General features: G+C 46.4%; 4 protein-coding genes across 7 annotated transcripts in view; 3 read left to right on the plus strand and 1 right to left on the minus strand.

Moving 5' to 3' along the window:
- The first annotated feature begins 396 nt into the window (after positions 1–396).
- Positions 397–144970, plus strand: sash1a (SAM and SH3 domain containing 1a). 4 transcript variants are annotated; one of them, XM_084700115.1, is made up of 20 exons: positions 397–2024; positions 107392–107520; positions 117069–117119; positions 117492–117541; positions 122969–123009; positions 123441–123527; positions 123696–123808; positions 124833–124934; positions 130321–130456; positions 130554–130978; positions 133573–133647; positions 134065–134208; positions 135110–135242; positions 135573–135742; positions 136060–136269; positions 137780–137930; positions 138074–138202; positions 140788–141794; positions 143446–143577; positions 143687–144970. In XM_084700115.1, exons 1-20 carry the CDS (start codon positions 1515–1517, stop codon positions 143945–143947), a joined length of 4056 nt encoding a protein of 1351 aa, XP_084556241.1. In that variant the 5' UTR covers positions 397–1514; the 3' UTR covers positions 143948–144970. The 4 variants fall into 4 exon arrangements, with proteins under 4 accessions (XP_084556241.1, XP_084556242.1, XP_084556244.1 ...); XM_084700118.1 differs by lacking the exon at positions 397–2024 and adding an exon at positions 82690–82990; XM_084700117.1 differs by lacking the exon at positions 397–2024 and adding an exon at positions 98443–99099.
- A 7735-nt stretch (positions 144971–152705) lies between these two features.
- On the plus strand, positions 152706–194772 carry LOC146287151 (uronyl 2-sulfotransferase-like). The gene is made up of 8 exons (XM_084700856.1): positions 152706–153107; positions 179389–179432; positions 182774–182929; positions 186262–186341; positions 186502–186655; positions 191796–191893; positions 192046–192203; positions 192418–194772. The coding sequence occupies exons 1-8, from the start codon at positions 152879–152881 to the stop codon at positions 192708–192710; spliced, it is 1212 nt and encodes a 403-aa protein (XP_084556982.1). The 5' UTR covers positions 152706–152878; the 3' UTR covers positions 192711–194772.
- Positions 194773–195482: 710 nt separating this feature from the next.
- slc22a16 (solute carrier family 22 member 16) lies at positions 195483–202496 on the minus strand. The gene is made up of 8 exons (XM_084700755.1): positions 202354–202496; positions 201267–201740; positions 200592–200709; positions 199350–199935; positions 198621–198748; positions 197188–197297; positions 196972–197071; positions 195483–196840 (listed from the first exon to the last, which is right to left on the minus strand). Exons 1-8 carry the CDS (start codon positions 202395–202397, stop codon positions 196637–196639), a joined length of 1764 nt encoding a protein of 587 aa, XP_084556881.1. The 5' UTR covers positions 202398–202496; the 3' UTR covers positions 195483–196636.
- Positions 202497–208622: 6126 nt separating this feature from the next.
- The window catches only part of LOC146287153 (AT-rich interactive domain-containing protein 1B-like), a 46853-nt gene continuing 26362 nt past the window's right edge, over positions 208623–229113 (plus strand). Inside the window, 4 exon segments of the mRNA XM_084700584.1 lie at positions 208623–209933; positions 213012–213203; positions 216320–216583; positions 221004–221114. Of these exon segments, the coding sequence (XP_084556710.1) occupies positions 208665–209933; positions 213012–213203; positions 216320–216583; positions 221004–221114 (1836 nt within the window). The 5' untranslated portion in view covers positions 208623–208664.

The raw sequence follows: 229113 nt of genomic DNA on the forward strand, positions 1-229113 counted from the left end.
AGACAGACAGACAGACATACAGACATAGATAGATAGATAGATAGATAGATAGATAGATAGATAGATAGACAGACACACACTCACACACAAAGAACACAGGGAAACATTCAATCTTTATCTTTCTTAAGCTGGCTGCTCCAATTAGTTTAGCGCTAAAAGCGCGCAAAACCTTGGTAGCTTGTGATGAGAAATGTTCGTAGCTTGAATATTAAAGCAATGGAATGCCATTGTTAAATAACCAGTGTGCAGTTTTCAATGTTGGGCACAGTCATTGGCTGTGGAAGCAATATTTCAGTACCCTAGCTGTAACATAGGGGGCACTAGTGCGTGGCAAAACAAAATATCCAGGGAAACGTTGAATGAGTGAGATAGAGAGCGTGTGTGCTGTGTGTAAGCGAGAGTGAGAGAGCCACAGAGAGAAGACCGGAGAAACGAAATCACACAGTCTGGAAGAGAAACGTAAATCAAACCAGCAAACGATACTGTACATTTAAATTGTCCGACTGGTCTCAATGTTTTGCCTACAGGGCATCTTTCTTTGCTACTCTCGCGGTTAACTTTGGACTGTCCGTGGGAAGCCCGTGGACGTGCGCTTCGCGGTTCGGTGACAGGTTGTAAAGAAGGAATTCCATCACTATTTTTAAAACCACGGACGAATTTGGGGGCGTGGATGGTTCAAGCACCGGCTGTTCTGCTGGTGGAATATTGAATGTGTTGGCTGTGGAGGTGTCGTTATCTGCACCGTCTTACCGGCTTGGAGTGGCCAGATCGCACAGCCAAATCGGTTGGGCACTATATGGCTTTTTAACAGCTGCGCTCGTTAATGTAGGATTACTTTCAGATTCACATTCATTGTTCACTCTGGATTCCACTCGTTCTGTTCTGATTGCCATTTCTCCAGAGGGCCAAAGGCGGAGTTGAAAGCAATACCGGAGTAAGGAAAACTATCTCCAAAAGCGCAACGTTAAATCGGGTATTACGCGGTTATTATAACCCACAAAAGGCTGCTCTTCAGTTTGAGTGGTGGCTGGAATAGGTATTATTTTTGTCAAATTCATTTTCACTTTGTTTAATATTACTATTTAAACTGAAGAACCCTGCAAAGTCAAAATGGGCGAGTAACAGCGATGTACAAACGATGTCGGTCAGTTGAGCTGTCTAAATTGAAGTCCTCTCCTTGATCTGCAAATATAGACAGGTGTCAAACTCACGTGGATGTAGTGTTGGACTGTAATAGGCTACTTTACCTTTTCACCACGTATTTTTGAACTTGTGACTTACAGAACAAAAGTAAGATCATGAAATTTAAGACCTTTTGAAATACATGCCGTCTTGGTTATGGATAATCGGCATTACGTTTGTTCACGATTCCAGAGGTTTAAACCCTTTTGCGGACTGCTTACCTATCGTCATTACAATGCGATTTAAAATTCATATGTGGAAGTAACTGCCTCTGAAGGGATCTTATAGGCTACCTGCTTTTTTGAGTATCTTTATCAATTGTTACACTCAAAATGACAAGCAGTGGTCCTGTTATTGTCTATGAGTGGCTAAAGACTCTTCAGCTCTCCCAATATGTCGAGCCATTTGTTGACAACGGCTACGATGATCTGGAAGTTTGCAAACAAATCGGGGACCCAGACCTGGATGCCATCGGCGTCTACATACCCCACCACAGGCAAAGAATTCATGACGCTGTGCAAAGGCTGAAAGAAGAGGATAAGGAGACTGCCTGCGGGCTGTACTTCACCCTGGAGCCGATGTCTTCTGCATCTGAGGTGTACACCACCCACATGGTGGACCAGTACGAATCCAAGCTCCGGGGGTCAAAGTCCTGGACTGAACCGAACAGTGACCGGGTCGGCCGCAACGGGGGTTATCTGGGTGCACAGCGGAACCTGACGCTCGGTACTAGTAATCGGAGAGAGCTGGTGATTTATCCCAAACTGAAGCTGAAGATTATGATCAGAGATAAACTCATCAGAGATGGCATCAACCTGGCCAGGCCTCCATTCTCAAACAAGGTATGACTATTCATCAGCCCATCATTCTCACTGGAAGAAAAACACATCATTCTCAGTCTGGGTGCCACAAGGGCCATGTAACTAAAAGGACCCCCACCCACTTGTTCAATTGCATCGGTCATGATGGATGTGTCTCCTAATGCCATACCCTACTGTAGATCTGCTTTGAGTTAGTTATTGTACCCTGGGGACATGTGATTGGGTGCCACAATGACTCACATTGATCGATGAGCAACACTATCATTCTCTCTATAATTTCTGATTTAAATGTACACAGACCGATTAATCTATTGTGACATCATCAACTTGTTCAGGATCTGGGCCATGGCTTTCTGACCTCAGAGTGGACAACGCAACGGATAAAGGGCTGTGACCGGATTGGCCGGGTCTGGTTGCTTTGATGATTGGACATCTGTTTTGATTGGCTGGGTGTTGGGTGAAGAGTGCCCAGCTGCTTGGCTGTTGCAGTCTAGCAGCTCCCTGTGAGGACCCAGACTGAGAGAAGCTGTTGTTGTTAGAGGAGGCACAGTGACCCTCTTGTGAGGGTTTACTGAATGGACAGGGTTGTTTATGTGTGAGGCAGCACTCGGTCACCGGTCATCACAGCAAGATAAAATGTGTTTGTGCGTGCGGCTGTGTGTGAGAGAGGTACTGTATGTATATGCATGTGAGAGACACTGAGTGTGTGCGTGTATGTGTTTAGCGCATCTAAATGCTCTATCGTTTTCCTCCCCCTATAGGGAACATTCTTAAAAAGATCAATGTGTTTCAAAATAGCATTTCCTGGGATTGTCCTATAGATCGGATTATCCTCTTGTCCTTTGTGGTCATCCACTGGGTTTGATTCCTCACTTAGATAATTCCTTTAAGTCAGCGTCCTGCCTTGCCTTCTCCTGAACCACAGATCAATATGGGAAAAAGACTCTTCTGTTTTTATTACTTTTGTCAGCCTTTCTTTTCCCTCTTTGTATTTACACCACTTTGAATGTTTCCCATAAATGGCAGTCCCACAGAGATTAGGGATTTGTATGGATTATCTTCTTGTCCAGAACTCAAACAAAGTGTTGGCTCCAGAGGGTTAAACCAGCCCTCCCTTTGAAGCCTGTATTTATATTGAGCCAAAGCTTCGACATTGAGGCTTGAGAGGAGAATGAGCAGTTCAAGGTCCTTGAGAGCGAAAGAGAGACAAAGTGAGAGAGAGACCGGGTGAGATAGTGTGTGTACGTGACCACGCCTGTTTGTTTATGTGTGTGTGTGTGTGTATGAAACCCTGCAGTCTTGAATTGGATCCAGACCAGTGCTTTTCTCCTCAGGAGGAGCAAGTCAAGTGTGAGCCCATAGTCATGGAAGGAGTGTGATCAGCTGGCCTCTGATTGGTCAGTGAAGGGTTCTCCTCTCTCTGCCCTTGAGACGTCCACTCCACTGGACACAGAGATGGGGACACACTCCAGGGACATAAATGTCTGTCTTGGCATATACATTAGACACCAATTGAAAGGGAGGGATGTTTTCATGAGTCAGTGTCTCGCTGATAGGATGTTCAGACTGAACACAGTCTGTGTGGTCAGCTGGTGTTTGAGCAGAGAGAACCAGAGCAGCAAGACTCAATGGGCCTCTCAAGTGTTTGTTCATTGCCACATCCTCCTGGGATAGACCATAATCCAACGCTTCACTCCAAGGACTCTGCTGGGAGCAATAAATACCCATGATCCTTATTTAGGCCATATAGATTGCTTGTCGGGGAGAGCCAGACATACAGACAGACAGACAGACAGACAGACAGACAGAGAGAGAGAGAGAGAGAGAGAGAGAGAGAGAGAGAGAGAGAGAGAGAGAGAGAGAGAGAGAGAGAGAGAGAGAGAGAGAGAGAGAGAGAGAGAGAGAGAGAGAGAGAGAGAGAGAGAGAGAGAGAGAGAGAGAGAGAGAGAGAGAGAGAGAGAGAGAGAGAGAGAGAGAGAGAGAGAGAGAGAGAGAGAGAGAGAGAGAGAGAGAGAGAGAGAGAGAGAGAGAGAGAGAGAGAGAGAGAGAGAGAGAAACCTTTCAACAGTAATTGTGTAATTATGCTATAGATATGTCTTTGGGGAACAATACTAATGGTAAAGATGGTGTTTACTGTTTCATTGTAGTATACTTACAGTGATGCAAGAGAAGCTCATATTGTAGCTGCGGAGACAGCACATTATCTGAAATTAGATCAAATAAGACTTCGAGATAAAGCCATGGAGGTATGCAGCATGATGGCATAGCTCAGCTCTGCTTCAGGACAGCAGTGTAAACAGACTTTTAGATGAGCGTATGACGGTGTTGTGGTGACACCTCTGACATTCCACAGCCATGAAGACAGGTGGGGTTGGGGGTAATGGGGGGGTGGAGTGACCTTCTATGCCCTATCCCTTCTTTGCTTAATCTATTACTGTGGACCTAATCTAACCAAGGATCAATACAATGGCCAGATTGACTTAGAGTAACCTACCGTAATCTTCTAAAGTTTACAGACATTGCCCTAGAACAATTTACTATAATCCTCATGAGTTAAAACCCTAAATTTCAGTCTCATAAACCCTCCACAGCCAGACTTAGTTTCTCAGACGGGAGTATTGAGTCCTCAGTCCCAATCCTTAACAGTGGTTCTATCTCCTTTGTGAGGGTTGTGTGTCAGGAGGAAGTGGAAGCCAAACACAGGGAGATCATCCATTGTTAGTCTACAAGCTGATGGAGCCACATGTCCTTTCACTAGGGCAATGTTTTGGATTCTCAATTTCCGTCTATTGAATAGGACTGACGAGGGCAAGTGTCCAACATTTTGCCGGCGATAGAAACCTGTGTGTCTTATGGAGTGTGTTGATTGTAAATAGATACACATTGTTTTGCACTGCGCCAACAGGGCCAGCCGTGTGAAGAGAGAGGAAAGATGAGATGGCTTTGGTTCAGGGAAGGCTACAGGGAAAGGCTTCAGGGATACTCATGCATGTTACATAGCAGCTTAGCACTGATGCTATGCACTCTGGTGTCTTTGTCAAGGGGAGCGTGGGGTGGGTGGTAGTGGCGGGGGGGGGGATAGTTGAATCTATTCCTCTGCCGTGGAGATGTTCAGCACCTTACATGCTCAGCTCTCACCTCCCTTCCTGCTGTCATTCTCTAAGCTGGATGAATATCAAACAGCTATCGCTTGTTTTTCAGGAAATTAACTTTCTGTTAGAGAGGTGGTTCTTCGTTGGCAAGTGTCATGAGGCAACCCATTGAAAATCCACAGAGGTTCCCTCGAAGTAAATCGAAGGCCTGTGTAAAATCTGCCATCTTCTCCTCCTCTACCCATCCTTTCCTCTCATCCCCGACTTCGTTTTCATTTAATGAAGAGCTTTTTCATTACCCTCTGGTGAAAGCTTTTCATTTAACCTGTGTTTTTCTGTCAGCTATTACTGGTCTTGTCTATCAGACAGTTGGGGCTGGCAGTTTGCCAGTGGTGGGGGAGCCCACCCTGGGTCACTGCTGAAAGCTGTTGTTTTGTAAGTTCCAATGAAGGGCTCCACATGAGCGCCTCATCAACAAACAGCTTGTAAAGAGGAAGTTGTAAAAGAATTAAGGATGGCCAAAGTGGGCTGGAGAGGGCAGTGAAAGCAAGGGGAAATCATGTCATTGTTCATGTCAAGGGTGAATGTGGAAGGGTTGGGTTGAATGTGACCCACATTTACCTCACACACAGTCAGAATCAGACTTCTTCAAGTGTACTTTTCTGGAAGCGCATCTGGGTGTGCTTTGAATCCGGGTTAGCGTGACCGTTGTGGGCTTTGACCCCCACAAGTTCTGGACCCGTTTGAAGAAAACACAGGCTGGGCAGCGGTGATTCTGATCACTGTTGACAAGGAGAAACGGAGTGCGCGGCCCTCCGGCTTGCTGTGGGTGTCGGGGAACGCTATCATAACGTCTGATTTACATTTCATATCCTCGCCCTGCCTCAGGAGTGTGAGCTCAGATTTTGGAGTGAGAGATCTCTTTCCCAGCTGTCCAAAGATCCAGCCAAATACTGTTTTTCAATCAGTATGTCTTGTGAATTTGTTCGCTGTCTGGAAAATGAAGAATTTCTACGATCGCCGTAGATGTTGGTGTCATTACCTGGTCAGGGTAATGGCGTAATGGTGTATCCTTTTACGAAAAGCCTTTTTACTCAGAGTCTGGACTAAAGAGTGAGTGTCTGTCTGTCTGTCTGTCTTCAAGAAATGCACACACAGCACAGACAGACAGACACAGATTCGAAGAGACAGACAGACATGACCACCCTTCTCCAGGGAGCATGTGTGAATGTGGGAAACCAGCAGAACAGTGTGTGTTCAGCTGGCCCTCTCATTTCAGAGGGAAGTGGAGAGGTCTTGTCCTCACTGTGCTGTTTCACTCCTGATCCTCATTCTGCACACTTCTCTAGTTTTTCAGACTCAGATTGAAAGAACCTTGGGAGGAAGGAAGTAGACCTCAATTATAGTCTGGAACCCACAGTGTAATTACCTATGAAAATGTCAATAATAACCTAGCCATGTGGTGGAGATATTGTAACGGAAGTGTGCAAGCCATCTCACAGACATGTTGGGTATGTTTCCAAAATGTTTTGCAAGGCAACCAAGTCTTAGCCTATTCCTGGTAGATGCTATTCCTTGATCCTTTAACATGAGAAGGTCTAGATATATTAAGGACCGCAGTATGGAACATCTACAGCACGTATCGCTGATATCTCGGCAGTCGACCCCTTTAAATAAAGCTTCTTCAGCATGTTGTCATCATGGCCTCTCGGTTGTTCCCGGCGTGCATCGGTAGCAGGTCGTGATGACACTCCTCCCTCATGGCTGCCCTGTCACAGCTATTCTGGTCCCACTGTGGGAAGACTGGCAGCTTCCAGACAGCCTAGCTACATAGTCCGGCTGCATCTCCAATATGCACATCTCTTTAGCTGTTGAGTGTTTTCGGCAGAGGAGTTTCTGGAACTTGGATTAGACAATGTGCGACTCACTATGGTATTTTGAAAGCCCCGTTGTGTTTCTTTGACATAGTTCAAAAGGTCATCAAGCCTGTTTCCATTTTATAATCTTTAGTTTCACAGGATTCTCTATTGTGCTTTTGGGGAAAAGCTTACCAAAAAACCCCTCAACAGGGATTAACCAATCAAAGTGACAGGCAAGGCTTTCGCTTTCGTGCCGAGGTATATCGCTGTGGTGAATAGAGCCACCGCCTCTGCACTGGAGGATTCAGAGATGCACTTCGTGGTTCAGAGGATTTGGATTCTGAAATGTGTTTCATTGTTGGGTGAAATGGAGGCTGGTTCTTTGAGTGGAGCGGGGAGGGAAAGAGAGGGGGAGTAAGATACTAGAAGGATTTCAGAGCTGTAACAAAAACACAATTCATGCATTTCTCCAGCACCTTAATTCCAGCATCGTCACGCTCAACTGATGGGAAGCTGTTTTCTCTGTCTAGAGTTCACAGATGCAGATGTAGTCAGTTAGCATCACTGAACACAGTGTACATTTGTCAGTACTATACTAAGTGAATATCATAAAGGGTTGTGGATACTTTGCCAATGGATTCTTCTGTCTGTTGCAATGGGAGGCAAAGGAGGATGTTCTCCTCAGGATGAGGAGTGACCTCAGAGCAGGCTGGAGCACCTGGCTGAGTCACAACCCAGATTGTAACAGTACAACACACTCATCGTCACACACAGTCAGGTTGATCTTTCATAGAGTCAGGAGGAAGTTTACCCCATAGCGCAAAATGAAACAGACAGAACCTGTGTGTGTTCCAAAACAGAACACAGAACCTTTTGTGGATGTAAGGTCTCCCCCAACGATTGGTCCAGTGTTATACTACATGTCCTTATATGGCAAACCACATGAGACCTATTGTCCAATAGGACTGTTTAAAAACTCTTTCTCTCATATCCACTTCCACATGTGGGGTCATGCACTAGGGTCCCTGGCACCGGTTTCCATGGAGACAGATAGTGGGTATTTTGGGATTAGAGTGTGTGTTTGTCCTGTGGTCTGGGATTGGAAGGTCTAAGTGGCAAAGTGCAGGTCGAGATTAGAGCGATTAGTCTGTGGAAATGTGGAAAATTGGTTTTCTCCAGCTACCAGACAGTTTATGAAGCCTATACTGAATACTTTTACAAAATAATGTATAGGTTATATTTAGTTCAATACATGTGGCTGTGTCTAGTGTGTGAGTGTAGTGTGTGTGTGTGTGTGTGTGTTTGTGCCCTTCCTCGATTGGTCACAACTCCATCCTTATAAAACGTGACAAAGCACATTGATGTCTTCCTTTAACCAGCCCTGGCCCTCCCTCCCCTCACTCCCTCTGTCACATGGAGGAAATCATCCCCTTCCTATGTAGATTGTAGGAATGAGCAATGGTGGGGCTGTGCCTCCAGAGCCCAGAGACCCGGAGGCAGGCCGAGACCCATAAATCAGAGGTGTATGAGCACCCCGAGGCCGCCTCACTCCCTGCCTCTCTGACTCACCTTTTAGCTGCAGAAATGTCAGGGCTGTGTCTGTGCTGATCACCACTTAGACCACAAACATCAGTCTTAATGTACTGGCCAGTCCCTAGCCTGGTGTTATCCATAACCTGGATGAGAAAGCAGAGGAAAAGAGGCACAGAGAGAGACAGAAATAAAGAGACAGAGAGAGAGAAAAGGAAAGAGAAAAATGGAGGAAAAATGTATTCATTTATAATGTACTGTATAATAAATAAAACAATGAATTGGAAAATGTATTCATTGAGCTTGCGCTTTTATCCAAAGTGGAGTACAGAGGGGGAATTGAACCTGCAACCTCTCTCTGCAGTCAAATGTTCTGCCACTGAACTATACCTGTCTCTCAGAGACAGAGAGGCTAATAATAAGAGGTAATAATCCTGTCTTATCTGCTGCTAGGTAAGGAACACCAAACCACCACCAATTCCCCCCTATGCCCCCCCATTCCTTCTCGCTTCCCCCCCATTCACTCGCTCTTTCCCTCTCCCTCCCTCCCTCTCTCTCTCCATCCCTCCTAGTCTAATTGGTCCATTTCCAAGGCATCAGGGTGAGGGCTGTGCTGATAGCTTTGATCAGGGAGACCACACTGGTGTTGATGTGTACTCACCTGAGTACCTTTTGTAGTGGCTGAGTTAAAGCCATGCTTCCCCTTCTCCCGGCCCCTCGGCTACACATACCTCCATCTCAACCCTAATTACCTTACTGGTAGTACATTCCTACCTCACACAAACTCTCTCTCTCTCACACACATTCTCACACTGCACACACATCACACACACTTAATACTAGACTTGATGTTTTATAGATGAACCACAGGTATTTACATTGTCTGATACAGCTTTGTGTTTTGTGGTTTGCCACCTCTGACAGTGTTTATGAAACGTTTATGTGTTATTTGTGTCCATACACAACCCTTTCATCAGGACAGAGTGGCATATGTACATTTGCATGCGATTATGTGCGTGCAAGCACTCGTGTGTGTGAGTGTGCATAGTTATGTGTGCTTATGTTTATGTAAGTGTGTGTGTAGTCTATGTCTACACAATGTAGCATAGAGAGCTGGTAAATATGGCAAGTTTATGACAGGTATTGTCTGAATGTATTCAGCCAAGGTTTTCCCCTTCAAGGCCCATGGCTGGTAATAGGCAATTAGTGTTTTATTACCAAAGATAGATCATATATTATAGTTAATTGATGTAATATGCATCTCTCTGATTTTTTCCCTAATTTCCATTTTTATCAAAATCTTCTATTTAAATGACTTGTGCCTTTGGGGAAGGAGAATGAGCAGATGTGTGGAGTTTTGGCAGCCAGCTCATCTGGTTTGTGTGCATGTGAAAAGCCACGTAGTTTCAACTTGTTGAGGGAGCAAGAAATCGCCCATAGCTACTGATCTCAGATCAGTTTTGCTTCCCTCTGTGGATGGCTCTGACCAGGATGAAAGGAGACTAAGCCGATCTGGCATCAGCTCTTGAGGGCTAACTTTCATCCACCCAGGCGCTTTCATCAGCAGATGTGTCTGGATAGGCTGGGGTTTGGAGTTCAGTGTACTAATTGGTCCCTTTCTCCCACTGCAGACGGTTAGGCTAATTGTTAAATGGATGCAGTGTGAATTGTTTCATACTGATGTGCCTTGGAATGTAGCTTTCAGTTGTGTAATACGGTAGGCCTACAATGTTTGGGGATTGTTCTCACACCAGTTGTTAATACCACTTATGTTGTGCACTCAGGAATTAGTCTAGCGGTTTTGCTAAACGCTGAATGGTCACGTTCTTATAGCCATCTGAGGTCACTCTGTGTTAATAAGGGAGTCTGAGACGTGGACTGTGGAGTTTTGGTCTCGGTCTCATCTGCCAGGATGGAACCGCAAAACCGCCATTTTGTGTCAGCAGATCTCAGTTCCCGAACAATGCCAAACCGACCCTTGTTTATTTTAATGGCTCCTGGGATTAGCTTTAAGGGGGGAAGAATTCTCTCTGCTTAATGTGGAAATGTATATGGCCGTTTCTCTTCTGATTCAAATGCATTTTTGCCATGCTGGGTCAGCCTCAGATGGTTTGGCAGATCACTCCAGTGATTCACTGGCTCAGCCTCAATTTTGGTCTTGGGGCTCCAGTTACGTACTGTATTACAGAACCAGACTTGGCGTAAACGACGGCATAAACCAACTCATCATCAGTGGGCTTGATTCAATTAAAACATGGCTGACTTGATATTCACTGCAGTCCCAGGTTTATGTAACCAAAGTGACAGCTTTTTAAATGTTTTCCCGACTTTTAAAGAGGATTGTGTTAAGACGGTATTTGTTTGAAAGCCGGTTTTTCGAGGAACAATTTAGAAATAGTTTGGATTTTTCTCCAGTTATTTCCTTGAATTTGCTTTGCTGAAGATTATTAAAGCTTAAACACAACTCCAACATGTCATGTCAGACCCTTGACTCAAAGGTCCTTTAAACATAGTTTTGTCTTCCAGAGTAGCAAAGACTCCTACTTGGTGTGCGCTTTTGGTGTTCTCTAGTTAATCTCCTAAATCATCTCCTCGGTGTCCTTCAAATCTGATTTCATCTATCTCTGACACCCAACAGCAAACAATGAGTAGGTCATCTGGAACTTTCCCTGCTCCATCACACAACTGACATGCAGGCAGTTAAACAGGCAGGCAGACATACAGCTAGGTAGACAGACAGGCGGGCAGGTTGGCTGACTGGCTGTCTGGCTTGCTGGCAGCTGGACCGACAGAAGAACAAAGCATGAATCTTGTCTGCTACTTCCATACTACTCTGATGTAAAATTCATGTTATCTTCAGTTAACCTCAAGAAACCCCCTTTGCGTGCCTCAACTGTGAACCATGCTCTCAATTACGTTCCTTTAACCTATGCGACATAGCTCAAGACAATATATAATTGATTGTGGGTCCATTATCTTAAGGTTGTGGAGCGTGAAGCTGGCTGCATGGTAGACTACCTGCCATGGTAAATAGACATGGAGTGAAGTGCTTACTCATTAAACATGAAAGATCACTGCAGCATATTTACTATCCTCTGAAGTGTCCATCTCTTTGTGAATATAAAGCACATATACTGTTTATACCTCAACACACACATACCCACACATGCAAGTGCCTGTAAGCATCAATACTCTGCAAGTTTTAGTTTGTTTGCTCTCGGTATATATATGTAGTGAATATGGTATTGTCTGTTTCCTCACAGCACTAAGTTGTGGATATTAGTGTTTTGTTGGAGCCAGCTAACCACGCCAGATCAGGAAGGGTCCTCCCTAGAGGAACCAGGGTCCAGAAGAGAACACCCTGTCATTGTAGAACAATGGAAGAGAATTGTCCTCTCAACCCCCCCGCTGTTCCACTCTCTGCTGTCCTTCTCCATTTATGGAACGATTGCATGCAAGAGGGGCCACATGGGCAACGAGCACACAAGGGCACACACAAACACACCCACACACACACACATTCGTCCCTCTTCACCTTCTCCAGTCCTATGCCAAAGCTAAAATCACAGCTACTCTTGTCAAGGGACTAATGCATGAAACACCAGCTGGCAAAGTGAGGTACGGCTCCCTGTAGGGCCCAAACAGTGTAAAGACCCTGGCTTTTACACCTCTCCTCTAGGGTCCTCGGAAGAGAACGACAGAGTCAGCTGTAGCTGGATTTGTTTGGGAAGTACAGTACAATGTAGCAGGGAGCGTGTTAAGGGCTGTGATTATGCATAAAGAGCAGCTTCATTGTCATGCAGTAATCCCGCAGCTTGGTTTAGGTCTATTATTATGGAAAGCAGGCATACTTGCCGTCTGCCTGGATGAGACGGTACTTCTGGCTTTGTGTGTGTAGGCACAGCAGGAGGGGGGATGAGCACATGCCTGTAAACACAATGACTGCTTCCTTCCTGCTTGGTGTTTTTGCTAGGGCTCTGATGAACACACAGGCACAGGAACACAGCCAGACACACACACATACTACATACAGTAGCAATCATGAGCATGCAAAAAAAAAAAATATATATAAAAGCCTTCCTAAATCCCACCAAACATGGTTCTCCGTGTAAAACTGAAACACAAATTGTGGTTTATTCAAATGTGTATTCAAATAGGAATTAACCATGGCTCTCATCAACCTCCTTACAGTGGATACACCACAACATTCCGCACTCTCACTGTTTCTGGCTCGAGTGTTCTTCTTGTTGATAAGTGTGCTGAGCCAGACTAGATCAGAGTATTGACACCAAACCTTGTCCACTTGGGTGCTTTCAATAGTGCTCACCAGAAATCATAGTAGTAGTAGTAGTAGTAGTAGTAGTAGTAGTAGTCATATTTGAATTGCAATTGAGGTGAGTATGATGTATATCACAGTTGGCTCCTGTTTAAGTTGTCCATTTATTTTATTGCACTGGGTGAGGTAAATCAAAGCCACCCCAAGTATTTTCTCATTTAATTGTTTTAAATTCTGCAGCCCATAGTATAATCTCAGAAGGTAAACCTGAAGACAGGATGAGAGTCATTTCATAATGATTCTTTTCTTACCACAGTGTCCTGCTAGATGTTTCTTTAGACCCGTGTTAGCTACAGTGTCAAGTTCCCTTCCTGTCCTCTCCAGTGCCTGCTCTAAGCTATCCACAGCTGGTTGAGGCCGCTCGTCCAATGCTACATGATGAGCATCGAAGCTAATGCTACATGAAAGCATACGTGTTGCTTGTTTCCAGCTAACGTCTTGACGGGTCCCTGGAGCCTGTGGGCTGGGCCTGCTTCATGTAATCTGCTCAGTATACTCCCGGAGGACTGGCTGTCACTCATGGTCTCAGGCACCAAGAGATGCTCATCTACCTTCAACACAGTCAATCTCATTGGTTAATTGATAGATTAAGCTCATTTGCATAATGAAGCACATTTTGTGTGGAAAAAGATGCTCCAGGGGCAGGCTTTCGTATCACGACAAACAATCTATTTCAAACTCGGTAATTCATAAATTATCTTTTTGGGTGTGGGGGATGGGACAAAAAATGTGCACTATACTATATACTACATAGAAACATTAATCTTCACTTCCCTCTCAGCAAAGTCATTTTGTGTCCATAGACCCAAAAGCAAATTCTCCCAGTTACGTAAGCACATAAACATTACCAATACCTTTACTGTCTGCCTGTCCCTTTAAGGACAGCGGTGCAGTCAGGGACACGCTCAGTGGGTCGACCTCCCATGCTTTATTCAGTCCAGCTGCTGATTGGGGGCCAGAGTGAGCTGCCAGACCATAATTCCCATGAAGTCAGCACTTTGGCCTCGCCACGGAAAACTAAGAGCCTAGGGGGAGCACAGAAGGTGGGAGGTGAAGATGGGGGGTGAAGAGGGTCAAAAGTGTGACAAAGTGAAGCCTCTTTATATACCTCCTGGCAGATGTGCCATTCGGAAAACAGCGACGCCTTTAAGAAAGGTAGCAGGAAGGGGTTTAATTGGGCAGCTGTCACGTGTCACCTTGACAGGAAGTGGGGTGTGAAGACAAACCCTGATGACACGTTTAGAGGTCCAGAGTGAGCTCCTCAGACTGCACCACACACCAAAGGCTCAAGCCAGGCCAGTGAGCAGGGAATAGCAGCACGTCACTGTGACATGTGCTTTACCGTGTTCATTATGATTTACCTCATAAAGATGAGGTAAATGTTCCACTCAGACGAGGTACAAACTGTGAGCTGTGGACTCAGATCCATACAATAGGAAACTGCAGCACTCGTGGTTTGTATGGCAGGAGAGAGAGAGAGAGATGAGAAAGAGAGAGAGAGAGATGAGAAAGAGAGAGAGAGAGAGAGAGAGAGAGAGAGAGAGAGAGAGAGAGAGAGAGAGAGAGAGAGAGATGGGGGGGATCTGACATATAAAAAGGAACAGGGTTTGGTGGCTATAAAGCCTTTTCTGATTTGGCATCCTTAGAGCAGCCTTGTGTGCCTGCCTCATGACATTTACTCTGTTATTGAGTTAGCCTCCCAACTGAACAGGAGCATCAAACCCATGGTATTTATGTTGACAGTCTCTCAGCCATCACCCCTCCCCACTCAACACCCCCTCCCGTCCCCACAGACACTCCGGCCCAAAGGATTAGGGGGTGTCAGGCTTGTCCCGGCAGTGAGTTGTGGGCTCATCATAGGTTACCACAGCAACGTCTAATATTGCCAGATAGTCTGTCTCTGGTAGCATGTTGTCTTGTGGTCGTAGAGTGACAGCCATCACTAACACATTGGCTTTTCAAATAGTTGTGACACACGCAAAGCCCTTATCCTTAATGCTGTCACTTTTTGACAGGGAATGACACCTTAGGCATTTGTGGTCTTGGTCCTAGTTCACCTAGTCCCGTTTTATTGGGTGGAAGTTTCCATCTTATAGCATTCCATTGGGTACACGCTAGAAGCCCCTGTCTCCCCTCTATAGGAGCGTACTAAGTCCTTAGTGGTTCAACCCCTGGTTAAACTACCCCTAATGAAGCAGTAGTGTGTGTGTGTGTGTGTGTGTGTGTGTGTGTGTCTGTGTGTATAGACATGGGGGATGTAGGGTTACAGCCAGGCAAAGATCCAGGGAAGGAAAATGCAAACTCATCCCATTCCAGGCATAGCCTGGATCTGTGGGCTGCTAATGTAGCCTTAAAAGAGGGCCCCATGTCCCCCTCCACTAAGGTCAGGGGTCAGGGGGGATAAGTCATTGGAGAGTAGCAGAGGTGGAGGAGGTCATGACAGAGAGGAAGTGAAGCGTGTGCAGGCAGAGACACATTAGAGCACGGCCTTCCTGGAGCACGCCAAACCTCCGCCACACGCACAGGAAGGGATTATTCATAATACTTGGTGTTTTCCTGTGGGAGGGGACTACCTGGGAAGTGGAGTCGGATGAGGAGGAGATGTGTGTTATGTCTAACCTGAAATGTTTGAAGACGAGGGAAGAGTTTTTGTCTGTGTTTGTTTGTGCGTGTGAGGGAGTTACGATGTCCCTGGGAAGTTTCTAAAATGCATCCCTCCGTTGAGGGGGAGACATGACAACACACACAGTGTGTGCACGGAGAAGGGACTGGGAACACTCAAGTTATAACACTGCCACGGGGAATTGTACCACACACAGAAAAAAAAGCTTTCTGTAAACTGCTCTCAGTATTAAGCACCACCTGTGGATAAAACACTGATTATAGCACACACCTAGGGGTCTATAAAGACATATAATCTCTCTGAAAGTACAGGCCCTGTTTTTCTGATATTTAACTTTTATAACTGTTTGTCTGTTTTCTCTTTTCTCCCCCCCCCCCCCCCCCCCCCGGTGCTGACTGTGATGGATGTGTTCTTCTTCTCATAAGGTAAGAGACATGACAACCATGAAAGGTTCCGTCTGTCCACCCCCCCCCCCCCCCGCACCCTCTCTCTTCTCTTCCCCTTTCTGCTTCCTTTCCTTGCCACCCAGCTCCCCTCCCTTCCGCTCCCTCCCCCCTCTTCCACCCCTTACCCCCACCCACCCACCCACCCACAGACACACACCCCACCTCCTCATCAGCCACTACAATAGACCCTGATGATGATGATGATGATGGCCTAGATTTTGGGACAGTGGGATACCAGATTTGATTCTAAACCCCCTGCCCCCCTCCCCTTCCCCCACGTCCTCCCCCCCCCCTCAACTTCCCCCACGTCTTCCCCCCTCCCCTTCCCCCACATCCTCCTCCCCCCTCACCTTCGCCCACGTCCTCCCCCCCTCACCTTCCCCCACAATCCCTTCCCTCCACCCTTCCGACAACATAGTCCTAGCCTTGGGACGAGTTGGGCTGGGAGCTGCCTACTGCAATATGGGTCACAGAGGAAGACAACTGTGCTGTGTTCTGCATACACACACCCGTTTCTGGTTTTACAGATGCTGTCGTTCCCCGAAGGCCTGATTGGTTGACACCACTGTGTTATCTCCTTCCTTCTAAACCCCTTGATTCTGCTGAACAGGCCATCCAGGCCCATGCACAGAATCATCTTTGTTTACTTTGCCAGCGAGGCATATTTGCATCAATTATCCACGGCTCTGTCTTTTGTCTCAGAGTTTATTCAGCTATTCATTGGCATAAAGGCCAGTCTCTTGGTTGGAATTATAGTAGAACAAAACCAGGGCTGCCCACAGCCTTCATCATCTCTGTTTTCGGCTACAGTATGGCAATGCCTCTCCTCCATCCTGCCTGTGTCTCCAGCTCGGTCTCTTCCTTACTGCCTTCCACTGCATATTCATCTGTCTCTCTCACATGCTGCCTTTCTCCAGTTCTCTCTCTATCACATATGTCTCTCTTTCTCCTTCTCTCTTTCTCCCACTCTGTGTCTCTTACTATCTATCTCTTTCTCACTTTCTCTGTCTTACTATCTCTCGCTCTCACTCTCTCTCTGGGAACATGCTGACTGACACTCTTTGTTACTAGATGGATGACACTGAGGGATGAGTCTGGCTCATACAGACAGATTAGTGTTCATTGAAATCCTATAGGACTTTAATTTACATAGTGCTGTTTAAATCCACCCATGACCCCGTCCTTGGCCCTGTTCACGACCCTGACACCACAGACACACACACACAGAGACACAAACACACACTCATCCCAGATAGTGTTTTGTAAACACTACCACCTAAAGCCAGGGTGTGCTTTGAGGTGTTATGACTGAATTGTCTAGGGATTAGTGAGACTGCAGCTGCCTAATAGTGTGTGTGTGTGTGTGTTTGCAAGAGGATGTTTAGGATTTGCCTAACCTGACCCTAGAGAAGTGTTGAATACTGTGTTTGTGTATTGTGAAACGTTAGTATGTGATGCATTTCTGACAGCTTACAAAGAATTGTGGATTCGTATAGAAAAATACCCAAAAGTTAGCAGCATTGCTGTAAACAGTGAAGCTTTGTATAAGAATTCGTAGCCAGAATATTTTTGCCATCATGACATTAGCTACCCATCATTAACTTGACAATGTGGTGAGTCACCATTCACATTCTCTGTCTGACAAGAGATGTCAGATAAAGCTCTTAAAGTTGTGGCACAATATCTTATCCTGCTGACTGTCCTGGTGTCCTGTTTGTAAGGCGGTATGAAGCATGTGTGAAGGAGGACACCACTACGGCTACACTGTTCTGTCTGAGAGGAAAAACACTTCCATCTCCCTCGTAGAATCAGCCATTTCTGGCAGGCTATTTTTTAGCACCCCGTGCTTCCTTCCAGCTCATCATCCTTGATTAGCTGTAGTATAAAGTCTTTGTGATGGTTGATTATGAGGGAGACAGAGAGAGAGAGAGAGAGAGAGATAGAGAGAGAGAGAGAGAGAGAGAGAGAGAGAGAGAGAGAGAGAGAGAGAGATGGGGATAGAGAGAGGGATAGGTGGAGAGCAAGAGGGGGAGAGAGAGCTGAAGTGGTTTTTACCATGGTTACCATTATGGTTGAAGAGGCAGCAGATGTGACTCTAGTGTGTTTAGTGTTCTAACACGTGTCTTTGTTGGCTGTCTAAATATTGGACCCTCAGGGCTTCTTCTACATAACACACCCATTAGTTTCATATTTTAGAATAGGAGCTGTGCTTCCATTTGCATTAACGATGTCAGCAGTTTTAAGCTCAACATATCTGAAGCCTTCCTTGAGGTCTTGGTTCTCCTTGAGGACAAAACAACTCTCCAGTACAGAAACCAAAACAATGTTCTCCTCTTTAGCAAGTTTATCAAAGGATATAGGAGTGAAAATCCAGAATGAGAGAGAATTTAAAAAAGAAAGATAAATATTTATAGAGCTAAAGAGTGATAGAGAGAGATAGACAGAGAAAGAGAGAAAATATTTGCCAAGCTAAGATTAATCAACTCAAGATTACTCCTACTCCACACAGATATACTCCCATCTGCCAACCCCCACTTCGACAGGTCTTATCTTTGCCTTTTTCTCACAGACTATTCTGCTTCCCGATGTGACATGACACCTCTAATCTCATTGGCCTGGAGGGAATCCATATGGCATTGCAGCTCCAGGTCACTGTAAACATGGTCCTGATGACAGCAGAGCACTACCCCCTTTAGAGCAGGACTCCTAGCAGCTGAAGCAGTCTCAGACAGCTTATCCCAGCAGCCCTGGATGGAGCAGGGAGGACATTGAGGGACTAGCCACTTGCTAGTACGCTTTACAAACACTGTGGCAAACGCATGGAGCTCATGGTTTAACAAATGCACTTCACTTTAGTAACTACTGTCTATTGTTTATTGACCTAATATACAGCTTTTTCTGCAGTCACCTAAATGCATTGGAGACTATTGTGCTGTAAATGTTCCTTGACTAGGGCCGAGCATGGCAACCTCAGAGATGAAACAATGTGTTTGAGCAGTGTAGTATGTCCTCTGTGTCTCCCTGGGGCTGCCAGAACTAGAGGGAGACAAATGCACACACTGTCATAGCAGGGCTCTAGGGAGTGTGTGCGTGTGTGTGTGTGTGTGTGTGTGCCTGTGCTTTCTCTGGATCCCAAATCCAATAGAGTGCCTGTCTGTCCTCTGGTTTAATGGAGTAGAGGTGGCCTGGTTTATGTATTTATTGCTGCCTGCTTCTATCAGGACTGCTGACAACGTCACTGTCTGATGCCCAGGGGCCCCTGCTTCCTGTTGTGTATACAATACTGTGTGTTATACACAATACTGTGTGCTCTCACAGTCTGGTCTCCATGAATAAGGTAAGTCTAACTTGCTTTTGACTAAATAGATCACCATGACTCTGCTGCACTCGTCCTAATCCCAGTCTGACACTCTCTGTATAGTCTCCAGCCATAGAGGTCCACTTACTACAAAGATGAGTCTTGCTGCCTCGGAAGAGGATTTTAATTATTGGTAACAGAAGAGGTTGCTGATTGCAAATGAGCCTTTCGTCTTGGGCAAAGTAAACAACTCCCAGAAACTCAGCTTGTGTTTTACCAACTGCCGGCTCCTTCTGTCCTAAGAAAACCTGATCAAGAACACAAATGGTCCATGCTCCTAGGTTGCTGTCATATCTGAATGAGCTAGCAAGAATCGAGTTGCTAATGACCAGAGAACGGCTAAATTTCAGCCTTACTGGCTTCTTAGATCACAGCTCTAAGCTTTCAGATGTGAGCTCCCATGTACCTGTCTGGGTAGGGGGAGAACCATATTTGTGTAATGGTTTAGTCAACAAACAAAAACATAATCTAAATACTGTATCTTTTTCATGGGAGTTTTTATTTGACAAGCATATCATGTTAATGTCCATATGCTACATTAATAAGCTATTTCTCTGCCAGCAGGTCTGCACGGTAAGAGAGGTGTAGTTTTAAATACTCTTTATTTAGTTGACCATTTATACATACAGGGATGAACACAGAGTGTGCCTCCCATAAAGAGCAGCGGTAGCACTTAAATCTATAATAACATGTACTATATAACACATGCTCTGTATTATGACACCGAGCATGTGCCTGGTATCCAGACTGGTGATGTTGTGTTGCTTCCTCAGGTAGATTTCTAACTCAGAAACATTATGTATGATCCCTACCACAGGCGAATAACCATTTTATGTAAATATTCAGGGGCCGGAGACACTGAAAGCGAGGACATTGACTTGTTGTCATTAGCTATGATGAGATTGATACTGACGCTACAGCCATTTACGTTGAACGATCTCCTACCGCAGGAGAATGGCATCATCATCATTATCCAGTTCAAACAGGCCGTAGACACTGATCTCAGAACTCGACATTAGCCCTCATCTCCTCTCCCAGAATAGCCACTCACATCCCACCAGTGGCAGCATCATCAGCCACACGCTCCTATAGACACAACCACCTAATAGGCATGTGATTTATTGCAAGAGCAGTTTATATCAGCTGGGGCTGGAGATCAGACCAAGCCATAATTACAGGAGATGTACAGAGTGATGGATAGGCTTTAGTGAGTCAGAGCAAAAATGGGAAGGTCTAATCCCTAGTGTTGGTGAATCCGATTTTTCCATTACACGCCATCTCCTATAGAGAAGAGTCAATTACTGTCCCGGTCCCACTAGACAGATGTCGGAGCAACAGGACAGGGAGCGACAGACAGTTACTGGAGCCACAGTGGACCTTCAAGGTCGGGTCTGGAGACTAGCTACGTCAGGGGGTTGACACGAGAACAAACACAGCAAACATACGCTTTCTCTCGCTGTACCTCTCTCCCCCCCTTTTCTGCTTATCCATGTCTGTGTTGGTCTCTCTCCGGGGGTCTCACACTCACTGACGCACACACTGTCTCTCTTCTGAAAAGGGGAAAATTGGACGATCAACATTGTTGATCTCCTGGCAATGTCTTTGTGTCTCTAGGTGCTCCTCTGTCTCTGTGTGCACCTCTGTTTGTTTATCTGCCAGCGAACGGCTGTAAAACGGGATCTGATACCCTCATGGGTCTGTGGCTCAGAGTTTTTAAAATCCGATTATTCATTTTATGGTCGGAATCGTGGGTGGGATGAGGGCGTCGGATGAGTCATCGTCCCTCTGTGTTACTCTTCTCGTGTCATGAGCGGAGGGCAGTTGCGGGGATGCGCAGCACAGAAGGCCAGGTGTCCCATCCCGTTTCCAAGACAACAGCAGATGGCATTCCTCTCTGAGAGGGTGTGACGTCAGGGCACCAGGGTGGACAGCAGCAGTCGCCAAGAAGACACAGTGGGCTGAGTGGGGGGCACGTGAGGACCACCTTGAGATTTACCATGGTCAGCCAAGGACACCAGAGACCAGCACCCAACACACCGTAATCCCCCTGCAGAGCTGTGTCTCAGTGGGCCTTGGGCTTGAGCCTGGGGCCATGACATCTCCTCCCGGTCCTTCCGTAGCCAATGATTGAGTATCGATTGCCATCAATCAGTTCAAGGAGAGGGGGTGACTGTGAGAGACATATTGGCTGGACTGCTGAGAGTAGCCCGATGTTAAGGCCATAACTCTATGTTGGAGAGCACATAAGGAAGGCCTCCACCAGCTCCTGGTCATTAATCCCTGTCGGTATAATGAATGGGCTTTTAGATTGAATCCCTGCTGATTGGGGTGGAGGGGAGTCTATGTTGTAAGGCGTAAGTGATTTACTTAAAGGGAACGGCAAGAAGGAAGACCCTCTTCGTATACAACGCAGTTAGGCGGGTTGAAACAGCAGCCATTGCCAAGTCTTATTGGCATACAAAGAGCAGGGTTCACTGGCTAACCATGGACCCACTCGAGTGAATGACCTTGGCTACTAGAGTGTGGTGACTCAGTGTCCTCTGTTGGGCCTGCCTGAGGGATTAGCAGGGTCGGGGGAAATTGTGAGGGCAGGAGTTAAGGCACTGCTCGACTGGGAAGCTTATTAAGATAGATGACACGCAAGCTGGTCCTGGAAACTCTTCTACACAGGGGATCCTCACAGGGAGGTAGAGGGTGGGTGGAGGTAGAGGGTGGGTGGAGGCAGAGGGTGGGTGGAGGTAGAGGGTGGGTGGAGGCAGAGGGTGGGTGGAGGCAGAGGGTGGGTGGAGGCAGAGGGTGGGTGTAGGTAGAGGGTGGGTGGAGGTAGAGGGTGGGTGGAGGTAGAGGGTGGGTGGAGGCAGAGGGTGGGTGTAGGTAGAGGGTGGGTGGAGGTAGAGGGTGGGTGGAGGTAGAGGGTGGGTGGAGGCAGAGGGTGGGTGGAGGTAGAGGGTGGGTGGAGGCAGAGGGTGGGTGGAGGCAGAGGGTGGGTGTAGGTAGAGGGTGAGTGGAGGTAGAGGGTGGGTGGAGGCAGAGGGTGGGTGGAGGTAGAGGGTGGGTGGAGGTAGAGGGTGGGTGGAGGCAGAGGGTGGGTGGAGGTAGAGGGTGGGTGGAGGCAGAGGGTGAGTGGAGGTAGAGGGTGGGTGGAGGCAGAGGGTGGGTGGAGGCAGAGGGTGGGTGGAGGTAGAGGGTGGGTGGAGGCAGAAGGTGGGTGGAGGTAGAGGGTGGGTGGTGAGATTTTGTAGGCAGACTCGGCATCACAGACAGATCGTCTCGTCTAAATTGGGAGCTGGAAATGTGGGTTCACACCACTCCCTGGTTGACTCAGTGAGCCCATTTACCCGGGTACTTACTGTGACTGTGGGGTGATTACAGGTAATGAACTCTAACAGGCATTAGGTGGATACTAATAAGCCAACTGGGAAGGAAGAAATGGGAGCTCATTACATTGCTAATAGTACTAAGAGACAAACTAATATTTTTTCTTAGCTTGTCACTCACTTCATCTGCAACAACTGGGGACATTAAAATGATGACTAGTAAAGACATTAAGAGAGCATGGTTCGGCCCTTAGTAACTCTTCTCATGCAAATAGCAGCAGTTGTGTTCAACTCCTTATGTGCTGTGAGCTATTGGTGAATCTGTGGTGTGGTAACCTAACTCATCTTTAGTTTAGTTTGGTAAATTACCATTAGATTGTTGTCCTCTACTGTAGATAAGTGTTTTTGTTACCAGTGTGGCTCATGCATGCATACCCTGCATGCTCTGTAGGATTAGCAGTCAGCCTTGTAGCGTGTGGGGCATTCTGCTTGCCTGGACACATTCCTTTGCCTTTCCACTCATCTATTAATACAACTGTGTGTGAGAGATAAGTGCAGCATGGAGGAATGGCCTACATTACCCATAATTACCTGTTCCTATAATGTCCCTCAGGAACATTGTGATTTACTCCTCTACCAAGCAGCATGACTCAGTAAAAATGCTCAGAGACATTTTATTGGACACATTTAGTTTGAAAGATTGCAGATTCTTGCTATGTTGCCTTTAAGGAGTCTTTCTCTTTCACCCGTTTGCTGGTGTGAAAAGCTAAGGATGTCTAAAAAGTAAACTATTTATTTAAAAATGATTGTCCTTAACAGTATACATTTGTCATAACAGTAAGTACGGCACAGTCTGCTAAAGCTTCACTGGTTTCCTTTTAAATGTCAGTCAGAGAGCTGTTCCAGGTACAAAAACGTGAAGGAGTACCCAGCTACTTAGCCTACAGCACCTTTACAGTTTCAATAACGTCTCCGCATTTGTTAATTTGAGAGAGAATACCCAACCATTTGTATGATAATGTGTCGGACGAGGGGTGAACATGAAAACCAATACCCTCTAATCCCGTCATTAGAGCCTGTCCCATTAACGGAAGGTGTTACAGAGCAACACCCTTATGTTCTCCTCATTCTGAGTAGGCATGCCCAGAAGTGGGCGGTCAACACAAATCTGAAATTGGTGCTTCTCTGTACCCACGTCTCTGGCGTTAGTGGGGATTACCCGGGCGTTCCGTCGCTAATCGCAGGGCTAACGTAGCGGAAAGCGTGAGAAAAACGGAGCGTGGTCCAGGATAGAGAACGTGCTCAGTTGCCAGGGAGAGCACAGACATAATCACAGCATTATGTGCCGTGTCCGTACTCTCGGGTCATATGATCTAGTACCATTAGACTTAGACACAACAAGGCCCCCAGTCATTTAAACCCCCAGGAACATCAACAGTGGACGGTTTGTCTAGACTCTTAGGAGGATCTAGGTGTACATGACGGGTTAGAAATACAATTCTTTATCTGCAGTATGCCTGGGTATTGAGGTCCAGACAATCTATACTTTAAAGTACAAAATAATAGTTTTCCCATTCTAAGTTTTTAATATTTCATAAACTGTATGGCAGATTCTGTGAATAATGCAACCATTGTGTCCTTGCTAAGCTTCATAAACATGTCCAGGATGACAGGGTGTAACACAGTAACACAGTAACTCAGCTTAAAGGTGCCCCTCTTACTCTTTCTCCTCCCCCTCGTCCCCCTCCCCATCTCCTATACAGAGAGGGCTATTGTATCCAGCCCATGGTTACTCGAACACAGAGATCCCTCAAAGCACACACACCTAAGTAGCTTTCAGCTGTGTCTCTAAATAGGACCAAGTTCATGGAAGGCATGCATGTACTGGTCCTTCTCAAACACAGGTAGACAACCTGAGGTGGTGTGGTCTGGTCTTCTTGTGTGCCCGTCAAAGGGCTCCTGTCAGAGGCTGTGAGGATCAAACATGTCCATTAAACACAGCTAATCAACCACCCTCATGGCTAACCACTAATTACTGCCTAGGTTTTACTGGGGGGGGGGGGGGGTAACAGTAGCTGTTTACTAATTAAAATGGATGTGTCTGTGTATACAGATTCAGCTATTGTACAGGCTGTGCTTGGTGAATTTGAGGTGAGATGAAGGGGGAGCGAGAAGAGTGGAATAGAGAGTCTTAATTTCCCTGTTTACCACAGTGGCATGCAGGAAGCTGAACCCAGAGCAACACCAGAGGAATCAGTAAATAGTGGGTAATTATTTCCAAATCAATGTTGTGACAGGAAGGCTCTGGAGAGCCAAATCCCAGCCTGTTGGATAGGAGCAGAGTGATCCCTCTGGAATCTACAGAGCTCTGCTGCGGCGGCCATGATTGATCCCCACATGCTACCTTTCACCACACAGCCTCCCTGCAAGGCTAACATGGAGATGATTATTGATCAGGCTGCTATGGGGGTGCATAGGGTCTTTGTGCGTGTGCGTGTGCGTGTGTGTGAGGGGGGGGATTATTCAGTCTGTATGTGTTTGAGCAGTCAACAGCTTTATTATTACCTGTAGCTCCAACAGATGGATATGGATCAGTTAAGCTGTTTACCCCATGATAACAAGAAAAGCATGCCATTGAGAGATGATTTTAGCACACACACAAACACACACGCACACACACTACGCTGGAGCAGAGACGCTGTCCAGACTTGACAGACGAGGCCACAGCTATCCATTAATGAGCCACTTAACTTCCCCCTTTGAACCTGCCAGTGTCGGCAGCTCCCACACATACTGTAACACACACACACACACACGTGCGTACACACACACGTGCGTACACACACACGCTCACACACACGCAGCGCCCTTCTGGGGCCAATTGATTAGACCCAGATTCATCTAGCTCAGCAGAAACATCCACATATGACTACGCCAGGGTTAGATGTCAACACAGCCTCAGGACCTAGTCCTGACCTCTGACCTCATCACTGTGACCCCTCAGTCCTAGCAGAAACATGCTGGGGCTGCTGTTGGGTGGTTTTGTAACTCTAGAGGAATCCTGATGGAGCTTTTTACACTATGGAGGTTGTCTGGGTCTAGGGCTTGGGCCGGGGCTGGGGCTCGGGGGTGAATGTCGAGTAGATCTGGATGTGGGGGAGGATGGGATTTGTAGACAGATGTTGAGCTACAATACATTGGGGAGCTGTGTTGAAGTTGAAGCATCTGTGTGCCAGAGTCATGGTTATCACATGTAAATACTATGCTTTATGACTCCCTGTAGGTGAAAACAGCTACATTGGAGGATATCATGCTTCACTAACATCTTTAAGCCAATGCTCCACTTGTTATATGTCTCAAGAAAAAGGTTAGCATATCAAGTTACCATGCTGCTACAAACATTTCAAACCTTTAACTGGGATTTAACTTTTGCATGAAACAGAGGGACTATAAAAGATCTGCTGAACCGCTAGATTTAATAACCAAGAGAGGGATGAGATGGAGAAAGAGATAAGAAAAAAGAAGAAACATTTTACTATCTTTGCTCTTTACACGGTTCAGCAGTCTTCAGGGGGTAATATCACACAAAGGTTGGCTGCACAGAGGGATATGAGTCTCCCAAGCACAGGGTTTTGTTGCTTCTCTCGTGGGGAGCCTCCAACTTCTTTTCCAACTCTTCTTTCTGTCTGTGTCCTCTGGGCTTTTTATCTCGCCACGTTTCTCTCGCACACTTTTTAGCTGCTGCATCTCTCTTGATGTTGTTGTTTTGATTTAGCTTTCTTTCAACATCCCAGATGCTTCTCTGGTACGTGTCTACCCACTGTCTGTGATCTCACACTGCAGCCTTCCCTAGAACCAGTAGTCAACTGACTGAACAGCATGAAAACATACACGTATGTATACAAACACATTGATACACAAAACAAAGTTACCCTCACCAACTGTCACACTTGTCTGGGATTTTGATGTTATTGAGACGCCGAGGCCAAGGTCGCCATGGCTGCCAGCCCCTTGCAGATACACAGCACACATCACACTGAAACTGGAACGGCTGAAACCTGTGAAAGGGAAGCAGCTAAACATGTATCCATCGTTAGAAGTTAGTGAAACAGTTCTAGAAAGACACCAGACCACCCTGCCCTGAACCTGAGCAGAAGCTCTAGACCTCTCTGCCTCATACACTTTGACATCGTCTCGGCAACCATGACTGTCCTTACATTTGAGTTTACATCTCCGCTCCAGAGGAGGCTGTGATTGGTGCCGTGACAAGTACAACAGCTGCCACCAAGTTGGGCGTAAAAAACAAATTGAGCCTTGGGTTCATGTCTCAACAGAAAGCACACGCGTGTCAAGATCTAAGCGTGACTTCCGTTTAGAGGATATTAAATGTGATCAGCTGGGAGAGATAACCCTGCATGACTGTGGCTTCTTTAAATCAGTCTTTTAAATGGTCCCAACCCTCCCGCCAGGCAATAGTATTCATGTTTAATGAGGAAAGCAATAGGCAAAGCATATAGGACTAGACAGAGTATCATCTTTGATGCAGAGATTGCATCTGACATGCTAACCAGCTAGCTATTCATTAACATTAAAAGGATTGGGCATAGCACTGAGCTAATCCTAATCTGGAACCGCCTAGTAAATAAAGATTTGCTAGAGGTGGCGCCTGAGGGTCCGCCTGGTTTAACACACAGAGAACATGGGGGAAGCAGAAGACAAGGAGATGAAGATGTGTTGCAGAAGTAGAAAGCAATGAGGAGCAGAAATGAAAGAAACACAACCACTGAAGGAGAATGAAAGACATATTATACACTCATTTCTCCACCATCCTTCCTTCCTTCCTTCCTTCCCATCCATCTCTCTCTCTCTCTCTCTCTCTCTCTCTCTCTCTCTCTCTCTCTCTCTCTCTCTCTCTCTCTCTCTCTCTGTCTCTCTCTCTCTCTCTCTCTCTCTCTCTCTCTCTCTCTCTCTCTCTCTCTCTCTCTCTCTCTCTCTCTCTCTCTCTCCCTGTGCTGCAGAGGAACAGCTAGCTATGTCCAGATTGTGTATTCCTGCTGTGGTGTGTCTGCCTGGTTAGCATGCAGAGAACAGACCGTCGAGGATGGCAAAGCGTAGATGCTGCTGTGGAGTCTGGAGAAGGAGGGAGAGAGAGAGGGTGGAGTCTGCACACTAGGAGAGGGAAAGAGAGGGAGACCAAGAGTGAGGGAGGGAGCATCTTTAGGAAGAAGGAAACGCTGGTCTCTGTGAGTTTCTGGGTAATAGACCCAAGTTTCTTCCCCTCTCTCCCTCTTTCTCCTTTCTTTCTCTTTCTTCCTCTCTCTTGTGAATATGTTATGCAGATTGAAACACTGCCACAGTTCACTGAGCACCCTGTTAGAGACACAAGTTTACAGTATATTCAGATGTGAGACACATCGAAAAGGAATTCTGTCTGCTTACCCTCATTTTATACAGTGTCTTGATAGAAAAACAAAAATGACATTAAAGACCGACATCCTACATTGTATTTACTGATACATTGTATTTAATACAATGTATTATATATGTTCCAAGATTGGCAGGCAGGCAATGTTGGCATCTCGTTAGTGGTTAGCATGTTCGCATGATGCCCATCATTATGCCAGGCCCTGTGGCTTCTCTCCTGGCCTCTTGCTGTCTCAGAAGGATCCACTTCGCCACATGAACCTCCTGCTCTGATTGGTTGATTTGCAATGTGAGCATATTTCTGTTCCTTTTCCTTCTAGCACTTCTGTCTTTTGCTGGCATTCCAGGGAGGTGATATAGAGTTCATTTTGGGATTACCTCTGAGTAGGGAGTAGCCGGGGGGCAGAAGATAGAGCTGGGCTGCTCACCAAGACAGAATTATCAACAACATGAATCTTTGTGAAGACAGCCTCAGAATCTACAGTGGCCCACTTACCCTGCTAATCAGCTGACGAGGGGGAAATCTACTTCACTGGAAGTTGTTACAGTGTGTGTGTGAGAGAGAGAGAGAGAGAGAGAGAGAGAGAGAGAGAGAGAGAGAGAGAGAGAGAGAGAGAGAGAGAAAGAGAGAGAGAGAGCAAGAGATAGATGGATTTTTCAAACACACTGTAATATGTGTGTGTGTGTGTTTGTGCCTTTTTTCAACTCTACTTCACACATTTTCACAAACAAAAAAGTGACCTTTCAAACTGTGAAATTGGCATCAATATAAACACACATTTACAGGTTTCAAAAGAGGCCTGTTCTATTGCCACACCACAATCCATATCAGTGCGTCATCATATCGATAAGTATCACTCGACTGGCCTACTAAAGCAAAGGTGACAAATTAATAATAATATTTCCTGGCTCCGTGCGATGGAGAGTAGACATATCACTCTATCTCCTAGCGATGGCCTGAACCCAAGCCAGGATCACAGTAAGGTTATTAGTGGCAGATTTGGAGTTTAGGATTGGATTGGAGCTATGCTGCCAAGGTTGGAATGAGACAAAAAGAGATGAATACAGAGAGAAAGACTAGTTTGGAGAGAGACATAGAGAAAGAGATCTAGGTATGGAGTGGGAGGGGAGGCCAGAGAGAGGGAGAATGAAAGAGGGGAGAAAGAGAGGGAGGATATAGAGATGGAGAGGGAGAGGCTTAGTGGGTTGGCTTGCAGAACGGTCACCTCCCACTACCTGTTGGCAGTGGGTCCTCTGTCTCTTTCCAAATATAGTGTAACTGTTAGTCTGAATGTTTGTTTATGCATCTGTGTATGGGAGTGGGAGCCTGTTTGTGTGTGTGTGTGTGTGTGTGTGTTGTCCGTCACTTTATCACTGTCAACTTTTCCATGCTCTCTGACCTTCCCAGTTGACCTTGTTCTGTCTGGTCGCCACCTGTCTGTGAGTGGGCTTGGTGGGATACACACACACACACACACACACACACAAGCATGCGCACACATGCATGCACGTGCCAAAATACAAACACACACACACACACACAATTACACACACCCCTGTCCACTTTACATGTCCCATCCAGATGAATGGCATGATTAATAGTCATTATTATGCTAGTCAGCAGCTGTGGATTTGGCCTCCGGCCATGGCCTCTGAGCTGAGATTCAATGATTCAAAGAAGCTGATATTAATCGCTTAGCAACATTGTGCACGAGTTCTGAAAGAAAGAGAGAGAGAGAGAGACAGAGAGAGAGACAGATAGAGCGTTGAAGAGACGGAAGAGAAAATACCTTCATAAATATTTATCTTGAGAAGAGACCATGTTTTTTTATTTAGGCTCAACTGCAAAACATAAACATGATTTGAGAACAACTTGTTGTAACCGAAAGGTTACAAAATACAGTCAAAGAGAAAGGGAAGTCTCTTTCTGAAATGTTCGGAAACTACAGATATTCATCATCTGTCAGTTTTCCAAACTACACCGCGCCAAAACAAAATATATTTATATCTGTCCATCCAGACATATTATGGAGCCACCTCCCATGTTCCTGTCAACTGTTCATGGTTTGTTCAGATTCATTGGGTCAGAATAGGCCAGGCGACAGACGGCCACACCTCGACTTATCCTTCCTAATAGTCTGTAAATGAGACTCAGCCAAGCTTGTATAAAGGGGGTGTTAGTGATGCCAGAGTCGCTAGTGGGGGGTCATTAACACCCCCCTATTAGAGAGAGGGGTAATCAGGTGGAGAGGATGGAGGGGGGCGGGTGGAGGGATGAAGGGGTATCTGCCTGCTGCTTCTCCCTATAGGAACATCTGCCTTCTAGGCTGCAACAGATGCAGAGACACAGTGATAGGTGGAGGGATGAGGGGGAGGTGGATGCTGTGGATAAGAGCGTCTGCTAAATGACTACATGTAAGAAGAGGAGCCCTATTAATGAGTGTTCCAGAACCATCATGTATTGTTAGAAATGGTTCAAAAGGCTGCACCCTTTTGCTGTAGGGTAAAACTACAGTGACTCTATACAGTAACAACTCCAATGTTTCCCTCTCTGTTGTTCCAAACCTTTATATAAACCAAGGGTGTGACTGAGGTGAACAGGAAATTGGAACAAGAGAGAGGTTTATTTTCAGACAAAACATTTAACACAACCCTAATTTGCCGGGTTGCCACTGACGCGTTGAAATTCTGATGAAGACCGCAGCAGGAATGCAGGAAGTCACAGCTCCAGTGATTACAGGAGCCCAGCGCAGGCAGCACGGGTGTGCAGCCAACCAGTGTTCCCTCTCTGCTTCCTGAAACGTGTCTCTGTACACCAGGATGTGGAACAATGCTGGGTTATTAGAAAGGGAAAAAGGACTATACCCTGAATATGTGTGTTTGTGTACACGCGTGTCTTGAAGGATGGACAGGCCAGTGCTCAGGAGACGTGCAGGGGCCACAGGTTCAAACTTGAGACGTTTGGCTTTGGTGTCAAGGCGTGTTAGTCTGTAACACTGGCTCTCTGAACACAGTAGGATCTCTCTTCTGCTCTGGGTTCCCAAGAGACCATATGAAACACGCTTAGACAGTTCGCTCAACTGTAGCCTTCTAAGCAAAAACCATCAGAAACAACTCTTCCACCCTGCTGAGAGCAAAGGGCAGCTTCACAAACAAAATGCAGGCCGAACTGTTTTGTTTGCAGGTAAATACTATATAGTATTTCTAGCCCCTTGACATGTCCTTGGCATGTTTCACTATTGTCACTTACCGAACACCACATAAGTTTAGAAATAATCAAGCATTTTGTGATAGTATGTGGAAACGGCCATGTTTTCTTGACATTTTATAGAGGGATACAGGCTTAAACCTTTCATAGTAACACATTCAAAACCGTCTCCTTTTGTCACCAGCCTGAGCTGAAACTCTCCTATGGATGTGGGAGGTGTTAAATGGTTCTGGCTGGGGAAAGCTAGGGCTGTAAGTACTGCTGATCAGATATCAGCCTGGACCGCTGTCTGTGGATGGACTGAGCAGCATCTCTTATCTGAACCAGAGGAGACTTAGGAAAACACAGCTTCTGCTGTGTCACAGTGCCCCCCCCCCTCCCCCATCTCCCTCCGTCTTTCTCGGTCTCTGTCTTCTCTATCTTTCTGTTGTGTGTGTGTACAGTATATATATACATGGCAAGCACCAGACAGGTGTTAGAGACAGTTAGATGACAAGATAGATGGTAACCTAGGTGTGATTAAAGGACATACAGCGACTGCTAAATGCAGTGTACTAGTATGTTGAGAGCATGCCCCATTGTAATGGTTCTCTTTACTCAGCTAAGATGTAGCTGAACTGTTCCCTTAGTGTATTACTTTGTGTGCCCAGACAAACTCGTTAATCTTCTGTCAAGCCTTTTTCATTTTCTTGTTTGTATTTTTTGGGGGGGTCTCTAATGAGTTGCTGCATAGAAGTGTTCACAAGCGGGCTCTGGCAACAGCCACTCGATGGGGTGTCCCTATCACCTCCCCAGGGGCTTGGCACACTGACGGCCTGCAATTGGGTTTGTTGTGACAAGCAAGGTTATTTGTGTCAACTGAATTAAGAAAGCTCAGAGTTTCCGACCACATTAAGAGGAAAACCAAAAATGCTGTGGGGGACGTAAGAAAAGATTGTGTTTGCATGGCTGAACTCATATTCCATGCTTCTACTCAGTTCCTTGGAGTTACACGCTTGGGGTGTGAAAACCCTTGAGCTCTTGACCTCTGTGACATTTACCACAGATGTGGCCCTGTGTTCTACCAAACACAAATGAGGGACGAAAGGTGTGAGTGTGGAGAATGTGGGCGGCTTGTGTTCTAGACTAGACGTTCTGAACACTTGTCAATGGTTCTCTTCATCCTCTGCTATTGATGACTGGCTAGCGCTCCTCTGGGGCATGGCAGCCTGGCATTTGACCTTTGTCATATCGGTGCAAACTTTGATCCAACACCACACATCACTCATTACAAACCTGCTACAATCCATGACCTTTCCACAGAGCAGGAAGGAACAGGGGACCAAATGCCAAAACCCACCGGAGGCTAGGCTAAGTTTATGCGCGGGTGGATCGGGTCAAAGGTTATATTTAACCTATTTAGCAATCTAGCTGCTGATTGGATGATATAGAATATCCTCAAGGGAAATAATGGGGAGTGTTTTATGGTTTGTACACCACAGTGGCAGCGACATACAGATAAAAATGGAATCACCGGCAAATGTCTTGCTGTAAGTATCAGCCATTATGAAATGCTTTATTGCCTATAGCCCCGGGGATCTTACATCTACTTACTCTGCAAAGATTCAACATGGATAGATCATATTCAACAAGCCAGGACATTGTATGTGCTCCTTTTCAGATATGACAGTCTGTTAGTGAGTAGACAGTTATTAATGTGTTTACTGGTTTTGGTTGGTGTGGTTTTATGGTCTGGTCTCTTGTTTATGGTGTGTTATATGGCCTGATGACTGTCTTGTCCTGACACAGAGGGCTGGGATCAGATGCACAGGCTCAGAGTTAGGACTGTCCATTCATCCCGAGCTGGTTTCCACATATCGAGGATTAGTCAAAAACAACTGTTTCCGTGAAACCGAACGGCAAGTTGGAATGTGTATGTAAAGAGTCAGGACCCGTTGTGTCCCACTTTTAAAACTATAAACCTCGGCACATTAATGTTAGAAATGTGTCTTCTCCACTAGCAAGGTTATAACATTTGTATTTATTGCGCAAACTTCGGATGCAAGAGTTTGATTGAATGGTAGCCTGGTGGGCAGAAACCTCGCTGTAAGCAAATTGCATGCCTGCCTGTGACAATACAACTGATCCACCAACCTCACCCTCACACAATACAACTGATCCACCAACCTCACCCTCACACAATACAACATGAGGCTTCAGAGTAACTGGATTTGCCCTCAGCACTTTTCACTGTGAGCCAGATTAGAGCACACACAATTGAAACAGGTCATTGGGCTAGGCCGGGATGCCCGGGCTGACCAGTCAGGTAAGTGTATTGTGGCAGAGTGTCTCGTTGGATTAGACTCTCTAATATATGTCCTGCTTGCCTTAAAGAGACCCTGAGGGAAGTTACACAGATAACAAACATTTTTCTATTAAGTCTATTAAGTAGGCTAGTCAATGACAAACATGATCTTTGGTGTCTGTGTGTGTGTGTGTGTCTGGTAGAAGGGAGGGAGGGATAAGTCTGGGTCACTGGCACACACAGTTGCATACTTGTCACTCAAACACACACACACACACACAGACACACACACACAGCTGCCACTGTGTGTGCGTTATGGTGAGAGTCACTAATAACTAGTGAAGTCCCACTCCTGCCCCGTCCTCTGGTGGGAGTGCCCACCTTGATAAACCCGGGGCTTATCACCGCCTCTGAAACAGAAAGCTCTCATCGCTCCAACAAGGGCTTTTAGAGAAGGAGATGGAGCTGGAGCCCGAATCAACTCCTCGGACAAATAATCTGTTGCTGCAGGGGTGAGGCAGGGGGGTGAGGCGGGGGGTGAGGCGGGGGTGGGGGGTGTCAGAGCCGCTCCGTCAGGCGGAGGCTGCAGCGAGAGAGTGAAGGATGAGGAGACACGTGGATGGAGCTGGCCGCCCGCTCTCTAATTCCCCCATTTGGATGCAAAGCTGTGATTTATCTGGTTCCTGCTGCCGCTTAACAATGGAGCCGTGAGATTCACAGCACTCTTGTCTGACAGCGATGATGCTGAAAGAGCTTTTATACAGGCACAGGGACACACACACACAGGCGTATACACACACATGCACGTGTACACACACACACACACACACACACAAGCACACACACAGACACACACAAACTTGAGATAGTCATACATGTGTTATGCCTTGTTAAGGAACATTCACAAGCATAGAAGGGTTAATACATGCACTCCAGCAGTCACTGTACCGGGCTGAACTGCTTGCACACACACACACACACACAGTCACAGCCCTGGGGTTGTTCACACATGCATACAGTCAGACTCACAACAGATCAGACTAGCATACAGGGAGGACAGAAGGTCAAAGAGTAGCCAGCCTCCTGTGGTCTGTCTGTCCTCCGAGACGGCAGGATTTCTGACGGACAATATAACATAGACCCTGAGACAAACCAGACGTGGGAGAGTCAACAAAAGAGAGAGAGGTGAGCAGAGAGAAACACAGAGAGAGAGAGAGAGAGAGAGAGAGAGAGAGAGAGAGAAAAGAGAGAGACACAAAAGAGAGAGGGAAAAATAGAGATCTAGAAAGCAAATACAGTCCACAGCAGTTTACTATTACTGTACTGTAACAGTGTTTGCAAGTAACCACATTCTGTTTTATGACTAATTGACAGTTTATTGTGTTATCATTAGGTTTCTCTGTTGAAACCTAAGAAATATGTACTATTAACCCATGGCGTTAAAACAGGATGGTTACTGATATCCCATCACCACAGTGCACTCTACTGGTGATAGCCATTCTCACACAACTTCATTCGGTTACACACCATGTTACAATCCACTGGATGTGCTCTAACAGCAGCTGTAGAATATAAAATGGAGTCAGTGTATTAACTCTCATAGACAAGCTCTTCCAGTCAGTAGCTTGTATGTGGGATAAAGGGTGGGTTTTCTACTAGTTTGATGGTTGGGATCCACCCAACACTCTGTTGACCCCCAACACTCTCTAACCTGCCCATATCCCCCTTAGTACATCCATCTAGTCTGGGAGACCCATTACAAACCCCCTTCCCTATCCCGCCCTGCATCATCCTAACCCAGACCTCTTTCGGACCGATGAACCCAGCCATTCAATATAGCCTATTCCAGCCCAGCCAGTCACCCACATCCAGACAGGCCTAGTCAGCCTGCCCTAAGCCCTGCCAGCCAGCCATGGTGGGATGGTAGTGGTGATTATTATAGGGCTGGGGGATGGAGGGTTACAGACCATATGATCGTTAGCTGAGGCTGCACTTCTCCAACGCCCCAGAGAACTAGCATTGCTCTCCCTCCCTGCCTCTCGTTAACCTTCCCCACACCTCCTTCCCCCCATCCTCTGACCTATGCCCACATGGTGTCTGGTCCCCTCTCCATTTCTACTCATCTCTGCTCAGCTTTGGTAGCTGCCTCAGAGGGGAGGCACAGGGGAAATCCAGGCATCAGCAGTTCAACTGTATCACTGGTATTTTGGTTGCTTTGATATCATTTTCCCCTTTATCTGTTATTTTCATTTTATCTGAGTGGAGAATCAAAGGAATTTTGAAATAAAGATTAATTTCTATATATTATTTGTTATATTCAGTACATCACAGAGACATGCAGCTCTGCAAATCCTTGGCCTGTTGTATAAATACATTCAAACGCTACTTAGGGAGAACTTGTGACTTGGCTGTATAGCCATTTCTACCACATATATGAAGAGTTGAGGAAATTCTAGAGACCATTGGGTATGCACCTAATAGATTCTCAATTAAGGCTATTATACTGACCAGAAACATAAGTGCTGGACCTATGTTTCGCAAGCTAAAATGAAAGATCCCAGAATGTTCCAAAATGGAAATAAATCTTATGTGAAATCCTTACAAAGTCTTTACATTTACATATATTCATTTAGCAGATGCTTTTATCCAAAGCAACTTCCAAGTCCTTTATAAAAATTGTAATTCAATAAATATCTTAATATTATTAGAACTGGTTTTGTGTTCATTTTTTTGTATGAATATGAGTTCCTTTGGCCGGAAATGAAGTTGAGAGGGGTTTGAAGTATTGTGTGGAATTATGATGCTGGATAGTAAATTGGTCTGGAGGTTTGCTGACAGGCAGATTGATGCAGTACTTGCTGCTTTGTGAGATTATAGATGATATTATGTGTGGTTTAGAGAGTTGCCAACTCCCTGTAAAATATGGAAGACAGCATATCTGTGTGGTTGGCTATGTTGGCTCCTGAGACCAAGGGAATGCTACTGTTGAACAGAGGAAGAGAGGAAGTTAAAGAAAGGCGGCACGTTATTGTGAATGTCCTGTCTTTAGAAAGAGAGGAGCATATAATAAGAAATAAAAAATGAGACTGTCTCCGACATCTCAACAAATACAAGAAAAACTTTATTTGATAGACTTCACAACAGACATTCACAACAGACGGCAGCAAACCTTGTGTGTGGGCGGCATGCCAGCATCCTGCTACATCCTTAGGGCCTAACTGTTCAGCCTAGCTGGCTAGCAATGGCTGTGTGGCTAGCACTAGAGTAGCTGGCTAGCATGGCTTTGACTGGCTAGCAGCCTAGCACTGGAGGCGAAAATAGACTAGATTAGAATTGGTGTGGCGAGGTAGCCGCTAGCATAGCTGTCTGTCATTCACATCCAGTACTCAGTAGCTGCCCAGTAAGCCTGAGTAACTACTCCTCCTCCCCACACAAACACTCTCTGTGGGCCCTCAACTATTAACTAGACCCCCCTTCCTCCATTGCAGCTTATGCTTGGTACATTTGGCTAACCCCTGGATCTAAAACCAGAGGGTGGTCTCAGATTATCCACGCATTACTCTAAATGTATTTACTCGTGAGGTAAAAAAAAAAAAAAAAGTGAAATGCATCAGGAGATTATAATTCTGCAGACCTGCCTTGTGGTCGGTCGGGGGGGGGGGGGGGGGGTTCAGGGGCAGATTGGAGGTTCACCATTGAGCCGTTGCGTTAGATGATTGTTGAGGTGGTTGGACACACACAGACGTGTTCCCGCTGTGAACAATGTAGGGCAGATTAATGAAAGCTTTTTCAGTTGCTGAAAGTCCACTTGCGTGCATCTCAACAGTGAGTCACTTCCCAGCTGTGGGATGTACAGCTGTGCTTGCCCTGGGACTTGTAGATGACATGTTCCTGTTTTGAAAATAAGATAGTTAAGATACACATATCAGGCTTCCAACATGCAGCCAGATAGAGTCTCATGCTTCAAAAGAAATTGCTGTAGCCTATGTTGAGTTGAAAGATGTCAACAGCCGTGAGATGAGTAGTCTCTTGATGAGGACCCATTTTCAATGTCAGTCGTAATGGACAACCAGGCTATTTGTGTTTTATGCCAGAGGGAAGTACTCACATTGTTTGGACAATAAAGTTTTTTGGTCTTCTCTCCTAGCCTTCGCTACTGCTGCCGGAGGGTATACTTGTGTGAGCAGCATGGAGACAGTACATTAGGCTGGAGTCAAGGACGAGATGGATGGACTGTGGTTTAGGGGCCGGCGCTGTGATCGCGCTTGGTGCTCACGACAACCAGTCATGCGGGCTGGTGCTCTGACACGGCGGAGACGCCGGCAGGCTGGGAGGAGGATGGAGGGATGGAGTGGCTAGAGAAGTAGATGGAGAGATGAGGCTCTGGATTAATGAGGGGGCTTCCCTGACTGATGGCACGACATTGGGAGAAGGCTGTTTCAATTTTAGCCTCCCACTCTACATGCTATCCGTGCTATTCATCATGCAGCAGCAGGCAAACTCCAAGCTCCTCTATCAGTGTTGCTCTCTCCTCTTTTCACGTGAATCCTTCACCAGAGAGGCTCAGAGAAACTCTTCCAGTAACTTATGGACTTTCCTTCCCTTCTCACTCCTTCCTTCTCACTTAAATCACCTTTTGACCTTTCTTGCGGTTGCACTTTCATAAATAAACCATGTTTGTCTTGAGCTGGTCTCTGTTTTGGTCGTAAGTAATTGGCTGTGAGTGCCAGAGTGGCCTTTTCAGACTGCCTCACAGACGTGTTAGTCGACGAGAGAACCCCTCTCTCTAGCAGGCTGGCCCCCTGACACTAAGCTTTAAATCCAGCTCTATTCTCCTCAAACCACTCCTCAACCGCTTCTCACCCTCTCCTCAACCCTCTTCGCCCCAACTCTGCCTCTCAGCCTCCCACCTCAGGCCTCTCAAACCGCGCCAAAGGACCTATTAAAATCTCTTAGCTTTGTGTCTTTGTCACTGAGACCCCAATCTCCCTGCTGCTGTCTGAAAAAGAAGGGCAGGAGAGGGGAATGACGAGAGAGGAGAGGAGGAGAGGAGGAGAGGGAGAGCAGAGGAGGAGGGGAGAGGGAGATGGACAGAGAGGAAAAGGAGTGATGAGGGAAGGAGCAGAATGAGAAAAAAGATGAGAGGAAAAGAATGAGGAAAAGAGTAAAGAGGGGGAGGAACACAAGAGTCCCATTAACTATTTATGGGCCCTGCTCCTCAGGCTAATGGGAATTACATGTGTTTTAATTATTGATGCTCTAACCGGCTGTCTTAACTCTTCTCCCCCAGGGAGCTAGCTGTATGGAGCATGTCCTTCTCTATTGTTGCCATGTACTGTTGCAACTGACGAGTAATGCAATCCTCCAATCTTAATATTTAGATGAAGGTGACTTGTCTTTAAGTGATGTTTTGGGGGACTTCTGTAACTAGTTTATTTTGTATGTGGGTGATGGAGTCTTCCAATCACAATTAGGGTTTTAGAGAGTAATCGATAAAGCTTTCTTTGGATGATTATGTTGTTAGTGAATCTGTAAATGAAGCGTCTGCTAAATGAAAACATTTTTTTGAGATATAATTCATGGTTGTCAAGTAATTGCTTTGACACACGTGTACTGTTTGTTTTGAATGAGACTTTAGAACGGCACGTGTGTTTGGGCTTTGGTTGAAAGGATGGTAGCCAGGCCATCACTCTGGCAAAGTGCAGTGACGGACCCTTTCAGCACAGTGAAAGATGCAGCGGAGTGATGAATAAAGTGATGCATCTACAGGGTACTGACGCTCAGCTATCTCACACAAACATACGTGGCACAGATGCCCTATCTTTCTTAATTGTCCTCTGGAATAGGTTACCAGTGAGAGGTTCCCAGTTTGATTCTGCATAAATCTACAGGCTGTTACTTGATCATCATTCATCTTTGTTTATGAGTCTGCTCCCCCCACACTCATTATACCACACTTGCTCTTGCCAACTAGCCTGTGGACAGTTCCATTGTGAGTGGGCATGGATGGCAGATGGTACTGTATAAAGCCTGGGGTGTCTTCAGTTGGAATAAGGTGTTCAAGGAGACTGTTCCTGTTCACTCCAGCACATCTACTGTTCCTGTTCACTCCAGCACATCTACTGTTCCCGGGTGTTTGGCAGGAGGAGATACTGCAGCTCTTTGTCCTCTAATGGGCCCTAGGAGACTCCCTTTCGGAAGACGGACACAAACGCAATGTGATAGGCAATGTTATCGCTACCTGCCTCATGGTATCCATCATTAGCTTGCGTTGTTTGCAGTCTAGCGCCATCAATCTCCGCACCACACAACCTCAAAGTTGTAGCACGACAAACCTGATGTTGTGCTAAGTTATGCTACTGCCAACTGAACCTAAGTTGTCCTGGCATATTTACATGAAGACCCAGGCATGGATGCATATAGTGATGCACTGCAGCCTAGCCATTGATGAGTAGACACTCTTTTGTTGCCCCTGAGTGAAGACTTCCAGAGGGATTGCAGTCACTCAGAGCTGAATTACAATCTGGCCCGGCCAAGACGGACCAGGCCCCTGATTAATGGGCCCTATTAAAGCCTGTCTACGGTGGGAGTGGGATGGGGTGGGGGAGGAGGAATAGGGAGGGGATGGGGAGGGGTAGCCTGATGGATGGGGGAAGGCATGGTCTTTACCGGGGGTGTCATACACCACCAAGGAGAGAGGCAGTGATGGGTAATGTAGGAGGTGGTGTACCAGACACTGGCTGGAGAGCTAGGAAGGGGGGTAGGGGCTTGTGGAAGGGTTGAGGTGATGGGGGAAGAGGCTGAGGGGTTGAGGAAGGAGGGCACAGAAGGAGAGTGTGAAAGGTGAATGTGTCAAGAAAGAGAGGAGAGGAGAGTGAGCTTGACTTAGAACAAATGTGGGAGGAGAGGAAGAGAAGAACGAAACAAAATAGAGCAGAGGCCTATGAGGAAGATAAATGGTAAAGGAGAGAGAGGAGAACAACCGAGGGGGAAAATGGGGATGAGAGGCCGGGTGGATGGAGAGTTTGAGACAGTGTGAAAAGGAGAGAGAGAAAGACGCTGAAAGACAATAATAGGTGATGAGAAGGCTTGAGGAAAGAAGGTCCAGTCTCTCCTCACTAAGCCTGAGGTGTTATCAGTCTAAATGGGTATTACATCCTCATTAGAGCTTGTCCTATATGGTTAATTATTGATCAACTCTACAGAGATAAGTCACACAGGGAGGGGGTGAGCAGGATTGTGGGATGGTGGAGGGTGGGGACCCATGCTGGGCTGCTACGCTTTACAAATCACTCCTGAGGCTGAGACACACACACACATATACTTGTGAAAGCCTCTGATTAGTAACACGTAACTGTTAATCAATGTTTCACACGTTGTCGCAACATGGAGTACATGAGCCCCATGCAGTGAAACGCCGTGCTCGGCAGCATATCCTGTCAGTCCAGTTTATCTATACGCTGCTCACTGGAGACCACCATCATTTATCAGGACGCTAATTGTTGTGAACTGCAACAGCAAGTTCGTAATAGAGGGAGCCTTTGTTTTAATCAAGAGCACCAATTATTTATCTAGCCTTGTCGGTAGGTCCCCGACAGCCATAATATGGAGGCTGCTAAGTGGGAGTGAAATGTTCAGCTGAGTGGAGAGGTGGAAAAAAGGAATGCGGCCCCGTCTTATTTAAATGTTTTTTCATTTTCTCCATTGTGCCGCAAGTCCTCTTTAATTGCTGACAATGGTCATCGTTTTCCGATTCCAGTGATTTATAATATTATCCCCTCCTGTTCTTAGTGAGCTACCTCTGGAAGTACACACATCCTGAAATTGTGCGGGAACAGGTTTTCCGGCTGAACGTGGAGCAGCAAGAGTTAGGGAAACATCGCTTGGACCGTGCCTGTCACTGAGATGTCTGCTGTAGGTCAACACAGGACAGTCCCATGGGTTCTAGAATGGAAAGTGTTCTCCTCGTTCTATTGATATTCTCAGAACACACACGGTCTGAGTCTTAGTGAAAAGAAGGAGGGAACATGATGTAACATGCTGCAAGACGCCTTCTTGATATTGATTTTGATGCTGCAGTATTTGAAGACAGCCCATTATCTTCTGTGTACTTTACTAGATGATTGGATATCTTCTTTTTCGGAAAAGAAGATTGCTTGAAAAATATGTTTGTGTGACAGTGTCTGTAATGTGCTTGCTGTCATAGGTTAAGCTGAGCCTACCCCATATTAACTCTCCATCCCTCAAGGACATCTAGATGATCTGACAGACAGAATAGACTGCTACCAGAGGAAGTCTTGTCTGTCTTTGTTTCCCGTTACTTTTTTGTTTCCTCCTCTCTTAATTGAGTCTCTGCACCAGCTCTCCTAACAGCTCATTCACGTCATGCTACTCCTGCAGTACAAAGCTCAATCATCTTCAGATAAGCCATGCCATACAGAACATTCCAACAAAGGCCGAGTCATGAGTGATTGGTCTAGTACCTGGGAGCTATAGACATGGGGATACTTCATCCTCACGTTGAAACGTCTTTCCTGTTTAACTCTCGAGCCACGGTTATCTTGATGTCTCAGGTGTGGACAATATTTCTCCCTGGAACTTCATGCAACCCTTGGTGTAGGAGAGAAAGATGGCCTACCCAGAAATCCCTGCAGGCTCAGAGTGGAGATGTAAAGTGTTATTGTCCAGTGCAGAGATGGGAACGGAAGACAAAGGAGACCAGTGTGTTGTGATATAATTGAGTGTGCAGTCATTGATTTTCATGTCTCTCCCTCTCTTGCAGGTAAGTGGAAGTGTTTTGCTGGGGTGGTGAGCGAGGTGAAGGGGGGGCTGGTAAGTGTGGAATCATTTGTACATCGGGTCATTTTTCAACACTAGCCAGAAGTCCCACTTCTTCTCTACAAGAGAAGCTCAATGAAGAGGCCATTAGAGGGACCGGACTGTGTTTGCCTCAAGCCTTTACTACCTTTTTTAGGACACACGTGCACATGAGCACACACGCACTCACACTCACATATACACCCCCACATGCACATACATATAATCACACGTTATGTGTACGTTTGTGTGTTTGTCTGTCCGTAAGGTGAATATATGCAGGAAAAAGCACAGTATTGAATGAGCATCATTCACTGCTTCTGAAATCAATAATGTATGCCGTTATTGGTTAATGTGTGTCAGTCCTCCCATCCTGGTCAGTTTCCCAATTATTTAGCTCTAATGAAGGAGTGAAACAGCCGGCCTCTGGGCTGAAGGTCAGGCCTGTGAGGAAGAAAGGGAGATACAGTAGGAAGGGAGTACGAGAGGCAGGGAACAGGAGCTTACGCTTGAGACACCCTTTAACCCTGTCAAAGCACTGAAGCATCCAACATCTTTACAGAAGCCCAACAGAAACGGTCGGAGTCACCATTGCGGGACATCACCGGGCTTGCATGCTCTGACAAAATAACTGCCTCTCAATATTCACTAAAGCCCGCTCCCTCCCGTCAGTGTGTTGAAGAGCTGTAATTACCTATTCACTTCCTTTAAAGCTCTCCGCCGGGATTAACCTTTGCCCACTAAAACAACACTTAAAACCCCAAACTGGGGTTTGAACAATGCTAAGTGGCTCTGCAGTCAGTCTGCGATAGTCAGTGACTGACACAGAAACAAAAAGATTGACTAAACATGGAACCCCCTGCATCAGAGGCACGGACAAGACAGACACCACTGAAGCCTGACTCACGCCCAGTGTGCACCTGTAGTCTGTGCACACAGCCAGGCTGGGGGGCTACAACACACCCCAACACAGGAAGGTAGTCAGCCAGCCAGCCAGCCAGCCAGTTAACAGATGTTAACCTTACAACAGTTAACCAGTCAGGCATGCAGCTATCCAGACAGATAGGTAGTCATGAAGGTAACTAAGCATCAAGCGAGCCAACCTGACGGGTACACGGTCAGAAATCTAACCAGGCAGGTAGGCAGGCAGGCAGGCAGCTATCCAGCCAGCCAACCAGCACACTAGCCAGTAGGCTCTCTGCTGTGATGCGGCCAGCTGTGGCAGCCCTCTGGCCGCCGGTGCACGTCAGAGGCCTGGGTCAGAGATGGAGAGACTCACAGGAACATCTGACTGTTCCAGGCCTCTGAATGTTACCATAGTGATGTGACCTAATAGCCTACTCCCTGTCCTCTGGCACAAGAGGTCTGGTAAACCACATATGGAAACACACAGTGATGTATTGACATGAATTCTTAGTCATATACAGTGGTTGTGTAACCTTGTCAGATGTTATTGACGGTAATGACCTAATGGCCCTTGAGGCTCACCACTATTGTACATGAAAAGACCTTTGACAACAGTCATGTCTAAAAAAGAGCAGAGTTATGTAATGGTTGATTTCATATCAAATTCAAGTGGAGCGCACTTTGTGTTTGTGTGGGGTCCATGATGAATACCTCACCATAGAAAACATGTATTTAATATGCCTGATTCTCCTATTATTTTATGAAGCTAGAAATATAAGTGGGTGTGGCCAGTGAGCAAATGAGCAAAATACACTTATGTGTTTGTGCCTCGTTTGACTTAATAATTGCTAGTTGTAATAATTGCTTTCCAACGTTACATCATAAGCTACAACTTAAGGTCCAGTGAGCCTGTGGCCTCAGGCAGATGTCATCTGCTCAGTATGGTGAGCTGATGCTAGGACTAAGGTAAAACTCACCCTGCTACTTGGAAAAGGTCACTCTCTACTCTGTGTGTGTGTGTGTGTGTGTGCACACTTGCAACTCTCTCTGCGTGTATGTTTGTGTGTTTATACCACATGTCTGTGCCAATGTGAAGGGTTGCGTGTGTGTGTGTGTGTGTGTGTGTGTGTGTGTGTGTGTGTGGTTGCGTGTGAATGTGTGTGTATGTGTTCTCATACCTGTTGTCAGCACATGCCAGTTAAATCTTTCAAACCTGTCATACATATTTGATTAAGCTCAGCATGGTGTGAATGTATAGAATAGATTATAAAGAAGCCCCTGGTGAGAATGCACTGTATCGAATACATCATACAGAGCTGTGAGCAGAGGGTGGGGCATACCTCCAGAGGACTGCAGTAGCATTGTGGTTTCCACTGTGCTGACCGTATAGCCTAACCGGCTACTGTGTGCTGTTAACTGTATGTGTACGTGTCGTGAGAAATCAGTGTGTTAAGCTCCCAGTCGGAGACCCAGTCATGTGCATGCATGGAGCTGACAGACCAGAGCAGTTAGATCATGTGTCTCTGGCCAGGTCTCATGTTGGGCAGCACTACACAAACTCACACAAGCACTCGCACTAGACACACTCACACTACATGCACTCTGCACGCACCCATTCACAATTGTTTTTCCCTCAGAAGTTATTCCAATAGGGGGAAGGTGTAGCTGTACATTGCGTGGTAAAGATCAGGGGTCAAGTCGTATTAGTGCTGATCCTGATGTGCTGCAGCAACCTGCTGCCCTGAGGCTCTCAGTCTGTTAGCTGTATGCTGCGCTCTGTCTGCTGAAGCACCATGGACAGGGAAGAGAGCACGTGTTGATCACATTGTTTGAAATATTTGAGCAAGTTGTTATACACGCTGAATAATTGCTGTACAAGACATCTTCGCGCTCAGAAAGAGAAATCCATGCACCCAAATGTGGTTAAGCAGAAGCGGAACATCCAAGGAATGTTCCTCTTTGTCTTAACCTCAAGCCTTGCTTAAATATGCTGACCTTTATTGTTTTATCTTTGCATTACATGTATGCGGAGCAGGTGTCAAAAACTGTTGCAAACGAAGCATGAAACTTTCCACAAGCTTTATTTTAGTAGAATGACTAACTGACATTCAAAGGTGACAGACTTCTATGGCGTGAAACTAGTGCCAGGAGAGGAAGCTCTATAAAAAAAGATGTGTGTACTTGCAAAAAAGATTGTGTCTCTGTAGAAGGAGGCGGAAACACCGCTCCCAAAACAATCTAAGCCAATCAAATAAAGCCATTTCTGTGTCCAGTATCATTGGACATTTCGTCTGTCTATCACACAAAGAATGTCAGCAAATAAAAAGAAAACTACAATATGCTGATAATTTCAATAGCAAGTCATTTGGTAAGTAGTAAAAAATATCCATGGGCATGTATTTTTAATGCAACATTTAAACATTATTCGGTTAATAAACTCTTAATAGTATTAATTAATGGATAAGGATCGTAGTAAGTTGAATCATTTTTTAATGTAAATATGTATACAAATATTTAAATAGACATTCTCTACACCCTAATCAGCTCTCACCCTTCAAGAGAATGTCTGATCGGTTTTGCAATAGTAAAGGACATTTCAAACATGCTCTATGACAATCACTCATCATAAATTGATCCATAACTAAGAGGTGAGAAAACCTTTACTTGTAAGTTCAACCAAACATCATAACACCGCCTCCTTCTACAGAGATGTCTGTAAAGTGAATAATATAATAGTTTTTTGGCAAGTACAGAAATCTTTTTTTCAGAGCTTCACCTCCTGGCACTATTCACGCCACAGACTTCCGCCTCCATATAGGGAGAACAAAAGTATTGTCTCCATCCTGTAAGTTTGTCCAGAACATGTAGGCCTATAAAAGGACCACTTTTTACTGTGATGTTTTACACAACTCTGAACCGAGTCAGATTTGTTTCCTTGCTGGCAAGAATAAACTGTCAAACTCTCTTGACTCCATCGACTCTGCACTTCTTGATGAAGATATTTTCCTAACACACGTACAGTTGTTTATCCCGTGTTGTCAATTATAGTGTTAGCGCTTGCAGTCTCTCTGTCTATTCAGGAGAGGTATGTACATCATCCATTATCCATCAGCGTTTTGACAGGAATTAAACATCCACGTTGGGGTGATGAATGAAGCAATGAATACCTTCATACATTTTGTATGGTATTTTGAATACGCTGCAATAACCTGCAGCGTATTGAGGAGTGTATTCTTATTAATGACTCATGTGGATCGATAATTACCATAAGCAGAAGCTCAGGGAGAGTGCTGGAGGGGTTTTTGTCAGACGGAGAGCAAATCAGTTCAAGGATAATTTCACTAGAGTTTAGAATTGACCTTTTTGTAATGATTTAACATCTTCCTCCGTAGGGTTTGTGTCCTGTCCCAAAATACGACGACTCACAGAGAAACAATGAATGCAACAATGAAATCATAAAAAAATAAAAAAATATTTTGAAACATACAAAGTGAAAGGAGAGGAGAGAGGAGGAGTGGGGAGATGAGAACAGAGAAGCCTAAACAGAGTAAAGCAGAGTACAGTGCAGTATAGTAGAGTCCTCATCAAGTACTCATCAATGATGCAAACTTTTCTTTCAAAACCTTTTTCGAAAAAACATTTTCAACCCCTTAAAACTTTTTTTGAAAAAGGTCTTTCAACCTTTCAAAACCTTTTTTTTATCTTACCTTTCAAAACTTTGTATTCTCCACACATGAAGTGAAAGGAGAGGAGAAAGGAAACAGAGAAGCCTAGAGTACAGTAGAGTATAGTATAGAACTCCTCATCAAGTAGTCATCAATTACGTATTTTTCAAAACCTTTTTTAGAAAACAATTTTTAAACCTTTCAAAAGTTAAAAAAATCATATGTGAATTGAAAATAGAGGAAAATATGGATTTTCATATTTTACTATTTCATATTTGTTGTGTGTATTCAAAAGTATCTTGTTGGAACTGAGCTGGGAATCTTTCACGCTTCCAACAGTTTGGATTGAAACAAAATTCTTCAAATATGACCTGTTGTGTAGTTCAGTCATCTCCAATTTATACACCTTGTTGGGTTTGTTGTTTAGAGCCTGTTCATGCTTAGAAATGTGGGACAACAAACTGCATGTTTTTCCCCACAGGGGATACATGGTACAGGCCATGTAGAGTTCAGCTCAGAGCAAGACTCCTTCTATAATAAAAATATCTGAGCTCTAAAACCAGAGATACAAATAGCTATATTATAATGTGTATACTAACATGAACTGAAGACTACAGTGTTGTGTTCTGTCTCTCTATGTCTCTCTCTAGCCCCGCACACTCACAGTAGCCAATGGAAGATCATATCCAAGTATCTAAGAGTTTGTACGTGATTTGCTTTCACAAATGTCATATTAGTTTACTTTCAACCTCGCCCTCACACACACACAAACACACACACACACAAACAAACAAACACACAACAAGAACACTGCTGTTGCCTGCTGGATGACTTTGACTCAATGAGAGGACCAATATGAACCCAAACACGTTACTAAGAGGCCATGTGTCCTCAATTAGACCTTGTATTGACAGTCAACTCAAAACAAACAGACTGAGCTGTAACATGGTGTGTATGTTGTACATGTAGACACACCCTGGTAATTCCTACCACGGATAAATCTCCTTTTTTTCTGGATGTAGAACATTTAAATTCATCCAGACACTCATAAGCAGACATGTACATAACTAACTGTGTTGGAAGCATTGGACTCAACTGCCAAAATAGAGAAAAGGCCCTTGAGTGCATTTCCTAGAGACCTCCAGTTTATTTGTGCTTTCAAAGGAAAACACTCCATCTCAACAAAGAGGTCTTCTGCCTCCGTTCTATTTTCATAATGTTTTGCGTGGGAGCGAAGCCACAGGGGAATATTGAATTAGCTGAGCGCGTTATTGAAAGTCAATTTAAAGGAACAGTTAATCTGGATTTTTAGGGGGGAGTGTTTGATGGGGGGCTACATGTACAACAACAAATCCCTCCTCATGCAGGGTGTGTGTGTACGCGTCTGTGTGTGTGTGTGCGTGTGTGTGCGTCACGTAGAGGAGTGTGTGTGAAAGCCATGTACCGTGGTCCAAGGTTTGTACGTGACGGTTCTCTAAGTCTTTTAAGTCGACCCCTTCACAACAGCGCCGGTCCTGCCAGAACTGTTTCCTGGCAGGCAGAGCCACTCATCCCCACACTAAGTCTCTCTCTAGCAGATGTCAGGCCACATCCTAATATACTTATCATCCCATTGCAATAATGACGGATTTAGAAACTCACTGGAGGTTAATTATATCTGGAGACAAAGTGCCTTCCTTCCAGCTTTTGGAGCAGTGCTAGAACATTCTTATGAGCAAGGTGGTATTAGGGTCTGTAAGAGTAAACCACATAGGAAACGACAAGACGGAAAGAAAAGAAGAGAGAGGGAGAAAGGCAGGAAGGAAGTCAAAATAACACCGGAGGGGATTTGTGGAGAGATAATGAGTGGTGATGAGCCTGTGGCATGTTGAGTTCTCTTCGCTCCATGGCTGGTTGGTTGGGGTAGGTTCAGCTCAGCCTTTCACAGACTACAGGGCTCACTTCATACATGATGGAACGCCAAACACAGGAAGTGAGATGGAGGGCTCTCCTCTTCGCTGACACCGTTTACATGAGGGACTCAGACTTCAAAGGCTCCCATGATATACTATGAATGGGAGCTGGAGAAGGAGAGAGTTATGGTGTATAAGAGACAGAGAGGGAGATTGAGCCAGAGAGAGGAAGACAGTGAGAGAGATGAAGGGGAGAGCGAGGGGATGGCCGTCCAGTTGCCAAGAGACCTTTGAGCTGCTTATTCTTCTATGTGATGAATCGTGGGTTATCTGCTCCTTTCACTGTGGACAGGGTTCCCATAGCTCCTCCTTTAGCCCCTCCCCTATCTGAAGTCAAAGGGAATATTCATGAGATCTCATTGCATTATTAATGAGGGTCACATCTCTGTTGGGTGGTGCTTCCAGGTCTGGTGCTTGCTTGATAAGAATCCCTTCCCACTCCCACACAGATGTGCATGAACCACTGGCCCATGCTACAGTACCCAGTCTATTGGATGTTGTCACAGTTGGGTTTACACTAGACCTCAACTTGGCCTAGCCAGTAGCGAGGCTTCAAACTGGGCCTCCCATGATGGACAGGGCCCAGCTCTGTGGCTGTCCATGGTGGTGCCATGGATCCCTTTCCCTCGGCCGTGGTCTGGCACCTTGTTCCACGCCGGCGGTGTCGCGACTGTGGCCGGTTTGGCACCATGTGATACGCCACGCTGCATATCCCGTAATGAGGCTCTGGCAGGGTTTTCATCCTGAACGCCAATAGACCCTCATGCCACCCGGCTCCTTAACTGCCACCTCACTCGTTAATACCCCATAAATACCCCAGCCACCCTCCAGCTACCCCAGAAGGTACACTGTTAACGTTATCAGGCCTGGGTACAGTGCTATATATAGCCCAAGCTGTAATTATGTCTAGAGCACTTATCTGAGCTGAGCTAACAAAGATGTTTGAATGGACTTAACAGAAGTGCCATACCTCCTCTACGAGTTACCTTCGTACATATTCAACATCTGTCAAAACTGTCAGAGCATTTTTAATCAAAGAGCTCTGATTTACAGCGTTGAGATGTAAATATTAGCCTGTCACTCCTGAGGTAATCTGCAAACCTATTTTAGATGAAGACAAGAGAGGGAGGGTTGAAGGGCGGATTGTAATGCATTTGAAATCTGGTTGATGCAGACTCTTTCTCATGGTAATGAGGGGAGATGGATAGTGGATGACAGTCATTGGCCCTTCTTCCTCTTCAGGATCCAATAGCTTTTGTTATCAGTGTCTGACAGCTGTAGGGCTGCACTGAGAAGACATACAGTAAGCAGCAAACTTTTTTATCAACTGATTTTTTCAGTCGTTTGAAAGTAGAAAAGGGTCGTTTCCCACATAGCAATTGTTTGAAAAGCAGAGGTGACATGCGATCCGTTATTAGTGTGCATTGTGCTGTGAGGATTTCCATATTTTATTTATTATTTGATTAATTGTTAAGGGTTAGTGTTGTTTTAAATGTCTTTCAATTTGTGTTCAGATATGTTCAGACTTGCTTCTGGTCAGTATCACCCAGCTGATCTTAAGGGATTTGGTGATTTTCTCACTGTCTGTGCACATTTGTCCAAATGGAAGTTCTGCTGCCACTCGTCTTCTGGTAGTGTTAACCTGCAGCATGCCTGTCCCTGTCTGCTAATGCAGATATCACCTCTGTAAAGCTGCTTCAGAGCTGTGTCTGAGTATCGGTGAGTGCGTGCGTGTGTGTGTGTGTGTGTGAGAGTGTTTTGTGTGTGTGTGTGTGTATACTGGGTGCACTGTGTGTTCCTGTCTGTCCCTGATTACATTGCAGGCCCCCTCCTCTTCACATCCCCACTTCCAAAGCTTAAACACTCCACCAGTCTTTATCTTCTTCCTCCCCCCCCAGGGGTCATTCTTCCCCCCTAGAGAGAGGGAGTCCGAGGAGAAGGGGGTATTCCTGTCCTGCTACGGAGGGAGTGCAGCCAATCATCCCTGGAATAAACTGGTATTCCTGGCAATCAGTGCGTGTCTGGGGTTGATCGATAGGAGAGACAGAGGCAGCAGGCTGCTTTCCTGCTCGGTCTGATATCTGCTGCCATTAAACCCCTCTCTGATTGTCCCCATGGACACAGTGCTTCACTGTGATGTTTCACTGTGGTTTACTCCACTCACAAACCACTGCTAGACTACTGATGGAATGTGATTTTTGGATTTTAGTTCTTGTTTTTGTTTTTATGTGAATTTTCATTTTATGTAATTTTTCTATACTACCCATTTGGCCTGAGAAATCAATAGTATCGTTGATCCTCGGTCCTTAATGATTACGTGTTAAGATAAATCAGTTATAATACTGAACACACTCTCAATGTCTGTCTACGTAGTTGTTGTCATGTTGTAAATGGTCAGTGAATAAGTATGAGCGCCCTAACAGTGACGGTAGCTGCAAGCCTGAGCTGTGATGGTGAATAATTGACCATCCCGCCATGCTAATATGTAGAGGAAGGAAAACATATTCAAACACAACAAAGGGACAGCCATGATGGCCATTATAAGAGCTTGTTCCTGAAAAAAAAGAAGGGAAAAAAATGTACATAACGCAGCCGTATTTGTCAAGTGCTTTCAGACAGCATTTTTAACCTTTTACATTACCCTAGCATCATCCAGACGGAGCTGCTGAAAGACGTTTTGTGCAAGTGGTCCAACACCAAGCTTTGTTCTGTTCTACATCCTGGACCAGATATAGAAACGTTCAGGGTTTCTCTTGCCTCATGGCTGGAGAAGAAGAAGAGAGAGATAGCGACCGGTTGCCATGCATGATGGGATATGACCTTTGAAATGGCTTAGGAACACTGTTCATAGCCCCTTTGTCCAAGTCAAAGATAAAATTAAACGGCCACAAAGGGTCAACTGTTCTTACATGCCCAGGCACCAGAAAGGCATGGTTCAAGACCAGTCACAAAGAGATCTTCAGATATTTGCATTCCAAATATATTTGTCATGCTTCCTTTTTTTTCCATCCATCTTGTCTTTTGACTCTGGCGCGTGGTGTTGTGTGAGACGTCTCTCTGGCCTGGGGGCCTCAACGCTAATACACAGAGAGACAATTTGTGACAGCAGAAACTCTCAGAGGATTTCACTCCAATTTCATTCCACTTTCTGTTGTGGGCCCTGAGGAGCCAGGCCAGGTCTGGGAGTATGGATGAGGCTCTATCCTAACCATGCTAGGAATTGGCTTGATGAGCTCATTCTACCATAACGTTTCTAATGAAAGAAAGAGCATTTTCGTGGTGGCTGTTGGCATTCTCACACTTAACACTTGGACAGCAAGAAGCACCTAATTATTAAAAGCAAAATTAACATCATATTCCATTGTGTAATTCAATGTTTACATTCGATAACAGCAAAAAGATGTAACACAGTGTGGAAGGCTTATTCCCTCGCAAGCCTCTGAGCCGAGCTGTGCCGAGCCTCCTTCAGAGAGCGGGAGGAATCGATAGGCAAACGGCATCATTGATCCTGCGTGCTTTGATGTCATGTTTCTCCAATCCAGACGGCGATCTCCTCAGATCCCCGTTGTCACTGCATGGCTGACGAGCTTCCTCCTCCTGCAGTTCTGAGCGGCCGGCTCCAAGGAACCCCGGGAGCGTGAGCGGGGGGACAGTGTGTTCACGCTTGATCTCAGTGGGAAGGACCTGTTTCTCCTGTCTAAACCCCTTTGTTTACAATGTGCTGTTCATTACAAGGAGGCAGGGATATGTTAGGGCTGTGATGAGGCTGTGTGACAGCTATTAGACCCAGTGAATGAAGACACTAGGTGAGGGATGTGGCTCATTAATTTGGTAGGAGTGATGAGGCTCATTGATATGACACCAGAGTGATGAGGCTCATTGATGTGACGAGTGAACGATGAGGCTCATTGATATGACACGGGAGTGATGGGGCTCATTGCAAAGCTACCGATGAAGAAATAACCACCTCATTGATAAGCAGTGCCAGTGTCCTTCCCTGCGGTCCTGTTAACGTCTCCCAGATGTGCAGCAGAGACTCCCAGGAGCCTTTCAGCTGTGAGGTCATCATCGTGGGCCCGCCAGATGCGGGTATCCTCCTGCCTCCTGGAGCCTGCGACGGCTACGCCACCCGGTCATTATGTGGTTCTCTCGGCCCTTCTTAGTCTCCGAGGTTTGTGACAGGAAAGACATTCGATTTACTGAGGTGTAGAAAACGGTCTACTGTTTTCCAACCCAAAGTTTCCTGATAGTATGTGTTGGCCCAGGGACAATGAAGAAGCCACAGCGAGCCATTATTCTAATCTGCGGCCCAGTTTCTTGGAAGCTAGTTGTTTTTCGTTTTTTTCTTCAGAAACTCCATACCCTCCCTTTCATTATGTGCTGACAGTGGCAGTTATCCCAGCTCCCAAGACTTCCAGAGTGTCTCAGGAAAGACACAATACAGGGACCAAATCTATTCACCTCATAACAATGCAGACTAATTGAAAAGATACATTGGGATTCTTTCCTTCGAGGATTCATATTAAAATGAATTGTTTTCTAAATTATGTTTTGCTCGCTGTGAAGTCGGTGAAGGTTAGTCCTCAATTCAACACTGGAGTGGGGAATTTAGACAAAGTATTCACACTGCTGGACAGCACAGGTCATCTGACGGATAAGCCCTTAATGTATAAGACATGTTCAAACTGTGTTTTGGGGAAATAATCAATTCCCTTGAAAAGCTATTCCTGTCTAAAGGTTTATTGTGTGGCCCTTGTATTGACAGGCTCCTGCATTATATTTATATTGTACATATAGAGTGTAGGTCATACATGAGGCCTACATTGTCACAACTGTTTGTTGAGGTAACGCCAAACAGCCAGTAGTGTGGCGACAGAGGAACACATATATGTGTGTATATATATATATATATATATATATATATATATATATATATATATATATATATATATATATATATATAGTTTCCTGAATGGCTATTAAGGTTAAAACTATGGCTCCCCTGAAGTAGGACTTTCAATTTGAGCACTATCCCCAAAGTTGGGCCGTTAAATTGCATCCCAGCCAACAGCAGGGCTATGAGGACCTAGGCCACAGGGAGCCGTAGTCAGGTGGAAGGAACTTAGAAGTTTACTGTGCTGGTTTCTGCTGCCGTGGCATTCTCTGCAGGCTGTCTGCTGATGGGAGAAGCGAACACACTCCTCTGCTCATTATAGAGGGCCTTTGTGGAGGCCTGGCAGGCTTTGCCTCAGTAACGCACTGAGCCCCCTGGAGAAGCAGAGAGGATAGGTGCTGCACAGCAACTAGAATGGTATGTGTGCATAGTGTGTGTGTGTGTGCACGGTGTGAGTGTGTGCGTCGTGAGGGAGACACAGTGTATTAGGGAGGTTATAGGTGTAGGATATAATGAGTGTGCCTGTCTCCAGGTTAAGCTGCTAGATGTAGCGTCTGGCTGGCTGGTCACATTGAGACTCTGCAATAATGATCTGAGAAGCTCACCACTCGCTGAGCTCCTGGCCCGAATCATACGCACACACCACAATCCCTGAAAACATTCCCCCCTCCCCGGGTGCATTCTCCAACTGCCCCCAGTGGTGTCTCAGTGACACCAGGCCTGTCAGGCTCTCCGAGCTGGCTGGAGCTTGTTTCACATGGAGAAGTATTCAGCTCCTGTCTGCTCAGTAAAGCCCCCTCTCCCTGGGATATTGATCCCTCCGGAGATCAGCGGAGGGCAGAGAGCAGGAGAAAGGATGGAGAAGAGCGAGGAGGAGGGGAGAGAAATGGAGGAAAAGAGGCGGGGGGGAAGACAGTGAGAGAGCTGGAGAGATGAATACAGATGAGGCTGGAAGGCCTGCTCCCAGACAGGTTCTCTAGTTGCATACTGAACATCTCCAGCCTGGTCCACAGCCCTCCAGTCCAGCTACTTGTCCAGAGTGAGCCGCCTGTCCTGCTCTGCGGTGGAGGGAACATGCGTGGACTGAGCTTGGAAACAGCCACACCACCCTCAGGGTGCCAAACTCTACATGTGGTTCGGAGGTTTTGCCTCATGGGTCCCGTGTCCGAGCTGAGGTTGAGTTTCTCTCTTGTTGAGTTTCTCTCTGTTGTCTAAATTGCTAGACTGACAGACAGTTGTTGCTATAGCTGACACTATTTTCAGACATGCCGATTACGTTCTTTGTTGTAAACCTAAAACTGTCAGAAAATAATTTACAGTACATACACCACACAATACAAACAGACAGAGATTTCAAAAAGAGGTTCTGTTGAATAATGAATATAATGAGACCCCAGTAGATAATCATGACACCATAATGAACATGGAAAGCTTCTTCTTTGGTACATAGATATAGAGAAGCCGTCTAATTAAAAACTTGAGTCGGTACAGTGGGGATGTGGAATGTTGGACCTAATTAGCCAAAGTAACCATCATCCTGAGGCAGCTGCTTGGTTACATCACGGCAGTATGTTTTACAGTATGATTCATCTCTTATCTAAACAAGAAAACAACACAAAGACAGGAGGCTTATTTTGGTGTACCCAGCAGTCTCTGTACTCCAACTCTGTGTGTGTGTGCTCCAGAGAGAGTCATGGGTCCCTGTCGTCTTAGCTGTAGCCACCCGACAGTTCCCAGTGTGATCTGGCTTGTTTGCTTGGGGAGAACTGGTCGATGGCTCAGATTGCTCAGTGAGGCTGTAATTATGAAGAAATCTCAAATGGCACTGTCAGGAGATCAATAGCACACCTCAGCCTTCCTCATATAACAGCCATGTTCACGCCACTCGTGCTTTCACTGCCAGCCAGTGATTTCTTACAGAAAGTAGACATGTATTTGACCTGAATTGTTAATTGAAACCCTCTTTGGAAATAACTTGTTGAAATAATTGTTCTTATTAATATTTTTTTGCCATTGATTGGACTCATGCTGTCCACTGAAGGTTCACAGTTATGAAAGTGGGAGATAGAAAGTGAGAGAGAAAAACAGACAGAGGGAGAGTGAGAGTGTGTATGTGAGTAGAGAGGAAAGAGAGAGGGAGACTGAGAGTAGAGAGGAAAGAGAGAGGGAGACTGAGAGTAGACAGGAAAGAGACAGTGAGATGAAGGAGAGGGTTATTTAGGTTGTGGTGCTTTGGGAGGCTCGTAGCTTCAAAGTAGAAGTTTGGTTGTTGCCATTGCTATGCTACATGCTGTGACCAGACTATGTTTCTGTGCTGTGTGTTGTTGCTAGAGTGTATTGCTATGCAACATACATGCTGTCCTATGCACCTCAGGAGAGGTTATTGAGGTGGGCGTGCTTCTTGGAACACTCCTGTGAGGGACAACAAACACATGCCGTGATGGTGGTCTTGTTAATTGACCTCAAATGGTTTCTTGAAGCACCATTACTATGGCCCTAGAAGACTCTCTCTCTCTCTCTCTATCTCTCTTTCTCTCTCTTTCTCTTTCTCTCTCTCTCACTCTCTCTTTCTCTCTCTCTCTCTCTCTCTCTCTCTCTCTCTCTCTCTCTCTCTCTCTCTCTCTCTCTCTCTCTCACTCTCACTCTCTCTCTCTCTCTCTCTCTCTCTCTCTCTCTCTCTCACTCTCTTTCTTTCTCTCTCACTCTCTCTCTCACTCTCTCTCTTTCTCTCTCTCTCTCTCTCTCCCTCCCCCCATTTCTGTTTCTCCGTTCACAACAGAATCAGCTTAATTGAAGATGATGAAACTCTTTGTTAAGCCTCAGCAGGGGGTCTTGGTTTTTGTAGCCAGGAGGGGCGACAATCCAGGTCGAGGTATCAGAGCTTGTCTCTCCCAAGGTCTCTCTGGCCTCTGTGTGTCTCCTCAGTATGTTACACTAACATCATAAACCTTGCTTCTCTGAACCCAGTCGTTTTAGATAGAGTTCTCCTCAAGGGCAATTTATATCCAGTCTAACAGCAAACCATTGTTGTTTCTTCAGGAAACTCACCCTTCATACAGCTCAGAATCAGACTTCTCTTTTCACTGTTCTGTTGAAGCTGTTTGAGAATGTGAAAACTTTCATTCAGATTGTAATGAGTTCAGCAGTCATCCGTGGCATGTGCGAGGCCCTAGTCTGGCAGATTTGTTCAATATTAATTATATTCATGCTTATTGTGATCGCTCTCAATTTCAACATAGCCCCGACACCTGGACTACTAGACAGGGGGGATGCACCTTTGTTACGAGATTCAAACCACTGGGCACAAGATGGGTTCAGAGAAACATTTCAATCTTAGTTCTCATTCATGTGCAAATGCTTATGGGGTTAGGGTTAGGGTTAGGGTTAACTACACTTCATAGATCTCAATAGGCCTCAAGTCTTGGTAGACTGTTAATTCCCCTGCTCATACACATCCCTATACCAAAGCACCCGCCTCTTGTGAGGCTCATGTTTATGACCTTTACACGCCTGCTGGATAGTCTATGAATCTTCCATAGATGATCAGTGAACTGTCAACAAACATACATCAACAAATTACTATCAAGTTACCTTCCTGGATTATAATTTGGAGTATCTAGGACTCTCCAAATACAGCAGACTATTTAAATGCAGGGTTACTTCTACACGGTGTTCACTCATTAGATGCAAATCTATCTGGAGCTGTCAAAGGAGTAATGAAAACATCCTCTGGTTTGTTAGCATGGAGAGATGAATCAAACCAGGTCTAATCCCCGCTCCATCTGCATGTGTACGTAGCACTCTGCACAGCCGCCACCACAGCAGATGGTGCTGTCACCTGTGATCCAGATCCACTGATAGATGCCCAATGGGGTTCCTCCAGTCCAACACAGCTACCTTAAGCACTGCGCTGGATTGCCCGTGGGAGATGAGAAAAAAGGGTTTAGTCAGTAATTCAATTGCACGGCTCTAAAGTGCAGAGTGGACTGGAAATACCAAAGTGCAACTTTTACTTGTCAGTTTGACCTTCGAAAATGTGAGTCAAACAACAATTGTCCTTAAATGACTCCGAAACCTCAACTTGATGTATTTGGGGTCTGGATCTAAGATGTCTGTTTTTGTGATCCAAGACTATTCATTTGAGAGAACTAAACAGCTAATCCCTGCTGTCCTGAAGCAGCCTCCTCATGCGAGATGTTCCAGGTGCTGTCTGTCCACACGACCGCCCTCTGAGGACACACAGAGGGCTGTGCTCACACTGAATCAGGCCCAACCACCAAACAGGATCACTGCTCGTCTTTTCCCTTCTCTGTGGGCATGTCATTGTTAAGCCAAGCAATCATTTCCGGTAATCTGCGGTTTTAGCTTTAGTTTGCCACCAACCGTACATTTTAGAGTACAAGAAAAAAATATATATTTTTTTTAATTTGATCTGGACAGTAACTGTACTCCTGGCATTGAAGTTTCTCTTGTGTAACTCCACTCCAAACTATTATAAACATTGTTAGCTTCGTCGGAACATGCACAGTACCTAAACATAACTACTTGTAGAAGCTTGTTTTAAATGAGTATGTGTGTATGGGGGGCTTAGCTAATTATAGGGTAGGCTAATCGTTTTCTCTCATTAATCTGACAAGCACAGAGGTTTGCCTGACATGTGCCTTAGCCTCACTGCTCCGCTGAAATGCCAGACATTTTATAGACTGTTGGCAGCTGAGGAAAATATTAAAACAGTTTCTATCCAGCTACAATTTGCTTTAGATGTTATTTCCCACTGTAGGGAAAACTATCAGTTTGCTAGGAATATATTATGTACTGTTGGCCAAATTAAAATTCACTGGTGGGGAAATATAATTCTCTATCCAGACTGTTTCTAGTTTGTTACTGTGTACTGGGCACTTGCTATTGATCAGAGTATCTGTATGTGAGTGTGTTTGTGTTTTTGGTGGTGGTGGTGGGGGGGGGGGGGGAGACAGACATGCGTGACTGCTTGCATGTTAGTGCTTGCATGTCCCCGGTAGGTCATGTTTCCTTGGGGGCAATACTGTGTGGGGGGGGGGGGGGGCAGCTGACCCATAATGTTCTTGGACTGATTGACGCAAACCCACACATCCACAAGAAAACAAACACACACACACCTCCCCATTACCTCCCCCTGCATTGCTCCAGAGTGACCAGACCCCATCAGCCTCATCAAAACAGCAGGATTCCAGGCAGGGCTACACTTCAGGATAAACACTGAGCTGTGTTTGTATTGTACACGTGTTGGAACTGGGTGGGATGGAGCTTGGTGTTTCCATAGTGCCTGGCTGGGATGAAATGTAGGGTAGAGACTTGCCTCACTTCTGAACACTGTGTTCTCATTTGAACGTATTCCCAAACCGTGACATAGACCAGCACTGGCAGGATAGGAAGATGTTCTCTCTCTATCTCTCTTTCTTCCTTCCTTTGTTGGATGTTGTGTTACATGATAATTATATCTCCAGGCTTCATATAGACTAGGACCCTTGCCAAACAGCCCTAATATCAAAGACAAGCATTGCCACAATTTGTATCTTTGTGGTTGCAAACCATCACCGTAATTACTTCATAGGCAAGTCAATTTTCCACGGAAAATGCCTCGAAGAACATAATGAAGGGAACGGCGCTCCTGGGAATGGGGCTCGATACTGAACAGAGAGGAACGCATGATTAATCCTGGGAATACCTCTGGAATTTGCACCCTTGGTCCCGATCCAGTTCTGGGATCAAAGACATTCCCATAAAGAGCATGTTTGTCCCTGCAGTGTTGATGTTACCTTTGATATGATTAATCTCTTACGGACATGATACTCTGCTTCTCTCATACACACATCCCCACGTGTGTGTTGGTGTGTGTCTGTACAAATAATGTGTGTTGGTGTGTTGCTGTGTTGGGGTGTGTGCACAGAAGACGGTACTGTGTGTTTATGTATTGTTCATGGGAGTCAGATGGCTGAGCGGTTAGGGAATCGGGCTATTAATCAGAAGGTTGCCGGTAGGATTCCCGGTTGTGTGAATTGATGTTGTGTCCTTGGGCAAGGCACTTCACCCAACTTGTCTCGGGGAATGTTCCTGTACTTAGTGTAAGTCGCTCTGGAATAGAGCATCTCCTAAATAAAAGAATACTAAAGGTAAAAGGTTTACAACCAACATCAGTTGGTTCGTCTCAACATTGTCTTTGTTAAAAGGCTTTGTTCTTGACTAACCTAATGACTCTCAGAATTTTGGTTTCATTATCCCATAGATTGTGCTGTACTGCTGTAATTACTAAACCATAATTGGACCTGGTAGAACAGTTAATAGGGTGTGGCCAGGGAACACATACCCCATCCTTTGATTGTCAGAATGCACTGTCTGCTATTGGTTATTGTAGTAGGGTGTGTAGTGGAGTCATTTTTGTTTTAAGATTGAATATAGTACTGTAAGTTTGGAAAGGTTTGACAGATTCAATCATCTTAATGATGAACTGAGGATCAAGTATGAACCACCAGCAATTGGTTCACACTTCAGAAGTTATGCAAATAAAAGAGTTACAAATTCCAGTAAAGCCCCAGTTAAAGTGACATGTGGAGATTCTGGTATATCTGCAACACCACAAACACGGCATGAATATACTGTAAATGATCATTAGTATCACAACATATTAAGTAGTTCTACTTAATACTTGAAGTCCTATTTTACATGTTTTTAACCCTTAGACTTTGTGAAAATGTGATTTGCCATTCTGTCTAATCATTCATTCTCTTTGTACGTTTCTGTCGTTCTAAAAATCTCTTTGGAGAGAAGCAAAGTCATGACTAGCCCAAAGTGCTGCTGTCTCAAAACTCAAAAGTTGGCCTTATGTATCCTCCCAAAAAAAGATGAAATATTAATCATGATATGCAAGCATTTGCATCTTGCAATAAATATTTGACTCACATGTTGGATTCTTGAATTTGTATCTGCATTTTTGGATGTGCAAAATTAACCCCTACACGAACGTATACCCAGTACCACCTACTGAATGATGAGACGGAGTTAGAAGTTCAAAGCCAGTGGGCGCGATGCAGCCAGACAGCATCTCTCTGTCATCAGCCTGCCGTGTGGTGAGAGCCCTCACACAGACCTCAGACTGGGGGGATGCAGCTCTACATATCCTCCCCTTAATAAGAGACATTTCATTCAATGTTGAATGCCAGATATAAGACATTGATTTTTGTTGTTCTGTGTGTGCGTGTGTGTTTACGTTGTGTGTCTGTGTGTGTGCGTGCACGTGACAGCAACACCATCATTCACCTGTGAATGTCTTTCTGTGTAATTATCCTTTAAATTGAGAGGATGTGTATCGATTGATGTATGAAAGAGGTGTACAAAACAGCTGGGTCTGCATCTTAATCGTGCGCTCACACACAAACACACATACAGACACAGACATACACTTGCACACATACGCATACAAAAACACATCCTTTCACACAACGGAAGCTTCCAGTGGGTGTTGGCCATAGCTGTATGACCTCTTCCTCTTCGTTTCCAATGCAAACTGAATGTCTGTGTTTCACCCCCAAGCATAATGAATCCACACACATAGATCAATACATCCACAGGGAGTGGAAAATGGATGATATTAGACCCATCCTCCCTCCATTCAGCCTGTGTTGCTACCCTGAGGTGACATGTTTTGTCTGCTCCACCAGACTAAACCACAACATCTCTACCTGACTCATCCCTCTACTTTAGCCCCCCAGCCCGTCATCTGGGGAGGTAAACTAGGCTGAAGGCTACCGCTGCCTATTTGTCCTCAAAATAGAGAGAACTCTCTCCCAGCTTTGGCTGTTGCTCGGCAGGCTTTACCTCATAGGCTACCTCCAGCATTCACCCTCTTACAGACTGGTGAATTCCCTCCGCAATGTAATTAAACTCTTTTTTTCTTCATGTTACCACATCAGCATGTTGAATGTGCTGTTGTTGTTACTACCTATGAGTTGATCTGATCTCATCCATTTCTCCGCTTATTAACCCGACGGCCCTTCGGCGATGGGTATGGAATGCTGCATGTTGTTTCTCACGCGAGTCCGGGGTGGAAAGTTAGAGGGTTAACCGTCGGTTACACGAAGCAGGTCACCCGGTGACGAGTGAAGTGTTTCTAGGGTGATTCAGCCAATGATCAAGGCCCTCGGGCTTCTTCTGTCTGTCTGTTATTGACTAACGTCCTTGTGTTTATGAGCCAAGACATTGCAGTCTCTGTTAATGTTTCATTTGTCTTTGATTTGTCAGAGTTGTCAGTTGGTATTATACTGCCTCGCGTGACAGGCATCCTGCAGGCATTGACGTTGCAACACACCTGGATAAAGACCGGCTAACCTCTCAAAACACAATCTTTCAGTTTGGTGTCACTGAATGAATGTCAGTGAAATAATTTGTTGATGTTCACATTGTTGAATTAAACAGAATCAATACAGAGGAGTGGGAGGGAGAGGTGTTTTTGAGGAACGTGTTCCTCTCTCTGTCTCTCTCTCTGTGTCTCTATTTCTCTCTCTCTCTCGTTGTTCTTGTTCTATGAAGTGGCAGTTGAATCAAAGTCAGTTTTTGTGCTGAAGATAGTTTTGTGACCTTCTCCAAAGCGATACAGAGTAAAACTCTGAGATCAAAGCCATGGTGATAGCAGCTGATGCTTGGGAAGGATGGGCAGAGTCAAAGCAAGCATGAGTGTGTGAGCTTTAGCTTTGGTCTGCATTTAAAAGGGTCTATGTGTGTGTGCTTGTGCATGTGAGCGTTTTGGTGAGTTTGTGTGCTTCTGCTTTGGTCTACTGTCAAAAGAGTGTGTATTTGTGTGTGTGTGTATTTGTGTGTGTGTGTACATGTGAGCGTTTGTACAGCCAGCGAGCGTCAGCCTAATGAAACCTGGCTGCGGCTGCAGCTCGGTGGAGATAGCGTCTGACAGCATCAGAGTCTCCGGGCTGGCTCCTCCATCTTTGATGTGTCCCTGCCACAGACTGAACATGATGTGTCCTGTCTCTGCTCCGCCTATCCCGACCCACTCCTCTCCACCACCCAGCCCCACGAGGGCAGCTCTGGCTGCTCACAACAGCCAGAATTATGCACTCCCACCTCGAAACCAGGCACACACGCAGCTAGTCGGTCTGATTCGTTTGTCAACAGCCGAAACAAGTGGGAGTTAGGAGTTGGGGGAGCTGTTCTGTGACTGGTTACTGTCACATCAGCAGCGTTGTCAGGTCCGCTCATAAGCATAGGAATGAAGATGTAACCTTGAGACACTGGGTTTGCTGGGTGCTGTGTGTTGCGGGTGTGTAAACAGATTGCAGGCACGAAGGGCAGACCTTGAAGGACAGAGAAGGGAGGATGCCATTAAAAACTCTTCACAGGATGGCACAGTCAGTAAACTTGGTCTATGAATTGATTAAGAGGAACTCACACACAAAGACACATGCAAATCACAAGTACACACTCCCCCCTCCAATACTCACGCACACACACAGGTAAAACACACACACATACACACTGCATACACACACATCCATCAGAATGGAATGAGTGTAAGATAGTGATGAATGAAGGGATGGTTCCATGGAGCACAGGATGTGTATGAATACACAGACACTTCCGCTCCGGCCAGCCCTGTTTCCTCCACTGTCACACCAGTTAACAACATGTTTCCCCCTCAACCCCCCACCAAGGTTGTGACCTTAAACTTTGGTCAGAGACCAGTTTAAGTGAAACATTTTATGCAAAATTCATTCTGAAGCAATGACTTGTAATGTAAATTACTTTGCGTCATTCGCCTACTGAAAATGGCAGTTCAGTACATACTGTGTGTTCAGCACTAAAGCTGTGTTTGGGATTATCAGTGAATAGGGATTAGTTGATTTGTAGAGATAATGGCAGTTGGAAAAGACCCATGTTTGCTTAGCTTAAGCACAGGTGTGTGTGTGTGTGTGTGTCTGTGTCCTCACCAGCGAATCCTTAACAAAACGACAAAAGGTCAAACCAGCATCCAGACAATGCAGAGAAAATCTCAGGTATTTTTTTTGTAATATTTGTCTTTGGAAACGATGGAGGAAAACAGCTCCCATCTGAGCGGCGAGGTGTGAAGGTCACTCCAACTGCGGCCCTCCCTCTGTGCTAGGCATCACGTGCGTCATCTCCCATGCCAGCCCTGCCCACTGCCCCTCTCCATCACCCCACAGGGGCTGGGCCGTGCCAGGCAGGGCCCAGCGTGCCTGACCACGGTGCTTGGGTTGGCACTGCCCTCTGCTCTCTCACGTCGATGCCACCTCCGCCAGCGATGCCATATGTTTGCCCCTGTCTGTCACACGTGGAGGGCAGAGGTGAGAGAAGCCCTGTGGTGCTGCACTGCTGGCAGCGTGACCTGACCCTCCAGGGAGCAGGGCATTCTGGGACACATTCCCCCAGCGTGGTGTGGTATTTATCTGGACAGTGGAGGAAATATCCTTTTGCTGTGTCTGTTCATGGCTTAACCACCGTCCTTCCCTATCGCACCCTACGGACTGAGCTCCTTTATCAGTGGCGGGAAGCCGATTTGCTTCTCTGTGATCCTGCATATTTTACCTACCTTCGTGTTAATCCTGTAGGTTTGCTGTAAATAGCTGTTCCTCCTCAGGGAACATGGGTTTACGACAGGTGACAGTGCTGATAGTGGCAGTTTTAATTAAACCAGCCTTTCTCCTGCCAGTTTCTTTTTCTAAGCTTTACTGGCTGTTGACCCTCCATGCTGCAGAATGAGATAGTCGAAGGGAAAACAGACAGGTCTTTATTCCACTAAAGGAGAGATAGACTCATCGTTTTGGTAAGAGTCAGGGCTGTTGTTTTTGGTTTTCTCTATACAGTAACAATTAACTCACATCAATCTAGCTTCAGTTCCACTTTGGGTCAAGCTGAATCTGTGTTAGTTTTGCTGATTGTGTCTTGCACTGAGTTTAAGCATGTACATAGTGGATCATTTCAGCTTTGACTTCCAGCCTGTGGTGACTGTTGTGAAACAGACTTTCACTATGAAGGGTAAGAGATTGAGAGAGTGGACAGCGTTAGGGTACGTCCCTCTGAGCTGATCTCACTTCCTCTTTTGTACTCTTGGAGGAAACGACTCCGGACATCTCTACGGGAACCCCTGGAGAGGGAAACCAGCAGGCTGGGAACTCATAGCAGAGCAGCACTAATGCTGAACATCCTGCTAATGGGTCATTGTGGACCTCTCAGACCACCTACCCAGCTGCACACAAAGGATCGCACTGTCATTCATCCATACATAACCTACAGCAGCTTTAAACAGACAAGAAAGTGATAAATGCGTTCGCTCATGGAGGTCTGATGACCGAACACCGAAATAACACTCCCATGACGTCAACTGGGTTTGGCTGATCTCAAAGTACTTTCTATTCCTGTGGAGTTTTGTTCTCATGTACTGTGTGTAGTAAGTGTTTGTGTTAGATAGTAGTATTGACCACAGCCTTTCCTGTGTTCTCAGTTTGACTGTGCCATCACGGTTGTTCCCTGAAGATTGCTCGAGAAAGCTTTCTGCCCACATCCTAAGGCACTGACTCATCACTTACACACATCTGCATGACCATGACTCATCACTTTCAACACGTGTCCCTCTCAGATCTAGTACCATGTATGTGTGAATTATGAATCGATTAGAAGGTCTGGAATTTGTATTTCAAAGAGAATGTTACTCGTCCTCTAGGTTTTCTTTTCTCTCTGAACTAGGAGCAAGCAACTACAAAGCCAATCACAGCTGTGAAAGCTGTTGAAGTAATTCCTCTCCAATCGAGGGTTTGTACAGTTTGAAGACTGGGTTGCACCGGAGGCAGTGCTTAGAGCTTTGGAACGGGACCAACTCTTTTACTACACAGCAGTTCCCCTTTTCAAACAAGACAGATATGGCTATTTCACCATTTTCATACAAGGAAAAGAAAATCTAAGACCATTTCCATGTGACAATCTCCTGGATGGCCTATTTTTCCCCACATAGAGGTTATTCCCATCTGTAAAATAGTACAAAGTTATGAGGTATGAAATTAGCCTGCTTCAAACTAGATGTTTACACCTTTCTAACAAGCCTTGTTAGTTTCCCAGGTCCATCTATTTACAGATGTGTTATATTGCCTCACAGATACAGCCCAGCATCACTGTGACCTGTGTAGAATTAAGGCAGAGAATGACACATCTGCCTACACAGAAACCCTACTTCAGACAAGGGCCTGTGGCCAAGTAGCAGTCCATGCATTTAAATAGGAATATTATCATAATGATTGACGTGTGTGTTATGAGTGTGTTACCCAGGGTGCACTGCCTGTCTTGTTTGTAGTGGAGGGCGGAGCCCCACTATAAACAATGATGGAGCTTGACAGTTCTAAGAGTGCACGCCGGAGAGACAAGTTGGAACTGTTGACTCAAGAGCTTGATCTTTATGTTAATGCTGGAGAATTTACGATGGTTCTGTTGCTGCTAGCTCGGGGCCCCATACACAGTGAAGGATTTACAGGATCTACCTAGGATGAATGAATAACAGTGGCAATTATGTTTTTGTCATCCTTTTAAGTTATCTTTTAACTGTGTGTGTGCGTGTGTGTGTGCGTGCGTGTGTATGTGTGTTTTATGTGTATTTCAATCAGTGCTGTGGTCCCTGACTGCACAGCTAGACCCTCTGTTTCCTCATGGTCCTAGAGTAATTAACTCAAACCATAATGATACACTGGCAGCCTTGCTCAGCAACACTGGCAACCCTGTCTCAGTGGACAGCAAAGTAATCATCTCCACTGTTATTGGAAAGGGAAGGCAGTGTTTCTCCTGGTGATCGTGTGTCACAGTGGTTAGCAACACTGCTAGCAACACTGCAACAGTATCTGCAGCTACACTGATGGCTGCACCACTAGCAACAGAGGTACAGAGCTAGCTACACTGCTGTTCACAGACACACACTCTCTGGCATTTAAAGTATGACAATCAAAGAATAATCTGAAAATGTATGTAAATTACATAACTTGAACTTGCTGGCCCAGGTCAAATCAAAATCTAATTGTATTTGTATAGCCCTTTTTACAAGCAATGTCACAGAGGGCTTCACACACGTCCATTGAACTGCCCTCAGACAACCTAAACCCCAGACACAGAAACAGTAACACATTTATTCCAGACCTACAAATTGATCATTTACACACACACACGAAACACACACAAACCATTTCTTTATCGACACACCTTACTTCAGGTTAATTACTGCAATTACCTTAAATCAATTAGCAATCACAAGCACCATTAAACTAGTTATACTTTTGCTGTGCGCTACAACAATGAGTTAAAACGGTGTTAATTGTTCATGATAATGGTCATGATTGGTTAATCGCCTTAATGGATATTTTGCTTAGTTGATAAGTGATTTCAAGGGCAGTCAACTCTGTGCATTTGTATTGAACCTCTAACTGATTATATTTTCTCTCACCCTTCCTCTCTCCCCCTCCATATCGCCATTCTCTCTTTCTCTCCCTTCCTCCATTTGCCTAATCCGTGGGTGTGGCTTCCTTCGGCTGTCCTGTGTCCAGGTAAGAAAGAGACTCCAGGAGTCCAGTCTATCTCTATGTCCTTCAACCTGCACACACCTTCAAGGCTGTCGTTCTCAGGAACTTACCAGGGTATCTTTGTGATGTTGAGGGATTACAGCTATTGTACTTCCAAACAGTGAATGTAGTTAGAACCAAAGTGAACTGAAAATATCATGATTTAGACAGGATGGCCTTTTGTGGGTAACTGATTTCAATACTTGTCGACTCATGGTCGCTTTGCTTTTCTAAAAAGCGCAGCGTCATTGTCATTGTTCTGCTTTTCTAAAAGTGAGAATTATTCTATTACATTGAGAGTAGGGCAGCGGATGTTAGGATGTGTATATAAATTGCCTCCTCTCACAAATTAAACGATAACAGGCTGTCTATAGCTCTAGTTAAATACACACCTCTTGTTATAAAGATGTGGAGAGAAATCAATGAAGGAGGAGGTACAGAAGGAGAAAGGAAGAAGGGATGGAAAATGGAGAGAAGGAGGGGACTAAAGGGTGTGGGGGACCTCTGAAAGACACAAAGACTCGGGGAGATGAGGTATTAAAAAACAAGGTCGTCTGGACCTGAGTAGCTATTGAGCAGTGACTGTGTTTGTGTGTGTGTGTGTGTGTGTGTGTGTGTGTGTGTGTGTGTGTGTGTGTGTGTGTGTGTGCGTGCGTGTGTGTGTGTGTGTGTGTAGACAGGGGGTGAGAGGAGTGTGAGACCAGATAACAGAGCAGAATGGCATTGGGTAATTGAGATATCAATCAAGGGGGTTATTTCGAAGGTAATTGTGGGGATTCTTTGGTGAGTCTGTGTTGAATAGGTTAGAGAAGACAGGATGGCCCTCAGATACAACCATTCACAGCCCGACAATAGCCAGGGTATCCAGCCTGGAGCAATGACTCTCCTCCAAGGCCTTTATGTGAAAGTTTTGTCCTGCTTGCCTTACACCTATGGAGTTAAATTTGGTCTGTTATCAACTGTGTGTCGTCTGTCTGCCTTTTAGCATGAATAACATTGAAGACTTCTGTCTGTGTAAAGTAGATTAAGATGTAAGTTTAATATGTAGTTTAATCATTTTTATGCCAGCTGTATTCATCCTGATGGACATGGCTCCCGTCTGTGGAGGGATGTATTGTTTTGGTTTAGATACAGCGAGGAGCTCATGAATATTCTGAATCCACATGAGATGATTGACGACAAAATGTGGATTTGTTCCCCAATGACATGCAGCTTGTGTGGGCCCACACATGCACATATGCATACACAAACATAACCACACAAATACAGACACATATATACACACACACACCAACGCATACACCAACACTACACACAGACACAAACACATATACACACCCGCAAACATACTGTACACTAACACACATGTATGCATGCCTAAATCATTTATTTATGAGCAAAGCCATTTTACTTTTAACATGCCATTTTCTGCTCAACTGGTCCCTCTTATGTTTGCTGCTGTGCCTGTCTGAGTTGAGGAACAGTGCTTCAATTAATGTAGTGATGATGACAGGCAAATACTGTTCTGGGATCAGCATTGGATCAGTGGCCTTGCCTCATCTTGTCAGAGAGCTGCCAGCCCAACTGACCTGAGATCAGTGGATTAAACATATTTCCATACTGTATCTCTTACTGGTGAGTGCAGGACCAGATACCAGCCTAGTGAGGAAGAAAAGGGTGGTGACAGGGTTTGACAGAAGCCTGAGAGACCAGGAGCTGTACTGTAGGTACCATCACAGGTGCTCCTTCCTCCCCCCCTCTTCTCATCCCTCTCTCCCTCTCTTCTGCTTCTCCTGCCTTCCCTCTCTCCTCCCTCCAGCCCTGGCTTCTTTAGCTGTCCGAAGAAGTTAGTGGTAACAAAGACCAGAACTAACGTTGTTCCCTTATCTCTTAGACCCAGACGTAGAATCACCACGGTGACCGCATTAGCAGGCTGCAACTCACCACCCACTCAGCTGGGACTGACTTGACGGACATTTGGACCGGACAATAATTGGCAAATCTTGTACCAATAATTTGCATTATCCAATCCAATCATCATCTTGGGGAGTGTGATGAATCATTGTCCAGCCAGGCATGATGCAGACATGCTGGGGTCATTAAAGAACCAGTGAGGGGTGGTGAGGAGATGACGGACGTTGTTCAGGCATGTCATCCACAGCTCAGAACCCTATTCAGATTAGGGGAACAAATAGGCAGACGATCTCATCTGTACTGTATGATGTCTGTAGCAGAAGAACAGTAGCCTGGCCAAAACTGGGATTGGGGTGATGTGTGGATGTGTGTGTGGGAATGTGAGGATACCAACAGTGATTGACAAATTATGACTTTATTTGTGTGTGTGTGCATCCATGCGTGTGTCCGCGCGTGTGTGTGTGTGTGGTAGCCAGCATCAGTAGTAGTGAGTGATGATTGTGTCAGTAAGCAGCTGGTCCTGCTGCCTCCATGGGCAGCTCTCTCTCTGTGGTCGCTGCATGCCAGCACTGCTGTAGACTGACAGACGTGTCATTAGCTGCTTCAATCTACCTACACAGTTACACTGCTCTACCTGCAGCATTACGGTCTGAGGTTAAACGTGAGTATAGGTGTGTGTGTGTGTGTTTGTGTTTGTGTGTGAAGGAGGGTGTCTCGGTGTGTTTTTGCGACAGAGACTGGAGCTTGAACATAAAAGGGACTCTTGGAGATGGTCTCCTGCTGGCATGAAACATGTCTGCTGCTTTGATGAGGCTGTCTGTGGGAACACCAAGCTCCTGCTGCAGTCTGAACCGTTCAGCAGGATGCTGTGTTTTCAGGCAAAATCCCACTCTGTATTCCTCCCTGACTGGGCCCTGTATTCACATTAGTCTATCATAATCTGTAATCTGTGCACAGAGAGAGAGAGAAAGAGAAAGAGTCAAGAAGAGAAAGAAAATGGCGAGAGAATATAGTGTTAGAGAGAGAAAAGGGGAGAGAGATAGAGAGTGATCATTATCCAGCTCTTCTCTCTAGTTCTGGTCCAGATCAATACAGAACACCAGCATGACCGCTGTGGCACTGCCGCTCCACAGGGCATCATTACTACTCACACACACACTCACTGACACAAACACGGACACACTCACTACACGCGGATACAGAAACACCAAACACCCACTCCGGCACACATACAGGCACACACAAACACAAAGGGAGAGAGAGAGAGGCACACATTCGTAATCACACCAACAAAGACTCTCACTGTTGTATATCACTTTTCAAAACAGCTAGTGTATTGTTTTTTTGTAGTAATTGTGCCTTTGGGATGTTTTGAAGCTGGCTAACCCTGTTAAAACAAGAGAGATATCCAATAGTCACAAAAGGTTAAAGGCTTACAAATGTGCACAATTTCCTGTTCGTTCTGTTCAATTTGTATTGCAGGGTCTTCTCTAATATTGCAGACAGAATTTAGCTGTTCATCGACTGTCAGTCTTTTTTCCTGCTCATTAATGAATTCAAAATTAGGTCATAATATTTACAGAGTTAATGAGTTTCTATTCTTGAATAATTAAGCAGCGGGTTATTCGGTCTCATTTGGAATCCAGAGAGAGCACATTGTATCTCTGTGACAGCCTGTGTTGAGCCATTGACCAGGACACACCTGCACTGTCTCTGTGCCAGCCTGTGTGTGTGTGTGTGTGTGTGTGTGTGTGTGTGTGTGTGTGTGTGTGTGTGTGGGTGTGTGTGTGTGTGTGTGTGTGTGTGTTTGTGTGTGTGTGTGTGTGTGAATCTTTCCCTAGCATTGGGACTGACTCATACAATCATTGAACCCTTTTGTGCCATGATCTGCATGAGCCACTGAGTTTAAAAACCAACTGTGGTTGTCACTGAAACAAAGATGGCCGCCCTGAGACTTGGGCATGTTCCCCCTCTGTTCCTTCAGTGTTACTGCTCTGCTGATGCACTGTGGCTGTGCCGTGGCCTTAGACAGCAGTCCTCTGGACCGGACCCAGGATCAAGGCAGGTCATCTGCTTCTCATAGATGTTTGTATCTGACCTCTTACGTATCTGGCATCACAAGAGAGAGGTGAGAGAGAAACAGATGGAGGGTGAGAGTGAGAGTGATGTCTTCAAGGAACAGAAAGAGTGCGAGAGAATGAAAGAGAGAGAATGGACAAAAGAAAGAGAGAGAGAGAGAGAGAGAGAGAGAGAGAGAGAGAGAGAGAGAGAGAGAGAGAGAGAGAGAGAGAGAGAGAGAGAGAAAAGAGACCGAGAAATCCGGACCAGGTGTGGGTGCGCCTGCCAGTGCACCACCACTATATCATCTGTCGGTCATGTAAAGCGTTTATTTCCAAAATACCAGACACTCACATATTCTACTGCAGGACTACGCTTCAATGAGTTCTCCCCCACCAGAAATTCACATTTGGAAAGAGCCATGTCCTCACACACTTGTCACTATGGCAACCAGCCTTCTGCAAAGCGTCTCTTTCAGTGAGCAGAGAAAAAGAGAAGGAGGGAGCAGGGCAGAAAGAGAGAGAGTTGGAGGGAGGGGTCAGTGAGAAAGACAGAAGAGAGACGAGGGAGGGGCAGATATGGAAAAGAGAGACAAAGAGACAGAGATGGGTCAGGGGCAGGGAGAAAGAGCGACAGAGAGAGAGCGAGAGAGAGAGAGAGAGAGAGAGAGACAGAGAGAGAGAGAGAGAGAGAGAGAGAGAGAGAGAGAGAGAGAGAGAGAGAGAGAGAGAGAGAGAGAGAGAGAGAGAGAGAGAGAGAAAGACAAAGACAAAGAGAAAGAGAAAGAGAGGAGGACAGAGAAAGATTGATAAATGTTTATGTGTGATGTTTCTCAGCAGGAGTGGAGATGACAGATCCCTGTCCTCGCCTGTCTATCCCCCAAACTCTGGCCCTGTTTTAAACTGTGACAAACACACGCACAAACACACACACACACAAATACAAACACACATACATCTAATATCAGCAGGGAACCACTATAGCCCAGACATGCTTTCAGGTGTCAGTAATATTGAGTGATCTCTGGTCAGCAGGGAGGGACAGTAGGAAACCGAGTTGTAGAGGAGCAGCTTACTATGTGACAGTCAGGAGGAACGTTTACAGGTCTCAGCCCAGTGGGAAGAGATGCCACACAAAGTGCTGTCCTGTTAGTGCTCCAAACATTTAACACACAGAGATTTGTCTATGTAGGCCGTTCTACAGCAGAACCCAGGCTCCATGGAGAACCAATACAGCACCCTCTCTTTCTATCTCTCTTCCTCATTCTGTTCCCTCATCCTCTCCCTCCTCTGTCCTTCTGTCTCTCCTTTCCCTCCCTCTCCCTCTCTCCCTCCCTCCCTCCCTCCCACCCTCCCTCCCTCCCTCTCTCTCTCTCTCTCTCTCTCTCTCTCTCTCTCTCTGTATATATATATATATATATATATATATATATATCTCTTCCTCCCACTCTCCACACACACAACATTGTTGTGCCCACTCATACAGCCGTAAACTGCACTTCAGTGTGAGTATTGCCCATGTGAAGAGCCAGTCCTGCACATGAAATATGCATTTTATGTATCTTTCTTTCATCTGCAGCGCCGAGCAGCTTAGCTTTCCACCACCCCGGGAAGTTTCACATACTCGCCGTCACCCATTTTTTATCTTCCCCTTTTAATTAAGGGGGAGAATGAGGACTGCAGAAAGAGAGCTAATCTTTATTAATTGGAATTTCTGGGCCACTGGGTTGCTTGGGGCCTCGTTACAAAACATCCACATCAGAACGCCGCCAGCCAATCCGTTTCACATCACTCAGCCAGGAAGGAACCTAGCGATGAACAACGCTCCTGGCCTTTGAAACACCAGCCTGACCCGACACAGTCTTTACCCTTGGCTGTCGTACTCCCAGCCCTGCCCGCCACCATCTCATTCACAGTCAATGGGACCGGTGCAGTGCTTGTCCAGGTAGAGGGAGGATCTGTGGTTTAGCGGTGAGCTGGGTCAGATGTTAGACGGGCCCCTGGGGTTCCATCTTGCTGTCACATGTCAGTCACAAGTGTGTCCAGTGTGAGGCGATACCCCGACTCTCACCTCGCCCTTTGCAACTGTTCCCCTGCCACTCTTTTACACTCTCTCTCCTCGCGGTCTCTTTCTGTATCTCTCTCTCGCTCTCCCTTCTGTCATTCTCTCCCTCACTTATATATCTCCCTCACTCCCTCTCTTTCTCCCTCTCTCTCTTTCTCCCCTCTTTCTCGCTTTCTCTCTCGCTCACTCACTCACTCTTTAATTGAAGTCAGCCAAGGAGAACTGCTGCAGCAGTTCGGAGTGGGGCTCAGCTCTGAGCATGTGTGTATGCGTGTGTTAGTAAGTGTGTGTGTGGGGGGTGTGTGTGTGTGCCTGTGTGTGTTTTAAGATGTTTTAATGTGTGTGGGTGGGTGTTTGAAGAGGTTGAAAGATGTCTGGTAGGGTAAGAGGTGTGCGTGTGTCTGTGCCTCTGCCTTCTATAGCATTGTCAGATCTTCAAGTATGCAGTGTTTTTTGCTGTGTATGCGTCACCACACAAGTCTTTCCCTTGTGTGTGTGTGTGTGTGTGTGTGTGTGTGTGTGTGTGTGTGTGTGTGTGTATCTGTGTGTGTGTTTGTTGGTGTGTGTGTCTGAGTGAGACAAAGATGTTTCAATTGCGCTGGCCCTTGCTAAGGCCACGTTATCACTCACTCTGGTCTCTCTTTTTCGGAGTGTTATAAATCACAGATATCTGTCTGTGGACCTGGCTATCTAAAGGCTGTGTTGTGTGGGTGTAACCTCTGACAGGTTTGTGTAGGTGTGAGGATGTGTATGTGTGTGTGTGTTGGAGGACCCTCGCTGGTTGGAATTGGACAGGATTGGAACCTGTCTCGGTAATGGGGTCTGTGACCCAACGGGCCTATCACATCTGCAGCAGTGTGTGTGTGTGTGTGTGTGTGCCAAACATATTTTCCCAAACAGCTTTAAGGCCAGGTCCAGGCTATTGTTACTGTGTTTAGCTATCAGCAAGACTATAAACATTGATTATTCTAAATGGATGTTGCTTTAGCCTCATATATACACATAAATTGTACCCTTTTGGATGGATGCACTGTTGTACAATGTGAGAAACAGAAGTCCCACTGTCTATCCATCGGTCGACAAGGCATCGGACTGTCAGATGTGTGTTTAGTTGTTCTGAGCCCTAAGTACATGACGGATGGTGAGAGTATATGTTTGGAACCATCTCTTCCTTCTCTCCAGCTGTCTCCACTGCTCTGTAATCATGCTGGATAGGAGCTGCTCTCACAATGAGTATAATGACACACAGGCCTCAAAATCACTGCCCTCTCCTCTGCTGCATTCCCATGCATTAGAACGGGATTGTGTGTGTGTGTCTGTGTCTGTGTGTGTTAATTCATCTACCATGCATATATCAATCATATCAATAACCATAACAGCCTTTAACATTGTGCGTCATAATGACTTTGTAAGCCTTCACCCCATGGTTAAAACAAGCACGGAATATGCACTGGGTCCGATAGTTAAAACCACATTATGGATTTCCAGGAGCTCACTGGTTGTTGGCCTGCCTCTGTCTGCCTCTGTCTGCCTCCGTCTGCCTCAGTCTGTCACAGTCTGTTGACAGAAGACAAGATGGCAGTCACACTAACAGGCCGCAGCACCACTCTTCTCTGGCATTTGGCTGGGGGTGGGGGGTATTGGGGTGGGGGGTATTGGTGTAGGGGTGGGGGGTCTTGGGGTTGGGGGTATTGGGCGGGGCATTACAGAGGAGGCTGTACCGGTGTAGACATCTTGGGTTTGGAAACGTTGTTTTGTCTGTGTCAGCATTGGCTAGTATCTTAACTGATTTCCAACTGCTCAGCAGTTGGTTTGTCCGTGCGTGTGTGTGCGTGTGTGTGAGTGCGTGTGTGTGTGTGTGCAGAGAGGAAGTGTTGATCAGGTAGTTGTAAGTACACTGTGCACAGTGGCTCAGCTTGGGATAATCTCATTGGTGATGCCAAGGGTAGATGTCGTAGGAGGTGTGAATTGAATTTCTGAACCCAGCTTTGTTAGTGCCATATGAATGGTCACAGTCACACTAAGTCAAATAATCTCAAAGGTAAGGAGAGAGAGGAAGAGAAGAGAGATAGAAGATATCCACCCCTGGCTTCTTCAAGATGCTGAAACCCCCACCTCCACATCCATCACAGGCCTCCAGGAACATTGAACCTGGAGCTGGAAAAGACCTGATCTGTCTTTTAATTACACACGGCTGGGTGGGTTCCAATCCCTGGGGACCCCTGGTAATTCACACACGTCAGGAGAGCACAAGCCCTCGACTGGCAGCTCAATATCACCCTACCTAGACTGGGTGAGTATGGAGGGTGGAGTTGGTCGATGGAGAAGATGAGAAGGGGAAAGAGGGGAAGAAAGGGAGACTTGCCCCAGCGCTCCTCCCATTCTAACCAAACCAGGAAGTCTGAGGAGAACAGCCAAATCGGCACATAGATACTGAACCCCTGTTCCCACCCCCTGTTCCCACCCCGTGTTCCCACCCTGAAACATTGATCTGAATGACCTTGGAGAGGTTCCTACATCTAAATCTGAATTCTACACAAGATTCTTGGATCACTGGAAGTCGTACATCCCACCAGTAGATAAGAAAGTTCTTCTGTGATGAGTCGTGTTGGGCTCCAGTCCTCCAGGGGGAAAGCCCCTGCCTGGTGTTAGGCTGTTTATGTTTGTCCGTGTCCAGTGGGATCTGATAAGGAATCTCATGACTCAGTTATGTTCATGCCTCTGTGGGTCAGCTGATTCAAACACCCAAAGAGAGAGAGAGAGAGAGAGAGAGAGAGAGAGGAACCTTGAGGTGCTTGTGACTCAGAGAGAGAGAGAGATTGATATATGTTTCTGTGAGAGAGAGAGAGAGAGAGAGAGAGAGAGAGAGAGAGAGGAACCTTGAGGTGCTTGTGACTCAGAGAGAGAGAGAGAGAGAGAGAGAGAGAGAGAGAGAGAGAGAGAGAGAGAGAGAGAGAGAGAGAGGAACCTTGAGGTGCTTGTGACTCAGAGAGAGAGAGAGAGATTGATACATGTTTCTGTGAGAGAGAGAGAGAGAGAGAGAGAGAGAGAGAGAGAGAGAGAGAGAGAGAGAGAGAGAGAGAGAGAGAGAGAGAGATACATCGTTAACTACTAAAAATCTATAAGATGATCAACAAGCTGCTGATGGAAAGATAAAAAGCTACACAGTAGGTCCATGTTATGATCAGTGTGGTTGGTTTTGGCTTTGGCATGGGGGGGGGGCTGAGCAGCATGCGGTTGGGTCAATGTGGGGTTTGTCAGTGGTGACGCCAGGCAGCCTATCTCTAATAGGATTTGGACATTGCCCAGTCATGCACACACGCACGCACACACACACACACACACACGCATGCGCACACACACACTGTACAAAAAAGCATTTAAACAGTTCCAGTCCACGGACTTATTCTCCCCAGTACCTCCATCTTCCCCCACAGCTATTTATACCACAGGCACATTTTTATCAGTATTGCTCTCTCGCTCGCTCGCTCACTCTCACTCTCTCTCTCGCTGTCTGTCTGTCTCTCTGTCTCTCTGTCTGTCTCTCTCTGTCTCTCTCTCTCGATATTTCTCGCTATTTCTCTCTTTCTCTTCCTCTCCCTGTCTTTCTGCCGCCTTACCACCTTCCCTCTCTCCTACTTGAAGTATAGTTTTCTGATGTAACCTCGAGGCAACATCAAGGTGAAGTAACTGTGTGACTTAGTCCCCTGGTAACTCCGGTAACCCTGGTAACCCCGGCGGGACAGCTCTGATCCACAGGAACAGGCCCGGCCGGATGAGCCCAGAGAGATGGAGGTGAGAGGGACACAGGCAGTAATCACAGGCAATCATCAGCTCTGGGAGTCTTCCCTGGCCTGGACTACCCCTGGAGACCCTGCTGAAAGAGAAGGAGTATGAGACATGTGAGGAGAAGATGCAGGAGTAAAAGAGAGGGAGACAGAGAGACACAGAGAGAGAGAGAGAGAGAGAGAGAGAGAGAGAGAGAGAGAGAGAGAGAGAGACAGAGAGAGAGAGAGAGAGAGAGAGAGAGAGAGAGAGAGAGAGAGAGAGAGAGAGAGAGAGAGAATAAAACATGGCTAGTCCCCACTTCCCTCAGGCTACTGGAGCAGTTCTGTTGTGAACTTGTCTGGTTCTCTATCATCTTATTACCTACATTACCCTCCCATCCTTCCTCCATCCCTCCATCCATCCTTTCCTTTATTTCCATCCCTCCATCCATCCACCCCTTTCGCCTTCGGCGCACAAACTAGCTCATCCACATACATAAATATGAATGCTGGGTCTAATGCTGGTATGATTTCAGATGGTTCAGAGGTTAAGTTAGTGTCTTAGCAAGTGACAGGTTTTTCCCTGGGGCAGAGGTAGCTGTGACCAAGCTGTCTTCAGACCGGGAACTCCTCGCTGCCCTAAAATTTGTATGTCACTCATACTCCTGATCTGTAATCTCGTATCTATGTTACCAGGCAAACAATGGGCCTGCTTTGTGTTTTTGCGTATAATATGTGTGTAGAGTGTGTTTGTGTTTTGTGTTTGAGTATGAGAGAAGCCAGGATGTTTTATTGTAGACAGACAGACAGACAAACTGACAGACTGACAGACTGACAGACTGACAGACTGACAGACTGACAGACTGACAGACAGACAGACAGACAGACAGACAGACAGACAGACAGACAGGGAGACAGTTATAGACATGGAGAGAGATAGCGAGAGAGAGACAGGGAGATGGAGAGGGAAGAAGGAAACCTCTTATATTTCCTTACATCCTCGTCCCCATATGATTGGAAGAGACGGTCCGGGGGATTTATTTAGCATTTTGAGGCGGATCTGAGGAGAAAGGGATTGGCTCTTTAGAAATGCAACCCTGCAGTCTCTTAAAGCTGAAATCCCACCCTTATAAAATCATGTGAAACAGCTTCTTCTCTCTCAGAGAATTCTGATGTCGTGGAAGCTCTCTGGAGCCAGACAGGACACTCTCCATTCCAAGCTAACCACCTAGGGCTCATCTCCACTGGTGAATGTGGTTCCTAGATTGTTGAGACAAAGAAGTGTTCCCCTTCTCCAGTAGCCCAGCTTCCAGAAGGACTCTCCTTGATCATGTGGTTTGAAAGGATGGGACTGCTGCAGAACGGGGATGTAAAGCCTTCTGGTTTGAGGATCCATAGAGCTACTTTAAATCCCGGTTGCTCTGTGGTTAAGGCTTGGATGTCTGATGTTTGCTTCCACATTTGTTCTTCGCAGCACATTCAATTATGTGTGTGTGTGTGTGTGTGTGTGTGTGTGAGCAAGACCAGCTCTCTGCTGCCATCTATTGGCCAGATTCAACTCAAACGTAACCTTGTCTTTGAAATTTTGCATGTCTGTGTATGTCTGTGCTTCTTTTTCTTTCTTTATCTCTCTCTCTTTCTCTCTTTCTCTCTTTCTCTCTCTTTCTCCATGTGTGTGCTTTGTTTGTGCATTTGTTTTTTGATAAATGGGTGTGTGTAATGTATGTGTGTGTGTGTGTGTGAGAGAGAGAGAAAGAGAGAGTCTCTGTAAATGTGTTGGCTAATTACTTGAATCTAGTGAAGGAGGTCAGTGATAGTCAATGAGCGTGTTCCAGTTCTCCCCCACCCCCCTCTGTGAGTTGCCACTTGTCACATATTTGCATATAAATTGCTTTAAATATGACGTTCCTGGTAAATTCCTTATCGGCAACTTGTTTAAAATTCATGAGCGCTTTTGATTTTTTTTGGGGAAAAGTATAGATGCCTACAAATGCTTTGACACTGAAGAAAGTGGCAGGTGTGTTTGTCAGGATCCTTTTCTGTCATAGAGAGAGAGCGTCTGCGATCCAAACATTTCAGAAATTGTGTTCCTTTTTTACTGCATTTCAAAGAATCTCCTTCTCCCTTTCTCTCCCCCTCTCTCTCCCTCTCTCTCTCCCTCTCTCTCTCTCTCTCTCTCCCTCTCTCTCTCTCTCTCTCTCTCTCTCTCTTCCCCCCCCTCTCTCTCTCTGTCTATGTTCATTTCCCAGTTGGAGCTAACAGATGGTGTTGGGACCCCATGTCCCCTGCCTGTGTGCATGTGCGTGTGCGTTAGTGCATGTGTGCATGTTTCTATGCCAGTTTGTCCTAATGCTTATGATCAGTATTCAGGAGCAGGTCTGTAGATAGTCCAAAATCTCCCCAAAGAGCCCTAGGGACTCCTCTCCTCCACCAAGCACTGCCTGTCTGCGTCTTCACCTGTCTCACCAAGCACTGCCTGTCTCTCTGCTTCCTCACCTGTCTCACCAATAACTGCCTGTCTCTCTGCCTCATCACCTGTCTCACCAAGCACTGCTTGTCTCTCTGCCTCCTCACCTATCTCACCAAGCACTGCCTGTCTCTCTGCCTCCTCACCTGTCTCACCAAGCACTGCTTGTCTCTCTGCCTCCTCACCTATCTCACCAAGCACTGCCTGTCTCTCTGCCTCCTCACCTGTCTCACCAAGCAATGCCTGTCTCTCTGCCTCCTCACCTGTCTCACCAAGCACTGCCTGTCTCTCTGCCTCCTCATCTGTCTCACCAAGCACTGCTTGTCTCTCTGCCTCCTCACCTATCTCACCAAGCACTGCCTGTCTCTCTGCCTCCTCACCTGTCTCACCAAGCACTGCCTGTCTCTCTACCTCCTCACCTGTCTCACCAAGCACTGCCTGTCTCTCTACCTCCTCACCTGTCTCACCAAGCACTGCCTGTCTCTCTGCCTCCTCACCTGTCTCACCAACACCCTGTCTACCTAAGGAGGAGCTCACACTTTTAAACAAGTGTCCACATCTTTTGACCATGTGTACAAAGACGCTTGTGCACCCTCAAACACATGTTCCTTTGTCCTAGTGTTGTCTTTCAGGGGGATTGAAAGTTATGTGGTCAGAACTGTATGCAGTATACAGAAGAGCTCTATTTTGAGTCAGCTATGGTATTCTGGAACATCAATGGTGTTGGACAGGGGAGGAAATTGTATGTTTAGGAAAATGTTTTAAACCGTTTAAACCTAACAACCTGAGATCCAGCATCAATGGGTAGAAAGGGACACAAAGAGGAAAAGGGACAAAGAGGGGAAGAAAGAGGGGAAATAGAGAAAGAGAAAAAGAGGGAGAGAGTGAAAAAGTGAGATAGACAGAGACCCATACTTCATCCAAGCAGTCATAAACGCTTCCTTCCATCTACTCCGTCAGAGAGGAAGGGTCAGGTCCATGAACTCAGCCTGACCTGTTCCCCCAGACTGACCCAGCTCAGAACCATCGCTGCTGCAACCTCCATCCTCTCCATCTGCATCTGCACGCTTTCAAGTTCTGCCCATGCCAGCATTTTATCCCAGCGATAATCTTTTTTCTTTATGAGCTGACCGACCTAATGAAGTGTTTTATGTGTCTGTCTGTGTGTGGGTGTGTTTGACCCAGGAGTTTCTCTGTATTTTATATCCCCTTCCTGAATGACAAACGTGAGTGATGGTTAGCTCAGGCAAGGCTTTCATTAGTTATGATAAAGCTGGGTGTAAATCTGTAGCCAGACATTGTCATGCTGTGATTAGCATTGATTCATATGACAGAGGCTACAGAAAAAGCCAAGCATGACCGGCCAAGCTGGGTCACCCCCCCACTAATAATCCACACTGGATCCACAGCTACGCACTGGAAACAATTTTCCAGCAACATTCCAAGAATGTTAGTTGCATGGTATGTGTGTGTTTATATACGTGTGTGTGTGTGTGTGTGTGTGTGTGTGTGTGTGTGTCTGTGTGTGTGAGTACCCTTCCTGTGGATGTGTAAGCTTATGAATGTGTTTGTGTATAAACATCCTTTCAGCATGTGCAGTTTCTATAAACGTTGCGACAGCAGGTATAAACAGGATGCAATACGGTGTGTTTGTGTGTGTGTGTGTGTGTACAGTATGTGTGTGTGTGGGCCTCACAGTTTCACTGACCCAGCTGTGAAACCCAAACACAACAATCATGTCAGCACACCCCGTTGACCTGGGCATCAGTTGAATTCAGAGAGTTGCTGGTTTTATTTGACACTGAGTATCAATTGAGTTTGAGGGATTCAGCTTGGTAATTCCTTTTACTGGAGGCACACTGTGCATATACTCCTGGACTGTCACTGGAGGACATAGATAGTGGGTTTTTGTTTGAGGGTTCTTCTGGCTTCAGTAGCTCCAGTCTCTGTGAATGACCCCTCCCCACCACCCTCATTCCTGTGGTGTATTCTGGGTACTGGGTCCTGTCAGCAAGTCTGGCTGCCTAACCCTCCTCCCCCGGGGGGCTCCCCTGGTACCCCTCCAGCCCCCTGCCTGTCCTCCCTTGCCCCTGTCTCATTCACCCCCACCGTCTCTCTCACTACCTCTCCCGCCTTCTCCCTCTCACTCACTTTTTCTCTGTTACTCTCTCCCACGGCCCCGTAGGGTCCACTACTCAGCATTCCTAAACTGGATGCTTTTCCCCCCCCGCTCCCTTTCTCTTTTTTTTCATCCCCCTCTCCCATTTAACACTGAGAAACCCTACAATCCTCACTGAGTGACTCATTCAAATAATAGTCTCTTCTCTCTGTATCAGGTTACTCTCTCCCTCTTTTTTCACCCTCTCTTTTCTCCCTGTATCTTGGCCATTTATAAATGAGGGCCTTTGAAAGAGACGAAGGGAGAAAGAAAGAGAGAGAGAGACATGGAAAGAGTGAGACTTTGAGAAGGAGAGAGAGGTAACGAAGGACGTTGAGAGTGAGCGAAGCCAAAACTTGAGTAGCCCTGTAATTTTCTGCTTGGGTTCTATAACCATGACAGACAAATGAGTCAATCTGAGTTTGGTTTGTGGCCCCCTATGTTGACCCCCCCACCCCTCAGCCTCCAGTCCAGGCTTACTCCACAGCCAGCTGGGCCCCAGGGAACAGGGGTGGGGGCAGCCCTGGAACTTGGAAAAGGTGGGGTTCCTCTCTCTCTCTCTCTCTCTCTCTCTCTCTCTCTCTCTCTCTCATAGTTTCTATGAGACTTGGGAAGCAGTGGGATGTCACACACTGGGACCTCACAGCTGTGAGAGACAAAGAGAGTAAGAGAGAGAGAGAGAGAGAGAGAGAGAGAGAGAGAGAGAGAGAGAGAGAGAGACAGGAAGAGGAAAAGAGGAAACGGAGGGAGGAGGAGAGAGGAAACAGAGTCAGAAACAGACTGGAGGAGGGAGAGGCAGACTTGGAGACGGAGGACAGACTTGAGAGAAAGAAACAAGAGAAGAGAAAGGAGAGCCGGAGAGAGTGAAAGCCCTCCCTCAGTGTGCGCCAGCGCCAGGGTTAGCGTGGCTAGCGTTGTGCTAGCCTTCCTTAACACAGCCGGAGTCTGACTCCTCAGAGGACAGCACTTCTGTTCGCTTCTACTCTGTTCTGCACTCTGTTCCACTCTGCTCTATTGTACTCTGCTCGCTTCCTCTCTACTCTGCTCTGCTCTACTCTGTTCTATTCTAATCTACTTGACTCTGTTCTACCCTTCTTTATTGTACTCATTGTTAATACTCCATAGTGCTGTACTCTACTGCTGTGATCGTGCCAGTGCACATTGTTCTCTGCTCTCCTGGTAGTACCCATTGTGACAGAGCTGGCCAGCTGCAGGAGAAGCTCTGTGTTCTCTAGGCCAGGACAGCGCTGGTGAGTCATTCTACCTCTATTCTTCTGGGTTCTTCTCTCTTTTGAGATGATTTTGGGTTTGGACCAAGTCATAGAACTAGCCATAACAGTAAAACCTTTAAGTTTTCAAGCAGTGGAAGCCAAGTCTTGTCACTGTGAAACAGACAGCAAGAAGGGACGTTTCACAATGAGTCTATCTGATGTGGAGAGACAGTGACAGTGGTATTGTGTTGTGTTGTTCAGTCTGGTAGTGCGGGTATGTTAGCTGAGACTCTGAAGCGTGACCAACGTCCATCTGAGTGGCTGACAGGTTGACAGACTCACTGGCTGACTGACTGACTGAATGACTGAATGACAGGCTGACTGAGTGAATGAATGACTGACTGACTGTCTAACTGACTGGTTGACTTTTCTGCTGCTCAGTCAGCTGGTTAGTGTGTGCCGCACACTGTAAATGTATTTGTGTATGAATGCACATATTTGAGTGGTGTACAGTGTAAACATAATTACACTGTGCTCCTGGAGACAAAACTGAAAAGGGAGCATATAGAGAGAGAGAGAGAGAGAGAGAGAGAGAGAGAGAGAGAGAGAGAGAGAGAGAGAGAGAGAGAGAGAGAGAGAGAGAGAGAGAGAGAGAGAGAGAGAGAGAGAGAGAGAGAGAGAGAGAGAGAGAGAGAGAGAGAGAGAGAGAGAGAGAGAGAGAGAGAGAGAGAGAGAGAGAGAATATGAGAGACAGAGAGAATATGAGAGACAGAGAGAATATGAGAGACAGAGAGAATATGAGAGACAGAGAGAATATGAGAGACAGAGAGAATATGAGAGACAGAGAGAATATGAGAGACAGAGAGAATATGAGAGACAGAGAGAAAATGAGAGACAGAAAGAATATGAGAGACAGAGAGAATATGAGAGCAATATAGAAGGGAGAGAGAATGAGAAAACAAGAGAGCGAGAGGAGAAAGGAATCCGACTTCATTACTATTTATCGGTGTCCTCTCTGGTCTGTATTGATTTCCTCTTCTATAGAGGAAGATCAACAGCCTACCACCACTCGGTCAGGAACCAAATAAATAAGGTGCTCATATCAACACTGAATCTGCAGATCACACCTGTTCATTGATTTCTCCTTTTCACTTCTATACACACACTCACTCACTCACACACACACACACACACACATACACACACACACACACACACGTAGTCAGTCATTGTCGTTCGTAAAGACTCAATTGTTCAGTGTTAGTGTGCGTGTGTGTAGTGTGCATGTGTGGCTATGGACTTGAACAATGAACTGTGCTGTGTGAACTCTATCTTTGTCCTTTTCTCTCTCCCTTTCTCCCCGCCTCGGCCTCTGCCGACATCTGGCCCTACTGCTGGCTGACAAGGAACAAGGGAATGGAGGGAGGGAGGGAGGGAGGGAGGGAGGGAGGGAGGGAGGGAGGGAGGGAGGGAGGGAGGGAGGGAGGGAGGGAGGGAGGGAGGGAGGGAGGGAGGGAGGGAGGGAGGGAGGGAGGGAGGGAGGGAGGGAGGGAGGGAGGGAGGGGGAAAGAGAAGAGAGAGAGAGGCCAGCAGAGTCCCTGGTCAAAGTCCCTGGCTGCTCCAACTGTAACAGCATAAGGCTGGCTCTCCTAAAGTCTGGCACCCCTCACCATGCCTCTCTGAGGGAGAAAAGGAGAGGGGAGGGGGATGGGTGGAGAAGGAGGAAGGAGAGTGGGTTTACATTTAGTCATTTTAGCAGACGCTCTTATCCAGAGCGACTTACAGTAAGTACAGGGACATTCCCCCCGAGTCAAGTAGGGTGAAGTGCCTTGCCCAAGGACACAACATCATTTTGCACGGCTGGGAATCAAACCGGCAATCTTCTGAGTAATAGCCCGATTCCCTAACCGCTCAGCCATCTGACTCCTGAGTTAAGACAAGGGAACACCCTGCTTCAGTACCTTCATCCACACCAGGACTGTTTGACAACTAGTTCAGCACGATGTGGAAGTGTGTTAAACATGTCTGTTAGTAGTGGGTCACTCCTTTCTCTCTTTCCCCACTCCCTCTCTTTTCTCCTTGCTTTAGTTTCACTGAGAGCAGGGAGTGCAGCTGGTTTCTTGGCTTAGTTCAGATGTTTGTGCAATGGAACTGTTTCTGTGTTTAAGAAGCCACGCAGGTGGTGTGTGTGTGTGTGTGTGTGTGTGTTTTACAGATGTTGTTTGCATGGCTTGTCGCTGGTGTGGCTTCCTCCACCACGTGCCCACACCAGGGATCAAACGAAAGGTCCTCTCACTGCTGTGTTATTGAGATATGCTACAATGGTTGTTGAGCCTGGACTGTCCTGTGGTCAGTCAGAGAAACTAGGTCAGCCCAGCACAACTCTGACCCTGTGTGCTCCTGCCCCCCGGCCAGCGCAGCGGAGTGTGTGTGTGCTGGTATAATGTGAGTGTGTGTTGAAGTGTTTTGGTGTGTGTTTGTGGATGTGTTGGTTAGTTAGTATGGAGGGAACAAGGCTCCCTTCTGTTGTTGCCAAGGCAATAAAAGCCTTTCAGTAATGATCTCAGCCCACAACATCCCATAATAACCAGCACTGTGACTGACATGACTGGTTTGGGGCCAAGAGCTGAAGCAGAGAAAGGGCAACTAAACGTAACTTCTCACATTGTACACAACTCGACAAACTGATCTCTCCAGAAGAGATAATTGATTTGTATTTCTCAAGGGTAGACAGCAGGGATTGGCAGAGCAGAAATGAAGAAAAGACAGAATATCGTCTGTTATTATATGTTAAACAAGTACGCTGATTTATGTATCTGTATGTTTGCCTCATTCATGAGTAATGGCCTCGAGGTCTCTTTTGAGGACATATATGAGATCATGGATGTAAAACACATGTGATGCAGTCAGTTCTCTCACTCAGGGATGTGTTTGAAAGACAGGGTGAGAGAGAGAATGAGAGAGGAAGAAGAAAGAAGCCGTCAAGCTTGCTGTATCTCTGACTTCCACTGGCGTTTGAGGAGACTGATAGATCAGCATATGTAGAATTGTAACCATATGGCTGCACATTACTAGTTTATTATTCATAGAAAGTCTTTATTCTCCCTAGGAGAGCTACCTCCAGGAGAAAATGGGATTCGTTGCACATGTTCGAATCACACAAGGCTTTTCTCTCTCTTTTTATCCCACGCTCTCTCCATCTCTCCATCCCTCCATTTATCCCCTCACAGGGCAGACGGGTCATGTTTTTCTCTCTGATGTAGGGTCTTATTTGCCCCTGCTCTTATCAGCACGCTCACACTCACATACAGATATGCACACGCGCACACACACAGACACGCACACACGCACACACACCCCTCCTCTATGGAGAGACTCAGGGAAATCCATCACTGTCAGAGTACACACTGCAAGACCGATTACCTGTTGGAGACACACACAGTCTTTTAAACACACACGCATAAATACAAACGCACCACACCGTGTTTCTCTCTCTTTAACACACACATATATATTCACATGACATCCTTTGCTTTAAGTTCTGTCAGCTTGCAAAATCCCTTAGTCATCGTTTGGGAGGGAGGCTGACGAGCACTTCTGTCATCATAACCCCAGTCCCCCATCCCCAGTTCCCCACAACCTCCAGCCTGCTATGGCCTCTGTAAACGTCCCTCCCTAGGGATGTGGCCCCCAGCCTGCTCCAGCTCTCTCCCACACACTCTCCAAGCTGGGTGTTGACTCTCTAAGGCTCCACAGACGCTTCTGTCTGAGGGACTTACCCACTATGTCTGGGGAAAACATGACTGTGTCTATACTGTGTGTGTGTGTGTGTCTATACTGTGTGTCTATACTGTGTGTGTGTGTATGTGTGTGTGTTGTTTAAAAAAATTACTCATATTTGAATATGAAAGTCGGAGGTACGATGAAGCTAGAAACTCTCTCCAGTCATGTGTAGCTCCAGTGTCCACACCCTTGTTCGTAACACCAGAATATAACATAACAGCCCATAAATCCACTCAGACAATTTACTAGTTCTTGTTGTTCCTCCCATCCCAGAGAGCACAGGGTGCAGTGATAGTGAATCTCAGACAGGGTGAGTAGTAAGATGTCTCCCAGCAGTTTAGGGTGGAAAGCTTGAACCCGGGTGATGACGATGATGATGACTGTGTTTTACAGTAATTAAGGGCGAGTGTTTAACAAACCCCACCCTGTCTGCTTACTCCCTTCTCCTCTGTTGCCCTCTCGACGCTGTCCCTCACTTCCTGTACCTGTTGTGCCCGGGGGTGAGGTGCAGGGGTAGTTATTTTAACATGAAATATGTCTGTGTACAGAAGCCCTGCCTGCTTCATCAAATCACTCTGTTTGGATTAAACATTTTCCATACTTAGTTTTGATTGGGTACCAAAACTGGGGTGATGGGTGTGTGTGTGTGAGTACATGTGGTGCACACAGCTGGATTTAGGTAGTCACTGCGGTGCTTTAAATTAAAAGCTCATAAAATTTATTTGAAAGCATGTGAGAGGTCAGGTGCAAATCAGATGTAATCTTCTGTAAATTCATTGGTAAATTTCCAATGTCGAAGGTTACACACCATATTGGGATGAAAGGATTACAGCTCTTACCTGCACAGCAAAGAAAAACAATGCATGCTGTTAAACCGCCTAGGGACAGTTAAGCTGTGTGTGTGTGTGTTTGTGTGTCTTGCCAAAGGCATCTTACACCCTTTAGCCCTTTCTCCCCTACTGTTCCAGTCTATGGTGCCAGACAACAGTTGATTCCCAAGGGCACCTTAGTTTATCTGTGTGTGTGTGTGTGTGTGTGTGTGTTTGAGTGATGCTCTGTGTTAATCAGAGCTCAGTCCAGATGCCTCTCTGCCTCGTGGCACACACTATCAAACACATACACACACTCCACTCACTTTCCACTCACAGCTTACAGCTGTCCACCAGCACCGTATCAGTACTTTTTACACCACGTTTATTTCCTGCACTTTTGAGGTTATTCTGCAGATTATGTTCTGCTTTAACGTGATGTGATCTCAAAATGCCGATAGAGTCCAATCCAACATTACACACACACACACAACATGCTTTTCCTGTTTGTGTTGCCCGTGGAAACAGGCCTCCCTGTGTGTGTGAATGATGATGTCATGCAGTGATAAACAGCGCTAGGTCCCGGGGGACCCTGTCATCGCTAGCCAAATCTCAGCATCAGGATTTTCTCACACTCCACAGGAGAGTCCTGTCACCATCACGTCAAAACCAAAATACTGCTGACAAAATACTTAACCCCACAGAACCACAACACTGAACCCACCAGGACAGGAACATTATTCAAAGCAGAATATCCATCTTCTTGAACTGAACATATACATCGAGATCTAAGCTGATGCTTGTGTGGGTTTATTTCTCGTCCAGCCCAGATTATCTTTGACTCAAACACCAGTTTTTTCTTCTAATGAATGGTTGCCTCTCTAAAGTCCAGCTGCGCTAGCAAGCCAGCCAGGCAGCCAGACCATCAGCCAGCCAGCCAGCCAGGCAGATCATCATCAAGCCTGCCAGCCTGCCTGGATGGAAGTGGAGAAATGTCATGTGCTGGCCTGGGTTGGAACAACTGCAGTGGTTCAGACACAGAATTATTTATCTTTTCACCTCTGAAAACTTCTCACTGTGGCCTGGGCTGGTTAATGGCCATCATAAAAGTATGAGTGTGTAAACAAATGAAAGTGAACATGTGAACGTGTGTGTGTGGTTGTGCATGTACACGTGTGTATGTGTGTGTACCCATGCATTTCTGTCTCCATTGGTGATATGGTTTGACCTAAGGCCATGTTTACCCTTTCCTGAATATCTGACACAGCCTGAATCTTCAAGCTTCCTGTCCTCATCCAACACCGCTGACGTGGAACCATCCTCTGCTATGATGTTCCCTGACTCTAGGGGGCGCTGTTGCTCCAGAACTCTGCCCTCTGGTCTTGTCCTGTCTGCTGGACCCATAAAGGCTTCTCTTGTCTTCCACACAACATGAATCTTCCCTTCTTACTCCTTCTCTTCTCCCTCAACCACCATTCATTTTCCTGCTTTCTTTTTTGCATCTGTTCAGTTCTTCTTGTTGTTCTCCTCTTTGGTTCCTTCTCTCACTCTTCTTTCCCCTCTCCCTCTATCCTTCTCTCCCTCCCTCTCTAATTCTGTTTTCTTCATCTCCACCTCTGCAACTCCCCATCCCTCTCTTTGCTATGGCCTCAGAGTACAGTAGTAGCACATGATGCCATCACATGCTCTCCCTCATGCCTCTCAGTCTGTCCCATGAAGCCCCCAGGGCTGGGGCTGGGCTGGGGCTGGGGCTGGGGCTGGGGCTGGGGCTGGGGCTGGGGCTGGGGCTGGGGCTGGGGCTGGGTTTGGTCTGGGTCTGGGGCTGGGGCTGGGGCTGGGTCTGGGCTGGGTCTGGGGCTGGGGCTGGGGCTGGGTCTGGGCTGGGTCTGGGCTGGGTCTGGGGCTGGGTCTGGGCTGGGTCTGGGCTGGGTTCGGTTTGGGCCGGGGCTGGAACACAGTTTGGTCAAAACGAGACACTGTGTCTGGGCTTGCAGTGAGACAGTGGTCAGGTTTGTGATGATTGTGGCTCACGTTAACAGTGACGAGTAGGAATAACATGGACTGTTTACTGTAAACCCTGGAGCTGGTTTGGTTGAGCAGTTCCTAGTGAGAAGCCGTGTGGTGTGCTGGGATGGTGAAGACCAGTGCTGTCTGTGTAGGCTGTGTTTCACCATGAGCCACAGAAATCACAGCCCATTTATATCCAGATTAGGGACAGAGCTGTTGGCAGAGACACACACAGATGTATATGCCATCATAAGTGTTTGTGTTTGTGTGCGTTGCCTTGGTTAAACTGAGCCACCAGGAACCCCCCCTCCTAAACTCCTTCCGTCCTCACCGGTAAACCACATCCAACAGACTCTGGACTCTATGCCACTGAGGGGCGGGAACACACACACACACACAAACCTCTTGTTCAGCCACAACTCATCCACATATTACTCTGATTTCTTCTATTTTTGTCTGCATCCTGTAATGTTGTAAACACACCAAACTCTGGAATCTTCTACTCTGACCTCCAAATGCTCCAAATGCACAGGAAGCCCCTCCATAATGCTCTCCAGCCGAAATGGCTAAGCCCCGAGTAGATGACCTACACTTTATGGCTCATACCAACTCAGTGGGAGGGGGGTGATGGAGATGGAGTAGGTAGATGGAGGGTTTTCTGTGGATGCTGGCTTGTGTCCAAATCAACGATGGGGTAGAAGGTAAGAGAAATGAGGAGAAGATGGGGAGGAATAGGAAGGGGGGTTGATTAAATTAGAGGGAAGAGGATGAGGGTGGAGGAAGATAGTTTATTTGACGAGGACAAGTGCCAGCTTCTAGCCTCCTAGCTGCCTGGCCGCAGGACATGCGTCTGTCTCGGCTGTCAGCCTGGTGCCTAGCTCCAGAGTCCAGCCTCAGGTGGGAAAACTCAACCCAGATTGTGTGTGTGTGTGTGTGTGTGTGTGTGTGTGTGTGTGTGTATGTGTGCTTCTCCTCCTACAAAACTCCAGGGTTTCCTCCCACTCTCTATCTCCATCCCTTCTTCATTACCATCTCCCCCTCCTGCCGTTTATTCTTTCAGCCGTGCCTCACTCCCTCCTTCCCTCTATATCTCCATCCTTCCGTCCATCTCTCCCTCTGCCTGTGTTTGGCAGCAAGTCATATTGATTTAACACATAGTTCTTTGTTGACTCACTGGAGGAGAGGAGTATGGTGACTTCTTATCCACAGCTGCCTTTGGCTACTTATCTGGAGTCAGTGGATTCATCACCTGCTTAGAACTAGAACCATTAAGGTTTTAAAACTGTTTGAAAAACGGTAGACCAGCCCTTGTGGAGGCCCCAGACTTCCAGGAGGGTTATGGGGGCAGAGGAGCAGCTGTAGGGGGAAAGAGGAGGCTCATTACTGGGGGCTAGGTTGGCCATGGCCCTCAGGGCCTCTCGTACTCCTCTCTTTCTCCTTCTCATGCTCTCTCTCTCTCTCTTTCACTTTCCAGCTCTCTTGCTAAAGAGCACTGACCACTTGGCTCATTAGGAGATTAGCCTGGTCGAAGGGTATGTGTGTGTTTGTGTGCGTGTGTGTGTGTGTGTGTGTATGACTTAATTGGGTCTCTGATCCAACTAGCTATAGAGCCCACACAGGGCTTCCTGCCAGCCCATAATGAGTTCTCCTCACACGGGGGCAACTGTCGCCACACGAGATGCTCCTTATCAGGGCATCACCGTGACAACCTTTGCCCTCCCCTCCTTACACAAAGGCTTTGAGTTTGCCAATTACACTGTAGGAAAGAATAGACATGACTTGGGGAGTTTAACTAGCAGTAGCACAGTCTACCAGTTTATAAACTATCAAATGTATAATACAAGGTACTCACAAGTGATAATACTTGTATTGCTTTTGTTCAATTTAAGGATGACATCCTAAAATGACTAGTAGGTAGTATGAGGAAAACAGTTTTCTATTGTTTCTGTGTACTTGAAAGTATCTTTAACCAAACACTTTGACACATGTCCTTGAAATAGTCCCAGGGCTTTTCCAAATGTAACAGAACTGCCCACTGTGCTTTTTCCATGAAGTTCTGTTTGAGTGATTAGAGGTTGTGTAGCATGTCGTGTTTAGAGTTGTGTGTTTGTGGAGACGCACTGGAGCCACCAGCCCCCTGGCCTCTGCTGGTGCCAGTGGAGCTGCCAGGGTCACTGGGTTGGAATGACGGGAAATTCCTAGGAAAGCAGTGTAGCTGGTGAGATGAGCTGAGTTTGCAGTGTATGTAGTAGGTATGTATAAATATATACATATATGTGTGTGGCTATATATATACAGCGCATGTGTGCGTGTGTGTGAACAAGTCTGTGTGTATATGTGTGGTATGGGTGAGGAGACACAGAGAGAACTGGCAGAAGAACTCAGGTCCACTTAGTCCCACTGGTCCATGTTTACCTTGTAACAGTGTTCTCAGTGTAGTCGGTGGTGTGTTTCTGAAATATATGAGCATTGCGTGGATGTTGACAGTAATAACAGTGGTTCCGACCACAGCGCTGGCTGGATCCGGTTGTGGAGGACGTTATTATAAAATACATGACCAAACATTAGCCCAGTCTGCTGTCTACATGTTGCCCACAGTAGGATTGAAGCTGTAAACATTCATGACATTGGTATTGCCTGTGTGAAACCTTTTTCATATACAGTAAAGGTCCTGTGATGGATTCGTTAAGTTATGTGTTCTGTGTGTTCTGCTGTTTCCATGAAATAAAACCTCCGAAAGAAGAAGAGAGAGCGGAAGTGAGAGAGGTAAATGCAAAGGTGTATCAAGAAAAGAGAGGTACATGCAGTAGAGAGAAACAGATATGTCTGTCCACCATCATGTGTATCTGTTCGTCCACATCTGTTTCCAGAACCATCCCCATAGATGGCATCAGGGGAACATCCTACCCGTCTGTGCCAGTGGCAGAGCTGGCACCCCCCTCTCTCCACACTCCAGATGTGCAGTTTCCACAAGAATTGTTCTGGGTGACTGACTCTCTCCTTTCAACACGGGAACACAAGTTTGTCAGTCAGACTTTCCACTGGGATGACTTAGTGAACGCACCGCATCTCAATGCCTGAGAGAGTTACCTCTGCCCCAGTTGACTTCTGTCACTGCAAAATTACCTAATCAAGTATTCTCCAAACCCTTGCTTCAGCTATCCAGATTCCCTACAGTGGCCTGTGAATTGCTACGAAGGACAGATTCCATACAGAGACAGACTTGTGATTGGTTACTGAGAAGAAAGCTCACAGAGACAAACCTGTAGTTGGTTTCTGAGGAGACATAGACAAACCTATTCCAGCTTCCCCATGGTCCCACTGGCTACTGCCTGAACTAGCTGCTAAGTGTCGGGTAAACTCGCCCATTCAAACTCATTGGATGTACAATGTCTACATGTGTACAGAATGTGTTTGAGTGTGTGCTTGTCGGCAAGCATTTGTGTGGTGTGTGTGCACACTGCTTGATTATGGCTGTGTGTAAAAGTGTATGTTATGAGACAGCAGTTAAACCCGGCTCCAGAGACAGTAAACCTCACCTGGGATGGAACCACAGGCAATAATTATACACACTGCCGTGCTGCACATGGTCATAAAACTAACAGACCCGCTGCAGGTCATCTGTTTCTACCCAGCCTAGTCTGGCCCGACTTATGAAGTCTTGAGATGGTGTGGTTGGAAACAGGCTGTACTGTTGGGTAGGTGCAGCAAGATGCTGGTGTGTGCCTGGAATACAAGGCCACTAACTAGTTCAGTGGGGCAACAGCAGAGGGTGCTGTTTATCTCTGCTCAATCGCAGAGAGGGAGAGAAATAAGTAGAAGCATCGAAAAAAGGGCCCCATGTGATAGAAAAGGTTCTATAAAGCAAGAAAAATGATTTGAATAAAAGCCAGTTGGAACAGAAGATAAGTGACTAGACACAACCGACCCTCAGGTGATTAGGATGTATTGTGCGAGTCCATCCATATGGTGGATGCTTGGTACATTCACAGGGTATTTTAGCAAGGTAGGTAAGTGGCACTCCAGTCGACCCTGGAGAGACCCTGGCACCACCACGGGCACCTGTTCTGGCTGCCACTTCTGGGGCACTGTCGTACAGTACCATCTGCCCTGCCATCATAGCAATACTGCCATAATAGTGTGTGTGTGTGTGTGTGTGTGTGTGTGTGTGTGTGTGTGTGTGTGTGTGTGTGTGTGTGTGTGTGTGCGTGCGTGTGTGTGTGCGTGTGTGCGTGTGTGTGTGTGTAGATATTCGTTGATGGGTGTGGGCAAGCATGAGTATGGTCTGTGTGTGTGACAGTGGAACTGGACTCTTCTGTAACAGCAGAGGGATCACATGACTTCTCTAATAGAGTATGACATGCTGGGCTTTATCTGTCTCCCTGGTCCAGCCTGGCACTACCCTGCGTCATGCCAATGCAGCTGTCAGCCCTGTCAGCTGACCCACACACTGTGGGAGTCTCTCTGCTAGCTGCACCTGTGGTCCTACTGACACACACATACACACATACTGTATATGTCACTTAAATAGCACTTGAACTTTTGAGGACCAAGACAATGACCCCAACGAGTTCAACATTTTGTTGTTTGACTATTGAGGGGACTGGTCCCCACAAGAATCGCTAAATAAGTCCACTCACACACACACACACACACACACACATGTCCTTAGGCATTCACACAGTGCACACTGTACCTTTGAGAACTGACATTTGTCCAAAACAACATCTGTCCTTTTGGTCCAGCCTGATAAAAACTCAGTAACATAATCACATACCACATGGCCTTTGGGACTGTGTTGCGTGAAGAATTTGGTCGGCTGAGGCTTAGCAGTGTAGTGTGGGTAGAGAGGGACCAGGGGGTTTAAATAACCACTCGGATGGTTCCAAATCCCGCTTGGAAACAAGTGTGTGTGAACATGCATGCAAGCTCATAAATGTACACACACACACACACTCTCCCTCATACACACGTAGACACACAGACACGCAGACACACAGACAACCAACATGCACACAAACACGCAATGAAACGTGATAATCAAACCCAGAAAAAATTAAATGTCTCCTTTTCTTCAACAGTAGTCTATAGTCTTGCTACAGGAACCCACAACCACCACTACCCCCACCCTACGCCTACCTCCCCACGCCCCACCCCCCTGCATCCCCCTGCCGCCTTGCACCTCAACCCAAACAAGCTGCTGCATCCTTGGTCTGTGGAGAGATTGTAGCTCTGTTATCTGCTGACATTCCTCTGGCCCAGCCAGGATCCCTGTGCCCATGTCAGATAGTGGGAGCTATTGTGTTACCTTGCCTACCAGTAAGTATGAACACCGACCAGGTAGTATTATTGTGTTGACATACCACGCTCTGTGTGTTTTGTTTGACGTGTCAGATAGCTGTCTGTGTGTGTTGTGCCTCGCACAGCTATCACACAAGCCCTCTCCAGTTCAGCATGGTCCCTTTCTATTCCTCTCTTTCTGTGCTTTCTGTTTTCTGTCCACCCGGGTCTCCCTTCTCACTCTCTCCTCCGAGCAGTCTCTATCTCTCTCTATCGCTCTCTCTCTCTTTGTGTTTGAAGTTAGCTTTTGCTCATGATATTACAGGCAAGCACCCTCCAAAGAATAATACCTTAAAAACACAAACAGAACACAGGCCGTTCATTATTATTACTCCCTGAAACCTTTGTTTTTGCTCCGCAGAACAGTGTTTATCTCAATTAATGAGCTGGTTTGCAGGGGTCTAACTGGAGGATGGTAATTAGCTGTTCGGCTAATTGGGCCTGTTTGATTACTCCCACGCAAGAGTCACTGGTGTGTGAAGTAGCACAGGGCAGGGATGTTGCCCAAACACACAAACACACTATACAACACACACACAAATATTCAAAGCATACTGTTTCAGAGGAGACATCTCAGCTTTGTTTTACCTTTGACCCTTTTGAGTTGTATTAAAAACAAGTGAACTCAACATGCAGAGCTGTTCATAGTGATCAAACTTGTATCTCAGTTCCCTTTCATGCAAGTTAGTCAAAGAATATTGAATAAACGACCTAGAGATGTAGTTATTGTATATATAAAGTTTACAGGACAATATGATGTATTTACAACATACTGTAACAGTTAGGTAATACTTCATGTACAGTAACTATCTGTGTTTATGTGCTACTGTATCTAATTGTATCTAACATATTATGTTTGTGGGGTTGTCTGTTTCTGCACCGGGCTATTTATCACCACTGCCTGGAAAGGTCACGATCCCTGGGGGATATTTTCAGATCAGGGTCACTGACCTACACAGGTTACTTTTTCTGTCTGGGGTGGTCTGGCACACCTCTCATCAGTTTTCTGTCATGTCTCCCTCCCTCTACCTCATCCTCTCTATCTCTCCATTGTCTTAACCCTTGAATCCCAGTCTTCTGGCATGTCCTGCTATCCTCTCTTCTCCTCCCCTCCTCCTCTCCTCCTCTGGTTCTCCTTTCTCCTGTCCGTCTCCTATCCTCCCCTCCCCACTCCATACTACTTTGTCTCCTTCACTAATACACCAGTTGGGTGCCAGACTATCTCAGAGTTAGCAGATAAGGTACAAGGTAAAGAAAGAGATGACAAGGTGTTGACATCACACAGACTGTAGATCCATCATGTCCATACACATCTAACCCAGTTCATACATATAGACGCTATGTTGACTGTTTGAAGGCTGTGTTGTCTGTGGTACTGACAGTACTGTATGTAAGCAGGTTAATGAAGGAGCCTTGGGGGGTGTCTCTGTAGATGTGGGTTTTATCTGATCTCTATCTGTGTCTCTACCTCAGGGGCACACAGTGCTTAACACATATGTCTGCTCCTCTTCCTCGTACTCTCTCGCTTTCTCTCTCTCTCTCTCTCTCTCTCTCTCTCTCTCTCTCTCTCTCTCTCTCTCCGGACCCCCTCCCCTGCCTCCGCCGCCGCCCCCTGCAGGTGGGACAGATTACGAGCTAGGCCTGTCTTTTATGGCTGAGTGTGTGTGAGTGAGTGTGTGAGTGTGTGAGTATGTCCAGCCAAACTGGCACTAGAACTAGGAGTACTCAGTGAGAACGGGGACTGGCTGGTCTGATCAGCAGAATATCAATGCAGCCTGGGATAGGACCTCTGTATCCTCTCAGACACAACGCTGCCTTCAATGTCTGACCCAGGTGCAGGGACAGAGAGGAAGAGAAGGATGAACGGAGATATGGAGAGAGAGAGAGAGAGGGGGGGGGGTTGGAAGGAGGGAGGGAGAACAAGGGAGTGTAGACATGGTATGGCTCGAATTCTCCTATTCTGTGGGTTATGGTTCTACAGGTTTCAAGGGCCTACTCAGCTTTACATGCAGAGTGATTGATCATTCTGATGTCATAGTGTGCACCATCTGACCCCTGGATGATAGAAAGCCATGACATCAATTTACCTTTCTCCTCATCCATCCCTTTTCAGAACGAGATTTCAAAATGTAGAGGTGAATTTAATAGGTTTCAGCTGTGTGTTGGTCTAAGCATGTTCATATGTTCCAGACATCTCATTGCCTCCATTCCTGGACATTAGGTTGACATGTCACATGGTGTGATGTTCTTCCTGGTCACCTTGGAGCTGTGGAGGCCATGTGTATGAAGCCATGGTGGTGAATGAGGCAGGAAAGGTTGGATGTCTGAGGCAGGAAAGGTTGGATGTCTGAGGCAGGAAAGGTTGGATGGGTGCTGCCTCTGTCTGGCGACACAACACCTTGATGTGGAGCATGCTTGTGGGGTGGCAATGGGATTACATAGCAGGGGTCCACAGACACACAAACACACACAAGCAGGATGTCACATGGTGGCCGTCTTGACTATACTCCTCACCATGCAAAGAGTGGTGCAATACATCAACATCAACCTGCAAGTACAGTCCTGCCTTCACGGCTTCTGATTGGCCTGCGGTCATGCGTGGGGACCTGGGGCTTTGATTGGTGTCTCACATTGGGGTCTCTCTCACATATATATTTATTTTTTATGTGTACCTGTTTCTCTCATCTTCCAATGTTTTCTCTCCACACAATCTTACTTGCTCCCTACCATATCCTTCTCTCCCTCTCTCTCTCTCTCTCTCTCTCTCTCTCTCTCTGTGTGTCTCTCTCTCTCTGCTCTGGCAGCTGTCACGAGATGGTGCAGCTGTTGCTGTTCAGTAGACACGCTGCTCTCTCAGAGAATGTGCATTTGGCAGCAGAGAGACACTGAGACACACTCAAGACGTTTGCATTACAATAGAGTTACCCAGTGGAACAAAACAAGCAGCTAATTATTCACAGTTTACAATTTCATGGATGCATGCAAGACATTAGTTACATGTTTAATCTTTGTAGTTTGTGTACTCTTCTGTTGTCCTTTTGGGAATATATTGTAATGCCATTGGCTTTCAAATAATGTTTATAAAGTAAAGTAATAACACATGCATTGTTATGGTTGACCATAGTCCCTGCTGTATTACTGGATTGCCTGTTTCGTTATTGTACACTTTGACCGTTCATGCAGATTTAGTAGCATGAATAGGGCAAGATTTACGTCACTGCGTGTAGAAATATTTTTCCCATGCGCTTTTGTTTTTGATACAATTGTGTAGAGAATGTCGCTTTGTTCTCTAAAAGCTGCAGACTATTGGTGGAAAGGATAAGCCCTCGTGGGCTAAACGCTGGCTGTATGTGCCTATGATGTCTTCTAAAACGGTCAACAGATTACAAATAACAATTCTTAAAGGACGTTTAAAAAAGTAAACTTTCCCGTTGAAGTTTGAACCCGCTCCGCTTTTACATGAGGCGTTTTAACTGGGAGGAGTGATAGAGCAGTGAAGTAAGGGGGAGCTCACTGTTGGAGGAGGGAGCGTTGATAATTATCCACAAGGACAGCGCTTCGGGCGTTCTTTTCTTTTGTTGTCAATGAAAACACATATATCTGTATTTGAGAGTTGTGCGACTTTTTAAAAAACCCGTTAGATTGCTATTACATTAAATATTTGAACGAACTGTTCGTGCGCCTTAAATAATTCTCACCCGCTGTATGCTTTGGTTCAAGCCAGCGCACGGTGCAGCGAAGTGAGTAGACTACTCAACCAACAAAGTTTTTAGACGGAATGATTGCTGTGAAACCTGTTGCTATTTTTTTTAATGGTTTCTTCGTACGGCGAGAATTATGTGCAGCGCATTACGGAGACATGCCTCTTGTATATTTAGCAAGTTTTCTTTCATAAGAATGGGTGGATGTATATTACTTGTGTCACCTTCAATGTTTTTTGTGCCAAGGAATGCTGAAGGATTTCAAGGCTAAGACAAGGGCAACTTTCTTTGGCAAAGGTGCATGTCACGGTCCACGGTTGCCACCGGATATCTTGGCTGAGTATTGTGAATGGTTTCGGATTAAAACTTTGCACCAAAGGCAACTTTGTACTTCGTAAACATTATGGAGAGCGACCAAGGAGCCGCCGCCTCCGCCGTCGAACCCGAGGCGGCAAGCGGAGGATCAGATAGTTTTTCCCAGCTCTGGACTGACGTGATGGGGATGCTGGTGAGTGTGTGGGTCGTTGTGGAGGGGGAGGGGAGACAGGAAAGTAACACTTACACGTGAAAAGCTTTTCAACTGTTTTCCTCAAAGGGGCCTCAGTGCTGATTCAGTTGTGTATTGAGATGCATGAATGCATGTAAATCACGTATCAAAACAAGAGGCAAGCGAATCCACACAGCCTAGACTACGGCGTTTATCAAATTTCATAATCTTGCCTAACGTATGGTTGGGATGAGAGTAATGTTCTTTAAAGCTGCTCGCCAAACCTTCTTTATGCTTTAAATCAGTTGGTGGAACCAGGACACAGGTGAGAATGGTATATTGCGCTCTGACAATTCCACTTTTTCTAACTCGTTATTTAACCATTCGAATTGTAGTACAGAGCATGGGAACCTTAGCAGTCCTCTTATTGTAGTCTATAGAGTTGGCTATGAAATTGAGAAATTATAGGCAATTTTAACAGTTTATAACACCGTAATATACACTGAAGATAGCATTCGTCAACACAGCTAATTTATTCTGAAACTCATTATGTTCCCTGAGGGCTCAAGAGTCAGTCAGCTTGCCAGACACTTGTTGCTGTGTTTTTGCACTAACGGAATGCCAATGTTATGTTGGAAATCAATGTTGCAATTTTGTATTTCTGAAATCAGCTTTTCTTTTCTTTCTTTCTTTTCTTTCTTTCTTTCTTTCTTTCTTTCTTTCTTTCTTTCTTTCTTTCTTTCTTTCTTTCTTTCTATCTTTCTCTCTCTCTCTCTCTTCTCTCTCTCTCTCTCTCTCTCTCTCTCTCTCTCTCTCTCTCTCTTTTCTCTATCTCTATCTCTCACCTTTGTGTGGTTTCTGTGTGTGTGTGTGTATTTGTGAGGCATATGAGTGTGTGGGAAGGAGAATCACTTCTGGCCTTTGACTCTGGGTGGGAGACCTTGGCTGTGTTCCAAGCGATTTAACTAGATTTATTACTTTAAAGACAAATGGCTTGCAGTGCTCTCATCTTTGACGCATTTCCCTTACAGCTGTAGCCCTCACACACACACACACCAACTTATGATTCTATTGGTTACTGTAACAAACCTCTTTCACTGTGTCCATCACAAAGCTCTCCATTAACCTTCCCCCATCACAGAGACCTGAGACAGGGAGAGGGAGATGTTTTTAGCTGCAGTGATCCTCTAATAGTCTGTCAGCATAAAGACCTAGCAGTTATTTCCTGTCACAGACTGGACCATTAGGCTTCTCTTCAGGTTTCTGAGTTACGTTGCAGGTTTCTGAGCTCAATTTCTTATTCAAGGCCCCAAACCTCTTTATTTGGAGATAAATGTTATTGTGGCCCTATTTCTTGTAGGCATAATGTGTGCTTGGTTGCTAACACCCTGTTTAATCATTTATTTTGAATGTATATTTTGTTGCCTGGAAATGTCTTGGAAAAGTCAACTGCACCTGCAAGCTGTGTTGTTTCAACCAGGGCTTTTCTGTTGATGACATTACCCAGCCAACAATATGTTGAACCCATATTTATGAAACCTGTGTAGTGAATGGGCCCGGCACAGTGTATTCTAGTATCTTTTGGCAAGTAAAATGGCTGTGCTAAATATAGTCTTCTCGCTACGTAATGCTCTTCAATGGTCTTTGTTTCAAAAGGGCCCCTGTATGAGAATGGCCTTTTGAGCTAACCTTTGCTTGGGGAGATTGAAACATCTAGCATAAGTGTTATAGATCAGTTTTGCCATTTGGACAAGTTCTAGTGAATCTAGATAGGCATGCAGGCTAGGACAGATAAGTTTAATCTTTTATAGATCTAGGATAGCCTTGTAGCTCTTTTACCTGACCTCTTCACCAACATCTGCATGTACGTATAAAAGGTCATACACACATAACCTTCATATCTTAACATAAATCACAGGCTGATAACCAGGGCAGAGATATGCGTATCTTCCCAATAAGCCTGAAAATACCCTCTTATCATGTTCGGGAACCAGATTAAATTTGATCATGGATTCTCAGTCTTTTGAGTGTTTGCATGGCACACAGTAGCAAGAACTGAAGTACTGACCATAGATCAAAGCCTGGGTTGTTTTAAGCCCCCCCCCCCACACACACACACTTACCCCTCTCTGAGGTTAACTCTTCACTGAAGGGGGGGGGGGGGGGGGCTGTTTAATGAGAATACCTCTGGTATTCTCATTAAGCCTGCCAGCCAGGCATTTATTTGTGGTTGCATGTGGGGTAAACAGCCTGTAGCTAATTAAGAGTCTGGGGCTGTCTGAAGGAAACCTATAGGGCTGTAGCTTAGCGGCTGCATCACTTTACTGCTGCTGTTTAAAATGAGCTTAGTTTGGAGAGAAAGATGTTCCAGGAGACCTCAAATCAGCACTATTCTTTATACAAACTCAAGGCTTTTGCGGATTAGTTAACCACCTCAGTGCTCTAGGAGGTACCAGTAGGTAATCTTGGTTGACGTCTTGGAGGTTTACATACAGAGAGGGGGAGGTACGTGTAGATACGAGGGAACCATTCCCACCAGAGTCTACAGAACACACTCAGAACCCTACTCTGGAGCTCAACCAGAGTAGCTCTAACTGACAAGGTTTCATCTCACCTCATCCAAACAGCCCTGAGGAATGAGAAATACAGATCTGCTCATTTTCAAGGATGCCTTAGTCTGCTCAGGCATCTAATTTTCGTCCCTGACCCGATAATTTGATCACAGACGTGGAAAGCTAACAGTCATCCTCTGTGTTCCCCCAGTGCCTCTCTGAAAGAGGCCTCTCATCCCAAGTGTCCTGGATGTTTGTCTCAAAGCAAAGTTTCAGGAAGACATTTTGTTAGGACTACAGAAAAGGCCATGTGCTAACTTTGCCTCTGCCAAATCTAGTGGTAGGACAGGCTCCTTCTTGGTCAGCCCGGTCTGGGTTTTGAGTTTTGTCTCGTCCCAGACGCTGGGGTCGTCGGGGTCAGGCAGAGCTCCAGCAGGTTTCCTCTGGCGGGGCGGCGGTGCCCTGTTCTCTCTCGGCGGCGGATATCCTCAGGAAGCCCCCCTGGAAAGGCCGGGCCACGGGCCCTGGTATGGCCATCACCTCCTTCCCCTGCTTCAATCTTCCAAAGACCCCTGGGTCTCTGGAAGCTTCATCATACTTACTTCATACTTAGTTATTTTACTCCCTCCCTCGCTTTTTTAAAATCTGTTCCTCACCCTCAGTCTTTTTCCTCAAAGACAGTTTTATTTTCCTTGTTTTTTTTAATAATATTTTTATCAAATATATCGATCTTATATCGATCTTTAATGCTTCTTCTTCCCCTCCTTCATCCTCTCTCCAGCTGTCCATCTCTCCACCAGTAGCTCTGGGAGGCCAGCTTTGGTTACTCTGCTAGGGGCTGGTTGCTGACTCTGGCTGGGGCATGGGTGGGGACAAGGGCAGGACACCTATTGTCCTCTGCTGCTAAACCTTGGCTTCAGAAACAACCCCAGGGAATAGAAGAACAAAGAGAGAGGTGGACTGAGGGATTGCTTACACTCCAATGCTATTGTGCAGATAGCTTGTGTGGGGGCTGGTGGGTGTGGCTTCTGGCTAGTCTTTGACATGTCCAGTGTGACTCGGGAATAAAAAGAGCTTTTAATTCATCTCTACTGTATTTAACTTGCAGTTATAAGGACAAGACGATACAATACAACTGAGTGGGTCAGAAAAAAGGCAGTCATTTCTATCCAGTGTAACTGATTATACCAGTTTAGCATCGCATCAAATACCCAAATCCATTGTCACCGTCCCTCCCTCTAAGTCACAAGGCTAACTCTGTGACAATAACCTCTGCCATACAACCCATTACATTACATCCCACGTAACCATGTACCTCAAGTAAGACAAACATGAATGTTTAGCCAGAGTTTAGACCAGAACAAACACGTTAGCCTGAGCTAATGGTTTTTAGAAGTCTGGAATGCCATCTCTGACTGCAGTGACAAACAAGCACTGGCTTTAAGAGTGTAGCGCAACCAAGCATGCGGTGGAAATCAATTGAGTTTAGCCTGAGCTAAATGATTAGTTCTGTGACTTGTGTAGTGACTTGGTGGCACGCAAGAGGAGAGGTCAGCTTGAGAGAGTCCTACACGCTGGTTATGGAATGTTTTAATAACTTTGACAGAAGTGGCTTGGTGTGCTATTTATGTTTGTCTTGGGGTTAGAGTGATTTCAGCTTTGGAGTGCAAATTTTTGTTTCATTTTTTTTCTTCTTAGAATGACAAAAGGAACTGCTTTCTTTCTCGTGGCCTGGCTGTCCTTATGTCCTCTGAAGGGAAATATCAGCCCCCAATCCAGACAGTTGAAGTGTTGAATTGCTCAAATATATTCTTTTAGATTTTATTCCAACAAGAGCCACTCTTATCAGAACAGTTTTCAGCACAATATCGAGTAAATGTTTCTACATCTGTTCACTATGTGAAAGAATCATGACCAAAAAACGTTGTTTGATTTTTGGTTCTTTTTTTCTGTTACAAGCCACAGTATTTCTGAGTGAGGGAAGTGGTTGGTAGAACATTCAAGAATGAACCGTCGCTCTGAACGCTCTGCATGCTTGGCGGACTGTCTGTTGCATTGCCGCACAGCTCAAACTACAGTCACCGAGTTAGAAATATATATATGTTTTTTATTATATGCGGCAATGACCATGGCACATTCCAAAAAATGGACCAGAGATAGGAATGTATTTGCGGTGTATTCCAACTTCATTCATTATCAAAGTCTGACCTTATTCGTTTCTAACATGTCTTATAACATCATTTTTCTCTCACAGTGCACACCTGGTCTTTGGTCTGTACAGCTATGTCTGTCAGTGTGCAGTGTGTCTGTAAGAGTGTCAGTACACAAAGCTGCCCTGTGTGGCTCTGAGCCCTGGAGGTGTGAGGGTCTCCCTGCTGCTGCCACAGGGTCCAGGCTGGTCAGAATGACAGGAATGCTCCGGCTAATTGATTAACGAGGTTGGGGTCAGCAGGTCCCAAGGCTGTATCCACCCTCATCTCCTCGGCCGTGCTGTCTCACAGCCTATGTTCCCTTTACGTTGCGCACAGTTTTGGAATCTGGCCATGGTTTCTTTAGATGATATCACCAATTGTTAGTCACAGTTTCTTAAGACAAAAGTCGGAAGAAAAAATGTGGTGGGAGTTTCTTGTTAAAGACTACCTAGTTTTTATCTGGGACATGTTCAACAGTAACTTTTTAATGTTGAGCAATTATAGCAAAAAACGGTTATGATGCAATAAACCGTAAGACATGAGCTCATCTGTCCACCCTTGGAATAGCAAGATGCAGCAGGAGTATTTACAGGAACCTGACATCCAGTCAGAATTTCTGTTTCACTTGCTGTTAGTTCTGTAGAAGATTGACTGGACCAGTCCCAAAATGTTGTTACAATGTTTTGAGTATGACACAATTCAACTGAACAGGATGTCGAGAAAAACGTTGTTTTGGACGAGAAACTTTGTTAAGGAGCGAGGACAAAGCAGTCCTGTTGAAAGCAGACACATTCTGAAATCAGTTGGTTTCTCTCCTGTATCGGTGTGGGTGTTGTCTTTAGTTGTCACTAACCATGCTGTTGAATGTGAGGCGCGTCGTCAGTGTTGTGTATACACAGGGGGTGAGACCATCGCATGCGCAGAAACCAGTCTTTTTTCATAAGTACACCCACACACAACTAAATCTGTTCATGTCCGTTTAATGCATTCTCCTCTAGTCTCATAGTTCTTTTGGTTGATGTAGTATGATGCAGACTTACTCAAACATCAGGGTTGTATTAGTCATGTTGAGCTTTTCGAATGGGCCTTGGGGTGGGGTGGGGTGGGGTGGGGTGGGGTGGGGGGGGTGCTCCAGGTAGTGTCCCAGCTGAGGCCAGCTCTGTAGGAGCTGGGTTAGCTCATGGCAAATGAAGGAGTCCCAGGCATGCACACAAATGATACACACAAACTCAATGATTAAAAATGATGAATTAAAGCCTAGAACTGGTCATTCCATTTGGGGTCATTCTAATCAGGGATTCTTCTCGTCCAATCAGTCATGATACTGTATCAGACCTCTGTCTCTTTCACTCACTTTCTCTGTCTCTCTGTCTCCAAATCCATCATGCAGACAGCCAGTCACGCCATGTTCACGCTTAATAAACACTCCTGTTGCTCGTTAACTAGCGTGCCCTCTCTCTCTCTCTCTCTCTCTCTCTCTCTCTCTCTCTCTCTCTCTCTCTCTCTCTCTCTCTCCCATCTCTCTCTCCCTCCGTCTCTCTTTCTCTCCCGCAGTGGAATGTTAGGAGAATGTCAGTAAAGCATGTGCCCGCCCAGCCAGGGCTCCCACAGGGAATCTCCACCATCTCAAACCATATGTCCTGGACAGAGCTCCTGCAGCAGGGCTGGGTGGACAAATATGAAACAGATCAGAACAAACTGGACTTTGACTCTGTGAATCAGAGTGTGGACGGGGAGGCGGGTTATTGAGTTAGGTGGCGGCCAAAGGGAGGAGGCCATGTGTTGGTTTGAGGTGTTGGTTAAAGTGGAATGTTTCTCGACGTTTCCAGTAATGTGTAAGATAGATGGATCCGACCCACTGAGAAGCTGAATGTAGAATATGTTGTCTTGGCTCAGACTGGTTTGTTTTGTGTGTGTGTGTGTGCTTGCCCCCGCCCGGGTGTGTGTTCATCCTGAACAGGGGCCATCTCTGAAGAAGCCCCTCTCTCTACCCAGTGTGCGTGTGGCTCACCCGCTCTACAGTGGCCCATTCATGAGAGACTGGCACTGAGATACTGGGAGCTGTTCTGAGCCCACAGAGAGACACCAGAGACTGAGAGAAACTGTTCAGATCCTGTGTGGTGATTCAATGCCAGCTGTCTGACTGGCACCCAACACAACAACACTGTTGAAGGTTCACACACGGCCACCCATCCTTCCTACCTGCCCAGCAGGGGCTCGGGGCAGGAAAGGTCCAGTAGCCTCTGTCTGGATGGAGGAACTGTGAATCGAAGCAGGAACGCGGATCTCTGTTAAGCATACTTCATTCGTTGCTGTGTGCTCCAGACTGCAGTTCTGAAACTTCATCCAGTCATATCCCTCCTTGTCGTTTATGCAGGGTGTTTGAGGTGACTTTTGTTGAGTAAGGTCTTTTCTTATTTGGAGTTTGCTTCCTCCTTCTATCTCAAACACACACAAAGGCAGGAAGAGGGGACCGAGGGCGAGCACAAGGGCAGGAAGACTGTGTTTGGGTTACAGGGGTTGCAGAATGTCAGAAAGGCCACTACTGATTAGAAAGAAAAAAAACGAGGGAAATGTCAAAGTTTGCCATAGTAGTTAGTTACCCTAATTTTAGATTCTTTACTAAAAGTCAAACTGATATGTTTTTGCTGCAGAAGTAGTGTGTGTGTGTGTGTCTCAGGATGTGGAGTATGTGTAGATGCCATGGGCCATTGAAGAAACATTGGCAGCACACAAACACACACACACACACACACAAACATGCATAGCACACCCAACCATCAAACACACCTCAATACCTAGACCCACATCCTCTACAGTAGCGTCAGCATAAGCTATGATCAGCCCTATGTCTTCCCACTCTCCTCCTTTCTCCATGTATCCACCAGAGAGAGCGGTAAGATAGACTAACAAACAGCCCCAACCTTTTCACCTCTAACCTCACACATCCCCTGGTGGACTTCCCCTACCAGCTATTCGCAGCTATTAGCCTGCTAACAAAGTTAGCCCAACTTGGCACAGGGGGAGGAAGAGGTGGGTGAGTGATTAGATTTGTGCCGTTGTGCTACCCCTTGCCACCTCCGGCCAGAGCAGCACACCCGCCCGCTAAGCTGGCGCCTTTCCCGAGCGGCTAATAACAGGCGTCTGCGGCAGCGTCTTCATTAAGCTGTACCCGGAGCCGGGGGCAGATCGGGAGAGAGCTTGTTAAGGCTTTTATTTGATCAGACTCCTTTTCCTGGCCTGGAGGAGTTAGGAGGCGGGAGGTGAGAGGTCTTTAGGAAAGACACTCAGGGACAGAGGATGGTGAATGGTGTTTGACTCACTGTTGTGGTATGATACTGTGTACAATGGAATTGTCAAGGCTACTCCCTGAATGAGAACCCGCCTTGTGGTCTGCATGAAATGATTCGACGTCAGTTTCTTTTCTGCTATTGTTGGATATATCTGCATTCACTCATGGGCTCGTCATTCTTACGTCCCACTCTATCTGCCTTTGTCTCCTTGCGAGCCTACCTGTGGCAGAAGTTAACCAGTCCTCCTCTCTGTTCCTCCCTCCTCCCCACCTCCAGGACGGTTCTCTGGGGAACATAGATGACCTTGCTCAGGAGTACTCAGAGTACTACAACACCTGCTTCAACGACGTTAGCGACCGCATGGAGGAGCTACGCAAACGCCGCGTCTCCCAGGACCTGGACATGGTGAGCGCACACACACCTTGTGTTTATTTTAAGTACCTTTATACTTCCAAACCACCAAGTAGGACAGTAGACCCTTATTTGACTTCACAGAACATGTGAGCACAGTTACAAAACTGGCAACCCAACTCCCAACATGTGAATACTGTTACTGGTCTGGCAACCTCTCTCAAGGGCATCCTGTCTGAAGTTGAGTTCAGCCAATCTCCACATTTCTTGAGGCAAACACTTTTTTTTTTAATCCTTTTTCGAACAAATAATACACCCTCCCCATTAGACCAGTTTATAGCTTTACATAGTGGGATTTCCGAGAGAGAGAGAGAGAGAGAGAGAGAGAGAGAGAGAGAGAGAGAGAGAGAGAGAGAGAGAGAGAATAATCTAGAGTGTTTGTGGTTGTGACTATTTTCTAAAGCAGCTTGGTATGAAAGGGGCTGTGCTGGGTGGGGGTGGGGATTGGGGTGGGGGTCCTCGTGGGGTTCTGGAGGGGTTCTGGGTTCCTTTCAGAGAGATCTAGGGTAGTGGGGCACCCCCTGTGTTGCCAAGCTACTGATGAAGATATGAAAGAATGCAGCTGGTACTGGCAGCAAGTGGCTCTCCCTTCTTGCAGCGCTCCACACACTGGGGGTTAACTCACACATACACACACACACACATACAGACATGCTTCACCTCTCTCTCTCTCGCACACACACACACACACTCACACACACACACACATAGTTTAGCATTGTTCATAGTTAATTATATTCAATTTGAATCGGCATCCATTTAGCCCTTAGCGCAGACGAACAATCTCATTTCAGAAAGATTCTTTAATTCCAGTCACAAGGGGAATCTTCATGAAGAACTCAGCACAACTAATGTATGTGTGTCAGATTCAGAGCAGGAAAGCAGCCTGCATGTCTGTTCCAGGCCTGCTGCCATCCTTGGGTTCTCATGTCATCCCCACTTGTGTCAGGAGTCAATTAGATACTATTAAGTGATAAAATGCATGAAGATGGAAGATAAAAGTAAAGGTGATGTTAGAGTGGAGTGTGTAGGTATGTGTGTTTGGACTGAAGTGGGTCATCTGTGTGTGTGTGTGTGTGTGTGTGGGTGTGTGTGTGTGTGTGTGTGTGTACAGTATGTGAGGGTTGGAGGGGTTCCATCCTGGGCAGATAAAGTGGAGGAAGGGGAAGCAATCAGGACTGGATTTACTGGCTGGGGAAGTCTGCCTGCAGGGGGCTGGCTAGGGGGCTGGCTAGGGGGCTGGCTAGGGGGCTGGCTAGGGGGCTGGGGGCCTTTGGCCAGGAGCCTAGAGCCAGTAGAGGCTAGGGACCCAGGGATGTGTCTAACGTCTGGGGCTGGACTGGAGTTTAGACCCAGTCTGGAGTTGTGACCAGCGCCCTTGCCGGGACTAAGGTTAGGACAGGGGGGTTTCAAAGATGCATGATGAGCACATGGGACATCTATCAAGGGAAAAGGAAAGAAGAGTAGCTTATAAGAGCAGCTGCCTCTCTCCCTTGAGAAGAGAGATAACTAGAACGAGACGTCGGTGGAAAAAGTTTGACTGCACAGAGTGATATTCAGGAAAAAAGGAAGAGGAGGATGGGACGGAGATCAGATTATATATTTGCTCAGAACTCTCACACAAACACGCACAGACACACAGACACACACACATAACTATGTTATGATAGAGAGAGAGAGAGAGAGAGAGAGAGAGAGAGAGAGAGAGAGAGAGAGAGAGAGAGAGAGAGAGAGAGAGAGAGAGAGAGAGAGAGAGAGAAATTGGAGAAAGTAGTGAGGGGAGGAAGGAAAGAATGGCAACAGAGGAGGGGGGGAGATAAAATAATGATTGTCTCACAAGAAATGTGTCCAATGAGAATGGCTGCCTGCCAGTCCCTTTCAGAAGCTCTCCAGGGACCAATAACAGTTAGATAAGGTGGTCCTGCTCAAAGGCCAGACTGATGGGGTGGCATTTAAAATCCCCCACGATACCCCCTTGAGGGACATGGCCTTTCAGGGCCCGGTCGTCATAGCTAAAGGCTATCAGGGTCTTCTGGGACATGGAAGCCTCTCCTCCACCACCACTCCTCTCTCAGCCCCTTCTTCTTCATCCCGTTTTTGAATTTCAACCCTTTTGTCTTTTTCTCCTTATTTCTCATATGTTCTCTTCTTCCCTGAGACGCCTCATCACTGTGGCCTGTCTGGTCACTCTGTCCACCTCTAAGGCATGGGGTTCTAGGGGGTCAGAGATCAAGGTAGCTGTGACTCTGCCTGGTCCTCGCAGCCCAGTTAGAGGACATGACATACACGTGACAGCAGACACAGGAAGACTGGGACGACACTGTGAGAGGCCGTAGGTTAGAGTGCCTGCCTGGTCCTGTTGGTCTGTGGAACTGCTGAGGGCCTGGATCGAGACCACAAAGCTGCTGCTGCTGTTGGAAAGTCCCCTCTCAGGAAGCCCATTGGTCCAGCTTCAAAGGATCAACACACTTGGTGTCCTGTTTCACTTTCTCTTCTCCGCAGCCCATGATCCTCCAATTACACCCATATCGAGGTCACTAAGTCCAAGCACATATTTAATACACGATCCAGTTTTGCTTTCTTTTCCTCTCCACCGTTCTCCTTCATGGCTTGTGACTCGGAACACTTCCGTTTTTTACTGCTCTCAGACATTCCGTTTCCCAAAACAGAAAAATACAAAAAACTTCCAGGGTGGTTTGTGTGATTGGAGCAGTATTTACTTTTCCCCGGGGGAGTGCCCCGTTGACTAAAACCGTGTCAGTTTCTGTTGTATTTAGAAGTGTTGACAAGTTGGGCCCTCAAACGGAGCCCCAACCCCACCCCGGCCTTACAACCAACTGTTGACTGAAGCTCTTAGCGATTGCTATCTGGGTCCCCATTTCCTGTCGACCTGTGCTGGCTCCTCCCCCCCCTCCCCCCTCCACTGTGTTGGCTCTGTGGGGGGCAGACCTGTGGAGTGGGACACAAAGGGGTTAAACAAACTTCCCCACGGAGAATGAGACGTATGGATTAGCCCTTATCACGCAGCCTGGCGTTCCTATACAGCCAGGCTGACTAGGCTGCTTCCACTGTCAGCAGGACGAGTCTGGCCCAGCACAGTTAAGCCCCACTAGATCCACTCTGGACTCCATTCACATCGAGGTTCCCGTTAAAACATGTTATTGACAGTAGATTTGTTAAAGGTCACACATGTATTGTAGCAATAGTCAATATGCGAGAGGTTGTTATGGTTGAGGCTACAGATGTGTTGGAGATACGGCATGTGCTGAAACTACTTAGTTCAAGGGTTTTGAACGTCTTGAGCTCATCTTGAGTGTCTCTCAAGTGTCTACCTCGCTCTCCGACTCATCTCTGTCGGAGGTGGAGTCTCGTTGCTCTTAGTAACGTCAGCCTCTAATCATGTATTTAAATAGTTGCAGTAGCTTGTTGTTCTGTTTGTCTGCCTGTCTGCCTGCCAGTCTGGCTGACAGTTTGCATGACTGTTTTTCAGCCTGTATGCCAGTCAGTCTGCCTTTCTGCATTGCCAGTCTGTCTGTCCGTTAGTCTGACTATCTGTCTTTGTTAACGAACCTCAAAGATGCCAGGAGGAGGACAGGTAATAGAGACAGAGCACGCGGATCGCTCCAGGCTAGGCATGAATGGACTGGCTAGGTCCAGTCCTCCACTGAGGTAAACACAATTGGAGTTTTCCCATTGGATGGTAGCTCGCCATGTTCAGAAACGATGTACACATTTATCTCCCGTTGGAATGTCTGTCCTAAAGCAGCCTCGTGTTTATCATGTCAAATATTTTACATATCCCAAGGGCCTTAACAATAGCACACCATCCACAAAAGAAGTGTGTACCTGACTATTGTGATTGCACCACATTCAGCAACCACTTAGACTCCATAGACTCCCCTATTGTCTGTAAGCTTCCATGTTTAATCCCTGGTAAATAAACCAACCAGGAGCAGACAGGAAGGCCTCTCTAGACTCCTCTGGTATGGTTGAGTTCATCCCCAGCCCCTGATGTTACCAGGTTAGCATAATTGTTGCAGCTGGAGGGGCCTTGCTTGGCGTGGTTGGCGGGGCTCCAGGACTCGAGCCTGGGCTTGTTTGTGGAGGGGAGGAGAGGCAGGAGCTGGAGTTGTTTACCCAGGTGAGTGGCACCGTTGTTCATCTCAAAAGTGGGTCATTTCAACAAGGTCACACTAGCCCGCTAACTAGCGACAACAAGGAGGGAGGGATGTGTGTTTCTCGAGGCTTGATTTTTGTCTTTGTTGAGACTGACAATGCCAAGTGAAGACACAGGACTATCAGGGGAAGCTTATGTTTGGTGTGTGTGTTTGTATTGTGAGATATAAGGTCTAATCCTGGGAGTGGTTGAAACTATATTTAGCTGAAGTTCTGTGTACTGCAGAGTTTATTGTTTTTATTATTTGACTTTGTTCTGGATGAGGACTCTGACACTGGTATTTCTAATAAGACAGGAATTTGTGAAGGAATACCAAGACAAACATATGACAGTGCATGTGGGTTTATTGGTTTAAGAATTCCTTGCACTGTACACACACACACACATAGTGTATGGAGGGGTTAGTCATAATCTGGAGAGTGTTTTCTTGTAAATGTTACCCATAGGTCTGCAGCAGCAGCGTAGGGCTGGCTCTCTAGACTGAGGTGGAGTCAACTGCAGACCAGAATCTCCTGTTTCTGAGTGTGTGTGTGTGTGTGTGTGTGTGTGTGTGTGTGTGTGTGTGTGTGTGTGTGTGTGTGGTATCTTCAGGATCAGCTTGTTCAGCAGGCCTGAGCAGAACACTCTTGTTTCTCCTTTAACTGTCACTTTGGGTTGGTCCCAGTCACGCACGCACGCACACACACACACACCACCAGGCCACCTGGTTACTCAAACCAAAGCATGCCACACATGCTCAAAAGAAGTCAAACACCGAGGCTGTGGTTCCAACACATGGTGTGTGTTTTTTTATGTGTGTGTGTGCGTGTGCGGGCATGTGTGTGTGCTCCTGCGGGCACGCTTTTCAGTTTCTGCCCGAGCCTGGTGGTTTTTCTGTCTCTGGTTTTTCTGTCGGACTCTGCCATCCCTTCCTCCTTGGTGTATATCAGGCTAGGGCCTGCACCACCACCACCACTGCCCTGCTGGGCACTGGCCTACAGTGATCATGTCAGGGAGTGGGCTATGGCAATGGGAGTGTCCTGTCCTGGTGCGTTGGTAGTGTTGGTGTTCTGGGAGTGTGTTGGTGTATTTGAGCTGTCTGAGGACTATTCGGACTGGAAGGCTTTTCTCTTTAGTGCGGTTTGTTGTGTTTGTGTGTGTTGTGTGTGAAAGTGTAGTCAGAATGTTCAGAATTTTCTCTGTCTGCAGAGGAGACACTGTGACTGTCATTAGCCTCACTCCTCTGATTGGCTGTTCTCTGCAGGGGGGGATGACAGACAGACTTGTCACACATGTCAAGAAGCAGTGTCAGTTTGGTTTCTCAGCAGTGCAGTTGAAGCAGATCCATAACGCCAAGATGAAGTGTCTGTACTATTAACAAAGTGTAAACTAACTTACAAATAATGACCCTTTCCTCGTGAACTAACCAATCACGCCAAAAGACACGCACGCACTGGCATACCTTTGAGGAGAAGTGGGGCAGCATCTCAGACAGGTTTCAACAGTTCATGTAAAGGAGAACACGCCCCCTCTGGGAATGTGTGTAAGCGAGACCTCAGCATCACACACAGCATACACACACACACACCATTTGCCTGTGGAGTTTCCTGCTTGCACTTGCAGACAGCTCTTCAAACATGCCTCCAACACAGCAGTCCACAAGGCAGACAGAGGTCACCTTTACCTTTGCCCTTATCTGGACTAGCTTTTCCTTGAGACCCTCTTATTTTCCCTTCTTCTTTCTCTCCTTCACTACCTCATTTGCAGGGATGGAGAGAGAGAGACAGAGAGAGAGAGAGAGAGAGAGAGAGAGAGAGACTGAAATAGAGGAGGAGGTGGAACAGAGGTCTGCTTTGTGTTCTTGTCTAGTTTGGACTCTGGAAGTGTGTTTGCTAGGTAGTGGGGTTCTAGATGCTATATAGTCAGTGGGCATGGTGCCTGTAGTGGAAAGACTGGCATATCAGCCTTTTACCCTGGAGCGGGCATCAAAGAGGATCTGATAACAAAGGACATGAAACACCACCCTCAGGAATAGAGCTGGAGTGTGTGTGTGTGTGCCCCAGTTTGTTGCACTTGCATCATGTGTACAGTGTGTGTGTTTGGGTGTGTGCTTAACCAACTCTTGCTGCCAAAGCTTTGCTTGCTGATGGAATAGACCTCCAGCCCTTTATCTCCCATATGAAGGCTACTGTACCCACTTCTGCATTCCGAGCCAGTGAGAGCTGTGCCTGTCACTGTCCGCGCAGCACACCGCCCTGTCCTGGCCTCCATGTGAACAGTTTGACATCCTTGGGCCTCTACCTGATCCCTGGCTTACAGAAGTCCCTTACCCCCCCCGGCCTCTTCTGCTGACTCTCCTGATTTACACTCGGAAGAACTGACATCTGGACTGTCCACTTCTAAAAGTCTTCTAACAGACAGGCAAGCAGACAGGCAAGCAGACAGGCAAGCAAGCAGGCAGGCAGGCAGGCAGAGACAGGCAGGCAGGCAGGCAGAGACAGGCAGGCAGGCAGGCAGAGACAGGCAGGCAGGCACAGACAGGCAGGCAGGCAGGCAGGCAGAGACAGGCAGGCAGGCAGGCAGAGACAGGCAGGCAGAGACAGGCAGGCAGGCAGGCAGAGACAGACAGGCAGAGACAGACAGGCAGGCAGAGACAGCCAGGCAGAGACAGGCAGGCAGAGACAGGCAGGCAGGCAGAGACAGGCAGGCAGAGACAGGCAGGCAGGCAGATACAGGCAGGAAGTCAGGCCTAGGTTGCTATTGTCTAGTAAAGGCTAGGTAGATGCACTGGTACACAGTCAGATTATCTCCTGTGGGGAACCACAGTTGATGTTGACTCATCTGAAAGCGTTGGACTTGGTCAGGACCATGGCTTCACCTAAGTAATCCAAGGCTATAAATCTCTGTAAATGGGTTCTGACAGCTATGATGAAGTCTCTCCAGCTATTCCCATTGCCAGTTGTTCTCATCTGTTTCCTTGTTTCCTGATAACATTTGGGAAATGGTCATGCTGATGTCTAGTCATTCAGTTACTGGATTACATTGGTCGGAAAAACGATCCAACACCAGCTCTTCCTTTGATTGTCTGCCTTCATGCTAACTGGGATTTCCTTCTGTTAAGTCAAAGGTCGTCCAGGGGGTTTTGGACGACCTTTGATTTCCCAATCAGAGTCAGTGTTACTCACCCATACCCCAGTCCAGTACTGCAGATGCATGAGTAGATCATGACCTCAGTGATTAGGAGAGACGTAGAAAGCTTCTGGCATGCAGAGGCATTACATGAAGTCCCAGCTGGACTAATCATGTGTGGGTAGAGCTGGGAGGCCAGGACTGACTGACTGTCTGTCAACCCTCATCAGCCTCCCACAGAGAGCAAGGCACAGGACCTGAGTCATTTTAATTTCCAAACTAACAACCTTGGATAATATCGTCTTATTTTTATCCAGTGAACTTTTAAAAATGATTTTTGTGGTATCATCTTACATTTTTAAAGTAGCAAATGGTAAAATAGATACACAGGGGGAAATGTGATTGTACAGATTAGGAAGACCATTTCAGAACCAATGTCAACCGCTGAAAGTATTATCAGGAAGCTGGTGTTTCTATATGAATTGGTTTGGTGTAATGGCAGCACACATCTTCTCTGAACTCTACACTCATGTGAATGACGAACAGTTCCCATGTAGTGAATCTTCCCTAGAACACTTAAACAGGTGCTGAGGTACTTGGAAAAACAGTTAGCTTGCTAGCATTAGCTTCTTAGCTCCACTACAGTAACACATTCCACTGTAAAGGGGATGGGGAGGTTACCGCTGTTGTTGTTCTGGGAGTTTCAATATAAAAGGGATTAATATGAGACGGGGACTGAAGCCACACAGCCTTCATGTTTTCATTTAAACATTTTAACACTCAGAAAAAATGGCTTGCTACAGGTTACAGAACAATTAACATTTAATCCAGTGCAAACATCTTTGAATACACTTTTTATACAGCAGGCTACTGTACTATATGTATAGTCTTGTGTTTTGGTGATACTAGTTATTAAAGGTTAATGTGTGGATAGTTATGTTAAAATGCAAATTTACTGCCAAAGGCTAATAGTCAGTTGGTTCTGGATTGCAAAAGAAACAGATGTCTTCCATAATGGACTGCCGTCCATCTCTTCAGCAGGCATAACTTGGCAGCGAGAGTTGGTCCAATTGGTTTATCCGGCTATCTGTCTCTATTACTTATAAGACTTTAATAATAAGACTTTATTTATATAGCACATTTCATACAGGAATTGCACTGTCTCTGTATTTCTCTTTCTCGCTCTCTCTCCTTCTCTCCCTCCCTCTCCCCCTCCTTCTCAATCGAAAGTGTGTGTGTCAGTAATATCTGGATTGGCCATAATAACAGCAGCTGTTTTAGACATATGCTTCTGCTAATCTACCTCACTGACAGGGTAAACAGACCTGAATTATGGGGTTCAGGGCTGGAGAACTGCAACAAGAACTTGTCTAGGGCCAGGGAGGTCACACACACACACACACAAACACACACAGGTAATGTCAGGGAAACACACTTCCGTCCCCACTGTTTGCCTCCATAGTCAATTAATTGATATCATGGCTGCGATCTACACTCAAACCCATATTTCTAGTCAGACTTGAATTCATACTTCTCATCGTTTTTAGACAGAGTAGATTCCTTTATGTTGGTCGTGATTGATGAGAGAGTGATTGGAGGTGTGGTGATGCTGTGATGATAGGGTCCTGCAGGTGAACAACAGAGGGGCTGTTCCCTCGCTTTGATGGACCTGTCGTACGAGGGCGGAGCCAGCAAGCTAAGAAAGACACCCTCTATGCTGACTGGCTGCTTATTGCTTTGTTTGTTGAGTTGTTCAAACTACATATAGTGTTGAAGTAGGTAATACCACACACACACACACACACACACACACATAAAGACTTACACGCGCACACACACACTCTGTGCCCTATAGGTGACTGAACCAACAGGTTTAGCAGGTTTGTGAATAGCTCAGGTGAGTGGTGAGGTTTTCAGCTGTTCAGGTGGGGTGTGTTTTAGGCGTGTGCCTGTTCACACGTGTGTGATTGTTTTTTTTGTTGACGTGCAGGTCGGGACAAGTGAACACTCCTGCAGGGTCACCCCTACTTTCCTCCTCTTGTTCTTGATGCTACGACATCTTTATCTTTTCATCGTGGCACTGTGTTGGGAACAGAACTTCAGTGTTTTACAATGCTGTGATTTGTCATCGGTTTATTTCAGAAGCCCAGAGTCTGGTTAACCAGCGAGTGTCTGTTCTCCATTCATCTAACCTCTCCCTCCTTTTCCTCCTCTCCTCCTCTCCCTTTCTCTCTCCTCTTATTCCTCTCTCTAACAGGACAAAGTAGACTCCAGCTCCACCTCCCTACAGCTCCGCTCAGAGATCCAGGTAAGCCCAGAACACTCCACGCCATCTCTAAACCTGAGAGGTAGAATGTGGTGACATCAGCATTACTGTATTTTACGGAAAATAAGCCGCGGCTTGTACTCCAATTGTACAGTTTTCTTGTGTTTGTGTAGCTTATATTTTGAAACAGCTTCCGGTTTTAGAACCGGACTATGAGCAAGAATCGTCAGAGATCTCTACAGACCGTGCAGCTAATTTAATTCTCAACACTTGAACGGGGGCTTATTACTTGAAAGAGTAAAGATTTGTAATGAAATTAAAAGTAAAAGTGCAGCTTATATTCTTGTGCGGCTTGTGCTCAGGACATCAGACTCTTATGTGCATGCCTGATCGCAGTACCTTTTCTGTCCACAGGAGTCTCTGGGCTTAAGCAGTGAGATGTCCACTCCAGAGACAGAGAGAAAGTAAGAACCTCTCCATCCATGTCTATCTCTCTCTCTCTCTCACTCTCTCTCTGCTTATGAGGACACACACACACGCAAGCATCTGGACGCACACACAGACATGGCCACAGACACACACACAACACACACGCACACTTACATCTCGTAATCACTTGAGCATGATGTACAGTCACATGCATCATCTCTCCTTCATCACGGACATGCTTACATAGACAGTCATCAGTATTAAAGGACACTCACATGCGCGCACACACACACACACACACACAGCCTGGCTCAAGCCTGAACGTGGATATCTGTCCCGTCCCTCTCCGTGCCCCTCCCTCTGCAGGTGCCCCTCCAGGCTTCCTTCCTGCCATTGTGTGCACTGAGGGGAGGGAAGGGGAGAGAGGGGTGAGGAGAGAAGAGGAGGGGAAAGGAGGAGAGGGGGGACGGGGGAGAGGAAAGGAAGGGAAGGGAGGAGCTGAAGAGCCAGAGAGAATGAGAGAGAGAGGAGAGAGAGAGAGAGAGAGAGAGAGAGAGAGAGAGAGAGAGAGCGGAAGATAGGGAAGGAAGGAGGGAGGGAGGAGTAGACCTGGTGTCTTTGAGTCCCGGTCCATCCAGCAGGACATGGGTGGGGCTGTCCTGCTGGATGTGTGTGTGTGTGTGTGTGTGTAAGAACCACAAATGTCCACCTCTCAGACCACAATGGCCCAGTCAGTGACACACTCTTCTCTGGGGACATGACCATTAGTCACAAGACTGCCCCAGAGTGACATCACTGCAGAGACCCAATGACACACCAGCGTCCTGGCCCTCGGCTTTGGGAGGGGAGGGGGGTGGGGGACGGGTGCAAACGCTCTACAGGAGGGCAACAAATGCTCCACAGTACTGGAGACACCACACCGTGTCACCAGCCCCCTCCGGGACTCAGGAGGGAACACGTCTGAATGCCTGAGCCCCATGTTTGTGTGAGGAAACACATACCACAGGCGTGATCCGTGCTCCCCGGCTCCTCGCAGCGGAGGAACACGAGCCCGGGGTGATAGGAACCAGATGAAGGAGCTGGGAGGAGGAGGAGGCCCCAGAAGCCTCTCAGAATGAGAGGGGGGCCCCCTTTGTATCCAGGGATCTCTCACTCGCTCTGTTATCCCTTCTCTCTCTCTCTCTCTCTCTCTCTCTCTCTCTCTCTCTCTCTCTCTCTCTCTCTCTCTACTCCCCCATGCAGCCCCCCTATATTGGGGAGGGAGGGAGCAGGTTCATTCCGGAGGGTCTTTATTGACAGGGAGGCCTGGCTTCACCCTTCTTTCACCCTGACACTTCCTGTCTCCCTCTTCTTCTCTCCCTGCCACCGTGCTCACGTTTCGCCAAATCCCATGGAGCCCCACACCCCATTGCAAGCGGTGTCCCATTTCTGCCCTCTCCCTCTCTGTCACCCACACGGCCCTTCCCTCACCCCTCCTCCTCCAGCTCTCCTTCTGACCCCCTTTTTCACGGCCTCTGCTCTATCCTTTCATTTCCCCCCGCCTCTATACTTTCATTGCTTCCCTTCTTTTTCCTTTTTATTTTTTACCAACATGCTACATCCCTCATTCTCTCTGCTCCCTAACTCAGCGGCTGTTAGGTGCAGCCATCTATCATGGGTAGACAGACTGGCCCTCTCTCTCTCTCTCTCTCTCTCTCTCTCTCTCTCTCTCTCTCTCTCTCTCTCTCTCTCTCTCTCTCTCTCTCTCTCTCTCTCTCTCTCTCTCTCTCTCTCTCTCTCTCTCTCTCTCTCTCTCTCTCTGTCTCTCTCTCTGTCTCTCTCTCTCTCTCTCTCCCTCCCCCCCCCCCCCCCCTTTATCGGCCTACCCATCACCACCTCACACTGGAGGACAATGGCCTCACAAGACATTACCCAGAACCCCCTGGGCCATGCCACCCATGCCCGTCCGGAGCTCTCCATACAGGAAGCAGGCACCGTTCCCATAATGCATGGCATGCGAGGCGTTGCAGGGAGGCGATGACAGAACACTGCTCGGAGTGCAGGACAGAATGGGAAGGGGCAAGCATGGAACTTCCTGTGGTTACGGTTGATTGGTTAGTGGACACGATACTGTTGGCGTGGAGAGAAAAGACTAGTTTTTATTGGCCAGAAAGGACAACAGAGGTGACATACTTTTGTTGAAGAATAACTAGGATAAGCCTTGGTTGGCCAACTGTCAACGTTTTATAAACCTTCTCTTTGAAGGGGTTTCCGAGGTAGATACCTGCGTTTGTTGGCTTGTTTTCAAAGTTCTGCTGATGTTGACGTCATGACAAAGGTGTCTGCAGATGGACGGTTGTTATAGCAACACGGTCATGTTGGAGGAACACAAGCGTAGCAGCAAGATAACTGTACTCACCAGAGGAAAGGTGTCCTGTCCCTCATGGAACAAGGCGGCGACCTTGTGTGTATGATGGTGTGTGTGTGTGCGCATAGATGTGTGAACATAGGCTGGAACATGTCCTGTCCAGTCTTTTGACTACCCTCTAGTGTGCTATCCACCCCCTCCAGTCATGGAGGATATCCCCGTGACCTCTGACCTCTACTGTGACCCCTGTCAGGGTCGTTTCCTTGCTCTTCCTGTCTGAGCTCTACTGGGCCACCCAACACATTGTCCAGCAGGAACGCTGAGTCCTGCCCGCTGCAGGTGGCTGGCTCGTAAACACACACGCACACACATGAAAGACTCAACACAACACACATAAACGTACATCTAAAAAGACACCCACCCACACACGTGGACATGTATACATATATAAGTTTCATCATCAGCATTCCCTCCACGACAAAGTGAGAACAGCTGGTCCAATTTCTACACCCACTCTGTTAATATACAAACCCCCAATCAGAGCACTGGATACCTCCTCACTGATTTGCTCTGCTGCTTACTGATTCACTGCTAGGTTTCTATTTCTCTGTGTGCCCCACAACAGTACCACACACTACTACTAGCCTCCACACTCTTAAGCTGAGGTGTGTGTGTGTGCACAGCATTAGTACCCAGGTCACTGCCTTCCTGGTCTCATGATTCATAAGTGGTCCAATGTAGTTCTATGAACTTATGACTGTTGAGGATTGAAGTAGAGAAGCATGCAGAGATTTAAACCAATTAAAGCAGCCACACAAAGACATGCACTGACAGCCTGGGGGACGGCGGCATTCACTACTCCTTGACTAAAGAGTGTGTCTGTGTGTGTCTGTGTGTGTGTGTGAGAGAGAGAGAGAGAGAGAGAGAGAGAGAGAGAGGTTAATTTATAGAGCGTGCAGCAGACCTCTTGCAGAAAGCTCCTCTACTACTCACCCCTTCTTATTAGCATTTGCCCTGGCTCGTCCACTGCATAGCAGCGGAGACAGGACAGGAGAGAGGGATGCAGAGAAAAGGAGAGTGAGTACATGAAAGAGAGAGAGACAGAGAGCAAGGAAGAAAGAGAAGGGATAGAGAGGAATGGACGGAGAGAGAATCGGAGGGAGATAGGATAATAGAAGGAGAGATGGAGAGAGACAGACATAAGAGGAAGATAGGAAGGTGGAGGGGCCAAGCATACATGCCTCCATTCAATTAGCATCTCATTAGGTTGCCATGGCAGCCAGGCTTAAAGCGGCGGTAAACTTTCCCATAGCACCAAGAGGGCCGTCATGCCATTACACACACACATACACACACACATACACACACACAGAGTGAAGGAGGCTGAGACAGATTTGGCATGGTTCTGCTGCTCCACCTCTACACACCTCAGCCAGCTTGTCTGACAGGAATGTGAAGCATGGACACTATGGACCTTGCTATGTGTGTGTGTGGTGTGTATGTGTGTGTGTCTGGGATGCCTTTAGCAGGCAGGGCAGGTCTATAGAGTGTGATGTCAGCTCTAGATTAATTCCTTCATTAACATAACATATGAATGTAACACAGCCGTAGAAAACCACTCCCAAAGTTGACAGTGAAAACCAGACGTGACCGTAACACTGCTCTGTCTGAACAACAGGAGGTCATCCCTGTTTACTCCTCACTGGATCACCAGCCCAGGAGACGGGGATAAGATTGAGGAGGGAGAGGAGGGAGAGGAGAGGAGGGAGAGGAGACGAGGGAGAGGAGAGGAGAGGAGAGGAGAGGAGAGGAGAGGAGAGGAGAGGAGAGGAGAGGAGAGGAGAGGAGGGAGAGGAGAGGAGAGGAGAGGAGAGGAGAGGAGAGGAGAGGAGGGAGAGGAGAGGAGACGAGGGAGAGGAGAGGAGAGGAGAGGAGAGGAGAGGAGAGGAGAGGAGAGGAGAGGAGAGGAGAGGAGGGAGAGGAGGGAGAGGAGGGAGAGGAGGGAGAGGAGGGAGAGGAGAGGAGAGGAGGGAGAGGAGACGAGGGAGAGGAGACGAGGGAGAGGAGAGGAGAGGAGAGGAGAGGAGAGGAGAGGAGAGGAGAGGAGAGGAGAGGAGAGGAGAGGAGAGGAGAGGAGAGGAGAGGAGGGAGAGGAGAGGAGGGAGGGAGAGGAGAGCAGGGAGAGGAGAGGAGGGAGAGGAGAGGAGAGGAGAGAGAGGAGAGAGGGAATGGGAGGTTGGCTTGCTGAATGACAGTGTCTCTGTGTTCAGACTGGAACATGTATTTGCGACTGGAATAGGCAAAATGTTTTGCAAACTTCATCAGCTTCTCAATCCAGTTATTTTCCATGTCCTCTCCTCAGCAATCTCTCCCTCTCTCTATCTCTCTCTCTCTCTCTCTCTCTCTCCTCGTGACTGTCTATCTTCAGAAGGGAAGTGGAAACACAAACAGGCTGAGTCTGCCCTGTGGTTTCTACTCTCTGGCTTTCTCTCCCATCGTCTGCTCCTCTCCTTTACCCGTTCCTTTCCCCTCCTTTTCCCTGCCAACCCTCATCCTATCCTCAAATCTCCGTCAGCCTCTGCTCTCTTAGAAATCTCTCTTCTACCCACTCTTCTTTCATTTTCTCACCCCTATCTACCACTCCTCTCATGTCCATCCCTCTCTCATTTCCTCTCCTCACCTCACCTCCTCTCTCAACTCCTCTCCACACCTCCTCTCACCTCTCCTTGTATCCTCTCACCTCTCCTCTCCTCGTGTCCTCGTTCCTCACTTCCTCTTTTCCCCCTGATCCTCGGGAGCCTGTCTTCCCCTTCTGACGTGTTTCACCACTGCCCCCTAGTGGTCAACACATACAACTGCCAATACAGTCGTTCCCTTCTCAAACACATTATTTAATGTTGTTTGTAAATGCCTGTCCTCACCTACCCTTCAGTGTGTGGAAATGGAGGTTTGACGATGATTGAGATAAGAATGTGTTAGATGGTGGGGATGTTGGTGGGAGTAGGGTATGTTTGATATGAACTTGTGTATTGTTTGTGGTGTGTTTGCAATGTGTTTGTGGTGTGTTTGCGATGTGTTTGTGAGATGTTGATGTTCTCCTGTGTTCTTCTTCCAGGATGTCTCTGCACAAGTCCAGCTCAGAGGACGGCTCTGGAGGTTAGTGTCATCTACACACAGCACACACACACACACACACATACACTGGCATACAGTCACGCATAAACATCACACACACAAAACAGTCACATTCATACCAATAAGACTCCACGGTACAAAGATTCAACAGACACACATTCCACATCCATGGCATTGCATGTGAACTGTTGGTGACCCAGGGACAAAGATAGACAGTTTAGTAGGAAACTAAGGCTGAAGATCAGCATTCCTTCCCACTGGCAAGTCTCTGTCTAATGTGTATTAGAAATTCACAAGTGTGTGATCAGGCTTACACACACAGACACACAGACACACACTGATTGGTCTTAAAGGCTGCCCATAGGATCCCACTGTGTTTCATTCTTTATCCTATGCCTTAACTCCACAGTCAGGGTTCTATGTAAACACCCACTCTCTCTCCTGACTCGCAGGTAAATGGGATAACAAGAAGAAGAACAAATCCTTCTGGCAGAACTTCCGGAAGTCTCAGAAGGGAGTCGTGAGGCAGATGTCGAAAGGTTCAGTACTGATTCCGTCACCCTTCTGTTTGTGTCTTCACCATCTCTATCGACCTCCCATATCCCCACAGAGGGAACTTTGAAATACTGAGACATGGAATCCTGCTCCTCCGCTTTGCTCTACTTGCCCCCCTCCTCACTCCGACCTTTACCCTTTGACCCTGGCAGGAGAGGACATTGGCTACGTGGCCAGTGAGATCACCATGAGTGATGAAGAGCGTATCCAGCTGATGATGATGGTGAAGGAGAAGATGATCACGGTGGAGGAGGCCCTGGCCAGGGTAGGAACCAGTCCTCTGTCCTGGGCCCAGCCTGCCTCCAGCACGCCCCACCCTCCTGCTCCACCTCTCATGGATGGAGCTCTTACTAAAACGACTCACACCTACTAACATGTACCTGGCACATACATGATAATCATGTACTATCCCCATTACACACGCGCACACACACACACGTTCAGCCCAAGCCTCTTGGCTCAGGCTCTTGTGGCAAACTGGGTTTTATTGGGGTTCATAGTTGGTGTGTGTGCGGTTGTGGATGTGTTCATGCTGCAGGACATACTGTAGATAGAAATGGTAGCTCAGTAGCTCCCCCTGCTGGTGTGGTGAGAGTGGTGCACTGGGGGTTTGTTGCCCGAGATGGTGACTGGTTTTTCATTCGTTTCGGTTTTTCATTATCGTAGGTTCCTCCTCCTTCCCTCTTTCTTTATATCCCTTTTCGTGCTCTGTTATCCTATTATTTCTTTCCTACCGTTCCTCCACTCCCTCTCCTCCACCTTCTGTCCTCCTGTGGGAGAGCATGTCTGACTGGTTTGCAGTTCTCTAGCACCAGGTTGCTCTCCACAAGGCAGACATTGATTCTCCTGCCCCCTGTTTCCAATTCTCTGGCCTACTATTGGGTATCAACCCTCTTTCTCTGTGATTGACACTCAAACAATCCAATCAGACTCCGCAATCAATGGGCAGCCTCTGTGGACAGTTTTGTTTGTGGACTGGTACTCGTGATGTGTTGGTGATGGCCATGTTTGTAGGCCTGTGTTTATGTCTGTTTTCGGAGTTCAATGTAAAACATGTTGTGTGTTTTACTCTGTGTGTTTGCAAATGTGCTCGATTACCCTGCGTGCACGTGTAATGAGAGTGGGCATTGAAGAGTGTTGTGTGAGTGTGTATGTCAATCTATGTGTGGACTGTGTGTGTGTGTGTGTGTGTGTGTGTGTGCGTGTTTGTGCGTGTGGAGGCAGCAACCTGGTCCCCAGTGTACCAGGAGGACGACCTCTGTCATAACTCTTGTTCTCCGTGCGTGTAGCTGAAGGAGTATGAGAGCCAGAGCAGACAGTCCAGCAGTGCTGATACTGCAGAGTGGACTGACGGATCCAGTCTCAATCTAAACCAGTCCTCAAACTGCAACGTAAGTACTTCACACATACCCACTCACACACACACACACACACACACACACACAAATACTTCTTAACCCTTGACCCCTCATCCCTTCTCCTTTGAGCTCTGACCTATGAGCCTCCACCCCTGACCCCCTTGTCCCCTCACCTCTGACCCCTCACCCCTGACTGTCTCAGTGACCTCAACGACTCCAACAGGAAGCTTCGCAGGAGAGCGGCCATCTTTGTTGTGTCTCTGTTGTAACCTTGAATGTGATGTGTTTTTTGTTTGTTCCAACTTGTCTTATCTTTGACTGGGTATGTGTGCAAGGGCAGGCCAGTGAATCACTCTGCCTGCTTTTTCCTTTGTGGTGCATTCAGCTCATATTGTTTTTGACCATGACGTGTCCTCATACAGACACCATGTTCTTGTCCAGCTCATATGGCAGTGATGATACTTACCTAATTAAACATCCTTAAGTAACATCAGCATCACTTTATCTTTTCCCTATTCCTGTCCAACTCCATCTCCATCTCTCTGTCTCTCTCTCTGTCTCTCTCTCTCTCTCTGTGTCTCTCTCCCCCCTTCTTCCCTTCCCCTCTCCATCCATCCTTCCTCCCCTCTCTCTCTCTTTCTCTTCCTCCTCTGTCTCCTTCTCCTTTTCTCCCTCCCTCTCTGTCGCTGTTCTTCTCAGCCAAACTAAGGCATGCCCTCCCCCAGCATGCCTGCATTCCTCTCCCTCTCTATCCCCAGAGCTGGGTCATAGCAATCAGCATGGGTGGGACCAGGGAAGATGAGACAGAGGCTCATGCCCAGGCTGAGGCACTCTTTCCTGGCTAAAAGAGGCGACCATCTGGGGTTGTCCCTGGTGGTCCACGTAGAGAAGGATCACGCTGCAGTGGTCACCCATTACTGCCACGCTTACTTCAACTGTCAGTCTAATCGGAGACACATTCTGTGGTGAGACAGGCCTCAGATCAACCCAGTTGACCGAAGTGACGATGCTGTGACTTGGCTCACACCAGACCATGGTCCTCTAACTGTTACATCACTCCAGGGTGTGCATGTGTGGGTTAGTGTGTGCTGGTGTGTGTTATTGTGTGTGTGTGTGTGTGTGTGTGCCTCTCAGGGAGCATACAGCATATGGAGGGTTAGGATGTTGGGAGGATGTTAAAAGTTGTTTTGGACCCGGCCCAGTGGTCCGTAGGGGGAGAGAGTCCTGTTCTGCTGTGTTGAGCCCAGAAGTGATGTATGCATCCATGGTTCCTGTGATGTGTGTGCGGGGGCTTAGGAATACACTGTGTGTGTGTGTGTGTGTTTGTGTGTGTGTGTGTTGATGCAGGTCAAGGGTTTTGGAACAGAACCAGGTCCAGATGGGCCTCCTGCTTCGTAATCTCTCAAAACTATGTGCATACACACACACATACACACACTCTCTTTGTTTATGCAGCAATGCCATTTAAATCCTAATATTTCAACATATCTACTTTATCTATCCACCCTTCCCCTGGTCCAGCCTTCATACTCCCCCTTCAGGATGTTAACATTCTGCACTTCCGATTCATTATATTAATTTTATATTTCCTCCCACAGTGGCATGATCTGTGGCAGCACACACTCACAAACACACATTCATGCACACACATATACACATAGGCCATTTGTGCACGCTAACAGAGCTTCCTCTCTGGACTGGGTTTCCGGGTGGTGGTAGTGATGGGTCTGGTATCACTGTGTGGTCTCTCCAGCCCCGGGTCTGGACCACAGTCTGGCTCTGAACGTTTGATGTGGATGAGTGGGCCGCCCCATGGCCTTGGCACACTGATGTGCTTGTTAACCCTCTGCGTGCCCCCACAGCCACCACAACTCGGCTTCCTGTCTGGGAGAGAGATAAATGGACTGAGAGAGAGAGAGAGAGAGAGAGAGAGAGAGAGAGAGAGAGAGAGAGAGAGAGAGAGAGAGAGAGAGAGAGAGGATAAAGGGATGACTGAAGGTGTATTGTTCAGAGGAACAGTTGGCTTGTCTTCGGGGGGCTGCTAGCACACGTCCACCAGAGGAAGAGAGGGAGGACAAAGATCCCTCACTCCCTCCCTCGTCCCTTGGACCTCTTCAGGAAATGTCTGAGGGCCCTGGGGGGAGGGGGAGGGGGGAGGGGGAGGGGGAGGGGGGATGTAAAGTTCCCCTCTTAGAAATGGAATTAGGTCCCCCCCTTTCCAGTGGTTAATGGTTGTGTGTGTATGTGTGTGTGTGTGTGTGTCCATATGTATGCACACGCCTCTCTGTGCTTCCTCTGTCTCACAATCCATCCTCTTTTTGGCTCGCTCACTTTTCCCCACCCTTCCGTCTCCCTCTCTGCCTCTCTCTCTCGTTCTCTCTCTCAGATCAGAGCCTACATTCCAGGGCTGGTCGTTACAGTGGTGGGGGCCAGAGTAGGGTCCGGGGGGGGGGCTGAAACGCTGGGATTGTTCTCCAGGCACAACATGCCTTTTCTCTGCTGCCCCACACACCACTGGCGTCCTGCTCCAACACATACACTCTCCGATCTCTCCCTTCTATAGAGCTGTGCTTACCTACTGGCTGCAAGAGAGTGCGTGCATCTTTGAGTGTGTGTGTGCCGCGTTACCAACTTTGTGAGGGACTGTTTGTGTGTGTCTGTGTGTGTGTGTGAGACTCGGAATACTTCTCGGTGGATATGCTGTTACCAGACTAGGCATCCAGTCTAACGAGGTGAGTAACATCACACGCAGCTGGTTAGCATGCTGAATTAGGTTCCACTGGGTTGCTGGGTGTCTGCAGAATGGAGGGACCTGTGTTTGTGTAGAGAGAGTTCTGTGTTTCTATGGAGATCTAGGTGTGTGGGATGTGGTCTGTAGATACTTCTCAGTTCAGGTTTGCTGTGATTTATCTGAGCAGTTCTGACTTGGTTTTCAGGAGAACTATACCATGTCATTATGCTCTGCACTGTACAGTATATCCAGCAAGACTAGAAACTGGAGCCGGAATGCTGTTTTCTTTGTATGTGCAGGCACGTGTGTGTGTGCGTTGGCCAGGGGTCATCTCCATGGCTGTGACCTATGTGACATGGTCCCTGGTTGGCTGCAGTTAGCAGCTATTCACAGTTGTTTGATTGGCAGTCACATGTCCCTAGAGGCTCAGGACCAGGGTTCCTGTCACCTCCTATCTCCTGACTCCTCTTTCCTGTCTCCTCTTTCCTGTTTCCTTTCTCCTGTTTCCTTTCTCCTGACTCCTCTCTCCTGTCTCTTCTCTCCTCTATTCTCTCCCGACTCCTTTCTTCTCTCCTGACCCATCTCTTCTCTCCTCTCTCCTGTCTCCTCTCTCCTGACTCCTCTCTTCTCTCATGACTCTTCTCTCATGACTCTTCTCTCCTGACTCTTCTCTCATGACTCTTCTCTCTTGACTCCTCTCTCATGACTCCTCTCTCCTGACTCCTCTCTTCTCTCATGAATCCTCTCTCCTGACTCCTCTCTTCTCTCCTGACTCCTCTCTCCTGACTCCTCTCTTCTCTCCTGACTCCTCTCTCCTGACTCCTCTCTTCTCTCATGACTCCTCTCTCCTGACTCTTCTCTCATGACTCCTCTCTCCTGACTCCTCTCTCATGACTCCTCTCTCCTGACTCTTCTCTCCTGACTCCTCTCTTCTCTCCTGACTCCTCTCTCCTGACTCCTCTCTTCTCTCATGACTCCTCTCTCCTGACTCCTCTCTCATGACTCCTCTCACCTGACTCTTCTCTCCTGACTCTTCTCTCCTGACTCCTCTCTTCTCTCCTGACTCTTCTCTCCTGACTCCTCTCTTCTCTCCTGACTCTTCTCTCCTGAGTCTTCTGTCTCTGCTGTCTCCCACTCAGAGCTGTTGTTAGTGTTAAGTGTCTCGAAGCCTCAATGCTCGGAGCCCTTGGGAGCCAGTGGGGACTGGAAGAGGGCTGTTCCAGCCAGATGTGTTTACTTGAAATGAGAGAGGCTGTGTGTACTGTGTGTGTGTGTGTGTGTGTATGAGAAAGTGGAGGGTTGTTCTTCTCTACAAGCTGAGAGGTCAGAAGTCAAATGAATGCCCTCCGGCCCTGGCCAGGTCCCGTTAACAGATGAACGGCGTGCAGAGCTCACACCCTAGAGACTGGTGAGGTGAGGGGGGCGGACGGAGAGTGATTTATGGGTAATCTGCAGCTCCCATGGCGCCACACACACAAGGGATTGGAGATAGGCTCTAGTCATACAGGTTCCCTCCTGGAGAACAGACAGAGTGTAGACCTAGCATCTGTGGTCTACTGTGGTCTACTGCTAATCTCAGAACATCACCCTTACTGTGCACACACACACACATTCTCTCTCGCAGACATACATCCACCACGGGGCTGCAGCACAGGGTTGTGTCAGGTGGAGAGTTAGGCAGAGCTGAAAGCTCCACCCTGCAGGACTGTACAGGCCAGGGATATTCACTTGATGACTGACTGGATGTATGTGTGCGTGGGTTGTGTGGGTGTGTATCTGTGCATGTGGACACTGTGTGTGTCCGAGAGTGTGTGTCTGTGTGTGTGAGTGTGATGCAGTCAGCCTTGGCCGTGGGGGCAGCTGCCTGTGACCAGCCCCAGCGTTGCCGTGGAGACCAGTGGAAAGAGAAACAAGTGTGGGTGGTGGACCCAGAGAGACTGTGGTGCTGCCAGGACCTCCTCTGGGCCAAACCCAGCACACAGCACATGAGCCCCCATACGCTGCCAGGGAGGGGAAGACGAGCTTCATGTTGGAGTGTGTGTGAGAGAGAGAGAGAGAGGGAGAGAGGGAGAGAGAGAGCGAGAGAGAGCGAGAGAGAGAGAGACAGGGGGAGAGACAGGGGGAGAGACGCTGATGATTCTGTCGGTGACTTATTTCTCTCTCTATTACTCTCTCCATTTCTCCCTTATTCTTGGTTTTTCTCCGTCTCTACTTCCACACTCTCTCTTTCGCGCACAATGGGCCTCTGTGTGCCCAAGCAGCATCCATCCTATGGGCCGGGTGGCTCCATTATCCAGTAAACATTCTGTCAACTCTTCAGCAGGCAGCATGTTCGAACTGCGAACCCATTTCTGGGTATTTGTTAGGTCATACTGTGTGGTTTATTGTATAAGCTACACCTCCCACACTGCGTCCTCAACCAATCCAAACCCTTCATGTTCTCATATCACTAACTGTGACCATCCATCTGAAACACCCACCATCATCCATTAACCCATGTCACTATGTCTATTCCAACTTAACCTTGTTCATATGTGTGTGTAGAATAACTGCGTCAACTGAGTCAACATATCTGTTGAGCTTTGTGAGTGATACTGTGAGTGACATTACTGTCTTCAGTCTTTCCTCCTGTCTTCTCTGCGATACACCTCTGGTCTCAATCTCTCTCTCTTTCTCTCTCTACCTCAGTCTCGTGAGCAGTCAGATGACGAGCAGTCGGAGGACTCGGTGAAGTTCAAGCGCCTCCACAAGTTGGTCAACTCCACACGCCGCGTCCGCAAGAAGCTCATCAAGGTGGACGAGGGAAAGAGGCACGGCTCTGAAGGTAGGGAGTGCGCTTGAATCCAACCTGTCAGGAGTGATTACATCACCCTCGACTTGAAGGGGAGAATGATCCAAATGGCCCTCGTCTCTACTCGTAGATTCCTTGAGTCTGGAGGCGTCGCCCACCTGTGAGGACAACACAGCCCTGTACACCGGGGTCCTGAAGAAGCCCTCGGGGCCCCAGGACGCCTCGCTGTCCTCCCTGGCCCAGGACCAGCTCTCCCTTGACGGGGACACCGACAGCCTGACCACCTCCCCCTCCTCCAGCAGCCTGGACACCTGGTCCGGGCACAAGCTGGTCAAGACTTTCAGCAAGTCCTCCAGCACCCACGGCCTGATCCGCCCCCCCCGGAGGGCCCCCGTGGCCTGTGGGGGTCTGGGGGGCGGCGGGGCCGTGGGGGCGGGGGGCAGCGGGTCCTCCTTCTCTGAGCTGGAGGGGTGCGCGCCAGAGGACGAGGGGAAGGTGTCCCGCTCCATGACAGAGGGAGAGATGCGCAAGGCCCTCAGCTCCCTCTCCCATGGGGTAAGTAGCAACGAGAGCCTCTACGCCTTCTACGGCCTCACTAAGCCCCGCCCTAAACCACACCCCCAGTCCCGCCTCCTGGTGTCCCTGGACGACGCCCAGGGAAGCCCCAAATCCTCCCGGCAACAGCACCACCAGCAGGGCAGCTGGACCCACAAGAAGCCAGACCCCAACTACGCCTACTCCACCAAGCACCTCCTCTACCAGCGTTCCCGTGGCAACGCCAAGACCCCGCCCCAGTCCTCCTCGCCCTCCCCGTCCCCCGCCCGCTGCGACCTCGCCAAGGCCAAAGGGGGCGGGTTTGGGGGCGGTGGGGTAGGCTGTGGGAGCTGGGCCTTCCCGTCTCGCCGTCTCCGTGGCCGCACGGCGGTCAGCGAGCTGAACATCACCTACGTGGTGGAGCGCAGCCTCTACGGCCATCTGAACTGGGCCCAGCTGGTCCGGCCCGTCACGCTCAGCCGCGCAGAGCGCCGCTGCCTATTGGAGGAGGACAGGGAGGCGGACAGGAAGTGGGCGGCTAGCGTGGACCGCTGTACCAAGCGCGTGCTGTTGCGCATCCAGCAGAAGTCTGTGAGTTGGTATGGCGGGGTGGAGAAAGCTCCCTCATCTGGTCAGGAGGACCTGGTTCACCTCAAGGCTGCAGAATAGCTCTATGAAGCAGATGCTTGATCAAATCCTTGTGCTCATGTTTGTACGTTTTCAATCCACTGTCGAGGAGTGTGACTGTGCCCTTGTCACAGGGCAAGTGTGTGGGCAAGTGTGAGAAAAGAAGAATGTTGCATAACTGGCCTTTAGACAACGTTAGCCCGGTTGGGCTCAGGGACTGAACAAGTCCACTGGGACAGAACTGAAGGAGGGGAAGAACCAGGGTTCTGACGGGTCACGGCACTCAGCCTCTGAAACGAGGGAGGGCTTTAAAGGGTGGAGATAGAGAGAGAGAGGAAGAAGAGAATACAGAAAGAGGAGAGAACAGCAGAGCAGTCAGTGGAGATATTTACTAATAGTAATAAGCATGATGCAGTCCTTTACAAAACAAGAATTCACTCATGAAATAGTTCAGTATGAATTAGTTACAAAAGGTACAGTAGAAATAACTATTCTGCAGCCCTGAGGAAGCCTGAGTCAACACTGCCTTGTACCCCTCACATCAGTACACAACCTCATCCATAAACATTTTTGTCCATCTGTTTTTTGATGGTTACTTTGGTCCGTGTGCCTCCATACTCAAGTCATATTTACAGATGTCACGGATGTTGCTTTTTTTTCGAAGTTCTTTCCTTTTTTCTTCTCTTTTTTTTTTGCACCTGTTCTGTGGAAGACCTGTGCATTGCCATTCCATTGAACATCACTGTAGAACTCATCTCCAGCCTACCTTTTGGATGCCTCTTCAGTCGTTCTCCAAACGGCAGCTTTCCTTGGAAGCTCCGTGTGACACGGTTGTTTGGGGCTTGCAGCCAGAGTTCTATTAGTCTAATAGTACCCTGTTACTGTAAATAAGTACTGTTCCCAGCGTGACCCAATCACAGGAAGAATCTGAGGCCACAGTTCCTGGAACCTTCTAGATCATTAGAGATGCCCTATTAAGATTAGATTAAATTAGGGGCTGCTCTTTAGCGCTGTGTGTATGCATAGATGTGTGTGTGTATGCGCGTGTTCACTTCCGTGTGTGTGTGGTGGCTGGAGGTCAAAGGCGGGTCATTGATAAGATGATCCACCTCTCGTCTACTCGGGACCCTTATCTTCCATCTCGTGACTTGGCTCACCTTATCTCAGTTCTCTCCCCTTGGAAATCATGTTTGCTGGAGAAATCAGATAAGGAATCCCAGCTGCCATGACCCTGTCAAAGACACACTGCGCACTGAAGAAGCCCCCCTCCCGGATGGCTCTACAACCTCTAAACATATTAATGTTCCTTAAGATTTAGCTCTCTGCCACGCTCTGTAAAACAGGCTCTGTTGATGCACCCACAAAATGTGTGCGTTTCCATCCTAAATAACCAACTAATAGCCGACCACCAGAGTGTTATACTTGGGCTGGGCGTAGTGTGTGCGTGTGTGTGCGTGTGTTTACTACCCTCATAAAGATACTTATGTTGGGCTCCAGCTTGACCACATCAAACCTAATGATCTCACATGATTTCTTTTACATGATAATAAAGTCCCCATGGCTTTAGAGATTTAAATGAACATAACCCAACCATGCCACTACAATAACTGCATCTCTCCAGGGACAAGTTAACCACCCAAGCCTTTCTTTAACGATGACTTCACACTAACTTGCTATAAGAGGCTTCCATCTACATTTTTCATGTGACATCATATTTATTTCCTGTAGACCCTTATGAGATCATACCATTACATAGTTATTTCACTGGCAGACTGACACCAATCACCCAGCAGCTCCATACATAATCCATACATGTAGTCTGACTGCTGCCAGGGATTGTGGTGCTAAGCATGAATCATCTGTTATCTGACTCCTACTGAGCAAGAATGTGCAAAAGATGGCACTTGAAATCAGACTGATTTTCTCTGTTCTCTCTCTCCTTTCCTCTTTCGTTCTTGACCTGTCTGTCTTTCTCTCTCCGCTCTCAGAGGACGTGCAGTTTCGGAGGGTTCGACCTGTCGAACCGCTCCCTCCACGTTGTTAGCACCGGGTCAGAGGCTAATGTAAGGACGCTATCAGTACCGGATGGTTTGTTGTGGGTCAGTGCTGTGGGGACTAACTGACTTCCCAATGAACTCAATCAATCTCTTTGTCCCCCCCCCCCCCATCTCTTGCTCTCAATCCCTCTCCTTGCCTCTCACTCTCTCTCACTCTGTCCCTCTACACCCTGCCTCTCTCCCATTTCACTAACGCTCTCACTCACTCTCTCACTCGTATCACCTCCCTCTCTCTCTCTCTCTCTCTCTCTCTCTCTCTCTCTCTCTCTCTCTCTCTCTCTCCTCTCTCTCTCTCTCTCTCTCTCTCCCTCTCCCTCTCCTCTCTCTCTCTCTCTCTCTCTCTCTCTCTCTCTCTCTCTCTCTCTCTCTCTCTCTCTCTCTCTCTCTCTCGCTCTCGCTCTCGCTCTCGCTCTCCCCCCTCAGACTAAGGACCAGGAGGCAATCTATCGTGAGGTGGTCAAGTCTCCCAACACCTCTCGTATTTCTCTGGGGAAGAAGGTCAAGTCTGTCAAGGAGACCATGAGGAAACGCATGTCCAAGAAGTACAGCAGCCCCCTGTCTGAGCAGGTACACACACACACACACACACAAAAGATGTTGGTTTCTGTTCTCAGTCTGGCCCTGTATGTGTGAGTGTGTTTGTGTTGGTTACGGAATAAACATCCAACTGCACAGAGAAAAAGAGCGAGCAAGACACACACACACACCTCAGACACAGCTGTCCCCCCTCTCAATGTCGGTCCCTCCAGGGCTGACGGGGTGTGTGTGTGTGTGTGTCCGTGTTGAAGTCACTGAGATCATGCAGTGAAGCGTATTATTGTGTGTGTATTACAGTAACTTGGCTCAAAAACATCAGCATTCACAAACACACTAGTGGATTCACGGTCTAATTCACATGGGCCCTTTTCCTTCGGCCCAGAGGCTGGATCCTTGGCCTCTGCAGCCTCTAGGTGTGTCCTGATCTCCAGACCCACCCATCTACACACACTCCCACTGGGACAAACAGCTCTCACAATGGCAGCCTCAATACACTCAATGATGGGAGAAGTCAGGATTATGTTGCTTTGAACAATTTTGGCAGCCACAGCCACTGGCTTGTCTTTAGGACACAGTGCCCCCTGGTGGTGGAGTAAAGTAGTGTAGCCAGTCCACGAGGGGGTGGATGAACGATCACAGTGAATCATGGAGTGTATGTGAATTATACTAACCTCCTGTTATGGTTTCTCGCCCTCCTCCCTCATTTCTTCCACCCTTTTGTCTCATCTGTCCTCACTTTCGCTCCCTCTCACTTTCTTATCTATCCACCTATCTATCTTCCCACGCTCTCTTCCATCTATCTCTCTCCCTTAATGTTCTCCCCGTCTCCACTGTCTGTGCACCCCTCTCCCCTTTCTTTCCCTCCTCCCCTACATCTATCTTTCTCCTGCCACCCTCCTCTGTCTGTCCCTGACGTCTTCCTCGTCTCCAGTCCAGCCCTGACGGGGCCCCCGGCTCCCCCCAGTCCCCCCAGCCAGACACAGACTCCCTGGAGAAGCCCAAGCTGAAGGCCGGAGGGTCTGTGGAGAGTCTCCGTAGCTCCCTGAGTGGACAGAGCTCCATGAGTAAGTGTATGCGTGTGGACGTGACTGTGCCTGCACTTATTCACCATCGGGCTCATGCCTACCTGTAACTCTATAAAAAAGTCAATTCACAGTTTTACTGAGGGGGTCAGATGAAAAGCACTGTCTGATGTTTGACCACAAGAGGGCGCTGTCATTGCATTTTATTCCAATCTCCACACTGCCTTGGATAACAATTTGTCATTCCAATGAACTTCACACAGTATATACTGTGAATCCTCTGTAACATGACATCATATGCAGTGTCACCTGTTGACCGCATGTGGTCATGAAGTGGCCAGCCCAGTCATGGTGTGGTCATGGTTGTTCCAGGTGGTCAAACGGTGAGCACCACAGACTCGTCGGCCAGTAACAGGGAGAGTGTCAAGTCTGAGGACGGGGATGACGAGGAGCCTCCGTACAGAGGGCCGTTCTGTGGCCGAGCCAGGGTCCACACAGACTTCACCCCCAGCCCCTACGACTCAGACTCACTCAAACTGAAGGTACAAACCAGCACTTCTACACACGTTTTCACACGGGTACACGTGCTAATATCCCTGTGAGAGTCTCACTGAAACGGAAGATAACACACGCAAACAAGATAACACCACGGAAACTCATCTTATCTTGAACACACATCCGTGAGAGACATTTGTCAGCTTGTGGTGTTTTTTTTTTTTTTGCATTTGACTTTAATATTTTTATTTATTTATTGAATTGCTGACTGAGACATCTTTACCAACTCTCTCTCACTCTTTCTGTTTCTCTCTGGTCTCTCTCTCTCTCTGGTCTTTCTCTCTCTCTCTCTCTGGTTGCCCAGAGAGGGGATGTGATCGACATCATCAGCAAGCCTCCCATGGGTACCTGGATGGGCCTGCTGAACAACAAGGTGGGCACCTTCAAGTTCATCTACGTGGACGTGCTGAGCGAGGAAGAAGAGAAGCCCAAGAGAGCGGTGAGGAGGAGGAGGAAGGGCCGCCCTCCCAAACCCAGCTCTGTCGAGGAGTTGCTGGAACGCATAAACCTCAAGGTGAACACACACACGCATGCCCACACAGACGTACATACACACACGTGTATATGTACTGTACGTGTGAATAATGTTTTTCTACATGCATGAGCACTCCCAGAGTACAGACAGCAAAGAACATACACAAATACCTCACTCCCACATATACATATCACACCGTAACCAACCCTTCAATTAAGCTAAATCTCCAGAACACACCCCAGCTGGCTAGCCTAGCTGCCCCAAGGAGAGAGACTCATAGGTGGGCTGTGTCGGTGGCCAGCCCATCCAATTGGAGCTCTGTGATTAGAGACCAGGCAACTGAATGTCTAAATCCTGTACTTCTCTCAAGGACATGACAGTTTCAGCCATATCGTTAAATGGTCGGGAGGGTTTGGTCAAATACGTTATTACAGCCCTCAGGGCCTTCTTGGGAGAGCTATCTGTCCATGTGTGTCTGGAAACCCTTGACATGTCACTCAGCACATACGTAGTTCGCACCTGACAAACATCCACCACATGTAGCAGGCAGGTAGACTAAACACTATTTCCCAGAACCACCCATTACAAATCGCTAACTGTATAAGAGTATTTTTACCCTCAGGGGTTTTGGCTTGCCTGGCCTGTCCCATGTCAAGCTACTACTGATGAATCAATATTCTGTGTCTTTTTTCAGATTTTTCTGTTTTTACTTGAAATGCATTTTTTACTTGTGTAAACATGTGGACATGTGGAAATGTGGAGTTTTAGCCCACATAGATGCTAAAATAGCTGCTGTTGGTGTCTGTGGTCACCTCTGCAGTCTCCCTTTCCTTAGTCAATAGGGATCTCAGCACCAACTCTATTATCTCAGACTGAAAAATACACAATTTCCCAGCATGCTGATTAACAGTTTGCGTTGGTGACTCCATGTCTGTGTGTTATGCCTCTCACAAGTGGGGGTCCACCACAAGTTCAAAAAGCACCCAACCACCATCTATCATTTAGGTGGCAGCCAAGTGTGATTGGGTGACATGATAATGTTAGTTGTGACCAGTCAGAGACACATTAGATCAGCATCGTAGACTGGAGGTTGCTATGGGATAGATGTCCCGCGACATGATGACTAGCTGTATGTGTGGGTGTGTAGCCTGGTCTCATGTGGTTGAGACGTGGAGCAGGGAGTGTCCCCACCCTCATCCCTGTCTTCACCCTTCCTCAATGTGGTGTCGCTGTAGCAACAAGAAACGATCAGCCTTGTCTGAGCTTCAGGTGCTCATCAACAGTGGTTCATATTGACTCCATTCATTACAAATGTGTAGGATCTTCTTGAGAGTTACTGGCTGGTCCCAGGTCAGGTCTATTTCTCTATAGCTTATAGTATGTCAGAGTCAGGTTTCAGGTAGAAAAAACTGACCTTGAATCAGCCTAAAGAACCCCCAAAGGAACCCTCTGCTGTCCCATTTGAACAGAAGCTATGTAGGAGTCAGGACTTGATAGTCAGCCTGTAACACGAGAGCCCCCTTCCTGATGGCGAGCCTGTCCCCTCCAGGAGCACATGCCCACCTTCCTGTTCAACGGCTACGAGGACCTGGACACCTTCAAGCTGCTGGAGGAGGAGGACCTGGACGAGCTGAACATCCGGGACCCCCAGCACCGCGCCGTGCTGATGACCGCCGTGGAGCTGCTGCAGGAGTATGACAGTGAGCACAGACCCATGAGGAAGCCCGGCGGGGTGTCGTAGTCTCGATCCTGGGCGACGTATCCGTGTCATGTGACTTTGCGAGTACCGTCTCAGTGTTTCATGGTTACTTTGGTGCATGTGTGTGTGTGTTTGTGTTTTCAGGCAGCAGTGATCCGGAGCGAAGCGGACTGTCAGGTTCCCAGGAGAAACTGCTGTCTGAGGGCCACAGCCTAGTCGGCGACTCCCCCCGTGATTCAGGATGCTACGAGAGCAATGAGAACCTGGAAAATGGTAATGATAGCCTAGCCTAGCCCTAGCCTAGTGCTAACGGGACTTGCCTGGCTGTAGCTTAGCCTACCCTAGCGCTACGGTGACTGCCAGTCTTCCCTCTCTCCTGGCCTCGTCCTGCACCTCCTCTGCCATGCTTCAGCACTCTAACCACCTTCCCCATCAACGCTCCTCCAGACGATCGCCAGCCAATCAAACTCCTCCTCTCTGTGTCATCTGCATATCTCCGCCCCTTAACTCCACCCACCTCTCCCTTGCTTCCTACTGTACTAGAGGGACAATATATGTCTCTTTCTTTTTCTCTCGTTTCTGTCTCTTTACCTATCTCTCTCACTCACACAAACATACTCACTTTCCTTTCTTTTTTTCTGCCCTTTCACTCCGCTCTCTTCGTCTCCAGGCCTTCTCTTTCATCACTTCCGAGGCCCTATCCTAAGGGAGTGCATTCTCGTCCCCAGGCTGCAAGGCCTAGTCCACCCCTCGGTCACGACGCCTTATAAGGCCCAAAGGGACAACCACACACTAACTCACGGAGCTCTCCCTCTGAAACCTAGCCCCTTTAGTATCCAGCCTCGCCAGGCTCTCATTGGACCCAGGGACCCCCCTCCTCCCCCTCCTGCTCCTCTTACGCTCCAAGAGCTGCTCCTGATTCAGGAGGGGGAGACAGAGCACTGTTCAGTCAGAGAGTTCTTCTGTTGAAAGGTGTTATAAAGCGATATGAGTCTCTGGGACATTAGGACATGGCTAGGCTATTTGTTACTAATTGGAATGGTTCCAAATGCGGTGGGGAGAAATGCATGAGTGGAGAAAACGTTGATGCTGTTCATGTGATCATGTTCTGATTCTTCCATTGCCAGGGCATTCTTTGTCCATGCCATTTCAGGTTGTTCAAATTGTAACCTTTATCATATTTATTTTCATAGTGACCATGTTGCACAAATGATCGTACGTGCCTAAACAGCTTTGAGAAGAAAAATCTTGGTTTAAATATTTGAACTGTAATGGATACAATAGCATTACATGCTATCGTTTTATTTAGATATTTGTTTGATTTGAAGCTACTTGTGTATATTTGAGACAACTCCCCCAAGGCTGTGCTTTATTCCTCTACAGTTGGGCCATCTTTCTGTGTCATAATTCATAAACCATAGCTGTCATAACTTCTCTTGTCATAACTTTCTCAGTGAGTGTCAGTCAAATGACTGATTCCCACTTGTTTAATGTGCGTGTGTGTGTGTGTGTGTCCGAGTGTGTGTCTGTGTGTGTTTGTCTGTGTGTCTCATACTGTTAAAAACGTGCAATCTATCTGCCTCGGTAGAGATGTGAGTTGTGGAATAAACAGCTTCAGTAACAGAACATCTTCGGCTTGCTTTGTTTCTTCCATATCTATCTTTCTTTTCCTGTGTGTCTCTTTTCTTCATCCTGGTTAACACTCCTCACCAGCAGCATAACATTCAGCATCTTTGATCAGTTTCTATTTCTGTTCTCTGTGGTGTAGGCACACTGTAGGCCCTCATCTCCTTCTGATCCAGTGTCCCAGTCACACACTTCCTGCTTCATGATGTGCAGTCTTCACAACTAGTACATGTCCGTTCCTCTCATTCCAGTACTGAACGATTGTATTTGTGCTGTCTAGGTAGTGCACCACACCATAGATTCAACAGTTTCTTTATGGAAATGGATTATATTGATGGGGTCATTTGTTTTGTTGAGTGATGATCACTTCCATCAGGATGTAAATGATATCAAAGAGGAGCCATCCAGACGGAGGCTCCTCGTGTCTCTGTTTAATGAAAAGCATCCCATATTTCACTCAGTGCCAATTCTAATGATAGACAGTGAAAGGACTGTTTCCAAGAGATTCTTTCTTCCATGTTCAATATTTGATTTTATTTGTGCCCCCTGAGACTTCATCACCAACTTGTTTTTAATCATTCAAGTCTGGATGGCAGTCGTGAGCTTTATTAAAAAACTGAAATATTATCACGGCAAACATCAATAGGCAGTGAATTAGAAACACCGACCACAATCCTGTGCTCTTAATGAAAGCTCTCCCAAGAAATAAGAAAAGTGATAACTCGGCACACTTCAAAGCCCAAAGTAGATGATGTCACCAGGCTGTTCATAGAGTGTAGCCCACCACAGAGCTGAGCCCAGCCCATACGTTACTGTGTGTTTCCATCTGTGTGGGTATAAGCTGAGCGAGATGGTGGGCCTGCGTAAGACTGTCTTTGTCTTTAGAGACACTCTGTATAGGTAACTGCAATCTGAAGTCTTGTTATTTTGTAGACTGATCCCAGATGACATGCAGGATGACGTGCAGGACCACTATGTGCTCATGGCCCCCTTTCTCCCCTTCTCTCTCTGTTTGGAGTCTATACAGTCCATGAGTCCAATTCAAATTCCAATTGGGGGGAAACAAAACTCAGTTTTAGTCCAATAATAATAGTCCAATCTAATATCACCACAAACAGTCCAATACCCCTGTCAACATTACTTCCACCAAGAGTCTGATATCGCCACCAACAGGTTTAGAAGTGCTTCCTCTGACTCTAGAATCAAGCAGGGGGGTGTGTCCTTTGTTTCAGGCAAGAGCAGGAAGACGTCTCGCTCTAGCCGGTCGTCAGGAGGACTACAGTCCCCAGACTACCCCACCCTGCCCATGACCCAGTCCACCGAGGCCCTGCAGCAGAACAAGAGGGAGCGCAAGTTCCCCAAGGGCTTCTTCCACAAGCCCAACCTGCGAGGCTTCAATCTTCTGGGGCTGAGGAAGAGCCACCGCCGGACCCCCATCCCGGCCAGCCGCAGCTGTGAGGAGCTGGATGGACCCCCACAGACTTCCGGACCGCAGGCCTGGAAACGCTCTCACTCCCTGGGGGACCTCCACTGGGAACAGGGCTTTGACCAGAAGAAGGACCACAGTCCGGAGCTTAAGCCTGACAAGGGGGTAGTGAAGTCGGTGAGCGGCAGCCCAGTGAAGCCTCCTCTGGGTCCTCCGGCCCAAAGTGGAGGTCCTGCGGTTAGCCCAAAAAGGTTTGCCGACCGCCCGACCGTGCCCTCCCAACTGCCCCTCTGGCCCCCCTGCCCCGCTAGCCCTGCCCCCCATGCTCCAGAGCCCCTCTCAAGCCCCAGCCCTTCTGAGGCCTCCCCGGGCGGGGAGAGAAGCCTCCGGACCCACGCTAAGAAGCCCCCTGTGCCCCCACCCGTACCCATGAAGAAATCCAAGGAGCGCCTCGCTAACGGCCTCCGCCACCCACCCCTCTCCACACCCGCCTCCCCTTCTCCTACCCACTCCCTCCCCAGCTCCCACCCCCCTAGCCCAGTCATCGGCAGCCCCAGTGGCCCCTCCCTCCCAACAAAGAACCCTTCCAGCAGCACTCCTGCCAGCCCCTCTGCCAGTTCCACAGCTTCAACAGAAGACCAAGACTCTGCCCCCGCCGTGCCCCCTCCCTGGCTGTCCCACTTGCCCGCTGGCAAGGTTGCCGTGGCCAGGAAGGCATCCCACACCAAAATGGCGGTGGACCTGTCCACCGTCCTGGAGCAGAGGCTGGAGGCTGAGGGCATCGACCTGACCGAGGAGCCCTACTCCGACAAGGTCAGTCACCACCGCCTTGTCGACGAGGTGCACACATGTAGGAACTTTCCGTATTAGAGGTGTAAGAAACACTCCTAAGCTGTGTTTTGTCTCTTCTGTAACCTCTGCGTTTTGCGTTTGAGTTCTAATGTGCCCTACTTGACTCGGTCATAACAGTATTCTGTGCCAACAATAGCATTGGCTTGCTTCAATATTAAAAAGAAGTAAAGCTATGTGTGTGTGTGTGAGACTCTATATGAGGGTAAGCCTCTTGTGGGTAGATAGTCATTGCAGTGTGGTGCAGTCTGTTAAGTTTACAAGCCTGGGCCTAGACCCTCTGATACCCCTTTAAAAATGAAACCCCACACTGCCAGGTTAACCACACACACACATTCTCTCTCTTGCATACACACACACAGGCACATGCTCTGATGGCTGGTGCAGAGGTTAGACATATGTAATGGAGACCACAGACAGAATTGGCTCTGAGTTGAACTGTGTTCTAAAGGGAGTCTGCTACACCAGTAGGGGTGCTGTAACTAGAGAAAATGTAGATCAAAATTTGAACACACATTTTATTTCAAATAGAATAGCACTTTGTTAGGCCAGAGTCCTATTTTCCCTGGCTGCAGGAAAGGGAAAAGTCAAACAGGACACCTGGATATCCAGTCCATTTTTTTGCATTCTATCCTGCAGCCCTTCTCTCCTCCTCACCTCTCATCCTTTCCTTCAGCTGCCATTCCCTTTTCATCTCAGGGCCTCCATGTTACCTCCTCACCTCCAGCCCTCCTCCTCCCTCCAGCCTCCAGCCTAGTCTGGTTTAGCTGGCCAGGGCTGGCCGGCTCCTGGCCATAGTTCTAGGTGTCTGGAGTTGTTTTTCTGCATGCAAGCACTTAATCTAATTCTGACAGATTACTCATGTGATCTCTATCCTGCTGCTCCCAATCCATCTTCTCTCTCTCCCTCTCTCTTTCTCTCTTTCTCTCTTTGTCCCTTTTTTCCTTGAACAAGACACAACAGTCTAGTTGTTGTCTGTTATTGGATGTCGCCTCATTTCGAAGCCTATGGTTGTTAAGAGTTTGGGCTTGTTATTCCACATTACGAGTCTGCTTCATTTGCCTATAAACATCAGAATCTGGGCCTCTCATTCCTCATCATGTCCAAACAGCCACATAAAGGCAGAAGCCTCCCCCGCCTGCTCGGTTTCTGACCGCTACCAAACATGCGGTTCTTGTTGTGAGTAAAGTTGACAGTCAGCGCCCCGAGAGTTTATATACAGTTCAGTGTTTAGGTTTCTGACTTGCCAGTCTCTACAAGCTAGCTGACACTTTCTAGAAGCGGAGAGAGAAAAGTGAAGTGGAGATTCTGATATGGGTTTCTCCCAGTCTGATGAAAGCTAAGACAATCCTCTGATTGTTGTTGAATGTCTGTACAGTAATCTTTCACTGCACAGCAATATTGATATACTCCAGACCACGGTTGCCATGGGTTTCAAAGTTTGGAAAAGCTGCCAGTCGGAGTTCACATCTGCACTAAACTGAAACTCATCCAAACACATGATAGCAATTTAGACGACACATACTGCACTTCCTGTGTGTGTGTGTAAGTGGATGAGTGCATCATTTGAATGTGTCCCTCACGCTTCACTGACCCTCACCGTTCCTCCCTCCAGCATGGGCGTTGTGGGATCCCCCAGCCGCTGGTTCAGCGCTACTCAGAGGACCTGGATCAGCCGGTGAAGGAGGTGGCCTCCAGCCTGGACCTGGTCCGGGTCAAGCAGCTCCGCAAGCAGCACCGCATGGCCGTGAGTCTCCTCCACATCCCTTAGCCATGACCACGGAAGCAGACTGACCCTTACCCTGAAACTGACTGTTCTAAACGTCTGTTCTCCCTGACGCTTTGTTCTTTTCCAGATACCCTTCGGTGGGTTGACCGAGATGTGTCGGAAGCCCCTGTCCCCAGGTCACGTCAGCACCGTCTCTGATTGGCTGGTGTCCATCGGCCTGCCTATGTACGCCACGCCCCTGATGGAGGCAGGGTATGACACCCTGGGGAGCGTGTCGTCCATGACAGAGAGCAGCGTGTTGGAGGCGGGCGTGCGGGACGAGAGGCACGCCCGCAGGCTGGTGAGCGAGGCCCAGCTGGTGACAGCACACAGAGGCCCACAGTCGTAAGGGCTCGGCTCCACCCCCAGGGCAGTTGTACCACAAGCCGTCGGACGGCTGGAGAGAGCACAGTGGTCCACTGTGAACGAACACAAAACCAAATCCTAATCCTTATAGTGCGAGTGACCACAGCACGGCTTGCATGTCTCATAGAGATGTCTGATTGGATGAGGGGACAGCCATTACGCTTGAGATTAAAGAGAACAATTTGTCTCTTGTTGCGCCCTCTCTTTATCTTTCTGGACTGTTCCCGCTCGTTTACTGGCGTTCACCTTGGGATCTCGCCGACTGCCAAGAACAGATATCAGATGCCTTTGAAAACGGACTCTGAATGTGTCTGCAGGGTTGGGTCTGGTTTCCATGACAACCGTGTGGTCCAAAAGAACACATCCTTGAGAGCTGCCGTTAAGGAAAATAGCACACTCTTGTCTTTTTAAAGTTGGATTTTTTATAATGACTGTTTATCAATGCTTTCCCTGTGTTGCTTCATGTCCATCTTTGATGTCAGTAAGCATTGGAGAACAGTGTGAGGATGAAGTTGGGCCAAAGTAATTTTGTTTTAATCTGCGAATGTCACTGTTAATCCCAGGCATAACATGCCACAGCTAAAGCATTCTTTAATCAGCTTGGGGCATTAATCAATTAAATGTACAAGTAACACACAAAACGGGCAAACAAGGCTGTCAAAGGAGATTTGAAACAATAATTCCTAAATCTCTCTCATATTATCAATATAATATACAGTATAATTTATTCTAATTTCAAAAAGTGATCTTATACTTTCAGATGTGTATCTGTTTGAGATTATATTTTAGATTTCGAATCATATCTTGGGCGCGCAAATATGTTAGTTCTGTCTGTCAAGGTTCAATTTGCACATTAAAATCCCCTTTTCTTTTTGGGTTGTTGCAGATAATATGTCTCTGGGTGTATCCAAGCTCATTTTACATTGCCTTACCTGTGTAATGTAGGAATGAACAGATGAATATGTTACCATGTCCCATTAGCCCCTTAGTTCATGCCATGCTGGGAGGGAGGGAGGGAGGGAGGGAGGGAGGGAGGGAGGGAGGGAGGGAGGGAGGGAGGGAGGGAGGGAGGGAGGGAGGGAGGGAGGGAGGGAGGGAGGGAGGGAGGGAGGGAGGGAGGGAGGGAGGGAGGGAGGGAGGGAGGGAGGGAGGGAGGGATACAGCTGTTTGACAGAGGCGAAGATCACATCTGGAGTGTCATGTCTTATCTCGTAACAGGAAGTGGGCGGGTGTCGGGGAGGGGATGGCAGATCTAGAAGGGAGAGTTTTGGAGCTTCAACCTCATTGGTGGTTTATTTATGACATTGGGGTCACCCAGGTTACTGTCGATTTCATAGATCATTGGTTTATCTGCCATTCTGGGAGGGAGACTCCAAACATCAAACGTAATTTGCTCCCAGCTATGGAATTTCAAAATAAAGGTTTGACAGAGTGGCATAAACTAGAGGGTGCTGTTGCCGTGGTGACTTGGTAGTTGGAATGCCTTTTCTGTTCATACAAAGGCTCTGGGTCATTAGCTGGAAACTTTGAGCATAAAGGCCCGACATTGAATATGTATTTTGTAAAGATTAGAACAATTACTGTCACTGTAAATGCACTTTAGAAAGTAAATCCAGATGTTTTTAAACTAAATTAGGTAAAGTCCACAAATGGATATTTGTTTTCAGGTTATGTAAAGGTTTTGAATGGATGATACTGGTATTTAGCTATCTTTTTATTGAGTTCCCAATGCCAAGTCAATGTACAAATGTAATTAATTGATCATGAATTAACTGTTCAAATTACTGACTTCCAAAATTTTTGCAGTCGTACAAAAAACAAAATCTTAATTACATATATGAAATGCTTAACAAAAGTTGCACATTCTGTATATGTAATTGGTATTTAAATAACTTATTTTTTGCTTTTCATGTCAAATGTAATTATTAGCTGTACAAATAGCAATACCTTACTGCATATTGCTTTAGACAGTGACAAACTACAGTATGGACTGTAAAATTCAGTGTATAAATGATTTTATTTGGTTTCATGTCAATAAATATTCGCTCGTGTATTGAAACAAAAAAAAATGTCTATAACGAATTGTCATTCTGAAAATATAATAAAAACTTTCTTCCCATCTTCTGTCCTTGTTTTGTTTGCATAAACACACATGAACATGTATGCTCTCCCACAAACATCTAGATACAAGCAGTAACCACACACATACACAAACACTCTCTCACAACACACACACACAATCTAATGTATGTGTGGGCGTATACGAGTTATTAGCTTCTCTCACCCTTTGTGGTTAACAGCTAAAACCTGCTCCACATGTTGTCTTCCACTCTATGAATTTATTCATTACATTTTATTTGATAATAAGTCTCTGTATACAATAACAAGAGCTATCATGTTACCCAGCTGGATTTGTTTAATCTGAGCCACAACGTGAGATCAGTCATCCGGATATGCTGTAGGAACTGGGGCTAATTTAATTCCCTCTGGTTTGGAGTATGGGGAAATTATGATTCACTGTTGCTCTTGTGCTGGCACACCTAATACATACACAATGATGTCCTGGACCCTGTGACATGGACCCTGTGGTTTCAAAGTGAAAGGCGGTTAGATAGAGATTGTCTAATTATTTCTGACCTGGGCTATAATACTTAAGTATTGACTGGTCTTGACTGTAGTGTTTCTGTTCCAGGCTTCTGATGCCATTCCATAAACTGATTATTTTACAATATCCCAACTGGATTTGGAATGACAGATTTGTAGGCCGTGAATCGAAAGGCCAGAGACGCGCTCGGTGTTTGTCCCTGGCTTGGGAACCACAAGTCACCTTTGGTTAGATTCTCAGGGAGATAATTGACTCGTTAATATCTGACTCCAATTTTTGACAATGTGCACAAGTGCGTTACCTGTAACCTTGAGCGCTAAACAGTTAATGACATGAAACTCTGACGTAGGTAAAAATCGTCTGCTTGATCAGAGCACCGACCCTAAAGTATGCGTGTTCACTAAACAGTCGTTTATCTCTACTATAATATGGATTTTAACCATAGTAGACCTAGTAGGATATGTAATCAATCACTCAGAGGCTCCGGTAAATTCCTTCGGAGCGTGGAGATCCACTGTAAGTGACTCAGAGGCCTTAAGTTAAAACCTACTCCAAAAGTCTATGTTTATAATCAGTTAGCCGCATCAACCAGGCTAGATCAAAGTTTTCACCGCCGTAGCTTGATAGATACGTTTCAAGGAGAACAAGTAACTTTAAAATGCACACATTAATAGTTTATTATCTAAATAGCAAGATAATCAATACAATGATAATGAAATATCATCAAGTACAAAACATACCTTCAGAGCAATGGTTAACAAAGGTATTCACAATGAGGACTAGGCGCCTAACGCACCGGAGCTGTATCGTAAACAGAACTCGAAGTGATTGGTAAAAACTTCTTCCTATATACACCCAAACCTGACTAAAATGGGGACACCGGTCATGTGACAGAAAAGTTGTCGAACGCATACAAATTCAAATTGGATCATTAATCAAGACTGCAGTAGACCAAGTGGTGCCCTTGCAAGACAAGGGAATATGTTAAACATATGTTGGTCTGCTGCAGGCACAAACTCTGTAAACCCTGTACATGTACATGTTACAGTGTTAAAATTATTACTAGAATGTAACACACAAAATAAGAAACAAAAGCATATCAAACATGACATTTAAAGCTGTTTAGAACCTTATTTTCAAGAACACAACTTTTAATGATAATTTCAGAGTCTTCCTCTGTCCACCTTCCTCTTCAACTGTTGAGACCACCTCTCCAGAGGTGTGTCATCAAGGTGTGATTGTCATTTTAGCATTCATGCAAATCAACAACTGTCCCAGACGAGTGTCTGGGTGACCAGTGACAAAGGGGCTGCCAAAACAGCCCTACAGTTTCCCCCTTTTGTTCCCATGGAACACAGAAAAGTTCAGGGGAACACAAATTAAAGTAGTGACCATGGCTGTTTGGAGAAAATTAATGAGATGCTTGAAAATAGCAACACTTGAACAAGGTACACAAGCAGTAATGTGTTACATGTACAAATAACATAACTTGAAGTCTCATGACAGCAAGAAGGAGTGGTATAAAAAAAAAACAAAAAAAACAATAATAATAAAAAAAGACATTACCCTTAACAGTCATATAGCCGGTAATATGGTCCCACTTAATAATTTGGTCTTTAACAATGACGCCCAGGGAGCGTATGGTAGTGGAATTTGGAAAAACTTGGTTGGGGTGTATAAATTAAAAAGTCACATAAAAACCAATACAACCTTCACATTCATTATTGTCATACATCATTACAGTGGACAATTACTCAGCGTAATGAATATTTTTCATGTTGGTGGAGTTGAACCACCTGTTTGGGTCTAACAAGGATCATTATCATGTCACCTTCAGTGAAGAGTGTCTCGGACCCTGGGTCAAATACATACTTCCCAACTCGCAGTACAAGGCCTTCAACCACTGTAACGAGAGCATTGTGCTGTAAATGTGGTGTCAACTCCCTGTCTGATGTCCGGAGTTCTTTCTGATACTCTTTCAGATCCACAGGGGCGGTCTTGATCGCATTGACATGTGTGGGCAAAGGTATGTTTCGATGCCAGAGTTGGCTTTTCAAAGCTGTTAGTTTACCAAGTTGATCAACGATGTGGTCGTTTTTGTCTTTGGCCCATAGGTTTTCGTGCCTAAGCATTAGCATTTGAACAGGGTCTGGAATGGAAAGTGACACAACACTGGCTTTGTTTGAGGAGGAGCCTCTCCTTGTGGTTTTGTCTGTCATGATTTCAATTTGCCTCTCTGGGCAATCTATAACAAAACCATGTTTCTGGTCCACACCATGTTTCATGTCCATACCCATAACTGTTCCCTCGCTATTGTTAGGTAAATACCAAAATGGTTCGTTGATCACAACTGGACCTAAGTCCAAACGTGCGTTTTTTGTGCGAGTTGCAGTCATTTTTGTATCGCCTATACCAACTATTTCCATTGTCTCGCTAGTTAGGGGTATAGGAATGTCTGTGCGGGAGCAAGCGGTACCAGTATCTACGAGCATATCACATAACCGGCCTCCGAGGTTGGCTCTAACTTTGATACGGTCCCCACTGTTAATCACGCTCCCTATTGAAATGGAGGCCACGCACCCCTATTGCGGACTTATATGCATTTTGTCATTGCTGATCTCATGCATCCTTTTGGTTAGTTGCGATATGGTTTTCCTAATATAGAGCATTTCATCCGACTCAACTCTATTCTCTTTTGGCGCAGACGGCTTACTAGGCGTATAATTTAGTTCTCGTCTATAGTTAGGTTTGTTTTGCAGTTTAAAACAATCTTCAGTTTTATGTCCTGGTCTTTTACAATAATTGCATGAAGGAAGGTTAACTTCAGACCGAGTAGGCTTGTAAGTCCTCACTGTTTGTTGCCCTTCAGTTACCCAGTTAGTGGCTGCAACCCGTCCCTGCATGTTAATCTGGCACCGTTCCATGTCTGTTACCCATCTAACAATGGCGTCAAATGTATTTTGAGGTGGGCCTGACCCGACTGCGATTGCCTTTTGGACGTGAGGTCCTGCATTTTCTTTTAGAAGCTGAAGTAACACTGCATTGTCGTGGTCTGGGTTATTGATTCCAGAATATTCATTAAACACGGTCCATAAACGCCTAGCAAATGTTTCAAACGGTTCTTCGCTTTCCTGTTTTAGGTTAAGTATCATGCCCCATGCGGTGTGTGTTGGCCCTCTAACAGCAATAAGAGCCTGTTTTAACCGTTCTAAAACGTCGCTGTCCTCCTCGAATGCTCTTTTATTCATGATCGTACCATCAGTTAATTCTGGCGAAAGTTTGCATTTTAGCTCTCTTGGGATTGTGACCATAACAATTTGCCATACATCGCGCAATTCAAGGTTGAACGTGTTAGTCTGAGCTATTAGAGCGTGCCAATACGGTTCAAAAGGTTCTTTACGAGGTAGATCGCCTATAACGTTTTTGTGTGCGTTACATTCATCACAAGTTAGTGTACGACTGACTGTTTGTGTATCATTTGGCCCAACTATGGTTTTGATCACAGATACTTGAGCCGAATTATCATGCGTTGTCTGTTTCTCGAGTGATCTAGTACGCCTTGGGCTACGATCGCGAACATTAGAGGCATGGCTGGTTGTCTGTTTCTTGACTGATTTAGTAGGCCTACGCATTGGGCTACGATCGCGAACATTCGAGGCAAGACTAGGCTGTTCACTGACTTCCCGTTCCTCGACATGTCTGCCCCTGGCCCTTCTGACTGCGGTGATTGCTGAAGCTATATCATCGTCGGAACTGTCCTGTTCACGGCGTATAGAATCCAAAATAGATTGTTTCAGCGAGGCTACCGGAAAACCTACATTGTTGCAACATTCTTCCAGCTTAGTTTTATAGCCCTTGTCGTTTTGGAGCTGATTCTGCAGCTCGGTTATCTCTTTGTGGAATGCAATACTTTGCCTAGCCCACGTTTGCTTGTCATAATCAAATCCTTCAACTTTTAGTCGTAGTTTTTGCATTTCGACAGAGCGTGCTGTTTCTAGCTGTAGAATATTTGTCAAAGTAGTTTGAATCCTATCGACAGTTTGGCACATATTACGATGCATTAAGTATCCCAGGGCAGACTTTATCTTTAGTTTTTCGAACGTGGGTTTTTTGTCAAGTTTACAGCCCGTTTCCGCAAACCACTTCATGAGTGTATCATTATCCGCAGAATAAATGTGATGACCTTTTTCGGTTAAACGGACTAGCGTTTTGTGCACACTGAGTGACCATAAGTTTAGGAAGGTGTCTTGTCCCTGTCCTACACTCATACTGTCATGTCCCTGAAAAACCATGTTCTTTGTCCTTGAGATGGAATAAAATGGAAAACAACAATACTAAACAGAAATTTCTATACGTATTCTGAGTATCCCTCAATCCTTTGCTGATAGGAATTGTAGAAATATGCTTACCCCAGGAGAGACAACATAGAAAATACAATAATCCAATTAATTCCCAGTTCCGTTGATTCCGGAGCCAGCTCACAGGATCACGTCGCAAGGGTACACCAAATTGTAGGCCGTGAATCGAAAGGCCAGAGACGCGCTCGGTGTTTGTCCCTGGCTTGGGAACCACAAGTCACCTTTGGTTAGATTCTCAGGGAGATAATTGACTCGTTAATATCTGACTCCAATTTTTGACAATGTGCACAAGTGCGTTACCTGTAACCTTGAGCGCTAAACAGTTAATGACATGAAACTCTGACGTAGGTAAAAATCGTCTGCTTGATCAGAGCACCGACCCTAAAGTATGCGTGTTCACTAAACAGTCGTTTATCTCTACTATAATATGGATTTTAACCATAGTAGACCTAGTAGGATATGTAATCAATCACTCAGAGGCTCCGGTAAATTCCTTCGGAGCGTGGAGATCCACTGTAAGTGACTCAGAGGCCTTAAGTTAAAACCTACTCCAAAAGTCTATGTTTATAATCAGTTAGCCGCATCAACCAGGCTAGATCAAAGTTTTCACCGCCGTAGCTTGATAGATACGTTTCAAGGAGAACAAGTAACTTTAAAATGCACACATTAATAGTTTATTATCTAAATAGCAAGATAATCAATACAATGATAATGAAATATCATCAAGTACAAAACATACCTTCAGAGCAATGGTTAACAAAGGTATTCACAATGAGGACTAGGCGCCTAACGCACCGGAGCTGTATCGTAAACAGAACTCGAAGTGATTGGTAAAAACTTCTTCCTATATACACCCAAACCTGACTAAAATGGGGACACCGGTCATGTGACAGAAAAGTTGTCGAACGCATACAAATTCAAATTGGATCATTAATCAAGACTGCAGTAGACCAAGTGGTGCCCTTGCAAGACAAGGGAATATGTTAAACATATGTTGGTCTGCTGCAGGCACAAACTCTGTAAACCCTGTACATGTACATGTTACAGTGTTAAAATTATTACTAGAATGTAACACACAAAATAAGAAACAAAAGCATATCAAACATGACATTTAAAGCTGTTTAGAACCTTATTTTCAAGAACACAACTTTTAATGATAATTTCAGAGTCTTCCTCTGTCCACCTTCCTCTTCAACTGTTGAGACCACCTCTCCAGAGGTGTGTCATCAAGGTGTGATTGTCATTTTAGCATTCATGCAAATCAACAACTGTCCCAGACGAGTGTCTGGGTGACCAGTGACAAAGGGGCTGCCAAAACAGCCCTACAGATTGATAACTCTTATTGATAAATAAGACCATCATTTTTATGGTCTTCATGGCTTGATGCCTTTGAGATGTTGAGATGCTGTATCCATTTTGATGACAGCACTGATGTTAGACGAGGTAGATAGCAGAGATGGGTGGTTGTCTGTCGTTTTTTTTGTTAAAAGGTATAGCTGACAACATAAAGTGATACACGTAGACTAAATGAAGGATAGGCTACATGCAGTTTATAAAAAAATTATTGTAAAAATTAAGTCTCGTGAAAATTGGCCATAGCCTATAAAACAGTATGGGCTAGGACACATGGCTAACACACGGTGACGCTATTTTGCATCCTTGACTAGCTGCAAAAGTGAACTTTTCTTCCACGTCCAGTAATCTGACACCAACGCTAACCCCCAAAAAACTCAGCCGGAGGATGGAACCTCAACTTCACTTGCAGGAGTAGACGAGCACGGACGAAACGTACCAAACGGAGGCGACGCTGTGCGCAAACAACTTTGGCTGTGGGGAGAGTCTACGTTTCCGAATAGGTGTCCGTTTCAAATGATATCAAAGCAAAGCGTTTCACTTTCCACAGGCGGATGGGTGACTACCGCTCTCGGCGGCGGCGCTTTATGAGGAGGAGATGATGAAGAATTTCAGCCACAGTCCCCTTCACAACAACCAAACTCCAAACCACATTAGGGAACGGAACAACAAAAAATTCAGCTTGTTTTCGGCAATTCCGTTACGACTGTCTCTGCGAGGTTATGGTTTCTGTATGGCTACGTTGTTTCTCTTCTGTTTCGGCTCTCTTTTCTACCAGTTAAACGGAGGACCCCCTAAAATCTTATTGGACATCCGACAGTATCTCGGTAAGAATGTGCGCACTTTTAGGTGTGTTTGAGTCTTTCTCAGAAAGCTGCCGAATCTTTGAAGTATGCTGCCAACGCAAATAACTCAGATCCCAGTCTAAGACTATTCAAGTTATTGCCTACATTTATACGATTAAGTAACTATTTTCAGTAACTGGGGTTAACACCTCTGTTTTTGAGGACGTGTAACAGCAAGTGTATGCAAACTGTTTCCACCCCCTCACCTCTGGACAATGGAATAGTTTATTTTTTGTGTAACGGCATCTTCACGATACTTTTGAATGGTCTCATTCTAGATCTTTAACTTGGTGTCGCTGTCATTAATGTGTTGGCACATGCAATAACAAGTATGTCTGTACTTATACGCTAGATATATTGGTTTGTTACTATACGGCTGTCATTTATGACTGTGGGTAAGGTGTCATTTCCACGATCGTCTTGGCTTACGCATCGTGGTAACAGTATAAGCGTTGCCGTTATCTGTGTGCCTTTACAAAACGCCTGTTGATGCACGCTCTGGTCCGTGTCATTCCTGTCCCTAAGTGACAGCGAACGCGTGGAAAGAGCGCAACAGCTGGTGACAATAGTTGTACGCATTCTACCAAACCAAAATAGTTTGAAAGGGTTCTGGATCACCAGAAAGGCACACTTCTCTGTTTCTGACTGCAAGCTATAAATACAGTCTTCTTTTTGTAACATTGTAAATCTTTGCTCAAGATGAAAGGCTTGATAAAATCAAATGCTGTGTTTTCATGTAATGTTGCCTAATGTATTCATTTAGCAGTCGATTTTAAGCAAAGCAACCACCAGTATGAACTTGCGACCTCTTGATCCACAGACACCAATTCATTTGAACCTAGACTACTTCCTTCAAACTTGGAATGTCTTCCCTCAGTATTCATACTTCCTGTAAATGTGAGTTCAGGAGAACTGTCATCATGTTCTCATGCCTCTCTTAAACCCTGATTATCGGTTAATAACAGGTGAACTGTTTCCTTTAAACAGATTGACTCATAGTGACAAGTGCAGCGGGGAGTGAGTGTGTGTGGGTGTGTGTTTGACTGTGTATGTTTATGTGTGCGTGTGCTTGGCTGTGTATTAGGGGTGTGTGTATATATGTGCATATGGCTGTATGTTACTGTATGTATTGGTGTGTGTACAGTATGCATGTACATACGTGTTAATGTGTGTGAGCATGTGTGTTGAGAGGAAGCTGTGTTCATACCTACTCCTTACAGCAGATTGGAGCCTTTATGACGTGATAAACATCTGGAACTGAACCAGAGTCACTCACCAAGTCAGCCACTAATCCCCTGGGTCAGATTGGTTTCCTTCACACACACACACACACACACACACTTTCAGTCAAAGACAGATGCCCCCATACCCGAACACAGTCACAGAAAGGGAGAAATCCGCTCCTTGCATCTCTGCCACCCACTGCCCCCATGTTGGGACCTGAGAAGGACGTCTCTGTGGCTGAGATGAATGAACCCCTGGTCCAGCTCAGCTGCTTCAGGGAAGCCCCCACCTCTGGGCCTGGCAGACACAGGGCCTTCTATGACGGGGGCTTCAGGGGAAGGAAGGGAGGGAGGTGGGGTGGGGGGTTATGCAACAGTGACATAACTGTACTGTTGCACCACTTGTGCTGTGGCATCATACGTGTTAGAGAGGGCGACAGGGGAGTGAGGGGTCCCTCTCTAACACCTGTAGGGATCTGCCACCCCGTGGAGTCTCTAGGTAACATACTGGGGGAGGAGATGGTCAGGATTCATGGAGATGAGTAAGATTGGAAAGGATCATGCATTCCTCAGGATTCTCTGGGCTCTGTCTCTCTCTGTCTCTCTCTCTGTCTCTCTCTGCCTCTCTCTCTGTCTCTCTGTCTCTCTCTCTATGTCTCTCTCTCTGTCTCTCTCTGTCTCTCAGCCCCTTTCTCTCTTTTGGTCTCTATTTCTTGCGTGTGTTAGACATATGTTGGTAACATAGCCAGGCGAATTAAGGGCCTAAAGCACACTTCAGCACTATAGAGTGAAACTCCCAAACCTCAAGGCTTGGATAAAGTAGAAATGCTGTAGGAATAATGCTTGATTGTGTTTGTGTGCGTGTGTGTGTGTGTGTATATATGTGGTGTGTGTGTGTGTCAGAGTGATCGGCAGTCTCAGGCACACCGGCAGGCTTTTATGAGAGTGGGGCGATCCCAAAGATGTATTTACCTTCATCCAGCCGTGTTACTTTTGGCTGTGCTGTGCTGAGAAGAGTGTGAGGGTTCCTGGTGGGGTGTGTGTATGTGAGAGAGAGTGTGTGTATGTCTACATTGTGTGTATACGTTGTGTTTGTGTATGGTGTGTGTGTACAGTGTGTGTGTGTGTGGTGGGTGTCTCGCTCTCTCACGCAGGGGGTCCTGTAAGAGAACAGGTCCTGTTTTATTCCGGCCAGCGTGGAGGTTGGTGTTTGAGGGTGTCACTCAGCAAATCGCCGTGGTAACAAGCAGCGCTCAAGCACAGACTCTTAGACTTGATTTACTGCCCCCTCTACTCTCTGTTCGTTTTTATTACCACACACACACACACACACTGAGCATGGACACCTTCTGCTTATTTAATTATTTAATAGGAATTTGCCCACCACTGGTCATTATCACTTATCAAACGAAGGCATGAGTATGTCTGTGACTTTGTGTACGTCTTTCAGTTTAATACAGTTCTGTGTATGCACAAAAATATGGTTTCCTCAAATCTTTATGTGATTATTCAGCACTGTGAGAGATTTTGACTCAGGAACGCTGAAGACAATTTCAGAGCACAGCAGAGGAATCTATTTTAAACAGTTTGTCTCTATCTTTACTTTAAAACTGAATGATGACAGGAATGAGAGGCCCAGTAGTCTGTTTGAGCAGAGGACTGCTCAACCTACAGACTCATATATCACCAAGCTGACATCGCTCAGCTGAAATATGATCTCAGTCGCTCTAAATGCACAGATTGGACGGTTGTTTAGATAGAGCCTTTGATGTTCCTTGGCTTCAGACTACCTGTGAAGATACACCTGAACTTGAGGAAAAAGACACATTTCCTAGTTTTATTTTGATTCATTATCTTGCTTTCTGAATTGCTGTTTCATTAATAGCCAAGATACGCTGGAATTCAAAGACATTTGAATCAACCAGATTTGCCGTAGTTCTAAGGACTAGGCCATAGGTGAGTCTGTGTTGTTTGTTTATGAACACTTCCCCAGAAGAACAAGCCAGGGCCTGGTAGATCCATCCTGTCTTTTTACAGTAAAGCAGTATGTTTTGCGTGCCTGTTTGAATTCCCGATAACTCCCCATGATTCATGAGGGCCGGCTTATAGCAGCTACCCTGGGAACCAGACCAATCAGCGAGCTCACGTTGTATTTGCTGAGTTTGATCCCCCTCCCACTCAAACAGATTTCCCTCCGGCAAGAGAAGGGCCGGGCCAATCGCAAACATTTATCTGATATGGGGCAAGTTTAATATGATGACTGTACAGAGGTGCGCTGATGAGGGTGACCAAGTGACAGTTTTGTTGTTCTGATTGTATGGATCACATTGTAACAAGTTCAGAGGCATGTTGGCCTGTGCTTGTTGATAACGCTTCTTGGAAATCATAAATGACACTAGGACTGATAGGCAGGGTCATTTTCAAGTACACAAACACACATACACACTAACATAAACACACAGTTCCTACTCTTCCCTTGAACCATCTCTCTATGCATCTCTCTTCTCAATTCATAGCTTAGTCAGTGGGGCACTAAGAGGTAAATTAATATGCAATAAGGAGTCTTTACGTTGGCTGTTACACCACTGATAAACAATGGTAGGAATATAACTAGAATTGGCGGTGTGTGTGTGTGAGTAGTTTCCCACTGTGAAGGGAGCATGGATTGACATGTTTAGTCAAACATGGGTAATAAAAACAGGCTTCGCTACAGTGGACCCCACTCACACATGGCAGTCTTTCACACACACTCACTCACACACACACACACACACACAGGTTTGTCTTGATTAGGCCGGTTACATGTTTGTTACCGTGTTTGACAAAATGCAGATGTAATCTGTTGGCAAAATGCATAAAACACACTCATGAACTTTTTCACCTATGTGCACACACACTCACACACACACACACTGCTGTAACACAGGGGAGACAGATGCAGGTCTAACAGCAGCTCAGACACTTTCAGAGCAGCACTGCCAGCTCTCTCATGGGTGTGCAGGAACAGCAACACAAACATCCAGATGGGTTCACACAGACACACACATACAATAGTTTTCACTTGCTGAGAATACACACACACACACTGTAAGGGAGTGCTCGCACATATGCACTGTGAACAGACACATGCGTCAAGCCTTGTTGAGGCAGCCAGCCATGACAGTGTGATTTTTGGCACCAGCTTGGCCCTCCACACAGACACCAGCAGAACCATTCCACACTTTCTGGAGAAGGATATTAAAAACAACGCCTTTATTTCATCTAATCTTATTTTATTTCACAGAATTTCAAGAGTAGTGGCTATTCCTTTCAAACTCGGGGGAGGAGCCAAGTCTTCCTGGATCGATACCAAGGGGTCACTTGTGAGGTTTCTTTGGAAACTATGCCTTAGGTCAGGGGTTCCCAATCCTGGTCCTCGGGCCTCGCTGCCCTGCATGTTTTAGATGTTTCCGTGTTCCAACACACCTGATTCAAATGAATGGTCGTTAGCAGGTTTCTGTATAACTAGATAACGACCCATTCATTGGAATCAGGTGTGTTGGAGCAGGGAAACATCTAAAACATGCAGGGCAGGGAGGCATGAGGACCAGGATTGGGAACCCCTGCCTTAGGTCATATTGTAGGTCTGTTGGGCTGTCACTCAACTTTCAAGATTCTTAGTCAGGGTTCCCAGTTGTGTGCTATTCTGGAAAGAATTTGAGCATTTACAGATTAATGGATATCTCCACTTTAAGAAACCCAACCAGGTTTTTGATATGGGTCAAATGTATAGCATTATAACTTGGCAATCCTATATTGTGTGTGGCATTTATAGGGATTTATGGAGTTGGCTTTTGTCTAGTGGCAGCACAGGTAGTGTTGTCTGCAGTCCAAAGTTGTGTTTCTAATCTAATATTCTTAAACTGTCTTCTTGACTTTGTTTATTCTTTCTTTTCTTTATGTCTACAAAGACTGAGAGTGAAAACAAGCCAACTGGTAGCTCCGTTTAGTGTTGTCAGGTGTTTAAGTCTCTTTGTATTACTGTTGAAGAGGAGGTTCGATTTTTTTGTGGAATGTGTCTCTGGTCCTGTGTTTTGAACGATCTGTGGTAATATGTTCCTGCTGTCCCGGTTGTGAAAACAAACACACCTCCCCACTGCGCCAAGGCGGGTTTTTTGTTTGTTTACTTTTTCCTGTTACGGACACGATTGCTCGTTAAGTGTGTTTAGGGGGCAGTGAAGGGATAACTGCGCTGACATGACTGGAGACCATACGAAACCAACGATCAGGAAGCTTTTTAACTGAAACTGAGGAATAGATCCAGGATATACATACAATAAATAGATCTTAGTGGCTGTATAGCTGTATATAAAAGGGGAATTTTGCTGTGAGGAGAGGATATTTGTGAAGTCTGATCCTCTTTTTGTAGCAATATGACTCCTCATACTGCCCCCCCCTCCCCCCCCCCTTAGGAGTCGTGTCCAGTCGTGTCCAGCTGGAGAAACCTGAGGCGTACCATCCACTGTACACCAACTGTTGCTGTATCAGTGTGGTTTCATGCTAAAATGGACGTCTGTCTCTGCCATTTACAGAACAATGAGTTTACCATGCTGTGTTTGCAAGCTCATGCTGAGCAACAGATTCCCAGCATGGTCGACCACATGTTTGTGCTGAGGCCTGTGGAGGCGAGAGTGTTCGTCTGCCCCTGTGTGTCCCCGCCGGCCCTCTTTACAACCTCCGTCGGAGCTGCTGCGAGCGCACGCTGGCGCAAACCCTCTTGATTGGATAATTGTCTCAATTAGCACAGCCAATTAATGGCTACATGCACCATAGATTGCTAATGCTCTCTCTGGAGGCCTAGCCGCCCACTGCAATAACACACAGTCATCATCTTGCATTACTGTGTTAGTGTTTGAGCAGGCACAGAAGGGAAAAGATGAAGCAACGCCAGACCCGTTAACTGTTATTGGTTTGTAACTTCTGATGAACGATGACGGTCAGAACTCATAAAGCTTTTTGTGGAATCATATGAAGTGGAGTGTGACTAAATCAGTGAGCCGCTACTGTTTGTGCTGTCCTGTTTATATGCTAAAAAGTTCCAAAACTGATATAATTGTTGAATTTTTGTAATTTTTTATATATAGAAATATTGTCGAAAATGCTTCTTACATCCTTTTCTTGTCCTCAAGTTTGGAATATTAGCGGAGCAAATCATTCTTGAGTAGAAGAGGAATGGTGTATCACCCCAGACTGTTTCTTCGAAGGAGGGGGGGGGTATTTGTTGTGGTATTTCACGACTGCCAGGCTCAAGCTCTTGAGTTCACTTCCAACCATCAAAAACATCCCTCCTTTCGACAAATTTGAAATTCTTGTTTGCCGACTTCTACAATCAAATCTGGCACCGGGACAACCAACCCTGTTTCTGGGATGGGTTTTTTGCTGAACCACCTTCAAAGTACTTATTTTGTACAGCTTGATTTGATGAAATAAAAATGAACTAGGCTACACCATCTCAAACATCATGAAGAATAATGCTGTCGTTTACGGACTCTATGAGAGCATTTAGGCTGCTTTACCCAGGAGGTAGTGGTGAAGCATATAGGGGCTGTGGGCTGGGTTCAAGGCCCCAGACATAAGACTGTTTTTCAGTGGTTGCCAGGGCACTGATGACAGCTGCTTGTGGTTGCTTTCATGGCACAGCCGGTGGGTCAGAGGGTGGGTGGCATGGTGCCCGCGGTTACAGGGTGGTACCCTGGCAATGTGTGCCATCACGGCAGCGCTGGCAGGGGAAGAAGGACGAGTTCCTCCGTAGATGGAGGCCCTCAGGGTGTGTGCGGCGACATTTTGAAAGAAAACGTCCACTAAGACTTACATACTGTAGGCCCTCCATCTTGAACTAGGACAGCTATGACACATCTGAGACATCTGAGACAACACATATTGGAGAAATGTTTCAGGCTCGTCGTCTTTTTAGCCGGGTTTCTTCAGCAAATCTGCTGTGTGTCCCTGAGCTCCCGTTAGTTTGGTACAGTAAGCTTGTTTTGTTTATTTTGGCAAGAGTTTCAGTGCTTCACATTCCTGTCTTTATAGCCATAAAAACGCCCACAAACATGGTGTGCACCAGGACACTGTGCTTCACTTGTCATCAAGTACTCTGGTTGAAACATTTACTGAGGACAAGTCTTTTCTTCATGGGGGCTGTATGTATGCGGGGGACGGGGGTCCAACTATTTAGGAATGGTCTTCAGTCTTCTGAAGCATCATAATTGGTTGATAAAGGTCTTGTTGAGAGAGAGAGAGAGAGAGAGAGAGAGAGAGAGAGCGAGAGCGAGAGCGAGAGAGAGAGAGCGAGAGAGAGAGCGAGAGAGCGAGAGCGAGAGCGAGAGCGAGAGAGAGAGCGAGAGAGAGAGAGAGCATGTTGCCCACTGGCCAGCTCCTTACCTTGTTCTGGGGTCTGGGTCTATGTTTATCTCCTGGTTAAGAACCACAAGTCTGTCTGCTCCACTCATTTAATGCCCATGAAAAAGTATATAGCTGTTTAAAATAGCAACCTTAAATACATAGTAGAGCCACATCGGGTGCCGATGCCCGTCCCATGTCATTAAACCGCTAGTTGCTAGTTTGGGAAAATGTATCGCTATGCACTTTTAAGTTTTATTTAGCTTATCCCCTCTCTGGTTTTATGCAGCAGAGTATGAGAGTGGACCAAGTGTTGTTTTCTCTCTGTATTGTTTGGACTCCAACTAAGACAGCTGTTTGGACATGTCCAAATGATTCTGGGATTCCTTCATTTGTCATGATGTGTGTGTTTTAGACTTGGGATGGAATCTGATCTAGATGGGCCATGTACACTGTAGTTTCAGTTATCAAATCTAACTTTTTAACTAGTCAAACCTTACTGCTTGTGTGTGTGTTGAGTGGTCTTGGTCTTGGTCTTGACTCAGTCTTGATACACTCTGGTCTTGGTCATGACTTGGTCTCAGTTTAGGTGGTTTTCACTACAACACTGCCTGAAATATCTCCATGTCAAGCAGGTTGCACTTGAAGTGGCTGTGTAACTGGGTAGATTCCCAGTCTGTCTTCCAGGCTGTTTCAGGTGCAGGTGCCTCAAGGGGGTCTTTTTATACCTAAAGACAGTTATTATCTTTTTCTATATTATTAGTAGTCTTTTTGAGTTCTTGTCTGTTAGACATCTGAGTGTTTGATGAAGAGACTGTGTGTGTGTGCCCAAGCATTAGAGAGTGTATGTGTGTATGTGTGTCTGTGTGTGCCCAAGCATGAGAGTGTGTATGTGTGTGTGTGTGTGTGTCCAAGCATGTATGAGGCCAGGCATGTGCGTGTTTGTGTATCTGTGTACAGTGCACCCAGACCAATCTCCTGTGAGTTGCTCCCTGATTAGGCATGACTGCAGACGTGCTGAGATTAGGAAAACATTATTACAGGGAGGTGATGCAACATTTCCATTAACCCAGGAATGTCAGGAAATTAGGAAAATTAACTCAAGCATGCTTCCAACTTTCCACTTCCACTCTCCTCTTCTTTCTCTCCTCATCCCCCTCTCCCCCCACCTCTGCATCCTCATCCTCGAGTTCCCCCCTCCCACTCACCCCTCTCCTGGGCACCACAAGACACCACCTCACCTCTGCCAGCCACCAGTTGGCTCTAGCTCTGTCTTTCTCTGGAACAGCTCTGTTTGGTCGGCTAAGTCATTAGTGAGTCAAGTGGTACCGCTGCACAGGCGACACTCCGGTTACTACTGGGATGACACATTTTACTAAGGTGCTTTTCTCTACGATCTGGGCTTGCATCCCACACACACACACACACACACCATGCTGGCGCTGGTTCTGCCTCGCTCTAAGGCAGCAGCGGATCCTGTTCCATGGCTACTGGCCCTACCCTTTGTTTAGTCTGAACTGTGTGTGTGTGTGTGTGTTTGTCACTGCACCATGGACTGTCCATCTCTCAGCTTTACATCTGAAAGCTATTTTGGTTCAAAAATACTGAGAGATTTTCATAGAGCTGGACCAACCAAAATAAACACAGGGAAGAAACAGACGAACATCCAATAAACCATCTCTCACCTCCGAACGCAGGCTAAGATAACAGGTCTTCAGTACTCCCTGTCAATCACCTAGCCTAATAATTGTGCTCCAAGCTTGAGGCCTCACACAATATTATGAATGCAAGTAACTGGAACTAGAGGCCTTAAAAGGGGATAGAATAAGCAAAACTGGCAACCCTAGCCTCAGAGAGGAGATGGAGTGTGAGGCAGCCATGGTGGATTCTCACAGAAGGGGATCATGGGTTTGACCGGCAGCTCAGTTGGAATGTGGCCCTGCCCTGCGGAAAGCAAACTTCACATCATCCAAAGCTGCCACCTCCGTCTTAAAATGTGCTCTCTCTCACACACCCATACACACACGCATGCATGCATGCAGTATGTGCACACACACAATATTATACACACATGCATATAGACACTGAAATGTACGCACCTGCACTCACACATCCACCTCCACACACACTCATGGTGAGAAGCCTTAGGCTGTAGTTATCTTTTACTAATTTGTGTCGTCTTTTACATGTTGGATATAAATGATCACAATGGTGCACATGCAGTACAGGCTGAGTGTGATTCTTCCCCAAAAAACATTCAGCTACAGTTTTACAACCTGCCATTGCAAGTTACAGTATTATTAACTCATTTAGCTGCTAAGTGTTTTTCCTGTCATTCCCTGATCCCTAAACTAAAGACAGTCCAACCACTAAACCCCCAGTTGAAATGCCCTGGCAGTGTTCAGATCTTGACCCACACAGGCCAGAGTTCCTCTAACAAAGCCACATTTCTCCAGATGTTTTCAGGACATCTAGAGAGTGCCAGAGTCCAAAGTTAACATAGTCTCTTCCAAAGACACACAAACTCCCTGCTCTTCCAAGAATCTGGACAGTCCAAGTTAAGGACATGTGGTTGTGATTGGTTCAAAGAGAGGGCAGGGGGTGTGGCTGGGCTTGTCTGATTGATGTAGTCAAGAGTGGGTGTCTTTCCAAAACACCTGCAGACCCAAAACACCAGCCCAGGCCACTTTCCTAAGAAATATTTTTTAACCAGGGGCAGCCCAAGTGGGTGGAGGTTCCCAGTTTGTGTTTTTATCACATGAATGCTCCACTTAGTAGTAGGTTTCCAAATATCCCTATTATGTGGGGGCTTGCTATTTTCTCATTCTACTAGTACTTCACAACAGGTCAGAGAACACTGGAATGTTACACATGCAGGACCAGTTTTACTGCTCACTCTGGTTGACCTCGCCATTGAGATTTAACAAGGGGTCAAAGGTCATGTCAGAGCTTTGGGATGGACTGTGGTGGAGATGAAGCACCAGTCCTCATTCTGACTGGTCTCCACAGACACAGATGGTCTCCCTGCACACTAACACATTCCGTGCGAACACTAATAAACACTGACACTAACAATCACACCCCACCTTGCACACACCAGCATCACTCTTTTGACCTTTCTGTCTTTCTCTCTGGCAGTCTCTCTCACACATACACACAGTTACTATGACCCTTAAAAGCCATCAGAGTTCTGGTCTCGTTAGGCCCTGGTTCTGTTGGGTCTCAGATGGCTTGGTCCAGAATGTCCTGGTTTGGCCCACAATCCTAGTCTGATCTGGTCTAGTTTGACCTGGTCTGGACCCGTTCTGATGCAAGTAAAAGTGAGATCCCTTTGTGTATACTGTAGGCTACTTCTATGACTCCACAGTGGTTTTCAGCAAGACTTCGAGCAAAACCTCCCCTGTTGATTTGGTCAAACCTTATTAACTGTCTCTTTAACTGTCTTTTCAGTCCATAATTCTCTCTGGCTCCCTCTCTCACTCTCCTCGCTTTCTCTCACCCACCCGATCTCTCTATCTTTCTCTCTCCCGTGTTGGCAGAGTGAAGTAATGGTTTCCTCATGAGTTCGTTCCTGGACAGTACAGTAGTCTCTAATGCAGATGTGGCTTGTGTTGTCCCCAGTCATCCACTCTGCTGTGGCTTAGGGACGGCTCAGTTACTTTCCTGTGGTTGACACACACACACACACACAGGTACTCGTGCACGCGTCCACGCACACACACGCTACAATTGGTCTTCCAGTGTACTGAAGATTGACTTTCCACATGGACACACACACACAGAGAGCCTCTTGTTGCGTAGGTGCAGTTCATCAGGCAGCTTGTGAGAGTGTCTCTAATCATCGCAGTTCCATTACACAGTCTTTCACCGGAACACTAAACTGTTGTCTGACCACTTTATTTCCTTAGTATTCTGAGTGTGTGTGAGTGGGTCTATCACTGTACTGTACTCCCAGACCCAAATCAGCTCAAATCGATAAGTGCTTCTCGAGTATCGTAACTGCAGTTGGAGATGTTTACGAGCTTAGACATTATATAAGTCGTTGACAGTGTGGAGGTGACAATTGTGTACACTAAGGGATATTGACCTATGGAATGGAAGTTAGTAGGGTGGTGATAACATTCTGGAGCTCTGGGATCATGACCTTTTGAGAAGTCTATGTGATCTCTGGAACTAGTGGAAAATTCCCATCTGGCCATTGTCCATTTTATTTTTCCCTCATATTTTTTCCTCTGTCTTTATCTCTCTTCTCTGCTTTCCTTCAGCAGGTTGTTGTGCAGTGGGGAAACATTTCAAGTTAGCTTTGTTCCTGACACTAGCCTATCTATAGTAAGCAGCACAGGACTGGCTCTTCAAAGGTTTTCTGTACTTCTAATGCTAAACACTTGCTAGCCCTGCTGTACAGAAGACTGAAAGGAGGCTTGATGTTGGAGGTCACTGAGACTTAGCCAGTGCTCACCATCACAGCCCTCCATTGCAATTTAAAACACACTCATGCAGCATCAGCAATTGATTATACATAAACACAGCACACAACATACACACTCATAGGTTTTGAAACAAAGAGACCAACTTCAAAACATGGAGGCACACCACGTCTGGGTGTGAACTCTGGGACTGGGACAGAAAAACGGCCTGGGACTTTGAAACGCAGACCGGCCCACGACCGTGTATTATTATTATATGTATATATTTTTTGCATTATGCCGGCCGTTCAGAAAATCTCCCGACTCTCCCGATGGCCAGTCCGACCCTGATGTACACACATAAACACACAGTCAAACCACATCCTAGATGCCTGCCTATTTATATGTGTAACAGAGCCCAGTGGCCGCTCCCAACAAGTGGGCTGGGGCAGGAGGGGGGGGAGGAGGAGGGGGGAAGGAGGAGGAGGGGGAGGGATGGGGGGGAGGAGGAGGGGGAGGAGGAGGGGGGAGGAGGAGGAGGAAGGGGGAGGAGGAGGGGGGAGGAGGGGGAGGAGGGGGAGGAGGGGAGGAGGAGGAGGGGAGGAGCAGGGGGAGGAGGAAGGGGGGGAGGAGGGTCTGCAGGAGGGGCAGCAGGAGGAGGGGGAGAAGGAGGAGAAAGGTCTGCAATAGGGGCAGGAGGGGGAGGAGGAGGGTGGGCAGGAGGAGGAGGGGGAGGAGGAGGGTCTGCAGGAGGAGGAGGAGGAGGAGGGGGGAGGAGGGGGAGGAGGAGTAGGGGAGGAGCAGGGGGAGGAGGAAGGGGGGGAGGAGGGTCTGCAGGAGGGGCAGCAGGAGGAGGGGGAGGAGGAGAAGAAAGGTCTGCAAGAGGGGCAGGAGGAGGAGGGGGAGGAGGAGGGTCTGCAGGAGGAGGAGGAGGAGGGTCTGCAGTAGGGTCTGCAGGAGGAGGAGGGGGAGGAAGAGGAAGAGGAGGAGGAAGGTCTGCAGGAGGGGCAGCAGGAGGAGCAGGGGGAGGAGGAACTGCAGAAATAGGAGAAGGAGGAGGGGCAGCAACAAGAGGTGGAGCAGTAGGAGGAGGAGGGTAGAATAGTGTGTCCATGTGTGGCTTCTCCTAAACAATTCCAGGCATTCCCAGCTACAACGCTTTAGGAAAGACACATGGCAGTGTGTCTATGTATGATAGGGATATGTGTGTATGTTTATTTGTGTGTGCGTTTTTTGGTGTGTGTGGGTGTGTGTGTGAATGTGCGTGTGGGTTGGAGGTGGTCGAAGCCCTCCTTGCTCCACCAAAAGGTGGAAGTCTGTCAGAGTGCTGTCGTATTGTACTCATGAATATGTTAGTGAACTGCCATCTGGACACTATTTGTTTTATAGATTTTAGGATTTTCATCTCCATTCTCTCTCTCTCTCTCTCTCTCTCTCTCTCTCTCTCTCTCTCTCTCTCTCTCTCTCTCTCTCTCTCTCTGTCTCTGTCTCTGTCTCTGTCTCTGTCTCTGTCTCTGTCTCTCTCTGTCTCACTCTCTCTCACTCACCTCACACAAATGTTTTTCATCTTGCGTCCCTCTCCACCTCCATCTTCCCATCCCTCTGCATTCTAAATGATCTCTTTCAGCTACACCTCCATTTCCATGTCCTCCCTCTTTCTCCACCTCCCTGGGTCTCTCTCCACTTCTCTCCCAATCTCTCTCTCTCACTTCATCCCTCTTCTTCTCTCAGTAGTAATTTAACAGATCAGAGTCTGCCTCTTATGAGACTGGGCTTCTGGCTCTGTATTTATAGACTTGCACCCCCCTTTTCAGACTTGACAGATAGACTGGACGATGGAGTCTTCAGTGATGCACACACCCACCCATCCACACGCACACACACACACACACGGGATGTGCTAATTACAGGCTGGCACTGGATGTCTGTGAATGCCATGAACAACCGCAGACCATACCATACCAAACGCTGTTGACCATGAATGAGAACAGATGACCATGAGTGAAGGCAGTTGACCGTCAACAGGACTCTGCTTATCCTGAACGGAAGTTGCCAACCACAGTAGGCTGTTTGGAGCTACAATACACTTCAGAAGACAACAGTTGAACATTGAAGAGTACAAGAGCAGTAAAAGCTACGTTTCAATGAGACCTTCACTTTTCTACCTCGCCTTGCTCTTTACATAACCACAAACTCTTTGCATGGATAAACAGTATTGGCTTGCTTGCTGTGTGTTTTATGTGTCAACTGAAACTGTGTGCTCTTCTAAAGTACTGTGTGTGTTTGTCTTTTATTAATCACGGTAACTGTGTCCATGAACGGCTTCATGGTGACTTCAGTACTGTGTGTGTGTGTGCGTGTGCGTGTGTGTGTGTGTGTGAGGCTCCATGGTGAGCCCATTGGGGTCTACCCAGCCCAGCCTCAGTATAGAGCCTCTGTGTCCTCTTGCCCCAGCCTTCTCCAAAGAGCGCTTTATTACCCCCTTTGACTCTCCCTCTATCCCAACTTCTTTTCCTCTTGCCTGGCTCTGCTCTCCTCTGGACTCAATGGAGAAGGTTATGGTCTCATGACTCATCATTAATGGCTGTTCACCCGTGTTTCAGACCTCTGTGTGTGTGTGTGTGTGTGTGTGTGTGTGTGTGTGTGTGTGTGTGTGTGTGTGTGTGTGTGTGTGTGTGTGTGTGTGTGTGTGTGTGTGTGTGTGTGTGTGTGTGTGCGTGCGTGTGTGTGTGTGCATGTACAGTATATACCGAGTGTATGCATGGGTGTGCATTCAAATGATTTCCCAGTAATGTATTAATGGTCATGGAATGATTCGTCTCTCATTGGTTCACCTACCAGCTACTGTCGTCATGCTGGACACACAGACCAGATGCTCCTGGGTGGATGACATTGTTAGGAACAAAGGGAAATAAAGAATGTTGTTGAGAAATGTCTTACTTGGGGAGAAAGAAGTGTCTGGGTGGTGTAGTGACAAGAATGGACTGTGGGAGCTGTGGTTGAGGGGAACATAGGTTTGTGGAGTTAGGGTCATGGCCAGAAGGGTTACCGTGTCCACGGCCTTCACTCCATTGGCTCTTTTTACCCTGTGGGAAACGCTGTGACTCAGACACAGACTTTCTCATTATTTCTGTCTCACAAACACACGTACACATACTCTTTTTCTATCTTGCTCTATTTATCATACTTTCTCTCTCACAGACACACACACACACTGCCCTCTCCAAGTGCAGCCAATGCTACTGAATGGATCTGAATGGATTCCTTCTCTCTCTGGTATGCTTTCCTCTCTGAGACCACGGAAATTTCCACACCCTGTGCGTGTGTGTTCGTGTGAACGTGTGTGTGCAGTGTTAGTGTGTGTCAACTGCGTTTAGTGTGTGTATTTCTGTGTGGTGCATCACCTCACCAAAAGGTCTCTTTTAGACCCTACGGAATGATGGTTGATTTGAGAAGTGCTCTTGCTACTGTGCCAGTGTGTAGTCTGCCTCTGTTTCCTCCATGACCTCATCCATGCAGACCTGGTCTGCTGGACCTCAGAGTGTCCAATATGGCTGCGTTACCCCCATCATCCTGCTCTCAGCCTGATCCAAACAAGAGACTTATCCTGAAGATTTGCCGTACCCGCTTATTTTCTTCATCCTCAGCCAAAGCGGCACGTTAGGTTTCATGACGTCATCGTCTAAGGGGACGTCTTCATCTCTTAACTGTGCGTGGTTTTGTTTGCTTCACAGCTAAAGCTCTCAGCTGCTTTCAAGGGGCCCAAGGGGTGTGTGCTAGCTGGCCTAGCTGTGCTAGACCACATGTGCTGTGGGGGTGGAGAGTTTTGTGACGCCTCAGGGCATCCATAGCTTCAGCGTGCTCTTGGATGGAGAGCCTTCTGACGCACGGAGCACCTGCTGTAACAGAAGAGAGATCGGGTGTGTGATGCTGTAGATTCCATCCCTAGTTTAGTTGATCTGTTGTCGTTTTTGTTGATGCTAAATGTGAGTTTCTGTCTACATTAACACCCATCATGAACACAGAAGTAAGAATGTCCACGGTCATTGCTCTTTGGCCCCTGTCTGTGGGAGTCTGTGTGAACTTACTCTCTCCCCCTCTCTCTCTATCTTCCTGTCTCTCCCACTCCTCACTCTCTCTGTTGTTTGTCTTTTAACTTTTGTTTAAAAAAAAGTTGGAGATGGAGGTTGAAGTTGAAGACCTCTAAGCTACGTTTGTTTACACGGCTAAACGCTTGTTCCAGTAGCTCTTTACCAGCAGGGGACAGGGAGGTTGTGGCTCAGGTTGCCGTGAACAGATCTCCATTTTGGAATATAAAAACACATGCCAACATATGGAGAACACATGGACTTTATATGAAACTTAGAGAGGGAGGCAGGAGACAGTCTGTGTGTGTGTGTGTGTGTGTGTATGTAAAATCTCCGGAGGTTTTGAGATGATGTCATAGGGGTACCAGGTGGTCCACTTCAGTGCGCACATCCGGTGACTTCTGGTATGGGCCACCATGAGACACACACACACAAAGGATCTCTCTCTCTTTCCTCCTCTCTCTCTCTCTCTCTTTCCTCCTCTCTCTCTCTCTCTCTCTTTCCTCCTCTCTCTCTCTCTCTCTCTCTCACACACTGCATCTCCTCCACAAACACTAAACTCAACTAAAAAAAGCAGTGACCACTGTACAAGGGAGGGGTCCACAGTCCCATTGTGGTGTAACCTGGCACTGACCGGTCCTGCTGACCGGTGCTGCTGACCACTGACCCCCTGGACGGATGCTTCCGTTGCAGGAGTATTTATGTGAGATGATAGATGCAGACTAGGGCTCTGCTTGGATCCACTGTGTAATTAGGGGAGAGGTTTGGGGTTTTTGTGAAAACACACACGCAGGCCCAATGCGTACGCAGGTACACACAGACATTCACGCACGCACGCACACACACACGCAGAACATGCTGGCATCATGTCGACTGGGTTGTATTAAGGAGCACTGCGGTTGTATGGAAACCTAGGGAGGGAGGGGAAGTGACAGAGAAGGAGAGAGGAGAGGGGAAAGAAAAAAGAGAGGGGGGAAGAGAAGAGAGGGAGACAGAAAGAAAGGAGGAAGAGCGAGGGAGGAGGAGAGGGAAGGACAGAGCCAGAAAAAGAAAAGGGAGAGGAGAGGAGTGGAAGAGAGAACGAGAGGGAGAATTATGGCTTGGATGAGGATGGTCATTCCATAGTAATAACCACTGGTCAGGAGAAAGGTTGTCACTGAGACGATGAGGATTATGTGGTAGGAAAGGCTACACACACACACACACACACACGTGTATATGAGTCTGATGAACAGAAAGAGTTATACTCACTACACAGCACTTCGTATGGATGTGTGTTTGTGTTTCCTTTTTCGCACTCTGAAGAGCCTGATACAGTCTGTCAGGGGATTAGGAGGACGCGCACACACGCATGCACACACGCATGCACGCACGCTTGACCTCACGTCCCCAATAACACCACCTTCTTTCATCTCCTCCACTCCAGAGACAGTGTGGTTCCACACAGCTGCTCCAGCTGTGTGTGTGTGTGTTTGTGAGGGAACATTAATGTGTGTGTGAGCAAGCACGTGCGTACAGAATATGTGTGTGTGTGTGTGCCTGCGAAGGCAGCCTGTCAGGAAGCTGTTAAACCTGATCAGTCTTCAAGCCACTGTGCTGAAGACTTTAACACACCTTTACATGGCCTATATCATCACATTGTGGTATGGTGCGGTTCATTTAGCTACATAGACGTTAGTTCTTTCCCTAACATTGGGGAGTGTTGTAATGGGGTATGTTTACCATAGAAACCAGTTGAAGTAGTTTGACCTTTAATCTTCTGGGCTGCTGTTCCAAGCTAATGTCTGTGGGTGTGAGTCACCAGGCCTTGTCTGTTTGGTCATGTGTGGTCTACTACAGGTTGCAGAGAAGAGTAGTACTTTGAAGGTGAGGTGTAGAAAGGTGTAAGACTTAGATTAATCATCCACTTTGGCTTTGTGTGTTCTCTCCCTTTCTTTCTCTTTTTTACTTTCTCCTTCTCCTTCTAACTTCGTCATTCTTCATATCTTTCTCCCCCCTCTTTTTGTCTCTCTCTTCTCCAGTTTTTTCTCGCAGTTTTGTCGTACTGTACAGCTGTTTTTCCTGAACCTTATCTTATGTCACATGACCACCCCTCAGGGATTCGGAGTCACCCCTGCCAGCCAGTAGTTTTCTCTTCTCCCATATTAAGTTTTGAGTTCCCCCTCCTCTTAACTTTTGCTCCACCTCTTCTCCTCTCCTCCTCACTTCCTCTCTTCCTCCTCTTTTTTACTTGTCCTGGGAGGCCGGTGATGCACATAACACACTGGGAAATGTCGGAGGTGTGTGTGTGTGTGTGTATGTGTGTGTGTGTGTGTGTATGTGTGTGTAAGAGAAAGAGAGCGAGAATCTGCAGGAATCTAATGAGAGGAAAGCCCAGGATGAAGTCACATACAGGACAGTGCTGCACAGTAGCAGAAGCCTGTGGTTCTGGACCATTCCCATTGTGTGTCCGGGGACTGCAGAATCCTCTCCACAGGACCACAGGAGAGAGAGAGATTTATAGCAAAAGAGAGAAAGAGAAACAGGGAAATGAAGAACAATGTTTCCCACAGCTGGCATTTCTTTTCATTGCCTTCATGATGAAAGGAATCTGTAATACCAGGTTGTATAGCTGTACGGTTTTATCCTCCGCGGAGTTAAGTGCTTCCAGAGGGCCTTCCCTGGGGACAGCATACTACAGGCGAGTCTGCTGTAGACTAGGTTGCTAACCTGACTTCTGTTAGGGTGTTTGCAAAGGTCCAAGTTCATAGCAGGCAGGTGTGACATTTCACAGGACGCACACTTCCTAGTTTGTGCTGGCTGCCATGGAAACAGGGAGCTGAGACCACAAATGGAGCTCGGGCGCGGTTTGGGAGAGAGGTGGGGGGTGTGGGAGGATGGTAAGTAGGCTACTCAGGACGAGTGGGGGGAGGTGGGTGAAAGGTGAGGGAGAAGGTGGAGAGGAGTGGAGGAAAAGAGGAATAGAGAAGTGGGGTGGGGGGGGGGGGTGATGGGAAAACCTTGCAGATGAGTTTGGGGATGAACTGCCACAAATGTAGCCTTTTTTTGCAGAGAGAGAGAGAGAGAAAGAGAGAGAGAGAGAGAGATGCTTTCAAAAACGATTTAACAGGGATGAGAAGCATAGTCAAAGGGCCTGTGCTGTGCCCAAACATGTCAAATACAGTAGGTGTTTTATTTAGTTTATTGCCTTTCAAATGAGTCTTCTATCCTCAGTGTGAGCTAGATGAGTTATTTTAGGATGGCCTCCAGAGAGACTTGTTTGAACGGAGAGGTTGACTGGAAGATATTTCATGGGGTAGGTGGATAGAGAACCATGCAACAGCTCAAAAGACGGTCAAATGTTTTCCCTCCAAAACTAGCATTCTAGCTGTGCACAAGATGGCCGCCCACTGTATCACTCCAAACAGCTATCTGTTGCTATTTTCTCCCTCCATTCATCACCCCCCTCTTCCCATTGTTATTGTAGTTAGTTTGTCACATTTCAGTATGTGGGGTGTGTTTTTATATGGCTCGTCGTGTGTTTAGAGTCTGTGTTAAGCAACTGAGGCTATGTTGTTGTGAGGTCGTCCCATTGTGGTTGAAGTTTAATGTGCTGGCTTTCAGTTTACGGAGGCTTAGCTGTTGTTATTGCACTAAGGCCTTTGGTATTCAGTAGGCCTTCAATGTCATAAGCAAGGCCTATTCTTACTCTGCCATCCAACGTGGCGCCATTGTGCAGGAGAAAGTTTTTATTGTACGAGATTTGCAAACATTTTACTGTACGATACAATGCAACTTTTCTTACCCATGTGGGTATTAACAGTACTTTATTGTAGCTTACAAAATACCATAGCACACAACACATTTAAATATAATGCTATTTGTCTAAAGAATATCTTTATTTGACCAATTATGGATTAAAGGGTCGTTCCATTTGGCTTCTTTTCGTAGGGGTGTTTGGGAAATTTCACTGGTCTCTCAGGCCGCCAGTGGGCAGTCTCTTAGTCCACAAGGACAGGCTAGCCAGAGAGCTGACGGGCCGTCCACACGTCCGCACACCCAGACGAGGTACGTACCACTCAGTAAACATGGAGCCTTCAAACAGGAAGTGATCAAAATTTGCTTAGTTGAGCAAGCTTAGATTTGTGTTCTCTGACATCAGTTCTTGTTATGCTGGCCGGACTTCCTGACCTGTGTGTGTGACACTCCTGGCTTCTGGTGAAATAGCGGGAGGTTTTAGACTTTGTGATTGGAAGAGGAAATCTTCCAGAGCAGGAAGGACAATGTTTCCTGTGTCAGTGTTCTGTGTGTGGATCTACTGTATGATTGGTCTCCGTGACTGCAGGTCAGTGACATCATTAGGGTTAGGAAGGGATTGTTCAGTCTTCGTTGTGTCTCGTGTTGAAATAGGCCTTCTGGGGTCAGGGCAAGGCTGAGTCAATAACAATTTGCAAATCCTGTTGCATACTTTCAAAATCCCTTGATTTGTCCTTGCCAACTGCAGTAAAACCAAAAGATAAGTCATATAGGTGTTGACTGGGAGGAAAATCATACACACCCCATCTCCTTTCAGTGTCATTGGTCTCTGTAAAGACACTGCTGACTGTGCAGCACTTGTCCCGGTGTGGGAAGAGAAGTGGGAGGTAGTCGAAGGGGGGTCAAAAGCCTTGCCTGATTTGGTGGAAAAGTTAAAAAAGGGAAGAAAAACGAAGTCAAAGTGAGAAGAGGCCCAGGAGCAGGGCTCTGTGTACTTCCCCTGAACGGATTACACAAGTAAAACAGCCCATAATATACCCCTTCTCCTGGCATCTGGCAACGGTGGCAGACTGGGAACAGAGGCAGAACAGACCAGCACTCTGTCCTCCTCCATCCAGGAGTCACTTCTCCAAAAGACTGAAATCTCTCGCTCTCTCCGGGTTCTCTGCCATCACCTTAGGGTAACAGGCAGGGTGACGGGGTTCACAGTCATGTGGCCAAGCAGCTCAAATGATTTGATTCACTAGACTTCATTCAATTGACTTGACTTGATTCACTTGACTCTTGATTTAATTAGCTTGGCGTAACTCGCCTGACTCAACTTGATTTAGTCTCAATTTGATTCACTTGACAAGGCTTACCTTGGTGATTTGACACACCGGATGACTTTGTCAAGGTTCACTCAACAAGCATGGATGTCTGTTTGTTCCTTTAGATCTAGTTTTTTTGAGTGAGGAACCAAGCGTCTGGAAGAATGCTCCTGGTATTTTATAACTTGTGTTCAGGGGTAGTACAGTATCAGTTATATATCCTCCATGAACACTGAATTTCTCCACAGCCTCTTAATAATTCACAACTGTATCTTAAATGAAGTCTGCGATCTGCACAGTGTTGCTGCAAGTTGGCCCTTGACTTCCATGGGAGGTTCAGCCACTGGTTTACTGGAGTCTTTGTGTCCAACATACTCACCCACCCTCCTCCTCTAATTCAGTGTTTTCAACATTGCTTATCTTCCTTTGTCTGTGGTCTGTCCTCCACCTGACAGATCCACACCCAATCATTCACAGTTGTTTCACTTCCAGGCATGATATTTTCAGACCTCTCTGATCCACAGAATGTGTGTTTAGTTCCATAAGCCACAAAAGTCAACATTGCTTTTTCGGATAATCTGTTTAGCAAGGTCCTGGTGTGTGTGCGAGTGTGTGTGATCTTGTGTAAGGGGGACGTGACAGTGGCTACTGTGCGGTGTCCACAAATTGCATGATGATACTGCCTGAGCTCCCCTTGTGCTTTCCTTACCTCATTGTGGTGTGTGTATGGGTGTGTGTGCACTCATGTTGTGCATAGTGTTCATGAGTTTGTTTTGGGGGGTGTGCTATAAGACAGAAGCAAGAGGTCTTGACCTCTACATGTTTCAGACAGGAGTGGTAATCTATTAGAATTATTATGTTTTATCCAGCTGCAAAGAAGAAGATCACCCTTCTACTACAAAATACAAGATAAGTCTGTGTTTAGAACAGTGTCTATTCATACAAATAAGGATATGTATGGAACACTGTCTATTCTTAACAGACAAATCTAGGAGTGTTGCTGGAACACTGTCCATTTTGTCTCAACAGAGTGTTGGGGACCCGCAGTGTTCTCAATGCTAAGCAGCGTTCCACAGTGCTATGCTACTGTGCTTTCTCAATCCACCTGTAACAACACAGTAGTTGCAGTCCTGACCAGGTCCTCACCTGTAGTACTCTGTCTGGCCACCAGGGCCAGGGCCTGACAGCAGGGTGAACCAGAGCTCTACAGAGTGGGTGGAGACCCTAACTCTCCCCCAAACTCCCCCTTATAATTACAGAGATGGTTCCAGCCACGAGTCTTAATGGTGGGCCACTCCCACTCTCCAAATCAAAGGGCTGTGTGACCACACACACACACACACACATGATGGCAGACTGACAGGCATGCATGTATGTAACCACAAAAAAACAGACAAACACACATATTGTACACATACAGACATGCACACACACAAGCCTAGAATACACATTCACTCAGACACACAACCACACATTTATAGTCTCTCAAACCAGGGCTTGTTTGCATTTTCTTGTTTATCTTTTTGGACATAGCTGCACAGCCAACCTTGTAATATACAGTACATTTTTGTGACTGTTGTGAAGTTCTAAGCATGGGTTTAAATGGAGTAGGGTGTGTTTTTATACCAAACTGGTTATAGTGATGAAGAATAGTCTAATCTATTCACTTACTCCTGACACACACACACTCAAAAACCCTGAATTCAAGGAGTGACACTGCATGTGGTAAGAAATGTGGTAAGACATAACATCCTGTAGTCAGAAGCCTCCTCAGGAATCCCCCATTGTGGTGCAGGAGGTTCTAGAACTCTCCGTTGGCTTCCGGAATGTTCTGTATCCGTGTTTCAGACTTGGCAGGTTGGACCCTGATGTGAAGTAAAGGCGGTGACTCTCAAAGTCGTGTCATAGTTGCACACGGTGTCACAGCAGTCGTTCCCTGTGTGGTCCCCCCCCCTCCTCCTCCTCCTCCCACCCTCACCTATTCTGGGATGTTCTTTCCCTAAGCCCTACTTAGCTAAGTCGCCAATTTCATAAAGCAAATGAAACGGTTTATGCTCTAAGTACATGTTTATGAAATTCCCAAAGTTACTGTAGCATTCCTGACTGGGGCCAAGTCCGGAGGGAAAATTCCAGCACCCTGAGGGATCGTTCAGCATGGCCTCAGGGAATAGTTCCTGTAGATCAGACTGTTGTTTCACTTGTAAAAATGTTTGGAAAGCTCAAAGACTTAACGAGCTCCCGACTGTCTTTTATGTTTATCAAGCAGAGGCACACTGTGATTTTGTGGCAATGTTATGATTTACGATTTGCAGGCAGATATAAACCCCTCTTCTTGAGCTTCTACAAAAAAATAAGTATCTTGTCTTGCAGTTTATTTCCCTGTGTCTCCATCTTTTTCTGTCACGCTATCAGTTCATCAGTGTCTTTTGCTAACCTTTTTGTAACTCTGTTAGGGACTTGAACACATAACTCTCATGTCTCTACCAACACAACGGGATCTCTGCTCCTGTTTTTCTCAATAACTTCCTGATTGTGTGGCACATTTCTGAGTGCACCCAGAGTCTGGGAATCTGACCTTTGACCCTCCCCGGGCCCAGCTGGCGGAGGGGCTAATGGGTGGAGGTGTTAATTTGCCCTAACGAGGTACTAAGCTCCAGGACCCAGAGAGGCAGCAGAGGCTGAAACCGGGCCAGGTTTGGGTTGTTCCTGGCTGGGTACGAGTTGGCTGGGCACTGAGCCCTGGGGATCCTTGCTGAAACTCTCTGACAAGCATATCAAGATGAACTTCAAGTTAATCATCCCTGGAGGCACGAAGGTGGTGCACAATGCATGGCTGTACAAACAGCACACCACCAGAGAAGATGTACATGCACGTACTAATACCCTAACACTTGCATAACTGCAACCACACACTCCACTCACAAGTGAATAGTGTTTGTACAATGTTAGATCATATTTGTCATCTTCTTTACATGTTGTGAAATGACACAGATTCCAGTTGCTGGCTTGGGTCTGCTGTGGTGTGGTGTGCTATGATGGGCAGGATGGTGGCCTGGTTCTGGTGTGGTGTGCAGGATGCAGGTCTGGTCTGGTCTGGTCTCGTCACATTGCGGTGTTCTTCCTCTTCAGCTGCTCCCCTGCAGGCTTGTGGATCCCATGACACGCTAATCCCATTAACCATTTAGCCACTTCCATATGCATACCCCGCTGAGCATGCACATACAGAAACACACGCACGCACACACACACACACACACACACAGCCTGACCCCTCAGTAACCCACGGGCAGGGATCAAAGTTGAATGCATTTCCTGGAGTCATTTTGACTTACAGACAATCAAGCTGTGATCTTTGGCACCACCCCTTAACCTCCGTTTATTTCTCATGGTCAACTCAACCATATCAACCATACCAAATGTGTCCTTTCTCTCTATCTCTCTTCCTTTCTCTCTCCATTTCTCTCTCTCTCACACACACAATGTCTCTCATCTCTTTTTCTTTCTCTAGCTCTCCTAATGGGTGGTGGAGGTGGAAGGTAATTGCCCCTGTTTATGAGCTTCTGCTGTGCACTGGAATTAGAATTAGTTCCAATCCAGCAGACTAATTAAAACCACACACAGGGGGTCGGTCATGATAGATGACAGGGAGGAACTAAGATGTCTGCCTCTTGTTTCCCCCACCCTGACACAACCTGAAATGCCTCTGCGCCATCTGCTAACCTAAATTTCTCACAGCACTCCTCAAGATCCATGTCTAAAATATTACAGAATACTGTAAAGGATATGTGTGTGTCTTTACATGAAGGTGTTTGTAGTGCAAATGTCTAAGCATTAATGCAGTTTAGCGTCTGAAGAATTACGTAATGAACCTCTGGGTTTGCATAGAACAGTGTGTGTGTGTGTGTGTGTGTGTGTGTGTGTGTGTGTGTGTGTGTGTGTGTGTGCGTGCGTGCGTGTGCGTGTGTGTGTGTGTGTGCGTGTGTGTGAGTGCGTGTGTGTGTATGCAATCTGAAGCCAAACCACATAAACCGAGATTGTATCTGACAACATGACTGATTGCCCAGACATTAAACATTAATATCAGAAAGCATAAACAGTACTTAAAAAATGCACTAAGTCTAACCATGCTGAACACAATCTTGTTTTAAAAAGTGTAAAGTGTGTTCTTGCAGAGAGAAACATTTCTTACAGCCAACGTATTTTTTTTGATTATTTACCCATCAGTTTACCATTGACGATACATTTTCCACTGCTCAATTTGTTTCTATATTTCTTATATTTCTACATGTGGTATATATTTCTCTTTTACACAACATTTCTCCCCCTATCTCTATCTTTCATTTTCTCCCAACTCTTTCTCTAACTGTCTATGCCTCTCCTCTCCTCTCCCTCACGTCTTCAACACACACTGTCTCCCTCACTCTCCCTCACTCTCTCTCCCTCACTCTCTCCCTCACTCTCTCTCTCTCAACTCTCTTATTCTCTCCCTCTCTTGCTGCCTCTCTCCCCTACTCCTTTCTGAATGTTGTAGAGATGATGGGAAGTATAGCGCCTCAGTGTCTCTGGACAGGCTTTGCGTGCAGGAGAAGAAAAGGCCGCTGTCTAGAGCCTGGGCCTGGAGTTGGAGAGCGGGCTGAAAGGAGAGCATAGATCCTCAGTGTGAGCCGAGTCTTGAAAGGGCCCCTTTGTCCCAAGATGAAACAGCCCCACAGTGGTAGATACTGTATGAATGGGCCGTGGCTCGCTCATGATGACATTCCCACACTTTATGTGGCTGTAAAGGCTGGTCTGTTTTTCTTAGAGGGATCGTGACCGAGGAGCCCTCTGGGGAGGCTCTGCGGGCCTATTGACTATTGTTGTGGCTGCGAGTTGGAGGATTTAGACTGAAGTGACACCTGACCGTTTGTGTCGTTTTTCAACTTGAACCATTTTGTAAAAATGTTCTCGCACCTGATATAGAAGGGTGATCATGGAGGATCACGTGTTTGAAAGTTGTCGGTCACATTTCGCTCGGTTTCTGTTAGCTTTACAGAACATTCACGTTAATGCTGATTGCTTGGCTGCAGCCAGGTAGGTCATTGGTTAAGTATGCTCCAATAAAAATCTTTATCTTCTCTTCACAGGTGAGTCCACGTATTTAGATGACCACGGACCACCAGCCCCAAGGGTAATAACTTTATCTTCTTTTTCTATATCGCTCAATCTGTCTTTTGTATTTTCCTCTCTCTTCCTGCCTTCCTTCCTAAGCTGTGTGATAAATTCCCTCTCTGTAAAATCTGTTCCTTGGATTTATCTTGTTCTTTCTCGACTTCTTTCTTTCTTTTTGTTGTATTTTTCTCCCTCCCTCAGTCTCTGTGATGTGTTGCCCTGTCTAAGACTGCCAGGCAGGATAAGGGTTAGGTCTGTCCGTCTGGCTGGAGGAGTTGTGTGTGAACTCACTCTAAATACCAAATAGACCTCTGCTCTACACTATCCACACTCACACTTACAGACACACACACACACACACACACACACACACACACAGAGGCCTTGTGTCTGTACAGCTGCATCTGTCTACTCTTCAATCCGTCTATCCTCCACACTCCAGTCTTCCTCCTCACCTCCTATCCTGCCCTGGTTTAGACTGTTTTGTCGGTCCAACATGCAACATGAATTAGATAATTACTCTGTGTTGTTTTGTATGCTACTCATATCTACAGCAGTATCTGTGGCGAGACTGGCTTTAGTTCAGACCTTCTGTGCGTGTTGTGACCACAAACATTTTAGAGTCCATATGGCTTGGTATCTGTTTAGACAAACCCAAGCAACTGTTCTGATTAGGTCTGAGACTGGACATCTGGACTATGTTTGTCTGTTATGCGCTTGTTTAAAAAATGCTTGTTTGTCGTTTTGGCCAGCTTAACCCAGAGGTGAATGACAAGAAGCTATGTCATCTGTTAGAACAGAGGCCATCAATAATGAGAACATTATGGGGGTGTGATAGGAATCTGATAGATGTCTGCCCTTCTCTCACACAGGTTTGGTGAATTGTGTTAAGAATTGTGTTGCTTTGCTTCCAACCTACAAAATGATATCAGCAGCCATGTTTCTTTGCTAGTCGTAGGCCTAGCTGAAGAGACCGTGGAAGAGACTTCTTAAAAGCGCCAAACGATCTCCACATTAGTCTAGTCAAACAGGGACAGGAACAGCTGGCTTGTGTCCTGCGGCAGAATGAGTCATGAATTTTAACCACCTTGTTCAAACACAGTGGCTATAATAGAATGATATCAGTCATAATGGAGACATCCTTTGGCGCTCTTCTCTAAAACGGAGGCTATTTTATCAAGTTGAATATACACAAATGTCACATCTCAACTCCCGGTTCATGACGTTTTGGGGGGGGTTTCCATTTATCTTCTCTGGTCATGGAATCCTTGCAGCCAATCTGGTGGAGTTGCATAGGAGACTGGCCGCTACATTGGTTCATCCCCTCAGTTTTTTTTTCTTTCTGCTTCTTAGATCAAAAGATACCAGTGGAAACCACATCAGAAAGCTTATTAGGTTAGCTAAGCCCCGTGTGGTCCCAACTCAGAACAGAGGCATACTGACTTAATACTGTATTAGCCACTAATGTTAGCGAGAGACCGTTAGCCATCTGTCATTATGGGAACCCCTGCAGGCCGGAGAAATCATGCTAATGTGGCTAACGCTGAATAGACCATGCCTGTCATCAAGCTCTCTTCTGATGTTAACCTGAAACTGAGCTAAATTTAGAAGAAACAGCTAATTCATCTTAACCAACTATGGCAGAGTGTGAGTTTAATGTAAGATGATTGTTGATGATTGTTAGATTAGAAACGTGATTAGATTAGAAATGTTTCACAGAAATGAGAGCGTAAAGAAAAACACCCTAAAAGTAGAAAGCACTCTCTGTGTCTGGCTGGGAGATGAGGTGCGTGGAGGTTAAGAGGAGGAAGCGTCGAGCACATCCAACATGTCCTGACTGGGTTGTCCACATAGTGCTTCCTGTCAAGGGAAGGATGAAACACACACATATACGGTATACATTAACACACACACACACACATGAACACATGCACACATAGAGATATGAAAACAGAACAGTGCTAATTCAAACCAGCTGAAGCTGAATCATGGCCCTGTGCACATCATTTAGTTTCCAGTATCTACTGCAGATGCTCTTTGTGTGGAAGAAAGAGAGTTTACTGTCTGCTAGCGAATGATTTTCACAATAATAATCTTGACACTGAAGGATACAGTTTTACATTAAACAATAACAACAGAACATCTCTGCGTCGCTAAAGAGATGTTGACTGAATATCTCTATGCGCACAATCACACAGTTCTTTTTTCTTACAGAATAGAGATCTATGAAGGAGGCAATCAAATCAATTTAACAGTTGAACTGTAATAGATTGAATTCCTGCTTTGTGCTGTGATGCATAAATTCACTCTCATGATGATTCCCATCTGCAATTCTGTCGTGTTTTATACACCAGACTACAAAACGACTTCATACATTTATTTCTGATTTTGTGACAATATAAATACATTCATGCAAACAAAGCACGTGTCTCATCATCCTTATTATGACACGATAAACTATGGAGTCTGTGATTACTTAGTAAATACCATTCCAGAAGACTTTCCACGGCCATCCAAGACTAACATCCAACATCTGACCTTCCTCATTCTTAACTGTCACAACCTCCTTTCCCAAAGAGCATATCTGTAGAGGTTGAATTAGAGGCCGTTGAGTTGATGGGGGTTAAAGTTGATCATATTATAATTCCAGTTACAGACAGCTTGATCAGGATGGCTCAGACTGTCATTATTCACCGCTAGATTATTGTTCTCCAAACACATAATCTGGGCCCCAGGGTTGAACCGAAGACCACTTTACATAAGCATAGCTTCTATATATTTCTATACTACATGAAAGGTAACTGTGACTTTGTAGCAAGATTAGGATATTTGGCACGACACAGACTCATGCCTGTCAGCACAAGTTGTGCAAACAAAGATATCCATCCAGTTTTCTTTCCCCTACTCTTTTAAGATAGCAACTTTCTAGCCAAATAACACAGATAGTTTTAATGAACACTGTTTATCAACAGTCGACTTAGCTATTTGGCAAAACAGGAAGTGCATCATTGATAAGATGATACTTTGTCCTCTCTCTCTCTCTCTCTCTCTCTCGTTTTCGTAATCTTTCTCGATCCTATATTTTCTATGTACTTTCTTTCCCTCTCTCTGTCTCTCTCTCCCTCTCATTTGTATACTGGAAGGGTTTGTTTTCATTCTCACACCCCTGTCCTATACACTGTTGACCCTCATGCCAGAATGTGCTGCTTACCCTGTGCACACATGTACATAAACATCATTATTTTCTTCTTAACACTCCCCCTTTCCTCCATAAAGCCAGAACGTTTGTACTAATTTACTTTTCTTTCTTTTCTTCTTGTTTGTGTGGGCGTGTGGGCCTGTGTGTGTGACCCCCTCCAGATCCTACCGTTTCCCAGCCAGGTGGTGTACAACCGTGTGGGGAAGTGTGGCAGCAGGACGGTGGTGATCCTTCTGAAGACTCTGGCTGAGAAGCACCAGTTCAACCTGATCTCCTCAGACATCCACAACAAGACCCGCCTCAGCAAGCATGAACAGGTACGACCTGAGGGATACTGCTGAGCGTAGAAAGGGCCACGCGGCGAAGACGGAGAGGAAAGAGGCCGCTTGTCTGTCATGATATAGTGCTTGTCGTAGACAATGTTGGAGGGAACTCAATTGTGCCTCTGATTTAATACTTCAAGTGTCTTAAAATGGCTCAATGTGAAGTATGTAATGAATGTAGTTATGTTCACTCAGCTTCATGAGCCATGCAGGGTGCCATCCTCAAGTACTTCAAGCTGATCTGGCCTATTTAGCCTCTCTAGGAATGGGAAGAAAGAACAAAAGAACAGATGGGGAAACTCTTTATTGTTTCCAGGAGCATCTTAAGCACATAAACAGGCTTTATAGAGGAAGGGCTTCTTTCGTTTAAATCTGTACCCTTCTGAGAAGTGCTGAAAGGCCAGGCCGTGCCTGGGGAAATGCCAATACAAATGCCAACGTCGATGAAACATGGCTAAAAACCGCGCTAATGCTATGGGATTCAAAACACCACTTTCTGTCCTCCTTCCTCCTCCTAAACTAAACATAGAAACCTCCATTCTCGGTGCTCTGTGGGTAAGATGGGTAGAGGACAGATTTGAACAGAGTTACTCCAACAGCACACACCTGCTCTGTGGTCAGCCCTGTAGGACCCCTCCAAGGCATCCTCCAACAGTGCCAAACCAATAAACATGCTCATGTAACCTTTTATAAACTACTCTGGCCGCCCACTTTCTCATTCATTCACTTTAGACTACACCATCCGGCTTTCTTAGGAAGCCCAAGGAGGAAGTGAGTTGGTGTGTGCCTCTGTGGTGTGAACCAAACCGAACCATTTCTCCTCCTCTGAACTTTTCCATTAGCATTGAAGTGTACTACAGAAAAACTGTTGATAGTTATTTCAAACCACTTCTGAGTCGCCAGCTACACATTCATGACCGTTACTGACCGATTGGATTTGGAGTAAATATTTGAAGCTAATATTTAATCAGCAACTTGTTTACTCATTCATCAAATCTGAAAGCATGGCTGTGTACTGTCAAAGTTCCATTATAGTCATTAGGATTCTGGAAAAAGAAAGAAAAAATACATAAAACTGAATGACCCTTCAACATTTTACCACTATGAGTGAGTGTGCGTGTGTGTGTGTGTGTATGTGCAAGTGCATGTGTTGATTTATGCAGATCCACAAACACACTGCCCTAAGTTTAGAGACTGGTCTCATTAGCCTCTGTCTAGCTGGGTCTGGACCCAAGTGTAGGGCTGTTATCCTGCTGGCTCAGCTAGTGGTCTGCTAATGGCTTTGCCCTGAACTGAAGCTCTCTGCCTGGTTAGCCAACCGGGCACAGTCCCCCTCATCACTCTCCCTCTCTCTCTCTCTATGTTTCTCTTTCTCTCCTCACTCTCTGTCTGTCTCTCTCTTTGTCTATCTCTCCCCCATGTACTCTCAGAGCATAATGTCCTGACTGTGTGTCTGTACTAGGGCAACACATTTTGACCGAAAGAGAGAGGTTTATGATTCATCCAGAAATGGCATCACAAAGTCTTTAATAAATGCTCTATGTTAAGTGGAATTCTACATCATCAGTCTCTCACAAACAACCAGCAAATAGACGTGACTTTGCCAGAGGCTTTCTGTTCCTCTAAACACCGACCACATGTACGCAAACACCAAGAAGCTCGCTTCTGCTTTGGACAAGTAGACGAACATATACCATAGCTACAATGCAGTTCATTGATTACCTTAACGTTTTCCACAAGCCTAGTCATTAACTCTGAATCAAGACTCTTGTTTTGAAAGAACATACTATTGCATGATGTAGTTGAATTGGTGAGGAGAAAGAGGGAGGTAGATTTGGGGTGAAGGGGGAGATAAGGCGAGAGCCTGTCCATGTTTGTTCATCTTTAAATGGATGAGGTGAAGGGAGGAAGGAGATTTGAGGAGATTACAGAGTGGGGGGTGGAGCAGAGCTGCAGTCGCTTTCACTCTATTTACACTCCTCTCCTCCTCCCCTTGCCTCCCCCTCCCACCCCCAGTCCAGCCGTCTGATGGGCCCTGTGAGGAAGCCTTGGGGCCGTATGCTCAGGAAGAGAGGAGATGAGGGTAGGGATGTGGAGGGAGGAAGTATGCCTGGAATCCCACACTATCCTCTACTTTCACTCTCTCCCCCCATCCCGCCCTCCTCCTCCCTTCCTAAATGACAGGGGGATTGGCCAACCGTTGTGGACGGGGCGAGTCACACTAACAGGAGAGGGGGTGTTGGGCAGCCTTGTCGTTTCCCTTAAATCAACCCAAACTTGTTTAGTGCCCTGACGTCAGCCAAAAGCCCTATGGGGCTGGACTTTTGTGGAGGAAGTAGGGAGGAGGGAGGGATAAACACTGAGCTAATTGGTCTGGACTAGTATTAGCTTTGTAAAGATTTCTCTGTAGAAAAGGAGGGAAGGGAGAATGGAAAGAGACAGAGTGAGAGGCAAAGAAAGGGGAAGGGAGTTAGAAGGTAAAAAAGGTATTTATTTGAAGTAGAACTGTTATGAGAGACAGCGATGGAGAGAGAGAAAGAATGAGAATAAGAGACCCCAAGGAAGACAGGAGAGAGTGAGTGGAAATATTCTGGATATTGGTGAAAAGGAGGCTATCCAGAGCTTAACTTGGGCCTTAGATAAACTGGCTTGCCTGTGTACATCATGTATACATAGATCACTGGAACTATCCAAGAATGAGCAGCTATGACGCAAGGTCAGGTTCATTAAGATTATTTACTTGGTCCCAGTCAGTTAGAAACTAAAACAAAATGCAATTTTGGAACTGTAAAATATATCAATGTCACATCCCTTCATGCAACAAGAACCCACGCTGGAGCGCAGATTAGACACGGCTTGTGTGCAGAACTCAAACAGTTCACTTGTCGTCTTCTACCTTGTGTTTTCCTCCCATTCTGAAACCTGAGGACAGTATTTGGGGTGGATGTCTTGTACTGTCCATGTTTCCAGTCCAGGCTCCAGGAACAGTGCTGTGGCACCGAGCAAGAACATGTGGTGTGGCTTAACTCTCGTTAATACAATCATCTAGGAGTGTGATGGGTCGTATTTCACCGTGGTGACGCCAGCACCTGGCAAGCTGGGCGGGGGAACTCTGATTACGCCACATAGACGTGAAACACGATTACACGATAGATCTGCCATCATCCGTGCAAACATCCTCCAGCGTTCAGGGTAACAGTTCACAGAGAAGTAGACTAGAGGTTATTCTTAAAGCATTCCGTGGGAGAACTTGTCTTCAGAAGAGAATCCTTTTCTAGTACTTTCTCGAACAGTCTGTGACTGATGTGAATGTGTGTGTATTTCAGGTGGATCTTATGAAGAACATCAGTAACATTCCCCAACCCTTCCTGTACACCAGACATGTCCACTTCCTCAACTTCACCAGGTAACCATAGAAACATCACTAGCCTGACAAGAATCCATCAAACTCGCCTTTGTAACTCCCAAATACAGTTTTGGACAGTGCAATGTTGAATATTTGAAAATACCAGTACTGTTTCTATAGGGATAAAGGGTGAACATGTCTGTCTGTCCATGTGTCCCAGATTTCGAATAGAACAGCCAGTGTACATCAACATCATCAGAGACCCAATCAACCGCTTCCTCTCCAATTATTTCTTCCGACGCTTTGGTGACTGGCGGGGCGAGCAGAACCACCTGATCCGCACGCCAGGGATGAAGGATGATGAGAGATACCTGGTGAGACTCATCCTTAGTCGTCCTTTGTCCATCATGCCATTCATCTATTCTTCTGTACATTGATCCGTCCACCAAACCATCCTGTATCCATCCACCCAGCCATCCTGCACATCCTTTATCCATCTACCCAGCCATCCTGTACATCCTGTATCCATCCACCCAGCCATCCTGCACATCCTTTATCCATCCACCCAGCCATCCTGCACATTCTTTATCCATCCACCCAGCCATCCTGTAAATCCTTTATCCATCTACCCAGCCATCCTGTACATCCGTCCATCCATCACTCCGTTCATCCGTTTCTGTCTCATCGTCATGTTTCACATCTGAGCCTCAATACCCCAAAGCCCAGTCATTCAGAACATAGACATCGAGGTGTAGAATACCAGAGGGAGATTCAAACATGCTCACTTTTGTTTCAGTCTGTTTGGTTGTTAGTCAGTTGAGGCTGAAGCCTTAACCCCAGTGAGTCATATCTTGATGTTCCGGAGCCATGAGTCATGAGTGTGCTTGGGATGATTCCACAGGAGTTCTACTACTTTTCACTACTTTTCATAAGGAAACAGGATGTCTTCTGAAAAGGTGACCCAACACAACTTGTCTTTCACTCTGCGTCAACAAGATTTCTCAAAACTGGAGATTTATTTGTACATGTAACAGCGTAACAACCGTAAGTCTTGGAGCTGTGATGGTGTGATGGTACAGATGGTGGCAGAGTAGGGATGATGACGGTTAGGAGAGGAGAGGAGCAGATGGTGGAAGGGAGGAGTGATGAGGGTTATAGTGAGGCAGGCGGCTACCAGCCCACAGCTTTTGCCTGATTAGTCTACGAAAGACTCAATTACAGACTTGACTCTTAAATGACAGACTCCCTGTCTGGAACATGTAGACCTGGGGCTGTGTTTACCCCTGCAGCACACTCACTATGTTATGGCTGATCATTTATCCCTTTTCATGTCAAATGTTGCCTCACTGTGTACACTGAAACTGTCATTGATATCTGATTCATGTGAGTTGAATAGAGTCTTACTTTACAATGACTGAGGGTGTGAAGGTAATGTGTGCTGTATGGTTAGTGGTGAGGTGCTTGAGATAAGCTGGGAGCAGACGTAGTGCGCCAACACAGATGAGGAATTCTCCTTATTGCTCCCCAGTCATGCATAGAGTCTCTCACACACACACACACACACACGTGCACACACGTGAACAAATGCCATTCTTTAAGAGCGCTGCCACAAATTATTATATAACTGCATCGTATGCATGTACACACTCACAGACTCCCCTGCGTTGTCAAAGATACTCCACAACAGCCATAAAACATTTGCAAACAGTGGATGTAGTTCTGTCTAGAGTTTGACTGTGTGTAATTAAGTTCTGCTGAGGGCCCCTGGAGGTTAGGATCACGTGAGTTGAGTTATTAAACTATGCAGCACAAGAGGCCTCTCTTGCTTAGGATAATGTGGTACTTTGGCTGCCTTACCTGTGTTTGAGTGTGTGTGTGTGTGTGTCTATATTTACGTGGTCTACTACGTCACACTGTTTCAGACCCCCCCTCCCCTTGGAGAGGAGAGGGGAGGAGGAGAGGAGAGGATAGGATAGGAGTAGGGAAGGAGAGGAAAGGACAGGAGGAGACGAGAAGAGGCGAGATGAGAGGAGAGGAGAGCAGGAGTACCTGGTGTGTGAGAGGAGCAGGCTCTGAGTGTTAGTGTGTAGAGGAGTGAGGAGAGAAGGTGTCTGGGAAACAATTGTCTATGTCCTGACTGAGGAACAACTCCTAATGCACGTGTTACTGAAACATGTCTAAAGTGGACACTCCCTCTGAGCACACACACTCTCAGACACACACACAAACTCAAGGACACGCTCGCAGTGACAGAGAGAGAGACAATTGAGGGAAGGATAAGTGTTGACATATTGTGCCAACACCAACACTAACCTGAAATGCTCCCAGTTAAGCAGGTGTGCAAACACACACTCCCGCATACAGTATAAATATATATACACTCCTGAAGGATTATGCCCTGGCAGAAAGCCGTCCCCATGTCATGACACACCAGTTAACAACCAAGAAGAGGATGGTCTGATACTTTTACTACCTTTTATTGAACAGTGATGGAAACATTGAGCACTTCACTTGCCACTACTACTACCAAACCACTCCCAGCCCCACACCCCCTACCCCCACACAGATAGACAATTGAATGGACTCCTCCTCCCCATATGCACACACACACACACACACACACACTCAAATGAGCAGCAGTTCAGACAGAGTTCCAGGCACCTCAGAAATGAATGGAACATTAATCTTGAACTGAATTGGACCAGTGACTGTGTGGAGGCACCTTTCCAATACTAATGGGTTTCCCTTTGTTCAAGCACGGAGTGGGCATTGTCCATCACAAGAGTGAAAGTGTATGTGTGTGTGTGTGTGTGTGTCTGCATTGCTTTGTATAAATGAGCGTGACTGGCCTGTCAGAGGTCCCTAGACCGTGGGTAGGGCTTGTATCTGGTGTCACACAAGAGGCTGGGGCATGCTTAGCAGGGGTCCAAGTGTGTTTATGTGTGTGTGTGTGTGTGTGTGTGTGTGTGTGTGTGTGTGTGTTTGTGTGTGTGTGTGTGTGTGTGTGTGTGTGTGTGTGTGTGTGTGTGTGTGTGTGTAAGGGGGTGAGATCACAATCACAAGTGTGACTTCCTGTGTCTATGTTTCTGGCCGATTTGAGAAACAGCTTTGCCTCCAGAATCTAATCAGTTGTTTATGAAATGTTGGCTAGTGGAGAGTGGAGGGTGGGACGTGTTGGGGTGTTTAAGTCTGACTTGGGGGGGGGTGGGACTTCTGTAATCCTCACGCCGTGTGTTAGTGTGTTGTTTGTGTGTAAGAATGTTTGTACGTGAGAGAAAGGGAGGATGAGTGAAAGAGAGGGGAGGGAGGGAGGGAGAGAGGGAGAAAGAGGATGGGGCACAGATGGAGAGAGCAGTATTTGTACTAGAATCATTCATGTGGTCTGATGCAAAACATTCTTGTGTTCTACAAATGCTCCATTTAAGGGGTAGTCCCAGTTGCTCTGTTCTTTCAGACAGACATACTCTCCCACCTGAGACTCCATCAAACTACCGTTGCAGAACATCCGTACAAATGTTTTTCTGAGAAAGAAGCAAAAGGAATTTGGATAAAGAACAGTGGAGTGTGTTGCAGTTGGCTTAAATGAGACCATCTCTCCATCTCGTTGGTCTGTTTTGGGGCAGGGACTTTGCATCCCCTGGTGGAGAGCAATGACAATTACAGCTCTGCATTAGAAAGCCGCATTGGAAACCTGATTTCTATAAATTGCCTTTTCTTTAGATTTTCTGTCTCCTTTGAGAATGTTGGTTCTAGTGTTCTCCAGTCTCTCTCTCTCACTATCCTTGTTCTTTTTCTCTCCATTTTTCTATCCTGATGTTTCAGTGCTGTTATTTGTGTGTGTGTGGTTTTCGTGGTGACAGAGAGCTGTTCGGTCAGGTGTGCTTGGGTAAAGCAGATGTTTCCTGCAGGTCTGTGACTGAGCCGGGTCTAGAGAGTGACCAGATGTTAACAGTGCTGCTCATAGGTGTCCCAGGGTCCTGTGACTCACCAGGAGAGAGCCTCACACATCCTGCAACCACACTGATGTCATCATAGCTGTGTTTCCTGAACATTGTAGTTCTGTCTTTTCTCTCTGGCACCTTCTCCGTCTACTGCCCCCTTCATCGACTGTATTAGCTTATGTGTGTATGTGTCTGCCTGTGTGTGTATACATGTTTGTGTGTGTCTGTGTGCACGTGTGTGTACAGTAAGTAATCTAAGTGTCATTAATGTGTGTTTCGGACCAGACAGTGAAGTCAGAGGCCAAGGTGACACATGAATCGTTACTCTTAAGTTTTTTAATATGCGTGACAAGCAGGACTGTTATTAATTAGCTGGAGCTAGCCAGCAGTCTGAGAAAAGGGCTGGAGGGCACCTACTGCCTGGATCCATGTTGAAATGGAAATACTACTCATATTAAAACTTTTAATAAATGCGTGGTGTCGAAGGATGGTGAATACCTCCCATTGTGTGTGTGTGTGTGTGTGAACTTCTGTGAACATTATGCTCCTCTCAGTGTGGGGTCCTTTCACTCCAAGTCACCCAAGCTCTTACCCCATGGCCCCTCTCCTTTCACCCCAGAAACAGGCTCTCTCTCTAGGCCTTACCAAGGCTAGGAGGTCCTGGGCCTCTGGTTCTGTCTGGCATGGCTTATCCTCTGTGATGGAGTATCTTCGCTTGGGTGGTTAACTTGACCAATGATCCTTTTCCATGTAAAAGTGAGGCCAGGCTCATTTTCTGAGAACCGACCCTCTCACCAGACCTCATACTACTTTTTCACTGTTCATCTGTCAACACCCTATTCCCCAGACACACTTGCACAGCTACAGTTAAGTTTATGTGTGTGTGTGTGTGTGTGTGTGGTGTGTGTGTGCTGTCGCTCTTTCACATGTTTTTGTTATGTTGCTCAGGCATGGTTGCCATCTATAAAGCTTACGTCACCTGACATGGCATTGACTCTTGGGTTTGTGTTACTGACACAAACACACACACTTGCACTCTCTCTCGCTCTCACACACACACTTTTCATATGTACAGACTGGTTGACTTCACCTCTCTTTTCCCCCACTTTTTTTTACTTTTTACTCTCTCCCTCCCTCTCTCTCTCTCTCTCTCTCTTTATCTCTCTCTCTCTCTCTCTTTGCTGCCCTTCATCATGTAGACCTATATGACATCATGTCTGCTTTGATATTATACTTTGATAGAAAATCTTCAGAGAGCTTATTATTTCATGATCCACATTTAAATTAACTGAAGTTCTTCCTTTTAACTACATTCATCTTTAAGGTAAAAAGCTCCCCCTAGGGAAAAAGATGTAATGTTGCATCAAGGGTTGGTTGCAAACCTTGAGCAGTGGTTTGGCGCTGACCTTTACTGGAAACATTTACTTTGTTTACCAATATTCAGAATTCATAACTTTTTCACATTAGTAACCATAACCCTTAGAAGTGGGTGTACTGTGTGTGTCAATAAGTAAGACCAACAAAACTTATGGTTTGTTTGACTTGGATTTCTGTGCTAATCTTAATCCTTCAGGACATTAACGTGTGCATCCTGGAGAATTACCCAGAATGCTCGAACCCAAGACTTTTCTACATCATCCCGTATTTCTGTGGACAACACCCACAGTGCAGGTACTACAACCTGCATGGTCAGGTCCATGATGAAGTCATGTCTTCAGATGAAATAATAGAGAATAAATATGAAAAATGTTTTCATGTTGTGCTGATTACACATCATTTTCCCTCACAATCTCCCTGTCTCTCTGTCTCTCTCCCTCTCGCAGGGAACCAGGAGTGTGGGCTTTGGAGAGGGCCAAGCAGAACGTTGTAGAGAACTTCTTGCTGGTGGGGATCCTGGAGGAGCTGGAAGATGTGCTGCTCCTGCTGGAGAGACTCCTACCTCACTACTTCTCTGGTGTGCTGGGCATCTACAAGAGCCCAGGTACACACATACACACACATACAGAGCAAGACTGAAAGAATGTTGATTTTCCTCAATTCTAAATAGTTTTGGCCGAGAAAGGGGTAGTTCACAGCCATTTGCGTTTTTCTGTTTCGTCATTAGTGGGCCTGTTTCCTCATCTCATGCTTTCTCATTTAACCCGCACTTCACTCATTTCCCGCTGTCTCCCTCTTGTCTCCGCCCCTTCCTGCAGACTACAGGAAGATGGGGAACATGACAGGCACAGTCCGTAAGCACACGCCCACCCTGGAGGCGCTGCAGGTCCTCTACCACCGCATGCGCTACGAGTACGACTTCTACAACTTCATACGTGACCAGTTCCACCTCATGAAGAAGAAGATCGGCCTCAAGTCCATCTCGCGCCCCCCCGCCCACCAGGCTTCCTTTCTGAGAGAGCTGGAGTTCCACACCCCTGAGCCCCTGGACGAGGACGAGGAGCTGGAGGCCGACCTGGAGGACGCCAACAGCTGGTTGGTGCAGCCATGAGTGTTGCCACGGTGCCTGTGGAAAGAGCTGCGATTAGCTGGAGGTGGCAGGAAGGGGTGGGGATATGCCCTGTCTGTCAGCATTCCCAACAGGAAGAGGAAATGAGGTTGGGGGTGTGTGGATTCTGATGCCCGTGTTTTTACGGGCTCCTTGTTGCATCTGTCCTGGACTCTCCGCTTGCCATTGAGGACCGCGGCAGTGGGTGGGCAGCTGGACAAACTGCCATATTTAAATATTGACTAGAATAATGGGAAATATTTTTTTCTTCAAAGATCCATTGTTTTTGTCTCCTTAGTTTTTGTATTTGTTTGATCCAAGAGGCTGTCCCAGTTGGTGGATCAATCTCCAGGTGAGATATGAATAAAATATATGGAGGTGTTTTAGGAAGTATTTTCTAGAGTTGGGGAGGAGGGGAGGGGGGGTGGGAGACTGCCTGAGACAGGGGACTTGCTGCAGTAGAAGTAGTTCCAGGTCTTCCTCAACCTCATCAACCCTTTCATTCTTCTTCACCTTCCATCCTGTAGTAGGGACGTGTCCTTACATGTGACTACAACCAAACCTTGAATGCTGTTTAACAGTCATCCAGGACTTCTTAAAGTGCCAAACCTCACTTCTTGGGTCTCTGTTGTCACATGAACCCAGATTGGAAGAGTCCATTCCTCACATGGGTGGAACATGTGGGGGTGACTTGGATCAATTCAGCTATAGTTTGTGATAAATATCTGTGTACTTGTGGATAACTTATGAGGGTTCAACTGTAAGCAGAGGAGCACTTATCTATGAATTCAGAGAATTCAAATTGTGAGCCTATGATTGGATTCTGAAATTAGTATTTGTCACTGACAGTGTAATAAGACTGAAAGTTGAGATTTAGCAAATGCAAAAAATGAGAGGGGTCCAAACAGGTTAAGTGAATCTCTAATTAATATGATGGCAAGACTTTACAGTAAGGTTACATTAATTGTGTTAGTACATAGTAATCGCGATGTAATTAAGTTGTATCAAGTGGTATAAATTACAACAAGTGTAAGAAGGCACAGGAACGAAAAGGTGTAAAAGGTTAAGTTGAAGGTTGTGTCACCAAAACAAGATAAATTTTAACATCCACTTACTCCTGCAAGCCCAAGGTCCCCCATATCAAGTTCAACCGTAATGAAGTGTTACTACATCCTATGTAACTAATGTTGTAACTATTAGTATTGCTATTTAGTTACATGGTAGTTAGTGTAACCTTCAATGTAAAGCGACGCCAAGATGATATTTTTGGACCGACCATTGACATAAACATGGAACATTTGGTTATAGTTCCATTAACACATAGCATACAATAATTTATCTCCAAAAACTGGTCAAACCATGAAGGCCTGATTAATCCAAAGCGTTAAACATCTGCAAATGACCAGAAAAAATATTGTTGTTTATTTTAAGTATTATGTTAGCAGCATAATATGTGTATTATACTGTGCTTTGATCACATCCAAGTTCCTTTCATACAAGATTGTTTTTTTTGTAGCCACTCCTAAATTAAAAAAAACTCTCTCTTGGTTTTTCTGGAACCAATCAATAAATCTACCTACCCATAATAACTCTGATAACTAAGGAGATGGAATGGGACTGGTGGTTGTCATGGATCCCTGCTGTCTCCAGATCCACTGTCTTCTTTTTCTTAACCAACAGTGTCAGCACATGTATCTGTACCCTGCAAGAACAACAGTCATTAAGCTCCTATCAGACATTAGTACAGTATATTTGACATGCAACCCTTATGGTGTAATATAGGCATGTCTATTTTTCATTATCCTGTCTGTGTTTTTAACATTCTCTTTTCAACAGTTTAATTTATTATTATGTATTCACAGAAATTCCATATAAGCTTCTCAGGAAAGAAAATGTTTTATTACGACCGTTAAATATGTTGGGATCTTACAGCAAAGAAGCCTATTCTGGTTCTTACAGAAATGAGTCCAAAATGAACTGAAACAGCTACGGATTAGTGAAACTAGGTTACAACAGAGTCTATTGTTTTCTCCGTTTTGAAAATAAAAATCTGCTAACAATTGCAGTTACCGTCTCCTCTTTTTTTTCAAATCTCAGAGAATGAAACAGCATTTTTGTACGTAATATTCTTTCCACAATTATTTCTTTACATGAAGTTTATTGACTTAAAAGCATTTACTTTACTAACATCTATTCAACGGGTAGTTAAGTTAAGGATACAGCCTTCCTTACAGTTGCTACACCACCTGGAGAGTAATAGTAGGAGATTGAATGAGATAAAATCATTCTATTGGATGAGTATAACTATTGGAGGACACATAATCCAGGGCTTGGAATGTGTTACTGGGAAGTAACTCTTAAAATGACCAGCAGGGGGCATAATCTCCCACCCCAGATTGAAGTTTAGTTATGTGCAGGCCATTGTAGACCTGTAATTATTTTTGAACCATATCTGTATCATCTTTTCATTGTGTGTGTGTGTGTGTGTGTGTGTGTGTGTGTGTGTGTGTGTGTGTGTGTGTGTGTGTGTGTGTGTGTGTTTGCGTGTGTGCGTGCAAGTTTAGCAGGCTGTAGATCAAACTCTATCTTTTTATCTATACTGTAACTCAATCACTTGTGTTTGTGCAAGTGAATTGGTTTACCACACAAACACTACATATCCCTACACATACAAACACCAGAGATAATTCCCTCAGTCTGTCTAAGGCCACGTACATCCAATTCTGATGTTAGAATTGACCAACAGATAAAGTATAACATTTTGCAGTGAAAGTCTGAAGGTGTGAAGTTTTGGTTTTATATACTCCAACAAGGACACATTAGGCATTTTATTTTGATTTCTTTCAACAAATAAAGATACAGTATAATTAAACTTACATCAGTACAAAAATACATATCAACAACCACTTCACTGATTGTAAGACTAAACAGACTGGTGCCTTGAGTCAAAGACATTTCCATAAGATAGGTGACAGATTTAATATAATTGTCTAAAACTGTTGTTTTTTCAATGGGTTAATAATCACTGTATTTGGTCCAAAATATGGTCCTTATACACGCAGGCTGTACATGTTGGAAGCAAGAATTATTTTAACAAAATAATACAGCAATGGATCTTTCCCCAATGTACTGTATTAAACATGTAAGTTTAATACAGTATTGCATTAAATATGTACACCAGTATATAGCTTGGATATTTTCAGATGACCCAATTACACACAATAAACACACAATAGCTCATCTTAAATTATTGGTAAACAACACTGATGGACAGTGAGAATATTAAGGATTACATCACAGTGAGATCCTGCCCAATAGATTCCCTGAGATTCTATAGCTAGTACCTTGTTACGCATTTATGCGTGTTTTTTTCTTCTTCAAAATGGCCACCGAAATCTATTCACATGATAGTTGTAGAGAAGCAGTCATCTAATCACCTGTCAGTTTACTTGTGCCACTGTAAGAACACAGACACACACAGACTCACACCAGTCTCACTTTCTTCATTACACACACACACAAATACTGATTGTAACTGATTGTCTTCATGCTGTTTGTAAATTCCCTTGTTGCTATGACGCTAAGGCACACAACTTGCACATCTGTGGCATCTGTCGAACAGCGGAACTGCTCGCGCTCCGTCGTCCCTGGCAACAGCAATCTGGGCTCCAGGGTCCCTGCTCAATAATTGGTGACTGGGCCGATGTAAAAATATATATTTCATCTGAAAGTTTTCTTTAGTATCCAAAAGAGAAGTTGTTTGGTGGGATCCTGAGCGTACTTTGTATTCGTTTTATTTGTTTCCATTTGTATAAATCTCTCTTGATAAATCTCTCTACTCCCCATTTCAATTGTTTTGGCGCCCTCTATGTTAATGTCCTCTCTTTCCTTCTCCTTCTCTCTCTCTCTGTTCCTGGTTGGCTGACAGCTCAGGCCTTGATCTGCTGGTTGGAGCTCTGGATCATCTCTACTCCATCTTCTGGGTCTGTGATGCCCAGGTGAGGGCTCCTCTTGCTGGGCTTGCGTCCCAGGGCCTCAGCTTCCTCCAGGGTGGTGGTGAGGGGCTCCCCCAGGGTCTCTGGTAGCAGGAAGGTCATCACACCGATAATGAACGCAAGGACCCCCACAATCAACTGGGGATAAGATAAGGGATAAAAACAGGAATGTGCTATTACATTTTATTACAGTAGTTCAATATTCAACCAGAGACCGTGTGAGTTATACCTAGTGACAAGCACCTGGTGCCTGAGGTGGAGGAGGGTACCTGAGGTAAGAACAACCAGATGTCGGCCAGGTACACGCAGAAGGGAGCCACCACACTGCCCACACGACACATCATACTGCCACTGCCTACCGCAAGGGACCTGGGCACACACACACACACATGACCACCATCATACGGTGTGCAAGGTAGTCGACTACTGGAGTATGTATGTCTTTAAGAGACGTGTGTGTGTGTGTGTGTGTGTGTGTACAGTACCTGATGACGGTAGGGTAGAGCTCACAGGTGTACAGGTAAATAAGTCCGAACGCGATGGCAATGGCAAACTTGCCTGTCATATTGAGAATGATGGCTAACACCTGTATTTCCTGGAGAGCAGAATGGAGACAACAATGGAGGGAGAAAGATAGGGTGAGGGACAGGGGGGATAAAGATAACACTATAAATACAACCAATGTGTGTGTATGCATGCATGTGCTTGTGTGAATGCATATCCATGTCGGCATAGGTTTGTGTGTCTGTGTGTGTGCCTGTGTTTTATGTCAGCAGAAAGAGCACTGTACCTTGGGATCTCCTCAAGCCATCCCACACACAGCTGAAGGGTCAAAACTCAGCCAGCTACAGACACAGACTCCAGACCCAGCAGTAGCCTAGTACCAGCTACGAAGCAAAAACATACAGCCAACCTAAAGCCAACCTGGGCCCAAATTGGTGTCCATCTAAACTGAAACAATCCATTTGATAAGATATACTATACTCCTACACACCATGTAATACAAATATATCCTGTGAGATCTTTTTTAGACCACAGACCAAGTTTTTGCTCATATTTGCTCAAGACGGCTGTAATTGATTAACCATTCTCTCTTTCTCTCTATGTATCTCCTGCCCTGGAAGCCTTTATTTTCAACTGATGACATCCTGATGCTTGCTCACTGGTTTTGTTTGCTCTGGGTTTTCTGGGGTCAAAGGCACTTTTTATTTGGGAGTTATGGCTCATATCCAACACACAGAAAACCACCAGCACCTAAACACACACGCACCTGCGTATATCACAGAACGCATACAGTCGTGGCCATAAGTTTTGGCAATGACAAATGTTGTGTTTTGCAAAGTTTGCTGGTTCAGTATTTGAGGAAAATGTTTTCACATGTTTCTACTGAACACTGGAATACAACAAGGCACATTTCATATTTTTAAGCTTTTAGGGGTCGAAAATGTTCAATATAAGCAAATAGTCCCCTCTTTTACAGCAGTCAATCTGCTCTTAAAATCCAATCAGCATGATAGAGTGATTTCACCTGGCTAGAACTAGTTCACACTTTCCCCTGTGCTGATGATATGACTCACTGAAATTATGTTAGCAGTCATTTTATGCCAAGGCCCAGCAAGCTTTGCAAACACAAAATGTATGTCGCTCCCAACACCTTTGGCCATGGCTGTACACACTATGGAATTCTGACCAAGGTATAACATTACAATATCTGTAGCTCCAGTGTGTTAGAGGTTAGATATGGATCTGGGCATGAACGGATGAGGTGAGAAGATCTGATATCATAGTCTGTTAAAGGATATTAATTATTGTGCTTTTGTTAGTCTTTGTGGTATTTGTTGTTTGTCACATTGTTTCCTATACAAAAACACACACACACAGAAGTGTATGTACCTACGTACACACACACTGTACGTACATTTGGCACCACAATGATAAGCATGCAGGCAATCCCACTGAGGAGCAGAGCTGGGGCACACGTCCTCTTCCTGCCCACCCGGTCCATGGCATAACAGCCAATCATATAGGAGGGAAACTCCACCGCACCTGTAGACAGCAAATCATAAAGTGGCGAGGGGAGGAGAGGTAAGGAGATGGCAAGACTGGGTGACACACAGACCTTCTGTCTGGTGGCAGCTGTCAGGGAGACAGCTGTTGCTGTAAATTGACTGACAAGGAATGTGTTGCTTGCTGCTGGCATTTCAGAGTTTCAGCCCTGATTTGTACAATGATTGAAAAGAGCAGCAATGGTAAAGGGCTTTGGGGCCTGTCTAGGAAACAGCTCCTGTAGCCTGCTGTTGGAAGGGTATATCTGATAGGATTACGCAACAGTCTGCAACATTTATTTTTAGACACTGAGGAAAGGGTCAGTGTACTGTCTTCCAAACTCATAATGTGTTTAACAATTACACTGTCAATTTAAGTTACTACTTTTTCAATGTAGGCTAGTCTGTAAATTTAGTCTACTTTGTCAATGTAGGCTAGTCTGCCAATATAGTCTAGTCTGTTCATGTTGGCGGGTCTGTCAATGCAACAATTCAGGGAACCCACAATGCAATGTAAAAAAACACATATCATCATCACCACCAGGTTCATGCTGAACACATTACCCCTAGCTGTACCTGAGTCAGCCCCTATCTGTACTCACCAGCCAGGAATAGGTTGATATACTGGTTCCCCCCAAGGTTGACGGAGCCCAGGGAGAACACATAGTAGCCCAGGCTGCCAATGAACCAGATGGCCCACACCGTCAGCGTTCTGCCAGCCATCCTCCAAGTGCCAAACAGATCCAGGATGCTCAGCTTCCTCTCAGGCAACCCCAACTCACACTTTGGCCCAGCCTCAGACCCAGGCCCAGATTCAAGCATAGCCTCCTTTTCCCCAGAGGCCTGATCCTCCGTGGTCAGGAGGTCTGTGGCCTTCAGCCCAGACTCCAGACCGTTGAAGCGGGCCATGATGTCCAACAGGACCTGGGTGTCCTGGATGCGGCCCTTTGCCATCAGGTAGAAGGGCGTCTCTGGGAACATCCAACAGCAGAGCAGGAAGGGGGAGGTGCAGACGGAGAGGATGATCTGGTAGACCCACCACACCCGGACCAGGTAGCCCACCAGGGCCACCACCATGATTCCCACGGCAAAAGCAGCGTGCACGTGCATGGAGGTCCACGTGCGCACCTTGTTACCGGTGAACTCAGTCACGTAGACAAACACCACCACCAGGTAACCACTGGATACCTGCAGAGGTGTGTGTGAGGGGTGGGGTATGAGGGGTGTGTGCAAGGGGGATGGAGTATGGGGGGGGGGGGGGTGAGGGGAATGGGGTATAAAATCAGACAGACTTGGTCAGTTAGTCAAAGTCCAGCAATAACAAACTGTGTGATTAAAGTGTTGTGGGCAGTGTTGTGATGAATGCCAACAGCTGCAGGTCTGGATGAGGAAAGTGGGGAAAGGAGTACTAGAAAGGACTAGAAAACTGAGAGGAAAGGAAAGGGAGAAAAAAGGAAAAGAGGGCAAAGGATAGAGAGACAGGAGGAAGGACGAGAAGAAGAAGAGGGAGAGAGAAACAGGAGGGGGGAAGAGAGAAAGTGAAGAAGGGGAGAAAGAAAAAGAGAGAGAAAAGTGCCAACTGTATGTGAAAGAGATCCTTGTGACCTAGTGATTTTTCTTTCATCTTGACTAAGACCTTGGTACTCCTTACAGACACATGACAGTATTCTAGTGTAGGTATTATATGTCAGCAGCAGTTAAAGACACCCTACTCCCTCACTTAGAGGAGATCCAGCCAACCAATCCTAAGAAGCATTGGGCTCCCGCCCCCCTCTGACCAGCCCCATTAAAGTTTTTTAGTGAAGCTTGTCGATGCTGACCATCTCCACCCTCCCCCTGCTCACCATGGCGAGGAAGAAGCGGACAACTATGAAGAAGTAGTAGTTTCCTGTGAACGCCACACACACACCGAAGATGAACTGCCCCAGACTGGTGAACTGTAGAATCCTCTTCCTGCCCACCCTGAAGAGGAGAGAGGGAAGGGTGTAAGAAAGATGCGAGAGTGAAGACAGACAGACAGACAGACAGACAGACAGACAGATAGACAGATAGACAGACAGACAGACAGATAGACAGATAGACAGACAGGCAGATAAACAGACAGACCGAAAAGGCTAATGACAGGCAGAGAGAGACAGAGCGAGCGGTATGCTGAACGAGTATTTCATAAGATTGAGTTTTAGAAAATGCAGGGTGCCCTCTAGTCTTTGGACAACAAGCTTTCTCTATTTCTTTCTTTTTTTTCCCCACACCTCCTCCCTTTCCTTCATTTCTTCTTGGCTCTCTCTCTTTCTCTTTAACAACCCCCTCACTTTTACCCCCTATCTCAGTTTGGTATTAGTGCTGGTGGTGATGTTGGCTGCCAGGGAGTAGCCTCGGGGGCCTGAACTGAATCCCTGAGACCTGATCTGACCTCCCTGTCTCTTCCTCAGTCTTCACCTGGCTTTCTGGATTTCATTCCCACTTGACTGGTGAACAGACTGGTGGGCCCTGAAAACCATACCTCCAGAGCAGCTTACCTATCAGCGATGTCCCCAAACAACAGGGCCCCAATCAACACTCCCAGCATGAAGGTAGGCTGACACAGCTTGGCCAGCCATTCCCTCTCACACACCAGGTCCCAGTCCGTCACAATGCTCTGGTACACCTCGCTGTGGTCGTACACGTAGAGACGGCACGCTGACACCGTCTTGTTGCCATCAAATTGGTACGTGAAGTCCGTAGGGTTGATCCGTAAAGCGCATCTGCAAGGGCTTAACTCCCATTGGTCACCACTGGACGTTAGCACAACCACTGGCCCCTTCCCGGGTTTGAAGAAGGGTAACACCTCCTCCAGCGTGTGTCCCGTATGGTTATGGTACAGCACGTTGCTCAGGTTCCCTGGCGGTGCACAGACAAAGCTTGGCGTCTCCACCAGAAACACAGATGCAAGGTAGTGGATTCCACAGGCTATGGCCTGGAACACTGCAGCAAAGTACAAACATGCTTGGAACCTTGAAGGGGAGAGGAGAGGAGTTCAAAAATGGAAAGACATTTCACCACTGGACCAATAATCATTGTGCAATCTATTTAATCAAATCAATTTGATTAAAGGTTGTGGCGTTCACAACCTTTAAGAGGTGAGCATTATCATATATTTGTTGTTTCCGGCGACTGATGCCTCCCAGCGCGCCAAGATGTAATGAAGACAAAATAAAGTTGTTCCAGAAAATTGATCTTGCTGGTTTAACTGTCCTTATTTGGAGTAGCTTACAGAATGGAACATCCAACACTGTCGTTGCGTTTGGACTGAATCTTAGACCGAGTAAAAATACAGTGTGCGTAATATCTCCCAAATATCAGATTTGAAAGCTCTAATGACATGTCTGTCCACAAAAAGACTAGTAACCAACATTAACAATTTCAAAGAAACCAGAGCAACAACGTTATACTTAAAATTGCTATAAGAATATCTAAACTCTTAGCGCAAAGAACAAACTAACGTCCGCAAGAGAAATAGCCTACTCTTGAAATCGAGACAGCAGGAAATGTTCAGGCTACTAATAACAGAACATTTTATTCACCATACACTTAACAAATTATGGTTTAAATGATTTATAGAAGTACCTTTTGAAGTGTCCAAGTTCATCGAATATTCGCTCAACTGACATTGTGCTATTAGGTGACTTGAAAATCTGACAGTCTAATTTAAGCGACTCCAATACGCTCCTCAGGTCGTCGGATAGCGGATTCGAACAAGGATCTAATTTGACATAGTTGCCTCGCCGTGATATCTATCTAAGAGGGGGCGCTAAAGTACATATCTCCACATATCTATTTTTTGTGAGTTTTAAAAAGTATACTTTAACTCATGACTAGATCATGACTTGTGGGCGGAAGTTAATGAGAATGATGAGCGTATTTCATCAACATTATATGCTAATTAGTCGTTGTGCGCCCCACTGTCAGTCATTGAGTCAGACAAATAGGCAGCACAACCTACCATGTGGTGTTCTCTTCAGGGTATTCCACGAGGCCCAACACAAAGGACTTGATTTTTCATGATATATTTTATGGCAGGATGGAAAGATGTGTCCCAAACATTGTATAAATACTTAGTTATACATGTATAGTCTACATAGTTCTATTAATTTATTGTCTGATTGTTTTCTTTATTAAGGTTCTTATCAAACCTGTAATCCCCTTAGAATGTTGCAACATAATTAAATACTGTCTTATTATTTTTGTATTATTAAAATTGTTATTTCTTCTAATTCGTATGACCTTTCATTCACACTGATATGATAAACTGCCTTGAGGATAAAGCAATCATTTAAAATCAGCTGGTTTATTAATTATCTTGTGATTATAGTAATTCATAATACCCTTGGGCATAACAAGAGAAGCCAAGTTTACTGACTGGTTGTTTACTTGTAGATGAGTGTTGCCAGCCAGCTATCTCCTGTAGATATTAGCAGTTGACACAGTTTCTGACTGGTTTCTTTCTTCCTGTTCTTTTGTGATGAAATGTTTCCTTTGTGAAGTGATGAACTGTCTCCCCTTCCTTCCTTATATCATAGGTTGTTTTTGTCATCAACTAGCTTCACTCTCTCCTATGGGTGAGGAGGAGCACAGAGGAGCAGGGGCAGAAAGCTGTGTTTGTTGTAATTCACAGCTTTTAGAGGTCACTGTTGTGAGGTTAACAAGCTACTGACCTCTCTCGCTCTTCCTCTCCTTCTCCCCCTCTCTCACAGTGAACTATTTGGTTATTGTAGGATAATGTGAAACTTGTGACATTTTTCTTGCTATGCACACCAATTTTTTTTACTTATTTGTGAAACAGATTATTAAAGCTCTAACAAGCCAGTCTGGCTTTAGAAAGGTTGAACTTTAAGCCATTTTTAACACACCACACAGATGTTTGTACAGTATTTTCAACTGAGTTTGGCCTTGGCACTGTTGGCTTACTATCTTCACCTGCTCCAGTAACAACTGGACATTTTCCACAGAGCAGCTGCACCATCGTGTGTGTGTGTTTGTGTATGTGTGTGTGCATGCATTACTGACTTAATGTTACTTAGCTAAAGGTTTTCTTACACACTTCCCCCTTGTTTGTGTGTGGGTAATCTGTTCTTGTTGATCAGATCTTACCTGCTGATATCAATTTAATTGAAATACAACTGGACTGTGTCTGTGTGTTTGTGTGTGTGTGTGTGTGTCTGTGCAATACAATCTTGTTTTATACCCACAAATCAGGCCACTCAGACAAAACAACAAAGTCCCACCAAGCTACTCTTAAATGGTTTTAAAAAAAAGAAGTCAAAGCAACATAAAATCTGTGCACATATATAAATAAACAAACACACGGTATGCTGAGAGCATGCACACACCCTTTAGCATGAGCCAATCACAATCCAGTTCTCTTTCTATTCCTGTTAGCACCACTTGCTTATTTTGGGGGGCTTTCTTCCTCCTTCCCTCTTTTTCTCTCTACCTTTCTGTCTTTTCCTCATTCCTTCCTTCTCTCGTATTCTCTGGGGAGTCAGCTGACCTCTCCATATTCCCCACTCATTCTATATCTGTTGACATCCTCTTTCCCATTCATTTTGCATGATTTTGAGTTTAATAAACCACAAGAAAATGAAATTGCACCAAGACAAGAGGAAAGGAAAGGTAAGGAGAGAAGAAAAGAGAAAAGTAGAAAACAAGAGAAGAGGTTTGAGTTTGTAAAAGTCACCAAACAACATGGTTTAATTTGCCTCATGCAGATCCTCTACATACAGCAGGGTTTATGACAATGGTAGCGTTTGGTGTGGTGAAGACCCACCAGCCTAGCAACAGAGGGGGTATTACTTCACTCCAGGGAGTATAAATTGACTGCACTCTTTGACCACACTTTCACCTCTCACCTTTACTGGTTCAGTACGCTTCTGAAATGCAGTAAGTGTTCCTCTGACACACACATACAGACACACAGTCCCACATATGTGCTTCTCGGGTGTGTTACTGCTGCAAATTCAATATACGTAACTTAGTCAGGCAGTCAGACTTCTCCAACTCCCTCTCTCCACCCTATCTCACCCTTTCCCCTTTCTATATTTTCCACATGAACTCTATCCTTGTGTGAGGAACAGGTCATGAACTATCTAAGAGATACACACACAGTGGAATAATACAAAAAGATGGCAACTTTCTCTCTCTAGATCCAGATTATTCTATCTTCTTGATCGGGCCACTGTGGACCACAGGCAATACAAGTTTGTGCAGTTATGACACAATTTGTAAAATGCCTTCCTTTTACATTGAGTGACTTTCTTTCGCAAAGGTTTTGTTTTCTTTTACAGTCAATATTAAAAAATGTTGCAGGGTACTGAATTATGTTTTTTCACATCCCCACTCCTACAGCTAAACCTACTTCCAGTAGAGGGCGCCACATGCTAAATCTGCATTATTAGACAGAAAGACAGAAATTGTTTTGTAATGATGGGAATTTCCCTTACCCAGATAAATCGGCCACGCATTGGCCTAAATAAGACCATCTGCCCTGCAGACCATGCCACAAGATGTTCCATCAACGGAAAAAGCCTTATCAGAAAACTATTACATTTATAGACAGAAAGCCTGACATATTATTCCAATTATTTCTAGTTGTTTACCACCATGTGGTTTTCTAATTGTCTGGGGCACCAAGGCATATTAAGAAAAGGAGCACTCCATGAGTAAAGCCTAGGAAATATAGGAGCACTTAAACCAAAGAACATTCCTTCAGACTCATGACTGACCGCTTGACCATAAAAATTTTCTTATTTTCTGTAAAGAAAATAATGTTCTATATTTGTAATTTGTTAACAGCTGTCTCCTAGATTTGTTTCTGTATAGAATAGACGTAACTGCCATACTGCAGTATGTAACAGCAGTTGCTGTAGTTAGGGACACAAAAAGCCTTGGCTTGTGCTTGTTGTTCATATTGTTTAGCAGGTCAGGCAGTATCTCATTATGTCCATTATTATCACATAGGATCTTTTTTTATTTTTCTTCATTAGTATATCCGTGTTTGTGAGTAAACATTCATTAGTACATTTAGCCTTCCCTCCAGTCTATACAATTTGTACAACGCAGACTACCAAATGTATTGTAGATGTTCAGGCAGACATTGAATCGCCATGTTACACCTCACACTCCTGACATATGGTTCCTGCTAGGAGAGGAGAGATCTAGGGAGATGTTGACGGGTGGTTTTCCCTTGCCAGGCACTCACAAACAACCATTAAACATGTGTACGCATCTGTGGAACAACAAGATGCATGTCAGTGATCCAGCTGGCTTCATACCAGGAGCCTGTCATGTTATAAATCATTCATTCTCGATGGACAGGATGAGAGACTCGATTTCGGTGTACATCAGAAGTACACTTAACCCAGCACCTGGCCCACCATTCTGTTAGTTAAATGATTAATGATAATCCCTGATGAATTGAAATATTCTTGTTAGGACATGCTGTCTGGAGTCCATGTACTTGTGAGAAAGAAATTGAACATAGATTGGGATTGTTAAACCATGAAATCATGGAATCATGGAATGTGAGATGGGATCTGTTTGTCGCAGATTGTGTGTCATGTTGTGAATATTTGCTATACAGTATAACATATAATGTATGTGTAGTACTGATTAATGTCATGCCTCATAAAATTAAACAGTGATCTTCAGTAAGTTTCTCTGTCTCTCTTCAGTGTGCACGTAAAGATTGGGATACATCACGTTTTTCATGCTTGAAGGTCAGATTTATGGAAATGATTGTACATGGTCAGCATATAAATGTTAATTAAATATATTGGAATTGATTCAGTGATTTACGTCATCCAGTTTAGAACAGTGATTGCTAGGCAACCTCTTGTTAGTTCCTTAAGGCCGCTGCCAGTAGGAAAGGACAAGTTATTACAAAGTAATGAATTAGTAATGGTGCACGTAATTCCCTGATTATCTTCTCTGCTATTGTGAGCTGTATTTTATACCTCAAATTAAGAAAAGGCATTACTTTCTAATTAATCTTACTATTTGAATAGCATAGTTATATAATTAACATGCAATGAGCAATTATGCTAAATGTTAAATGTTCCACCGTAGGTTCTATTGCTTACAATGTTTAAAACAGCCTACGAATACTTGTGATTTGTAGACCACCAGCTGTGTCGTCTTCTGAAACAGAAAGTAACAGACATGCTTCAACTGTGGGCTCTGAAGTCCGTGTTCCATGGGGTGACATTGTGGAAAAAAATTCCTTATTTTTCTTTTTCCTTTCTGGCATGGCCAAAGATGCGTCTAAATGCAAATGTAGGTCCAATGGAGTATAATTGTGGCCGTGTGATGATTACAATGGGAAACTAATGATTTACCTCTGCCAAGGTCAGGGGAGGTTTAATTAGGAGAAATGCAATCAGTGTCAGGCCTCTAACTGAGACTGCTAGCTGGTCCCCTGCCAGATCCAACCTAAGGCACATCTCAGTGAATTTGTTCATTAAAAGCCAACCGGCACCTAAAGTTGTCATGCTGCTGTTTTAAGTGGAATATTAAAAGAGTGGCGCTCAAGCTCAACCTGATGGGGTAGGGTCAATGTGACTGTGGGTCGAGTGGGGAAGCTTGCAATAGACTGCACCACGGCATTCTATAGTCACGAAATGAATAGTGTCGAACAATAGAATCCATGAATCTGGGCTATGAACCTACAGTTTACATGGTTTCAAAATCAAGAATCCAATGGTCCTGATTGTCATCGCTATTGAATTTATGTTAGGTGAAAGTAGACTTTAAACTCGTAGGTCATTCCTGAGGTGCCTTTGTGACGTTCAGTAGAAGAACCGTGGAGTAAATCATAGTGCACTGCACTAGAGTCTAGACAATGTCTAGGGTGTGTTTATGTGGCACACTATTCCAATGATCAGCTGTTCCCCCTCAGCCATCATTGAAATGACTGTTGGAAGTGAGTCTACAAAAGCCTACACTGTCACCATTCCAGCCTATGCTGGTAAACATATCAATGTTTAATGTTGTAGATCACTCAACCTTGAAATGGAGACTCTGTTGGTCATAATGTATTGCAGATGATTATTTAATCATTCATCCTTTTCACTCATACAGCAGGGCATCACTGTGCGTTGAAAACATACAGTTGTTTTAATGTGATTGTTGTGTGTCTGTGCTGCTTTTTGGCGGTTTTCTGTCTGACCCACTTTCCCTGCTTGACTTCACCGCTGCTGTAGCTGCCTCTGCTAGAGGAGGTCCCAGCCCCTTCCCCCTCGAACACGCCACTTATTCCCTGAAGTGAGTCAGAGCCTCCTTCATACATAGACTTAATATTTGCTCATGTATATTCACTCTCAATGATACATTCTCACTTTTTAGGGGGGCCTGTCTGACTATGTTTATAGTCAATATATTTCATTGCATGGTATGGGATACAGCTTGAAATTAAAATGCAGATTGTTTATGGGCTCTATAAATAAACAATTTAGCGTTGATTTGTTGCAGTACAGTTTGTAAACATTCTAATTCACGATGTAGGCTAATTGTTCTTGGCATCAAGGGTTCATCTGAATAGGCTAGGCTACATGATGATAGAATTGCATATCTCCTACAAACACGGCATTTAACTGGTTCACTCTCGATAGCCTGCTAGGGGGGAGTGCTAATCCGAGCAAGGCGTGCCAGAAAATAAGTTTAATGTCAGAATACCTAAACTTTGCTGAAGTGTCTCTGCATTAACTACGATGCAGTGGTGCTGATGCTGCGCTTCTCTGAAGCCCGGAGAGCTCTCGTTATATTAGCCACGGCTGGTTGGTCGTTAAATGTTTTTCTTCCTTCTCAGATTTTTTTTTAAAATCAGCCAACTAGCAGCTTGACTATCTTGACTGGATTCCTACCGCGGAGATGTGTGCTTGATCATGGCCGCAAAGGTGTCATCAGCCTTAACTTCAAATGGTAAGAAAAGGTCGAATTTAACTAGCAGCGTCAGTCAAGATCTGAAATCTGGTAAATCTGGTGGAGAAGCTAAACCCGTGGTGGGAGATGGGACTCGCACTGTGAATATAGAGCAACATGGAACGCATCCCTACGAACTAAATCCGACCAGTTTAGCTCGAGCCTCGACTGGGCACAGAACGCATCCACTTGAGAAAGAAGGGGAAGAGAAATCAGATTTTTTTTCTACTTCGATTTCCAGCATGACTTCAAGTATGGAGACGGGAATGCTTGGTAATCATAAAGTGAAAAATGTTAGCGGCGGAGATCCTCCTCCTCCATCTCACCACCTCACACCTCCACAGCAACAGTCGCTGCCATTCAATCAATTCACCCAGCATCAACGCCAAATTCATAACAACATTACGAACAACCAACCGCCAACACAAGGGGAGAGTGGAAACCGTCAACATGGTGGAAAAGAGAATATTTTAGGGAATCAAGTCGAACGCCATCAGCAGTTGATGAACAAAAGTGAAGAGGAGAACCAACAGTGCAAAACGGAGGACCGGATGGACAGCAGGTACGATCATGCTAGTTCGGGACCAACGAATAACAACATCAACAACACGTCTCAAAGTGGGAACAGCTCAGTTACAGAGTTTAATAATTATTATGGGAATGGAAGAGGAGGGCCTTGCTTTGATCAACATGGCGGACAACAAAGCCCCGGGACTGGGATAATGCATTCGGTACAGAACACTATGGATCAAGTTCAGAACTCACACGAAGGTTACCACAATAGCCCGTATAACCACTACCAGAACTATCGACCTGGTTACGGCAACAGTGGATACGGAATGATGAGCCCCTCGCGGCAGGGGAATAACATAATGGGCCCGGGCAGCAATACTGCTGTTGCTAATCATAGCAAAGCTGCCATGTCTGCTGCTTCTTCTCCGAGTGGTAATGTAGGAGGATTTCAAAGATTTCCAGGGCAAAGTCAGCAGCATCCTTCGGGGGCTACCCCGACTCTAAACCAGCTACTGACATCTCCAAGTCCGATGATGCGAGGCTATGGCAGTGGCTATCAAGATTACAGTAATCCCTCTGCACAACAACAATCAAGCATGGGGCTGGCTAAAGACATGGGCTCTCAATATGGTTCGGCTACTCATGGCTGGGGAGGACAACAAAGAAATCACCCTACAATGAGCCCTGGGAACAACGGACAAGGAGGCGGCAGGTCTCAGGTATTGAATTGAATGCTTTCTTTATTTGTCTCAGTTTGATCTTTTCTCCGTTGAGTCAGACTGCATATCAGTTTTAACAACCTTACGTTAGTGGACAGAGATAGGAAAGTTAGCTAGCTAGCATAGCTAACAGCAATTAGCCAACTCGGCTAGTGCAGTATGTTGTCGCTAGCTAGTGTTTGATTTCCTATAAACAATTTTATTTCCCTCCTGGCCATTTTCAGAGGGATATGAAGAAGACTTCCTTGCTCTATTCTCCTTATTCTATAAAAGTAGACTGCGCTAAGTTTAGTCGGGTTGGCTGGTAGAACGGTATTGCAATTCATGTCCAAGGTGACTTCTGCTTGGATTGTGGGACACAACCTTGCTAGCTAGCGAGCATTATTGCTTGTCTAAGCTAAGAGGCATTTCGTTTAGAACTTCTGATGCCCCGTCGGTACACGGGCGAGCCCTCTGTGGCTAGCTCTAACCTCTTCCTGATTGCAGCCCGTTTCTTAATGTTTTAAGTTGGACACTTTGGCGACAGTTAATTGGATCAAATCCAGTCAGATATGTATAGCCTGATTTTAACTCATGTCAGACTTGGTTATACTGTTATATTGGAGTATATGGTTAGGCAATGTTGTATCATGATGAATCTGGCAGCCATGGAAATTTACTGTGCATATTTGGTCGTGGCTACGCGTTTCAGTATAGTTCGGGCACGTGACTGACAAAAAATCGTATTAAAACAAATGTACCTTTAGCATTAGCCACTAGTTGCTTAAAGTCTAACATTAGTGCATTCCTTACTAGCATTGGAATTACAGCCAGCTAACAAAACGGAAGCTCAGTCGATTAAAACTATTTCAATGTTTGTCTTCTTGCCTGCTTTGCACACGTTTCGCGCACGTTCATTTCACTCAGTTGGCTAACGTATTTTGGCCAACATTAAAACGAAACCCTGATAACACCGAGCGGTGAACACCTACACATTTCTAGGTAGCAAAGTAAAACATCTAAAATGCTACAGCTAGCCACAACAACAAGGCCCGGAGCGAGCTATTGGAGCCAATTAATCTTCAAAGTATGAGACATTTAAACACAGTTGCTAGACTTTGTTGACCAAATGTGAAAAGTGCTTCACAGTTACTGCATAAAGCTCTGGGCAAAAATAAACAAAAAACAAATGTGTCCTGTTTACATTCTTGTAATAATACCTCTCACAAATATCTTATAATACACTGATCATCCCACGGTTCTGGCAGGGAGCCCATCGTGGTGCCGCCTGCGCCCTGACCTTCACACATGCAGATTAGCCATGTGGCTATTTCTACAATAAGACAAATGCCTCCCCAAATAACAGAGACTACATATACCAATAACGTATTTGTGTCTCTTTTATTGGGGTGTGAAAGGCTTTTGTCAGTCTCTTTCTACTCTTTTAGTTTAGTATATTAGTATATCTAAGTGATTCTCAGTAATCTTTCCTCAATTTGCAATGTAAATACTGTTTACGTTCTTGTTAATCTTTTTAACTATAATTCAGATTTGAGGCTAATTCGTAAACATTGTTGAGTTTTTACCAGTTTAGTTTTCCTGGTTCAATTTTACAATGATGAGATTCAATCACAGACAGCTCTGTAGTAAAAATGTGTGATTTGGAAGTCAATGATCTTTGCTGAGGTATTGTAATTGAATCTTAAATTAGCTCTATTAAAGAGGACGTGTCCTGTTTTTCTATCAGCTTGCTCTCATTCCCACCTAGACTGAGAAACTTAGTATTCAAAGTGCAGGGAGACATTCAGTTGATATTTTGGTGGCATGGCTATCATTGTGGACAATAAAAGTTTTGTTTCCTGTTTGTAATGTTGATGTTTCTAAACTCCACAAACTATAGTAAACTTGAGTTAGATTACAAACTGCAGCACAGTCTGTGTTTGGTTTGTAGTTTCTGAATTGAAAGTGAATTGCCTGGCAGCCTTTCTAGCCAGAGAGAAGCACATTTGACCCATTTCTTTCTACAATTCCCACCAAAAATACCAGCCATTCTTGTCTCTTGAGCAATTTACTTGATTTTTTTTTTTTTTTTTTGTGTGGTTTCAGCTTTGAACTGAACAAACCCACAAAGATCTTGTATTAATGAAAGGATTGAAACCATTTACAATTTGTAAAATGTACCAAAACAACATAATATCAAATATTTACTGCTCTTACCTGAAACATTTTTTGTGATCATTAGACACTTTTGATCTAGCATAGTTTAAAGGCTGTGGTTTTCTTTCATTAAACCATATGAAGTTGCCAGTTTTTATCCCTCATTTTTTTTCTTTGAATCAAATTATATTACAAAAAAATTGTTTTAAAGAGTTACCTAAATAGGGAGGAAATAATCATGCTTTTTAATAAACATCTTTAATGATTTTACATATCAGACAATACTATCAAAGCTGGAAAAAACAGTGCTTCAGTCTTTTCCTCTATGGTTCCTCTACTTACAATTCTCTTAAATGTTACTGAGTGTGTGTCAGATTGGTAATATTGCAGGGTACCCAGGCATGACTGCTGACACTTGGTCCCATTTAAAGTGGACTCCTAGGCTTTCTCGATTGCTCACATTTTCTCTAAGTGCTGCTTCAATTGGCTTGAACTTGGCAGTGACATGAGAAGATTAGCTTCAATTGCTCTCTCACTCTTTTTTGGCACAGCCACTCCACTTGAGGATAACCTGACTCTGAGCACTTGATGGCACATTAGCCTCCATATCTGTTCAAACCCTGGGACCCATGTCAGGCATCTTTGGTCCAGTGGAGAGGGCCTTTTGATTGGTGATGAGCCAGGTGACTGCACCAATTGTGGAATACAACCAAAAACGACCATTGCCAGTTAAAAGAGCTCTTCAAATCATGTTTGATTTGATATAATCTTTCATAAAACATGCCAATTCTTTGTCACCATTCTTGTACTCACAATATTTCATGTATTTAGATTTTCATCAATCTGAAACTGCTCTGTCATGTAGCTGAAGTCTACATGTTGCAGAGAAATGTGACAAACTTCATTGATTGAGACTCTCCTCGTTTACTCTCTGTCACCTAGGTTCAACCCGTAGACGCAATGGCGATGAAGCGCTCCCAACTCTACAACATGAGCAACAATCCGTACTCCCAGCAGCAGGCAGGGCCCTACTCTGGCCAGCCATATGGATCACCCCCTCCTCACCGCTACCCCATGGGAATGCCTGGAAGGGGTCAGATGAGCATGGGTGGAATGCAGTACCCTCAACAGCAGGTATGGATGCTGCCAACATCCCAGCGTGCCGTGGTTTACTATTTGTGTACAGTAGTTAAATAGCCTCGCGGAAAAAAAAGAAGAGAGCAGAGTCTGGTCTCCCGTCACAAGTCTTAAGGACCCGTGGCCGTCCCTGTGAGGGTTTTGCCCGTGTACAGAAGCTGTTGACACACATGTCTATGAGTGAAGCGAGCCAGTTCAGGCCATGCGGTGCTGGGTCAAGTTATTCTGGGTGCAGACTGACTGTAGCTATATTTAGCCCCAGTCTGCTGGTTTGGGTTTTATGCCCCTCCAGAGACAGACTGCTGCTTGGGCCCAGACTGCTGACAGGGCGTGAGTCTGGTGTTGAAGCCTTGGTCCCACCACAACCAGGACTGCGCAACACACACCCACAAACTCTTGAATATACTGCTGTATCTCTTTATGTGTTGTCATTGGCCTCCTGATTGAAGTCAGATCTCAGTGTAACGGCTTCACAATGGTCTCTTTCATCTCCTTGATCCTTTATCCACTGCAGCGATGAAAACATATTAATGGAAACCCACTTTGATAGTAATAGATAATTGCTTTCTATGCCCTCCGTTTAGCCAAAGGCAAAATATATGCAAGGCAAGCACCATACACACCCACACACACACACACACACACACACACACACCATCTGTGATTCTTTTTTCCTGGCAGATTTTGGTGATGGTGGTGATACATTATGACATCATGCTGAATTGTTCAACTAATGTCATCATTCTAGTGGCCTATTCACTGTTTTAGATGGAAGATAGTTTGTGTGATGATACCCATGTGTAATCATTATTCCAATTGGAAAATCTTATGTTGCAGCCTTTCAGTATAAAACATCTCAGCCGTGTAAATGAAAAATGTTGGGTTTTTTTTTTCTCTCCTAAAGGAAATGCTCTCATATCATTACAAGGCATCATTAACAGTCAGCAGCGTTTTCTTTTTGGGTTTGACCCGAGGGCCTTGTGTGTCAGGGCTGTCAGCCCTGCCTGGGTTTCCATCTCCGGGAGAGGGAGTATGTAATGACTTTTATCTGCGAGAGGCCCCAGATGGTCTCCAGACACCTCCTTTATTACCTCACGGATCCTACCTGAAATTGGATGTTTCAACTGGTCAGATACCAGCGGGGATCCACAGCCCTTCTTCTATTGATTGTGTTCCCTGCTCTGTGTGGCCAAATGGCTTGTCCTGCTGGTGAAGAGGGGGCAGGAGGTGGAGGAGGACGTGGGGGAGAGAGGTAGAGCAGGATAAAGGGAGGGTGAGGAGGAGGGAGCGTGGCTGTGTGCATGCAGGAAGCAGTGAAGCAGTGGAGCAGACAGCCTATATTAGAGATGCCATTCAAAGATCAGGCTTAATATTTCAAGATAATTAGGAATGGATTTTTCCTCAGTCGATGATACGTTCTCGGCTCCTTGCTTGGCGGAACTTCTCTGAATCCTTCCACTTCTACCTGCTGTCGTTGGTTTCTGGGCGAAGGCTGTTTCACTTCTGCAGGCTTCAGCACCATGACTATCCTGGTGGTGGGGTTCTAGGCCATTTAGAACCTAGTTAATGTATGAGTCTGATGTAGAGATTGCTGGAGATGCACAATTTTTTTATGGCCTTACACTCAGCTAGGTTAATAGAAGACATGATGTCCCTATCTACAGACGGTTACCTAACTGTTAATGTCCTCGCTCTGCCACAACAGGAAACCAGACGAGAGACTGTTCTCCAGGGCCGTGCAAAACCAGATTTCTAACTAGCCAATTTTTCCATCACAGTATAGAGAGTAAATAAAGGGCAGATATTTGTAACCATTGTGATAGAATTGCCACCAACACATAACATAATTAAAGGCCCTTCTGTTGAGCTAGGTAGGATCCACCACCAGCTGTTAATGGCAATTGACAGTGGTCTCTTCAGAGCGGCTGGCAGTATCTGATGAAGCCAGCTGAAGTATAAGCATGTCAGCGGTGCCTCCAGTGTCTTGCAGCCTGCGTACACATTGATTACTGCTGTAATCAGATGGGAGACTGTCAGGGACAATCAGAGCCAGACCTGCTCCAGACACGGAGGTGAAAACTTCTCCCTCTGGTGTCTCCCAGCAGTGCTGCTGCTGAGGGTTGATATGCACTTGGGCCTGGCCGGGAAACACACAAGGAGAGGAGAGAGAGAATAGAGATGAGAGATGGGCGAGAGAGAGATGGGCGAGAGAGAGAGAGATATGGAAAGAGTGAGTCAGAGAGATGAGAGAGAGAGAGAGAGAGGGAGAGAGAGGTAGGTGGAAGAGTAAAAGAGAGAGAGATGGGAGAATGAGGTCAAGAGTGGAGGGTAGACACTCAGTCATCACTGTCTCAGTTCCACAGTGATGAGCCTATGTTGTGTGTGGAGAAACAGAGTGGACACCCTGAGGGCCTACAGAGGAGTGAACGGGTTGGATGATGCACTGATGCATACAGAACTGAAAGACAGACTTCCCCTTTCCTAAAAATGCTTTTCACTATTGCCTGTTGCCTCAGGTCAGATGGAGCATACATCTCATTGGTTCCTGTGGGATAAATGCTGGAGGGTGTTTTGGTTTAAAGTAGATGTTAACTTATTGACCCCGGGTAAGGAAAGACCTTACCAAAAAAAGTGTAAGATTAGAAGCCCTTGATTTGATGATGCTCTATTAATTGGTCCCAAACTGAATTCTCATCAGTACAGTGGGTGTTTCTTTTTTTCTTAGCTTCCCTCCCCTTCCTTTCCCCCCCTTGTTGTTTGACATCCTGCCTAATGTGAGTGACTCCAGCTGAGGCTCGGGGATGTGCCAATAGCAGATGTTCCCCAAAAACAGGTTACGTAAGACTTCCAAACGACAGCTTGCAGTGAATGGAGGAAGAAGCTGTGTAGTAGTAATGGCGGGGAACAGACTAGGTCACACTGTGCAGGGGCCTAGTGGTTGGAGACTAATCTCCGGTGCCGAGCTCATCACTTTTTCACAGCGCTGTTGGTCAACAAGGCCAGCCCAGGACACAGGGCTTAAGTAGTCACTTGAGTTGATCCATGTGGATTGGAAGTGGAGACTGTGTTTGTTGTGTGTGTAACTGACCAGCTTTCCGTGTCTTGGCCCTCAGCAGATGGCAGCTCAGTATGGGCAGCAGCAGCAACAGCAGCAGCAGCAGCAGCAGCAGCAACAGCAGCAGCAACAGCAGCAGCCGCAGCAACAGCAGCAGCAGCAGCAGCAACAGCAACAGCAACAGCAGCAGCCGCAGCAACAGGGCATGAGTGGGTACAGCCAGCAGGGACAGCCCCCGTACTTCAGCCCCGCCCAGCAGCAACAGCAGCCCGCTGCCCCCACACAGCCACCTTACATGCAGCCACGCCCACCCCCACAGCAGGTAAGAGGGACCACAACTCCCACAATGCCCTTCTCGAGGAACGGCAGGGAACCTGTTGAAACGGGTGTCAGTTCAATTCCTTTTATTGATCACCGGAGGAAGATCCGAGTGTTGGAGTGAAATTGCTCTCTGTGCTTTGTCCCCCTCCTCGAGTGTTTGTCTTCAGGGGACCAGGTGGAAAATGGCACGCAGCAGTGGGGCTACTCATCACGATCAACCATTGTCACTTCCTGTTCATAAAGGAGACAATCAGGTGTGGGGCGGAGCTTCAAAGCAAGCTTCTCAGCCAGCACTTGACTTTTTCATTTAGCAAAGCAGGGCTTATATTTGAAGCTTCATTCCTAACGGCTCAATACCTTTTCATTTATTAGCCCTCGCACAGCTGCGGTCTCCCTATATTCTAGAGAGAGAAAAAAAGAAATCAATATGAAAAGTAGCCCACTCATGGAGGTGGGGGTCCTCTTTAGATTGGAGTTACAGCTATCTGTGCCATCTGCTCTCCAGCTCTAGTCTTATAAAGGCCGGGGACAGTAATGAAGTCCAAGCTCCCTGGACGGTTATTGAGTCAGCGATTTAGCTGCTACCACTGGGGGGAGGGGGGGGTGCAGGGTGGGGGGGGAGATGGTCAGCCGCATTCGTTTTTTCAAGGAAAACCCTGACTCTTGTGTGTAGCCTGTGTGGTGTGTAGCCTGTGTGGTGTGTAGCCTGTGTGGTGTGTTGCCTGTGTGGTGTGTAGCCTGTGTGGTGTGTAGCCTGTGTGGTGTGTAGCCTGTGTGGTGTGTAGCCTGTGTGGTGTGTAGCCTGTGTGGTGTAGCCTGTGTGGTGTGTAGCTTGTGTGGTGTGTAGCCTGTGTGGTGTGTAGCCTGTGTGGTGTGTAGCCTGTGTGGTGTCTAGCCTGTGTGGTGTAGCCTGTGTGGTGTCTAGCCTGTGTGGTGATTACCTGTTTTACCCGTCCATATTTGTATACATGAGTTTCGTTTTGATATTTGACTCCAGAATGGCCAGGAGAACTGCACAACGAGAGAAGCAGAAGTGTACGACCACGCTGGCTGAACTAATGAGGAACTGACCTTGAGTAAAAGCCTCCTGGGTGTTAGGGTGATATCCAAGCAGAGCTCACACACTGCAGCCACACTGCTCCGTGTAGCTCACCCACCGTCTGTTCCTTCAACCCCAGCGCTATTATTTTTCAGTCAGGCTGATAAAGGAAATTGTTTTCAGTTTCAGCCCTGTGCGTCTTCGCCCACTGTTTTTGACCGAGATGATAGGGGAATAAACAGGTAGAATGAAAGAGAGTCTCTGCCCTAACCCCTGCTATCTGGGAGTCTACTAAAGATGGCCGCTGTGCTCGTTAGCGCCGCATCGCTGTGAAGCTGGAGGCTGTAATGATGGAGCTCAGCCGCTAACGACTGCGATACCTTGAACTTGCAGTACGAGGGCCCGCCAGACAGGACGGATAGAGCCTTCGATCCTGTCCGCAGCGTTGGAGAAGACGATAACCTCTATCAAAGAGCCGTTCCCTGCCTCTGTGTTGTTGGTGTGTGTCGGCGTGGCGGGGCACAGTACCAGTGTGCTCAGAGCGCCGGGTATTTCCCCTGTGGCTCCGTCTTTCTCCTCTACTGACAGCCTTAATTAGCTTTGTGTCTGTGTGTGTTTGTGAAACATTGAGGCGGGTTACACTTAGGAAAAATAGGTATGTTTGACACGACAAGCCAGGAGAATAAGGCGGGGGGGGAAAAAAGACCTTGTCTTTTGACGTGGGCTTTTCATTGATGAAGTACGCTGGGGGGTAACTTTAGTCTTGCTGTTAGGACTTGTCTGAGTGAAGATCCGTTTCTGTTGAGGGAGTAGGTAAAAAAAATGCTGCTCTGCTGTCGAGTTCCAAAACCGGTATTTAACTGCAGATATTGATGTGGTGCTCATGCGAGCCAAGGAGCCTTTTATCAGCTGGGATGGCTCCAGGGTATAGCACGCTCCAAAGGAAGGATGATTCTGGCCTTTAAAGTCGACTGAGAATAAACAATAGCTGTTCTCCCAGCTCAGATTGTCTGGGTAGAGCAGACTGGAGCACACGGGCAGCCCCCACTCATTGTCTGCGTCACTATGGCAACAGCACTCCCTCCGTTGTGTTTCTCACAACTTGATGAGTGTTTTCTAACACGGTCCACTCTGCTGGGGATCCATCATAATGAAGAGGTGTTGTGTGGAATAGTGAGAGGCCTTCTGAAAGCTGTGCAGATTGGGCCCGCCGTGCCTCTCTGGACACGTCCACATCTTCCTTTCAGCAAATGGATCGCTCCTTGTGGAGCATGTGGAACACGCCAGAATTCAAAAAAAAAAAAAAAAAAAGTGCTACAAAATACAATTTGAAATACAGTTTGATCATTTTAACAAACCTAAAACCTATCCTTCAAATAACAACGCATGCCTGATTATACACTGATTCATGTTTCTAGCAGGGTGAATCATTCTCTGGAGAATGATGCTTCAGGGAATTGCAGAATGGGTACTTTTACACCTCATACCGCTCGATTGCTCGTACATTTCAAATGACCCACGCCCCCCTCCCCCCATCCCACTCGCCGTTCCTCAGACACATAAATGGCCATCAGTCAGTGTTCTCTTCTTGATTGGACATGGTTCGCCTGGGCAGGGCAAAAATTCTCAAGATGAATTCTGTTTAATTCTCTTACATCATGCGCTCCCCCCGTGCACTTCAAACTATTTCTCTCTGAACATGTCATTGCTGTGCAGCCAGGCATTTGCGAATGTAAAGATGTTCGCCTTTAATGTGTAACTTGTGTGTAGTACTGCTGACTGCCAGGCAAAGCTTGCAGCTTGACAGAGCGTCATAAACATTACAACTCATGGAGATCGACCGTTAAACGAGGATCAAACGACCATAGAAGGTTATGAAATAACGCTGTGGTTTTGCAACGTTGGAGGGAGGGGGGTACCTTCACAGCTCTATTGCATCCATCTCCTGAGGGATTGTAATTCAGATTTCCATTCTATAATCTGTGAAGCTCCCTCCGAAGCACCCACCCACTCTTCTTTCCAGTGGAAGTCTTGTGATGAAACACTCAATCCCTTGTGGAGCACAATCCAAGTAGACGTACATCTGGTTTCTCTGTGGGGGTGGAGCTGGCCTCTTGCTGGCTGCATACCTTCACTATGATGTGTTTCCCCTCTCGGCACTTTCAGTCTCCAGGCCCTCCCAGCTCACACCCCCATCCCCAGCCCCCCCTCCCCCCCACCCCCAGCCTCCCAGCTCACACCCCCATCCCCAGCCCCCCTCCCCCATCCCCAGCCCCCCTCCCCCATCCCCAGCCTGTCAGCCCCATCCCCAGCCTCCCAGCCCCCCGCCCCCCAGCCTCCGGCCCCTGTCGAGGGAAGCAGCCTTTATCTAGCGAGAGCAGCTGTTCCACACGGCACACGAGCACGCTGGAGCGCTGATGTCATAAGTGGAGTGTAAACACATACCTGTGTCTGACCTGGCCACGACCCAACTAGCACAGCACTGCGAAGGAGCAAGCCAGCCAGCCTTCAGTAAATATGTCGGCCCCCCCGCCTCATTTCCACCGATGCTCAAATAAACTTGCTCTCCATTAGCGGGGGGTGCACGTTTGTTTACATTGTCCAATTAGTGGATGTAAAGGCAGGACACACACACACACACTCTTGTCATACTTTCCAAGATTTATGCCTCCACTCCTCATTTCTCGTTTTAGCATTTGCCCTCCGTACCTATTGCTGTGTCAGGGTCACGTTTGAGGAGATTATTCAGAGTAAACTTCCACAGAAGAGATGCTGTACCTGCCCAGTCATTGGACGTCAGACCATCTTGTTGTAATCTATAGACTTCACATCAACCTAAAAGTACAAGTCATTGTTTTTCTACAGGATGAGGGTGTGGTGTTGGTGTTTGTTTTGGTTGGGCTTTGCAACCATCTGCCCCAATGCTAGTAGTCTGGCAAAAAAAGGAATATGAGGGTGCTAGCCTGGCAGAGTTCAAAAACAGCAATTATCAGTCGTGTTAGCGGGCAAACTGGAGGCAAGATGCCACTCCCTCAGCCATGCCATGCACCGTGCCTCCGATTGTGGGGGGGTTGTTAAAGCTCACTTGGCGCCCTCGTGTGAGTCATAGCCTGTTTACTGAACAACAGTAAGCAACATGACAGACTTCCACACAGAGGACAGCAAATGCTAGCAGAAATGGATGATTGGATTGGGATAGTTAAATAGCTTGGCAGTTATGTTTCTGCATTTTTGGGCTCCCCTCAACCCACCGGTCTCTCTCTCTCTCTCTCACACTCTCTCTCTCTCTCTCTCTCTCTCTCTCTCTCTCTCTCTCTCTCTCTCTCTCTCTCTCTCTCTCTCTCTCTCTCACTCTCTCTCCCCCTCTCCTGTCCTCCCCCAGGAGGTGCCACAGGATGGCTATGGCAGCAGGGGCCAGTCTGCTATGACCCCTGGGAAGCCCAACCATGAGGAGATGGGCCTCAGCCAACAGGAGAGACCATCCAGCTTACCTGTGAGTTCACACATCCACACACCCATCAGCAGCTCATGGCACATGTATTCAAGTGGCAGGAGCCTACACGTCTGGCTGACATAACCTTCTGGATCCCTGCCACAGGTTTAGCAACATCTATCAGAGTGTAAAACTCCTCACTCCTTGCCTTCGCTTTCGCTCTCTCTCTCTCTTTTTGTGCTGTCACTCATTGCTATGATCTGGACCAAAGTCTCCTACATCACTTGGAACTCTCACCATTCAAAGCGTCTGCCTCTTTCTCAGTCTCTCTCTCCCAGTCTCCCTCTCTAGCTCTCCCTCCCTTAATCTCTCTGAGGACTGGCTCTCCTTTTAAGGGGAAGTTGTTGCCCACACAGGCCCAAATTGAATGCTTGTCTCATGGAGAAGCGATGTGAAGAGGAAGGTTGTCTGCTGAAGGGCCTGCTAGCTTCCCGCTGCTCAGCTCCCAGCCTTCCTCTTCTCCTTCCCTCTCTGCTGCAGTCTCTTCTCAACTGTTCCTGGGCTGAGCTGGCAGCACACTATTGGACCACAGGCCCATCAGTCAGGGTGGGCTCATACTCCCCTCAACCAATCTCAAGGCTTCCTTGCTCCAAAGTATTCATTTTGTTACTGTAAGAGTTGTGCAGGGGACCTTGTAATTTTCTTAGCTTATTACCACATTTTACACACATGGCGTATGTTTTGACTGCTTGTCTTGAAGCTCCATTAGGCAAGACTGTTTGGTTGGCTCTCATACCACTCCATTTTGGAAGACCTTTTTATTCCTGTTCTCACCTCGTTCGTCTTCCTAGGTCCTGGGAGAGATGAATCATTAAGCGGGTCAACTTAGCAGTAATTGCATGGCATTTTTTTTTATCAGGGCCGAGAGCAGCCGCCAAGGTGCACGCAGGGAATTGCAATGCAGGGTTCCATTCCAGTGGCTAATTTGAATTGATTAGGTTTGTGGAATCCTGCTTTGGCTCGGATGAGAGCTCTGAGAGAGTTGAGCAAGTCTACCCTGGAGATGCCCTTCACCATGGTGCGGTTAACACTTACACAATCTGCAGCTGAAACTGTATGTATGGCTGTTTGGGTCATAACTGTTAGGGCCCTCCTCACCCCTTTTTTACCCAACCCTCACCAACACTTAACTCTTCCTCAGCCCTTATGGGTGTTTTCAGCAGATAGGCTAAGGTGCACAGACCACTGATGCCCTCCTGACTTGTACAACTGTCATGTCAGCAGTATTAAACCACCTTGCACATCTGTGGGGTTAAATGCCACACATTTTCTATATGCTATGGTTCCTCATGTCTCAGTGACAGACTAGCTCCCGGGTCCAGGACCCAACCTACTCTGTAGCGCCCCTATTTCTATGCCTGCCGCGACTCTCCCCCCTCTCACTTTGCTATGACTCCCTCTTCCTACCGACTATGACTCTTCCTTTCTGCTTGCTATAACTCCCTCTCTGCCTGTTATGACACTCTCTGCTTGCTATGACTCCCTCTCTCTGCCTGCTATGACTCTCCCTCTCTCTGCCTGTTATGACTCTCTCTGTTTGCTATGACTCTCCCTCTCTCTGCCTGTTATAACGCTCTCTGCTTGCTATGACTCTCCCTCTCTCTGCCTGTTATGACGCTCTCTGCTTGCTATGACTCTCCCTCTCTGCCTGCTATGACTCTTCCTCTCTGCTTGCTATGACTCTCCCTCTCTCTGCCTGTTATGACTCTCTGCTTGCTATGACTCTCCCTCTCTGCCTGCTATGACTCTTCCTCTCTGCTTGCTATGACTCTCCCTCTCTCTGCCTGTTATGACTCTCTGCTTGCTATGACTCTCCCTCTCTGCCTGCTATGACTCTTCCTCTCTGCTTGCTATGACTCTCCTTCTCTCTGCCTGTTATGACTCTCTCTGCTTGCTATGACTTTCCCTCTCTACCTGCTATGACGCCGTCCTCGCTCTTTCTCTTTGAAGCCAGGGTGCCAGTGGTGTTGCCATGGTGACAGGCTGCAAAACAGCCCCCTCAGAAAATATGCATAAAAACCTGATTGATGTACTAATCACGTTGTTATACTGATGGAATTTCTTATTATTGATGTTAATTCATACTCAGGATATATATTTTTTATTTTGAGAGATACATTTGCCGGCATGTAGGCAGTAGAACATTGTGTACTGCCAGTGATTCATCTAGCCTAGTTCATTTTAGCAGATGATTTCTCAGCACCTCCTTCTCGCTGTTTTGCTGTAGTCAACATACCCACACGTCTGAATGGAGAACAGCTGGCATTTGGACACATAAAGAACAAGATTGGTATTGAGCCGTGCAATGATTATTTCATTAATACCCAGAACCTTTGAAAATATTACAGCTTTTGTGGAGGTGGAGAGATGAGGGAGAGATGTGGGGGGGGGGGGGGGGGGGTTTGTGCTCCACTCTCGATCAATCTGCCTACGAATGTAACCGCCGTGCCTCTTTCGAAGCGTCCTGTGTTCTGTTTGAAGAATTCCTGTGAAGAGTGACAGGATGTTTAACTCTCAGCACGGCCATTCATTTCTTCTTCTTCCCTTTTCAAACTGGATCAAATCTTCCCCTGGCCTGGCGCGGCCCCAGAAATCTTTTTTTGGAAGGAGCAGGAGCGTATTGTCTCCCCTCCCATCAGAAGGCAGAGCGGACGCCGGCACTGGTCACTCTCTCTCCCAGCCACCCTGGAGACATGCCTTCCCTTAAAACATCTCTAATGGAGATAAAGCGACTACATGGGCTGGAAAATGGCTTTTAGAATATAGAATAAAAGATGGCCACGGGGAATTAGCCATGCGCTTCGAAGCTGAGGGAACCATGGAAGAAGGGGAAAAAAATGATTTCACGATGTTGACTTGTTTCTGCCTCAGCAGCACCTCTGGAAGGTCTATGAAAACTGAGTTAATAGATTTTTCTGGAACGGGGGAACTCGAGTCCAGTGTTTTCAAGCTTTAAACGCATTATGCCGTTTACTGTAGCTAGTGTGAGACAATGCAGATGGACGAAGATCAGTCCCTGAGAAGATCAGTCCCATTGTGTGGTTTAGTTAAGATGGCTCAGCAGCTTGAAATCCTCCTGCTCTCTCTATCCTACCCAGAGGCTGAATCTGAGATGATGATCTGAAGCACCCTGCAGATGATGCTTTGCAGTACACTCTTAAGTGTGTGTGTGTGTCCTGGGCAACTGGAAGCCTTCAGGGAACGTCCACATACACTCCATGTAATTCCAGGCTGATTAGGGGGCCTGGCTTTACCCGAGCACTGTTCCAGGCTGTTCTCTAATCTGGGAGTTTTGGTGCCTTGCCTGTTGCAGCATAAAGGCCCTGATTGCGCTGTAATCTTGTGTCCTGATGGCTGTGTTATTAAAGCAGCTCCTATGCAGCTCTGGGGCTCTCAGCCCTGCCATGTGATTGGCACCCACCTGGAGTACTGGACTGCTGCCAGGCCTTTGTGTGTGTGTGTTTGTGAGTGTACACCACTGGTACAGTAGGTTTCTTAAGTGCTTAAGTACCACACTCAGAGCTTTATCTTTCTCTAGCTAGCATGACTTGACAAGGACTGTGAAGCGTTTACTGTACAACCATAAACAGTGTTGTATCAACAGATACTGGTACTTACCTTTCAGCAGAACCCCCTTGGCCGCTGTGGAATCCATTAGAGACGTCACACACACACGCACGCATGTACACACACACACACACACACCATGTCGGAGAGCTGTGTGGCCCATAACAGGAGTTATGAGCTCCAACGTTTGGCTGAAATATGATCTGGTGGAAGCGGTGTGGTTGGAGCGATCTGTGAAGAGTGTAAAAGATGAATAAATCAGAAATACTGGCTGTAAAATGGAACACATTTACAGGCAGCAAATAGGTGTAATTCAGGGGTTGATGGTTCTGCCTATACGCCCTGCTTGCATTTAGACTGTAGTACGAAACAGATGATGCTCTGCTCTTAATAGAGAATAACCTGCATGACACTTCAAATGGGGACTGCATCACATACCTTACTGTGATCTGCGAGTCACAGTGAAATACAGTATTTGCTTTGATCATGTATGAGGAAAGGGGAGAGATGGAGAGAGGGAAGGGGAGAGATGGAGAGAGGGAAGGGGAGAGAGGGAAAGGGAGAGATGGAGAGAGGGAAGGGGAGAGATGGAGAGAGGGAAGGGGAGAGATGGAGAGAGGGAAGGGTGAGATGGAGAGAGGGAAGGGGGAGATGGAGAGAGGAAAGGGGAGAGAGGGAGACCTCCCAAGCTGAGTGACTATGCAGCTCGTCCTCTTGACTGATAGTCTTGGTTCTAACGTGTCATCAGCCTTCTAAATGTCTACTTTCTCAGAATTAAATTGGACAGAAGGAACGGCAAGTACGAACAAATGAACTCAATGCTCGACCCCCCTCACACAAAGTGGGTTGAAAGCATGTAGATAAGTAGCCAAAATGTGGTCATCTAGCCGGCTCGCTCTCATAAAACATGCAGCTCAGGCAGAAATCTCATCAAGCGTTTGAGAAATACCCGTTTGCTGGCGACAAGCTAGATTAGAGGACATTGACGGGGAATGAAGCTGGGAATGGTGACGCGTGTTCCGACCCTCATGAGCTCGGCGCTCTTCAGCTGCCAGTCGCACCACGTCAGAGGCGTGGCCTCGCTCGTGCAGCACTCGCTCCCTCTCCTGCCCCGTGGAGCCGGGTCTCCTTGACCTGCTGAACGCAGCCCACCAGCCTGTGATCACCACAACGCTGCTGTCATTCTCCTGCTAAGGTCTGTCAGAACATCATCAGAGCAGCTCTGGTCCTGCCCTGGAGCTCATGGTGGCTTCTGCTCCCCTGCCCGTGGAGGGTGTGTGTGTGTGTGTGTGTGTGGGGCGGGGGGCGGGTGATTGTTTGTGTAACTTCTACAGTAGTACACCATGGCTCTGCAGTTTGATCTGCCAGTGAGGGCACAGTGACCTCCCCCCACACACACACACACACACACACACACACACACACACCCACACACCACCACCATCCCACTGATTGACGGGATGACAGAAACTCTACGGGACGGGAGCGCTAGGCTGAGGGGGGTGCGCCCGCAGGGGGGGGGGGACATTTGTGTGTGTGTTTTTTCCCGCCTCATGCTCTGTCCACGGTGCCCTTATCTGTCAGAGAGCAGCGTGTGGGGAACAGAGAGTGCACGCCACGCTGACACGAGAGCACGTCTCGCACTGCAGCACTCTGCCCTCCTGTCACATCCCCACCCTACACCCTGCTCTCGCGCTAAAAAGGCTTCTGGAGCAAGCAGTGGGTGTGTGTGAGTGTTAGAGAGAGAGGCTAGAGTTATAGCCTTAAGCCTCACATTATTCAGCACAGTCCAGCAGTTCAATGCCATGTTTAAAAGGCGGGACGATTTCATAGGAAGCGTGGAACTCCACAGTGCTGTGGTCCTCCCTGGATACCCACTCCACTGGTGTCCAGCTGAACAACGCAGACCTGCTCTTCCGGAGCAGCTGATTCGGTGCTCTAATGAGCATTTCCCTGAGGTATGGCCTATGCGGGTGCAGCTGGGCAGACCATTACGCTGTGACCTCAGAGTGATGGGAGCAGGAAGAACCTGGGCGGGAAACACCAGCCCATTGGCTGTTCTGTACTGCCACACTTCTGCTGAGGATTCCAATTTAAGACTGGTGAGGAACCTGGACCTACTGACCTGTACCCACAGTAACATACCTACTGACCTGTACCCACAGTAACATACCTACTGACCTGTACCCACAGTAACATACCTACTGACCTGTACCCACAGTAACATACCTACTGACCTGCACCCACAGTAACATACCTACTGACCTGCACCCACAGTAACGTACCTACTGACCTGCACCCACAGTAACATACCTACTAACCTGCACCCACAGTAACATACCTACTGACCTACACCCCCAGGAACATACCTACTGACCTGCACCCACAGTAACGTACCTACTGACCTACACCCACAGTAACGTACCTACTGACCTGCACCCACAGTAACATACCTACTGACCTGCACCCACAGTAACATACCTACTGACCTACACCCCCAGGAACATACCTACTGACCTGCACCCACAGTAACATACCTACTGACCTGCACCCACAGTAACATACCTACTGACCTGCACCCACAGTAACGTACCTACTGACCTGCACCCACAGTAACATACCTACTGACCTACACCCACAGTAACATACCTACTAACCTGCACCCACAGTAACATACCTACTGACCTGCACCCCCAGGAACATACCTACTGACCTACACCCCCAGGAACATACCTACTGACCTACACCCACAGTAACATACCTACTGACCTACACCCCCAGGAACATACCTACTGACCTACACCCCCAGTAACATACCTACTAACCTGCACCCACAGTAACATACCTACTGACCTGCACCCACAGTAACATACCTACTAACCTGCACCCCCAGGAACATACAGTACCAGTCAAACGTTTGGACGCATTTTCCCGTTGTACTGACCTGTACACACGGTCCTAACCTTAGCCCTGGATCCACATGTGTTAATGCCCAGGTGTCTCAATGGACCCCATCATTCACCATCCATCTCAGGGGGCTGATACATCAGACTCTGAGGGCCTCATTTACTAACATTGCGACCGCAGCTTAATCTTTGCCTTTCCCCAACCGCAAATAGCGCACGGTGTATTTCCGCATTTCGCGTGGTATTTATCAAACCAGATCCTCGTCGGGCAATCAGCGCCCATTAGTGTTAACGGGCGCGCCGTTAAAAGACGGGAAAATCGCCTGCATGTTACTGCCATCATGGGTGATTCGAGGAAAAGAAAAATAAAGTTTGTCAAACAGGAGCTAGAAATGTACACACCCACTTTCCCTTATACCATCCCAGCAGCGGTAATCTGCGTTTTTACTCAAGTGCGCTGCCTTTGTAAATACGGTGTTATGTCTTTACCCGCTATTTGAAATGGGCGCAATCCTGTTAGTAAATGAGGCCCTGAGTTATTAGGAAACAGTCAAGTGAGGAATAGCTTTGAATATTATTAGTTAACCTTGTATTGAAGGTACTCCGTATCATCTTCCGCTGCTAGGCTAGTGTGCCCCCGCACGCCCGCCCGCCTGCCTTCACACACACACACATACACACACACACAATAACGAAGTGTGATTAGAGTAGAGGACTCTCGTGAGTTAATAGCTGGCTGTGTTTGATGGGGCCTGCACGCCTCAGAGAACATGGTTTTTTTCATCCCTTCCTTTTTCATCATGCTGTATTAAAGGGAATTTGAAATGTACTTCCTCCCACTCTTGTTTATTTAATCACAGGGTCTTTTTAAGGGGAGATAAAATAAACATGTGGCCAGCCTTCCAGAAGTAATTGGCGTTTTTTTTTTTTTTTGTCTCTTTTCTCCCAGGGTCTAACAAGGTTTAAGCTGCGGAGGAGAGAGGGGGGTAGGGCGAGGAAGGACAGGGTGAAAAGGGGTGAGAGAAATGAAGGGTGAAAAAAGGGAGGAGGGGGAGGGAGAGAGAGAGAGGCTGGCTAAACCCAGCTGTAGAGGGGCTAGGCTGGATTGTGGGTTCTGCATACACAGGTTGGCTGCCACAGCTCATGAAGCTGATGAAAATCCTCCCCTGATGAGGCATACAGACCTAGCGCACACGCTGGAACCTACCTGTCAGCCATCAGACACATCATGCTGGAGAATTCACACAGATTGGGGGGTTTGTGTGTGTGTGTGTGTGTTCAAGAGAGGGATGGAGGGTGAGAAAGTGCTGAAGAGAATATTTTAATTTGCTTCCATTTCCCCTAGTCCCCCTTATCACAAACTGTGAGTGCAGTTGGGGGAGGAGTGTGGGCAGACTTTGAGGTCACGGCACACACACTCCCTGTGACTGTCTCGCTCCTAGGCAGGCTGTTCTTGATGTGTGTGTTTATTTACCCAAGCCTCCCTGCCATCCCACACCCCTGTTCTCTATCTACTTCCAGAGCTC

Source organism: Hypomesus nipponensis, chromosome 6 (genome assembly GCF_054491055.1).
Source record: "Hypomesus nipponensis isolate SF chromosome 6, ASM5449105v1, whole genome shotgun sequence".
Lineage (NCBI taxonomy): Eukaryota > Metazoa > Chordata > Actinopteri > Osmeriformes > Osmeridae > Hypomesus > Hypomesus nipponensis.

What these genes read in the sequence shown, in the direction of transcription:
- sash1a (XM_084700115.1), top strand. Translation starts at nt 1,515, where the DNA reads ATGACAAGCAGTGGTCCTGTTATTGTCTATGAGTGGCTAAAGACTCTT. An exon ending in TCAGCTCCCTCTCCCATGGG is followed by an intron (nt 130,979 to 133,572) that starts GTAAGTAGCAAC and finishes CTCCGCTCTCAG; the next exon opens with AGGACGTGCAGTTTCGGAGG. An exon ending in GCACCGGGTCAGAGGCTAAT is followed by an intron (nt 133,648 to 134,064) that starts GTAAGGACGCTA and finishes CTCCCCCCTCAG; the next exon opens with ACTAAGGACCAGGAGGCAAT.
- LOC146287151 (XM_084700856.1), top strand. Translation starts at nt 152,879, where the DNA reads ATGATGAAGAATTTCAGCCACAGTCCCCTTCACAACAACCAAACTCCA. An exon ending in GGACATCCGACAGTATCTCG is followed by an intron (nt 153,108 to 179,388) that starts GTAAGAATGTGC and finishes TTCTCTTCACAG; the next exon opens with GTGAGTCCACGTATTTAGAT. An exon ending in GCCTCAGCAAGCATGAACAG is followed by an intron (nt 182,930 to 186,261) that starts GTACGACCTGAG and finishes TGTGTATTTCAG; the next exon opens with GTGGATCTTATGAAGAACAT.
- slc22a16 (XM_084700755.1), bottom strand. Translation starts at nt 202,397, where the DNA reads ATGTCAGTTGAGCGAATATTCGATGAACTTGGACACTTCAAAAG. An exon ending in TTATCATTGTGGTGCCAAAT is followed by an intron (nt 197,298 to 198,620) that starts GTACGTACAGTG and finishes TCTGCTCTCCAG; the next exon opens with GAAATACAGGTGTTAGCCAT. An exon ending in CTCTACCCTACCGTCATCAG is followed by an intron (nt 197,072 to 197,187) that starts GTACTGTACACA and finishes GTGTGTGCCCAG; the next exon opens with GTCCCTTGCGGTAGGCAGTG.